We start from the raw sequence: 246,014 nt of genomic DNA, 5'->3' as shown, positions 1-246,014 counted from the left end.
CCCAGTATTTCAGTAGATCTTTTGACTGATATCTTTTAAACAACCCAAATATTCTAGATCGGAAAGAAATTGTCAGCATAACAATTTAAAGGAAACTAACAGTTTACTGTCTACAAAGTTGCATGGCTTCAAAATATACCATGGCCATGAAGAATGGTGAAAAGTATTATTTACCCTCTCAGTATTATGATATTGACTGCTGCTTCTTACATCTTCGAATACTGTTTCACCACTAGAATTCATATTCACTTTTTTTTTTTTTTTGAGGTAATGCCTTCCTCTAGCCCAGGCTGACCTGCAATCCACTGTGTAGTCTCAGGGTAGCCTCAAACTCACAGCAATCCTACCTCTGCCTCCCAGGTGCTGGGATTAAAGGCGTGCGCCACCACGTCCTACTTCATATCCATTCTCTTGTAAACATGCCAGGCATCATGTCTCCCTCCTCTCCAGACCCCAACCCCACATTCCTCAGGAGTCTGCTCTTGGACTCCTGCATGAATAAGGCTTTAGCCACACTAAACCTTTCTTCTTTCTGGGTTGATTTCTTTCAGGCATTTGTTACAGTAAAAGAAAACTGACTAACTTGACAGTTTCTTTCTTTCTTTCTTTTTTTTTTTTTTTTTTGGTTTTTCAAGGTAGGGTCTGTCTCTGGCCCAGGCTGACCTGGAATTAACTATGTAGTTTCAGGGTGGCCTCAAACTCAAGGAGATCCATCTACCTCTGCCTCTTGAGTGCTGAGATTAAAGGCATGTGCCACCATGCCTGGCAACAGTTTGGTTTTGTTTTGAGATACAGCCTAACTATGTAGTCCAAGCTAGCATCAACCCCGGTTAGCCTTAAATGTTCCATCCTCCTGCCTCAGCCTCCTAAGTGCTGCATTTACAGGTGTGGGACACATTTGGCATTGCAACATGCTGCCAACTCCAGGATCTATAGTCTGGTGAAGTCCCAGATAAGTTGCACAAGATGTCATAGCTTATGAGAACCAGCCAGGTTTATTAACTCAGCGCCAGAGCCCACATGTTCAGTGTACTACTGTGCCCCTCAGTAGACAGATTTCTATACTTAAAACAAAAAGCCCATAATTCTGCCTAACAAGATATAAATACATACAACTGAAAGTGGACTAATTCTTCCCTAGGATATGTAGTGAAGTCCCTTGAGGAAGGCTTACTCTCTTTTTTTTTTTTTTTAATTTTTTGTTTATTTATTTATTTGAGAGCGACAGACACAGAGAGAAAGACAGGTAGAGGGAGAGAGAATGGGGAAAGAGAATGGGCGCGCCAGGGCTTCCAGCCTCTGCAAACGAACTCCAGACGCGTGCGCCCCCTTGTGCATCTGGCTAACGTGGGACCTGGGGAACCGAGCCTCGAACTGGGGTCCTTAGGCTTCACAGGCAAGCGCTTAACCACTAAGCCATCTCTCCAGCCCATCTCTTGATAGCCTATAACTAAAATATGATAGGTCTGGGCTCAGCTGAGCATAAGGAACATGCCATGAGGCTGGAAGTGAATGCTTGGGGACAGAGAGCATTATAATAAGAGTAGGAACCACAGGCATTTGAGCCACTTCATGTAACTTACCTGTTCCTTCAGGATGTGCTCAGGACCAGTCACTTATATACCACTGCCCTCTGATGATGGACGACTGCTGTACATTGAACTATCTGGCTCCATAGATCAGCTAACACCCATCTCATCATGGGCAGCTCAGGTTGCATGGTAACTTGGTGACCCATTGTCAAGTACTCTGTTTCTTCTGATGTCCAGTAGCAGGCTGTCTCTCAAAGAAAGAGTAGCTGTCTACAGATGATGGCAAGGCCCTGGGCCAAAAATTCCATGCGCCTCTACTGTGATCCACTGGGGGCTGCCAAAGACTCCCAATATTAACCCCTATCTGCCACTGACACCTCAAGTCCCACTGGGTCTACCCCATGGGCCAAATGGCAGAGCTTGAACCTGTTACAGAACCTTCTTGTACCAAAATCTGGATTGGACAGCTTTCTTGAGGAAGAAAATAAAAAAAGGGAGGGGTTAGAGAGAATGTGTGTGTTATGTAGACTATATATAAAAAAGGGTTTTTTTTTAAAGACTGTACACTGGAGAGGCAGAAAACCTGCTAGTTGCTTAAGCTAAGAAGCTGGGTGCTTCAGCAGTTCCAATTCAGCACCAAAAGCCTGGAAGTTCCTTGGAGAATAATTCATTGCTGGGGGTGAGCCACATTAGAAGGCCACACAGGCTGGAATCTGATGTCAGCAACGGGCACACAGACCCACTCAGGAAGGAGTACAGGTAGGCAGGAGCAGGTTGCTCTTTCTCACACTTCTTTATGGCTGAGCTACACCAACCAATCAAACCAAGTAATGGCATCGAAAGAAATGAAAGCAAAATGATTTGATTAAAAAAAAAAAAAAAAAAAGGGAAGCCAGGTGTGGTGGCACATGCCTTTAATCCCAGCACTCAGGAGGCAGAGGTAGGAGGATCTCTGTGAGTTTGAGGCCACCCTGAGACAACATAGTGAATTCCAGGTCAGCCTGGACCAGAATGAGACCCTACCTCGAAAACCCCCCCAAAAGGGGGGGGGGATTGGTGGGATAACTCAGTGGTTAAGGTGCCTGCCTGCAAAGCCTAAAGACTCACATTTAATCCCCCAGTACCCACGTAAAGCCAGATGTGAAGTGGCGCATGCATCTGGAATTTGTTTGCAGTAGCACTAGACTTTAGCATACATGTGCACACACATGCATATAAATAAAAAAATTTAAAAATAGTTCCACAGAGCAGGCATGGTGGTGCATACCTTTAGTCTCAGCACTTGATAAGCAGAGGTAGGAGGATCACAGTGAGTTTAAGGCCACCCTGAGACTACATAGTAAAATCCAGGTCAGCGTGGGCAAGAACCTATCCTGAAAAAAACAAACAAACAAAAAAATAGTGCCACAGGCTGGGGAAAAAGGCAAATGGGTAAATAAACAATACATCTATCTAGTATGCAAATTGGTGTTTATTTTAAAAAATATTTAGGGCTGGAGAGATGGCTTAGCGGTTAAGCGCTTGCCTATGAAGCCTAAGGACCCCAGTTCGAGGCTCGGTTCCCCAGGTCCCACGTTAGCCAGATGCACAAGGGGGCGCACGCGTCTGGAGTTCGTTTGCAGAGGCTGGAAGCCCTGGCTTGCCGATTCTCTCTCTCTCTATCTGCCTCTTTGTCTCTCTGTCACTTTCAAATAAATGAAAATAAACAAAAAAAAAAATTTATTTGGGAGAGAGAGAAGAGGCAGATAAAGAGAGAGTGGGCACGCCAGGGCCTCCAGCCACTGCAAATGAACTCCAGATGTGTGCGCCCCCTTAAGCATCTGGCTCAGGTGGGTCCTGGGGAATTGAACCTGGACCCCAAGGCTTCACAGGCAAATGCCTTAACTGCTAAGCCATTTCTCCAGCCCGGTGCTTATTTTTATTTTATTTCTTTATTTTTAAAAAATTGTTTATTTATTTATTTAAGAGCAAGAGGCAGAGAGAAAGAGAGAGATAAGGGGCACGTCAGGGCCTCCAGCCACTGCAAATGAATTCCAGATGTGTGTGCCCCCTTGTGCATCTGGCTAACATGGGTCCTGGGGAATCGAGCCTCAAACCGGTGCCCTTAGGCTTCACAGGCAAGTGCTTAACCACCAAGCCATCTCTCCAGTCCCCGGTGCTTATTTTTAATAAATGGTAAAAGTATATGTATAACGAAGAATTTGGGGGGGAGGTATGGAGGCCAGAGAAGAAAATCAGGTATCTTCCTCTATCACTCATCTGTGTATTTCTTCAGAATGTTTTATTTATTTGTGAGGGAAAGGGGGGGATGAGAGAGGATGGGCGCACCAGGGCCTCTGGCCACCACAAACCAACTGCAGACACATGTGCCGCTTTGTGCGTCTGGGTGGGTACTGGGGAATTGAATCTGGGTCCTTAGGCTTTGCAGGCAAGCACCTTAACTTCTAAGCCACCTCTCCAGCCCTGCCAAAAGTCTTTCTAAGATAGGTGTCCTGTGTAAGGAGTGCAGCCCAAAGTAGAGTATTTGCCTAGCATGTACAAGGTGTTTGGTTTGATCTATAAAGTACCAGAAAGTTAATTATGATTTTTTTTTTCACATGTGCTTGTGTGTGATGTGTGTAGACACATGCACATGAGGAGGCCAGAGGCTGACACTGGGTATTTTCTTCAACTGCTCAGTACCTTTTTATTTATTTATTTTTAGAGACAGGCACTCTAACTGAACCTGTAACTCACCAATTCAACTAGTCTAGCTGGTTAGCAAGTCCTAGGGATCCTCCTGTCTCTGCCTCCCCAACAGTGGGATTGTAGGTCTGTCATCACGCCTCCCCCCCCCCACCGTAGGGTCTCACTGTAGCCCAGGCTGACCTGGAATTCACTATGTAGTCTCAGGGTGGCCTTGAACTCACAGTAATCCTTCTACCTCTGCCTCCCAACTGCTGGGATTTAAGGCGTGCGCCACTACGCTGGGCTCATGCCTGACACACACACTCTCTCTCTCTCTCTCTACATACATATATATTTATTTATTTGCAAACAGAGAAAGAAGAGAAACAGAGAGAATGGTGCACCAGGACCTCTAGCTGCTGCAAACGAACTCCAGATGCATGTGCCACTTTGTGCCTCTGGCTTTACATGGGGACTGGGGAGTCAAACTTGGGTCATTAGTCTTTGCAGGCAAGTGCTTTAACAGTTAAGCCATCTCTCCAGCTCCAAGCCTGGCTTTAAATGGGTGCTGGGGTTCTGAACTCAATAGGGATTCAGAGATGCACAATGACCTTTACAAGCAAACACAAACAAGAAAGAACGTTGGTGACATGCTCCATGCAGAGCTGGAGACCTTGCAAAAAAGAGCACATTAAAAAGTCTGGAGCCTGCTGGACATGGTGGCACATGCCTTTAATCCCAGCACTTGGGAGGCAGAGGTAGGAGGATCACCGTGAGTTCGAGGCCACCCTGAGACTCCATAGTGAATTCCAGGTCAGCATGGGCTAGAGCGAGACCCTATCTTGGAAAAAAAAAAAAAAGTCCAGAGCTAAATGATACAAAGGAGGCATCTCTGTGAGGCAGGTAAGCACAGGGAATACTTCAGCCACCAGGGACATTGCTTGGCTTATGCAGTAATGCATCCTTTTCCTAAACTATGTACCTCACAACCTAGGACCCCCATGTGTACCCAGCTACAGGAATACCCTGCTCCAATCAATCAACTAAGTTTCTCCTCCCCTTAGTGACCATTTTTCATGATCAGTTTTTATTTAAATGTGTTGGACCCTGGAATGAAAACAGCACGGGGCCACACAGGCTGGACTTGTGCAAAAGGCAAACTATGTCCTCTAGGTGAACTTTCAGGGAGAAACCCCTACTTACCATCTTATGCCTATGTACTTAACTGGGCATGTATGATTAAGACAAAATGCATCATGGGAAGGGACATGCTCAGTAGAGGAAAGGTTATAGAACTCAAACTTGTCAATCAAACCACAGCACCACCAAAACCACACTCCTGGCAGCTAGCCCATCCTCCTCTACAACTCCTATAAAAAGGCACCCCGCTGGAGAGATGGCTTAGTGGTTAAGACATTTGCCTGCAAAGCCAGCGGATCCACGTAAGCCAGATGCACAAGGGGGCACATCTGTCTGGAGGTCATTTACAGTGGCTGGAGACCCTGGTGGCGCCCGTTCTCTTTCTTTGCCTCTCTCTCTCCAAAGAAAGAAAGAAAGAAAGAAAGAAAAAGACGCCCAAGCTGGTGTTGCATGCCTTTAGTCCAATCAGAAGACAGAGGTGGGAGAGCTGCTCTGAGTTCGAGACCAACATGGGGCTACAAAGTGAATTCCAGGTCAGCCTGGGTTAGAGAGACCCTCCCTCCCCCCCACCAACAAAAAAAAAAGACCCAGACGATAAGCCTAGCACTTGAGTACTTTCTATTCATATAGCCCACTGCCTTTCTTGGCACTGTATTTCTCTTTGCTCTTAATAAAGTTTCTTGCTGACTCACGTGCACCTTTCTTTAATTAGGACATCATTAACCTGGACACACCTAGACAGACACCATCAGGAACATATCCCTCAGTCTTCATCTTTGTACCCTGCAGCTGCAGTAACAGCCCGCTCAGAGGACAGATGTTTAGAAAGGGCCACCAGTCTAGAACGACAGGGTCAGTCACACGTGCAACCTGAAGCATTTCTCATAGCTGGATTAGAAAAGTAAATGAAACCGGTAGAACTATCACAATATTTTATTACTCAAATGTATCCCAAGCAGTACATGCTTAACATGGGATTCCTATCAGATTGAGATTTTAAACAAACATTTGTATGTATTCATTTATTTGAAAGTGGGGTGGTGGTGGTGGAAACGGGCACATCATGGCTTCTTGGTGCTGTAAAGGAACTCCAGATCCATGAACTAACTCCATTTTGTGCATCTGGACTTATGGACACTGGAGAACTGAAACCCAGGCTGGTAGGCTTTGTAAGCCAGGGCCTTTAACCAATGAGCCACCTCTCCAGCCCCAAGATATATATACATATATATGCTTTTTTCTTTTTGAGACTGGTTCTCATGTACTCCAGCCTGGCCTAGCACCTGCTATGTAGTCAAGTTTGGCCTTGAACTTCTTTTTAAAATTTATTTTTATATGAAAGAGAGATGGAGACAGAAGACAAATTGGGGGGTGGGGAGGAGAATGGGCCTCTGGCCGCTGCAAATGAACTCCAGATGCATGCACCGCCACCTTGTGCATCTGGTTTATGTGGGTCCTGGGGAATCGAATCTGGGTCTTTTGGCCTTGCAGGCAAGCACCTTAATCATTAAGCACTCTCTCCAGTCCTGGCCTTGAACTTCTTCTGGCCCTCTTGTGGATTGAACCTAGTGCTCTGTTAATGTCAGAGAAGCACTCTACCAACTAACTGAACTACATTCCCAGCCCCTGATTTGAGATGTTTTACTTTTTTAAAAAATTCAAAATCTAGTGTGTGCTTCACATTTATATGTCTCAATTCCAAAGGACCACATTTCAAAAGTGGGGGAGGGGGAAAGGTAATCAGCAGAGCTGGAGAGATGATGGTTCAGCAGTTAAAGGCGCTTGCTTGCAAATCCTGATGGCCAGGGTTCCATTCCTCCGGACCCACGGAAAAAAGCCAGATGCACAGGGTGGTACATGCATCTGAGGTTCCTTTGCAGCGTAGAACGCCCTACACGTCTGTTCTCATTCTCTCAAATAATAAATGCTTTTTAAAAAAAGTGAACAGTGGGGCTGGAGAGATGGCTTAGCGGTTAAGGCACTTGCCTGCAAAGCAAAGGATCTGGGTTCGATTCCCCAGGACCCACATTAGCCAGATGCACAAGATGCTACATGCATCTGGAGTTCGTCTGCAGTGGCTAGAGCCCCTGGTGTGCCCCCAGCTATGTGCCTGCCCCTCTCTCAAGTAAATAAATAATAATTAAAAAAAAAAATCTTTAGTCTGTCGTGGTGGCGCACGCCTTTAATCCCAGCACTCTGGAGGCAGAGGCAGGAGGATCGCCGTGAGTTCGAGGCCACCCTGAGACTCTATAGTGAATTCCAGGCCAGCCTGGGCTAGAATGAGACCCTACCTCGAAAAACTATTTAAAAAAAAAGCGAACCGTGGGAAAGCAGCCTGGCCATTCACCTCCTACAAACCTCACCTGTTTTACCCTCCTTAAAGCCCACGCCACACCATCAGCGTCCCATAGATCACAAACGAGCCGCTGAGCCGGCGCGGAGGGGGCCACCCGCCCGAGGCCGGCGTTCCCGGATGTGGTCCCCTCCCCCGCCCCCACGGCGCCGCGCGGACGGACGTGCGTGGGCGGAGTCTGCGGCGGCCGGGGGTCCCGGGCGCGCGCGGGGCCATGGCGGAGCTCACGGTGTGCTCGTTCCTCAGCAAGGTGCTGTGCGCGCACGGCGGCCGCATGTTCCTGCACGACCTGCGCCGCCACGTGGAGCTGTCGGAGGCGAAGCTGTGGGCGGTGCTGCGGCGGGCCGGGCCCGGGCGCTTCCTGCTGCACGAGGTGGAGATGCACGAGGGCCCGTGGGACGCCGAGGCCGAGGTGGCGGCGGGCGCGGGCGGCGGCGGCGGCGGCGGCGGCGGCGGAGGAGGAGCCTCGGCCTGGAGGGTGGTGGCCGTGACCTCGGCGCGCCTCTGCGCAGCCTACCAGCGCGGCGAGTGCCAGGCCTGCGACCAGCTGCACTTCTGTCGCCGCCACATGCAGGGCAAGTGCCCCAACCGCGACTGCTGGTGAGGTGGCGGCCCAGGGCCGGGCGGAGGAGGGGCGCAGGCGCGCGCGGGACGACCTCCCCCGGCGGGGCGGGCCCTCTTCCCCCCTGCCCGTCACGCTGACATTGACCCGTCACCACCCCAGGGCCCCGGGCTCCGGCACGTCGCGGGCCACGTTAGATCTCTGTAGGGACTTGCTAGAGTTCCCTTAGGCCAAGTGGTTGGTGGACATTTGAGGGCCCCCCCCCAATGGGCCGTGAGCTTTTAGAAGCCCCCCCCTCCCCCGTTCCTTCCCATAACTGCACACTAGGATTAAAAACACTGTTCTAGGGCTGGAGAGATGGCTTAGCTGTTAAGCACTTGCCTGTGAAGCCTAAGGACCCTGGTTCGAGGCTCGATTCCCCAGGACCCACGTTAGCCAGATGCACACGGGGGCGCACACATCTGGAATTCGTCTGCAGTGGCTGGAAGCCCTGGCGCGCCCATTCTCTCTCTCTCTCTGCCCCTTTCTCTGTCTGTCACTCTCAAATAAATAAATAAAAATAAACCAAAAAAATTAAAAAAAAAAAACACTGTTCTAGGGCTGGAGAGATGGCCTAGAGGTTAAGGCACTTGCCTGCAGAGCCAGAAGACCTAGGTTCGGTTTCCCAAGACCCATGTAAGCCAGATGCACAAGGTGGTGCATGCGCCTGGAGTTTGTTTGCAGTGGCTGCAGGCCTCCTCAATCAAGGCAGTGGCGAAGGGGAGGGTCCCCTGGCTTTAAAGTCTTCTGGCTGAGCTGGAAAAGGGACTCTAGAAGGAAGTTGTTACAATTCACAGTAGTTTTCTTTTGTAAAAAGTTATTTATTTTGGTTTTTTTAGTATTTTTTTAAATTTTATTTATTTATTTGAGAGCGACAGACACAGAGAGAAGGACAGATAGAGGGAGAGAGAGAATGGGCGCGCCAGGGCCTCCAGCCTCTGCAAACGAACTCCAGACACGTGTGCCCCCTTGTGCATCTGGCTAACGTGGGACCTGGGGAATCGAGCCGGGGTCCTTAGGCTTCACAGGCAAGCGCTTAACCGCTAAGCCATCTCTCCAGCCCTATTTTGGTTTTTTGAGGTAGAGTCTCACTCTAGCCCAGGTTGACCTGGAATTCACTATGTAGTCTCACGGTGGCCTTGAACTCATGGCGATCCTCCTACCTCTGCTGGAATTAAAGGTGTGAACCACCACGCTAGTCGAAAAAAATTATTTATTTTATTTATTTGAGAGAGAGAAAGAGGCAGATAGAGAAAGAGAGAATGAGCACTGCAGACAAACTCCAAACATCCACCACCTCCTCCATCTGGTTTTTATGTGGGTCCTGGGGAATTGAACGTAGGTCTTTTGGCTTTGTAGGCAAGTGCCTCAACTGCTAAGCCATTTCTCCAGCTCTAAAACATTTTTATTTTTACTTATTTATTTATTTGAGAGTAAATGGACACGCCAGAGCCTCTACTCACTGCAAGTGAACTCCAGATGCTTGTGCCACCAAATGCTTCTGGCTTATCTGGGTCCTTAGGCTTTGCAGGCAAGTGCTTTAACCTCCAACTCATCTCTCTAGCCCTGGGATTTCTTATCCATCAGTGCTTGGGAAATGGTTTGATTTAAATATAAGTTGAACATTGCCTAAGGCAAAGAATTACATTGACCAGCCTCCTCTCCATTCAGCCTTCCTACCTAGAGTTCTGCTTTCTCCTAGGTCTACCTGTACCCTTTCCCATGACATTCACACACCTGTCAACACCCAAGTCCTGAAAAACCATGGGCTTTTTGGCCTCAATGAAGCCCAGCTTCGGATCCTGCTTTTGCAGAATGACCCCTGCCTTTTACCAGAGGTGAGTCGCCAAAAGCCCACCCTTCTAACCACAATTGTTACATATAATTCCTTTATTTTTTTAGCTTTAGAATTTTTTTGTTTTGCTTTGTTTTTGTTGTTTTGGTTTTCAAAGTAAGGTCTCACTGTCATTCAGGCTGACCTGGAAGTCACTCTGTAGTCCCAGGCTGGCCTCAAACTCATGGCAGTCCTCCCCCGTAGCCTCCCCAGTGCTGGGACATGTGCCACTACATTGGCTTTTATTTTATTTTCTTGAAATAGGGTCTTTAAAAAATATTTTTATTTGTTTACTAGAGAGATAAAGTGTGGGCATGCCAGGGCCTCTTGCTCTGCAAACAGACTGCAGACATATGCACCACGTTGTGAGTCTGGCTTTATGTGGGTACTGTGAAATCAAACTGAGCTATAGGCTTTGCAAGCAAGCCTTTAACTGCTGAGCCATCTCCTCAGCTCCCCAGCCTTGGGACAAGGTCTTATGTAATAGCCCAGGCTGGCCTTGAACTTGCTACATAGCCAAGGCCAAACTTGAATTCCTGATCCTCCTGCTTCCACCTCCCATGTTCTAGGATTGCAGATGTGTACACTTTGGCTTTAGATTTTATTTTATTTTATATATATTTTTTGGTTTTACAAGGTAGGGTTTCACTCTAGCTCAGGCTGACCTGGAATTCACTATGTAGTCTCAGGGTGGCCTCGAGCTCATGGTGATCCTCCTACTTCTGTGTCCTGAGTGCTGGGCTTAAAGGTGTGCGCCACCATGCCGGCTAGATCTTTTAAATTTTTTTATTTTTTATTTTTATTTTTTAATTTTTTTTTAAATTATTTATTTATTTTTTTGAGAGTGACAGACAGAGAGAAAGACAGATAGAGGGAGAGAGAGAATGGGCGCGCCAGGGTTTCCAGCCTCTGCAAACGAACTCCAGACGCGTGTGCCCCCTTGTGCATCTGGCTAACGTGGGACCTGGGGAACCGAGCCTCGAACCGGGGTCCTTAGGCTTCACAGGCAAGCGCTTAACCGCTAAGCCTTCTCTCCAGCCCTATTTTTATTTTTTTAGAGAGAGAGAGAGAGAATTGGTGCTCCAGAGCCTCAGCCACTGCAGTTGAATTCCAGATGTTTGTACCACCTTGTGGGCATGTGTGACCTTGTGCTTGCCTCGCCTTTGTGCTTCTGGCTTATGTGGGATCTGGAGAGAGATTGTACATGGGTCCTTAGATTTCGCAGGCAAGCACATTAACTGCTACAGCTTTAGATCTTAGTTTTACTTGCTTTGAAGCAGTATGATTTAGTTCCAGATCCTTAAAAAGTACCTTTGTGATTGCTATGATGGCAAATTAGCATGTTTGTTTCTGTTTAGCCATGCGAAGAATTTTAAAGAATATTTTATTTATTTATATGAGAGAGAGAGAGAGAGAGAGAGAGAGAGAGAGAGAGAGAGAGGGAGGGGGGGGGAGAAAGAGGCCGATAGAGAGAATGGGCACACTAGCACCTGTACCCACTGCACACTAACTCTTAGACGCATGTGCTACCTTGTGCATCTGTCTTAAGTGGGTACTGGGGAATCAAACTTGGTCCTTAGGCTTTGCAGGTAAGTGCCTTAACCATCTCTTCAGCTCCAGGATTTTTTAAAATTTGTTTCATTTATTAGAGAAAGAGGCAGTTAAAAACAGACAGACAGACAGAGAATGAGTGCACCAAGACCTTTAGCCACTACAAACTCCAGATGCATGTCCTACCTTGTGCATCTGGCTTACGTTGGTACTGAGGAATTGAACCTGGGGCCTTAGGCTTTGCTGGCAAGTGCCTTAACTGCAGGCTTGTGATATCCTGGCTGTTAGCCAAATGTGCTGCAGCCATGTTGCTTAAAGGAGATCTAAGCAGCAGCTGTGAGGCTGGGATCAGTTGTTCTCCCTTTGGGGCAGTGCAATTGCCATTTGCCTTATGACTTCATGATGTTTCCTCTGTGTGTGTGTGTTTGTATGTGTGTTAGCATGTGTTTTGTGTGTGTAGGTATGTTTGCATGTGTGTGTATTGGCATGTGTGGTATGTGTGTGATTAGGCCAGAGATTGGCATCAGTCATATTTCTTGATCATTCCCCACTTTACTTACTGAAGCAGGGTCTTTCTCTTGAACTTGTCTCACTAGCCAGCTTATCTGTCTCCGTCTCCTGAGTGCTGGAATTACAGGTAGGCTGCCTTGCCCACCACCATTTATGTGGGTGTAGGGTTATGAACTTCTGTCCTCATGCTGGCATAGCAAGTCCTTTACCAGCACTGAGCCATATTCCCAGCCCTTGTGGTATTTCTTGACTTAGAGACATTTAACAGTTTTATACTGTTAAATCTATTGATTGTTTTTCTCTCTACCTGAGAAGCCTGGGCCCAGCCTTTGGTTCCTTTCACCATCCTTCTGAAGACCAGCACACACAGAATGTAGAAATAGCATGTAATATGAGAGACAATGAGTGGTAACATGTAAAATTTTATGCTAGGAAATTTGAAAACTTAGATGAAATGGGCACATTTCTCGAAAAAATGAGTTTGCCAGGCATGGTGGTGCAGGCCTTTAATCCAAGCACTTGTGAGGCAGAGGTAGGAGGATGAGGCCACCCTGAGACTACATAGTAAATTCTAGGTCAGCCTGGGCTAGAGAGTGAGACCCTACTTTGAGAAAACCAAAAAACCTAAAAAAGAAAAATTGAGTTTATCAAAATCGATTCAAGGCTGGAGAGATGGCTTAGCAGTTAAGGCACTTGTCTGTGAAGCCTAAGGACCCATGTTCAACTCTCCAGACCCCATGTAAGCCAGACACACAAAGGTGAGGCAAGCATAAGGTCTAACGTGCCCACTAGGTGGTACAAGTGTCTGGGGTTTGATTGTAGTGGCTGAGGCCCTGGTGTGCCAGTTGCCCCTTCCCCCGTTCCCCCCCCTTCCCACCGCCCCATCTCTAAAATAAAAGTGATTCAAGAAGTAGCTGTATAAAAAATTTCTAAGGGGAGGGAGGGAATTAACATGGGATATTTTTTTATAATCATGGAAAATTCTAATAAAAATTAAAGAAAAAAATTTCTAGGGCTGGAGAGATTGCTTAGTGGATAAGGTGCTTGTCTGTGAAGCCTAAGGACCCACAAGGTGGCGCATGCATCTGGAGTTCATTTGCAGTGGCTAGAGGCCCTGGCATGCCCATTCTCTTTCTCTTTCTGCCTCTTTGTCTCTTTAAATAAATAAATAACGATTTTTTAAAAATAGGTTGGGCTGGGCTGGAGAGATGGCTTAGCGGTTAAGCGCTTGCATGTGAAGCCTAAGGACCCCGGTTCCAGGCTCGGTTCCCCAGGTCCCACGTTAGCCAGATGCACAAGGGGGCGCTCGCGTCTGGAGTTCGTTTGCAGAGGCTGGAAGCCCTGGGGCGCCCATTCTCTCTCTCTCCCTCTATCTGTCTTTCTCTCTGTGTCTGTTGCTCTCAAATAAATAAATAAAAATACTTTAAAAAAATATGTTTAAAAAACAATAGGTTGGGCTGGGGAGATAGCTCAGTGGTTAAGATGCTTGCTGGTAAAACCTACTGGCCTAGGTTCAATTCCCAGTATCCATGTGAAGCTAGATGCAAAAAGTGGTGCATGTGTTGAGTCAAAGAGGACCTGTGTGCACATGCACACGTGCACGCGCGCGCGCGCACACACACACACACACACACACACACAGAAATATATTTTAAAAATAAAATGTAATGTGTTTTTAATAAATAATACAAGTCTCTGACTGTTACTTTTTCATTGATTTGGATTCTAGTTTATTTTTCAGATAAGTTTTAGAATTATTTTAAAGTCCTATTACTATCTCATAGAAGTTCTTTGAAGGTCAAAAGTGTATTAAAATTATGAGTTCATTTTATAAAATTGGCACCAAGTAGAGCTAGGATGCTATTTTGTTTTAAAGGTAGGTCAGTTGCCCTGTGGAAGTGCCCCTATTTCGGATTGACTGATTGCATTCCTATCATGCTATTAACATGGTCTTCTATCCCCTGTGTAGGTGGTAAAAATTAAAGTGAGACCTGAAGGCTTGAATGAGTTTGGGTCTTCTGGTTTTATAGCAAGAATGTTTTATAAACAGCTGGTTCATTGTTAGGGGTCTGATAATCTCTATCTGCCTAGAACTGAGGGATTTCTTGAAATGTCAGATTTCTATGCTAAAACCTAGGTAGTCGTATTTCTTGCTGTATCATATTGGGTGACATTAATGTCTCACCTCCTTTGTGTGAGGTTGAGTCCGACTAGTTATTATAGTGCCGATGGCCTTGTCTGTCACTGTAAATCTCTCTAGAGTCTGTATGTGGTGTGATGGGGTTGACCAGTTGATAGTAGCTGTCACAGTGTAATTATGAATAGTGCGCCTTTGCGCCCTGTCTGGATCGCAAGCTGTGTGTAACTGGCTCCGGTTCAGGTTGAGTTCACTGGAAGTAGGGCCTGAGGTGGGGATTCAGGTTCTTGTGATTTATTGAGGGTAAGTTCAGGAACGTGCAGGAAGGGTGACAGGGAAGCAGGATATGGGAAGGAAAGGCTACCAACAAGGTCAAGTGTGGCTTTGACTTGGTTCATAGTGTGCAGAGGGGAAGGGGCTGTGAAGTAGAAGCTGCTCTGAGCAATTGTTCTGGCCTAGAGACACCTCCATTTAAGTCCCCAAACAAAACCAAGCAAGCTTCATTGCTGTGGGGAACAGAAACAGTCACCTGAGGGTCTGAGGTAAGAAGGCCACCAGCATTCAGTGCAGCTGGAAATAGGTGGGGCACCTGGTCACTTACACCATCCATCAGCCTCTCAGGGATTTTAACAGCTGCTGATGCCCAGAAGTTATTATTTAATACATCAGGGAAATGCAAACTAAAACCAGCATTAGGGGCCTAGGGACGTGCCTCAGTGGATAAAATGCTTATCTGTAATGCCAGCCCTCCTAGAGTGAGATGGGGGGAGGAGGTAGGAGAACCCCAGGGAGCTCGTTGTCCTGTCTTGGCAAACAGTGGCAAAGAAGAGACCCTATATTAAACAATATGGAGGCCCGGCTCCTGAGGTTGTCCTCTGACCTCCACATACGTGCCCACAATCACACACAAACATGCATAGGAAGATATTCAGTAATACCATAAGATGTCACCTCCCCCAGGTTAGAAAGCCTGTTGTCAAAAAAAAAAAAACTCCTACATCTTGGGGCTGGAGAGATGGCTTTGTGGTTAAGGTGCTTGCTTGCAAAGTCTGAGGATCCAGGTTCAATTCCCTACTATCCACGTAAGCCAGATGCACAAGGTGGTACGTGCATTTGGAGTTTGTTTGCACTGGCTAGAGGTCTTGGCCTGCCCTTTCTCATTTCCTTCCTTCCTTCCTTCCTTCCTTCCTTCCTTCCTTCCTTCCTTCCTTCCTTCCTTCCTTCCTTCCTTCCTTCCTTCCTTAATCTTTCTCTCTCTCTCTGTGTATGTGTGTGTGTGTGTACATACATATGTGTGTGTGTATAATCTGCCTCTTTCTCTCAAATAAATAAAATAAAATAAAGTTCGAAGTTGCCAGGTGTAGTTGCATATACCTATAATCTTCCAGAGGCTAAGACAAGAGGAATACAAATTGAAAGCCAGCCTGGGCTACATAGTAAGACCATAGCTCAAAGTAAATAGAAATAAATCTGGGACAAGGATACAGGGAAAGAAGAACGCTTAATACATTTTACATTCTTGGTGGAAATATAAATTGAATAGAACCATTATGGAACATAGTATGGAGGTTCCTAAAATAACAAAAGCCCACCAACCAATAAACAAAACAGAACTGTCATGTGACTATGGCAATCCCACTAGTAAATGGGGATTGCAACATGGAACTGCAACATGGAAAGGCATTGAAAAAACATCTGCACTTGCATTATTCACAAATAGCCAACATACAGAATCAGCCTAGGTGTCCATTGATGGATAAAGAGCATGTAATATATGTACAAAATGGAGTATATAAAAAGAAAGAAAATCTATTATTTGCACAACATGGACAGAGTTGGAAGACATTGTGTTAAAGCAAAATTAGTCAAACAAAAAGACCAGTACCACATACTCTCACTTACACATGGAAGTTGATCTCAAAGAAATAGAGAATAAGTTAATGATTACCAGAGTCTAGGGAAGATATGGGGGAGGGGAGGCAAAGAGAGAATGGTAAGGTGGAGAGGGGCCTAGTTGGAAAGGAGGAATAGCGTCTAACAAATATTCTAGAGCACAGTAGAATAACCATGGTTGAAAACAAAATAATTGAATATTTCACAGTTGCCAGTAGGATTTTGGATGTTCCTAACACAAACCAATGCTGTATGTCTGAAATAAGAGATATACCTGCTATCCTAATCTGTGTATAAGCATCATATAAACATTGTGAATGTTTACTGAAATGCTACACTGCGCTAGATAAGTATGTACAATTTGTATGTGTCAGTTAAAAATCGTAATTAAAAAAAAAAAATTGGAGCTGGGTGTGGTGGCGCATGCCTTTAATCCCAGCACTCGGGAGGCAGGGGTAGGAGGATCACTGGAAGTTCAAGGCCACCCTGAGACTATGTAGTGAATTCCAGGTCAGCCTGGGCTAGAATGAGACCCTACCTTGAAAAACAAAAACAAAAAAAAAGAAAGAAAGAAAATGAATGAATGAATGAACATGAGGCTGGGGAGAAGGGCTTAGCGGTTAAGGCACTTGCCTGCAAAGCTTAAGAACCCAGGTTCCATTCCCCAGGACCCACATGAGCCAGGTAGGTGTACATGGTGATGCATGCATCTGGAATTCATTTTCAGTAGCAGGAGGCCCTGGCACAACTATTCTCTCTCTTTCTCTGTCAAATAAATAAATTTTAATTAAAAACAAGAAAATGCCATTAGTTTAGGTGGAGAAGCCATAGTCCGCTGGAAGATACAAAGAAAAGCAATGTTTCAAGTGTTGCCTCACTTCTGCCCCAGGTCTGTTTGCTGTACAACAGAGGAGGTGATCCCCTCTACGGTTACTGCAACATGAAAGAGGCATGCACCAAGTTCCATGTGTGCAAGTCCTTTGTCAGGGGAGAGTGTGTACTTCAGACCTGCAAGCGGTCCCACCAGCTCATTCATGCTGCAAACCTGAAGCTGCTGGAAGACCAGGAACTGAGCGTCACAAGTGTCGTGAACTTCCAGATCATCTCTGCCTACAAGCATATGAAGCTGCACTCGGTGGAGCTTGAAAACAAAGGTAGGCATGTCAGAGGTAGACAAGAACTGTGAACCACGAGGCAGTTCTGAGAGTCCATACCGTACACATCCTAATAGCAATGATTTGAAGGTGAGTCTAGAGACAAAACACTTCCTAGGTTAATTGCTGCTTTTTCCTTGGAAAGGTTAGGCTGTTCAACATTTTATGATAGAGAACTTTGATTCAAACTTGAAGGGAAAACTCTGCCAACTTAAGAGACTCTCCCAGATACCTGAACGGTGTAAAACAGTCTTCAAAAGTTTGGGTGGAACAGAAGAAAGAGATGGGCAGGTGAAAGGTGGGGGTAATGTACATATGGTTTTCTTTTATTAAATTGAATTAAAGGGCTGGAGACATGGCTCAGAGGTTAAAGGCAGTTGCTTGCAAAGCTTGTGGCCTGGGTTCAGTTCCTCAGTACCCACTTAAAGCCAGATGCACAAAGTGGTGCATGTTTCTAGAGTCTGTTTGCAGTGGCAGGAGGATTTGGTACACCCATTCTCTCTCTGCTTGTAAATAAATTTAAAAAAATTAAATATTGAATTAAGGTTTATTTATAATTTTATTTTTAAGTAACTTTAGCTACATGATAGCAGATGGACCAGAAACAAAGTCATGTATGAATTCTCCTCACTCACTTCATGGTTACCATTTTATTATAAATTCTTCGGTCCTGTTACTATGCAAATACTAACACAAATATCATAGTGGCAAAAGTTTAGTATCTCAATTTCTTTCACTTACTTCAACATCAGAAATATCTTCCAGGGCTGGGAAGATGGCTCAGTGGTTAAGGCACATGCCTGTGAAGCCTAAGGATCCAGGTTCTATTCTCCAGGTCCCACATAAGCCAGATGCATAAGGTCACGCATGCATCTGGAGTTCGTTTGCAGTGGCTAGAGGCCCTAGCATGCCCATTCTCTCTCTCTAATAATTAAATTTTTAAAAAAGAGAGAAATATCTTCCATATTACTGCTTAGTCTCTCTGGACTTTTTTGGTTATTATTTTTCCAGATGCTAGGGATGGAGTTCAAGGCTTTGAGCATGCCAGATAGTGCTGTTCCACTGAGCTACCCCTACTCTCTGGCATATTTAGTTATTTATTTAAGTTAGAGAGAGGAGCCATGCCAGGGCCTCTAGATACCACAAACAAACTCTAGAAGAACTGCTGTTGAGAACACTAAATTACTAAAGTAAGAAAGTTTTTGTAACCAAACTGTTAATTAATTAATTAATTTTTATTTATTTGACAGAGAAAGAGGGAAAGTGTGTGAGACACAGAATGAGAATGGGCACACTAGGGCTTTCTGCCACTGCAAATGAACTCCAGACACATGCGCCCCCTTGTACATCTGGCCAATGTGGGTCCTGGGAAATCAAACCTGGGTCCTTTGGCTTGACAGGCAAATGCCTTAACCGCTAAGCCGTCTCTCCAGCCCATGATTTATGGCTTTTTGCTTTTTTTTTTTTGAGGTAGGGTCTCACTCTGGTCCAGGCTGACCTGGAATTAACTCTGTCATCTCAGGGTGGCCTTGAACTCATGGCAATCCTCCTACCTCTGCCTCCCAAGTGCTGGGATTAAAGGCGTGCGCCACCACGCCCGGCTTCTGATTTACGGCTTTTTACGTGGGGATGTTAGTGTCTGACTTAACGGAAAGTAGAAAGGGCTCTGCATATTCCAGTGTCAGAGGCTATGTAGGGACCCCTCCATGGTACCAGAGACCTTCCACTCATATATAGTACCTGACATTCTCATCTGGTCTTGTTCAATGGGTCTCTACTATGACTTAGTAATTTTCTACTTGCTATTATTACATTTTTTATATTTAAAATTTTTTTATTTATTTATTTGAGAGAGAAAGAGTCAGAAAGGGGGGGGGAAGGGCACATCAGAGCCTTTAGCCAGTACAAATGAACTTCAGACATATGCACCACCTTGTTCATCTGGCTTATGTGGGTCCTAGGGAATTGAACCTGGGTCCTTTGGCTTTACAGGTAAGCACCTTAGCCACTAATCTCTCCAGCCCTATTATTACATTTAAAATATTTTATTTATTTATTTGAGGGGGGAGGAGAATGGGTGTGCCAGGTCCTCCAGCCATCTACAAACAAATTCCAGACACATGTGCCACCTTGTGCATCTGGCTTATGTGGGTGTTGGGGAATTGAACCTGGGTTCTTAGGCTTCATAAGCAAATACCTTAACTTTTAAACCATCTCTCCAGCCCCTATTATTACATTTTTAATATATGTTATATATTTGTTTTTTTTCTTTTTCCAGATAGGGTCTCATGTAGCCCAGGCTGAACTTATTAAACTTACTATGTAGCTCAGGCTGACTTTATATTCCTGATCCTTCTGCCTGTACCTCTGTAGTGCTAGGATTAAAAGTATGTGTCACCATGCCCAATTTGTATATATATTTTTTTGTTTTTTTTGAGTTTTTGAGATAGAGTCTCACTCTAGTCCGGGCTGACCTGGAACTCACTATGCAGTCTGAGGGTGGCCTTGAACTCACAGTGATCCACCTACCTCTGCCTCCCCAGTGCTGGGATTAAAGGAGTGTGCCACCACACCCGGCCCAGTTTATTATATTTTCATCTAGAAGAGATAGACTCTCCAAACCCAGGGGTATTAGGAGTGTTGTCTGAAGGGCCTGTTGTTTGCTGGCTTTTGTCCCCAGTATATGGGGGGTTAGGGAGGATACCAAACTTAGAGTGACAGAAAAGGTATCTTCAGAAAGCTCATCTTTCTTGTCTTCCTTTTAGACAACTCTACTTCTACTGAGCGTTCACAGGGCCTTGACAAACAAGGAGCTGGGGCTGCCCAAGCCAGGCCTCTGGTCCCTGCCCCTGCCCACTCGACCAGGAAACCATGCCCAGGGAAACCTTAAAGGGCACCAGAGAAGTAAGAAGCCTGTTCATCATCTTGGACGATCTGAAAGCCAGACCTCGGCTGCACTATGGTTTGAGTCAGCTAATAACACTCATCACAGTGACGCCTACCTCGCAGCTGATTGTAAGGACTGAAGATGGAAAAGAAGAAAACGTCGGATCAGAAGGACCAAGTTGGAGCCGCGGAGCAGGCAGGGTCAAGGTGGTCAGTTTCGAGCCGATTCTCCAGACACGACTTCTGCCTGCGGCTGCTGAGCGCCTTCCCCAAGCCGGGAGTTGGAGCTTCAAGGGCGTTTTCTGCTCCAGTATGTCTGAGTCCAGCCAGTGTTGCTCCGTATCCATCCAGCAGGGCTTGTGTCGTCCTCACAGAGTATGTACGCTTTGTTTCTGTGGTTTATTGACACCTCTCCATTTCTGTTCACATACAGCATGCGTGACGTCTCTGCAAAGGTCCATCAGTATGTCATAGTTTAACTACCTCCCTTACTCTAGAATATTTCAGTTCAGCAATCTTTAAATATCCCTTTTTTTCACATTTGTAAGTTACATTATTAGTTGTAGTGCCTTGCTTTCAGCTCAAGATAAATATCCCTTTTCTTCTATATAAACTCTGAGCAGTATTGAGTATAAAAAGCCATTGTTCTGCTTATAGGTGCTAAACAAATAATGTTTTTTGATATACCTTTCAACCTTCTGGGTGAAGAATTTTCTGTGTCCTTGTTTTTATATATCCAGACTCGTCCTTTGTTTCTGTGGCCCTCCTCTGCTGGTGTGGGGTGGCCTTTAATGAGGCGCCTTTATTTTCATAGAATAATGCCAACCATATTGTCCTCATAAGGTTCAGGTTTCATGGGTCCGTCCTCAGACAACACCGCAGAGAGTTCTACCTCACCCTGTCTGCTTTCTGCCTTTTCATGAGCCTATCAAAACTGCTGCAGCTCGAGGGGTGCCTAGCTCGTCCCTTCCTCTAGACTGAATCCGCTCTCTCTGTGAGTGGGGTAGGCCCTCAGAAATCTATATACCTTGCCCACTCCATACAAACCTCCCTTTTCTCTTCTCCTTTTGCACCCATCCCCAGCTGTCTTCAGTGAGTTACGTGTAAATGCTTTCTTTTTTGTTTTCATCAAGGTGCATCACAAAGAGGCAGTCATAGGAAATCCTTTGTGCGTTTGGATAGAATTTTTTTTTTAATTTACTTGTCCTGCAATAACATGATGTTTGAGAAAGAGGATATATTGTGTGTTTTCATAAAGCTACATTTTTTGGGGGGGGGCTTGTTTGTTTCTTTTTTTTAAAATTTTTAAATTTTTTTTTTTTTCATTTATTTATTTGAGAGCGAGAGAGACAGAGAGAAAGACAGATAGAGGGAGAGAGAGAGAATGGGCGCGCCAGGGCTTCCAGCCTCTGCAAACGAGCTCCAGACGCGTGCGCCCCCTTGTGCATCTGGCTAACGTGGGACCTGGGGAACCGAGCCTCGAACCGGGGTCCTTAGGCTTCACAGGCAAGCGCTTAACCGCTAAGCCATCTCTCCAGCCCTGTTTGTTTCTTTTGAAGTAAGGTCTCTGTAGCAGACAGATTCAGATTCGCTGAGATAAACTTCCAGACCAGGCACAGTTATGGAGGAAGGGATTTATTGAAGCTTACAGATCCAGGAGAAGTTCCATAATGGCAGAAGAAGCTGGGCTGCCTTCACAGGCCCAAGCAGAGAGAGAGAAGCACAAGCCTAAAGGTCAAAAGCCATAGCACACTTCAGGAACTCCAGCTAGGCACACTTTGCATATCTTTAGATTGAAATCTGAAACCCACCACCACCCCTTAAGATCACCCAGTGACATTGCCTCCAGCCAGGTGGCTACAGATGCAAACTACAAACAAATAAACAACTGAATATATTGGGGGCCATCTATTCTATTCAAACCTCCACATTCCACCCCTGGTCCCTGATAGATTTATAACCATTACACATTGTAAATTGTACTCAGTTCAATTTCAAAGGTCCCCACAGTCTTGACCAATTTAAAATATTAAGACCTGTAAAATGAAACAATTTAAGCACTTCTAACATATAAAGGCATAGAGTAAACATTTTCAACTGGTATAATGCATACGAAGGAGAGACTAAAACAATGCAAATTCAATCATCATCTAACAGACATCCAACTTCTGCAGTTCAAGTCCAATATAACCAGAGACTAACAGTCTCCAGATTTTACAGTTCCGCCCTTCCAGCTGGGCAGAGTAGCCAGGGAACACTTCCATCTATGGTAGCCCTTGCATAGTCCTGGTATATCCAAACCCTCTTGAGGTCTTCATGCAAATCACAGTCCATCTTCCAATGGCTCTTTCAACTTATCAGGGAATCATGTCCTGCCTCATGCTGCATCTCAGCAGCAGCTCCCGGAAGCATGTGCAATTCACGACCACTCCTCACATTTTTCATGCTTCTGAAACCAATGCCAGGTGTACAGGACACAGCCATATTCTTAATTCAGGTACAAAGCAAATCATAGCCTTGAAAAGCAGGTTCCTTCTCCAGTTAACTCTTTACAAAAGTGTTTGCATTTGTATGATCGTCTTTCCTCAGGCATCCTTTCCATGGTAAAGCAATTGGACCATCTTCCTTAAGATTGCTAATGTGTTTGACAATAGCAGCTTGAGTAACCTGAAACCAGTCTCAGTGCTTGTAATTTTAACTTGCTTGAGATTTTCCAGCTTAAAATCTTGAATCTCTCAGTCCAATATCTCTAGCCAAGCACATCAGTCCATTACAAATTTAACCTTGATCAAACTCTCTGGGCCTGGATGGCAGGACGCAGCCAGCCCTTATGCCAGTAGCCCAGTTCCAACAAAGTCCTCTGCAGTCTTTCCTTCCTCTTAGAAAGCTCATAAGCCAAGCCTCGAAGTTCAATGCTGTCTGCACTTAGCATTCTCAGACTCTCATCAGAATAGTCCATAAAACGTGGCTTACCACTCCAGAAGACATCTTCAGTTGCAAGCACCAAGTCCATGCCTATTCCTATAAAACAAAGGTTCTAAAAGATCAACATCCACATGGTCAGGTTCATTTCAGTCCACTCTTTGGTACCCAGTTCTGTAGCAGACAGATTCAGGTTCACTGAGATGAACTTCCAGACCAGGCACAGTTATGGAGGAAGAGATATTTATTGAAGCTTACAGATGCAGGGGAAGTTCCATAATGGCAGAAGAAGCTGGGCTGCTTTCACAGGCCTGAGCAGAGAGAGAGAAGCACAAGCCTAAAGGTCAAAAGCCACAGCACACCAGGAACTCCAGCTAGGCACACTTTACATATGAAACCCACCACCACACCTTAAGATCACCTAGTGACATTGCCTCCAGCCAGGTGGCTACAGATGCAGACTACAAACAAATGAACAGCTGAATATATTGGGGGCCATCTATTCCATTCAAACCCCCACAGTCTCACTCTAGCCCAGGCTGTCCTACAACTCAGTGAGCCTCCTACCTTAGCCTCCTGCCTCCTGAGTGCTAGGGTTAGATGCTTACACTGCCATGCCTGTCTACCTTTTTGTTTTTAGAGAAGTTTTTGTCATGAAAGCATTGAGAGGAGGAATGCAAAAGTACCCTATTTCAAGTGAAAAAATGTTTTCTTTAAATGTCATACAACTTAAAAGGTTTACTTTGGCTATCAATGACAGTATTTCTGAAAGTGCTTATATTTTGCCTTATTTTGTTTCTGTTTTTGTAGTTGTGATTTTTCTTGGTGCTATATATATATATATATATATATATATATATATATATATATATATATATATATATACACACACACACACACACACACACACACACATACATATACATATACACATATTTACATACTGCAATCAAACCCAAGGCCTTGTCTATGCTAGGCAAAGCACTTTACCATCAAGCTATATTATAGTCTTGGTGGTAACTTAAAAAAAATACTTTGCATTTACTTATTATGACTACTTATACTTTATTATTCTCCTGTATGTGTTTTTATTGTAAGCCGTCTTAAACCCTTAATAGAATTGTGTAGGTAATGCATATTGTTTATTTTGAGAGACTTGGTGGACTTTTTCACTGTATCTTACTTTTGAGCTTTTAGATATGGAGCTGTTGGCCCTCTCTAATCTTTCTTACAACATTTTTAGTTACATAATATTCCATTTTAATTTCATTTTTCTTAATATTTTCTCTGAAAAATTACCTTTGAGAGCCAGGTGTGGTGGCGCACGCCTTTAATCCCAGCACTCGGGAGGCAGAGGTAGGAGGATTGCCATGACTTCAAGGCCACCCTGAGACTGCATAGTGAACTCCAGGTCAGCCTGGGCTAGAGTGAGACCTTACCTCAAAAAACCAAAAAAAAACCAACAACAAATCATTATTTCCTGCTTTTTATGTCAGGTTAGTTACACATTACACAATGCACGGGGTCTGAGAGGGATCTGTCCTGAGGCCCAGACTCCTGGTAATGAACACAGGCATCCCTGATGTTCAGCTTCATAATCAGATTTCCTTAGCTTTCTCTGTTTTCATCTGATGAGCCAGCCCTCAGAGACGTATGTGTTTAGACCTAGAGACACATTGTGTGTAGTAGTTTAGAAGGGCCTGTGATGTTAAGCTGCAGGTTTCAAAGTTCCACAGATTTGACATATTTGGGCTGGAGAGATGGCTCAGCAGTTAAGGCACATGCCTGCAAAGCCTAAGGACCCATGTTTGACTCTCCAGATCCCACATAAGCCCGATGCACAAAGGTGAGGCAAGTGCAAGGTCTCACCTGCCCACTAGGTGGCACAAGTGTCTGGCATTCAATTGCAGTGGCTGAGGCCCTGGCACACCAATTCTCTCTCTCTCTCTCTCTAAAATAATAATAAAAAAAAGAAACAAATTTGACATATCCTAATTTTTTTGTTTGTTTTTATTGAGGTAGGGTCTCACTCTAGCTCAGACTGACCTGGAATTCACTATGTAGTCTCAGGGTGGCCTTGAACTCATGGTGATCCTCCTACCTCTGCCTCCCATGTGCTGGGATTAAAGTTGTGTGCCACCACACCCAACATATTCTGAATTTTTTATGAGGCAGGGTCTCACTCTAGTCCAGGATACCCTGGAACTCACTCTGTAGCTCAGGCTGGTATAGAACTCATAATGATCTTTCTACCTCAGCCTCCTCAGGGCTTTAATTAAAGGTATAAGCCACCACACCCAGCTCCTAAATTAAATTATTGGTTTTCCTCCAGTTTTTGTTCTTATTTTGGGATATCACCATTATTCAACTATTTGACTTAAGCCAACAAACTGAAAATTGTCATATACTCTTTCTCCTTATTCCTTGTGTCAAAATAGTTACCCAGTTTTAGAAATTGTTTTTTCTCTTTAGAAGCCTCTCAAATGTTTATAATGTTAGAGATCTCTAGAAGAACGGAATCAATAGACTATATATTATAAAGGGAATTTATTAGATTTGATTACTCTGTGTGAGCTGTGCAGTCCAATAATGACTGTGGGCTGGAGAGTCTGAGAGCTCAGTAGTTGCTTAGACCATGAGGCTGGATATCTTTGTGGTCTCCACCAGGCACTGAAGGCTTGTAGGCCCCTGGAGAGCCACTGATCTTCAGCCCACATTGGATGGCTAAAGAAGCTGGGTTCTGATGTCTGTAGAGGATGATGGCAGACAGGGTAGCTGCTCTCACCAGCAAGGGGCAAGGGCAGCCCGACAAGCACTGCCTTTTCCTGGATGCTTTATATATGGGCTGCCACTGGAAGGGCTGCCCACTCCAGGCGGAAGTCTTTACCTCAGTTCATCCTTCGTGGAAACACCCACACAGGCTTGCTCAAGAGGCCGGTGTCTTTCTTAATTCCTGGTCGGATCAAGTTGATGATAGAAATTCACTATTGCACTTATTCCGCTGCTGCTGTTTCTCCTCCTCCTCCTCCTCCTCCTCCTCCTCTTTCTCCTCCTCTTTCTTCTTCTCTTCTGGCAAAATTAGTCTTCAAGGTACTAGAGAGCCTTCACCTTTCCCTGGAGAGATGGTTCTTATACAGAGCACTGACGCACATTCCAGTGCTCTGGATTTGAACAAAAACATTATTCCCCATGATAATTTTGCATATGTAGATGTGAAGACTTTTTTTTAATGCTATGTAATGAATTAAACTGCATTTGAATCTGTTTGAATCAGTATCAGATTGTTCTTCATTGAGCTTTTCCTTTTTTTGTTTCGTTTCATTTTGTTTTTGAGGCACTGTGGCCCAGGCTGACCTGGAACTCACTGTGTAGCCCCAGACTGCCTTGAACTCATGGCACTCCTCCCGCTTCAGTCTCCTGAGGGCTGGGATAAAATGGATGAATCCCCATGTCTGATTTTTATTCTTGTTTTTTTTTGGGGGGGGAAGCTTTTACTTAAATTTTTTAAATTTTACTTATTTGCAAGCAGAGAGAGAGAGAAGAGAGACAGAGAGAATGGGCACTCCAGGGCCTCTAGCCACTGCAAACAAACTCCAGATGCATGTGCCTCTTGTGCATCTGACTTATGTGGGTCCTAGGGAATTGAACCTGGGTTCTTTGGCTTCACAGGCAAACACCTTAACTGCTAAGCCATTTCTCCAGCCCTACTTACTACTTTTTTTATAAAGTAGAAAGTTGGATGACTATATCATGTGTTGGTACCATCATTTCCATCCTCGCTGACCCTCTCCGCTGAGGGCCCTCCTCAGTGGGGTTGCTGGCGTTCCCCCAGGTTTGTGGGTTATGAGATGTGAGAGCATCAGTCAGTCACTGTAGGGTGTGGGCAGTGCCTCTGGACATTCCCTTCCACTCTGTGACTCTTACATTCTCCCACCCCCTCTTCCGTAAAATTCCCTGAGCTGGTGGGCTTGTTTAAAAGCCTGCTGTAGTGTTGAGCTCTCAGCAGCTTCTGGATTTCTGCTTAGATGTGTTTTGAGTCTCCTCGGTGTCAGTCTGCTCTACCCCAGCGCGGGTTGTCAGGCTCGCCATGGAAGCAGTGCTCTTGCTTATCTGGCCACTTCCTCTGTGGCTTCACTTGGGCCTTGTCTGATGTGCAAGGGGTCACCTCGTTCTTGCAGCCTTCTGAAAAAGAAAAACATTCTCCAAAGGAGACTGGGGTCAGCATAGGTTCAATGAGATAAGCATTATTAATTAAGAGAGATTGAGGTGGGTGTAGCCACTGTTTTGGCTAAAGACCAGTAGAAGATACTTGTTGAAGTCCATGATTTTGGTCTCCATAGGATTCTGACTCAGTTATTTTTAAGATGTTTAAGAATGTCTTTTCTCCTGAGTGTGCTGAACAAGGTAAGTGTGTTTTTCAGTGCTTCACTTGAATTGTCTAGCTCTCAAAGTTACTCTGTTTTTTGATGTTTTCAAGGTAGGGTCTTGCTCTCGCCCAGGCTGACTTGGAATTCACTGTGTAGTCTCAGGCTAGGGTTAAAGGCATGTGCTACCACACCAAGCTCAAAGTTACTTTTGTTTTTGTTTTTCAAGGCAGGGTCTCGCTCTAGTTCAGGCTGACCTAGAATTTACTATGTAGTCTCAGGGTGGCCTCAAACTCATGGAGATCCTCCTACCTCTGCCTCCTGAGTGCTGGGATTAAAGACGTGCGCCACCATGCTCGGCTTTTTTTTTTGGTTTAAAGTTACTTTAAAAAAGTATTTATTTAGTTGAGAGAGAAAGGGGGGGGGAAGAGAATGGGTGTGCCAGGGCCTCCAGCCACTGCAAACAAACTCCAGACACGTGCCACCTTGTGCATCTGGTTTATGGGGGACCTGGAGAATTGGATCCTTAGGCTTTGCAGGCAAGCACCTTAACCGCTAAGCCATCTTTCCATATCTTAAAGTTACTCTTTTAAGACTTGAATTTATGATACAAATCCTTTTCATCAAGGATTCTCTCTCCATTATTGTGTTTCTTTAATTTTCTCATCTTTTAAAAGTTTTTAAAAATAAATTCCTTGTTAATTCTTTAAGTGTTTTATGTTAGGATTACTACTCAGTATGAGCATTTCTCTTTGAAATACTATTAATTTTTAAGATACTTGTCTTCTAAGTATAAAGTCATAGCTACAAAGATGATTTTTCATATACCTGTCAGTTTATATTAAATATAAACAAAATGAAATGAAAAGATATTTTTGAGGTTTCTTCATTGAATATGAAGTTAATTTGTAGTTTTAATTGCATGTTCTTTATTCAAATAAGGTAACTACGTTCTATTCTTCTTTGTTGTAAACTAAAAGCTTGATATATCAAATTTATATCCTGATATGACACTATTTCAGTCATTTAAGTCACATAATATGATTGATAAAGGTTTTAATAATACTAAAATAACCTTAAATTACTCATGTGAATTCTACCTGAATATGATATGTGCTTTTAATGTACTTTTTCCTATTTGGTATACATCAATACATTCACAAATAAAATTCGTTTATATTTTATGGTGTATGTAGTAATTTCCTTTGTAATTTTTATTAGTAAATGACCAAAGTACAAATTTTATTCTTGGTACTATTTTCAGCTTATGTAAATTGATTTGTATTATATTATTTATGTATGTTTTTATTTACTTACTGGCTTTTGTTTGTTTTTGGAGGTAGGGTCTCACTGTAGCTCAGGCAGACTTGGAATTAACTATGTAGTCTCAGGGTGGCCTCGAACTCACAGTGATCCTCCTACCTCTGCCTCCCAAGTGTTGGGATTAAAGGCGTGCGCCACCACTCCCGGTTTACTGGCTTTTTGAGACAGTCTTACTCTGTATGTCATGCTGGCCTGAACTACTGATCCTCCTGCCTCAGCCTTCTGAGTACTGGGAATACAGGTGTGAGCCATGCTCCCAGCCTCATTTTGATATTAAAGATAACATATCACAATATTTTTCTATCTCTGTTATTATTTAGGATTTTTGTTTTGTTTTCCAAGGTAGGTTCTCACTCTATCTCAGGCTGACCTGGAATTCACTATGTAATCTCAGAGTGGCCTTGAACTCATGGTGATCCTCCTACCTCCACCTCCCCAGTGCTGGGATTAAAGGCGTGCACCACCATGACCATCTAGGATTTTTTTTAATTATACAAAATCTTTCATATATTGTGTGTGTATATATGTTTTTTTTTTGGGGGGGGAGATGGTGATCAAAGAACAGTCTTATGTGTCAGTCTACACTTTCCACCTAGTTTGAGACAAACCCTCCTTTTTAAAGCATTATTATTTATTTGTATATGTATGTCTCAGAGAAAGAGATGGAGAGAATGGGCATGCAGAGCCCCTTGCCACTGTAAATGAACTCCAGACACTGGTGTCACTGTGCATCTGGCTTTACGTGGGTACTGGGGAATTGAACTCAAGCTGGCAGGGTTTGTAAGCAAGCACCTTTAACTGCTGAGCCATCTCCTCACCCCTAAGCTCTCCTTTTTTTTTTTTTTAAGTAGTTTTTATCTCTAAGTTGTGGTATGAGAGATTTAAAATTTTTTTTTAAAATATTTATATTTGAAAGAGAAAGAGGGAGAGAGAAAGTCAGAGAGAAAGAGAATGGGCATGCCAGGGCCTTTAGCTGATGCCAGTAGACTCCAGAAGCATGTACCACCTTGTGCATCTGGCTTATGTGGGTCCTGGAGAATTGAACCTGGGTCCTTTTGGTAAGCTTTCCTTTTGTTCACCACTGTGTGGGCCATGCTAGCTGCCCATAAGCTTCTGGGGATTCTCCTGGCTCCATCTCCCATTTCACCATAGGAGCACTGGGATTACAGACGTGAGTATGACCATCTGGCTTTAGTGGGTTCTGGGAATCCAAACTTAGATCCTTGTATTTGTGTGGTGAACACTTTTCCCACTGAGCCATCTCCCAACCTCCTCTCCTCTATTTTTTTTTAAATAGAATAATACATCACAGGACATTTTTTAAAATTTTTATTAGCATTTTCCATGATTATAAAAAAATCCCATGTTAATTCCCTCCCCCCCCCCCACTTTCCCCTTTGAAATTCCATTCTCACTGTGGACATTTTTATGGACATAGAAATTGTAGCTTGGTTTATGTATTGAAGGCTTGGTCTCCAGTGCAGCAATGTTTAGAAGTGGGCCTTTGGGAAGTGACTGGAACACAAGACCTCTCGCCTCATTATGTATTAATCCATTTGTTGATTCAGAGCTCTGAGGGCTATGGGTAGGTGTTGGAAACCTCAAGAGATGAGACCTAGCTGGAGAAAATAGGTTACTGAGGGCATGCCCTTGAAGGCTGTATTTTGCCCCTGGTATTTTCTCTGCTTCTTGGCTGCCACGAGTAGATCTTTGTTCTGCTGTAGTGAGGATGTCATGATGTCTTGTCTCAGAACAGGCTCAGAAACAATGGAACACAGTGACCATGAACTGAACCCTTGATATTTTATTTACTTATTCGAGAGAGAGAGAGGAGGAGGAGGAGGGAGAGAGTGAGAAAGAGGCAGATAGAGAGCATGGGCACACCAGGGCCTCCAGCCACTGCAAACAAACTCCAGACGCATGCGCCATCTTGTGTATCTGGCTTACGTGGGACATGGAGAATCGAACTTTGGGTCCTTAGGCTTCGGAGGCAAGTGCCCCATACTGAACCCTTCGAATGTGTGAACCAAATTAATCTTTTAAGTTGAGTTTCTCTAGTATTGTGTCACACAGCAATGGAAAGCTGATTGCCATAACAGGAATATATTAAGAATGTAATAATCAGGGCTGGAGAAATGGCTCAGCAGTTAAAGGCTCTTGCTTGCAAAGCCTGCCAGCCTGGGTCAGTTGCCTAGCCCCCATGTAAAGCCACATGCAAAAAAGAAAAGTGATGTAGCTGGGCGTGGTAGTGCACACCTTTAATCCCAGCACCCGGGAGGCAGAGGTAAGAAGATCGCCAAAAGTTCGAGGCCACCCTGAGACTACATAGTGAATTCCAGGTCAGCCTGAGCTAGAGTGAGACCCTACCTCAAAAAACCATGAATAATAATAATCACTACTGTATAAAGATAATCACTGAAAATACTTTAGGGTATTTTTTCTTTCAGTTTTTCTCATAAATGTACTCTTAGATTGTATTTTTACTCTTAGATATTGAGACTATATTTCACACACAATTTCATATTCTGTTTTGGATTAGTATTTTATAAGTATTTTCCTATGTAATCTGAAGCATTCAGTTTTATTGGATGGTTAGGTTACATTTTTTAAAAATATTTTTTAAGATTTATTTTTATTTATTTATTAGAGACAGAGAAAGAGGGAGAGAGAGTGAGAATGGGCACGCCAGGGCCTCTAGCCACTGCAAAAGAACTCCAAACGCATGTGCCACCATATGCATCTGGCTTACATGGGACATGGAGAATCGAACCTGGGTCCTTAGGCTTCGTAGGCATGTGCCTTAACTGCTAAGCCATCTCTCCAGCCCTCAGATTCCATTTTTATGCATCATTCACTCATAGTGTTGTTGGTGAATATTTACTGTGTGTATTAATTTAGTACTTAAATCATTGCCTGCATGTCTGGTTGTTTTCTTGGAATGGATCTCTAGGTATAAATATACTGTGCCAGGAGATCATGAATATGATGAAGACTCAATTTTCTTTTCTTTTTTAAAAAATTGTTTTAAGTTTTATTGGCAAGAGAGAGAGGAGACAGAGGGAGAATAGGCACACCAGGGCCTCCAGCGTGTGCAAACGAACTGTAGACACATGCGCCCCCTTGTGCATCTGACTAACATGGTCCTGGGGAATTGCATCTGTGTCCTCTGGCTTCACAGGCAAGCGCCTTAATGGCTAAGCCATCTCTCTAGCCACCCCACCCCCATTCTTTTTTCTTCAGTTGGGGTGGCGCACACATGCCTGTGGCAGCCAGAGGGCAGCCTCAGGTTTTGTTCCTCAGGAATGCTGAGGGGCTCTCATTGGTCTGGAGCTCACCCATTAGGCTAGACTGGCTGGCCAGTGAGCTTCCGGTATCTTCCTGTTTCTGCCTTTCCAGTACTGGGGTTATAGGTGCGTACCACCATGTCTGGTGTTCTTACGTGGGTTCTGGGGATGCCTCATGCTTGTGTGTATATATATATGTATATATATATGCACATACATATATACACAAACATATATATATGGCTGGAGAGATGGCTCAGCAGTAAAGGCACTTGCCTGCAACGCCTAATGACCTGTGTTTGGTTCCTCTGTACCCACAAAAAGCCAGAGGCACAAAATGACACATTTGGAGTTCGTTTGCAATGGCTGGAGACCCTGATGTGCCCATTCTCTCTCTCTGCCTCTTTCTCTCTCTCTCAAATAAATAAAAATAAGATATTTATTTTTAAAAGTGTTAAAAAATACAAAAAGAGCAGGAGTGCCCACATGCAGCCAGATGTACAAAGTAGCCCATGCATTTGGAGTTCATGCCTCTACAAATAGGAAGCTGAACTAGAGTTAAGCATTATATTAGAGATCATTTTGAAATGGGAGTCATGTGATCCAAATAGCATGTTTGGGTTAGTCTTGCTACCCTTGGTCAGTTCGGTTATATTACTTATTTCAAATAATAATTTGAAGCCAGGCGTGGTGGCGTACGCCTTTAATCCCAGCACTCGGGAGGCAGAGATAAGAGGATCGCCGTGAGTTCGAGGCCATCCTGAGACTACATAGTGAATTCCAGGTCAGCCTGGGCTAGAGTCAGACTCTATCTCAAAAAACCAAAAATAATAATAATTTGGTTCATTTGCTTCTGTGGCATTCATTTTTGTCTAGTTTTAAAAAGTCTTATTTATATATTTGCACACGTATGTGTGTGTGTGTGTGTGTGTGTGTGTGTGTGTGTGCATGAATGTGTGCCAAGGTTTCCTGCCATTGCAAATGAGTGTCAGGTGCATGTGCCACTTTTTGCATCTGCCTTTACATGGGTGCTGGGGAATGAACCCAGGCCAGCAGACTTCACAGGCGAGCTCCTTTAAGCACTGAGCCATGTCTCCAGGCCACTGTTACAATGGTCCATATTCCTTCTTTCCTTGTTTATTTTTTTTTTAATTTTTTTTTAAAATTTTTATTTATTTGAGAACGACAGACACAGAGAGAAAGACAGATAGAGGGAGAGAGAATGGGCGCACCAGGGCTTCCAGCCTCTGCAAACGAGCTCCAGATGCGTGCGCCCCCTTGTGCATCTGGCTAACGTGGGACCTGGGGAACCGAGCCTCGAACCGGGGTCCTTAGGCTTCACAGGCAAGTGCTTAACCGCTAAGCCATCTCTCCAGCCCGTTTATTTTTTTTTAACAATGGTCCTTATTCTGTTTTTGTTTGTTTGTTTTTCGAGGTAGGGTCTCACTCTAGCCCAGGCTGACCTGGACTTCACTATGTAGTCTCAGGGTGACCTTGAACTCACAGCGATCCTCCTTCCTCTGCCTCCCGAGTGCTGGGATTAAAGGCGTGTGCCACCATACCCGGCCTTCCTTTTTCCTTTTTTAAATAGTAAATAAAATATTAAGGTGGCTTCAAAAGTTAGGACTAAACAAAGAAGCATATCCAGGTGAGTGTCACTGATCTCTCATCCTTGCCCACCTCTTGTAGGTAACTGTTGGTCGGCTCGTGCTACCATAACAACACCCCTGGCTGGGTATATTCAGTGACAGACATGCATTTTGTCATCGTCTGGAGGCCGGAAGCCCAAGGTCAAGGTGTTGGCAGGACTGGTTTCTCCAGAGGCTTTCTCCCTGCCTGGCAGCTAGCTGCCTTCTCTCTGTGTCCTTGCCCAGTCTCCGTTCTGTATGGGTGTCTCTCATCCATCTGATAAGGACACCATGCACTTGGATTAAGGATTCATGTGTTCTCACTTAACCTAAGTGACTGTTTTCTTTTATTTATGTGCAAGCAGAGAGAGAGAAAGAGATGCATTGTCTGGAGTTCGTCTTCAGTGGCTGGAGACCCTGGCACACCCATTTTCTCTCTCTCTCTCTTTCTCTGTCAAATAAATTTTTAAAAAAGTTTATTTTAGTGTGTGTGTACACGCATGTGTCCTGGCACGCATGTGGAGGTCAGAGAATAGCTTTTGGATTGATTTTCACCTTCTCCCTACTTTTGAGGCAAGGTCTCCTTGTTCACAGCTCTGTTCATGAGCTTCCAGGAAATTCTGTCTCCCATCTCCCTTCTCACTGTAGGCACACTGGGATTACAGAAGCCCACTACAGCTTCTAGTTTTTGTGTAGGGTTTGAGGATCCAAACTCCAATAATCAGAGTTGTGTGTCAAGCATTTTAATTCACTGAGCCATCTCCTGAGCCTCTAGGAGTCTCCTCTTATGGGTGTAGAACACGTTCCAAGCCTATCGTGCAGGGATGCAGGAAACAGCAGATAGTAAGAGCTGGTGCATACTGTCTTGTCCTGAATGCTTGCATCACCAGAGTTAAATCTGTCCTTCCTTCCTTCCTTCCTTCCTTCCTTCCTTCCTTCCTTCCTTCCTTCCTTCCTTCCTTCCTTCCTTCCTTCCTTCATCTATCTATCTATCTATCTATCTATCTATCTATCTATCTATCTATCTATCTATCTATCTATCTATCAGAAAAAGAATGGGTGCGCCAGGGCCTCCAACCACTGCAAACAAACTCTAGACACATGCGCCACTTGTGCATCTGGCTTACGTGGGTCCTGGAGAATCGAACCAAGGTCCTTGGGCTTTGCAGGCAAGCACCTTAACCACTAAGCCATCTCTCCAGCCTGTGTCCTTCCATGTTTTATGTCCTGGTACCCCCTTTGTATCACCACTCTTGTGTTTAGCCATTATTAAAAAAAATAAGGATCTTAAGCTGGATGTGGTGGTGCACACCTTTAATCCCAGCACTCGGCTAGAATGAGACCCTACCTTGAAAAAACACAAAACAAAAAAATTTACATTTTTTTAAAATATAAAGTTTATTTAATTAGATCATTTTGGTATAACCTTAGGTGATGCACCAGCTCTCAGATGTTGTTCCGGCTGACCTTGACATGTGACGCTGTGGCTCAGAGCCCAAAGCAAACACTGTATATCTGCCACCGCAGTGAGTAACACGTTAACCGTGGTTTCAGGCCAGGTTTTGGCCCAGTAAGTTAACAGCTGCTCCTAGGATAGGCCAGCACAACTTCCCATGAACCCTTGTACCTGCAGATCCCACAGCAACCAGGAGAGAGGGCTTGTCACAGTCTCAGGATTTATCAAGACCAGAGGGGAGCCAAAGAATGCAGGCCCTTGGGTCAGTGGGCCATCTTGGAGAAGTGGGTTCCAGAGCTCAGTCTTGCTCAATAACACATCAGTGCACATCCTAAACACCTCCATGTCCGTGCACGCAGGCTCCGAGGTCAGCAGAAGGACGTGCCACAGACACTGAAGTTGTGGTAGTCGTGGGGGGGAATCCCCGGGGAGTACGCCACTCCTGCCCATGGCAGCAGGGTGGCTCCAGGGCCCCTGGACAATGCACACACTCCTCCGAGTCTGCTGTGCACCAAAATTTACATTTTTTGACCTTGCCTCTAAGTTATATTGGATGACCTGCCAATGCAAATGGTTGTCTTTTTAAATATAGTATGATGGAACTGACAAAATAAAATACCAACAATGACAAATTAAAACGATCTCAAATATGCTGTAATCTCAGTACTTGGTAAGCTGAGGCCAGGGGCATCGCAAATTTAAGGCCATCTGCGTGTTAGAAAACAAAATATAGTCATCCAAAATAAAAGCTTCAACATCAAAAATCAGGAGAGGGGGCTGGAGTGATGGCTTAGCAGTTAAGGTGCTTGCCTGCAAAGCCAAAGGACCTAGGTTCGATTCCCCAGGACCCACTTAAGCCAGATGCACAAGCGGGCGCATACATCTAAGAGTTCACTTATGGTGGCTGGAGGCCCCAGTGCACTCATTTGCTATCTGCCTCTGTCTCTCTGTCTCTAATAAATAAATAATAAAATTATATATATTTATATATATATTATATATAAAATTATACACACACACACACACATATATTTTTTGTTTGTTTTTTGAGGTAGGGTCTCACTCTGGTCCAGGCTGACCTGGATTTCACTGTATAGTCTCAGGGTGGCCTGGAACTCATGGTGATCCTCCTACCTCTGCCTCCCGAGTGCGGGGATTAAAGGTGTGCACAACCACACCCAGAAAAATCATAAAATAAATTTAAAACCTACATTTAAAAAAAAAATCAGCAGGTTGGCAGTGTAGCTCAGTAGTAGAGCACTTGGCCAGCTTACATGAGGTCATGGGCTCAATTTCCAGCACCTAAAAAGAAAAATATCTGGAGAAAAACATCCAAAGAATAATGAGAAAAGTTGAGGGGGCAACCTGTCCAAGACCAGCTTTAACCGTTACAGCACAGAGACAGAACAGAACCAACCCGAGGGCTGGGTGTCACTCAGTGGAGGAGCGCTTTCCCAGCATCCCACGGCACTGGGTCTTAGGGCCAAGATACAAATTAGGATTTCTTGAGATCTCGGGATATCTTTCTCTAGTTATTTACCAGAGGAGAGCCGAGCAGGACAGGAGTAAAGCTTTCAATACATGAGTAAGTGCTACAGGGATTCAATTAATGCTTAATTGTTTTATCTCTAAAACCACATAATCAAATCTAATCTTACCAGTCAGCAATGCTGAAAATGAATTGAAAAAAATCAACTTCAAAAGTACAGAGAGGGGCTGGAGAGATGGCTTAGCAGTTAAGCGCTTGCCTGTGAAGCCTAAGGACTCCGGTTCGAGGCTCGGTTCCCCAGGTCCCACGTTAGCCAGATGCACAAGGGGGCGCACGCGTCTGGAGTTCGTTTGCAGAGGCTGGAAGCCCTGGCGCGCCCATTCTCTCTCTCTCCCTCTTATCTGTCTTTCTCTCTGTGTCTGTCACTCTCAAATAAATAAATAAAAAATTATTAAAAAAAAAAAGTACAGAGAGATTAAGTGAGAGGATTACATTATTGCCCACGAAATTACTGACCTGGGCAATAAGCACAGAAACACAAATGCATACAGAAAGGAGTTTCTGAGAAGGTAGGAGACTAGGAGCTTAGTCAGGTTTCCACAGAGGTGCATGTCCTAAAATTAGAAATAATAAACCAGCTGAGCTCCGAAATTCAAAAATTTACTTAGGCACCTATCATAACAAACCTGGGGCTGGGAAGATGGCGTGGCAGTGAAAGGCACTTGCTTGTAAAGTTCGCCAACTTAGGTTCAATTCCCAAGCCACCCACATAAACTGGACACAGAAAGCGGCCCAAGGGGCTGGAGAGATGGCTCAGCAGCTAAGGTGCTTGCCTGTGAAGCCTAAGGACCCAGGTTTGATTCCCCAGTACCCACATAAGCCACATGTACAAGGTGGGGCATGTGTCTGGAGTTAGTTTGCAGTGGCTGGAGGCCATGGTGTGCCCATTCTCTCTCTCTGTCTGCCTTTCTCTCTCTCTCTCTCTCTCTCAAATAAAATGTTGAAAAAAAAGTGGCTCAAGCATCTGGCATTCATTGTAGCAACACATGCACAACACACACACACACACATACACACACACACACGTGTAATATGTGGTGCTGAGGATGGTTCCCAGGGTCTCATGCATGCTAAGCTTCACTGATGTATCATTGAGATACATCTATAAGCACAAATATTTTTAATATTTTTATTTTTATTTATTTATTTATTTGATAGCAACAGAAAGAGAGAGAGAGAGGATGGGCACGCCAGTGCCTTCAGCCACTGCATACGAACTCCAGACTTGTGCACCCCCTTGTGCATCTGGCTAACGTGGGTCGTGGGGAGTTGAGCCTCTAACCAGGGCCCTTAGGCTTCACAGGCAAGTGCTTAACCACTAAGACATCTCTCCCGCCCTAAGCCCAAGTATTTTTTTTATATAATCTTATTTTATTTTTTCTCAATTTTTAAAAACATTTTCCATGATAATAAAAAATATCCCATGGTAATACCCTCCCTCTCGAGGCTCGGTTCCCCAGGTCCCACGTTAGCCAGATGCACAAGGGGGCGCACGCGTCTGGAGTTCGTTTGCAGAGGCTTTTCCCCTTTTCCCCTTTGAAATTCCATTCTCCATCATATCCCCTCCCCATCTCAATCAGTCTCTCTCTTATTTTGATGTCATGATCTTTCCCTCCTCTTATGATGGTCTTGTGTAGGTAGTGTCAGGTACTATGAGGTCATGGATATTGAGGCCATTTGATGTCTGGAGGAGCATGTTGTAAGGAGTCCTACCCTTCCTTTGGCTCTTACATTATTTCCGCATTAGACCCTGAGCTTGGTGTGATTGAGATGTTACTCGGTACTCTAGTCACTTCTTTCCAGCACCATGATACCTTCTGAACCATCCCAAGGTCACTGCCATCTGAAAAGAGAAGATTCTCTACCCAAAGTGAGAGTAGCATTAATATAAGGTTATGAATATTAAGAGAAGTGCTTACTGGACAGTATGATAAGCATAGTATACACACTTATCCAGACATCAGCAGATGTTACACCCCTAGGGCTCATGACTACCCCTGTTTTAAGTTTTCAGTATCAGGGATGTATTCCTTCCCTTGGAGCGGGCCTCCAGTCCAATTGGAGGGCAATTAGTTTCCACCATGACAGACGTGCCATTATTGCACCTGTTGGCTCATGTGGCTTGGCTGGCCAGTTATAAGGCTTACAGTGTCCACTGTTGAGTATCTTCCCTGGTAGTGTATCTTTCTCCCATTGAACTGCATGCAGAATGGCTTCTTCCAGCTTTCTGTCAGTTGGTCTACATGGAGGAGGTTATCAGCTCAGTTCCAGCAGGATTTCTCAGTGGCCTTGCAGCCCAAGTATGTGGAGTCTTCAGCAATAGGGTCTTACCATCTATTCCTGGTGGGAAACCAAGGGCCTTGGCAATGGCCTATAATGTTTTTGGGGCATCAGGGACCTCCCTGGCCAACAACTCAATGGAAGGTATCCCTTCCCTGGCACTGAAAATTTTCTGGCAGTGATCTATGGCTCCTGAGTGTTCCATTGTCCAAAATCAGAGGATTCCATATGATTTATTTATATCCTCTTAGATTTTGATTAGCCCTCCCTCCACCTTTCCTTTACTCAGTCTCCTCCCCTGACCTCACTTTGGGCCTTTTCACCCCCGTTAATCTATTCTTCTACTTACATATATACAATACAAACCTATTAAGTACCCTCCTCCCTTCCCTTCTCTTCCCTTTGCATCTCTTTTTAAGCTTACTGGCCTCTGCTACTGAGTTTTTTTCCTTCTCACGCAGAAGCCCAATATTCTGTAGCTAGGATCCACATATGAGGGAGAACATGTGGCACTTGGCTTTCTGGGCCTGGGTTACCTCACTTAGTATAATCCTTTCCAGACGCATCCATTTTCCTGCAAATTTCATAACTTCATTTTTCTTTACCGCTGAGTAGAACTCCATTGTATAAATGTGCCACATCTTCATTATCCACTCATCAGTTGAGGGACATCTAGGCTGGTTCCATTTCCCAACTATTATAAATTGAGCAGCAATAAACATGGTTGAGCACGCCAAATATTTTTAATTGTAGAACATTAACAATAATGAAAACGTCATACAACTAGGATGTTGTATAACTTTTATACGTTGAAACAGACACCAGACAGAATAAGTCTGGAGCTTGCAATCCAAATGAAATGCCCGAGGAATAGAAATAGGCATCATTCAGATACTTAAACCTATTTTTTTCTCAGAATTTATAAGAAATAGTGGTAATTATAGCTTCTACTTTTAAGTATATTTTTGTTTATTTATTTGAGAGAGAGAAGGAGGCAGAGAGGGAGAGAATGGGTGCACTAGGGCCTCCAGCCACTGCAAATGAACTCCAAACACATGCGCCCCCTTGTGTGAATCCGGCTTACGTGGGCTTGGAGAGTCAAACCGGGACTCTTTGGCTTTGCAGGCAAATGCCTTAACCATTAAGCCATCTCTCCAGCCCCTACTTTTAAACTTATTGATTTTTTTTAAAATAAAAAGTTTGTACTGTTATGTGCCCCTCCCCAGTTCTGTTGAGGTGTCGGATATTGGTATTCCTTGAGGGGTGGCATGGTGCCTCAGGGCTAGTCCGGTCCCCCTGAGGCTCTTACAATCTCTCTGACTCCTTTTCCCCTGCGCTCCCTGAGCGTTGACAGGTGAGAAAGGGGTCTGATTTGGTGCTGCAGTCTCTGTAGCCTCTGGATCGCTGATGAGGTTTGAGTGACCACGGTGTCTGCCTCCATCTCCCTGGAACCAGTTTCCAAGCAGCAGTGAGAGCGGTATTCACGTCTCCGCTTGCCCTGTAGTGACATCTGGGCCTGGGCAGGTGAGGCGGAGGTGACCCATCTCCTGGTAGAGAGCCACTATTTTTATTTATTTATTTATTTTGTTTTATCGTGATAAGGTCTCAGTCTAGCCCAGGCTGACATGGAATTTACTATGTGGTCTCAGGGTGGCCTTGAACTCATGGCGATCCTCCTACCTCTGCTGGGAATACAGGCGTGTGCCTTCCACACCTGGCTTGATAATCACCCATTTTGATGTATTGAGGCATCCTGGTTCTGCCCAGCATTCTCCATCATCCGCCTGGCTCAAGCACACTCCACGATGCTCCACTTCCCAACCCACCCCATGGGAGCACCGTGTTCCATTTCTTGTCTTCACTTACTGCATGAGCAGGTGAGGTCCTTTAGGTATACCGCTTTGTGTAATTACCAAGTCAGACATGAATGAGGTCAATACTGCCCTTAGACCTGGGCAAGAGTCCCTTGTCACAGACCTTTGCTTGAGTGGGCTGTCTCTGCTCGTGATTTTAGACTGCAGACTCAGGGAAATTCTCTACTTTTCCTATCCTATGTTCTCAAAACCACAGGTGAGCTGGGTATGGTACCCAGCACCTGGGAACCTGAGGCAGGAGGATTGGTAATTTGAGGTCAGCCTGGGCTATATAGCGAGACCCAGCCCCTCCCCCCCAAAACAAAACAAACCAAGGGCTGAGGATGTAGCTCAGAGGTAGAGAGGGGTCTTGCCTGCTATGTGCAAGATGCTGGGTTTGAACCCCATTGCAACTCCCCTGCCCCTGCAAAAAATATTCCCAAACCAAGCCAAGACAGAAAAAAAACCAAAAGGGGCTGGCTTAGCTGTCAAGGTTCTTGACTGCAAAGCCAAAGGGCCCAGGTTTGATTCCCCAAGACACACTTAAGCCAGATGCACAAGGTGGTGCATGCATCTGGAGTTCATTTGCAGTAGCTGGAGGCCCTGGTGCACCCATTATCTCTCTTTCTGCCTCTTTCTCTCTTTGTCAAATGAATAAAAATAAATAAATAAAAATAAACACACGCACACACAAAAGCAAGCCCTAAAGATGACTGCATGTGAAGGCTTTGTAGGTCTGGGGTTGTGGCAACGCGGATTTGTGCTTTTCTGAGAATGTCAGTGGTGGAAATGGATAGGTAAGCAAAATCAAAGCATCGGGCCCTCCTTTTCAAATAGCATCATCAAATGAAATAGTCTTCCCCAGTCATTTCCGTTGTCCATCTTCCCGCCTCATGTTCTAATCAGCAGTGCTGACATACTCACAGACTGAACGACATTCACTGCAAGGGCATACCTCAACCATGGAACGCCCTGTACTCTGAAGGAATGCATATGTCTCTTCAAAATTTATCTAAGTAGCTTTCCATGAAGTCTGTGAGAGCAAGGATATCAACTTCATTAGCAATCGGATGGATGTATCCTGGATACGAAATAGAATGCACCTTTTTTTATTAAAAAAATTTAACATTTAATTACATTAAAAACAGTAAATGGAACAGTGGTCACAAGGTGACTGAATTAATTGAAATCCAAAAACAGTGACAAAGGTCCTACAAGGAGAGACGTGACTCAAAATCTCTGTCACCTTTGGCAGACCATGAGAGGAAGGCAAGGCCCTCACACAAACAGGCAGGATGAAATCAGCTAACATTTTAATGAATTCTTAAAGGCCAAGTGCAGGCTAGCATACCGATTTGTAATAGCTAACAGGGTAGGAAAGCACTGAGAATGCTATTCAAGAATAGCACAATAAACGGCTGTGCTGAAAGTGTGTCCCCCAGTGCTGACATACTTTCAGAGATGAGATACTTTCTATATGGAAATATTTATAAACAAAAAAACATGAAGAGAAGTGGTAATACTCAATTGGGCAAGAGCCTGAATGCCTCACATTCTCATGCCCTGCTGGAGGAATGGAAGACAAGTTAGTTGGCTATGTTGTAAAAAGAATTTTAAACTATGTATGCTATTTAATCAAATTAAATTGTAGAAATTTATTCTGATATTTTTAAGTTTTTTTAAAATTTATTTATTAGAGACAGAGAGAAGGGGAGAGAGAGAGAGAGAGAGAGAGAGAGAGAGAGAGAGAGAATGGGTGTGCCAAGGCCTCTAGCCACTGCAAATGAACTCCAGACACATGTGCCACCATGTGCATCTGGCTTACATGGGACCTGGAGAATCGAACCTGGGTCCTTAACCAAGTGCCTTAACCACTAAGCCATCCCTCTAGCCCATGATAGTATTTTTAAAGCATGGACAAGTTTACTTGTGGAGTTGTTTGTATTTATTAGAGTCCTGGCAAGAATACAGGTGGCATGCTTAGGTTGGACAAGTGGGAAAATTTTTTTTGAAAACTTAAGTTATTTATTTGCAAGCAGAGAGAGAGAGAGAATGAAACAAAGGGAATGAGGGTACCAGGGCCTCCTGTCACTACAAACGACCTCCAGATACATGCTCCACTTTGTGTCTTTGGCTTTCTATCAGTACTGGGGAATCAAACCTAGGCCGTCAGATTTTGCAAGCAAACGACTTCAACCACTGAGCCATCTCTCCAGTCCAAGTGGGAAGCATTTAATGAAGGACTATTTATAAAGGCATCTATCTATAGGGTTAAGGGAAACCAAGGAAAAATGGTGGAGCAGCTTGGGGAAGCAACAGTGGGGATGTCTGGCCAACCCCAGGCAAGAAGGTACAAGGAGACAAAGCTGGTGCAGAAACCCTGAGAATGACAGAGGAGAGACCCTCCACCCAGAGATGGCGGTGTTGAGTTCAAGGACTCAGGATACTGGCAGCTGTTCAGGAAGAGAGCTGGGGAGGAGGATGGATACGTTGATCTCCGCCCCCCCCCCCATGGGAGGATTATAGCTATAAGGCACCACACCCAGCTTTCTTATGTATTTCTTTCTTTGTTTTTTAAAAGTTATTTATTTATTATTAATTTATTTAAGAGAGAGAGAATGGACACCAGGAACTCCTGCTGCTTCAAACAAGCTCCTGACACATGTGTCACTTTGTGCATCTAGCTTTACACAGATCCTAGAGAATCGAACTCAGACTGTCAGGATTTGCAAGTAAGCTCACTGAACCACTGAGCTATCTCTCAACCCCCCTTTTTTTTGGTCAGGAAACAGAGTATGAAACGTATTTCATATTGATAAAAAATAGATAAAAATAAGCACCATCATAAAAGGAACTCAGAGACCCACCCCCCTTTGTTCTTCCAAGTGTCTGCAGCATCATTCCCATCCCAATCCCAATAAAAACATCATTTTACATACACAATAGTTAGCAAGACTGAAAGGAGAAAAGGCCTCCAAAAACTGCAGATGCTCAGTTTGGGGAGGTCAATGGTGGGTCAGACAAGACTGCTCTAGAAGGAGTCACTATTGGTTTAATTGCAGCATCAGTGAAATCTCCCAACCTTCCTGGTCAGAGGCTGATATGAGGGGCCCCCCTGAGCATGCGGCAGACAGCCTACCTCCTCTGTGCCTCCTCCAGCTGTTTTTCCAATCAACTTTGCTTCTGCTCCTCCAGGTACCTGAGGGAACCCTTATAAAGCCACTCTCAGTAGAAGGTGATTTTCTGCAAAGATGAGGTGGAACCAGCCAGGATCCTCACCTGTGTAGGATTTGGCATTAGATAACATCAGCTTGTCCAGGATGTGACGCTTGGGTGTTCAGGTCTTTTTCACATGTACATGCATTCAGGCAGGTACACTCTGTCCATCCATCCTCTGTCCTGGAGCAGTTGACAAGGCTGGTACTGAGTGATGTTTGCCACACTATGGAGGTAGCCAAAAGAGCTCATACCAAAAGCCCCCTCTTTGTTTTACATGTAGAGAACACCAGAGCAGAAGTGAGAGATGCTGAAATCCTTCGTGGTGCCCCAGATCGCGTGGGTCCTTTCAGGGTCAGGGAAAAAGAAATTTCATTAAATTTTTAAAAATTTATTTTTATTTGAGACAGAGAGAGGAGGAGAAAGAGAGAGAATGGGCATGCCAGGGCCTCTAGCCACTGCAAACCAACTCCAGATGCATGTGCCACCATGTACATCTGGTTTACATGGAACCTGGAGAATTGAACCTGGGTCCTTAGGCTTCACAGGCAAGTACCTTAACCATTAAGCCATCTCTCCAGCCCAGGGAGGAAAAAAATTTTTTTAATGCTCAGAACACTGTGGAATGTGATAGATTCACCAAACACAGATAGCATGTAGGCCTTAGCTATGATCACATGTGGGTTATGCCTCTTGGCAAAGGCCAGCTATTCCTTTAGTGATTCTAGAAAGTAGACATCACCCAGAGCATTCTGGGGTGATTAGCAAGAGGCCTGTGACCTTTTCAGCTCTAATCCAAGCTACAAGTAGGGTAGCCACAACTAGTCCACAGGGAGCCGCAAAGGATGTGTATTGGCCTCAGGAGATCTCACACCAGCTCGACTTTCGCATGCAGGTGTGAGGTAAAGGCGGGTGGCTCAGAACCATGGAGAAGACTGAGCAGCAGTCATTTCGTACCAGCACGCTTTTCTGGTAGACACCTAGGTCAAGAATGAGGTCCCTTTTTAAAAATTTTTTGTTGTTGTTGTTCATTTTTATTAAGTTGAGAGCGACAGAGAGAGAAAGAGGCAGATAGAGAGAATGGGCGCACCAGGGCCTCCAGCCGCTGCAAACGAACTCCAGTTGCGTGCGCCCCCTTGTGCATCTGGCTAACGTGGGTCCTGGGGAATTGAGCCTCGAACTGGGGTCCTTAGGCTTCACAGGCAAGCGCTTAACCGCTAAGCCATCTCTCCAGCCCAGTGAGGTCACTTTTTTGACCGCAGTGCTCAGCACTGCAATATCTCAGTCACACCTTCCAAGGCTCAGGTTCTAATGCGGAAGGGGTGGCGGAAGGAATGTAAGAGCCAAAGGAAGGGTAGGACTCCTTACAACGTGCTCCTTTCAGACACAAAATGGCCTGGATATTCATGGCCTCACAGTGCCTGACACTACCTGCACAAGACTATCATAAGAGGAGGAAAAGATGATGACATCAAAATTAAAAGGGAGACTGATTGAGAGGGGGAGGGGATATGATGGAGAATGGAGTTTCAAAGGGGAAAGTGGGGGGGGAGGGATGGTATTACCATGGGGTATTTTTATAATCATGGAGGTTGTTAATAAAAATTTGGAAAAAATAAAAAAGAATGAGGTCACTTTTTCTTCCTGTAGGAAGGAGTGCTCTCTTCCAAGAGCAGTGCTGCAGCCAAACCTCCTGAGTTCAGTTCATGTCAGGCCAACAGAACATTCTGGCCATCAGGTCAAAGCAGAGCTCGTTCCCACTGGTGCTAAGCTTCAGGATGCCAGGCCTCCTTGTGGTACTGATCTCTTTGGTAGGCCTCATAGTTCTGGAATCCAGGTGGCAAGAGTCAGAGATACCAACCGCACGACTGGACAGGTCAAGAAACACAACTTCAAAATCACTCGCTTAGGGACCTGGCTGGCCAGGCTGACTTGATGACAGTGCCTACGGTCCAACTGTGATGTGACATCATCTTGAGAGTCTGTAGGAAGGACTCCAGGCTACTGACAGCCCTAGACCATATGAGCTGACTGTCTGGCACACTAAGTGGCCCATCCTGACTTCTTGCTGCTGGAAGGCTTCTGTGCACCTACTTCTCTTCTTCCAGCAAAAGGCTCTGCATCTGCCTGGCTTCCGCCTGCTTGAAGGGATCCGTGATGACCTCCTGCAAGTTGACCAGCATCTGCCTGCTGGGCCTGGGCGGTCACAGGGCAGGTGTCCTCCTGGTAACTGGAACCCTTCTCTCAGTTTTCACTCATCTCTTCTCCAGTCTAAAATCCTCAGGCCTGCCTACATAAAGTGCTCTTGTCGGTAAGGGCCGGGAGACATATTCCATGGCCCTCTTCTTCTCTCTGAGTTTGCTTCCCCGTTGGATTTCTTTTTTTTTTTCTTTTTTTCTTTTTTAATTTATTTGAGAGCTACAGACACAGAGAGAAAGACAGATAGAAGGAGAGAGAGAGAATGGGCGCGCCAGGGCTTCCAGCCTCTGCAAACGAACTCCAGACGCGTGCGCCCCCTTGTGCATCTGGCTAACGTAGGACCTGGGGAACCGAGCCTGGAACCGGGGTCCTGAGGCTTCACAGGCATGTGCTTAACCGCTAAGCCATCTCTCCAGCACCCCCCCCCCCCCGTTGGATTTCTTGCTGGTGTCTTTCACTGGCCAAAACCAAAGGAAGCTGGTAGGAAGGAAGCCTAATGGTTACAAGGGCCAGCCTCCTCTTGCAAACAGCATGGATTGAGGAGAGAAGGCAAGAAGTATTGCTCAGTGGTTAAAGGCACTTGCTAGCAAAGCCAGACAGCCTGGGTTTGATTCCCCAGTACCCACCTAAAGTCAGATGCACAAAGTGATGCATATGTCAGGAGTTCGTTTGCAGTGGCAGGAAACCCTGGCATACCCATTCTCTCTCTCTGTCTTTCTCTCAAAATGAATGAATGAATGAATTTTAAAAAGATTCAGCAATAGGCTTAGGGTGCAGATCAGTGACAGACCATTTGCTTAGCATGCAGGAGGCTCTGGCTGGATCCCCAGCATTAATGAAAAAAGAAAGACTGGCAGGAAGGAAGAGAGAGGGAGGGAGGGAGGGAGGGAGGGAGGGAAGAATGGAGACTGATTCAGAACAATGTTTAATGCAGCATTACTTATAATAATGAAATATCAGAAACCACTACTATTAGATAATTTGCTGAAAAATGGTTTTCATTGTTAATGTGACAAGAAACTTCTAATATATTGTTGAGTGAAATATTTTTTATGCATTTTACCTCTGTCTCCTTTTTATTTAGGCAGCACTGGGAACTGAACCCAGACATGAACGTGCTAGGCAAGTGGCCTACCACTGAGCTATATCCCTAGTCCATTAAACAATGATAAAAAACCATTGTGCAGCCTTTTGACTTAGATCAAATGTAAGAGAATTACTATTTTATAATAATTATGATTAGTACTAGTAGTAGTTTTCAAGGTAGGGTCTCGCTCTAGCCCAGGCTGACCTGGAATTCGCTATGGAGTCTCAGGGTGGCCTCAAACTCATGGCAATCCTCCTGCCTCTGCCTCCTGAGTACTGGGATTAAAGGCGTGTGCCACCATGCCTGACTTATTTGTTAATCATTATTATTCTTGGGACAGGCTCTCACAATGTAGCCCTGGCTGGCCTGGGCTGTTATGAAGGACCAAAGTGGCCTTGAACTTGTAGATCTCCTCCTGCTTCTCCTGCTCCCCCCACCAGTTCTGGGATTAAGCATGAAACAATCATATCCAGAAATATTTATTTATAAGACAGGCTTGCCTCAAGTTTGATCCTCTTGCTTTAGACTTCCAAGAAGCTGAGATTACATTAGTGGCTCACCACATCTTGCCTCTGGTGTTTTTTTTTTTTTTTTGGTTTTTCGAGGTAGGGTCTCACTCTGGTCCAGGCTGACAGGCTGACCTGGAATTAACTCTGTAGTCTCAGGGTGGCCTTGAACTCATGGCGATCCTCCTACCTCTGCCTCCCGAGTGCTGGGATTAAAGGCGTGCGCCACCACGCCTGGCCAGGTGTTTTTTTTTTTTTTTTTTGAGGTAGGGTTTCACTCTAGTCCAGATTGAGCTGAAATTCACTATGTAGTCTCAGGGTGGTCTCGAACTCACAGCCATCCTCCTACCTCCACGTCTCAAGTGCTGGGATCAAAAGCATGTGCCCCCATGCCTGGCTGACTCTTTTTTAAAAAATATTGTGGTTCCTGGCAGCCCTGGGGCCGCTACCCATGGGTTTCCCAGGGTCATCCAGGCAGCTGCAGAGCAGGGTCCTGAGTGGATTTGAGAGCAAAGGGAAGAAACAGCAAGGAGACAGCGTCAGATAACAGCACGTGTATTTGTCAGGGGAATGGGTTAATAAGCGGGAAAGAGCCAGAAGAGGTACGGTCGTAAGGGGAATGGTTAGTTCAAAGGTCCTGCTGATGCCTAATTAGCATGCAGTGATGTCACTGGGGAGTGGGGAAGGGTGTCAGGGTCTGAGTAGTGGCAGGAAAAGGTCGTAGGGAGATTGGCTGTGCGAAGGCTGTTGGCTGATACCTCATTAACATGTGAGGATGTGCTGGGCTAGCAGCAAGAGGTCACAAGGCTCTGAGGAAAGTGAAACCTAAGTCTTATCAGGATGTCCAGGTGTCCCAGGCTTGGGGGGAGGGAGTGGCCTCACTCCTGCCTCTAGGCCTGCTGGGACCTCCTGTAGCCTAGGGCCCTTAGCCAAGCCTGACAGCTCAGGCCTGCCTTAACCTTCAGTGGCCCAAGACCATTACCTGCGCCTGAAATGATGCACGCCTTTGATCCCAGCACTCAGGAGGCAGAGGTAGGAGGAGCGCCATGAGTTCAAGGCCTCCCTGATACTACACAGGGAATTCCAGGTCAGCCTGGGCTAGAGTGAGACCCTACCTCAAAAAATTTCAAAAAATATCTACACATATTTTATTTATTTATTTGAGATATAGACAAAGAATGAGTGCATCAGGGCCTCTAGCCATTGCAAATGAATTCCAGACACATGTGCCACCTAGTACATCTGGTTTATGTGGGTACTGGGGAGTTGAACTTGGATCCTCAGGCTTCATAGGCAAGCACCTTAACTGTTAAGTCATCTCTCCAGCCTGACTCTTCCATTTTTAAAATCAGTATTTTGTCTGTCTGTGTGTATGTATGGGAAGTTGTGCTTTTATGCTCTGTGAAATAACTGTCTCTTTCTGTGTGTGCTACTGGAGATTAAACCTAGAGCTTCATACATCTTATATATAAGTCCTCTATCACTGAGTTATATTCATTCATCTTTAGCCCCACTTTTTCCTCTAATAATTTATTGAAGTTTGAATTTTCAAGGTAGGGTTTCATTCTAGCCCTGGCTGACCTGGAATTCACTATGCAGTTTCAGGGTGGCCTTGAACTCATGGAGATCCTCCCATCTCTGTCTCCCGAGTGCTTGGATTAAAGGTAGGCACCACCACGCCTGGACCTAATTATTTATTTTATTTTAATTTTTATCAGCATTTTCCATGATTATAAAAAAAAAATCCCATGTTAATTCCCTCCCTCCCCCCACTTTCTCCTTTGAAATTCCATTCTCCATCATATTACCTCCCCATCACAATCATTGTACTTACATATATACACTATCAACCTATTAAGTACCCTCCTCCTAATTATTTATTTTTGAGACAGAACCTTACTAAGTGCCCCAGGTTGTTCTTGAACGCATTGTTTAGCCCACATACATCTTGAGCTTTCAATCCTTCTGCCTGAGGTTTTGGAGTAGCTAGGGTTACAGGCCTGTGCTGCCAAGCCTCCCTGGTGCATCTCATGTTAATAGTGTTTCTTTTGAGTTGGTGAGATTGTAGATAATTTTTTAATATCCATAATTTTCCTTCTTTGTATATTATGCTTTTCTACTATGTGATAAAATATTAAGGCCTTTTTAAGAAAAATGAAAAAGATGGCATCATCTCAAATTAGTTTTGTGAGTTAAATAGGTGCTATTCTATTTTTGAAATTTTAAAGGAAGAAGATTCCTTTAAAATTCTACTAGGAGCCGATTTCATTTATGAGCATAATTATAAAATTCTTAAAACTCCAGCAAAGTATTGAGCAATAATAATTATCATTGTATATTTAACTAGATGCCTATTACTGAATTGAGTGCAGAGTATATTACAAATTACTCATTTGTATATTTAATTTTCCATAGCAATAGTCATATTTTCATGGTATAGAACTATGCTGTCCATATGTAACCATATAAGAAGATTTACATTTAAATTAATTAAAACTACATTAAAAATTCACTTCCTGGGCTGGAGAGATAGCTTAGCAGTTAAGGTGCTTGCCTGCGAAGCCTAAGGACCCATGTTCGACTCTCCTGATCCCACATTAGCCAGACCTACCAAGGTGAGGCAAGTGCAAGGTTGCACATGCCCACTAGGTGGCACAAGTGTCTGGGGTTCGATTGTAGTGGCTGAGGCCCTGGCGCTCTCTTAAAATTTTTTTTTTTTAATTTTTAAGGTAATTTCTTGGGACTGGGTAGATGGCTCAGTGGTTAAAGTATGTGCTAGCAAAGCCTGACAGCTGGAGTTCATTTTCCCAGCTGCATAAAGCCAGATGCACAAAGCGGTGCATGTGTCTGGAATTCGTTTGCAGTGGCGATAGGTCCTGGTGTGTCCATTCTCATTCCGTTTCTTTCCTTGCAAATAAATCAATAAAAATATTTAAAAAAATTCATTTCTGGGCTGGGGAGATGGCTTAGCGGTTAAGGAGCTTGCCTACAAAGCCTAACAACCAGAGTTTGATTCCCCAGTACCCATGTAAAACCAGATGCACAAAGTGGCACACGTGTCTGGAGTTTGTCTACAGTGGCTGGAGGCCCTGACGTGCCCATTCTCTCTCTGTGTCTGTTTATCTGTCTCTTTCTCTCTGCTTGCAAATAAAATAAAAATATTTTAAAAACTTCATTTCATCAGGCAGGTGTGGTGATACATGCCTTTAATCCCAGCACTTGGGAGGCAGGTTTGCTGCGATTTTGAGGCCGGCCTTCTCAAAGTGAATTCCAGGTCAGTCTAGGCTAGAGTGAGATCCTACCTTGAAAACAAAAAAAAAAAATCATTTCTTCAGTTAGGCCAGTCACACTTGGAGTACATTCGTGGCTACTCCATGGGACAATGCAGATTTGTAGAGCAGTTCCATCAAGAGAGAATGTTCTTAATTGCACGGGTCAAGACATTTCTTTTTTTTTTTTTTAATTAATTAATTTATTTATTTATTTGAGAGCGACAGACACAGAGAGAAAGACAGATAGAGGGAGAGAGAGAATGGGCGCGCCAGGGCTTCCAGCCTCTGCAAACGAACTCCAGACGCGTGCGCCCCCTTGTGCATCTGGCTAACGTGGGACCTGGGGAACCGAGCCTCGAACCGGAGTCCTTAGGCTTCACAGGCAAGCGCTTAACCGCTAAGCCATCTCTCCAGCCCAAGACATTTCTTAATTGAGCCTTTAAAATGATGGGTGAGTTCCACACAGAGTTATTTGTGGGCAGATAATTTTATCTGACCACTTTTATCCAGTGTGTAAAATTAAATTTTGTATACTGTTGAATAAGATCTGATGTTCATTTGGCCTAGTTGGCCACCATAAAGCTTTCAGGGTCCGCTGCTGGTTAAGACCTTTGGTGACTTTTCTCCTGCGTGCTGCGTGCTGAATAGCTCTTTCCAGCACCCTCACTGCTAGTTAACAGGGAAGATCATTCCAGCTCAGCTCCAGCTTGACTTCTCAGTGACCCGCAGCCCACTGCTTGGCAATTCTTTTGTGTCTTTTTCCCTTAAAAAAAATTTTTTTTTGAAGCCATCTGTGGTGGCTCACAACTTTAATCCCAGCACTTGGGAGGCCGAGAAAGGAGGACTCCTGTGAGTTCGAGGCCAGCCTGAGACTACATAGTGAATTCCAGCTCAGTCTGGGCTAAAGCGAGATCCTATCATGAAAAAACAAAACTAAAACTCTGTGGAAGGGTGGGGATATGGCTTAGTAGTTAAAGACACTTGCTTGCAAATTCTGAAGCCTGGGGTTTGATTCCCCAGTACTCACATGCATGAGTTGGTTTGCAATGGCAGGAGGCCCTGGCTCACTCTTGTGCTCTCTCTGATTGCAAATAAATTAAAAAAAAAAAAAAAGATCTGTGGTAAGCCCATTCTCCCTCTCTCTCTCTCTCTCTCTCTCTCTCTCTCTTTGTCAAACAAATAAATAAATAAATATTTTTTAAAGGGCTGGAAGAATGACTTAGTGGTTAAGGCATCTGCCTGCAAAGCCAAAGGACCCAGGGTCGATTGCCCAGGACCCACGTTAGTCAGATGCACAAGGGGGCACATGTGTCTGGAGTTCATTTGCAGTGGCTGGAGGCTCTGTTGTGCCCATTCTCTTTCTCTTTCTGTCAAATAAATAAACAAACAAATAAATAAATATATTTTTTTAAAAGACTCGATGTTCAGGCACCTTTTCTTGTTTGGAGAATGTCATTTCCTAAAGGGCAGAGTCAGTGTCCTTCCTTTATTTCTGTCAAGAGCCTTAGTCCACTAAATTTAACAAATGTTTGTGATGCCAACTCATTCAGCTTCCTGAGGTGCATAGAAAGCCAAGCCTCTCTCAGGCCTGAAGCAGCCTTCTGTCTCTGGCGATCTCGGCTGCTGCTTTATAGTGCATGGCAGAGGAACCCAGCCTTTCCCGACATGCTCTCAACTTTGAGAGGTGCCTCCATCAGCACAAGAGCATCCATGAAGATGCCAAGCTACTTCCTTTCTGGGCCGGGTCCCAACAATGAAATTTGGACGAAGTCATGATTCTCATAGATTCATTCACTCCCTCTGGGATGCAGGGAGGGCTGTGGGGGAGGAGAGACTAGCTTGGAACCTTGTCCTTGACTTCCATTTGGTCACTCAGCAAGCACTCATTGAGCCCTGTGACCTGCCGCACGGCGTACCGGGGAAGGAAGAGATGACAAGGCCAAAGTCTTTGACCTTGAACTCACACTGGCATGAGAAGCAGGTACATGACCAGGGAGGGTTACGGCAGGAGTGATGCTCTCCGAGTTACTTTAACTCACTGCCGTGAACAAACAAATACCTGACCAGAGACAACTGAAGGAAAGAAAAGTGTTACTCTGGCTTACGGTTTTGTGGGGACACAGTCCACCAGGATGGGTAAGGTGTGGCTGAAGGAGCAAGAGGCCAGCTAGTCACACGACAGCCCAGAGTTGGAAGCAGAGGACAAACAGGAAGCAGGGTTATAAAAAAAACTTCAAGCCAGCGTGGTGGCACACGCCTTTAATCCCAGCACTCGGGAGGCAGAGGTAGGAGGATTGCCATGAGTTCGAGGCCACCCTGAGACTCCATAGTAAATTCCAGGTCACCCTGGGCTAGAGTGAGACCCTACCTCGAAAAACCAAAAAACCAAAACAAAAACAAAAAAACCTTCAAGAGGGCTGGAGAGATGGTTTAGCCACTAAAGCACTTGCCTGCAAAGCCAGAGAACCCAGGCTTGATTCCTCAGGACCCACGTGTGCAAGGTGGTGCATGTGTCTTGAGTTCATTTGCAGTTTCTAGGTGCCCTGTCGTGCCCATTCTCTGTCTCTCTCCCTCTCTCTCCCTCTTTCTTTCTCTCAAATAAATAAATAAAAATAAAACACTAAAAAATTACAGTGCTGGAGAGATGGCTTAGCGGTTAAGCATTTGCCTGTGAAGCCTAAGGACCCTGGTTCGAGGCTCGGTTCCCCAGGTCCCACGTTAGCCAGATGCACAAGGGGGTGCATGAGTCTGGAGTTCATTTGCAGTGGCTGGAGGCCCTGGCGCACCCATTCTCTCTCTCTCTCTCTCTCTCTCTCTCTGTCGCTCTCAAATAAATAAATGAAAATAAAAAAATTAAAAAAAAATTACAAGTCCCACCTCCAGTGACCCACTTCCTCCAATAGGGTTCCACCTCGGACAGCTTCTACAAATTTCTGTTGTATGGCAAAATGCCTTTGCATGGAAAGCAGTAAAATAAACAAACAAATAAATAAACTCTTCCAAGCCTTTACCCAAAGCAGCTGGGACAACTCATGAGAGAAGGCATTAGGAAGGTCATCAGATCCCCCCACCTGAGATTTCGGGGGGCCCCCTGTGCTAACCGTATGCAGCGTCTTGTGGCCTTGATTGGAGAGAGAGTACCTAGTGGTCAAAAGATCTCGGCGCAAGGAGCTCGATCAAGGTTGTTTCTTTGGTGTCTCCGAGCTCTGTAAGTGAGCCCTCACCTGGACACTGAGGTAGGAGCATCCGCAGGGGGGTGAAACTACTGAAGAGCTGCTCTAGGGTCCCTAGACGACTCCCCAGGGACAGGGGCTTCTGGAAGCATCACGGGAAAGTCTTCATTCAGGGTGGGATGAGGTCACTCAGTGGTGCGGTTGCTCGGGGGTCCCCGTGCCCTGTAAGGAAACCCTCATCCTGAGGCTGAGGAAGAAACATCCCAGCAGTCATCTTGACCCAGGGAGCCCTATCAAGGTGGCTGTTTGGGGGCCACTGTAAGTAACCCATGCCCTGTAAGTAACCCCTATAAACTCATTGGTTCACTGAACCCGTAGTTGTGCAATCCTGCTTTGGTCCGTCATCTGTGCCCTCTTTGGGGTGCCATGGGTGTCTCCTCAAGGGAAAAGTTTCCCACAACGCCTTCTCAAACAGCGCCACCAGCTGGGAACCAAGTGTTTAACCACATGAACCCCTGGGAGACAGTTTACGTTCCAGCCACAACAGATGCTCACAATTCTGGGAGGCTCACGCGCAGAGCTCTGGGGTTGGAGAGAAGCTTCAGGGCTTAGTGCTTACCATGTGAGCACGTGGGGCTGAGTTTAGACCCCCAGCACCTATGTAAAGGCCAGACGTGGTGGCGCTTGCCTGTCATCCTCATGGTGAGAAGACAGTGACTGTTGTTGCTAGCTATTATAGCTGAGTTACTGAGTTCTAGGTTCAGTACAAAACCCTGTCTCAAAAGATAAGGTGGGGCTGGAGAGATGGCTTAGCGGTTAAGCGCTTGCCTGTGAAGCCTAAGGACCCCGGTTCGAGGCTCGGTTCCCCAGGTCCCAGGTTAGCCAGATGCACAAGGGGGCGCACGCGTCTGGAGTTTGTTTGCAGTGGCTGGAAGCCCTGGCGCGCCCATTCTCTCTCTCTCTCCCTCTATCTGTCTTTTTCTCTGTGTCTGTCGCTCTCAAATAAATAAATAAATAAAAATTAAAAAAAAATAAAACATACTTTCTTTAAAAAAATAAGCTGGATTATGTTTACGCCCATGTAATAATGCTACTCTCACTTTTTGTTAGGGAAGCTTCTCTTTTCAGATAGTGGTGCCCACTGGGGTGACACAAAAGTGGCCATATGAGCTGAAGAGATGGCTTATCAGTTAAGCCGCTGGCCTGCAAAGCCACAGGGCTCAGACTTGATTCCCCAGTACCCACGTAAAGCCACGTGCCCAAGTTGGCACATGCATCTGGAGTTCATTTGCAGTGGCTGGAGGCCCCGGGATGTTCATTCTGTCTCTGTCTGTCTGCCTCTTTCTCTCTCTCTCATAAATAAATAAATATTTTGAAAAAGTCACCATACTTACCTGGGCGTGGTGGCGCACGCCTTTAATCCCAGCGCTTGGGAGGCAGAGGTAGGAGGATCGCCGTGAGTTCAAGGCCACCCTGAGACTCTGTAGTGAATTCCAGGTCAGCCTGGGCTAGAGTGAGACCCCACCTTGAAAAACAAACAAACAAACAAACAAAAAAACAGTCACCATAGTGCTGAAAAGAAGTGACAGTGGACTGTTCAGTACTGAGGCATCTCCATCACATCTCCAAGGCTCAGGGACCATTGTGGAAGAGGTGGCAGAAAGAGCGTAAGAGTCAGAGGAAGAAGAGGACTGTGTTCAGTACTGATATCCAGACACAAAGTGGCCTTGATATTCATGCCCTCACGCTGGCTGACCCTACCTACATAAGATCCACATAATAGGAGGGGGAAAAATGATGGCATTAAACTAGAAGAGACACTAGTTGGGAAGGAAGGCCTCAGAGGAGGGAGGTTGGAAGAGTGAAAGGGAGGGTGGTGAGAGGGGATTATAATCATGGTATATTGTCTATATTTATGGAAGTTGTCAATAAATAGTTGAAAATTAAAAAAAATAATAAGGTAGAGGGCTGGAGAGATGGCTTAGTGGTTAAGGTGCTTGCCTGCAAAGCCTAAGGAGCCATGTTTGACTCTCCAGGTCCCACGTAAGCCAGATGCACAAGGTGATGCAAGAGCGCATGGTTGCCCATGACTACAAGGTGGCGTGTGCCTCTGGAGTTCGACTGCAGTGGTTGGAGGCCCTGGCATGCCAATTCTCTCTCTCACTTTCACTCTCTTACATAGGAAAAAAAACAAAAAACAAAAGACTAGTCCATTGGTCTTGTCTAAAAAACCAAAATAAAATAAGGTAGAGACTTACTGAGGAAGACACTTGATGTTGACCTCCGAACTCACATTAAAAAGCACACATATGTGCACACACATGTACGTGCATGTATACCCCTCCCCCCAGAGCTCTTTCTTCCAGAAAGGCTATGTCTGGATTTGAGAGTTTTCTAGGGAATCAAGGCAGTTCGGATGAATGTCTTGTAAGTGTGGGTTGGGCTTCTTTTATTCACATGATTGATCTGAACTCCCAATAAGAACAGAAGAGCAAGGAATCGAGCTAAACCATGGTGGTAGCCATTGTCTTTCTGAGCTTGAGCCGGAGTCTGTGAGTTTCAGAACACTCCTACGTGAGTTGGAGTTAGTGCAAATTTGGAGAATGAGGGTGAGCCTAAAAATAGCGTTCACCAACTGTTGCCATGATTCTTGTGAATTTTGAGAGCTGCTGTGGGCTTGGGGCTATAGTAGGAGATGACCATGGTGAGTGTGGGCAGAGGTCTGAACTGATTGGATGGGTGGCAGCTTGTGAGCTGGGGGTAGGGGCCTGGAAAAAGAAGGTGGGGGAAACCACAGCAGGCAGAGAGGCTGTCATGGAACCTGCCTTGGGAACATTCTTCCTTGCCACCATTTCCACTAAACTGTGCTAGGATGGCAGGCATCTCCAGCCAACCCATGTAAGGAAGGGTCCTGTTTTCTTTTTCTAATTTTTTTTGTTTATTATTTTTATTTATTTATTTGAGAGTGACAGATAGAGAGAGAAAGAGGCAGATAGAGAGAGAGAGAGAATGGGCGCACCAGGGCCTCCAGCCACTACAGACAAACTCCAGATGCATGCGCCCCCTTGTGCATCTGGCTAACGTGGGTCCTGGGGAATTGAGCCTCTAACTGGGGTCCTTAGGCTTCATAGGCAAGAGCTTAACTGCTAAGCCATCTCTCCAGCCCGGGTTCTGGTTTTTAAAATGTTTCATTTCATTACATTTTATTGTTCATTATTTATTTATTTGAGAACGACAGACAGAGAGAGAAAGACAGATAGAGGGAGAGAGAGAGAATGGGTGCACCAGGGCCTCAACCACTGAAGTCGAACTCCAGATGCTTGCGCCACCTAGTGGGCATGTGTGACCTTGCATTTGCCTCACCTTTGTGCATCTGGCTAACGTGGGATCTGGAGAGTCAAACATGGGTCCTTAGGCTTTGCACCTTAACTGCTATCTCTCCAGCCTGTCCTGGCTTTTTTTTTTTTTTTTTTGACCATTGCGTCTGTGGTCACAAGCCCTTTGAAGATGTCCTGCTTTCCACTGACTTTCCTTTTGATAGGCAGGAAGTCCTCCCTGGGGGCTGAAGTAAACTGAGGTGCTTACCTAGTTTAACTGAAAGAATGTCTAAGCTTGACATTATGCTACTTATTTGCCCTTTTGACTTCTAATTCATCTAAATTGGTTTTTCTCCACATAAGCAATGGAGCTTATGTTCCATTTGCTACTACTAGCTTGTCTGGTTTTCTCTGCAATGCTGTCTCTTTTTTCTTTCCTTGAGCCAATGTTACCCATTGGTTCCATGCTCAAGAGCTTAAGTCTGCTTTCTCCATGACGTCTTCCCTGCCAACTGTAGCCCACACTAACCCAATCCTTGTTTGGTTTTTCTATGCAGACTTGAAATCCTGCCCTCGAACGTGGATAGTTCTTGCTAAAGAGGGAGAAATCACTTCAGAGCTTCATTCAGCTGTCTTTCTGATTTTTCTTGGGAGAAGACATTGTCTTCTAATCATTTATTTATTTGTTCATCTATTTATTTCTTTTTTAAATACATATTTATTTATTTATTTATTTATTTATTTGAGAGAGAGGGAGAGAGAGGATGGGCATGCCAGAGTGTTCAGCCACTGTAACCAAACTCCAGACACACATGCCACCTTGTGCATTTGGCTTATGTGGGTCCTGGGGAATTGAAACTGGGTCCTTAGGCTTCTCAGGCAAATGCCTTAACTACTAAGCCATCTTCCCAGCCCTGCCATTATCTTAATGCAACCATTTTTTAAGACTTCCACAATTACTTTCCAGTCATACATGTTGTTTTATATTAGCTTGTGTCCTGTTTATTTTATTTTATTTATTTGAAAGAGTGATAGAGCCGGGTGTAGTGGCACATGCTTTTAATCCCAGCACTCGGGAGGCAGAGGTAGGAGGAACATCTTGAGTTTGAGACCACCCTGAGACTACATAGTGAATTCTAGGTCAGTCTGAGCTTGAGTGAGACCCTACCTTGAAGAAAAAAGAGAGAGAGAGAGAGAAAGAGGGAGACAGAGATAGAAAGAATGGGTGTGCCATGGCCTTCAGCCACTGAAAATGACCTCCAGATGCATGTGCCACGTTGTGCATCTGGCTTAAGTGGGTCCCGGGGAATCAAACCTGGGTGCCTTAATTGCTAAGCCATCTTTCCAACCCATGGACTACTTTTTTTTTATTGACAACTTTCATAATTGTGAAAAATATCCCTTGGTAATTCCCTCCCTCTCCCCACTTTGCCCTTTGAAACTCCACTCTCCATCATATCCCCTCTCCTTCTCAGTCTCTCTTTTATTTTGATGTCATGAACTTTTCCTCCTATTATGATGATCTTGTGTAGGTAGTGTCAGGCACTGTGAGGTCATGGATATCCAGGCCATTTTGTGTCTGGAGGAACATGTAAGGAGTTTTACCCTTCCTTTGGCTCTTACATATTTTCTGCCACCTCTTCCATAATGGACCCTGAGCCTTGGAAGGTGTGATAGAGATATTTCAGTGCTGAGCACTCCTCTGTCACTCCTTAGCACCATGGTGCCTTCTGAGTCATCCCAAGATCACTGCCATCTGAAAAGAGAATATTCTCTAACCAAAAGTGAGAGTAGCATTAATATATGGGTATGAACATTAAGAGAAGTACTTACTTTGCAGTTTGATGAGTATAATATATACTTTTTTCCAGACACCAGCAGATGTTACACCCCTAGAGCTCATAACTACTCCTGTTGTAGGTTTTCAGTATCAGGGATGTATTCCCTCCCATGGAGTGGGCATCTAGTCCAATTAGAGGGCGGTTGGTTTCCACCATGACAGACATGCCACTATTGTACCTGTTGGCTCATTTGGCCTGGCTAGCCAAATATAAGGCTTGCAGTGTCCACTGTTGAGTATCTTCACTAGTGATTTCTCTCTCTCTACCATTGAACTGCATGCAGCATGGCTTTCTCCAGCTTTCTGTCAGCTGGTCTGCATGGAGGAGGTTTTCAGCTCTGCTCCAGCAAGATTTCTCAGTAACCTTGCAGCCCAAGTATGTGGAGTGTTTAGCAATAGGGTCTGGTGGGAAACCAAGGGCCTTGGCAATGGTCTGTAATGTTTTGGTGGCATCAGGGACCTCCCTGGCCAACAACTCACTGGAAGGTATCCCATCCCTGGCTCTGAAAATTTTCTACTAACAATCTATGGCTTCTGAGTGTTCCATCATCCAAAAATGTAGGTTTCCATATGACTTATTTTACTTTTTAAAATTAATTTTTATATTACTTCTTTTCTCCAGTAAACAAACATTACGAGCCAGACACCTCCTGTATCCATTACTTTTCTCACTGCTGTGACAAAATACCTGACAAAAACAACTTAAGGAGTGAAGAGCTCATTTTGGCTCACAGTTTGCGGGCCCAGTCCATGATGACGGCAGGAGCATAAAGAGTAGTCACATGCAGCCTACACTGAGGAAACAGAGTACTGGTCCTCAGCTCACTGTCGCTCTTATTTCAGTTCCTGACTCTCACCCATGGGAGTCCTACATTCAGGGTGGGTCTTCCTTGTTCAGTAAAACCTTCTGGAAACCCCCTTATAGACATACACAAAGATGTGTTTCCAGGGTGATTCTAAATTCTCTCAAGTTGACAATGACGACGAGGCATCACACCTCCTGTGTTTGATCCGTTTCTATAGTGGAAGTTCAACGTTTCCCCTGTCACTGTACTGTAACTTTTTCAAGCCACTGAACCCCAGGAAGGAGACTGACCCTGCCTTTTCAGAAGAGTTGCTTTTGGTTCCATCTTTCCTTTTTCTTTTTGGTTTTCCAAGGTAGGGTCTAACTCTAGCCCAGGCTGACCTGGAATTAACTATGTAGTCTCAGGGTTGCCTCGAACTCATGGCGATCCCCTTACTTCTGCCTCCTAAGTACTGGGATTAAAGGCATGCACCACTGTACCCCACTGGTTCCATCTTTTCTTAGCACTACAAATTTGCTTTATTCTCAACATCTTTTTGTATTTTATTTTCAGTCTTTGGGCACTTGATTTTTGAGATGGATCTTTGTAGCCCAGACTGGCCTCAATATTGTGGCAATCTTCCTGTCTCAGTTTCCCAAGTGCTGGGATTACAGATTACACATCTCTTGCATCTGGAAGGACAGACAGGACTGAACATCCAGCTACCTGCCATTCTCTGTGGCATCCACTATGTCCCCATTGCTCTCTCTTCCTTCTTGTTATTGTCCCCAAGAAAATTTAAAAAAAAAAAAAAATGGAAGGGGACTGGAGAAATGGGTCAGCAGTTAAAGGAACGTGCTTGAAACACTTGCAGGCCTGATGCTTAATTTCCCAGCCACTCACATAAACTAATGCAAGCATTAGACTTTCTTTCTTTCCTTTCTTTTTTCAAGGTAGGGTCTTGCTCTAGCCCAGGCTGACCTGGAATTCACTATGTAGTCTCAGGGTGGCCTTGAACTCTCGGCAATCATCTTACCTCTGCCTCCTGAGTGCTAGAATTAAAGACGCGTGCCACCACGCCTGGCAAGCATTAGACTTTGTATTTGCAGTGGCAAGAGACCCTGGTGTGCCTATCCATACACACACACACACACACACACAAATATGTGTGTGTATATGTGTGCATGTGTATGTGTATGTGTGTGTGTGTGTGTGTGTGCAAGTAAATTCTAAAAATTAGAGTGAAAATGAGACTACAATATGGTCCACAATGATTCTCTTGGGCATATACCCAAAGGAAATTGGATCAATATATGGAAGAGGTATCTGTACCCTTGTGCTCAGAGAAACCTTATTCATAGATTACCAAGTCTGAAAACAACTTAAGAGTCGATTAACAAGGAGATGAATAAAGAAAATATGGGATATATAATAGAATGCCATTCAGCCACAAATGTGTCTGTGCCCACAATGTGGGAGAACCAGGAGGTCACAGTATTAAGTGACACGAGCTAGGCATGGAGCTGATACAATGATCAGATCACCAAATCCAACAAGGACTTCTCGGTCCTGTTGTTCCCAACATTGACTGCTTCCTTCATTTCAAATCTTCCATACATCCCATTGCAAGCCTTGCTGTCTCTGAAAATTGTTTTCTGCCTTTTTCATTGATTCCCCTTTTTTGCAGTTTTTCCACAATGAAGGTCTGCCTTGTGTGGGGAGGGGGGTGTGGCCTCTCCTTGGTAATCTTTTCTTTCCTGTCTTTTCTCTTCCCGAGCATAGTGCCATGATCTAACAGCTTTAGCTAGTATCCCTGTGCGAGTGATTTTTCATGTCATGTCTTTGGCCTGTTAGCCACGTCTTCCGAATGCCCACTCATCACTATCATGACTTATATGGCAGAGGTCCCCTCACCCTGGGTGCTGGCCTGACCCCACAGTCTACATATTCAGTACTCAGTACTTCATCTTTTCTCCTAATCCAGCCTCTCCTAGACACATATTTCTTAGATAGGACACAGAAACCATGAGCCAAAAAAATCGAGAAAAACTGGCTTTCATTAAAGTTTACAAATTTTTGCTCTTTGAAGTATATCATTAAAAGAATGAAGAGACAAGCTGTGGACCAGGAAAAAAATATCTGCAAGGCATGCCTCTGATGTAAGTTTTATGAAGAATGTGAAATACTTACAAACCGGGCGTGGTGGCGCACACCTTTAATCTCAGCACTCAGGAGGCAGAGGTAGGAGGATCGCTGTGAGTTTGAGGCCAACCTGAGACTATGTAGTGAATTCTAGGTCAGCCTGGGTGAGAGCAAGACCCTACCTCTACCAAAGGAAAAAAAAAAAGTTGATAATGAGAAAAGAGATCCCAAGTATAATATGATATAAAAGATTATAATATTCATCTCACCAAAGTAGGCATGGAAAGGGCAAGTAAACTCGTGATAAGGAGCTCGACAACATTTGCATTGGGAACATGCAAATAAGACAATAGTAAGGGCTGGAGAGATGGCTTAGCGGTTAAGCGCTTGCCTGTGAAGCCTAAGGACCCCGGTTCGAGGCTCGGTTCCCCAGGTCCCACGTTAGTCAGATGCACAAGGGGGCGCACGCGTCTGGAGTTCATTTGCAGAGGCTAGAAGCCCTGGCGTGCCCATTCTCTCTCCCTCTCTCTATCTGTCTTTCTGTCTGTGTCTGTTGCTCTCAAATAAATAAATTAAAAAAAAAACTTTAAAAAAATTAAAAAAAAAAAGACAATAGTGAGTTATCACTATCCCGATTCTAGGATGGTTAAATAAAAATAGCTACCTATGTGGGAATGGGGGTGCAGGCCTGTAATTCCAGGTGTTTGGGAGGTTGAGGTAGGAAGACTGAAAGTTTGAGGCCAGTCTTGATAACTTAGTGAGACTCTATCTCAAAATAATTTTTCCCGGGTGTGGTGGCGCACACCTTTAATCCCAGCACTCGGGAGGCAGAGGTAGGAGGATCGCCATGAGTTCAAGGCTCCCCTGAGACTACATAGTGAATTCCAGGTCAGCCTGAGCTAGAATGAGACCCTACCTTGAAATTGTTTTTGGTTTTTTGAGGGAGGGTTTCACTCTAGCCCAAGATGACCTAGAATTAATTATGTAGTCTCAGGGTGGCCTTAAATTTACGGCGATCCTCCTACCCCTGCCTCCAGAGTGCTGGGATTGAACGCGTGCGCCACCACGCCTGGCAAAAAAAAAGTTGTTTTTGAGGTAGGGTATCACGCCAGTCCAGGCTGACCTGGAACTTACTCTGTAGTCCCAGGTTTGCCTCAAACTCATGGCAATCCTTGGGATTAAAGGCATGCACCACCATGCCCAGCTTCAAAATAAAATTTTAAAAAATGGTTTAATGTTATTGCTTAGTGGTTCTGAGTTCATTCTCCAGCACTATAAAAACAAAAAATAAATGTCAAACAAACAAAAAGTATATTAAAGCTAACAAAATCAAGGGCTAACAAAGACGTAGAATGACTATGGCTTTCATGCACTACTAATGGAGCTGTAAAACATATCCCACTTTGGAAAACAGTTTGACAGTTTCTTTTTGCTTTCTTCTAATTCTTTTTTTTTTTCAAGGTAGGGTCTCACTCTAGCTCAGACTGACCTGGAACTCACTATGTAGCCCCAGGCTGGCCTTAAACTCACATGATCCTCTTACCCCAGCCTTTTGAATGCTGGGATTAAGGCATGCCCCACCATAACCAGCTTCTTATAAAGTTAAATATATATTTACTATGAAACCTGGTAATTGTACTCCTAGGTATTTAGTAATAGAAATAGAAACTCAGGTTCACACAAAAATCTGGAACAGATGGGTTTAGCATTATTCTATTCATGGTAGCCAAGAAACTGCAAAAAATCCAAGTGTCCATCAATTGGTGAAATGGATAAACAAACTGTGGTACATCCTTTCAATGGAATACTACTAAGCAATAAAAAGGAACAAAATTACTTATACATGTAACAATTTCTATGAATCTAATACATTACACTAAATAAAAGAAGCCAAGCTGGGCATGGTGGTGCATGCCTGTAATCCCAGCACTCAGGAGGCAGAGGTTCACCATGAGTTCAAGGTCACCCTGAGACTATATAGTGAATTTCAGATCAGCCTGGCCTAGCGCAAGATCCAACCTTAAAGGGAAAGGCCTAAGTGAGATCAAGGGAAGAGACTGTGTAAAAAAGAGGGTGGGGGAGGGTCAATCAAAATTCAAGTTCTTCTGAATAAGTCATAAGGAAATCTACTTTCTTGAATAATGGCACATCCAAAAGCCATAAATTGTTACCAGAAAACTTTTAGTGCCAGGGATGGGATACTTTCTAGTGAGTTGTTGGCCAGGGAGGTCCCTGTTGCCTCCAAAGCATTACAGGCTATTGCTAAGGCCCTTGGTTTCCCATGAGAGAGAGATGGTAAGACCCTATTGCTGAAGACTTCACATGCCTGAGTGACAAAGTCACTGAGAAATCAAGCTGGTGCTGAGCAGAAAAACTTCTCCCTGTAGACCAGCCAACTGAAAGCTGGAAAAAGCTGCATTGCGTGCAGCCTTATGGGAGACAGAAGTCATCAGCAGTGAAAACAGCGGACATTGAAAGCCTCAAGTTTGGCCAGACAGGCCAAATGACCGAACGAGTGCAATAGTGGCATGTCTGCTCTGGGGGAAACCAACTGCTCTTTAATTGGACTGGAGGCCTGCTCTATGGGAGGGAATATGTGCCTGGTACTGAAAATCTAATCAAAAGCCTATGGCAGGGGAGGTCATGAGCCTTAGAGGTATAAAGCCTGCTCTTGTCTGAATAAATGAATATATCATTCTCACTAAATTACCCTGAAAGCACTACACTTAATGTTCATAACCATATATTAATGCTACTGTCACTTCTGGTTAGAGAAGCTTCTCTTTTCAGATGGTGAAGACACTGGGATGACCCAAAAGGCAACACAGTGCTGAGAAGAAGGGACTGAGGAGTGCCCAGCACTGAAACATCTCACTCCCTCAAGGCTCAGGGTCCATTGCAACGGAGGTGGTGGGAAGAATGTAAGAGCCAAAGGAAGGGGACCACTCCTTACAATGCTACTGTTCAGACAGAAACTGGCCTCGATATCCATGACCTTGCAGTGCCTCACCATACCTACACAAGACCCTCATAACAGGAGAAAAAGATGACATCAAATTAAAAGAGACAGTAATGGAGAGAGGGAGGGGATGTGGTGAAGAGCAGAGTTATGAAGGGGAAAGTGGGGGAGGGGAAGGAAATACTATGATTTGTTGTCTGTAAGTATAGAAGTTGTCAATAAAATATGTCAGACTCAAAATGTTCAACCCTGTGTGATTCTATTTATATGAAATTCTGGAAAAACCCAAAACTGTGGAAACATAAATAAAATCCATGGTTGTCAGGAGCTGGTGTGTGTGTGTATGTGTGTAAATATTTGGCAAGCTGACATTGATGTAGGGTTTGGGGGTTCATGGAGGTCCTATGAACCCCAACTTTCAGGTCCTTATCACATTAAGGAAACAATTGATAAAACAGACTCCAAGAAGGGTAAATTATGAAGTATTGTTTATTTTAGGAGAAATCATGCATTGTGAGGTTTAGTGTTGGGGGAATTAAGATCCGGGGGGATGGTAGCTGAAAGACTCAAGCCAGAGGAGCATTCTCCTTCTTGCCCTGCTGGAGAGGAAGAGGGGAGACAGAGAGAACCTCCATCAGCAACATCTCCCGGCTCTGGAGGAGGCATACCTACCTGCATCGTGGAAGGCAAAACGTAAGAACCAAAAGATCCCCTTTACATGAAAGCTCAGAGTGGATTAAGACATAGAAGACTCAGAGGTTAAAGAAAAAGCACACATGGAACAAAGTGAGGAAGAAGAGACTTTTAGAAGACAAGCAGGAAAACACCCAGGCCCAGAGAAGTGCTCGGGAAAGGGGAGAGACACACTTACACACAGGTTGTTCCGGTGTGATCACAGGAAGGACAACGAGAGAGCTGGCCCACATGGCCAACCTCCGCTACGTGGATCAGACTTCCACCCAGGGTGAGCCTTGTTAGCAGACTCAGGTATGTAAGGGGAGAACGGATTGGTTTGTGGACTCCAGGGATGGTCTGCAAGAGGATGTGCTGAGGACTGCTGCTGAAAGCCATCTCGGAGGACACAGGGCCACTTCTAGTTTTGCCAGACCAGGTGGGATGGCATCTCCTTGTTCCCTCTTTGGGCGTCTGTCTCTGACTAGCTGCCTGTATAAAGCTATCTTACTCTTGCTTCGCCTTCAGCATAAGGAGACTTTGGGGAACTCTTCTTTTTAGAGCAATGGAACTGTTTTCCATCTTGAAAGTGGTGGCAGTTACAGGTGTCTGTAAGTTCGTCAGAACTTCAGTGAACACTTTCAAAGGGTGAATTTTTATTTTATTTTATTTTAATTTATTTGCGAGAAAGAGAATAAGAATAGGTGTGCCAGGGCCTTCAGTTGCTGCAAAAGAACTCCAGACATGTACATATGGCTTACATGGGCCCTGGGGAGTTGAACGTGGGTCCTTTGGCTTTGCAGGCAAGTGCCTTAACTGCTCAGCCATCTCTCCACCCCCTGATTTATATATATATATATATATATATATATATATATATATATATATATATATTTAAATTATTTATTTATTTATTTGAGAGCGACAGACACAGAGAGAAAGACAGATAGAGGGAGAGAGAGTGAGTGGGTGTGCCAGGGCTTCCAGCCTCTGCAAATGAATTCCAGATGCGTGCGCCCCCTTGTGCATCTGGCTAATGTGGGACCTGGGGAACCGAGCCTCGAACTGGGGTCCTTAGGCTTCACAGGCAAGCGCTTAACCACTAAGCCATCTCTCCAGCCCGATTTTTTTTTTTTGATTGAATTATCTGACTGATGAATTACCTGGTGGCTAAATTGAAGACAGGAAAAAGAAAGGAATGAAGAGAGATATATAGAGACAATGGCAGGATGGAGAGAAAGGGGTAGAGAAGGAGAGAGGGAGGAAAGGAGAGAGAGAAAAGAAAAGCATACGTATTTTGAGGTGACTTTCTGGGCTAAACGATGAACTGATTTTAAATTTTGATAGATAATGCCAAATTGTCCTCAAAAAAGGTTATACCAATTGACATTCCTTCTATTAGGATATGAAAATACCAATTTCCCTGTATTATTGTACAAAGAGATGTAACCCTATTTGATGGTGGTGGGCAGTTCTTGTTCTTCCTGCTTCATGCGTGCAGTCCTGTCCTAATTGGCCTTCCCACTTGCAGCCCTTTCTTTCTCCAAATGGTCTTATACAATGTTAATAGGGTCATCTTTTTTGTGCTTTATTCTAATAATATCACAGAAGGATCTTAACTGATAATCCATTGCCTGCAAAATTTAGTCCAGAACCCATATGTAAGGTCTTGTTCTGTCCCAGCCTTTCTCTCCTCTCTTCTCCATCACACTTTTTATTTTTTTAAATTTTTAAAAATTTATTTTATTACATTTGAGAAAGAGAAAGGCAGGCAGACAGAGAGAGAGAGAGAGAATGACAGGAAGACAAAGAGAGAGAGAGAGAGAGAGGCAGAGAGAGAGAGAGAGAGGGAGGGAGAGAATGAGCCCACCAGGGCCTCCAGCCACTGCAAACGAACTCCAGATGCATGTGCCACCTTGTGTATCTGGCTTACATGGGTCCTGGAGAATTGAACCTGGGTCCATTGCCTTTGTAGGCAAGTGCCTTAAGCACCAAGCCATTCCCCCAGCCCCCATCACACTTTTTTTTTTTTTTTTCTAAGAGCCTGGCTTATCACTCCTAGTGGAAAGGAGGGTTCAAACTTCTAATAATTAGCTCCAGGAGCCTTTGGAAGAGATTTGCCAGCACAGCTTTGCATTGAATTATTGGAGGCGTTGCCCAGAAGGTAGTGTTTTTGCTTACTGAATCCCAAGTGATTTTTAACACCAGGGTTGGGACCCCTTGTATTACAAAGGAGAAGTTGCTAAATGACAGAAGTAACAAAATGTTCAAAGAAGGAAACATTTGTCTTTGGTAGGAGGACTACAGAAAAGCTTCATGGCTCTAACATACTAGCTAGAAAAAAAAAATCTTGGGCTGGAGAGATTGCTTAGCAGTTAAAGGACACAGGTTCGATTCCCCAGGACCCACATAAGCCGGGTGCACAAGGTGGCATGTGCGTCTGGAGTTTGTTTACAGTGGCTGTATGTCTTGGTGTATCTACTCTCTCTGTTTCTCCCTCTCTCTGCCTCTTTCTCTCAAATGAATAAATAAAAATAAAAACATTAAAAAATATTTTTAAAAATTCTCATGCTCCCACCATTACATTATACATTTGTTCAGACCATCCATCACCTCCATCTGGAATACCTGTCCAGTCTTCTAGCTCACCAAATCTAGCTATCTTCCCTCCTCCTCTCCCCTCCTTTCTTTCTTTCTTCTTTCCTTCCTTCCTTCTTCTTTCCTTTCTTTCCTTCTTGACCTCCACAGGCCTCACTCATGTTTAACTCCACGATGAAGTCTCTCTGGTACCATGCTGGGGAATCAAACGTAGGGTCTCATGCATGCTCTACCACTGAGCTATACCCATGGCCCATGAAGCTTTTCTGTAGTCCTCCTACCAAAAACACATGTTTCCTTCTTTGAACATTTTGTTACTTCTGTCATTTAACAACTTCTCCTTTGTAATACAGTCTTTAAAAAATATTTTATTTATACTCGATGTGATGGCACATGCCTTTAATCCCAGAATTTAGGAAGTGGAGGTATAGGAGGATCATTGTGAGTTTGAGGCCAGCCTAGGCTAGAGTGAGACCCTACTTCAACCCCCCCAAAAAAAACCCAACATAAATTATTTGGGAGGGGGAGGGAGAGAATGAGTAAGGGATGCACCAGGTCCTCTTGCAAATGAACTGCAAATGAACTCCAGGTTCATTCCCTTTCTTTTGTTTTTGTAACTACCCACAACTAGCTAAAGTGGGCACATCAAGCCCATCACTGGATAAGAAAAGACAGTTTTAGGAGTTGGACCAGGCCTTTCCCACACGTTCATATATGTGACAGAGCAGAGCATGGAACTCACCTGTTCTGATCCCTAGTTAGGGGCTCTCAGAGCTACCTGTCTGCTTTCTAGTGGTTGAGTTTATCAATCCTTCCTTCCCGTCTGTATATCTAGACCCGCCCCTGAGGATAGAGGGGTCCAGACCCGGAGGATAAATGGAGGCAATCACACCATAAGGAGAATGCCAGCAAAGTGCATGCTGCATGAGCAAACCACTAGATAAGGCATCCTCTGTCTTCCTTCGTACCATGAAGACCTTCATAACGATCTGTCAGGCCCAGTTCAAGGGCAGAATTTAAGATTCCCTGGAGTTGCAAAGAACATGTTCAGCTCCATGTGACCTTAGAGCTTTCCTAACCTTCCCTTCCCACCTTGTGCACCCTTCACACATCTCTTTGTCCACCCCTTGGGACCAGACACCTTAGCTGTTGGCCTACCTTGAAAGGACTGATCTGAGGAAGAAGCCATGAGGCTGGGGACTAAGGGGCAGGAATGCTGGGGTCCTGAGCCCTCAGTCATGGGGAAGACGGGAGCCTGGCTTTTTTGACTCTTTAGCCTATAGGGCAAGGTGCGGTTGGCAGAGACGGGGAGTGGGGCCCATTTTGCCTACGTGTAAGAGTGGAGTTAACTCTCCTCCTCCCCAAACCAGGATAGGAGCCTGGTGAAGATCCAGGCTGACTCTCCTCTTGTCCCCAAGGTTGTTGATTTTGCTACAAAGCAGAAGAGAATTCTACTTGACACTGAAGGGAAAAAGCTCACCTCAGCTGAGCCTGGTGGCACATGCCTTTAATCTCAGCACTTGGGAGGCAGAGGTAGGAGGATCACCATGAGTTCTAAGCCACCCTGACACTACAGAGTGAATTCCAGGTCAGCCTGGGCTAGAGTGAGACCATACCTCAAATCCCCCGCCCCCCGGAAAAAAAAAGCTTACCTCTTCCTTTTTCCAGAAATTTATTTTTACTTATCTATTTATTTGACAGAGAAAGAGGGAGAGAAGGAGAGAGGAAATGAGAGAGAGAGAGAGAGAGAGAGAGAGAGAGAGAGAGAGAGAGAGAGGGAGAGAGAGAAAGAGAGAATGAATGAGAATTGATGCTCCAGGGCCTCCAGCCACTGCAAACAATTTCCAGACACTTATACCCCCTTGTGCATCTGACTAACGTGGGTCCTGGGGAACTGAACCTGGTCCTTTGGCTTTGCAGGCAAATGCCTTAACCGCTAAGCCATCCCTCCAGCCCTGTCCCTTTTTTAAAAAATATAAAACCAGGTTTGGATGAGATAACTTCTAAAATCTTTCACTCTTTCCCCAGTCCTAATGGGCCATTGTTGGTGCTGAGAAGTTTCCACTAGATTCACATGTTGCGTAATTTGGTATGAATGCCCTGAGGCTTTGTATTAATCTTTATACTTACACGTAAATGTGTAGAGATGTGTTAATGCATGTGGGTGCATGCATGTGCATGTGCGCGCACACACAATCCTACCTACCCTGAACATTTGTTCCCTCTGGGATTTCACAGTCACACTCCCTAGCACCTGAGCCCGGGGAAACATTTTCCTAGACACCGAGGCAGAATGCTCTAATTCCTGACAGAAGCCACGGTTATTTTCGTGCTTTTAGAGCCGGGAGACTAGAGGACCCTAGAGATCTCTTTTTCCTTGGGGAGTTGATGCTCGTGAATTGCTTCTATTCGCCCAAGGTGGTGATTATTATTATTTTTTTATTTCTAGCTATCTCTGAGTTGGCTGGGAATGGTGAGGGAGCCCCCTTTCTCCCACACCCTGAGGTCTAGTGAAGGTGGAAGCTTCCTGGATGAAAGAATGATCAACCTGTAATGAGTGGGTGGTGGGGAATCTTAAGCAGGGAGACACAATGTTTGAACTTCATATGAACTCTATAGGGTAGGCAAAACCAATCCATAAAACATAAATTAGGAGGTCTGAAAGCCAGTGGTTTGTGGTCACATGAAGTGTTCATACAAAGAGTTTAAAGGAAAGAAGAGGCAGGAGCAAGAGGTTCCAGACCCAGGGCCACTGTATCCAGGGAGCAGACATGCTCTTATAAAGCATCATCTCCACTCAGGTGTTTACCTGAGTGTGTACTGGAGTCAAATCCCGTGCTTGTGTGTTTGGGTAGGAGCCGGAGAATTTGTGGGGGACTGTTTAGGATGGGTGGCCTAAGAAAGCACAAAGACTTAGGGTCATTAGTGCAAGCTGTCTTTCACTTTTATTCTCCTGCCCCCAGAAATTAACAGGTTGGTACTTCCATCTGGTGTTTCAGACTCATTCTGAAGAGGAGCGACGTAGATGGATGGGTGCTGAAAGGCTGGGCAGCTCCTTCTGGCTGGGTCTAACAGGATAACTGCACCCAACAGCAACCTGGATCCTCGGACCCATGTGGATGGTTCACATTTTCCACCGTCGGTCACAGCTTTCTGTACGTGATGACACTGACCCACCTCTTCACAGCTTTCTGGTTACCATGGTGCAATCTCTCCAAAGGATGCAACCATCCAAAACTTCAGCGGGTTCCAAGACCTTCGATGCTTGGCACGTAGTAGGAATTCATAAATGTTAACCTCCACCTTCAAGTCCCTCATTTCTAACCTCCCCGACCCCCCCAAAACCTCACAAAACTCCTATGCTTTCTTTTCTCCTTCCTTCCTTCCTTCCTTCCTTCCTTCCTTCCTTCCTTCCTTCCTTCCTTCCTTCCTTCCTTCCTTCCTTCCTTCCTTCCTTCCTTCCTTCCTTCCTTCCTTCCTCCCTCCCTCCCTCCCTCCCTCCCTCCCTCCCTCCCTCCCTCCCTCCCTCCCTCCCTCCCTCCCTCCCTTCCTCCCTTCCTCCCTTCCTCCCTCCTTCCCTCCCACCTTCTCTCTCTCTCTTTCTTTCTTTCTTTTTCACCAACATCTCCCGCGGGCGTTACTTTTCCCTTGAACAAAGCCAGGCTGTCCTGTGTTCTTGCAACTCCGCCTCGGTTCCAATCGGCAGCCTCTACCTGAAGACCCACTAAGTGCAAGGGCGGTCGCCTCCTCCCCGGCCCCTCCATCCCCACCCGGGGCGGGATGCTTCCCGAGGACCCATCCGGTCGCCTAGGTGGTCCGCGCTCTCGGAGGGAGAAGGGTGGGCAGGGCCGCCGAGCGCGCGCGCCTCCTCCGCCCCGGTAGCGCTCGCGGGGCTCCGGGGGAGGGAAGGGCGCCCGACTTCTCCGGGGCTTTGTCCGCTCTGCAGCCGGGCGAAGCAAGCCCGGGCGCTGGGCGCACACCTGCTTGCCGGGCTGCGAGCGGGCGCTGCCGAAAGGAGGAGCCGGCAGAGGCCGGTGGCGGTCGGGCATCCTCCAGGTCCCTCCCCCTTTGCTCCGGGGGACCCGCGGCGTCTTCCCCCGTCCCTCCCTCCCCGCTCCCGGGAGGCGGGTCCTGGGGGAGGGCTGAGCCCGGGCCCCGCCGCCGCTGCCGCCCCGCAGGCAGGCAGGCAGACGGACGCCGGGCCGGCCGGGAGGTGGTGCTCGCCTCCCCGCGCGGGGCCCGCGCGTTGCCCGGGGCAGCGGCTCCGAGGCTCCGAAGGTGGGCGGAGCGGCGCGGCCGGCGTGCGGCTGGAGGTCCCCCCTCGCCCCCCTACACTCCCGGCCCGACTCTTGTCCTCGGTTCCGGCCCCCCGGCCCGCCCCCGCCTCGCCGGCCTCCCTCCGCGCCGGTGCGCGGCGCCCGGTCTCCAGCCGCAGCCGCTGCGGCCGTCCTCGCCGGGCCTTGAGCGCGCGCAGAGCCGCGAGGCCGGGGGGGGCCCCCCCGGGCCGCGCACCCTCCCTCCCTCCCGTCTCCCGCCCCCGGCCCCGGGTCGGGAGTACCGGGGGAGGCGCGGCGCGGCGCCGACGCCGAGGCGCGGCCATGGACGGGAAGCCCCGCGCCGGGGTCGCGCTGATCCCGGGGCCGAGCTGCCGTGGGCCTTCCGCTCATCGTCCCCGCCCGGGGCGGCTGCTGCTGCTCCCCGGCCTCTGGCTGCCGCTGCTGCCGCCGCTGCTGCTGCCGCTGCTGGCCCGGCCCGCCTCGTGCGCCCCAGGTAAGCCTCGCCGAGATCGAAGCCAGCCGGCCGAGACCCTGCCTGTCTGCTTGCCGCTGGCTCCCTCTTCTCCGAAGCCGCCCATCCTCTTCTATTCTTCCTCGCCCTCCTTTCGGGATGTGTGTCTTTCCATTCTTCTCCGGGGACGCGGGGGGGGGGGGGGCTTTTTTTTTGCAAATCGAGACACGGAGGACGTGAATAAATACAAAAAAAAAAAAAAAAAGCGAACGGTTTCTGACCAGTCTCGCTAAAAGGTTTTTTTTTTCTTTTTTTTTTTTTATTTGCAAAGCTACCCTCCCGTGAACCGTGTTGCCCGAGGAGGTTCTGGGTGGCTTTTTAGCTCTGAATGTGCCTGCCTTATTTATTTATTTATTTATTTCCCCTGCAAAATGTAGGCATTGGCATTGTATCTGTGCATGCTTGTATGGATGTGTTACAGCGAATGTTTTGGAATACTTTATTGTCGGGGTGAAGGGGAGTATCTTCGATGGATTCTTTAAAGCGGTATTGCATTGCTGCGAACAGTCATTGCCATCCCCCCAACACCACCCCATACAGGCAAGCCGGCCGTGTCCCCCCCCCCCCCCCCCAAGTGCGCCAGGACACAAAGAACATTCAAAGAAAACCTCTCGGAAAGCGCCCTGGCTCTATAGGGTCTTTCCAGGGAACTAGCTATTGGTTTGACTTCTGCAAAGGCATTACAATGGAGTGTGGAAATATTTTGCTACTTAAGTGTCAGGGCATGAAAAGGAATACGGGTTGGCTTTAGAATAGATAGGAGTTAGTGCCTGCTCATCAGCATGGAATTAAGAGGCATGATTTATGAAGCATGTGGGTGGGTTCTTTCTGTTTGTGGAGGAAATGATTTAATTCGTGTTGCTTCTCTGAAATGTTTATCCGTCCACCCTGCATGCACACAGGAGGGCCAAGCAGACACAGTGCCAGCCTGTGATTTCCTGGGCAGACACACTTGACCACTTTGTGGGTGGGAGAGCGAAGGTGGAATGAGCAGTTAAGGGTGGAGAGCTACTTCTCACTGAACAAAAAAAAAAAAAAAAAAAAAAACAAAAACCAGAACGCCATGAAAGAACTCAGAACCTTCCTTTATGGGAGCGGGACCGGGGGACTGCCAAGTGGCTTCGGGAGGAATTGGAACACATTTGAAGGTGTCCCTTGGGCCTTACTTGTGGTCATTACAACTAGTGCCACGTAGGGGCTGTTGGGGTAAAGGGACAAGGAAAGGACTGCTCCGATCATAGGATGGGACCACTTTGCATACTAATGAGAAATCTAAGGTGCAGCAGTGACTTGCTCAAGGTCGCAAGCTAGTTGGTACAAAAGCGTCACTTTACCCTTCCGCTCTGAACCTATATGGACAAGGTTCCCAGCAGAGGCCTCCACAGAGCTTCAGTAGAACCCTGCCTTTGGGAACCTCTCCAGATTCAGACAAGAGTGAGTCTTTCGGATGGTATACAATTGGTGCAAACACTTTGCCCAACCTAAGCACCTTTGTCCTGGCTTCTTTCTGCAAGCCCCCGGCCCTGTGTCCAGAGGACAGGAGTCAGGAGGCAAGCTCTGAGGATGCTGGACTTGTCCATCGCGGGGCCTAGTGTAGTCGTTTCCATTGACTTAGTGGGTGCTGCTGCATTTTCTATATGTGATCCAGTCACGTTGAGACTACTATCCCCATTCTACAGATGAGGACACTAAAAGCTTTGGGACTTTGGGAGGACCTGGCTTCAGACTGTTATATAGTTAGTCTCTGGCCTCTGCAGCTTCTCCACATGCATTTGGTCATCAGAATATTCTGCTGATGGAAGATATGTTCTTTTTTTTTTTTCCTTCACTCTTCAGGGTTTGTTTCCTTGAGGCTGAGTCTCTCATTGAAGCCAGAGCTGCTAGTTTCTGTCAGACTGGCCGGCCGTTGAGCCCCAGTGATTCCTCTGTCTCCACTCCCCAGCAGGGTTTGGGGTACAGGCATGTGTGACCACCCTCGGCTTTTTACATGGGGCCTGGGGATTGAACTTGGGACCTCTCAGGCCCCCATGCTTGTGCACAAGTGTGATAAATGCTCTTACCTGCTGCGCCATCTCCCCAGCCCATGAGTTCTTTGGATAAATTTAAAATCAGTAGTGGATCTGTTTGCGCTGTCCCCTATAACCGCCTGTTTTCTTCCGAAACCCCTTTTCTGTTTCCCTGCTGCCCCTAATCCAAATATTCAACCTGGGGATGTAAGATTGTATTTCCACTCCAGAGCTGACGTCATGGAGGCAGAGACTTCATCCTTTCATTAATTTGTGCATCGGGCTCCCCTGGCTCGCATAACTGCTTCCAGACCGGATAGCAAACCAGGACCTGATGAGCCACGGTATCCAGTGAATGGTGTTCAAGGGCCCTGTCCACAAGGGCCCAGCTGCAAACACAAAGCAGTGTGTATGCAAGTGTGGACCTTGGCAGTGAGTGACCTGCTAGGTAGGGGGATCCTCGGGGGTGACTCATTTGAAGGCTGTGGGGACCCAGTTTGGTGGAGGGTGGTGGCCTGTGTGATCCTGGGCATGGCCAGTCACTACTGATCCTGGGAAGAAGTGGCATGTTTGGTCCAGGTTTCCTGTCTTTGTCACCAGGAGGGTGTGTGCGTATGCGTGTGTTCGGGGGGCATTGCTGAATGCTGCCCTGCGGTAGCTTCTGAGCGGGCATGCCTTAGTCTTGTTGCGGTTCCTCCCGGAGGCAGCATTCCCTTCTGTTGGCTGGCTGACATTGCCCCTCATCGTCTGCAGCTTTCCCTCTCTCTCTTTTTTTCTTTTTTTTTTTTGAGAATTTTAATACATGAACGTAGTGTAATTTGATCACATTCCCCTCCTGTGACCCTCTTTTGTTTCCTCTCTCCCACTCCTGTTCCACTGAGCACCCTCTTTCCAGGGTAGCTTTCTCTTCATTCATTCACTTTCTTTCAGTAGGGTCTGCTTTCCACTAAGTAGTCCCCTTCTGTATAGTACTCCGTAAGATCTCTATGCTGTATGGACGCATTGTCTATTTCTATTTCTTTCTTTCTATTTTTTTTTTTTTTTTGAGGTAGGGTCTCACTCTAGCTCAGGCTGACCTGGAATTCACTATGTAGTCTCAGGGTGGTCTCAAACACTTGGCGATCCTCCTACCTCTTGAGTACTGGGATTAAAGGCATACACCACTTTATTTCTTTTTTTAAAGATGCATTTTTATTTATTTATTAGAGGGAGAGAGGGACAGAGAGAGAGAGAGAGAGAGATCGAGAATTGGCGCGCCAGGGCCTCTAGTCATTGCAAATGGACTCCAGACGCATGCATCACCATGGGCATCTGGCTTACGTGGGACCTGGAGAATTGAACCTGGGTCATTAAATTTCACAGGCATGTACATTAACTGCTATGCCATCTCTCCAGCCTGTTTGTTTCTATTTCATTCAGCCTTCTGAATGTGCTTTCTCCTCCCTCTCCCTAAAGAAAGCATGCACTTAGAAGTTTGGTCTTGATGTTGACTGTTGCAGAAACAACTTATACTTTGGACTTTCTCTTGAAGGTGGTGCTTTTAGGCAGCCAGCCACTGTCAGTAAAAAGGAGAGAATTGTGCCCTGTTCCTTCACCTTATTCAGAGACAAGTCTGCTTAAACATGAAAAGTCACTGGGCTGGAGAGATGGCTCAGCCATTAGGTGTTTTGCCTGCAAAGCTTAGTGACTGGGGTTCAGTTCCCCAGTACCCATATAAGGCCAGATGCACAAAGTGGCACAAGCATTTGGAGCTTGTTTACGGCTTCTAGGGGCCCTGCCATGTCTGTTCTCTGTCTCTCTGCTTGCAACTAAATATATAAAATATTTTAAAAATTAAAGTCATTATGAAGTTGACAGCATTTTAGACTCTAGAAATTATTGAAAGGTACAGAAAATAGTCACCCAGGACTTGGGGTGTGGCTCAGTAGTAGAGCAGTTGCCTAGTATGCACAAGGGCATGGGTTCAATCCCCAACACCACAGCAAGAGGAAGGAAGGAAGGTAAGCAAGAAAGAAGGGAGGAAAGGAAGAAGGAAAGAAAAGGGCTATTTGTAGGCCTTCTATAGCCCATGGATAACACTGTAAATAGTTTATAATCTTTTTCCTTTTCTTTTCTTTTCTTTTCTTTTCTTTTCTTTTCTTTTCTTTTCTTTTCTTTTCTTTTCTTTTCTTTTCTTTTTTTTTTTGAGATAGGGTCCTGCTATAACCCAAGCTGGCTCTAAACTTGCTATGTAGAATAAGCTGGGTTTAAACTGTGGCACTGTTCTTGCTTCCGCCTCTTGTGTGCTGGAATTTCAGGCATACACCACCATGCCTGGCCACCCCCTCTTTTGGTTGTCAACATTAAAAAAGACAAATTAAGCAGGGTGTGGTGGTGTATGCCTTTAATCCCAGCACTCAGGAGGCAGAGGTAGGAAGATCGCATGAGTTTAAGGCCATCCTGAGACTACATAGTGAGTTCCAGGTCAGCCTGGGCTGGAGTGAGACCCTACCTCAAAAAACCAAAAAAAAAAAAAAAAAGGGGGGGGGGCTGGAGAGATGGCTTAAGCACTTGCCTGTGAAGCCTAAGGACCCAGGTTCAAGGCTGTATTCTCCACGACCCACATTAGTCAGATGCACAAGGGGTTGCATGCATCTGGAGTTTGTTTGCAGTGGCTGGATGCCCTGGTGTGCCCATTCTCTCTTTCTCTCTCTCCCTCTCTGTTGCTCTCAAATAAATAAATAAAAATAAACAAAAAATTTTTAAAAACCAAAAAAAGACAAATTATATACATATTGTACTTACTATTTACTATTTTCTTAGTATTTACCCTTTTCTTAGTATTTACCTTAAGCACAATTCTGTCCTAATTATTTATTTTGTATTTTTTGAGCTGCTGTAAGTGTTAGTGAATAGCTGTACAGATAAATCTTTGCCTATATATTTTCTTTCTTTCTTTCTTTTTTTTTTTTAGTTTTTCAAGGTAGGGTCTTTCTGTAGTCCAGGCTGACCTGGAATTTACTATGTAGTCTCAGGGTGGCCTTGAATTTATGGCAATTCTCCAACCTCTGCCTTCCAAAAGCTGGGATTAAAGATGTGTGCAACCACGTCCAGTTTATTTTCTTTATTTTAAAGCATATGTTTGTATGATGGAAACTAGAATGTGATTAAACTGTCAGCATACCAGGCTGGCTTTTCTGCATGCTCTGTTCAGGGTGTCTGATGGGGGGGGGTGTGTGGTGGTGTATGCCTTTAATCCCAGCATTTGGGAGTTAGAGGTAGGAGGATTGCCAAGAGTTCAAGGCCACCCTGAGACTACATAGTGAATTGTAAGTCAGCCTGAGCTAGATTGAGACCCTACCTCGAAAAACAAACAAAACAAAACAAAACAAAACAAAAATAGTGTCAAATGCCCAGTAGGTGCCCAGGGTGTGGTTGTTGAATGAGTGAATTGTCTGAAAGTTGGCATGCTGAATAAACCTGTGAAGTTTACATAGCTGGTTCCCATCCATTACCTCCACTGAATACTTTTTGAAACCTTTGTTAAGTTTGTGTTGAATTTCAGGAACAATTTCATGATAAAGTGTAGGCAAAGCATAGGACAGGTCCCTAGCAGGTCATCTCTTACATTTCCTTAGTGTTGATGTTTGTATTTATATTTGTAGTTAGTGAATTTTCTTAATATTTTTGTTCATTTATCAATTGGAATATATATATACCATTGTTTTATTACTTGTATTTTCTCCCTTCAAAATGGATTCTCTCTTAAATTTTGCATAATTTTAAACATTATCATTATTATTATTTTTAATTTTTATTTATTTATTTGAGAGCGACAGACACAGAGAGAAAGACAGATAGAGGAAGGGAGAGAGAATGGGCGCGCCAGGGCTTCCAGCCTCTGCAAACGAACTCCAGATGCGTGCGCCCCCTTGTGCATCTGGCTAACGTAGGACGTGGGGAACCGAGCCTCGAACCGGGGTCCTTAGGCTTCATAGGCAAGCGCTTAACCGCTAAGCCATCTCTCCAGCCCAAATTTTGCATAATTTTGAGATGCCAAGGTTTGGGGATTTTTGGTTAGTAAAATCTGATGTTTTGCTTTTATAACTTTGTCATGCATTTATGTTTATGCATGTTACATTTTTATCTAACTTAACGTGATATTATGTTACTGGCCCATTTCAGGGTAAATATTTGTTAGACTTCTTGAGTGGTTTTAGAATTTTATAAATGAAGTCTTAAAATTATTTTGAAGGCTGGAGAGATGGCTTAGCGGTTAAGGCACATGCCTACGAAGCCTGAAGACCTAGGTTCGATTCTCCAGGACCCACGTAAGCCAGATGCACATGGTGGTGCACGCATCTGGAGTTCGTTTGCAGTGGCTGGAGACCCTGGCGTACCCATTCTCTCTCTTTCTCTCCCTCTTTCTAATAAATAAAAGTTAAAGAAAAATATTTCAAAAGTGTGGTTCCCTGTATCTCCTGTATCAGCATCATTTAGGACTGAAGGATGCTTATTAGAGTTTGTATTTCTGAAGCCAGGTGGGACAAGCTTCTAATCCTAGCATTTAGAAGTAGAGGCAGGAGGACCAAGAGTTTTAGGCCAGCTTGGGTTACATAGCAATATCTAGTCACAACCCCCCCTCCAACACCATTGCCACCATCACCACCAATACCACCCACCACCACCACCACCAACCGTAACAGTAATAAAAGGATTTAGATTTCTGGGGCTCACTGTTCCCCTAACTCCTAATCTTTGGTGGTTGGCTGGAGAGATGGCTTAGTTGTTAAGGTGCTTGCCTGCAAAGCTTAAGGACCCAGGTTCGAGTCTCCAGGTCCTACATAAGCCAGATGCACAAGGTGGCTCATGCGTCTGGGGTTCTTTTGCAGTGGCTGGAGGCCCTGGTGCACCCATTCTCTCTCTCTATCTCAAATAAATATTTCAAAAAATAAGGCAATAATATTTGGTGGTGATGTCTGGGTATCTTCATTGTAACAAGTTCTAGCCCATTTTTAGGCACTTTATACTTCAGAACTATTGCTCTAGATATTATAAATGGATGTTCATGGTTTGCTGGAGATAAGCTATTCATGTCTTCCAGGTGTCTTTTTGTCATTAGAACAGTTGATTTAGAATCATTCTGTTGAAACTGGTTCTGATGTTTGTGTTCGCTTGGTCTTCTCTGGGTCTTGGATGGAAGGACGGGGCCCCGCTGTTCAGATCTCGCTCCTGGCTCTCTGGGCGCAGCAGTCCTTGTCAGGAGCTGCTGAAAATAGAACCTCACCGGGGAGCTGTTAGAAATCACCAGGGACTTGGGAGCAGGGGTTTTCTGTTCATGCCCTGGGTGATAGTGGCAGCTAATTACCGTCATTACCGTTACACCAGGTGGATTTTCCCAGATAGGAGATGCTGTTCAGACTGAAGGCATCTGTTTTCAAGTTGTGACCACCCGCCTTTCTCCGAGAGCTCACGAGGTTGCAGTTTCTCTTGTTGGGCAGCAGGAGTGCTGGACAGACCTAGAAAACTTCTGCCTGTGACTTAACTGGGTGATGGTGGAGATGTTGCCTTGTCCTCGGTTTCCCGTCAGTGAGACAGCTCCAAGTCCCCTTTCAGCTCTGTTTCAGTCCTCAACTTGGACACATTGGGATGCACTTACTACAGATAGCAGCTGGTTTGTTTCTCTTTCTCACTTTTTTTTTTTTTTTTTTGTTTGTGTCACTCTCTTTGCCCAGTAGATGTTCTGGGCTAGTCACCTGCTGAAGATCGTTCACTCTTGCCACTGTATTCAGTTCTCCCTTGTTAAAAAGAAAAAGAAACCACTGTGGGCAGTGATATGCTCTTGTAATCCCAGACTTGCTCTGACGACTCAGGCAGGAGGATTGACAGTTTGAGGATAGCTTGGACAACCAAGTGACACCCAGTCTCAAAACTGACAAAAGGCAGGAAGTATGTATGGCTGGGGATGTAGCCCATTGGGACACCACCAGCCTCGCTTGTGCAGTGCCCTGGGTTCAATCCCAAGAACTGGGGGGAAGACGTTCCCCTATATCCCCTCACCAAGATACACCCTTCTCTTTCTCTTATGTTTTGCTGTTCGGCTCCTCCTTTCCCCCCATCTCCTTGACAGTGAACGCTGTAGGCACGGGGATGCTATGGCTTACAGCTTCAGGCATCTCACTAGCGAAGGCTGAACATTTCTGTCTCACCACACAGTGCTGCCTGGTAGTTAGAAACTGCAGAACCCCAGGTCCCACCCTCAACCTTCTCTGTTGAACTCTTTTTTTTATTTTCACAATTTTTATTAACATTTTCCATAATTATAAAAAATGCCCCATGGTAATACCTACCCCCCCCTGCACTTTCCCTTTTGAAATTTCATTCTCCATCATGTTACCTCCCCATCTCAATCATTGTGCTTACATATATTCAATACCAACCTATTAAGTGCCCTCCTCCCTTCCTTTCTCTTCCCTTTATGTCTCCTTTTTAACTTACTGGCCTCTGCTGCTAAGTATTTTCCTTCTCACGCAGAAGCCTAGTCATCTGTAGCTAGGATCCACATATGAGGGAGAACATGTGGTGCTTGGCTTTCTGGGCCTGGGTTACCTCACTTAATATAATCCTTTCCAGGTCCATCCATTTTTCTGCAAATTTCATAACTTCATTTTTCTTTACTGCTGAGTAGAACTCCATTGTATAAATGTGCCACATCTTCATTATCCACTCATCAGTTGAGGGACATCTAGGCTGGTTCTGTTTCCCAGCTATTATAAATTGAGCAGCAATAAACATGGTAGAGCACGTACTTCTAAGGAAATGAGATGAGTCCTTAGGATATATGCCTAGGAGTGCTATAGCTGGGTCATATGGTAGATCAATCTCCATTGAACTCTTCATTTGACAAGTCTCTCCGATTGTTTTGCAATCCTTGTTCAAGTTCAAGAGGCACGGGTGTGTTGGTGATGCCTCCCGTGCCAATCCTCTGTGGCTAAGTAGCATTGGAACCCCCTGAGGTCCAAGTCAGCCAGGATTAACTTTGGAGCCAATCCACATCCTCACTGGCCTTGAGATGCACCTGCCTTTGAAAGGAATCTGCATGAACGGTGTGAAAGCGCACCATTTCATTTGGCTGGGCAGCTTCAGAATGGAGTGGCTGGCTCCCTACACCACCCCGGATGTATAGAACATGTGGCCGGGCATTGAGGTACTTAAATAGTACCATACCAGTTGGTAGGTAGCTATAATGAGCAGCCCTCCCCTTCTTCTCCTAGGGCCCTTGGTGAGTGATGGGTCATGCCAAATACTGCTCTGTCACACCCTTCCTCTTTCCCCCTATCCTTTCTACCTGCTTCCCTTTGTTCCGTTTGTGGTGCTAGGGATCGAACCTGGGTTCTTGTATCTGTTCTGCCTCCAAGTCACACCCCAACCCTCTAAACTGTTTCTTGAAGGATGGTGATCTGAATCACTTGGGGTACTTGTGAAACACCCAGACTTGTGGTCCCATTTTCTAATGGGCGACACCTGAGGATTTATATGATTTTGGAGTGTTCTGCAGACTCCATTCTTCTTACTGTGGAGAAGATTGAGTTATTTCCTATCACAGACTACTGGCAATGTGGGTTTGACTTACGTTTTAAAACATTATAGACTTAATCATGTCTGTTGGCTTTAAAGAAGGATCAGAAACGAGGCGGTGGTCACAGTGGCTGAAATTTAAAGAAGAGTAAGAAGTAACAGATGGGTAACTCACCCAGAGTGAGGAAGTTCACACAGGCAGACAAGATCAGCATCAGAAGGGAGAGGAAGGGCTGGAGAGATGGCTTAGCGGTTAAGCGCTTGCCTGTGTAGCCAAAGGACCCTGGTTCGAGGCTCGGTTCCCCAGGTCCCACGTTAGCCAGATGCACAAGGGGGCGCACGTGTCTGGAGTTCGTTTGCAGAGGCTGGAAGCCCTGGCGCGCCCATTCTCTCTCTCTCCCTCTATCTGTCTTTCTCTCTGTGTCTGTCACTCTCAAATAAATAAATTTAAAAAAAAAAAAAAAAAAGAAGGGAGAGGAAGTGGTGTTGGGAGAAGGAGCCCCAGAAGACAGGCAGAAGGTTGGGAGTGAAGTCTTAAGAGGATGAGAGATGGCTGTAATGATGCCAGGGTACATGCCACACGGTTGTGTCCCGCAGCAGTTGACAGTCTGCTGTGGCCAAGGAGAGGCGAATGATTGATTGATTGATTGGCTTGAGTCAGGCTTTGGGAGCCTTAGGAAGGCGTGGGGTGGAGAACCAATGGGAGTTGAGCGAGCTGATGAGATGGTCTGGATGATGCTGTATGAGCCCTAGGTTGGAGGAGGAAGAAAGTGAACAGTGGGAGAAAGGGGTCTGGTGAGATCCGGGGCAGGTGTGTGTGAGGTGGACGGTTGAGGGCTAAAGGGTTTGCTATGTTGGTAGTCAAAGTTCTTGAGGTGGGGCTGGAGATATGGCTTAGCGGTTAAGCGCTCGCCTGTGAAGCCTAAGGACCCCAGTTCAAGGCTCGATTCCCCAGGACCCACATTAGCCAGATGCACAAGGGGGCGCATGCATCTGGAGTTCGTTTGCAGTGGCTGGAGGCCCTGGCACGCACGTTCTCTCTCTCTCTTTCTTTCTCTCTCACTCTTTCTCTCTCTGTCGCTCTCAAATAAATAAAAATAAATAAAACAAAAAAAAAATAAAAAAAAAATTGAGAAGTGGATCTGCTCTGATTTTGGTCTTGGGTAATTATCCAAGGTAGGTGTAGTTGGGAGAGAGTTAGTTACTGAAGTGAACATTGAGTGGGAATGTTGCCCCTGCGCCAGGAACGAGGTAGAAATGACCGTGAGCTGAATCTTCAGTGCATGATGGGAGGTGAGTGGAGCACTGTGCATGCAAGGGGAGGAGCCTTCCCCTGAACTGTCCACTTTCCTCTCTCATCACCTCTGGCTGTGTCTGTCCTCCACTGACCCTTGCGCCAGCTCCCGTCATTTTGTCTCCAGGTTATTGACATGGCCCAGTTCATGCTTTCGCTATAGCTGGAGTGACCGGCTGGAAACACACCTGGTCATGTCATGTCCTTCCTGCTTGGGTCACTCTCGGAGTCAAGCCCGTGTTCGGACACTGGGTGCATGGGATGCACGGGAGGAGGGTCTCAGATGTGACATACCAGACCCCGGGTGCCAGGAATTCCGTGTATTGGTGCCGCAGGGGCTCGACTGTGTCTTTGGAGCACTGAGGGTTGAGGGATGGAGGCAGACTCTCATCTGCCCACCCTGGACCGCGAAGTCCAGCAGCTCAGGGGTTGTGATGACAGGCATGGCATTGTTAGAACGCGGATCCAACCTTCAGAGGGCCAGTGTCTGTCAACTATTTTATGGTGTTGTATGATAGTTAAGAGATGTCCAGGTAACAGTCGCCCGTGCAGGTGAGGGGAAAATACAGTCTAGGTGGGGCCTGAGCAGAAAGATGTCAGTGGAAGGGGGGACAGAGAGGGCAAGAGTGAAGCTGCTTGTGTTTGGACGGGATGAGAGCCAAGACAAGCGAAGGTGCAGCTGGTTTTCAGAGGAGAGGAAGGAAAGAGGAAGGAAAGAAACGCCAGGCAGGGGAAGGCTCGTTGTAGGTTCTGTTCCCCTGGGGAGCAGGCGACTGTGGTCCTTGGCTGGGGAGGGGGAAGGGGCGTGGAGGCACCTCTCTTCCTGGTGTGGTGTTCACGGCCCAGTAGTCATTTGGAAACTCCACTGAGCCTTTGTTCTTGTGCCTTTTGTTGGGGCCTGTGGATGGAGCCCTTCATCACTTAGCATTTTCAGTGCAAGGATTAACTTGGGAGCCAGACAGTCTGAAGGGCTGCTTTAAAATACTGGGTACGTACTGCTGGGGAGCTTTCAAAGTGTGTGTGTCAGGGGGCAGCGGGGGGGGGGGCATGGCTGAAAACTTTCAGAACAAATGGTCTTCTGGAGCCAGCTTTGGGGTTACTTGGGCAAAGCCCAGGAGACAGATGTGAGCTGGTGGGATGTTGCCCGGGCCCAGGGACCCCATCGTGGTTCCCAGACCAGCAGTATCAGCGCTGCCTGGGAGTTGGTTGGAGCTTCAGGGGCTCCCAAGGCCTGGTGTGCACTCAGGAGGTGGAGGACACAGAATCAGGAGTTCAGGGTCCTCTCTGGCTAGAAGGAAATCAAGGGCTAGCTGAGGCTACATGAGACCCTGAATCAGGGGCTGGAGAGATGGCTTAGTGGTTAAGGCACTTGCCTGCAAAGCCAAAGGACTTCGGTTCGACTCCCCAGGACTCACATAAGCGAGATACACGAGGTGGTGCATGCATCTGGAGTTTATTTGCAGTGGCTGGAAGCCCTGGTGAGCCCATTCTCTCTCTGTCTTTGTCTCTCTCTCTCTGCCTCTTTCTCTCTTTCTGCCTCTTTCTCTCTTTAAAATAAAATAAAATAAAATAAAATAAAATAAAATAAAATAAAATAAAATAATCAGACTAAGCCATACCTCCAAAGAAACAGAACCAGAAATACAGGGACTCAGACGCCGCCCTACTGAGTGAGAGACTTGTTAGGTGTCTCCAGGGCATTTGTATGTTGGCTGAGTTTTTGGAGGCTGTAGCATGGGCTGTTTCTCATTGTGCATTGCAGAGTTTTGGTTGCTCCCTGTGGTAGTTTGAATGGATGACCCCTAACATATTCAGGAGTTTATTAAAGATTGCAATTTAGTTCTACAGCACCTGGCTGGAGGAGGTATCACTGGGTGGATCCCAGGTTCCAGCCCTAAGGTGTGGAGATGGATTTAAAATTCTAGTCTAAAGATAGCAAAGTGCCTGAAATTCTTTTTTTTTTTTTAAAGTTTATTGACAACTTCTATACTTGCAGACAATAAAACCATGATATTTCCTTCCCCTTCCCCATTTCCCCTTCACAACTCGCTGTCCATCATGTCCTCATCCCTCTTTCCATTAGTCTCTCTTTTATTTTGATGCCATCAATCTTTTTCTCCTATTTATGAGGGTCTTGGGAAGGTATTGCTAGGCACTGCGAGGTCATGGATTTCGAGGCCAATTTCTGTCTGTACAGTTGTGTTGTAGGGAGTCCTACCCTTCTATTGGCTCTTACATTCTTTTTTTAAAAAAAAATTTTATATTTATTTATTTGACAGAGAAAGAGGGAGGGAGGGGGAGACAGAGAGAGAGAGAAAGAGAGACACAGAGAGAGAGAGAGAATGGGTGTGCCAGGGCCTCCAGCCACTGCAAACAAACTCAAAACACATGTGCCGTCTTGTGCATCTGGCTAATGTGGGTCCTGGGAAATCAAACCTGGGTCCTTTAGCTTTGCAAGTAAACTGTCTTAACCGCTAAGCCATCTCTCCAGCCCTGGCTCTTACATTCTTAATGCCACCTCTTCTGCAATGGACCCTGAGCCTTGGAGGCTGTGACAGAGATGTTTCAGTGCTGAGCACTCCTCTGTCACTTCTCAGCACTTTGCTGCCTTTTGGGTCATCCCAGTGGTCATTGCCATCTGAAAAGAGAAGCTGCTGTAACCAAAAGTGAGAGTGACATTAATATGTGAATATGAACATTAAGTGTAGTGCTTTCAGGGCAATTTGGTGAGAGTAATATATGCATTTATCCTGACAAGAGCAGGCTTTATACCCCTAAGGCTCATGACCTCCCCTGCCATATGCTTTTGATTAGATTTTCAGTACCAGGCATGAATTCCTTCCCATAGAGCAGGCCTTCAGTCCAATTAGAGAGCAGTTGGTTTCCACCAGAGCAGACATGCCGCTATTGCACCCATTTGGTCATTTAGCCTGTCTGGCCAAACTTGAGGCTTTCAGTGTCCACTGTTTTCACAGCTGATGACTTCTGTCTCCCACAGGGCTGCATGCAATGAAGCTTTTTCCAGCTTTCAATTGGCTGGTCTACAGGGAGAAGGTTTTCAGCTCAGCATCAGCTTGATTTTTCAATGACCTTCCTGCCCACACATGTGAAGTCTTCAGCAATAGGGTCTTACCATCTGTTATTCGTGGGAAACCAAGGGCCTTGGAAATAGCCTGTAATGTTTTGAAGGCAATAGGGACCTTCCTGGCCAACAACTTATTGGAAGGTATCTCACCCCTGGCACTGAAAATTTTTTAGTAGCAATCTATGGCTTCTGGATGTGCCATTATCCAAAGAAGTAAGCTTTCATATGTCTTATTCAAAATATCTTGAATTTTGATTGACACCCCCATACCCTTTTCTTTCTCAGTTTCTTCTCCTGGCCTCACTTAGGCCATTCCATTCCCTGTACTCTGTTCTTCTTCTTAAATATACCATTCCCTAAAACCCTTCCCTCTCCTCCCTCTCTCCCTTATAGCCTTTTCCCAGCTTACTGGCCTCTGTGACTGATTTTTTGGTTCCAGCTCACACAAAGTCTAAACATTTGTAGCTAGGATCCACATATGAGAGAGACATGTGATGTGTGACTTTCTGGGCCTGGGTTACCTCACTTAATATAACTTTCCAGATCCATCCATTTCCCAGCAAATTTCATTTTCCTTTACTGCTGAATAGAACTCCATTGTGTAAATGTACCACATCTTTTAAAAAAATATTTTATTTATATTTATTTACTTGAGAGAGAGAGAGAGATACAGATACAGAAATAGGCAGCTAGAGAGAGAGAAAGAAAGAGTGAGAGAGAGAGAGAGACTGAGAATGGGTGCGCCAGGGCTTCCAGTCACTGCAAACGAACTCCAGATACATGTGCCCCTTTGTGCATCTGGATACCGTGGGTCCTGGGGAGTCGAATCTGGGTCCTTTGGCTTTGAGGCAAGCACCTTAACCACTAAGCCATCTCTCCAGCCCATCCATGTACCACATCTTTATTATCCATTCATCTATTGAGGGACATCTGAGCTGGTTCCATTTCCTAGCTGTTGTGAATAGAGCAGCAATAAACATGGTTGTGCAAGTATCTCTAAGGTGGTGAGAAGAGTCATTAGGACATATGCCTAGGATAGGTATAGCTGGATCATATGGTAAATCTATCTCAAGAACCTTCATACTGATTTCCACTGCCTGAAATTCTTGTGTGCTGTGTGGTGTGGTTCTTGGGTTTTGGCCTGTGGCTCTCTCTCTCTGTCTCTCTCTCTGCTTGGTCCCGTGAAAGCAGGGCCAGCTTCTTCTGCCATTATGGAACTTCCCCCAGGATCTGTGAGCTTCAATAAATATCCCTTCCTCCATAACTGTGCCTAGCTTGGAAGTGCATTCCACCAACATGAGGCTGTCTGCCACATTCCCTAAGTCTTTAACTTGTAAAAACTCAGCCCCGATTTCAAGTCAGCTGCGAAAGGAGAAGGCAGAAGCAGGTTTGGGGCGGAGTGAATGTCTGGCTGCGTGTGCTCAGAGCCTTTCTTTGTCCTGAGCGTCTCCACAGGCTCCGAGTGTGACCCAGTGGGGCCAGCCACCAAGGACTGTGACTGTCCTGGAAAATAGGTGAAGCAAGTGGATGTCCCTTCTTCACACACCAGTGGCCAAGCTGAATGTGGTGGGGTGTTCAGCCGTAGGAAGGGTGGGAGTTGTGACTCACTGGAACATGGATGAACCTTGAACCTTGAGGAGTTATGTGGGATGACATAAGCCCATCACAGGAGGATGAATGACTCCTTACAAGAAGTCCTGAGTGTAGTCAAACCTTAAAGATAGGCTGCAGAATGGTGGTCTGCCTAGGAGCAGAGCATGGAGAATTGTTTAATGGGTACAGTGTGTGTTTGGCAATGGGAAGAGTTCAGGACATTGTGCACAGTGAGAATATACTCTCAACTACTGCATTGTATATTTAAATATTTTTTGTTATTTTTATTTATTTATTTGAGAGCGACAGAGAAAGAGGCAGATAGAGAGAGAGAGAGAATGGGCGTGCCAGGGCTTCCAGCCACTGCAAACGACCTCCAGATGCGTGCGCCTCCTTGTGCATCTGGCTAACGTGGGTCCTGGGGAATCGAGCCTCCAACCGGGGTCCGTAGGCTTCCCAGGCAAGCGTTTAACGGCTAAGCCATCTCTCCAGCCCCTGCATTGTATATTTAGAGATGGGTACGATAGCATATTTTATTGTGTATGTATGGATGTATATATAAGACCACAGGTTTTCTTTTTGGGTGAGTGTGTGGGGTGTGGGGTGTGGGGGTGGGCATATGCATGCCTGTGCTCATGGTACGGAGGCCAGAGGCAAACGTCATGTGTCTTCTGCCATGCTTCTCTGAGAAGCATGAAGAAGCTGAAGCTCGAGTGTCCCATTTTCCCGTTAGTCTAGCTGGCCTGAGCTCCTCCTGTCTCGGCTCCCTGCCCCCGGCCCCCCACCCTCCAGCACTGGGGTGCATGACCATAGCCAGGTTTCCGTGTCCATGTGCTTACCAACACTTAACCTCCCTCCCCCCCAACTCTCACTCTCAGTTGACTGGTGGGACGGGAACAAGTTGGTAGGGAAGCAGGAATGACCACTGACACAGCTGGGAGCTGTGGTGACCTGGGTGCGGGGCAGGAGTAAGTGACAGGTTTTGATGTGGGAACTGGCCAGCAGAGGCAGGCGATGGGCGTGGCGTGGATGGGGTGACGGTGAGAGACAGCTCAGCAGCTGGTGGCCCGCAGAGCGGTCTCAGTGGGGGCCTTTGACTCTGAGGCCTCCAGCTCTGCGCTGCCTTAACTACTAAGTCATCTCTCCAACCTTCCTTTTCTTTTTTTGTTGGGAGTTGAATTTACTGTGTAGCCCAGGCTGGCCTTGCTTGAACTCTTGGCCTCAAGTGATCCTCCTTCCCTTGCCTTCGAAGCTGAGTAGAGGCTAGCCCCTGGCTTTTAAATGTTTACTATATTTGGAGGGTTACAATCGCTTTACTGGCTTTTTACTGATTATAACAACAATATGCGTTCATCGCAATAATTAGTACTTGCCGCTTAGCCTTCTTTTTTTAAAAATATTTTTTAATTTATTTTTATGTGCATCTGGCTTTATTTGGGTAGAACATTCTTAATTTATATTTTATCTACATGGCCACTCCCTTTCCTCCAGGTCTGTGCCCAGTTATCCGAGCGGCATCCTCTGACCCTGCTTTTGCAGAGCAAGTGGCCTCCATCAATGCTAAGCTTCGGCCTGCTTTATTTCCACCATGACACTGTCACTATCTCCGATTTCATCTAGGTTTGTTCTCTTGTCTCCCTTCATGGGCTGTGGGCTCCGGCAGGGCAGACTTGTCTTGTCCAGTGTCCTTAGTCCATTTCTGCCACAGTTCTCTCTCGATGGCCTCCTGTGTGCTGGGCCCACGGGCTACATCTTGTGCCCCATACCATGCTCACGAGGTGCCATGAGGGGGTGGGGCAGAGAAATAACCAAGAACTCGCAGTTTCAGCCTGGGAGGAGGGAGACAAGGAGTCAGTCCCTTCGAGAGGTCCCTGCGTTAATTTGCTAGGGCCGCCGTGGCCGAGTTTCACCAGCAGAAGGGCTTGACTGAGAGAAGCGCCTGCGTTTGGAGGTGAAGGTGTCACAGGACCACGCCTCCTCCGAGGGGCTAAGGAAGGATCTGTTCCAGGCTGTTCTATGGCAATGCCACTAATGTCTTCACACCGCGTCTTCCCTCTGTGTGTCGGCTGACATGTCCCCTTTGTGTAAGGACAACCATGTTTGTTTTACTGGGAGCCCACCTACCATTACGTGACCTCATCTTAAGTAGTTACCCCTGTTTCCACATGAGGTCATCGTCTGAGATTCTAGGGCTTTGGACTTCTTAAGAAGTTTTGGTTCAACCCACAACAGTGATATTTAAATTAAAATTTGAGGGAGGCAAGTGGATAAGCCTAGCAGGTTTTTGATCCGGACAGTGTTCCCAGCATGTGATGTGGCCATGCAAAGGCCTTATGGCAAGAATGTCCCTGGGGTTGGGTCTCAGAGGAGACCAGTGTGCAGTGGGAGTGGGAGGACCCTAGGAGGGTTTTCATCAGATGGTGATGAGGCTTAAAATGTAAAACTCCAAGCCGGGCATGGTGGCGCACGCCTTTAACCCTAGCACTTGGGAGGCAGAGGTAGGAGGATTGCCGTGAGTTTGAGGCCGCCCTGAGACTCCATAGTAATTTAGGCTGGAGAGATGGCTTAGCACTTAAGGTGTTTGCTTGCAAAGCCAAAGGATCCCAATTCAATTCTTCAGGACCCACATAAGCCAGATGCACAAAGGGGCGCATGCATCTGGAGTTCGTTTGCAGTGGCTGGAGGCCCTGGAGTGCCCATCCTGTCCCCCCAACACTCTGCCTCTTTCTCTCTCTCAAACAAGTGAACAAATAAATAAAATGTATTTTAAAAATGTAATTTTTTATGAGAGTGAGAGGGAGAGAGAGAGAATTGGTGTGCTAGGGCCTCCAGCTACTGTAATCAAACTCCAGAGGCATGTGCCACCTTGTGTACATATGCGTGCTTGCGTCACCTTGCGCATCTGGTTTATGTGGGACCTGGGGAGTTGCAGGCGGCCGCCTTAACTGTTAAGCCATCTCTCTAGCCCTGCTATGGCATTTTGATGTCTCTCCTTTTAGATTTTCTCCACACATGTAAGCAAAGCTGTACTGTCATATTTGCATGCTGTTTGGCAGCTTTCATTTTTCACCTCACACTTTGTCATGGACTCTTTATGCTGTCAGGAAATAATCGATCCACATCACAATTTTGTTCAGTGCTGTGGATGTTCTCTGCTTTATTTAACCAGTATTCTGTTGATGGACTATAATTGTATGGCTTTCAACTTTGGCTGTTATGAGCATCTCTGTACATACATCGTTACACACTTTCCTAATTATTTCTGTAGGATCTATTCCCAGAAATAGAATCGCTGGACTAGGCAGTATGTATGTAATAAATTTTGACATATACTGCCAAATTGTTCTCTAGAAAGGTTGAAGCAATCCATATTCTCTCTAGCAATGAATCAGTGCCAGTTTTGCTCCTTCTCTCTGTAACATAGCCTGTTACTAATCTTCATCATCTTTGCCAAGCTCCTAGGAAAGAAATATCTCCTTAGCAGTTGTATTTCTTTGATTGCTAGTTGGCGTGTGAGCCTTGGATCGAGCTTTTCTATGCACCTCTTTCTCTGATCCCCTGAAGGAACCTCAGAGCTGGCCTGGGAAGAAGAGTCATGTCCAACCACGGTGAAGCGCTTGCCATGAGCCGAGCATGATGGGAGGTACAGCCTCACCCTATGAGAGAGGTATATTATCCTGCCCGGGTAACAGATGAGACCACGCCTCAGAGCGGTTTACCAGCTTGCCCAAGATCACCCAGCTAATAGTCCTCTCAGCCCCAGGATGGGCATCTGTAGCCCCAAGTTAAGGCTCCGGAGGTCTGGGTTCTATTGGAGAATGACTGTGATGGCTCCCTGAAAGTGTGCACTCACTGGCTTTGCTCGCTTGCCAGAGTGAGATCTGTGGATCGATCTGCAGCGGGAGCCCTTTGCCAGCTCCCCGCCATGACAGAAGTCTTCACTGACGACACACTCGGGTCTGAGCCGCACAACTGCACACCAAACTGTGGTTAAAAGAAATGAGCAACTTTTTCTCCCTCCTTGCAAATAAATAAGTAAATGAATAATATTTTTAGGAAATGGGCTAGAGAGATGGCTTAGTGGTTAAGGCTCTTGCCTGCAAGACCTAATGACTGAGGTTCAGTTCCCCAGTACCCACGTAAAGCCAGGTGCACAAAGTGGTGCATGCATCTGGAGTTCCTTTGTAGCGGCTAGAGGCGGCCCTGGCCCATCCATTCTTTTTCTCTCTCTTACAAGTTTATGTATGTATATATATGGAGAGAGAGAGGGAAATGAGCACAGAATTGTGTGGAGGTATCATTTAGTTTTATTTTAGCAGATTGAAGATTTTAATAGAAATCATCTAAAAAGTTAAAAAAGTTCATGTTGCAAGGCATATTCCATTTATTCTAGCCAAGAGGATAATATCTTTTTAATTTTTGAGAAAGAGAGGGAGAAAGAGAAAGAAGAAAAAGGAGAAGGAGGAAGAGGAGGAGGAGAAAGACACGGGAGGGGGGAAGAGAATGGGCACACCAGGGCTTCCAGCTGCTGCAGATGAACTCTAGACACATCCACCACCTTGTGCATCCAGCTTACATGGGTTCTGGAGAATCGAGCCTGGGTTCTTTGGCTTTGCAGGCAAGCACCTTAACCATTATGCCATTTCTCCAGCTCTAGAGGATAATATTTTTCTTAATACTATATAATATTTTCTTTTTAAAGAATATTTTACTTATTTATTAGAGAGAGAAAGGCAGATAGAGAGAATGGGTGTACCAGGCCCTCTAGCCACTGCAAACAAACTCCAGACACATGCGCCACCTTGAGCATCTGGCTTACATGGGTACCGGGGAGTCGAACCTGGGTCCTTAGGCTTTACAGGCAAATGCCTTAACTGCTAAGCCTTCTCCCTAGACCCTGCGAATAATTTTCTTACTGTATTTTGTCCTTGACTGTGTTCAGAATCATATCTTTCTGGTTCTGATAACATTGCTGCTTTGTTTTTGACTCTAGTCTTTCTCTGTGGTTTGTTTCTGACAGCAAAGTATGTGGTTGTAGTATATCTTCTTTGTTAATAAATTGGGTATGTCACTGGTTTAAAATCAATTTCATATTAACTTGAAAGTTTGGTTGGAGAAAACTTTGAGTCTAATACCTCATTCAAAACCCATGCATACAGCAAGCTATCCTACTCCCATGGCTTTTTGTACACCTTCAGCTTCCTTAGTTCTTAAAAACAGACAGACAGGCAAACAGGGATGGAGAAATGGCTTAGCCGTTAAGGTGCTTGCCTGCAAAATCTAAGGACCCAGGTTCAATTCCTCAGGATCCAAGTAAGCCAGATGCATAAGGTGGTGCATGCTTCTGGAGTTCATTTACACTGGCTGGAGGCCCTGGCATGCTCATTCTCTCTCTCTCTCTCTCTCCCTCCCTCCCTCTCTGTTTCTTGTTCTCAAATAAATAAAAAAATTTAATAAAATCAAGCAAGCAAACGTATTCATACCATGTGTTCCTGACTGGATTGATGTTAAAGTTTGACCTAGATGATTTCTAGAAATCTTGGTCCCATGACTGTACATTTTTTTTTTAAAACTGAAGCTGATAATTGACTGCTCCACAGGATATGCCTGTAGAAGATGTACTGGGTCAGCCTGGGGAAACGAGGCATGCTGCAGAGACATCACCCAACCGCGGTGGCTTTCGTAACTCCCCGTGCTGGCCTTTCTCAGCCCCCCTTTTGCCTTTTGCGTTGTTCTGGGAATTTTGCTCACCTGCATGTTCCTCTTCTGTCTTTGTCTCGGATTTTCCGGTTCGAGAACGTGCACAGACCATTGTGTTGAGGTCCCTTGCGTGCACATGTGTGCCTTGCTTGCTGACATTTATTTAGAACTCACTACCATGTGCTGAGCACCCTGCTAGACGTAGGGTTACTAAGTTAAACACAGCCCTCAAAGAACCGTGGGGTAGGCGAGAGCACCGAGTACATGGCTACGTCTATCCGACAGAGCGCCGTGTCCTGTCACGTGAGCGTGTTGCCATGGTGACAGGACAGCCACCCATGCTAGATGTAGATGCTTGTAGACAGGATGTCAGATGGGACATTGGTTTTAGTGCTGAAGGAGAACATTTTGCAGTTATTTATTGCTATATAAGAGATCGCTCCAAGCTGGGCGTGGTGGCGCGCACTTTTAATCCCAGCACGCGGGAGGCAGAGGCAGGAGGATCGCTGTGCGTTGGAGGCCACCCTGAGACTCTATGGTGAATTCCAGGTCAGCCTGAGCTAGAGTGAGATTGAGATCCTAGCTCAAAAAACAAAGAGAAGGGGCTGGAGAGATGGCTTAGCGGTTAAGCGCTTGCCTGTGAAGCCTAAGGACCCCGGTTCGAGGCTCGGTTCCCCAGGTCCCATGTTAGCCAGATGCACAAGGGGGCGCACGCATCTGGAGTTTGTTTGCAGTGGCTGGAAGCCCTGGCGCGCCCATTCTCTCTCTCTCCCTCTATCTGTCTTTCTCTCTGTGTCTGTTGCTCTCAAATAAATAAATTAAAAAAAAAATTAAAAAAAAAAAACAACAAAAAAAAAGAGAAGCCGGGCGTGGTGGCACATGCCTTTAATCCCAGCACTTGGGAGGCAGAGGTAGGAGGATCGCCATGAGTTTAAGGCCACCCTGAGACTACACAGTGAATTCCAGGTCAGCCTGGACCAGAGTGAGACCCTACCTCGAGAAACCAAAAAAAAAAAAAAAAAAAAAAAAAGAGAGAGAGAGAGATCGCTTCAATATGCAATGGCTTGCAACAGCAGTGATTTACTTCCTGCCATCCTGTGGGTCTGGGGTTTGGATTGCTCCGTGAAACTTGGTTGGGTCCGCTCATTTGGCCGCATTGCGCTGGCACCAGAAGGTCTGAGGAGGTTTCACTCGCGTGTCTGGCACCCAGGAGTCTTCCTCGGGCCCGCCTGCGCTCTCTCTCTGAGTGGTGAGCCTGCGCTTCCTCTGAGCGTGGGCGTCTCCTGCTAGCTGGAGTTCATACTGGGCAGCAGGTGTCTAGGAGGGGTGAAACGGAAGTGGTCAGTGCTGCTAAGATCCTGGGATCGAAAGTTTCTGAAAGAAGCAACCAGAACCTTGACTTGTTTTAGAGCAAGTCCCAGCTTCCAGGGACAGGAGAGAATTGGACTACCCATCACTGGGCGGAATAGCATGCAGTTGTGACTTGATGACAGCCATCTTTGGAGATAAGCTCCCACAGGATAAAGCAGCTGAGGCCAATGGACAGAGAGCTTCCTGGAGACAGTGTTCAGGAGAGGTGGGAATGAGCGACAGACGCAGGCATGGAAGTGCTAACGGAGATGGGATGTGCCCTTCGCACCGGCCAGTTCTTCTGAGCCCTTGACATATATTAACTGCGTTAAGCCATTTGATCCTGACCATAATCCGAGCAGGTGCAGTTATTGACTCTAGAGAGCTGAGGAAGCTGGTGAACCAGAAGACAGAACACGTCACACAGATAGTCACTGAGAGAGGGGACTCAAACTCCACACTGTCTTGGGTCACGAAGAATGGCACTCCTTTCCTGCGACGGGTGCCCAGTGACTTGGGCAGTTGTGAGCAGGTGAATGGGTGACCGGAAGTTCTGTCCAACAGCCCGGTTTTTCCTTCTGACGTTGGCCTGCTTATCGTGGAAGTGAGACGGGGCTGGAACAGGATGGCCTCTGTGGAAAAGGTGGCTTAGAATTTAGAATCTGTGGCTCATGGAAGAGGGCATCAACCTAGTGTCTGTGGCTGTAGAAGTCAGAACACAGCAGGGAGCTGCCGAGGAGATGTGGGGGGCAGTGCCAGTGTGCAGCAGCTCACCCCTTGCCCTCTGGTGAGGCAGCTGCCACATGTTGGGGCTGAGCAGGTCCAACGCGAGGCTGATCCCACAGTGGCTCCTTCAGCCCGTGACAAGAGTCTGATGAGCTGCTTTCTGCCCAGCTGTTGTGACTACATGTCAAGAATTCCCCAGCAGCACCCTACCCAAAGCAGCCTTTCCATGGGAGATTTGCGTGGGCACTGAAGATGCCCTTTGATCTTTCACTGGGAGTCCCTGCAGCGTTCTCCTCAAGGGCCAAACTCAAGTCCTGATGTTTTCCCTCGTTGTTTATAGCTGTGATTTGTGATGGCCTTTTATTTATTTTTTATTTTTGGTGTGTGTAGCATGTGTGGTTGTGTAGTGCGTGCGTGCGTGCATGCGTGCGCGTGTGTGTGTGTGTGTGTGTGTCCCATACTGCTCATTTGCAGAGGCCTGAGAAGGGTGAGTGTCCTCTGTGTGTTTTGCCTTATTTCCCCAAGACAGACTCTCTCCCTGAGCCTAGAGCTCCCCATTGGTTAGGCTGGTTGACCAAAGAGCCCCAGAGACTCTCCTTTCCCAGCTGCCACTGGGGGCCATGCCCAGCCTTTTACATGGGTGCTGGGCCTTAAACTCGGGTCTCATGTTTGCATGGTATGTGCTCTTCTGTACTGAGCCATCTGCCTGGCCCCTGAATTGGCTAGTTGCCTGCAGGAAGTGAATTAATATGTACCTATTTATTTATTTATTTGGGAGTGACAGAGAAAGAGGCAGAGAGAGAGAGAGAGAGAGAGAGAGAGAGAGAGAGAGAGGGAGGGAGGGAGAGAATGGGCACACCAGGGCCCCCAGCCACTGCAAATTAACTCCAGATGCACGCGCCCCCTTGTGCATCTGGCTAACGTGGGTCCTGGGGAATCGAGCCTCGAACCGGGATCCTTAGGCTTCACAGGCAAGCACTTAACCGCTGAGCCATCCCTCCAGCCCTGTACCTAGTTTTGAGACTACTATCAAGGTCGTTTGGTTAAAAAGATTATATGTGAGAATTGTTGGCTATAGTGCAGAAGCATATCTGTCTTGTCAGGTAGTGTACTGTGTACCATCTCCCTGTGTGGGGATGGTTGGGGCTCAGCTAGTCTGTTTGGGGATCTTGAGTTGTTGCTGAATAACCTTGGGGAAACCCACTCTCCACTGTGAGGATGGAACCAAGACTCCTTTGGACCCGAGAGAGGAGCAGTTGCTGATGTGGGAGTAGAAAAACAAGTCGATGAACAGGGGCTGGTGGGGTGGGGGGGGGGTTGAGGTTGGAGGGTGGGAAACACAGCCTTAAACCACAATCTTAGGCAAGCCTGTCATCATGGGAGATATGAGAGATTGCTAAATAGCTCCTGAATCATAGAACTTTATCTCTGGGAAGTTACATAAATATTCATCTTACTTCTGTGGCTCTGACAAGCTGCCCCAGGGTCCACAGCTTTAGGACTCAGGCTGTAGGGGTTGGAGCCTGCTCTGACCAGGGCACAGCCACCAGGAAGAACGTTAGCTTTGTATTGTTCTATTTGAGATTCAAATTCTGCAGAGGGGGCTGGGACTCAAGAGAGGCCGTTCTTTGGCCAGGAGCGCATGGGGCTGTACAAGGGTGTACGTACATAAACAGAGAAGCACTGAGTTGATAAAATAGATGGGTGCTAAACCGGGCGTGGTGGCACACGCCTTTAATCCCAGCACTCGGGAAGGCAGAGGTAGGAGGATTGCCGTGAGTTCGAGGCCACCCTGAGACTCCATAGTGAATTCCAGGTCAACTGGGCTAGAGTGAGACCCTACCTCAAAATAAATACAAAAAAAAAAAAAAATAGATGGGTGCTGCTTAGGCTTGAAGGGAGGCTGCATAGTAGAGTGTGGGTCAAGGTTAGAGATGGGGGCAGTAGAGATCAGGAGTAGTAAGCAAATGGCCACGGCATGTGTTACATCCACAGTTCAACTCTTCCACAACGTGCCTGGCCAGCCTTTGCGATGGGGCGCTGGTCCCGCATGTGTTCTCATTGCTGGGCCTCACGTTTGTATTCCTGGCCAGCGTGTTCGCTAAGTTCATCTGCTCAGAGGGACATTTGATGTCACTGATGGCAGTGCCCCTGTCTGGTTCCATCTTCCTTTTCCTCCATGTGTGTGGGCGAGTGGAGCAGCCCTTCTCCAGCCTCGCTTCTTGCCTCACCTACTACTGCAGACGTGGGTTGTTCTCCTCAAGGAAAATTGGGCTGAAGTATTTAAAAATTAAATTTTATTATTTATTTATTTATTTGAAAGTGATAGAGAAAGAGGCAGAAAGAGAGAGAGAGATAGAGAGAGAGGGGGGGATGGAGGGAGAGAATGGGTGCACCAGGGTCTCCAGCCACTGCAAACGAACTCCAGACGCATGCATCCCCTTGGCATCTGGCCTATGTGGGCCCTGGGGAATCAAGCCTTGAACTGGGGTCCTTAGGCTTCACAGGCAAGCGCTTAACTGCTAAACCATCTCTGTAGCACCATTTTTTTTTTTTAAATGAGGGGCCTCCAGCCACTGCAGTCAAACTCCAGACACGTGTGCCATCTTGTACACATGTGTGACCTTGTGCATCTGGCTTATGTGGGATCTGGAGAGTCGAATGTGGGTCCTTAGGCTTTGTAGGCAAGTACCTTAACCACTAAGCCGTCTCTCCTGGGCTGAAGTATGTTATGCCTGCGAGTTTTGTATGTGCTGTCCCTTCCTCCCAAATGCCTTTTCTCTCTTCATTTGCCTGATTTTACATGTCCCTTGGAACCTCAGGTCAAAGGCTTCCAGAAACAGAGTGGCTATCATAACACTGATGGCTGGATTACTTCCAACTAGACTAAAACCTTCCTGAGAACAGGAGGTCTCGCCTTGTTCACTCTGTGTCCTTGCCAACTCACACTGTGATGGGCTCATAGTAGGTCCTCATTGAGTTTTTGGTGAATTTGGATGAACTATTCAATGAATGAAGGGAAGAAGGAATGATTCAGAGTGAACAGGTGAGTGGATAAATGACTGTGTGTATGATGAAATGAGCTGGAACATTTTATTTTATTTTATTTTTTGAGGTAGGGTCATGCTTTAGCCCAGGCTGGCCTGGAATTAGTCTGTTGCTGGCCTCGAACTCACAGTGATCCTCCTACCCCAGCTTCTCAAGTGCTGGGATTAAAGGCATGGCACCGCCGCATCCGGTGTTTCTTTGTTCCAGACTCATTCCATGTGTATAGACCTGTGCACAACTGGTGCCAACCTAACCTGAAAACTGTGCCCACCGAGCTCCCCGCTGCTGATTCCCTCTGTTGAGATGGAAAAGTTTATATTTGTCTCTGGGGATAAGTGACATTCATTTATAGATACTTTCAGAAATCATGGCTATATATTTAGAAGAAAATCAGCCAGGTGTAGTGGCGCACTCCTTTAATCCCAGCACTCGGGAGGCAGGGGTAGGATGATCGCTGTGTGTTAGAGGTCACCCTGAGACTACATTGTGAATTCCAGGTCAGCCTGAGCTAGAGCGAGACCCTATCTTGAAAAACAAAACAAACAATAATAATAATAAAAAGAAAGTAACCATGTTTATTTCTACCACCTAGCAATAACTGTTTCATAAACAGTGAGTGCACATCTTACTTGTCTGCTCAAAAGGCATGTGGGCACATATGTAATAATTACTTTTTTCATAGAAGTGGGATTGTATGCTCCATAGAATTTTGCATATTTTGTTTTTTATTTTTTTATGAATATTTTCCAGATTCTTTAAGATATTTTAAAATGAATGCATAATACTTATAGGGCAGAATTTTCCAAGCCATTCCTGAATTATTATTTGATGCTAAGGATCAAACCCAGGACCTTGCACATGCCAGGCAGCTGGGCAGTCCTATGATAAGCTGCTTTGTGTATGGACCATTGAGCTCTGGTTATTTTCCTCAGGATAGTTTTTTTTTTTTTTTTTTTTCCTAGGTAGGGTCTCACTCTAGCCCAGGCTGACCTGGAATTTCACTAGTCTCAGGGTGGCCTTGAACTCAAGGCGATCCTCCTATCTCTGCCTTCCAAGTGCTGGCATTAAAGGCGTGCGTCACCATGCCTGGCTCCAGGTAGTTTTTATTTTAAAATTTAATTTATTTATTTGTGTGAGAGAGAGAGACAGAGGGAAAGGGTGGGAGAGGGGGACTATGAACAGGCACGTCAGGGCCTCTAGCCGCTGGTAACGGAACTCCAGATGTATGCGCCACCTTGTGCATCTGGCATTACATGGGTCTTGGGGAATCGAACCTGGGTCCTGTGGTTTTGTAGGCAAGCACCTTAACCGTTTAGGCATCTCTACAGCCTCAGGATTGTTTTAAAGAAGGAGAACAGCTAGATGAAGAAAGGTAAACTTGGAAGAAGGAAAAGCCCCGTGTTGCGTGCAAACCAGAGTACTTTCCAGGATAACTGTTGGCGGGAATGCCCGGTGTTGCCATCTCAGATATGGGTTCACTGCTTTTATACTTGGGCTGTTATTCAGAAGGAGACTCCCAGCTGTGACCACTGCTGTCCGGCTAAGCTCTGCGCCGTCTCACACATGAGTGTGGTTTACTCGCCTTGACCTCTGCCTACCCGTCGTGACCCAGACCTGGAGAGTCGGGGTGTGGATGCCTTGGGAATCTTAGGTGCATCAGGGTTGGAAACAGAGCAGCACTACTGTTTATTGGGCCCGACAACATGACCTGGGGTGAAAGGGCCAGAGCTGGGGAGGATCACGGAGCTCCTCTCAGAGGACCAGAACAGCCAGGCTGACTTTCTTTGACCCTCTTCTCACCATGGCTGTATTTAGTGCCTCTATTTTAACTGCTCCCAACTTGAATTACAGTGATTACTTGATTTCTAAAATTGTGGTTAAAATACATGCAGCATAAAATTTAGCATCGTAACCATTTTTAAGTATAGGGTTCAGTAGTGTTAAGTACCTTCACAAACTTTTGATCTTGCAAAGCTGAAACTCCATTACGAAACAACTCCCTGCCCCTAGAGACTATCTCTGCTTTTTGTTTTTATGAACTTGGCTCTCTGGTCCCTCAGATAAGTAAAATCATATAATACCTGCCCATCAGTCACTAGCTCATTTTTCTTTTTAATATACTTTTATTTGGGCTGGAGAGATGGCTTAGCGGTTAAGCGCTTGCCTGTGAAGCCTAAGGACCCCGGTTCGAGGCTCGGTTCCCCAGGTCCCACGTTAGCCAGATGCACAAGGGGGCGCACGCGTCTGGAGTTCGTTTGCAGTGTCTGGAAGCCCTGGCGTGCCCATTCTCTCTCTCTCCCTCTATCTGTCTTTCTCTCTATGTCTGCTGCTCTCAAATAAATAAATAAAGAATGAACAAAAAAAAAAAAAATTTAAAAAAAAAATAAAAAAAAAAATATACTTTTATTTATTTTTAAATATTTTATTTTTATTTATTTATTTGACCGAGAGAAAGAGAGAGGGAAGGAGAGAGAGAGAGAGAGAGAAAGGGCATGCCAGGGTCTCCAGCTGCTGCATATGAACTCCAGACGCATGTACCACCTTGTGCATCCGGCTTACGTGGGTCCCAGGGAATCAAACGTCTGTCCTTTGGTTTTGTGGGCAAACGTCTTAACCACTAAGCCATCCCTCCAGCCCTAAAATACTTTTATTTATTTATTTGAGAGACATATATGGAGAAAGAGAGAAAGTATAGCTGAACCAGGACCTCCTGCCATTGCAAACTAACTAGACACATGTGTCACTTTGTATGTTTGGCTTTGCATGGGTACTAGGTGATTGGACCCAGACAGATAGGCTTTGTCAGCAACCACCTTTAACCATTGAACCATATCTCCAGTCCAACGCTGGCTCATTTAAGTGTCCTCATGGTTTCCCTGTGCTGTACTTTGTGTCATAGTTCCTTTCCTTTTTAAAATTTTTTTGTTTTGTTTTTCGAGGTAGGGTCTCACTCTGGTCCAGGCTGAATTCACTATGTAGTCTCAGGGTGGCCTCGAACTCACAGCGATCCTCCTACCTCTGCCTCCCGAGTGCTGGGATTAAAGGCGTGTGCTACCACGCCCGGCTGTTCCTTTCCTTTTTAAGAGTACATTGTATGTATGAACTATATTTTTTCATATGTATGAACATACTTTAAAATTATTAATATAGTATATAACATATATATATATATGATATAAATATTTTTTATTTATTTGAGGGAGAGAGAGACACAGATAGACTGGCTGAGACTACAGAGATTGACTATGGGTGTGCCAGGGCCTCTTGCTGCTGCAAGTGAACTCCACATGCGTGTGCCACTTTGTGCATCTGGCTTTATGTGGGTACTAGGGGATCAAACCCAGGCTGGTAGGCTCTTCAAGCCTGCACCTTTAATGGTTGAGTCATCTCTCCAGCCCATAGACATAATTTTTCTTTTCTTTTTATTTATTTATTTATTTTAAAATATTTATATTTATATTTATTTATTTGAGAGAGGAAAAGAGGCAGAGAGAGAGAGAGAGAGAGAGAGAGACAGACAGACAGACAGACAGAAGGGGCATGTCAGAGCTTCCAACCACTGCAAATGAACTCCATATGCATGCACCACCTTGTGTATCTGGCTCTTATGTGGGTACTGGAGAATCAAATCAAGGTCCTTTGGCTTTGCAGGCAAGTGCGTTAACAGCTAAGCCATCTCTCCAGCCTTTTTTTTTTTTTTTGAGGCAAGGTCTTACTCTAAACCAGGTTGGCCTTGAACTCACTTTATATATACCCAGGTTGGTCTTGAACACATGGCCTGGCTAGACTCACCCCCCGCCCCTGTAGGGTCTCACTCTAGCCCACGCTGACCTGAAATTCACTATGTAGTCTCAGGCTGGTCTTGAACTCATAGTGATCCTCCTTCTGCCTCCCAAGTGCTGGGATTAAAGATGTGTGCCTGGCTAGACTAACATTAAAAAATTTTTTTCTTTTGATTTCCTATTGGTTGAATACAAGGATATAGAACCCATGGATAGGGAAGACAGACAATACTAACAGCTCTGCTGGTTACAGATATGTACACATGTCTATTATTGCAGCTAAGGTGCTGTTGTCAATGTATGGGACATCTTTTTGTTTTCTGTACCTGTGAGAAAAGGAAAATCACTGCCAAAATTTTAGACTGGCCCATCATTGATTGTGGGTGTATCTTGATTCTGGATGTCTTACCCTGACTCCCAGACAAGGGTCTCATGTATCCCAGGCTGGCCTTGAACTTGCTATATAGTCAAGGATTTTATTTTTAATACCCCTGATCCTCCTGTTTACCTCCCAAGTGCTGGAATTACAGGTACACAGTGCCACACCCAGCCAACAGTCCGGATATCTTTAATTTGGGGAACAAAACAGTTTAGGAATGGTTGGATCATGAGTATGAAATAAGTGTTTGTTCAGTTTGTTTTGTTTTATGGTGTGCATAGTTGTATAGTGTGGAAGATAGATGAGAAAGTTTATGAACTTTGGTGCAAAAGCTCTTAAACTTTCATTTTTATTTTAAAGATTTTATTTTCATTCATTTATTTATTAGAGACAGAAGGAGAGAGAGAGAGAGAGAGAGAGAGAGAGAGGGAGAGGGAGAGAGGGAGGGAGAGAATGAGTATGCCAGGGCTTCTAGCCACTGCAGATGAACTCCAGATGCATGTGCCACCATGTGCATCTGGCTTATGTGGGACCTGGAGAATCGAAACTGGGTCCTTAGGCTTCACAGGCAAGTTCCTTAACTACTAAGCAATCTCTCCGGCCCTAAACTTTTATTTCTTAAAAATTCCTAGTTAAATTCCTGGTGAATGTCTTCCTAGGAATACAGACCACATAACTTTTCCTTTAGAACTGAATTCATTTCCTTTGGTAGACATTCTTTGCTAAGGTGGCTTTCTTCATTTTATATTATCTGTTTCCTTTCTCTCTCCCTCCCTCCCTCCCTCCTTCCCTTCCTTCCTTCCTTCCTTTCTTTTCTTTTTTTTTCCGTTTTTTCAAGGTAGGGGCTCATTGTAGCCCAGGCTAGAATTCACTGTGTAGTCTCAGGGTGGCCTCAAACTCATAGTGATCCACCACCCTCTGCCTGCCTCTGCCTTCTGAGTGCTAGGATTAAAGGTGTTTGCCACTACACCTGGCTCCTTTCATATTTTTTATGTTCCTACAAATTTTTTCAGCTTGTATTGATTTTGGGGCTGAGTTTCATGAAGGAGAGTGACTATTGTTGGGTTTTTAAAACCTTTCCTTCAGGGCTGGAGAGATGGCTCAGTGGTTAAAGCTCATGCCTACAAAGCCTAATGACCTGCGGGTTTGATTCCTTAGTACCTATATAAAGCCAGATGCACATGGTGGCGCATACATCGGAGTTCATTTGCAGCTGTTTGAGGCCCTGATGTGCCTATCTGCTCTCTACATCCAATAAATAAATAAATAAATAAAATAAAATCATTTAAAAATACCTTTCTTTTAGAATTTTTCCCTATTATTACTGTACTTGAAAGAAAGAGATGAAACACCTTATGAAACAAAGGGTTTGGAGCAGAACCTTGATGTAAGAAGATTTGATCCAGGCCAGCCATGGGTGGTGCACACCTTTAATCCCAGCATTCGAGAGGCAGAGTTAGGAGGATCAACATAAGTTCGAGGCCACCCTGAGACGACATAGTGAATTCCACGTCAGCCTGTGCTAGAGTGAGACCCTACCTCGAAAAAAACAAGCAAAACAACAACAAAAGATTTGATTCCTTCTCCAGTGAAAGGGTCGCTGACTCATTTGTCCTATGGATGGATCCTGAGATTGTGATGGTTGGTCCTCATCCAATCTAGACTTGCTAGCCGCTTATGTTTCTCAAGGCTTCTCCTAACACGTTTTATCCTTTTATCGAGAGTCTTAGCTTGGGCTGGAGAGATGGCTTAGCAGTTAAGCGCTTGCCTGTGAAGCCTAAGGACACTGGTTTGAGGCTTGATTCCCTGGGACCCACGTTAGCCAGATGCACAAGGGGGCGCACGCAACTGGAGTTCGTTTGCAGTGGCTGGAGGCCCTGGCGCGCCCATTCTCTCTCTCTCTCTGCCTCTTTCTCTGTCTGTTGCTCTCAAATAAATAAATAAATAAATTAAAAAGAGTTTCAGCTCACTAGGGATGGCCTTTGTTTTAAAGACCTTCTAGAACCTTCTGGGGTTTTCCCCAGCATTATCTCAAGATGATCACAAAAGTAACAGAAGTGATAAGAGCAAGAGTCGTCTCAGTGCCAAGTGCACATTTCAGTGAGGGAAACTGCAGCTTTGGACTAAACAACCAGAGTGTAAATATTTTGCTGAAGAAGGGCCCGTTAGGCAACTATTATAGGAGCAGCTTGGCTGGCGCTCCAGGCCCTGGGGATTTGCATCAACAGCGCAGCCTCCCACTGTTTGATGACGAGTGTTCAGTGAGACTGTCACTCGACCTCAGCGTAGCCCTGAGAACTGCATCTTTCCTGATCCTCCCTAGCTGAGGAGATGGAGAGTGAGAGAAGGCACACTCGTTTTTATCTGCCCTCAGTCCATTTCCCTTTTGGGTTCCTGATTATTACAGCACCCACTTGCTTGGCTTATTTTGTGTCTCTAATGTTGCATAGACCTCCCCGCCCCGAAGTTTTCTTCTTTGGGCCATATTACTATCAATTACATCATTAGCAGACTCTGACAAGGCTTCACTATGTTACTCCAGCAGCTCCTGACCGTGCAGCGTACGTTTTAAATCCCCGTTGAGGGAGAATCTCTTGGAGGTGTCATTAGTGAAATGTTCTAGTGTTTCTGACTTGCTGCCAGTCTCATTCAATCACGTCATGACCCTGGGGTGTGCACATTCTGTCCCCGACTCTGCTAAAGAGAGGACCGATTAGCTCAGGGGTTAGTGGAGACCCCAGCCCAGTCTGTCCACTGCGGAGGCTGCTCCTTGGGCCCATGCTGTTATGTACCGGCAGCCAGGGATGGAGTAAAACAAGGCAGCTGCACCCTGTGGTATTTCTAAAGGTAACACTTTTACCATCGTTTTGCGAAGTGCACTTACGTTCCTGGCTGTCTTTAATTAGAGTGTCTGCCTGTGGGTGCGCATACACTTGTGCGTGCGTGTGGACGTCAGAGGGCAGTTCTGGGAGTCACTCGCAGGAATGCTGCCCACCGTTTCTGAGACAGGGTTTCACTGGTTAGGCTAGACTGTCCGGTTGCCAAGTCCCAGGGAGTCTCCTGTCTCTGCCTCCTCAGTGCTGGGATTACTGTCATGCACCACCACACCCAACATCTTATGTGTCTTCTGGGGAGCCACCTAGGTCTTCATGCTTGCAAGGCAAGCACTTTGCCCACTGAGCTGTTTTCCCCCGGCCCCACATTCCTGGCTCTTGTGCAGACTTGTATGTTGCATTCTCTTCCTCTGCAGTTTGCTCATCTCGATGATCGAATTTCCAGCTCAGGAAGATTTGCTGATTGATTAACATTTTATGGACGCAGATTGGCTCTGAATGATCTTAGGGGAATGACTCGGGTTTGGGGTACTTAATTCAGATCTGTGCTCATGCTGGGTAAGTAGCTGTGAGACACGGGGAAGGGTTGTCAGAGGCACACTCAAGGAAATGTCTAGGGACGGAGAGCAGGAGGCGTAGGGAGGGAAGAACTGGGGGGAAAGGCAAGGGCAGTGGGACCCAAATGGAGTGAAACCTCCAAGGACCTTCATTTCCCTCTCAGGAGCCTAAGAAGGGAAGGTGTGGAGCCGAGCGGTGCACTTGAGCTTGGGGGTGCAGCGATGATGAGGTGGCTAACAGGCTGAGGTGAGGGTGAAGGTGGCCGGGAACCTCTGGTGAGAGGGCACTGATCACTTCAGCTAAGTTGGAAAGAGTGGGGCGGAGCACGTGGTTTCAGCCCCGGGGAGGAACTGCCCAGGCAGCGGCCTCGGCCCGCAGGGTTCGCACTGCCTGGCCAGCGTCCCTCCAGAGAACATGTGCCTCACTGAGGATCGCCGCTTTAGTGAAGCAGAATTGGAACTGGTTGTTCTTGCGTGAAATGACCAGGGTCCTCTCAGGCACTTAAGTATAACTCGGTGGTTTCCACACTTTTCAGGAATCCATCTCATTGCCAGAGTAAAGCTCCAATGTGCGCTTTCGTTTCTTGAGGACCAGTGAGGACAGAAAACAGATTCGAGCATTCTTTCCTTTTGTGACCCGCTCACTTAAGTGGCTTTCAAATGCTGTTGGCATCTGTTAGAAGTGTTTGAAGGATCTAGCATTTTTTTTTTAATTTAAACTTTTTATTTTTTATGAGAGAGAGAGAATTGGTGCACCAGGGAGGGCGTCCAGCCACTGTAATAAGACTCCAGACATGGGCACCACCTTGTGCTTGCGTCACCTTTGTGCATCTGGCTTACATGGGCTCTAGAGAGTCGAACATGGGTCCTTAGGCTTTGCAGGCAAGCACCTTAACTGCTGAGCCATCTCTCCAGCCTGGGTTTAGCAAATTTGATAGGAATTTTAAAAATTTGAAATCATGTATACAAGTTCAATAATTTCTTTTTCTTTCTTTTTAAAGTAAGGTCTCACTCTAGCCCAGACTGACCTGGAATTCATTGTGTAGTCTCAGGGAGGCCTTGAACTCATGACCATCCTCCTACCTCGGCCACCTGAGTGCTGGGATTAAAGGTGTGTGTGCCACCACTCCCGGCTCAATAATTTCTTTTATAATCAAAGAAATATATATGTACATAATTATATATGAGCGCGTCCTCATAGGGATGTAGTCTAGTGAATATCCCCAAGCAAAAGAACATAACCTGCCCATCAGAACCCCCCTCCCAAGTCCCCTTCCAGCCCTCCTCCCCCTTGATGGCTGCCCTGGTTTCTAGCAGCTGACTTAATGAATTAGCCTTTGCAATCATGTCATACACAAATCTTAACACAGTGGAGAATGCTGCAGTGTTAGCTTTGGTTGCTGGAACAACTGTTCTCTTGCAGATCATGGAGGGACATGTCCATGCCATCTACTTGAGTACATGGCACTCGTTGGGAAGGTGATGTTTGGCATACTCTTGAAGCCAGGGCTGGTCACTGCTCCCATGGCTTTGCTTACGCTGCCCTGCTGGGGGTCGGCACATGTGTATTTGCTTGGTTTGATGTGTGGGTTCTGTCCAAGGGTCTCAGTAAGCCAGGTATGTCATGGGTGGTCCTGGGATCTATGCTCTATCTTTGGTACTCCTAGGTCCTGTGTTCTAGGGCATCAAGCCAGTATTCGATGTGTGAGGAACTCATGATCTGGAAGCTGCTGACGTTGTTGTGCTTTGCTTTTTGGATTTTGAGACATGGTCTTCTGTAGACCAGGCTGACCTTCTGTTAATCCTCCTGCCCCAGCTTCTGGAGTGATGGCATTATAGGAGAGCACTATCAAGCTTGACTCCTGGTCTCTTTTATTTTTATTTATTTGAGAGAGAGAAAGAGGCAGATGGGGAGAGAGGGAGAATGGACGCACCAGGGCCTCCAGCCACTGCAAACAAACTCCAGACACATGCACCACCTTGTTCATCTGGCTTATGTGGTTCTTGGGGGATTGAGCCTGAGTCCTCAGACTTTGCAGGCAAGTGCCTTAGCTGCTAAACCATCTCTTCAGCCCCTCTTTTTTTTTTTAAATCATTTATTTATTTATTTGAGAGAGTGAGAGAGAGAAAGAGGGAAAGGGAGAGATAGAGAGAAAATGGGCATGCCAGGGCCTCCAGCTACTTCAAATGAACTCCAGACGCATATATCACCTTGTGCATCTGGCTTACGTGGGTCTTCTTTTGGAATAGCTGGATGCATGGTCCACAGACTACGTTCAGCATTATACAGTCCTTGAGGGGGCACTCTTCATGGTGAGCCTGACTGATCTGGCTGCTCTTTAGCTAGCCACCTTGTCCTGGGGAGCCGTCTGTCTCTGTCCTCTGTGCTCTGGACTTCAGGCAACATGTGTGTGTGCTGGGTGTCCACACTCAGGGCCTCACGCTGGCATGGCAAGTGCTTTGCTGACTGAACCATCTCAGCAGCACCTTCGGGTACTCCTTTTCTAGCTCGAACCTAAAGAAGTGGTTTGGTTGATCTGCAAACACTTGACTCCAGGGCTTGCTGATCTGGTGAATCTAGCAGGCCCACTTGCCTTTGGGGCTCCCTGTCCCGCCTTCCAAGTGCCGGATTGCAGACAGCTCATCAGGCCCATCCAGCATTTACATGGGTGCTGGGGGTTTGAACTCAGGTCTTCATGCTTGTGTGGCAAGCTCTTTGCCAACTGGACTATTGCCCCAGTTTGCTGCTGATGTTCCTGGTGCTTCCTGCCTCCCCTCTAGAGTCATGCGCCGTGGCTCTACAGGTCCTGGCATCTTTCAGGACTGACCCCACAGGGCAGCTCCCACTGTTTTGTAATTCCTGTTGCCTTTGCAGCCGCACTTGTTACCCCCAAGAATATATAAGCTCCTTGTGCTTCTCCTTTTATGTCTTCGTGGAACCTGGCAATCTTCTTGGAACCTGGTTGATACACAAATAAATTCTTACTCTGACAAGCCTGGGCAACCTGATCTTCATGATCTCCGGGTTCACTGCCCGTTGAATACCAGTTCAGTTGTTAGCAAGGTTTTGCTAGATTCCCCTCTCTACTCTGTGTTGACAAGACAGCCCGTGGAATTGGCTTTTGATCTCCACAGTGGGGTATAGGTAGAAGATATTAGAACTTCTCTGTAGTTGCATTATTATTATTATTTGGTTTTTCGAGGTAGGGTCTCACTCTGGCTCAGGCTGACCTGGAATTCACTATGTAGTCTCAGGGTGACCTCGAACTCTCAGCGATCCTCCTACCTCTGCCTCCAGAGTGCTGGGATTAAAGGCGTGTGCCACCATGCCCGGTTCTATTTTTATTTTTTTTTAATAAAAATATTTATTTGAGAGAGAGAGAGAGGGAGGGACAGGGAGGGAGGGAGGCAGGCAGAGGCAGATTGAGAGAATGAATGCGCCAGGTCTCCAGCCACTGCAAACGAACTTGAGATGCAAACACCACCTTGTGCTTATGTGGGTTTTGGGGAATTGAACCTGGCTCCTTAGGCTTCTCAGGCAAGCACCTTATTCACTATGCCATCTCTCTAGCCCTTCTCTGTAGTTTTAAAGTATCTATTCATATATAAAAATTAAACCTATGGCTCAGCAGTTAGAGGTGTTGGTTTGCTAAGCCTGTGGGCCTGGGTTCAATTCCCCTGTACTCACATAATGCTAGATGCTCAAAGTGGAAAAAAAAAATTAAATCTACTACATGGATTATCCCTGACGCCCACAGTTGGTCTGTGTGACAGAGGGAGGGCTTCTTGTCACATTCGTAAAGCGTCTTGAGAACACAGCGTTGGGGGGAGGAATGGTGGCTTGGTCACCTTGTGCTTCTTGTTGCTTTCTGTGCCTTGGGATGATGGAGGTGATGAGTGCTCAACTAAGTGTATTTCCAAGTTACACAAACAATTAGAGGCCTTATAGAAACAACTTTTCCCGTGGTGGACAAAGGACCGAGGATGATTTTGTTGACAGGTGGACACTTAGGGATCGAGGATGGTGTTAACAGGGCAAACACAAGGGACCCAGCGAAGCCAGCTCTTCCCTCCGATCTTTGTCAGCTTCATTGTTCTGTAAAAATAGAGACCAACCTTAACTTGACCTTGATAAAACTGTACAGTGAAGTGCCTTGAACCGAGGGGTTGAAGGAAGCAGACTGTCCTGGATGTGGCCTTGCACGATTTTCATCCCGGCGCTCGGAGAGGCTGAAGGAGGATCACCACGAGTTCAAGGTGAGGGAGTTCCAGGTCAGCCTGGGCTAGAGTGCTTCCAAAATCAAAAATGAAAAAGAAAAAGCAACAACAACAACAACAAAAGAACCTATTTGCTCACAACCTTAGATGCCACACGTCCCAAATGAGGGTGCTGGCTTGGCCATGCTCTTGGCTCTGGGGAAGAGCTCTTGCTGGCCTCTCCCAGCGCCTGACTTTTGCTATAGTTCTTGACATTCCTTGGTCACAACCCTCTAGCCTCGTGGCTGCCTTTTTCCTGTGTCTTACGTCATCTTTCCTTGGGTCTGTCTTTCTCTGTGGGTCTTATAACTCACTCCTTTGTGCCTGTCCACTTTCTCCCAGTTTCTTTGTTTTTCAAACATTTGTGTGTGTGTGTGTGTGTGTGTGTGTGTGTGTGTGTGTATTGGCACCAGGGCCTCTTGCCTCTGTATAAACAGTTACCAGAAACTTGTGCCACATTTTGCATCCGGTTTATGTGGGCAGCTTGGGCAATTGAGTCCAGGATGACAGACTTTGCAAGCAAGAACCTTTAACCTCAAGCCATCTTCCTGGCTCCTCTCCTAGTACCTGTGAAGACATCAGTCATATTGGACTAGTTCCTACCCTCATGGCCTCTCTTTAAGATCCTGTTTCCAAGTCGGGCTGTAGTTGGGCCAGGGCTTCAGTGGGTCTTTGGGGGGCTGCATGGCTCCTTCCCTAAGAGGGTCTATAGGATGTGATAAGTCGGCCCTGAGTACAGTCCCCTATGGTGACTGGCAGTGAGGTTGACTCCTATAGTTATCATGAGGGGCTTAAGGTAGTTTTGATTTTGCCTGCACATACTAGCAAGTGTAATTATGAGGTCATTTATTGCATGTGGCCTTTATGTAAGATTTATAAGATTGACAGTATGAACTAAGGATATAGCCAAATGGTAGAGCATTTGTCTAGTATGAGGAGGCCTTAACAAACAAACAAAAACAATATCTGCAACCTGAAAACACTGCATAGGGTTTTTTTGTTTTTATTTTATTTTTGAGGTAGTATTGTAGTTGCCTTCATATTGTTGGGGCAAAGCACCCGACCAAAAGCAACTGATGAAAGAAAAGTTTTTTTTTTTTTTAAATGTTTTATTTTAATATTTAATTTTTAAAATAAAATATATAATATTTAAATATTTTAAAGTATTTTTATTTTGAGAGAGAAAGAGGCAGAAAGAGAGTGAGGAAGGGAGGGAGGGAGGGAGAGAGAGACAGAGACGGAGAGAGAATGGGTATGCCAGGGACTCCAGCCACTGCAGAGGAACTCCAGTTGCATGTGCCACCTTGTGCATCTGGATTACGTGGTGGGAATTGAATCTGGGTCCTTCGGTTTTGCAGGCAAATGCCTTAACCACTAAGTCATCTCTCCTGGTGGCCTCGAACTCATAGTGATCCTCCTACCTTAGCCTCCTGAGTGCTGAGATTATAGCTCTGAGCCACCATACTCGGCTCAAGTTCTGATTTTCAGATTATCTTTGGCTTGTGAAAGACTTTTCTTTCTGTCCCTATAGCCAAGCAAAAGAAAGAGTAATTGTACCAGCATATAGCGTGGTTTCACATGCTCACTGAAGATGCCCTGTGTTTCTTATTCAAATAGCCTCAGTATTCAAGAGCCTTTTTCTCTCAAAGGCCACTGAGTCCTCTGGAGAAATCAACTAAGGCTTACATGCAGGCAGAAAACCATTTTTTTTTAAAGAACAAATTATAACTAGTATTTAAAAGCAGGGAATAAAAAGCCTCACTCAGCAAATGAAACAGTGAATAATAGTATTTGGTTTCATATTGTTATGATGCATTAAGCCAGTTAAGGAGGAAAAGGAGATCATGAGAGACAGTCCCCAGGGGCTGAGGCGAGGCAGGCAAAGGATGGAGGGGGTGGGGGAGGCAAGGAGTCCTTGGCAAGAGGAGAAGGGGAGGGAATCCATGCACTCCGACGGGAGGTCCAGTTTAAGCATGTTCATGACTGAAACTGGATACATTTTAAAAGTGGTATATGAGGATGAAAATCAGGTTTTTTAAAATAATCTTAATCTTAGTTAAAAAGTGGTCACTGTAATTGATGATAAAATATGTTTGAAAAAACATGCTAAGTGATGATTTTAAGATGCCTAGACAAAAGCATGTGAGCAGCCTGGTTTTCAAGTGGAAGTGGCCAGGAGTCAGTCAGGCTTGGGAAAGACGGCATGAGAGATTTCTTGCTTTCAACATGTAAAATTGATGAATTCAAACAAAACGAGAAAGTCTGATTAGTCTGCAAAGCACTATGGGTCAGAAGCGGTATGTGACTGGAGTTTTGGGGTGGTCCAGGAGGGGCAAGGCCAGCTCCTGCCGGGTAGAGGGGTTCAGCATAGAAGGTGGCTGGAAGCTGGACATAGCAGTGGCCAGCAGCTCAGAGCTGGTGACTAAACAATAGCTGTGAGCATGTGTGGATTGGGCATTAATAAGGATGTGACTAGTATTGTCTTTTCCAGAAGCTCTGCGAATCTTCCAGAAGGACAGGCAGGCATGGGAAGGTTTAGATTTTGTTCTGAAGACATCTGCAGGAAGCTTAAAATGCACCTTCCTGGCCTGTAGATGCCGCCTGCAAAGCCACAGATTTTTAAGACCCTCAAGTGATTCTGAGAGCACGACCCCTTTTTGAGAAACTGCTGAAAAAGAAAAGATAGTCAACTTCAGAAAAATAACAGCTTACCCCAATTAAGTGGAAATGCAGATACTTATTTGTATGGTGGAGTTTTTGCCCCATAGTTTACTACCTTAATTTTTTAATTTTTTTTGAGAAATATGCATAAAATGTAGCACTGTAACATTGCATGTGACACTAAGTCACCCTGAGGTGTGTCCCTCATCACTGCCTCCACCCCCCACCGCCTCCACATCTGGTGCCCACTGATCTGCTGTGTATCTGTGGGTTCGCTTATGCTAGATAGTTCATAAAAATGAAATCGTATGCTCTGTGTGTGTGTGCGCCTGCTCTCATTTAGCTAAATGTTTTCCAGGTTCAAGGTTTGTCTGTGTTGGGCCTGGGGTGCAGCTCAGTGGCTGGGCCCTTGATTAGTGTGCACAGAGACTTGGATTCAATTCCCAGCACCACACACATACACACACACATGCACACACACACACACACACACACACACACACACACACGATTTGTCTGTGTAAGGGTGTTTGAAGGACATTTGGGTTGTTTCTGCCTCTTGGTTATTAATGCTTATTAGTGCTGTGCTGAATATTCATGCTCATGTTCTTGTTTGAACACCAGTTTTCACTGTTTCTGAGGCTGTTCAGAGAAGGAGAATTACTGGGTTAAGTGATAATTCTGTGTTTACTAGTTGAAAAATCTGGGTGAAGATTTCTTTTTTCTCTACATATTTCCCAACACTTCCCATTTTTTTCCTAAAATGGCCATCTTATGGCCTGTTTTCATTTGCATTTCTCTAATAAATGAGGTATATTTCCCTTTTTTTGGGGGGGGGGCAATTCCACTGCTATCTGCTTTTGAGTCGTTCAGATGAAGGAAGCAGGCTGGGGAGCTCATGGCCAAAGGATACAAAATTTCTCTTCAGAGCAATAAGCCCCAAAGATCTATTGTACAACGTGATGACTGTGGTTACTAACAATATATTGTAATCCTGAAAAAATATGAATAGAGTAGATTTATGTGTCACGACCCCAGAAACAGTATCTGAGAGGTTAATTGTCTTGCTTTAGCTGTTCCACAATGTCTGCATATATCAAAGCATGTTGTAGATCACAAACTATGCAATTTGTCACTTTAAAAACTAAAAGGATGAAAAAAATGAATAATAAAATAATTCTGATGGGGGTTCTTTGTAAGCATAGGAAAAAGTTGAGTTTTGGGCTGGAGAGATGGCCTAGTGGTTAAGCGCTTGCCTGTCTAGCCTAAGGACCCCTGTTCAAGGCTCGATTCCCCAGGACCCACGTTAGCCAGATGCACAAGGGGGTGCATGCATCTGGAGTTCGTTTGCAGTGGCTGGAGGCCCTGGCGCGCCCATTCTTTCTCCCTCTCTCTGCCTCTTTCTCTCTCTGCCGCTCTCAAATAAATAAGTAAAAATAAATATTAAAAAAATTGATTTTTACTCTGTGACTTAGGAAGCAGGTGCAAGGGACGGATAGCCCAGGGTGCCAGGCTGCGAGGAAGCTGAAATTCTGCTCCTGTACAGTGCTGATGATAACAGCCCCTCTGACCTATTGGGGGTGAGGCGCAGCCCTGGATTTAGAGACCTTTCCTATCCAGAAGTGGGCTCACTGCTTCTGGGAGCAGAGCCCGAGAGGTGAGAGAGTTTACTCTCGGTACCTCCGTCTCAGCAGTGGGCTAACTGCTTCTAGCAGCAGCCTGAGGAAGAAGGGAACTGACGCTTGGTTTATGCCATCAGTAAGTAGTCCTGCTGCATCTTCTGTCACCGCTGCTCTGGCCAGTGTCGCTGCGGTTGTGGCTTCTCTGGCGTGCAGGCGCTCACTGGCGCTTTTACCGAACAGACACAAACCAGTAATACGTGAGCAAGTGGCACATTGCCCGAGCGAGCAGATGCAAAGAAACTTTTCAGGTAATCCTTCAACATTTGTTAAAGGATTTAGGGGTGTGACCTGTTGGGCTGCTGATCCAGAACACACATACACACTTTGGTCACAAGAGCAATCATATTAAGCCCACCCGCTGCCTTCAACAGATCTGAGGGTCCAGTCACGGACCTCACTGTCTTCAGTGCTGTAAGCAGCGTTTCTTACGCGTGTTTGTGTGTGTATTTTCTGAGTCGAGAGTCCAACCCCCGTGTCTTAGGAAAGGAGCATAGAGCGTCTCTTGAGATCAGTCCACATCTCTCTAAAGGCTATTTGTCAATATTTTGACAAACGTTATTTGTCAAAATTGGTCATCTGTGCTGTTTGGGACGAAGGTACATCAAGGCAGAGGAAAAGAAGTCCATTGTTTGGAGCAGGTGGGTTGCGCGGTTTTTTCGAGGCTCGATTCCCCAGGACCCATGTAAGCCAGATGCATAAGGGGGCGCACGCGTCTGGAGTTTGTGTGCAGTGGCTGGAGGCCCTGGTGTGCCCATTCTCTCTCTCTCTGTTGCTCTCAATTAAATAAATAAATAAATAAATAAATAAGATGAACCGATGGACAAAAGCTGTTTGTAAGGTCCATAAGCAGTATCGCACAGTTCTTTCCCATGGCGCATTCCTACAGTTTGGCCTTAGAGTTAATTCCCACACCTGTCCACCCGGGACTTTGTGAGACATGAAGGCTCCTGTGATGCATCCGGGTACAAAGTGAGTACTGCGGCATTGCCTTGTCATCATTGCCGCAAACAAGCCAATCTGTTGTTGTGTCCCTATTTATGGGTACAGCAAGCTACCTCAGCCTCCTCAGCAGTGGAGGATGGACACATATTGGGCGGCCATCTGTTGTGTGAGGCCACAGGCAGTCATTAACAGGTTGTTGGCAACAGCAGGCAGGGTATTTGGCCCCTTGCTTGAGTTTTCTTGCTTTTGGTCCAACTTCCAGCTTCGCCTCTGTAGTCAAGGTAGTAAAATGTGACCGGGTCAGTGCCTGGGAAAGCTAGGCTGTGGGACGTGTCCACTGCTGAATCTGTCTCCCCATTGGGCCTCCTTTGACTCCAGTACCCCAAACCAGATGACAGGTTCTCTGTGACGCTCATAGCATCTCACGACAATGATGTCACAAAAGCTCCTTACCTCTGTACTCTCCTGTCCTACAAGTGTTAGTGCCCCATGTTGTTATTATTTTGAGGTAGGGTCTCATTCTAGCCCAAACTGACCTGGAATTCACTGTGGAGTCTCAGGGTGGCCTCGAACTCATGGCAGTCCTCCTACCTCTGCCTCCCAAGTGCTGGGATTAAAGGTGTGCGCCACCACGCCCGGCTAGTGCCGCCTTATTTATATTGCATTGCTCTTTAACTGCTAAAGCAATGCAGAGTTGCTGGGCTCGTGCCAAGCAACAGCGAGCATAATTTTCACATCCTTAAGCTGTTTTTTTTTTTTTGATACAGAGAGTTCGTCTTTACCTTGCAAATTGTGAAGTCTTGGATATAGAACTCAAGAACAATAATTGGGAAATTTCCCCTGAAAACTCTTTATCTCTTCCATGTGGGGGCCAAGTGTTCCAGGTGGTGGCCAAAGCCAGGGGTTCTGGAAGTGGGTGGATCTGGGTTCAAATCCTAGGTTTACTACTCGTTGGCTGTGGGACTTCAAAAAGATTAGTTTCGGGCTGGAGAGATGGCTTAGCGGTTAAGCGCATCTGGCTTACATGGATCCTGGGGAATTGAATCTGAGTCCTTTGGCTTTGTAGGCAAGTGCCATAACCACTAAGCCATCTCTCTAGCCCAACATTTTCTTACTTTCTTTTTTTGGTAAATATTTTATTTTTACTTATTTATTTAAGGGGGTGGCGGCCACTGGAGCGGCTGCTGCAACCACACTCCGACACTTGTGTTTCCCCCCCCCGCCGCCATTGTGCATCTGGCTTATGAGGGTCCTGGGGAATCGAACCCAGGCCTTTAGGGCTCTGCAGGCAAACGCCTTACCCACTGAGCAATCCCTCCAGCCAGCAACATTTCTTTTAAAGTGGTAAAATAGTAGGGCATGAGTTCAAGGCCAGCCTGGGACTACAGAGCGAGTTCCAGGTTAGTCTGAGTGAAACCCTATGTTGAAAAAAGTTGGAAAAAAAAAAACACCAACACAGAGTGGTAAAATGTACATAACATGAAGTTTACCAGTTGATAGCTTTTAAACATACAATTCAGTGGTACTCACTGCAGAGTTTATTTCATTTTATTTAATTATAATTTTTAAAAATATATTTTATTTGGGGCTGGAGAGATGGCTTAGCGGTTAAGCGCTTGCCTGTGAAGCCTAAGGACCCCGGTTCGAGGCTCGGTTCCCCAGGTCCCACGTTAGCCAGATGCACAAGGGGGCGCACGCGTCTGGAGTTCGTTTGCAGAGGCTGGAAGCCCTGGCGCGCCCATTTTCTCTCTACCTCTATCTGTCTTTCTCTCTGTGTCTGTCACTCTCAAATAAATAAAAAATGAACAAAAAATTAAAAAATTTTTTTTAAAAAAAATATATTTTATTTGTTTATGAAGAAAGTTGGGGTTGAGAGAATGAGAACAAATAGGTGTGCCAGGGCCTCTAGCCACTGCAAACGAACTGCAGACGCAAATGTGGGTATTGGGGAATCGAACCTGGGTCCTTTGACTTTGCAGCAAGTGCCTTAACTGCTGAGCCATCTCTCCAGCCCCTAAAATTTAATTTTAATTGATAAATAATTATGCATTGATTGGCTCTTTCCATAATGTATATATAATGAAAACATTCCTTTATACATCGATTTCTTCATTGGAAGAGTGCCGACCCCCTTGTCTTATTGGTCCCTGAAGGTTACCGTTGATGCCAACCTGCCTCCCTTCTCGTCTTTTGCACACAGCAGGCCAGAGCCCGTCAGTGCTCTGCTGTTCCTGGTTGGAGGTTCCCTAAGGGGCCGAGGCAGACACCTGCTGAGGCCTGGCTATTAATAGAGACTCTGAGATCATTAACTGATTATGTGGAAGGCATTAACCAGCCTCTCATGGGGAAGGACTTCTTCCTTCTGTTCATGCTGGTGTGATGCTTTTACTTACAGTTTTTAGACTTCAAGCCCTTTATTTTTATTTATTTATGTGTGAGAGAGACAGAGTCAGACACAGAGAGAGAATGGGTGTGCCAGGGCATCCAGCCACTCTAAATGAGCTCCAGATGCGTGTGCCATCTTGTGCATCTGGTTTATGTGGGTCTTGGGGAATCATACCTAGGTCCTTTGGCTTTGCAGGCAAGTGCCTTAACCGCTAAGCCACCTCCCCAGCCCCGACTTTAAGCTCAGTAAGTGGTTTTTAGTTAACATACAAAATCATGTGTCTTATTATGACTTTGTTTTTTTGAGGTAGAGCCTCACTCTAGTCCAGTCTGTCCTGGAATTTACTATGTAGTCTCAGGGTGGCCTCGGACTCATGGTGCTCCTTCTACCTCTGCCTCCCAGGTGCTGAGATTAAAGGTAATTTGTTCATATCCCTCCACCCCTCTCATTCTTCTTCCTTCCCTTTTATTGGCCCCCTCCTCCCACCAAATGGTACCCATTATGCTCTCAGAAGAAATGTATGTGTATATGTACATGCATATATAATTGCATATTTACTTACACATACATCATATGTATATATATACATACACACACACACACATATGTAGATTATGGATGTGAAAGAAAATCTGTGACATTTTGTTTTTTCCCCCCATTGCCATCTTATTCTTGCTTCCTTGCCCCTTCAGGGTTCCCTCTTCCTCCTCCATAAAAGTCTTCCTTCTACTTTAACATCATATACATGTGCATGTATAGCATCTGGTTACGTTTCTCATTAAAGTGACAGACTATCTGACCGTACAACTGAAGGAAGAAAGGGTTTATTTTGGATCATAGTTTGAGGGTACAGTTCATCAGGTGGGGAAGGGAGGGCGGCAGGAGCTTAGGTAGCTGGTCACATTGCAGCCATAGAAAGCAGAGAGAGATGGATGTTAATGCTCAGTTAGTTTCCTCCTGTGTGTGTGTGTGTGTGTGTGTGTGTGTGTGTGTGTGTGTGTGTGTGTGTGTGTGCGCGCGCGCGCGTGCTTGCCTGCAGTGGAGAATGCTCGTCTGCAGTGGCGTGGTCGTAATGTGGGGTGTCCTGCTCCAGTGCTCTTCCACACAGTCTTATTTGAGCTAGAGTTTCTTTTTTTAAAAAATACTTCTTGTTTATTTTTATTTATTTATTCGATAGTGACAGAGAGGGAAAGAGGCCGATAGGGAGAGAAGAGAGAGAATGGGCGCGCCAGGGCCTCCAGCCACTGCAAACGAACTCCAGACGCGTGCGCCCCCTTGTGCATCTGGCTAACGTGGGACCTGGGGAACCGAGCCTCCAACCGGGGTCCTTAGGCTTCACAGGCAAGCGCTTAACTGCTAAGCCATCTCTCCAGTCTGAGTTTCTTATTTTTTAAATACATTTTTTTTTATTGACAGCTTCCATAATTGTAGAAAATATCCCATGGTAATTTCCTCCCTCTCCTCACTTTTCCCTTTGAAACTCCACTCTCCATCATATTCCCTCCCCCTCTCAATCAGTCTCTCTTTTATTTTGATGTCATGATCTTTTCCTCCTATTATGAGGGTCTTGTGTAGATAGTGTCAGGCACTGTGAGGTCATGGACATCCAGGCCATTTTGTGTCTGGAGGAGCACATTGTAAGGAGTCCTACCCTTCCTTTGGCTCTGACATTCTTTCCGCCACCTCTTCCGCAATGGACCCTGAGCCTTGGACGGTGTGATCGAGATATTTCAGTGCTGAGCACTCCTCTGTCACTTCTTCACAGCACCATGGTGCCTTCTGAGTCATCCCAAAGTCACCGCCCTCTGAAAAGAGAAGCTTCTCTACCAAAAGTGAGAGTATGAGCTAGAGTTTCTTTTTTTTTTTTTTTTTTTTTTGGTTTTTCGAGGTAGGGTCTCACTCTGGTCCAGGCTGACCTGGAATTAACTCTGTAGAGTTTCTTATGATCCCACAGCTGCCTGGGTTTGTTTTCATGAGCCCCAGCAGTTTGTGGGTCTCTTCTCCATTATGGGATTGGGGTTGCGATGCACATGACCACACCTGGCTGTTTATGTGGGACCTGGGATTCAAACACAAGTGGTCTTTCAGGCATCCTCAGGGCCTCTTGATTGCACAGGAAGTGCTCTTAACTGCGGAGCCATCTCTCCAGGCTACTGTCTCCTTTTTCTGCAGGCTGGAATGGTACACCCACGGTTAGGGTGGGCGTTCCTACTTCAGTTAACCTAATCTCAAAACTCCCTTACAGACATGCCCATGGATTTGTCTCTTAAGTGATTCTAGAGACAACCAAGCTGACAAGATTAGCCAACACACACACACACACACACACACACACACACACACACACACACACACATTTACATTTATGTTAGATTCCACATGTGAGAGAAATCACATGATATTTGCCTTTCTGAGTCTGGCTTATTTTGTTCAACATAATGATCTCCAGTTCCATCATGTGCCTACAAATGACAAAATTGTTTCTGCATCATGGCTGAATAAAACTTCATTGTGCATGTATGCCACATTTTCTTTAACAATTCATCTGTTGATGGGCATATAATAACTTGGCTGTTGTGAATAGTATGACAATAAACTTGAATGTGTAAATATCTCTGTGGAGTATCCACATTGGGTTTTTTTTGTTTGTTTTTGTTTTGTTTTTAGTTTGTTTTTCAGGTGGGGTTTTACTCTAGCTCAGGCTGACCTGGAATTCACTGTGTAGTCTCAGGGTGGCCTCGAGCTCATGGTGATCCTCCTACCTCTGCCTCCCAAGTGCTAGGATTAAAGATGTGTGCCACCATGCCTGGTTCCATGTTGTTTATGAACATTTCTGAGTATGGGATGGTAGGTAAGGAAAGGTTTCATATTCTTTTTGCCATTTTCTAGCTCCAGGGTTTGGGAAGAAGAGGAGGTTGAAATGGTGCTGTGAGGTTATTTTAGTACTTTATTAATCTATCTTTTGGAAAGGGTCTAAAATAGGGTACTGCTTTGGAAATTATCTCACATTTCTACTTCCCTCTTGCCTTCTTTGTAAGTGTCATAATTCCTAAAATCTGTCTTATTATTTTCATTATCTTTTGAGAACTTGGAGAGGGAACTTTGAGTTTTTAGAGCTAAAGAAAGTCAGGGAGAGGCCAGTCATTTGATTTCTGTTATTTATTTACTTATTTGCAAGCCAGAAAAAGAGAGAAAAAAATAAGAATGGGCGCACTAGGGGCTCTTTCCACTGCAAACCAACTCCACTTACATGGGCCACTTTGTGCATCTGGGTTTATGTGGGTACTGGGGAATTGAACCAAGGTCTTCGGGCTTTGTAAGTAAGCACCCTTAGCCACTCAGCCATCTTCCCAGCCCCTTGAGGCAGGGATTTTTCTGTCATACTTCTAAAGATATCAGCAGCTTTGTATTGAATTTCTAATCAGGTGGACTTGCAGTATACTCTAGAACTCACGAGCATTCTGTCCTTTCAGACACCAAATGATTATTATTCTTTCTTTAATTACAATTCTGAGTGTTGGAATATCTCTAACTAACATAGGTTTACAAAATCCAACCTCCTTAATGAGGTCGTGGATCTAGCAGCTGCTTCATAAGAAGGTAAGGAGCCTTCTCCTGCAGGGTCTGGTTGCCACCCCTCTCCCCAGACCCGTGATGGGTTTCAGCATTCCTCTGAGTGACACAACCAGAAATTAGGTGCTTCCCGTTGCCACGTAACAGGAAGTCCCAGGACCACCCGGAAAGTGTTGTCCAAAGTGTTGACCGTGAACCTGATATGAAGTCTCTTGGATTTTACCTACCAATTCATAGGAACCTTGGGCGTTAGAGGAACTTAAAGGGACACCATGAGAATATAGTTAGCCAACTATAGAACGTGGACTGTCTGCAGGGACAAATGACCTGTTTTCTTTAATAAGGAAGTAGTGAGAGCTTAAAATAAGAAAACAAGAGGAAAACTTACAAAGTGTAAGAGACTTAAGAGACATGTGAACCAAAGCAATGTGTTCCTGGTTTGGGGCTTGGTTTGAAACAAGCAGCAATGCAAAAATATTTCAAGGCCATTGAGGAAAACTAAGTAGGACATGGGTAATTAGATGATACTAGGAATTATTTTTAATTTTACTGGGTGTGATAATTATATTGTGGTTATTATTTTTAAAGCCCTTATTAGAGATGTGGATATATTTATTTAAAAAAATTTTTTTTGTTGTTCACTTTTTATTTATTTAGTTGAGAGTGACAGGGAAAGAGGCAGAGAGAGAGAGAGAGAGAGAGAGAGAGAGAGAATGGGCACGCCAGGGCCTCCAGCCACTACAAACGAACTCCAGATGCATGTGCCCCCTTGTGCATCTGGCTAGTGTGGGTCTTGGGGAATGGAGCCTTGAACCGGGGTCCTTAGGCTTCACAGGCAAGCGCTTAACCGCTAAGCCATCTCTCCAGCTCGTGGATATATTTATTGAAGTGAATAATGATATTTGAGATTTGCCTTTTCTCTTTTCTTCCTTTCATGTTTTTTGGAGTGTCTGTAGCCCAGGCTAACCTGGAACTCACTGTGTAGCCTATGTTGACCTCACACTCATGGTGATCCTCCCACCTCAGTCTTCTGAGTGCTGGAATTACAAAAGTGAGCCACCAAGCCCAGTGGGACTGTGTTTCGTTTTAGAAAATTGGGATGGGTGTCTTGGCATGTGCCTTTAATTCCAGTACTTGGAGGGGGGGCTGGGGTAGGAGGATCACAGTGAGCCTGGGAACCTACGGAGTGAGTTCCAGGGCTGGGCTACAGTGAGACCTTGTCTCAAAGAAGACAAAAAAGGGCTGCAGGGATGGCTTAGTGGTTAAGGTGCTTGCTTGCAAAGCCAAAGGACCCAGGTTCATTTCCCCAGGACCCATGTCAGCCAGATGCACAAGATGGCACATGCATCTGAAGTTTGTTTGCAGTGGCTGGAGGCCCTGGTGCACTATTCTCTCTATCTCAAATAAATAAATAAATATTTTTTTTTAAATTTTTTATTTATTTATTTGAGAGCGACAGACATAGAAAGAAAGACAGATAGAGGGAGAGAGAGAATGGGCGCGCCAGGGCTTCCAGCCTCTGCAAACGAACTCCAGACGCGTGCGCCCCCTTGTGCATCTGGCTAACGTGGGACCTGGAGAACCGAGCCTCGAACCGGGGTCCTTAGGCTTCACAGGCAAGCGCTTAACCGCTAAGCCATCTCTCCAGCCCTAAATAAATATTTTTAAAACATTAAAATAAAGACAAAAAAGAATAGAGCTGGACATGATGGTGCATGCCTTTAATTCCAGAACTCAGGAGGCAGAGGCAGGAAAATTGTTGTGAGTTCGAGGCCAGCCTGGGACTACAGAATGAGTTCCAGGTTAGCCTGGGCTAGAGTGAAACCCTACCTCATATAAAAAAAAAAAAATAGAGGGCTGGAGGGATGGCTTAACATATAAGGCCTTTGCCTGTAAAACCAAAGGACCCAGGTTCGATTCCCCAGGACCCATGTTAGCCAGATGCGTGCATCTGGAATTCGTTTGCAGTGGCTGGAGGCTCTGGTGCACCCATTCTCTCTCTCTCTCTCTCTCTTTCCCTCCCTTCTTCCCTCTTTCTCCATCAAATAAACAAATAAAAATAAAATATTTTAAAAAATAGAAAATTGGCAGTGTTTCAGTTAGGCAATGGATCTCATCTTTCAGCATTTGTATATATTTGAACATTTCACAGTGAAAAATTTTAGATGCCAAAAATTGGTGTTTGATAGCATTTAAACATTTTACTGTAAATAGTACAAAAGCAGCGTTAAATTCTACATTGGCAAGACTTAAGAAAATTACCTTCTGGTTTATTTATACTTTGAATTTGGTTAGTTTCTTGGCAAATTAGTATTTATATTAACTTCATGTTATTCCTCATCCTGGAGTCCCAGGGAGCCCTCCAATAAGCCAAGACAAGTCATAATTGTAGACACTTAGAGAGTTAATGTTATGGATAATTGCTAATCAGTAGGCTCTTTGTACCAAAAAGCAGGCAGAAGAGGGGGTTTGGGAAAGATTGCAGTGAATGGAAATAAATTAAGTAAGGATGAGAATAATTTGTGCTTGACTGTGTTGAATCACAGAAGTATATATAAATAGCAGTTGATTTGGTATGTGACTTAGTGTAGGCTGCTGTTACAAAGTACCTTTGAGTAGATAATTTCTTTTATTATTATTATTATTTAGTTTTTCGAGGTAGGGTTTTGCACTAGCCCAGGCTGACCTGGAATTCACTATTTAGTCTCAGGGTGTCCACGAACTCAGGGTGATCCTCTTACCTCTGTCTCCCAAGTGCTGGAATTAAAGGCATGCACCCCCATGCCTGGCTAGGGCAGATAATTTGTAAACATAGAAATTTATTGCTAACTGTCCGGGATGCTGGCAAGTCCATGATCAAGGTGTGGGAGGTGTGGTGTCTGGCGATGGTTCATGCCTCACCAGTGGCATCTCCCCTCTCTGCTGTCACGTGGTGGAAGCTCCGCTCCTTTATAAAGACATCCATCCTTACAGGCCACTCCCTCATGACCTAATCACCTTCCCCAAACCTCATCCTTCACTCAGTTACCTTGGGGGTAGAATCCCAATAGGAATTTGGGGGAGACATGTCCACCCAAAACAATCTGATTGCTAGAGGTGGACTTCGGGATTGCTGAAGAACACTTCCAAATGAGTGTTAGTTACCACAAAGATCGCCCCTCTTGCTTGCTGCTTTCATCTGATGTCAGTTGTGGACAATCCCCAGGCCGTGTCATTGGTCCAGACTGCTTTCTTGAGCACTCTAGTCACAGCTCCATCCACCCGAGCTGTCTTCCTGCACTCCGCGCGGCACATCCTTCCCTCAGCCGCTCCCACATATGCGAGGAGCCTCCCCAGCCTGGGCTTTGACCCAGTCCTTCTCCGATTCAGCGCAGTCAAGCACGCAAATTAGTCTCATCCTTGCTTCATTTCTTTTTTTTTAAAAATTATTTATTTATTTATTTGAGAGCGACAGACACAGAGAGAAAGACAGATAGAGGGAGAGAGAGAGAATGGGCGCGCCAGGGCTTCCAGCCTCTGCAAACGAACTCCAGACGCGTGCGCCCCCTTGTGCATCTGGCTAACATGGGATCTGGGGAACCGAGCCTCGAACCGGGGTCCTTAGGCTTCACAGGCAAGCGCTTAACCACTAAGCCATCTCTCCAGCCCCTTGCTTCATTTCTTTCCATTCACACGCACACGCCATCCTGGAGCAGCCCCCACAATCTTCCTGGATCTCCGTCCTTTCTTGACTTGTGTGGGCCATTCTCTAACTCAGCACCTCGTGCCTTTCCTTGGCTGTCTGATCTCTGCCCTTTGCATCCATCCATGAGCAGGGCTGCAAGCGGGAGACCCTTCAGCTTGGTAAACCACTTGCCCCTGCTCGTAGCTTCCATGGCCAGAAGGGTTTGCTGGGCTAGAGTGAGACCCTACCTCAAAACAAACAGACAAACAAAAATGGAATCAATGAGAGATTTTAAGAATGGGATAACTGGGACTGGAGAGATGGCTTAGTGGTTAAGGCACTTGTCTGTGAAGCCTGAGGATCCAGGTTCTATTCCCCAGTACCCATGTAAGCCAGATGCACAAGGTGGCACTTGTACTTGTAGTTTGTTTGCAGTGGCTGGAGGCCTTGGTGTGCCCATTCTATCTGCCTTTCTCTCCAATAAATAAATAAAATATTTCTTAGAAAAGTGTGGGACAACCTAGGAAGGTTACTTCTTTTCTTTCTTTAGATGAATCGCAGACATATAGAAATGGGTGGATCAAGCCGGGTGTGGTAGCGCACACCTTTAATCCCAGCACTTGGGAGGCAGAGGTAGGAGGATCACTGTAAGTTCAAGGCTACCCTGAGACTACATAATGAATTCAGGTCAGCCTGGGCCAGAGTGAGACCCTACCTCAAAAAACCACACGCACACACACAAAAAGGTGGATCAGATCTGTGTGTTAGAAAAGTCTAGGTAGATTAGAGTTACTAGGGGAGGGTACAGAGTTTCAAGTGCGCTTGGTGTGTGGGGAGAGACCATGGCTGCGGTTGATGCCCACGGTCAGGAGCATATACTTCCAGTGAGGGCTTGGGCAGTTACCACTTCCCATCTCAGTGTCTCTTGACCCCCAGCCCTAGAGGTTGTGGTATGACAAGGTTGTCCCGCACCTGTCCTAACTGCACACGGTGGGGCACCGTCATGCTGCAGGTGCCCCCTACCCTTTGCACTCAGGGTTGATGGCCCCACTCAAGAGACCCTGTAGAAGTTATCTGAAGAACTATTTGTGTGCGCTGTGGGCTCTCCTGGCTTGTGAGCTGCGCCCAGAGTGAGGGAGAACACCTCTGCCTTCTGCTCTCTGTACCCAGGGTGCCCGTCTCCGGTGCACGTCATCCTCGGGCCGCAGTGAAGCAGCGGAGGAGGAAGGGAGGGGAGCTCTCCACGGTGGAAGGCCCTGGCTTTGTGCGTTATGTGGGCTGTGGAGGAGCCCCGGGGGTTTTAGGTTCCCCAGCGGAGTTGTCTGGTGGGCAGCTCTGTTGCCCAGGCTAGCCTTTTCTCCCATCCCCTTCTCCCTGCCTGATGGACCGTGGATCCGTGCGGAGGCTTGCCCGCGCTGAAGGCTCGTCACCCTGCGGGAGGGTGACGTTCAAAGTTTGGCTGCCTTCAAACGTCCAGGGGCTCTCCATTGTCGCCTGACGTTCTCACCCTCCCCAGCCCGCTCCTGCAGCCTTCTCCCCACCCGAGTGGAGCCACCACAGACACATCCCACATTGTCCACTTTCGGTGCCTTTGTCCCCTGCCGGTGCCTCCAGCCAGACTGACCCCTCTCTGTCTTTTAAGTCTGCTGCTCCCCTTGATACCAAAGGAAAGCTTAATTTGGAGCTGAATTAAAGGTATTAAGCCCGAGGCATAAGCTGTTTACTGTTTGCTGGAGTTCAACCCGCTCAGGGAGGCAGGGATGACTCCTGGTGGCTTTGCTGTCGGCCAGTGCATGGGTGAAAATTCATGCTGCTATCCCTGATCTGGGAGGGAAAGTGCCTCCTCATGCTTAGTCATGGGATGTCGTGTGCCGTCCAGCTCCAACTGTAATCGGAGCCAAGATTATCTTGAAGCTGATGGTGTCCTTTTCCCTGTTGTTATAGGACTGTGTTTTGAATTAAATTATTTTAGGAACAGATGGCTGGCAGGAGATTTCCACCCCCCCCCTCTTTGTTCTAAGTGAATTGAGTATTTAGTTTGTTTTGGTTGCTCAAAGTGCTGACAGTCTTACTCTCCAGGTTGGCAAGAAAGGATTGCATTTGGGCTGGAGAGATGGCTTCGCGGTTAAGGCACTTGCCTGCAAAGCCAAAGGACCCAGGTTTGATTCTCCAGGACCCATGTAGGCCAGATGCTTAAGGGGGCGCATGCGTCTGGAGTTTGTTTGCAGTGGCTGAAGGCCCTGGTGCGCTTATTCTCTCTCTCTGTCTCTCTGCGCCTGTTTCTCTCTCTCAAATAAATAAAGTATTAAAAAAGAGAAAGGATTGCATTTATTTTTAGGAAGGAGTGAAACCAAACAAAGTGAAGTAGGATATCTTCCAATAAGTATTCCACACCATGAATCAAACAAACATTTTAAATTCTATATCTCCTCCCAGGAGAAAATCGTGCAAGGAAAGAGAGCCCTTAAATCCCACGTGAGCCCTGTACTGATGGTTTAACTTCAGTGACATGAGTTTTAAAATAAGAGCTTTGTAGCCCCATCTTTTATTTCAAGGTAGGGTTTCACTCTAGCTCAGGCTGATCTGGAATTCACTATGTAGTCTCAGGATGGACTCGAATTCACAGTGATCCTCCTACCTCTGCCTCCCAAGTGCTGGGATTAAAGGCGTGTGCCACCATGCCTGGCTTTTTTTGGGGCGGGGTTGTTGTTTTTTTGAGGTAGGGTCTCACTCTAGTCCAGGCTGACCTGGATTTCACTGTGTAGTCTCAGTGTGGCCTTGAACTCACGGCGATCCTCCTACCTCTGCCTCCCGAGTGCTGGGATCAAAGGCGTGCGCCACCACGCTTGTCTGGCACCATCATTATAACATTTTTTGGCTGCAGCTGTTTCCTGGATTCTTCACCAGTTCTCTTGAGAGTTCAGGGATGCCACCGATGATCTGGGCTTGATCTCTAGAGGAGGAAATGGAAGGTGTGACCGGTCACATGGGATGGCCTTCTGGGAATTGAGCAAGCTGGAGATAGCACAGTGCCCCATTTTGTTCCCAGTTCTCTGGCATGGCCCGGAGACTCTGGCCACCTTAGCCTCTCCCTGTGGATGGGTTGAGTCATATGCAGAGCTCTGTCTTTTATTGATGAACGGGGGCTTTCACCGTTAAAGCTGAAATCCCTCCAACTACGGACGGTGCCCACTTGTCATTCGGGAGGAGCTCCTCTTTTCTCTCCAGGAGGCGCACATGAGATTGATGGGGCCACAGGGCATGTGACCTAGGCATGGCCAGTTGGATCCTCCTCCCTCGTCTGGACTTTGGACTCAAGGGAGTTCAGCCGTGAAGTTGCTCAGTGAAGGGAGAGGCCCGATGCAGGCGTGGCAGGCAGACCCAGCGAAGGCCTCGCCAAGGATACTCCCTGCACAAGACCCCAGCTGGCTTCTCAGCTGCCCAGACTTGCCTGACTTGTGACTGTGGTTTGAACTTGAGGTTCTTCTGGTGAATTCTGAGGATTCTCTGTTACCATTTGTGGAGTCCCCACCTGCTTATTTAGCCAGAGTTATTTCTGTTGCAAACACCAGTGGGCCCGGCTGAGAAGGCCTTGTGTGTGCATAGGGGAGCGGTTCAGTTCTGCTTGGAAAGTTACGCTCCCATTCCTGGTTTTCAGGTGCTAACAGCTAGGAGTCCTGCATCTTATTGGCAGAAGAGAAATGAGACCCAGGGAAGTATAGAGAGCTTCCCAAGGACACCATTTAAGAAACTTGAGGTTGACCAAAATGTCTCAAGGCTGGATGCCCTGGTGTCCAGCAGTTTCTATTCCATCACAGAGCTTCCTGTTTGAGTCAGAAAGGCCAGACATTAAAATATATATATATATTTACAAGGGGTGGGGAGAGAGAGAGAGAATGAGAATGAACGACAATGAAGGCAAACTTGCCAGGCCCTCTAGCCACTGCAAACAAATTCCAGATACATGCACCACTTTGTGCATCTGGCTTTACATGGGTATGGGGGAATCGAACCCAGGCCATCAAGCTTTGTAAGCAAGCACCTTAACCACTGAGCAATCTCTCCCACTCCCACAATTCCAGACATTTTAGTGGAGCCCGTGACTTAGTAAAAGTCCAGTAACAAAGAATGTCAAAGGAAGATTTTGAAAAGCAGCGCTTGCCTAGTTGTGAATTTAACTCTTGGGGTCGCACAGGACGTGACCTTGGCAGAGAGCTTGCTGGCGCAGACTTTGCACCATCTCTTCTTTACATCCTCATATCCAGAGTGTGCTCTGGCTCAGGGATCTGAGGGCAGCAGGGTTTCCTCACGTGGGAAGATGTGGAGACCTACCTTTTGCTTGGGGACATAGCTCCCAGGCAAAGCCTGGCCAGTGTTTCATGACGGTGGCCAGCTGTTTCCCCTGCTTCCTCAGGTCTCTCAAGTCCTTCTCCGCCTCTCCGGCACTCTGCACATACCCTCTTCTTAATGGATGGCCTGACTCAGTTTTCGGGGGGGGGGGGGAATGTGGAAAGGAGCCTGCCTCTCAAATAAATAAATAAATAAAATATTTTTAAAAACATAGGTCTCAAAACATCATGCACATGTACACATGCACACACACAAAATTCCAGATCTTTGGGGCTGGAGAGATGGCTTAGCGGTGAAGGCCCTTGCCTGCAAAGCCTAAGGACCCAGGTGTGATACCTCAGTACCCACATAAGCCAGTTGCACAAGGTGGTGCATGCATCTGGAGTTTGTTTGTAGGGGCTAGTGGCCCTCACACCCATATTCTCTCTCTCAAATAAATAACTAAAATATTTTTTAAAAATTCCCAATGGCTGGGCAGTGGGCGCATGCCTTTAATCCCAGCACTTGCAAGGCAGAGGTAGGAGGGTTGCCGTGGGTTCGAGGCCATCCTGAGACTTCATAGTGAATTGAATTCCAGGTCAGCTTGGACTAATGTAAAACCCTACCTTGAAAACCAAAACAGACAAACAAAAAAAACCACTTCCAAGCCTCATGCCCAACCTGACAAATGGGAACTATAAATTCTCACTTTGCGAATTTTGGGTGTATGCAAAAATGGAAGATCAATACAGAGTTCCCTTATGCCCTTTATTCAGTTTTCCTTGATGCTGGCATCACGTGTGATCCCAGCAGAGTCACCGGACCTGAGAAATTACTCAGCCGCATGGGAGTCTCACTGTCCTCTCACTGTGTCTGCCCTCCTCTGGTGTCCATCCCAGGACCCCAACTCACGCCGCGTTCTCACCCACCCTCAGCCGTCTCAAGTCTGTGACGGGTCCTCAGTCCTCCGTTGTCTTTTTCTGGTCTAGACGTTTTGGAACAGTCTGGTATTTGACTGAATGTCCTTGGGCTTGTCTGGTGTTTCCTCATCATTAGCTTTTAGAATTTGTGTCTTTAACCAGCTCTGTAAACCAGAAACCTCCCTGGAACCCTTCAGATGTATCTTATTCCTCCCGCCCCATACAGCTGAACTCAAAGAGGTGACTGCACATAGTTTGTTCATCCTTATTTGTTAAATGTGATACATTTTATTTTTACCAAGAACAACCAAAATGTATATATTTAGTGTACATCACAAAGACTCAACCAGAGATTTAACTTAAAAAAAAAAAAAAAAACCAACCAGAACCCAGAGACCAAAGAGATGGCTCAGTGGTTAAGGCACCTGCCTTAGGTGCAGGCATTTGACTGCAAAGCCTAAGGAACAGGTTCAGTTCCCCAGTACCCATATAAAGCCAGATGTACAAAGTGGTGCATGTGTCTGGACTTCTTTTGCAGTGGCCCTGGTGTGCCCATTCTTTCGTTCTCTGCCTCTTTCATAAATAAATAAATGAAATATTTTAAAAAGGTGGGGGTCTGGGGCTAGAGAGATTGCCTAGTGGTTAAGGTGCTTGACTGCGAAACCTAAGGTCCCATGTAAGACAGATGCACAAAGTGGCATGTGTCTGGAGTTTGATCGCAATGGCTGGAGGCCCTGGCATGCCAGTTCTCTCTCTCTCACACACATACACTGTTCTCTTTCTCTCTCTTTCACTAAAAAAAGAGGGTTGGAGAGAAGACTTAATGGTTAAGGCACTTGCCTACAAAGTCTAAAGACCTAGGTTCGATTCCCTAGTACCCATATAGCCAGATGCATAAGGTGGCACATACATCTGGAGTTCATTTGATTAGTTGGAGGTCCTGGTGCACCCATTCTTTTTTCCTCTCTCTCTCTGTTTCTCAAATAAATATATATATATTTGAGGTAGGGTCTCGCTCTAGCCCAGGCTGACCTGTAATTCACTATGTAGTCTCAGGGTGGTCTCGAACTCATGGTGACCCTCCTACCTCTGCCTCCCGAGTGCTGGCATTAAAGGCGTGCGCCACCACGCCCGGCTAAGGGTTTTTTTTTTTGTTTTTTTTTTTAAACAAAACAGAACGCAAACAAAAATGACACCATAGCCCAAGATACGGAGTCCTACGTGGAAATCAAGGAGAGGATAGAGCACCTAAGGAATGGGTGAAAACAACACAAGGTGAAGGCGGCCTTCAGCCTGAGTTGGAGCACTTAGCTAGACATTCTTCCAGTTCGGGCTTTAGGTGCTTCTTAAAACCTGTGGGGGTTTCTCGAGCTCAGAAAGAAGCCTATGTGTTCGAGAGGGCAAGGATAAATTCCCTTACTTAGGCTCTGAGTAAAAGGCACAATAGTTCTGCCACCATCAGGAGTGTGACAAGTGTCCTCTTCGATATCCAGGCAGATGTCCGCACTGGAGTGGCAGCAGGGTATGGAAACTTAACTATGGGCACAGTGGGGGCATCCACTAGAGAGGCCTAGAGAGAGCTTATCCTCAGGTCTTTATTTTTTTAAAATGTTTTATTCATTTATTTGACATAGAGAAAGAGACAGAAAGAGAGAGAATGGGCACACCAGGGCCTGTAGTCACCGCAAGGGAACTCTAGACACACGTGCCACTTTATGAATCTGGCTTTATGTGGGTACTGAGGAATCGAACGCAGGTCCTTAGGCATTGCGGGCAAGAGACTTAGCTGCTGAGCCAACTCTCAAGCCCCCCAGGTCTGTATAGCTGATGCCAGCTGCTCCCCGGGTGGTCCCTGTCCATTTGAAAAGTGTGTCTGGGGCTGGAGAGATGGCTTAGTGGTTAAGCGCCTGCCTGTGAAGCCTAAGGACCCTGGTTCGAGGCTCGATTCCCCAAGACCCACCTTAGCCAGATGCACAAGGGGGTGCACGCATCTGGAGATCGTTTGCAGTGGTTGGAGGCTCTGGCGCACCCATTCTTCTCTGTATCTGTCTCTTTCTCTCTCTCTGTTGCTTTCAAATAAATAAATAAAAAATTAAAAAAAAACAATTTATGAAAAGTGTGTGATTCAGGCCTGTCGTCTCTTGCAGTGGCAGTGCTGGTGGCAGCTGAGTCATGGTTTGTAGAAGCCGCCTGGGCATTGCTGGCAGGTGTGGGGGGACAGGACCCCAGAACACAACTGCGGTTCCATCTTACACAGCAGGTTTTTTTTAATTTAATTTTTTTGGTTTATTTTTATTTATTTATTTGAGAGCGACAGACAGAGAACGAGGCAGAGAGAGAGAATGGGTGTGCCAGGGCTTCCAGCCACTGCAGACGAACTCCAGACGTGTGCGCCCCCTTGTGCATCTGGCTAATGTGGGTCCTGGGGAATCGAGCCTTGAACCAGGGTCCTTAGGCTTCACAGGCAAGCGCTTAACGGCTAAGCCATCTCTCCAGCCCATTACACAGCAGTTTTTATGCACCTGTGTTTTGACTGTTGCTCATCATGTGAAGTCAGATAGGGAATTTTCTACCGGAGCTGCCATCTCTTCACATTTCTGAGCATTTTAGAATTTCAGCTTTTGGGGCTCGGGTGCTCAACCTGGAGTCCCACACACCTGTGACCGGTCAGGTTTCCCCTGTGCGCACAGGTCACCTAACACTTGACTCCCGCGAGTCCGCTCCACACTCTGGCGGCTAAGATGTCACCGGCATGGAGCATGGAGGGTGAGGTGGAAACAATATCTTGCCAACCACTGTAGGCGTGGTAGCAAAAGACTGCCCGGTGGTGCGGCAGCAGCTGATGCCCAGCCTGGGGAAGCGGCTGTCAGTCTTCACTGCGGCTCCAGGAGGAGAGGAGCCGTGGAGCGAGGTACCCTCTGCAGCGGCCATGTCTCCTCTCCACTGCTGAACCCGCGGAAGCCTGGCTGCCACCACCACAAGAAGGCTGTTGTCACACCTCCGAGGTGCCTTCTGAGAGAAGGAAAACGACAGACAAGCCAATAGAAACGGGGCGTAGAACTGACGAGATAGCATGGCCAGCTAGTGGCTATGGAAAAGGTGCCCTGCCTGCTGTAATCAGAGTAATGTGAACTAAGACCATAAGATTTCATTCGCACCAGCCAGATGGTTGCAGATGTGGAAATCTGGAGGTCTCCTGTGTTGATGGGGATTAGGTTCTCATATAGTGCTACAGGAAGTATAAATTAGTTCGGCAACTTGGAGACATTATTTGGTATTATTTAGTAAAGTTGCAGAAGACCATATCCTCTGACCCAGCATTTTATTCTTAGTCACACATATGTGTACACACACACACACACACACACACACTCACACATGTGCAATATATGTATATATATTGCAGTTAGTGTCTCATTGCTAGGGCAAACTATTCAGCCAGAAGCACTTATGGAAGGACATGGTTTGTCTTGAGGGGAAGTCTCTATCACGGCAGGAGCAGACAGCCTGGCATCACATCACTACATCGTCAGGGAAGAGGCAGAAAGCTGAAGGACCAAGAGGGCAGCGCCGCCCTTGCTCCAGGAGGTCAGGCTGGACCTCCCAAAGGCTCCACGAGCTTTCCAAACAGTGCCACCAACTGGGGATCGAGTATTCAAACATACACGTCCGTGGGGGACGTTTAACCTTCAAACCACCGCAAACACATACACACCACAATATGGGCAGGCAAATTCCTATCAGCAGTGTTGGTCATAACAAAAAACTGGTGACAGTCCAACTATCTACCCACAGTAGACAGAGCAAATGAATTTTGGTCTACTCATGATAGATAGATCGATAAATGAAAATATAAGGATTATAGCTATGTGCAAAGAATAAAAAGGGCTAACTCTTAAAAACAATGGACAGCAAAAAAATAAGTTGTAGTAGAATATATGATATGCAATTCCACTTCGAAAGTTTGAAGACATAAATAAATACATATGTAAGATTATAAAGAATAGGATATGAGAAATATAAGAAATAGTTACCTCCATGAGACAGGAAGAAAGTGGGTGAGGAGCATACCAGAGACATTCAGAGTAAGGATCACATTGCTTTTCTTAAACTGTATTGCGGGTACTCAGGTGTTTTTTTTTAAACTAACTATATAATGGACATACATGCTTATCTCTACAGTATTGTGTGTATATATAATGGACATACATGCTTATCTCTACAGTATTGTGTGTATATATAATGGTATTTCTTATCTACCTGGTACTGATACTCACTAGTACTAGGTAGAGGAAAGAGGAATCTGGTAGAAGGTGTTGGTGGACATTTAGAGGTGGAGAAAGGCTAGGAAGAAGGATGAAAGGTAAGGAGTAAGAGAAGGCTGGTTTTATTAACAGCAATAAATATCCTTAAAACATTCCGAGAACTAGAAAAATCAAAGTTGCTAAAGATTTGCCAACTTAAGCCACAGTTTAATTATCTAACTCTTTTGTTTTTAAACTTTGAAATTTTGTGTGTGTGGGGTGTTTTGTAGACCGGATATCTACAGTGGGTTCTGTTGGGGGGGGGGTCTTGTTTTATAACCTGGATGTTTCCACTGAGTTCTATGGCAGGGGGTGGGGGGGGGAGATCTTGTTTTGTAGGCTGGATGTCTACAGTGAGTTACATGGGGGTCTTGTTTTGTAGACTGGATTTTCCTGTGAGTGCTATGGGGTGGGAGAGATCTTGTTATGTAAACTGAGTGTCTACAGTGAGTTCTAAAGGGTGGTGTCTTGTTTTGTAAACTGGATATTTCTAGTGAGTTCTTGGGGGGGGGTGAATCTTGTTTTGTAGACTGGATATCTACAGTGAGTTGAGATGACTCATGTTTTGAAAACTCCACAGTTTAGCAAAGAAGCAAAAATAGCTTCTGTTTGGATTGAAGGTCTTTTGAGACTGTGACTCTGCTATTCCAGTCTCCAGAGCTCAGAAGCTATCTTCCAGCACCTAGATCTGCAGCCAGGCACTCTCCAGGAGGTGGGGTGGGGGGAGGGGGGAGAACTCACAGGCTCAAGCCCTTGACTTTGTTTCAGTAACCGAGTTTAACAAATACTCCAAACTCAGAGCATAACAATCTGGCATGTTCTTCAATTTACTAATTATTTAAAAAAAAATTGTCAATTTTAACAATACGGACTGATGTAGCAGAATATGCTGTGGGGTGAAGAGCTTTCTATCCACCATAGAGCATGTGACTCAGCCTTTTTGGGCTAAGCTGTTTGCCCCTGCCCTCACCAGGGGCATTTTGAGCAAGCCATTGTAAACCCTTTGAGCCTCATTTTTGGAAGGAAGGAATTGACTAGGGCCTTAAAGGGATCCGTTTAGCTTGAAAAGCCCATGATTCCATGAGTGACTGCTGGAGTGAGTGAAGAGTCCCAGAGACTGTGACTTAGAAAACCACGTCACGGCACCACAGGGGCCGGGAGATGGCTCAGCGGTAATACCTGAGTTTGGATCCCCAGCACCCATGTAACAGTGCTGGGTGTGGTGGCGTCTTATTGAAATCCCAGCACTGTCAGTCCCAGCACTTGGGAGGCTGAGGCAAGAGGATCTCTGTGAGTGTGAGGACAGCCTAGTGCTACAGAGTAAACTCCAGATCAACCTGGGGTGGAGTGAGACCTGCCGCAGTAGAACCAAAATAAATAACCAATAATAATAATTATTATAATAATGTGAAGAAGACACCGACACGGACCTCTGTCCTCCACACACATGCACACTTGTACACCTGTGCACCCAGGCACACATATGGGCACATGCGCACACTCCCCCACATGTACACATGCCAACAAAACCACAAAAGAAAAACAGTACATGATCTGACTTGTAAGACTCTCAGACAGTTGGACATCTTTGTCATTGGCTTATTTAACTTTTTTAAAAGTATGTTTGAGATAGAGGGAGGAAGAGGGAGAGAGAGAGAGGGAGAGAGAGAAAATGGGCATGCCAGGACCTTCAGCCTGCTGTGAATGAATGCCAGATGTGTGCGCCCCCTTGTGGCGCATGTGCAACGTTGCATGCTTGTATCACTGCATCTGGCTCCCTGAGACCTGGAGGTGTGAACATGAGTTCTTAGGCTTTGCAGGTAAGCGCCTTGACTGCTAAGCCATCTCTCCGGCTCTATTTTTCATTTTGGATTTATTTTTATTTATTTGAGAGAGATGAAAGAGGAAGAGAGGGAGAGAGGAAGAGAGAGAGAGAATGGATGTGCCAGAGCATCCAGTCACTGCAAATGAACTCCAGACACACGTGCCACCTTGTGCATCTGGCTTATGTGGGTCTAGGCAATTGAACCTGGATCCTTTGGCTTTTCAGGCAAGTGCCTTAAGTGCTAAGCCACCTCTCCAGCCCAATTATTATTATTTTAATGAGTGGGAAGAAGCCTGGTGTGGTGGTAAGGGCATGGGTTCAGTTCTTGGGCTGAGACATCTAGCATGGTCCAGCCAAGGTGGGCACCCCGCCAATGTGTTGTGAAGGCATGAGGAGAGAAAGCCTCTCAACACTGGCTTCTTGGAAGGAGGTTGCAGACCTGGGTCAGTTGGGAGAGGAGCCTGCTGCAGAGCTACTGGACAGCGTCTGCATTTCCCACAAAACTCCTGCGTCCCTGGCCGGCATGTCACTGGCCCAGAAGCCCCCGCCTCACCCTTGCCCTTTCCTTCTCTCCGTCACCAGAGAGAAAAACCTTTCACTCCTGGGATCTAAGCCTTTACAGCTTGGAAGTGGATCCCCAGGGTTTGAAATGAGAGTCCCTGGTGCCTTTTATGTCAAGAGAGCCTCACCTGGGCTTTCTAACCTCTTCCTGAATTAACTATAGTTGTTCCCCATGGCATTGCAGCTGCTGTTTCTCCCCCAGGCTTGGCAGGCAGATGAAAAGCATCACAGGTTGGCACACCTTTCTTAAGTTGAAGTTTTTTTGTACCTGTGTTTTCCTGGTCAGGGGACTTTTTTTTTTTTTTTTTTTTTTTAGAGGTAGGGTCTTGCTCTAGCCCAGGCTGACCTGGAATTCACTGTGTAGTATCAAGTGGCCTCAAACTCATAGTGATCCTCCTACCTCTGCTTCCTGAGTGCTGGGATTAAAAGCTTGCGCCATCACGCCCAGCCATCAGTGGAAATTTTTATCTTTTTTTTTTTTTGTCTTTTTGACCACATTGCCTTTCCTATTTCCTGTCCTCTGAAGACTGGGCTGATTTCATTATAATTTGCATCAGCACTGTTCATAAATTAGCTGCTAAGCATTGCTTTTCTTTGCATTTTATCTCTTGCAGTCTTCCAGTTCCCTTGTGAATTGCTTCTGATTCAGTTTGGAAGAGCTCTCATTCCCTGTTCAGCTTTTACATTTTCAAGCAAATTATATCATAGCTGAGTTACAAAACAGACACATAAAATGATTTATCCTTAGGAAAACTTTCACATGTGTGTGCTACACACTTGGAAAGAATCCATATGTAACTTTTAAAACGTGTGACTTTCCAGTTTTTCAAGAGAAATGAACTATTTTACTGTGGCCCTGATAGGTATCATGCCATTCTCATGTGCTTTTACTGTGGTAAGTTAAGTCATGAAAGCACTTAGAGGGGCTGGAGAGATGGCTCAGTGGTTAAGGCACTTGCCTGCAAAGCCTCAAAACCCTGGTTCACTTCCCCAGGACCCACATAAAGCCAGAGGCACAAAGTGACACATGCATCTGGACTTCATTTGCAGTGGCTAGAGGACCTGGCGTGCCCATTCTCTCTCTCTTCTTTCTCTCTGCTTACAAATAAATAAATAAATAAATAGAAAATTAATTAATTAATTAAAAAGCAGAACCAGATTATACAGAAGATTGTAAATGCTTAACAGTGTCATTATGAGACAATTTTTTTTTTAAATCGTGTGTTCATTTTGTATGCGCATGTGGTGAACATGTATAGGCATGTGTGTAAGTCTTCATGAACAGAGAGGATTTGATTTTTGGGGATCTATAGGATGTTTATTTGCCAAGTGTAGTTGCAAAGGCCTCGGAGTAGGTCAGGGGAGGTCTGGGGCCTATATGTGGGAGGCTCAGAAGCTGACTGAGAGCGAAGCTGGGAAACGGATTTGCTCATCAGGGCAGTGAGTGGCGCTGTCAGGAGCTCTTCTGTTCATTTCTCTTCAGAGCCAGCTCTTCTCCCCCAAGAGAAAGCACAGAGACTTTAGCATCAAAGCAGCTTAATGTGGGCAATTTCTTGTCGACTTGTTGACCTTCTCTAACCTCCCATTTCTCTGGTGATAAGGGAGAGAACATAGATGCATTCCCAAGGACCCCTCCATTTCCTATATCCCATGGTTCTGTGGGGATGATTGCGTACTGTTATAAAGCATGGGAAATGTATGTGTTGCAGTTAGGTTCACGTTGTTGGCAGAAAACACCCGGTCAAGAACAGCTTGTGGGAAGAAAGGGTTTATTTTGGCTTACAGACTTGAGGGGATGCTCCACGATGGCAGGGGAAAATGTTGCCATGAGCAGAGGGTGGACATCACTCTCTGGCCAATATCAGGTGGACAACAGCAACAGGAGAGTGTGCCAAACTCTGGCAAGAGGAAACTGGCTGCAGCACCCAACAATTACGCTGCCTCCAGGAGGATGCAATTCCCAAATTGCCATCAGCTGGGGACCCCCTAAGTTTATGGGGGACACCTGAATCAAACCACCACAGTGTGTAAATGTGTATATGCACATGCAAGTTTAGATAAAGGTGCTTGAGCTTATGGATATTTTCACATACTGTTCCGATGCTAATTTTGGCAATGTCTGGCTACCAGCTCTCTGTCGAACTCCCGGGCATCGTGAGTATTTGCAGGGAATGGGGGTTTGTCGGGTGGATGCATGTGTGACCCCTGAAAGAGAACGTGCGCAGTCTGACTTGCCTGGCGTGCGCTAACTCGGCCTTGCTCTCTTCTCTCGTTAGACCAGCTCTCTCTGGGACAGCGCAGCCCCCCTTCGTACTCCGCGGAGCCCCTGCTAGAGACAAGGATGGCACACAGCACTGTGCACGTGGCTTTATCAGAGACTGCTCCAGGGTCCCGGCCAAGCGGGTCTCTCCCCGTCACATCCTCTCCGTCTGCCACGACTCTCCATCCGGCCATTTCAAACAACCCCCAACAGACCCAAAGCACAGATGAGCACAGCGTCTTTGTGGTCAGCTATGGGCCCGTGACGAGCAACGAGGTGGCCGTCGACGACGACGAGATGGACAACTTCTTACCAGATGCCCACTGGGCGGTGTCCCGGGTGGTGTCTCCCACGCGGTACATCCCACGCGGCCCACCAGACCCACCCCGACAGGTGCCTGAGCCCGAGCTGACGCCACCGTTGCCCACCGTCTCTCTGCGAGACGAAGAAGTGACGTCAGCCTGGCAACACGCAGCGCCGTGGCCAACCGCCTACGCCGAGTCCCTCATTCATTTCAGCACTTTCTGGTCATCTTTTCTCACCTCCAAGGGCGTCATTCCAACGGCCAGCAGGAGTTTGGTGCTTTATCCTACGGAAACTCACAGCCCGTTATCAAACAGCACTCTGCCAGAGATTGCAGCTTCCTTAACAGAGGACATCGAAACCCTCCTTTTTAGCTCCTGGCCTCCAGTGCCTCAGGCGTCATCTGTCCTCTCGGGGGAGGTCTCACAGCCTCTAGTGGATGTCTTGGCAGTAAGCACAGACAGATACCCGGAGGGCACCGCCGCTTGGAGTCAACCTCCAGCAGAAACGGTCTCTTCAAGAATATACTCCACTGTCACTGTGTCACCTACAGACCCTGTTTTCAGCAGCACCCCTCCTGCATGGCTTTCAACCCCTCTTGCGTTTGGATCTTTTGCCACCCAGTCAGCTGGTGGCTCATATAGCACCTTCCTTCCCGGCAAGGCCAGCGAAGCATCAGAATCGCCCGGCGCTCCCGTGCTCCCCAGTCTCGCCGGCCACAGCCGGGTCCCGAGACCGTACACCTGGTGTGCGTCGTGCGCCGCCGTGTCATCGCCTCAGCAGCTTCCTTCCAGAAGCTTCTCAGAGAAAGATGTGGGCTCAGGAGATGGGCCCGAGACCATGTCTGCGGCCTCAGCGGAGATGAGCACACCTGCTTCATGGAGTAGTGTGGGCGCTGACCCCTCTGAACTCGAGGAAGATTATCAAGTGTTCAACACGCTTTTCCCTTCCAGACCTGTTGTCCCCCTGTCTTCCAGATCTGTGGGTTGGTGGGAAGCTAGCCCCGGCCTGTCAGCCGGGATGGGTACAAACAGCGTCACCACCACCCAGGTGTCCCCTTCCCACAGCCATCTCTCCACACCGGGGTCACTCCATCCTGATGTCGGCTTCTCCTCTGTCGCCGAGACTCCAGTGACACCATTGAATGTGACTGCTGTGTTTCCCTTTCCCTCGGTCGTCCCCAGCGTCCTCCCTGACTCGTCTCTCTCTGCCACGGCAGACAACAGCACCCCATCCCTTCCTGCCGCAGACCCAGCTCTTCCCACCTCACACAGCTGGGCTTCCTCGGGAGAGCCCACAACTTTCTCTGCCCAAGGGTCTGCCAGCTTTTGGCAACACGTGTCTGGAAGTCTTTCGGACTTCTCATCAAGCTTTTACTCGACTCCACCCCTGGATTTCAGCAGCCCGGCCCCTTCGCCTTCGGAGGATCTTGCTTCTCCGTCTGCGACGTCAAGTGACCCATCAGCTTTTGGGTCTTGGTCCTTCTCCACCTTGCTTGAGACATTCGCATTGCCCAGCTCTGCCCATATGCCATCCCCTCAGCTTTCTGTACCTGCTTCTACCAACCTTGAGTTTTCTCAGTTCCAGCCAAGTTCAGACTTTTCTTTAAAAACTGTCGCTTTTTTATCGAGTCGCTCTGAAGTGTCCCCCCTCCCAAGCTCCTCTGGTTTTCTCAAGATCACCGAAGCACTGACGGGTTCACCAGTAGGTTCTGGTGTTCATCTTACCTCAGATTTCTCTGAAACTACCTCCACCTCTGAGTTTTCACTCATTCCCCACAAACCCTCAGTCACCACACTGGTGCCCTCCAGCTCTGAGCCCACCCTTGGTGTCACAACTTCTGGGACTCAGTTCGTGTCGCTATCGGCTGTTTTCCACCGGACGCCCACTTTCACGGCGTCGTCTTCTCCTCCGTCCTTGACTCTGACACCTTCCGATGGCAGGGTCAGTTCCCCGGGTGGCCGCACGTTTGTCTTACCCACGTGCTCCAGTCTCATTCCCACCAGTGCAGAGTTGATCTCTGACTCGTATCTGTCACCAGCATCCTCACTTGTTTCCGAGGTGAGCCCTTCACCTTTTCCCACAGTGCCCGTCGTCGGCCCAGCGTTCACACCCACAGATTCACCACCAAGCACCTCCCCTGAACCGGGCACCTCCCCCGAACCAAGCCTGTCCAACATCACCACAGCCCCCGGGGATACAGTGGACTCTGCTCTGCACAGCGAGCCTACGAGTCAGAGCCCCCAGGGGGACAGTTCAGCCCCCCCCCTGCCGTCCCTTGGGCCTGTGACCACCTCTACTCTCGAAGCCACAGTGCATACTCCAGCACTGGCCACAGCCAAGCCGCCGTATGTGTGTGATATTACAGTTCCTGATGCCTATTTGATCACAACTGGTAAGGCCCTGCTTTGGGGCACCTCTCTGAGGCAGGGGATCTCCTTAAGGTGCTAGCACACAGTGTTTACGAGACACACCCTTGTGGTTATGAGTGTAGATGTTGGATTCCCATAGCCTTAGGGTGGGGTGCTTCCTCCTCTGCCCACCTGTATTAGGGTTCTGCAGAGGAACAGAACCGCGCGAATGAATTATATTAAAAGGGGGATTTACTGGATTAGCTTGCGGTAGTCCAATAGCAGTGGCAGGCCTGAGAATCAAGGAACCCCATAGCTGCTCAGTTCCACGTGCCCAGATGCCTCTGCAGTCCTGATCCAGCACTGAAGGCCTGGAGGCTCCCTGAGGAGCCGCTGGGTTTGGATCCACGGGGGTCTTCAGTCCATGCCGGAAGGCAGCAAGCAGCTCTGGCAGCCAAGTGGGAGGAAGGAGGGGGCTCTTTTCACCCAGAGCTTCCTTATATAAAGTCCCCCTCTGAGAGGAGCGCCTGCTCTAGGGAAAGGGCTCCCACTCTGGGGGAAGAACTTCCTCCTTCAGTTAGTCCTTCCTGGAAACAACTTCAGAGACCCCCCCCCCCCAAAGGGATTTCTGTGGATTACTAAACAGATCAAGTTGACCACACCTTAACTATCACACCACCTCTGCCAGCTCTCCAGATACTTAGCCTCTTAATCTGCTTCCACACTGTTAAATGAGGAAGATTGGGTACTAACTAGCTCACTTAGGTTATAGTAAGGATTTAAATGCATCAAGTAAATAAGATAGCCCAGTGCCTTGTACCTGGGAAATTCCCACACAATATTAGATAATTACTTAGTAGTTGCAATAAGAAAAGATCAAAGCTTTAAATGAGTTCTCCTGGTTGGGGCCTTTGCACTTAGAACTCACACTCCACTGTATACATAGCTGACCTGGTTGAAACAAAACACATTCTTGGTTGTTAGTTCAAGCAGTGAGTTGGGCAGTTGTGTAAGGGTGACTCACATTTACTTAGTAATTTACTATTCTTTCTTTTGTTTTTGTGTATTCCTGCATTACTTGGATCCTGAGGAAAGAAAAATCAAGTGAACAAAACTGCTCTCTGAATTTAGTCATGCTTTGATCTTCTCCTCAGTCTATAGCCTTGGTTGGTAGCCACTCACGCCTCACTGTCTCTAATGTGTTTGGCTATGCTAGCTGCATCAAGCTATGGTCCATCCAAGGCCATGCCTGCATAAGGTGGCTATCTCAAAGATAAGGGCCAGTGACTGTGGTCAGCTTGATCAGGTCTGTTTTTCATTGAGTAAGAGCTGTGAGCCAGGCGGTGGTGCACTCGGGAGGCAGAGGTAGGACCACTGAGAGTTTGAGGCCATCCTGAGACTACATAGTGAATTCCAGGTCAGCCTGGGCTAGAGTGACACCCTACCTTAAAAAAATAAAAAAAAAGAAGAGGAATAGATGGGCATGGTGTCTCATGAGCTACTAGCATGTGGTCCTCTCCAGTTTAATGTTGACCAGGAGCCCGGCTATGGGTGTCCATGTTGGTGGGGTGGGGAACAGAAATGAAGAAGGAAAACATCAGGGTCAATGGGGAAGAAGTGGAGTGGGGAAGACAAGGAGGGAGAGGGACAGGGGAAAAATGGAAGCAAGGAAGGGAGGGAAGAGCTGGCTTGGTGTATCTCTCCCTGTGTGGTGAGGTGGGCCACGGAGCCTCATCTCACTGCGGCAGCACCACCACCCTCCAGCCAGGTGCAAGTGGCAGGGACGTCACCGCGTCCACTCCCAAAGGAAACCTTTGTGCTTCATAGTATAACTAACCATAGCATCAGTTACGTTCTCCTTGCTGCGGACAACTTAGGGAAAGAAGAGGTTTATTTTTGGCTTAGTGGAAGTTTCATGGTGGGGAAGGTGTGGTGACGGGAGTGGGAAGCCATTGTTACATCAGCAAGCAGGAAGCAGAGGGTGAGCAGGAAATGGCCAGGCTACAAAACCTCAAGGCTTGCCCCCAGTGACCCACTTCCAACAAGGCACCTCCTGAAGGTGTCACAACTTTCTCAATCAGTGCCACCATTAGGACAGCAAGTGTTCGAACACATGAGTTTGTGAGAGACATTTTTACATTCAAAACACAATAGTTTTTCCCTGGCTTCCATTGGGTTTCATGATACAAAATGTATTCGATCCAGCTTTGAGAGTCCCCATAATTTTCAACAATCCCATCATGAGTCAGGCTAGGAAGATGGCTTAGGGTTTAAATGCACTTGCTCACAAAAGTCTAAATAGTCTTATCTGAGACTCAGGGCAGTCTCTTAATTATGTTTTGAGTACAGTTAGGCTGGACTCTGCTTATTTAGAATTTAAACTTGCTCACATTTCTTTCCTTGCTAAATGTCATGTTTTTTTAAAAAAATTTTTTTCTGCCCTGTGTTTTGCCCTCTTTTCACTTCAGATCTGAGTAAGAGCATCTAAGAGAAGCCATGCCACAGACTCATTGCTATTCTGCCTTTGATATTTCCTCCACCAAAAACATGTGTCCTTTTACTTTTCAGTTGCCTCACTAAAGTCTCAGGACATAGGCAGAATGCAGCCAGTTTCTTTGCTAGAATATTATATGAGTTTCCTGTATTCCAGTTCTTGGAAGAGCCCTTGTTCTGTTCTGAAACTTCATGAGCTGGACCTCCATTATCCACACTACTCTTGACATTCTGGCCTTTCATACTCCCACCAGATTGGTCCATTGAGCTCTGCTTACAGCACTGGGAGGCTTCCCTACAAGACTTCCCTAGCCAGAAGTTTCAGACTCTTCCACATTCACTCACCAACAAGTTCTGAAAGGCTAAGAACCACATGGCTAGGTTTATCACAGCACTGGCCCCACTTCATATACCAATTACTTTCCCATGGCTCTTAACAAATGCTGGACATGAAGTAACATAGGAAGGGAGGTTTAATGAGACTCCTGGTTTCAAGGAAGTTCTATGGCTGGGAAAAACATATTGGCAAGAGCAAGAGCAGAGCTCTCATTGTGAGGCAGGAATGAGGAGGCAAGCAAGAAGTGGGGCCAGGCTACAAAACCTCAAAGCCCACTCCCAAGCTCCACTTCCTAAGGGTTTCACGACCTTCCCAAGTGGTACCCCAAGCAGGGACCAAGTGTTCAGTCAAGCTCATAATCCTATGGGGGGCATTTTACATTCAAACCACAACAGCCACTGGGCACTTAGAATGTGTGAGGTGTTTCTAGAAGAGACAAGGGACATACAGATGAATCCAGCATGGTTGTAGAGCCTGCTAGGATAGGCACTGGGCCATGTGTTCTGGGCTCTGTTATAAAAATGCTGAGTGTGGATGGTTAAGGTTGGAGTCTCATGCCAAAGAGTAGGAATATTGTCATCTGGAGATGACAGGCGTCCTCCAAGTGGAGAGGACATCCCACTTGGCTAGACATCAGATTAGGGAATGGGAGATGTGGGTTATTATGTAAGGAAATCAGGCGGTTCTGTTTCTGGCTGTCCATTCTGCCTCTGCTTTTCCTCAGTTTAGTTCTTGAGAGCCTTCCTTCCTTCCTTCCTCCTCTTCCTATTCCCTCTCTCTTCATTTCCTTCCTTAACCAAGGCGTCTGTCTTTCTCTTCTTCCCCCTTTCTTTCCTAACCATTTTGTCCTTCTGTTTAACATACCTGACATAGGCTGGTCCACTGAAGTCTAGCAGGCTGTGTTGAGTCAGCCACTGGTCTTATCAGAAGTGTGGTCCAGAACCATGAGTTCATTGTAACGACCTCGTGAACTAAAGATTTGACATTTCCTACTTCGTTAGCTTCCAGGTCACTTATTCAATTGAGAAGCAATCAGATGCAACTTGAACCTTGCGTGTGTGCGTGAGTTTGTGTCTGTGCCCTTCGTGTGTGTGCATGTGTGCGTGCCATTGTGTGCATGTGGAGGTCAGAGGACAGTTTTTGGGTCGGTCCTTGCCCTTCTGTTTCATTTGAGGCAGACTTTCCGTCTCTTTGCTGTGCTCGCCACAGTGTTTCTGGGAGATTCTGCCCCTGCCTCACACATCGCCCGTGGTGTCGGTGTGGTGGAAGTGCTGAGGCCCACCGAGGCTCCTGGCTCTTTTCACGTGGGGTGCGGAGATCGAACCTTGAGCAGGGAGCACTTTATTCCCTGGGCCATCTCCTCAGCTGTAAATAAATATATATATATATTTAAAACAAATGACGAATGTGGCATGATTCCCAAATTTTAAAGATTAAGAAGATGAGGAAATGAAAAAATGAGTATTACCATCAAATGCATTCTAATTCTACATTATGAGAAGTTGGTGGAAGGGGAAAGAAAAATACTGGGAGAAGGTTGGTGAACTTTCTAAAACACTTGGGCACCAGGCGTACTTAGTACAGATTTTTAAATGAGACTTGAGATGTGAGAAAAACCCGACAACTAGACTTCAATATAAGAAATATTTTAGGGGCTGGAGAGATGGCTTAGCGGTTAAGCGCTTGCCTGTGAAGCCTAAGGACCCCGGTTCGAGGCTCGGTTCCCCAGGTCCCACGTTAGCCAGATGCACAAGGGGGCGCACGCGTCTGGAGTTCGTTTGCAGAGGCTGGAAGCCCTGGCGCGCCCATTCTCTCTCTCTCCCTCTATCTGTCTTTCTCTCTGTGTCTGTTGCTCTCAAATAAATAAATAAAATTAAAAAAAAAAGAAATATTTTATTTCCTACGTAAAATTTCAACACAGGGAGATTATGAAAACCTTTCCCTCTCTATTACTAGTGATAGACACTCCCCTGCTGCTGCTCTGAATACTTCTGGTGGGGGTCCTTTCTGGGAAGGAAGAGGTCCTAGAGCTTGGTAGAGTGATATCGTAAGGCATTTAGAAATGGTACTTTTAGGACGGGCGTGGTGGCGCACACCTTTAATCCCAGCACTGGGGAGGCAGAGGTAGGAGGGTTGCTGGAAGTTTGAGGCCACCCTGAGACTACATGGTCAATTCCAGGTCAGCCTGGGCTACAGTGAGACCTACCTTGAAAAAAGAAAGAAAGAAAGAAAAAGAAAGGAAGGAAGGAAGGAAGGAAGGCAGGCAGGAAGGAAGGAAGGAAAGAAAAGAAATGGTACTTCTGGGAGCTTTTAAAACCTTATGCTTTGCCACTAGGCTGGAGACAACCCGGTCCTTGTTAAGAAGAAAATGGGCACTGGAAGCTCCGAGTCCCCTGGCTGGGTCACAGGCGTTGCATCCTGATACCCATCCGGGGCAGAGAGCACCTGCTAATCATCTTGGGCTGGTGCCAGGCACTGCTTCTCTGTTTCTCGTAGAAGTTAGCAGCAGTTTAGAACTTCCCACTCTGTTCTTAGTCTGGGCCTTACTTGGCAAAATCAGTTTAGAGAACCGCTAGCCCGCCCTGGCATAGCCCAGGGGTCCGGATCTGTGACACCGTTCTTCCTGACGAGAGCACTGAAATGTGTCTGGTGGTTGGCTTGAATTTGTAGTGCTGGCCCGAAGAGCCGTGCAGGAGTACATCATCACGTCCATCAAGGAGGTGTTGAGGATTCACTTCAACCGTGTGGTAGAGCTGAAGGTGAGTCCCTGGGCTTGGGAGGCCACTGGCTACCACGCAGTCTGGGTGTGACAGCAGGTTGGAAACAGCATGGAGCCCTGCTTGGCCCCTGTCCCCCCTCCTCCCTTCCGATTCTGTCTGCCCATCCTCTGCATGTCTGCTCATTTCATCTGGGAGGTGCCGCGTGATGCCACCCGGGGTGAGGTTTTTAGTATGCTGTGTGTGGGGGGGGGGTGGGGGGTGTGGAGGGATGTGGATGGATGTGTTGGCAGAATTGGAAAAGAGGCTCCAGGGCCAGAGGCAGCTTTGGTGAAATGGCCTTGACAATTTTGCTTTCCTTGACGTACTTGAAGAAAGGACTTGGATTTGAGTGTTAAGTTTTAGAGTGAGTGCGTATGCATCTTTCTGTAATTCAGTGGCATGGAGGTAGATTTCCATATTGTTTAAACTACACCCTGTGGTGGTGTTCCTTTCCCAGATGAGCTCATGGAGCCAGGCTGAAGGCTAGACCTATGCCTAACCAGACCCATGAGCCGAGGTGTGGGAGGTGGAATGGGCTGAACACTGAGGTGTTCCACCACTGCGAAATGCACACATTTCATAACTATCGTCAAAAAAGGAATATAGACTGTGTCAGTAATATTTTTTTAAATGCTTTTAAAGAATATTTTATTTAGTTCTTATTTGGGGGAGAGAGAGAGAGAATATGGGTGTGTCAGGGCCTCTAGCCACTGCAAACAAACTCCAGATGCATGCGCCACCATGTGTATCTGGCTTTATGTGAGTACTGGGAAATCAAACCTGGGCCCTTAGGCTTTGTAGGAAAATGCCTTAACTGATGAGCCATCTCTCCAGCCTGCTAATAATTTTTTTTTGTATTGAGTACACATTGGAATGATGTTTCAGATATTGAGTGAAATATATTTAAGGTTAATTTCACCTGCTCCTGTGATTTGTTTTTAATTTGGCTGCTATAAATGTTGAAATTGTATAGGTGGTTTCCCTTATGCTTATCTTGGACAGTGATATTCAAAGAAAGGAGTACTGTTTTCTGTGTACCTTAAACACAGCAAGCATCTTGAATTTCCTATAATTCCTTGTTAAGTTCACATTACTGGCTATTCTTGCTTACTGCTTTTATAATCCTATGCTGTTTTTGAGAAGGTTGGAAGATTATAAAATGGATACGTAAAATAAAATCTTGATTATCTTTGAAGCACTTACCCTTTCATTTAAACTGCTGATTTATTTACTTATTTGTTTATAAGTTAATTTTTAGGCTAGCCTACAAAACAATGATTTTCATCATACATCTTACATACATGTGTCATTATTATTCTCTCCACTTCCTTTAAGCTTGAATTGCCTTTTTTTTTTTTTTTTTACATCTTATTTCCCTAGGTTTATGAACTGTTCACTGACTTCACTTTTCTGGTAACATCTGGCCCTTTTGTTTACACGGCAATCTCAGTCATTAATGTCCTCATCAATAGCAAACTTGTGCGTGACCAAACTCCTTTAATCCTGTCAGTGAGACCATCTTTCCTCGTGCCCGAGTCCAGGTTCCAAGTTCAAACAGGTGAGACAACTGAGCATGATGTTTCCATTTGTAAGTAGAATTTCATTTTTCAAAGTATCCTTTTACATTGAGCATTACTTTAAAATTTATTTATTTATTGACAGAGTCTTTCTGTGTTCTCAGTTTGGTCTTAAATTCCTGGTCTTAAGTGATCCTTGTGACTCAGCCTTCTGAGTAGCTGAGACTGTAGGCATAGGTTACTACTCCTGGCTTTATTATTTAATTCAAACAAATTGTGTAAGTATGGAAAAAAAGACACAAGCATTTAGAAGGGTACACAGAATGTTTGAATGAACCCCACTGTACTTGCTATATGATTTCAGTAACTATCAATTCTTAGACTTGCTACCTATATACTGCCAAATTTACTCCTTTCATTAGCTTACAGTAAATCTCAGACATCATACCATTTCACTCATAGACAGTCCAGTCCATCCCTCTAAAAGATAAGGACTATTCAGCACCTGCATACACACACATGCACATCTGTCCACATCATTGCATCCTGTAACAGTAACAGTGAGTCTGTAATGATAGATTTCACTTTTTATTATGGACATTCTCAGTCATGGGCAGAAGTAGAGAAGCTAACATACTTACTTTCACATACACTTATCACTAAGCTTAAAAAATAATCAAGATTTTTTACTACCTTCCAAATAAAATTGGCAAACTTGTTTTAAAAAAGTTCATTCATTTGTATATGTGTGTGTGTGCATGTGTGTGTGTGTGTGGGGTCATGCTGGGGTCTCTCTCTGCAGACAAATGCCTGTCTGGCTACACATGTGTGCTGGGGAATTGAGCCCAGGCTGGCAGGCTTTGCAAGCAAGTGCTATTAACTGCTGAGCCATCTCCCCAGATCCATCAAAAGTTTTTTTTTTTTTTTTGTTTTTTTGAGGTAGGGTCTCACTCAGGCCCCAGCTAACCTGCAATTAACTATGCAGTCTCAGGGTGCCCTCAAACTCATGGCAGTCCTCCTACCTCTGCCTCCTGAGTGCTGGTATTAAAGGTGTGCGCCACCATGCCTGGCTCTAAGCAAAAGTTTTTTGAACACTCCAGTGTTTCAATGTGATAACAGATGTCATTTTATCTATGAACATTAAATAATTTATCTCTGATGAACTGAGGTATATTTGAAGCCCTTCCAATCATATCTCGTAATGTATGGAATATTACTGGAGTATGGACTTGAGTTCATGGTCTCAAGAGATCAGACTCCTGAGTGGCTGAGACTACAGGGGTGACATAAAGCTGCATTCCCACATTCCCATGAGATGACACATAGATGTCATATCCACCTTGGGCTCCGGAACCAAACAGACAGCCTGGCTCACCCTCGTGTAGCCCCGGACGTAGTTGAGCAGCCTGCTCTCTGAAGCTTGGCTCAGAGTCATGGAGTCTCTGAGAAGCACACAAGCAGCCCTGACACCCCACCCTTGAACCTTCTTGTTAGTCCATGCTGAGCAAATTGGTCCTCGAGGCCGAGTAAAGTCACCTTTGCACCCTTGTCTTATCAAAGCGTTCGGCCTCCCGTGGGGCTCTCAGACCCTGACCGTCACCCTGCCTCACTCCTGAGAACCCCTTGTACCCCCGGGAGTGGCCTTGCCCCTATACAACCCATGGAAGCCGATGTGCACCCCCCAGCCAGTGGTGCAGTCTCATAGTCTCTGCAGCCCAGTCCACTGAGACCCCTGCAGATACTATTACTGATGTTGCTTATGGTGAAAAGACTGTATAAACACTAGGCCTGGAGCCAAAGCCAGCCCAGCCTGCCCAGTCAGCACTCTAAACCAACGGCCAGGAAAAAGTATATATTTATATATATATATATATTTGGTTTTTCAAGGTAGGATTTCACTCTAGCTCAGACTGTCCTGGAATTAACTCTGTCGTCCCAGGGTGGCCTCGAACTCACAGAGATTCTCCTGCCTCTGCCTCCAGAGTGCTGGGATTAAAGGTGTGCACCACCACACCCGGCAAAAAGAAGTCATTTTTTAAATTCACACGTGTTCATGTGTTTTTGTGGGGGTGTGTGTGTGTGTGCTGTGGGCATGGGGAGGCTAGAGGGCAACCTCAGGTGCCATCCTCAGGAACCCCGCTAGTCTTATGTTGGCAAGGAAGCAGAGTGTTCTTGAGAAGTGAAAATAAAAAGTGATCTGAAGTGGGGAGGAGTCGACCCTGAGCACTCTGGACTGGGGGCTTTTGTGTACTGAGCATGAGCCTGTCCTTGGCCTGTATGGAAATTAGACGTCAAGGTGGGATGAAGTTTATTGGTTAAACTTAAATGTACAGAAAGGGCTTTGATTGGTTGATGAATCAAGAGAAGAGCTGGGGAGATGGCCTAGCAGATAAAGCATTTGCCTGTGAAGCCTAAGGACCCAGGTTCGATTCCTCAGGACCCATATAAGCCAGATTTGCAAGGTGGCGCATGTGTTTGGAGTTGGTTTGCAGGGGCTGGAGGCCCTGGTATGCCCATTCTGTCTCTCTGCCTCTCTTGCTCCAATAAATAAATAAATGTTTTCTAAAAAAAGAATAAATAAAAGAGCAGACTTAGAGCTTACAGGGGGAGGAGGTACCCCAAAAGTTCCAAGAAGGAGGAGGACACAAGAAGTGAACAGAGGACTGTTCCCACTCCCCCTCTTGATAGCCAGGTTTAGAGCTGAACTGAAGTTATCTTCTGGTCTCACCAGGGCTGAGTCTATCTGCCTTTTTTGAGATAAGTTCTCTCATTGGCCTGGAGCTCACCAATTAGTCTAGGCTGTCTGCACAGTGAGCCCCAGGGGCCCTCCTGTCTCTGCTAGTGTGCCTCACCAGGCCTGGTGTTTAAATGTTTTTTTTTTTTTTTTTGGGGGGGGTTTCTTGAGGTAGGGTCTCACTCTAGCTCAGGCTGCCCTGGAATTCACTATGTAATCTCAGAGTGGCCTTGAACCCATGGTGATCCTCCTGTCTCTGCCTCCCGAGTGCTAGCATTAAAGGCGTGTGCCACCACACCCAGCTTTTAAAAATATTTTACTTTTATTTATTTATTTGACAGAGAGAAAGAGGCAGAGAGAGAGAGAGAGAGAGAGAGAGAGAGAGAGAGAGAGAGAGAGAGGGAGAGAGAGGGAAGGAGGGAGGGAGGGAGGGAGGGAGAGAGGGAGGGAAGGAGAGAATGGGAACATCAGGGCCTTCAGCCACTGCAGATGAACTCCAGATGCATGTGCCACCATGTGCATCTGGCTTATATAGGTCCTGGGGAATCGAACCTAGATCCTTTGGCTTTGCAGGCATGCGCCTTAACCACTAAGCTGTCCCTAGTCTAGCCCTGTCTGGTATTTGTATGTGAGTACTTGGGATTGAAGTCAGTTCCTCATGCTTGCAAGGCAAGCACTTCACTAACTGAGCCATCTCCTAAGCCCCCATAGAAAGCACTTTATTATGAAATGCATCATATAAAATTGGTAGAAACAATGGATCCACTAGATATAAAAATATCAATGTAGGGATTTAAGAAGGATGAAAAAAGATGAAAAAGCCAATGTAACATAATGCCTCCAAGGAAACACAATACCTTTTCAGCAGTAGACTGTGAAGAAAAATAAATTGATGGATTACTTGAAAAAACAATTTTTAAAAAGCTGGGTGTGGTGGCACACATCTTTAATCCTAGCACTGGAAAAGCTGAGGTAGGATTGCTGTGAGTTGGTGGCTAGCCTGGAGCTACAGAGTGAGTTCTAGCTCAGTCTGGCCCATAATGAGACTCTGCTTTAAAAAATACAGTAATGATTCTAAAAAAAACTCAGTATGCTTGAAGGAAATACTGACGGACAAACCAGTGGAAGACAATTCATTATGTAAATGAGAATTCAGCCAAAAGTTACATAGTATTAAAAAAGCATTAAACACAAACCATGGAACTAAATATCTCAGTCAGTGAAATAAAAAAATGTGGTAGAGCCAGGTGTGGTGGCGCACGCCTTTAATCCCAGCACTCAGAAGGAGGAGGTAGGAGGATCACCATGAGTTTGAGGCCACCTTGCGACTACATAGTGAATTCCAGGTCAGCCTGGGCTAGAGTGAGACCCTACCTTGAAAAACAATAACAACAACAACAACAAAAAAACCCAAAATTGTGGTGGAGAAGGGAAGGGGATGGGCTCTGAGATTGATGAAAGGGAGATGGGAAAAAAGAAAAACAATTGTGGTAGGGGACCTCAACAGCAGGATATATTAAGCAGAAGAAAAAAAAATTCTGAGCTTGAAGATAGGGTTTTTGAAATAATCTAATCAGGGAAGGAAGGAAAGAAAAAGAAAGAAAGAGGAAGTGAGGGGGAGGGAGAAAGGGAAGGAAGAGGGTGGGAGGAACAAGAGTGAAAGATAAGAGAAAGAAAGAGAAAGAAAAGAAAAAAGACAGGAAGAAGAAAAAGGAGTAGAAATATTTGAGACATGGATACCTTTCATATAATGGAAATTTCATGGAGAAGAGAAGAGGAATGGAAAAGCGGAGTCCATAAAATAATGACTGTAAATGTTTCAGATCTTTGGAAAGATACGAATATCCAGATCTAAGTTGAAAGGACCCCTAATAGACCAAAACCCAAAGTTCCTTTCTGAGGCATATTATAGTTCAGACATAGAGGGATTTCCAAGAGCAGTGGATATGTGAGGGAATTTCCATTATACTAACTGCACATTTCTCAACAGAAGCTTTATAGGTCAGGAGAGAATGAGATGAAACAGTTGTGAAAGACATGTACCTACCAACTAGAGAATATTATACCCAGCAAAACTGTCCTCAGAAATCACAGAGAAGTCAAATCCTTCTTAGACAGGAAAAACTGAGGGGTTTACAACTACCATCTGGCAGTTACAACTACTGTCTTTACAAGAAATGTCTGAGGGAATCTACACTGAACATGAACTGATAACAAGTACCACCATGGAAGTGCAGAACTTGCTAGAAAAGATAAACACAAGAGAAAGAGAAGAAATTGATACAGAAAACAAGTGAATCACAAAGGTGAAAAATAAAAGAGGAAGAAAGTAACAAATGATACACAAACTGCTGGAAAAAGTTTTATCCATTTATTTTTCATGAGGTTTTTGGAGATGATCATAAAAACACAGGCAAAAGAGTGAACACTAACAAATGGAGTTACAGAAACAGAAACTACCAACAAGGTGAGGAGACCATCTACAGAATGGGAAAAGGCATCCACAGAGTATTCATCTGTCAGCTCTAGACTATGTAGGGAGCTCAAACAACTGAATAGACTTACCAGTTTCCCTGTGCTGACCATGGACACATTGTGTACATGTATTGAAATATCACACTCTAAGCCTGGTCTGGTGGTGCACACCTTTAATCCCAGTACTTGGGAAGCAGAAGCATGAGATCACCATGAGTTCAAGGCCACCCTGAGACTACATAGTGAATTCCAGGACAGCCTGGGTTAGAGCCAGACCCTATCTCAGAAAACAAACAAACAAAAACCCCCAAAACAATAAAAAGAAATATCACTCTAACCCATAAATATGTATCATTCTTATGTGTTAATTAAAAATAAAAGTAAGTTTAAAAATGGGAGCTGGAGAGATGGCCTAGTGGTTAAGGTGTTTGCCTGCAAAGCCAAAGGACCCCAGTTCAATTCTCCAGGACCCACATAAGCCAGCTGCACAAGGTGATGCATGCATCTGGAGTTTGTTTGCAGTGGTTGGAGGCCCTGGTGCACCCATTCTCTCTTTCTCTCTGCCTTTTTCTCTCTCTCAAATAAATAAATAAGATAAAATAATTTTTTTAAAAAAGGGCAAATTGCCATTTGTGGTAGCACACACCTTTAATCCCAGGACCGGGAAGGCAAAGGTAGGAGGATTACCATGAGTTCAAGGCCAACCTGACACTACATGGCGAATTACAGGTCATGAAGCCTGACCTCAAAAAAAGGGGGGGAGGATGACTTGAATAGGTATTTTTAAAAATAGGATATAGAAATGACCAGTAAGGATATGAAAAAAAAATACTTGTAGTTGCCTTCTTGTTGCTGGGACTAAACACCCAACCCAAAGCAGCTAATGGGGGAAAGGATTTACACTGGAAGGCTTTACAATGGCAAGGAATTGATGGTAGATCAGAGGCTGCTCTTCACTTCCTGGCCAACATCAGGTGGAAAATAGTAGCAGGAAAGTGAGCCAATTTGGTAAGGGAGAGCTGGTTATAACACCCCGAAGCCCGCCCTTGCCAACACACCTCCTCTAGCAAGGCTCCACCTCCCAAACTGCCACCAGCTGGAGAGCAAGCATTCAGAACACAGAAGTTTGGGGGTCGGAAAGTGATTCAAACCAAGACGACGCTTAACATCTCTAACCATCAAGGAAATGCAAATCAAAACCAAAATGAGACATCAGCTTGCTTCATTTAGAATGTCTAATATGAAAAGACAAAAAGGCCGGATGTGGTGGTGGTGTGCCAAGACCCCTGACCAGGAGCCAAGTCCCCCGGTCACCCAGGAGTCACCCAGAGAACCACCACAGAAGCCGAGACACTCGAATGCAAAAGCAACAGTTTACTTTATTGCAACCCTAGGCCTGGGCTCTGTCCCCACAGTCCGGCACAGTGGAGTTAGGGAGAGAGCCCCTTTCTTTTGGGGTAAGGGGTTCATATAGGAATTCAAACAAAGAAGTAGGGGATAGATACATGATTGATTGATTTAAACAGTTCTGATTGGCTTGGGGTTTCAGCAGGCAAAGTTGGGGGCAGGAGCTAGGGGCACTCCAGGCAGATGAAGTCATCTCCATTGTCCTTGAAGTGGAGATTCCTCAGAAATGTTAGGGGGAAAGGCAACAATGAAGCAAGCAAAGTTTACAGAAGCAAAAGGTCAGCACATTGGTCGGCTAGTTCTGTATTTAAGTCAGGCAGGCCTGGGCCTTTTTTTTTTTTTTTTAAACATAAAATGGTTATATTTGGTCTCTCAGTGGTGCATACCTTTAATCTCAGCACTCAGGAGGCAGAGGTAGAAGGGTTGCTATAAGTTCAAGGCCACCCTGAGACTACCTAGTGAAATCCAGGTCAGCCTGGGCTAGAGTGAGACCCTACCTTGAAAACTGCCCCCCCTCAAAAAAGACAAAAATACCCAATATTGATGATGAGTTGGAAAAAAGGGAATCCACATATACTTGTTTCTTTGTTGTTTTTTGAGACAGTGTCTTGCTTTGTAGCTCAGGCCTGTCTCAAATTTGTGAATTTTCTGCCTCCACCTCGCGGTCATGTAATGCTGATGGGATTGTCAGATAGTGCAGACACTACGGAAAACTAGAAGCTTACTGTTGTACTCTCCAAGTTGCTGAGACAGCCTTGCAACTGCACACAGTTTATGGCAGAAAGGTGTCTATTTTAGTTTGTAAATCTGGGGGAAGTTCCACCAATGTTGGGAGAAGCTGGCTCCATTTTGCAGATCTGAGCAGAGAGAGAAATCACCAGCAGCCAGCACCACAATCGTGAGCAAGTCAGAACCCAAACTGCTGTCTTCATACCTTTGCACTCAAATCAAGATCCCCTAAACACATCTTTTAAGGCTGGACCCCAGGATCTGCCCCCAGTGACACCTTCTGCAGCAGGCTGCTGAAGCAGCAAGCTTAACTTTAATAATAATAATAAAGAAATACCTGAGAGAATGGGCTGGAGAAGATGGCTTAGTGGTTAAGGCTTTTGCCTGCAAAGCTAAAGGACCCTGGTTCGATTCTTCAGGACCCATGTAAGCCAGCTGCACAAGGTGGCACATGCATCTGGAGTTTGTTTGCAGTGGCTGGAGGCCCTGGTGCACCCATTTTCTCTCTCTCTACCTCTCAAATAAATTAATTAATTAAAAAATACCAGAGAGAGGGAAACAAAACAAAACATACCTGAGGGCAGGAGAGGTGGTTTTAGTGGTTAAGGTGCTTGCCTTTGAAGCCTAAGGACCCAGATTCAATTCCCTAGTACACTCATAAACCAGATGCACAGGGTGGCACATGTGTCTGGCGTTTGTTTGCAGTGGCTAGAGGCTCTGGCATGCTCATTCTCTTTCTTTCTTTCTCTCTAATAAATCAATAACTATTTAAAAATAAACAAAAATAGAAAGTAGGCGTGGTGGTGCATGTTTTTAACCCCAGCACTCGGCAGGCAGTGGTAGGAGGATCACTGTGAGTTCAAGGCTACCCTGCGATTACAAAGTGAATTCCAGGTCAGCCTGGACTAGAGTGCAGCCCTGCCCTGAAAAACCAAAGCAGACCAAACCAAACCAAACAAAATAACCTTCCCCCAAATACCTGAGGGACATACATTCACATTCAAATCAGCACCACTTAAGTACTGTGTGATCTAGATTGGTTATATATTCCAACAACTGACATCAGTGTGTTGAAGAGAACTCTTTTTTTTTTAAATTTATTTATTTATTTATTTGAGAATGACAGACACAGAGAGAAAGACAGATAGAGGGAGAGAGAGAGAATGGGCACGCCAGGGCTTCCAGCCTCTGCAAACGAACTCCAGGCACGTGCACCCCCTTGTGCATCTGGCTAACATGGGACCTGGGGAACCGAGCCTCGAACCGGGGCCCTTAGGCCTCACAGGCAAGCGCTTAACCGCTAAGCCATCTCTCCAGCCCATTGAAGAGAACTCTTTGTATTCATGGTTTTGCAGCTCTGCTCACCAAAATACACAGTGCATCACCGCATCTGTCCATGTGGTCACTGACAGATGGACGGATTAAAAAAACTGGTTGCGGGGTGTGGTGGCACACGCCTTTAATGGGAGGCAGAGGTAGGACAATCACCTGGAGTTTGAGGCCACACTGAGACTACATAGTGAATTCCAGGTCAGCCTGGGCTAGAGTGAGACCCTACCTCGGAAAAAAAAATAATAATAATAAAGAAACTGTGGCACAAGTATACAACAAAATATTATTCACTATAGAGAACAGAACCCTCTGGCTTACACTGGATAGAACTGGAGGACATTATGTTAAATGAAATGTTAGAAACACAAACCACACACCACATGTTCTTCCATGTAGAAGTTGGAGAGCAGATCCCAAAATAGAGTGTGGAATAGTGGTTCCAGACTGAAACTTGTGGGGAGGAGGCGCGGGGGAGGGATAGAGAGAGGAAGGTTAAAGGTTCCAGGGTGCAGCTGGATAGGAGGGATAGCTTCTTGCTTTGTGGTAATTAGGATAACTATGGTTGACAACAAGTTAGTGTGTGTTTCAAAACATATAGCAGAGAGGATTTATGTGTTCCCAACATAGAGAACTATCCAAGGGACAGTTTTACCACTTAACCCTGCTCTGGTCATGAACAATTGTGCACGTGTATTGAAACATCACACTCTAATCCATAGATGTGCTAATTAAAAATGAAAATACGGGGTTGCAGAGGTGGCTTAGTAGTTTAGAGTGCTTGCCATCTATGCATTGAGGGCCTGAGACTGCCCCACTTCAGTGCCCCAGGACCCACCTAAAAATATGGGTGTGGCCATGCTTGCCTGTTACCCTAGTCTGTGGAAAGCGTGGGCAGTGTTCGAGACTGGAGAATCACTCAGGCTTACTGTCAAAAGGGGGGGTTCCTGGGCTGGAGAGATGGCTTAGTGGTTAAGCGCTTGCCTGTGAAGCCTAAGGACCCCTGGTTCAAGGCTCGATTCCCCAGGACCCATGTTAGTCAGATGCACAAGGGGCACACGTGTCTGGAGTTCGTTTGCAGTGGCTGGAGGCCCTGGCGCCCCCCCCCCCCCGTCTGTCGCTCTCAAATAAATAAATAAAAATAAATGAAAAAATTTTTTTAAAAAGTGGTGCTTTGGGTTGAAGAAGAGGCAGTCTCAAGGAAGTATAGGCTGGAACAATAGAGGGAGGGGCGCCCACAGCTCTCTGGCTGTCTCACTCATAGGCATGGTGTATCTCGACGTACACCTTGCACACACCACTCCAACACCTGCACACACCACACACTCCACACATACATGCATTTCAAGATGAATAAAAATATGTTTTAAAGTGAAGTGTTATCTTAAAGAAAGGACATAAGGGCTGGAGACATGGTTTAGCAGTTAAGGCTCTTGCCTCCAAAGCCCAAGGACCCACATTCGATTCCCCAGGACCCACGCAAGCTAGAAGCACAAAGTAGCGTGTGTGTCTGGAGTTCGTTTGCAGTGGCTGGAGGCCCTGGCCTGCCCATTCTGTCTGTCTGTGTCTCTTAAATAAATAAACAACTAAATAAATAATATATTTTTTTAGGGAAAGCATATGGGTCTGGGGAGCTGGCAGAGTGGGTAAAGCACTTGCCATACAAGGGTGAACAGCTGAGTCTGGATTCTCCGACCCCACGTAAAAGCTGGAAGCTCTGGCGGTCTTCTGTAATCCCAGCACTCCTATGGCGAAATGGGAGGGGAGAATTTTTCCACAGCTCACAGGGCAGCATCTTGGTGAACCCAACACTGACCAATGAAATGAGAGACCCTGCTTAAATAAGATAGAAGGTGGGAGTGACCCCGAATAGCTGTCCTCTGACCTCCGCACCCATGCCCACAAACTCATGAAATGTGCATGCGAATGTACACACACGTCATCACCACCATCCCCCACACACATACACCACAACAAAAGAAGAAAAGAAAGAGGGTCTGGGAAGATAGTCCAGTTGATAAAGGGCTTGTCACACAAGCATGAGGAATTTGAGTCCCCAGTACACACATGAAAGCCAGGCATGGTGGCACACGCCTTGTAATCCCAGTGCTGGGGAAGAAGAGATGCCAGGCTCTGTAGAGCTTGCTGGCTGGCTAGTCCAGCCGAATTGGTAAGCCCCGGTGTCAGTGACAAAGCCTGTTCCAGAGAATTAAGTGGGGAGCGATTGAGGAAGATAGCCGACGTAGCCCTCTGGGCCCCCATGCACACGTGCACACACCTGCTCACACATATGAACACACACACACTCACACACACCCCATGCTTCCACATGGAAAAATAATTCATGGTGTTTACTTTCATTCTGTGATGGAATTAGTTTATTTCAATGCTTCCCCCCCCCCCCCCCCGTTTTATTCCTAAATCTTGAAGCAACACCTCGTTCACGGGACTTTGACTTCTGTCTGTCTTTTCAGTTCTTCAGTTTGTGCCTCCCAGCGTGGATACAGGCTTCTGCAACTTCACCCAGCGCATCGAGAAGGGCCTGATGACTGCGCTCGCTGAAGTCAGAAAGCACCACCAGGGCCCCTATAACCTCACTGTCCAGGTGAGAGCTGGCCTCCGACGCCCTTGGAAGGACAAGCTGTCTCATGTGTTGCGTTGAAGATGTGCTCAGCTCTTAGGCCCGCCAGCTCATGTAGCCCACGGTTAACGTCTTCTGTAGCAGGCTTTTTCTTCTTGTTGTTTTGTTTTGTTTTTCAAGGTAGGGTCTCACGCTAGCCCAGGCTGACCTGGAATTCACTATGTAGTCTCAAGGTGGCCTCGAACTCACAGCGATCCTTCAATCCTCTGCCTCCCGAGTGCTGGAATGAAAGGTGTGCGCCACCACGCCTGGCTTCTATGGCATTCTTACCTGTGGTCTCCGTTGGAATGGATGTTTCCAAGTGCGGAGATTACAGGCAGGCCATCCCCCCGCTCCCCACTGCGTGTACGTGGGTACTGGAGATATGAACTCTGGTGGGCCATTTCCACTTTGTTTTTCTGTCTTGTGTGCCCTGGTGTGCTCGGGGGTCATCTCTCCCATCCCCCTTCTTGCTGAGGCAAGGGGTCATTTTTTTTTTCTCTCAGAGAGCGATGCTTTGGGCCCATGTGGGAGATGTGGCAGCTTGGGGTGTCTGATTTAGCCTGGGTGTGGCAATTAGGGAAAGAGAAGGCAGGCAGTTGACTCAGCTCTTGGCACACAGCCCTTTAAGTAATTACACTGATCCCTGCTCTGTAACCTACTTTTGAGCTCAGGTCCTCAGCTTTCTACTGTGGGGCCCCTGTGGGCCCTCTTGGGAAGAATGACTCTCAGCTCTGCTTAAGTGTGTATGTGTGTTTTGAGTCTTGGTTCCCTCGGGTCTGGTTTATTTCAACGTGATCCCATTCCTCCCTTCTCTGTCTTCCAGGAATTTGAGAGAATCTCTGGTTTTCTTCCATTCTCAGTGATGTTGTGGATGTGTCCCCCTTTGTCTAGCTCATTGTTATTTCAGGGGGACTTGGGGTGGGAGGCGGAGTGGGGGAAGACTATAACTACATGCCCTTAGTGCATCACAATGTGAAAATAATTGTAATAAACTGTGTCACATCTTGAAAAATGGAAAAAAATAGAAAGACAGTTATTCTTTTTTTAAAAACTTGGGCTGGAGGCATGGCTTAGCGGTTAAGGCTTTTGCCTGCAAAGCCAAAGGACCCAGGTTCGAATCCCCATGACCTACGTTAGCCAGATGTACAAGGGGGTGCAGGAGTCTGGGCTTTGTCTGCAGTGGCCGGAGGCCCTGATGCACCCATTCTCTTTCCCTCTCTCTGTCAAATAAATAAATAAATAAATAAATAAATAAATAAATAAATAAATAAGTAAACTTTACCTCCTTTTGAGCCAGGCTTGTTAGCACATGCCAGTTATCTCAGTATTGGGGAAACTGAGGCAAGGGGACTTGAGGGTTCCAGATTAGCCTGGACTATATAGTGAAAGAATGCCTTCAAAAACAAACTAACCCCTCCACTGTACCTCCCTTAAAATTTTTTTCATTTTAAATTTGAAGTTCTCTTTACAAAAGAAAACTGGGCTCAGGAGGTGGCTCTGTGATTAAAGGTGCTTGCTTGCAAAGCCTGTGTCTTGGGTTCAATTCCCCAATACCCACATAAAGCCGGACACAAAAAAATGGCAAAAGCATCCTATGTTTGTTTGCAGAGAGTTGTAAGAAACCCTGGCAATTCCCCCCCACCCCCGACATGTACATAAATAAGTAATTTTAGAGTAAACTCCTGAGAGAAATCTCAGTTAAGCTTTCAGCTGTTTTAATTTACTTTAGAAGTTCCTTCTGACTGTCTTCCTTCAGATTGTGAATGTCACTGTTGGCTCTCCAAGGGTGGCTCCCCGCCGGGGCCCAGTAAATATCATCTTTGCTGTTAAAAGCTCTCAGGGATTTCTGAACGGTTCGGAGGTCAGCGAGCTGCTTAGGAACCTGAGTGTGGTGGAGTTCAGCTTCTACCTGGGGTACCCAGTGCTGCAGATTGCAGAGCGTGAGTACTAATCTGTTTCGTGCAAGCAGCTGCCAGTGCTGTTGGTGGTGGTTACCTTGTTGAAAAATACCCTTGGGATGGAGAGATGGCTCAGCAGTTAAGGCGCTTGCCTGCGGAGCCTAATGACCCAGGTTCGATTCCCCAGTACCCACATAGAGCCAGATGTGCAAAGGGGTACATGCTTCTGGAGTTCTTTTACAGCAAGCAGCTGGAGGCCCTGGTGCACCCATTCTCCCTCCCTCCCTTCCTCCTTCTCCCGCGACCCCTGCTTGCAAATAAATAAAAATCTTTTTTTTTTTTTTTTAGAAGGGAGAGTGTTTACTTCAAAAAGTAGCACCTTCCAAAATTGAAGTCCGGCAAAAAACAAATTGTTTTTATGAACTAGACCAGACCAGCCAAATGGCCTGATGATTCTCAGTGTTCTTTAGGATATTATTAATTAAATTAAAAAGCATAACCTACAAAACATAAAAGTCGACAGGAATAAAGCTCTGTTACATATATATAGTGACTTTGATTTATGCATAGTTTGTGCACAAACAGCTGGACTACAGGTGTCCTGGGCATCAGGGGTTGTACTGGGACTGTCCCTAGCGAGCCGGGAGGATGCGTTGTCACTACCCGGAAGCATTGCTGGGAAAGCCCAGGGCTCTGAAGAACAGTGTGCAAACAGATCACTCTAGAACGATGGCACAGGAGAACTTTTGAGTGAGCTCTGAGGAGCCATTTTTGTGGCGGGACTGGGGAAAGTCCTTCCATTTATCTGTCCCCTTTCTCCTGGAGACAAGGGTCTCAGAAACTGATACCCAGAAACGAACCTGGCATTTTGTCTTCTTGAGTGCTGAAGTGTAGGAAGGGTGTCCTGTTGCCATTTATTCACCGCTCCCCAGACCACCTGACTTTCCAGCTGGTAAAGACATGCTTCTTACAGATTTTTTCCCCTCCCTCCCTGACTCTTCCCTTTGTAGCTTTCCAGTACCCACAACTCAACCTGTCTCAGTTACTGAAGTCCTCTTGGGTCAGAACAGGTATGCTCAACTTACGTAATATTTGGGGACTAGAAGAATAAGAGGGGCATATGGAGAATGACACACCCTTCCTGTTTCCTGAAATTAGGGCAAAATGTACTTGAAGTTCTTGGCAAAGAATGAATGAGAAATGGATTCAATTTAGGCTGTGGCAGTGTGTCCCACTGAGTTATGGCACAAAAAGAATTTAAAATTCAGACATCAAGTCCAGGGCAGGTTTTTTTTTTTTTTAAGCAGGAATCAACAGTCTCCTGACAGGATGCAGTTGAGAAGCAAGGCTCTTTCTTTTCTGTCTTGTGTGGATGAATAAGATGGTTTGGGGCATGGGTCGGGTTTTAGAGTGAGGGCATTTCAGAGCAAGGCTTTCTAACCTGGCTTACAAAACTGCACGGGTAATTACACACTGACATGTAGACAGTGTACAAGCAGCACAGTGACTGCTCGTGGAGAAAGAGGGTGGCTAAGGAGTAATGGCCACCTATGGGACCCTGGAATCTAACAAATTTTCATATCCGCATTCCATGTAAAGGCTCACCTCTTTGCATATGGTGTGTGGTCCCCATTTTCCAGTTTTCAAAGTGCGTCAGTGACTTGCCTATGGTTATTTGTCAAAGAGGGTTGCAACCAGTTCAGTTGAAAAGTGCATGCTGTTCCCCCCCCCCCCCCCCCCCCGTATCCTGGCAATTGTCTATTCAGATAATCCTGTCTAACAGAGATAATAGGAGATAGACCTTTCCTGGAGTTACATTGTGAGCCCAAGTCTCAGGACCAGATAGGAACTCCCATTAGCCCTACAAGTTTTGAGATTAAGTTCAGACAGACAGAATGTTTGGTCTTGGGCACTCCAAGCTCAGAGTGCCCAGCTTCTGGGGTCTCCTGCCTGCAGTGTGGAGGGAGCTAGGAAGGAATAAGATTCAGAGTCTCACCTCGATGGCCATCCCTCACCCTATTCCTGTCCAGTGTTGCCCCTCTCCAAGGATTAGCATTTACAGTTTCTCACATAGGTCCACACATGTCTGTATACACAGATCACACACACACACACACACACACACACACACACTTGATATCCACCTTCTTATCCTGGCTGACTGGCTTGGGGTGCTGTGTGTTTCCTGTTGCACATAGTCCTCCTGGGCGTCGTGGAGAAGCAGCTCCAGAATGAAGTGTTTCCTGCCGAGATGGAGCGCAAACTGGCCCAGCTGCTCAGTGAGGTGCCCAGCCGCAGGCGCGTGTGGCGGAGGGCTACGGTGGCGGCTGGGAACAGCGTGGTGCAGGTAGGAAGGAGGGGCGGGGAGAGGGAGGAAAACCTGCGGCCAGGGCCTGTAAATGAGCTCTAGATGCATGTGCCACCTTGTGCATCTGGCTTATGTGGGACTTGAAGAATCGAACCTGAGGCTTTTAGCTTTGCAGGCAAGTGCCTTAACCGCTAAACCATCTCTCCAGCGCAAGTTTTATTTTTGGGGGGCAGGGGGTGTTGAGGTAAGAGATCTGCAGCCATCTAGCTGGAGGGGGGTGTCACTGTGGGTGGGTCCTAGTGTGTAGCCTTAGGTGTAGGGGTGGGTTTGGAATTCCAGTTTAAGCATGTGCAAAGTGCCTGAGCTTTGCCTGGAGGTCCGAAGTGTGCCTGCGTGCCCTGGTGCCGCTGGTGGCTTGTGGCTTTTCTCTCTCTGCTCGGACCTGTGAAAGTGGGCCAGCTTCTTCTGCCTTTATGGAACTTCCCATGGATCTGTAAGCTTCCATAAATATCCCTTCCTCCATAACTGTGTCTGGTTTGGAAGTTCATCCCAGTGACCTGAGGCTGTCTACTACCCCATGTAAAGCCAGATGCACAGTAGTGCCCCCATCTGGACTTCACTTACACTGGCAGGAGGCCCTGGCACACCAATTCTCTCTCTCCCAATAAAAATTTGTTTTGCTATTTTTTTCAAGGTAGGGTCTCAGTCTAGCCCAGGCTGGTCTGGAATCATTCTGTAGTCCCAGGCTGGCCTTGAACTCACAGCACTCCTCCTACCTCTGCCTCTTGAGTGCTGGGATTAAAGGCGTGCGCCACCAACCGAGTGAGGTGCATTTTGAAAAAAAAGTTGGAACTGGCCCGTATGATCATAAATTTGTAAGGGTTACACATTTGGCAGTGCCTGGAGACATGTTTTTGGTTGTCACATTAGGTGACATGGGGAAGGTCAGTTGGCATTGGCATCTGGTGGATAGAGGGCAAGGATGCTACCACCCATCCTACAGTGAGCGCTGGCCAGGATGTCGGGAGCACTGAGGTTGAGAACAGGAAGTACTTAGAGACTCAAGAAGAGATGATAGGATCATTCTTAGTTGGAGAACAACCACACCTTCTGGTGACATGGTGGGCATGTTGAAGCAATTGCTAACAATTCTAGGCTGCCTAGACTTGCCAACCCTGTGCTGTGTGTATCTTATTGCCCCTTTGTCCCAGGAAAGTCAAGAGTAAGACAGTGCACGGTGGTTATTCGTGTCTCTTCCCACTGAGTCAGGGGTGGTGATCAGAGACTGTGGATGGTTGGAGGGAGAGTCATGCAGTCAGAATTAAGGAGCCTGAGAAAGGGCTTGCAAAGTGAAGCCTCCGCAGTGCTAATGGTTTCTGTTACCCCTCAGGTGGTCAATGTGTCCAGGCTGGAGGGAGATGATAACCCCGTGCAACTCATCTACTTTGTGGAGGATCAAGACGGAGAGAGACTCAGTGCAGTCAAATCTTCAGATCTGATCAACAAGATAGACCTGCAGAGAGCAGCCATTATCTTGGGGTACCGAATCCAAGGTGCTATTGCCCAGCGTAAGTCCAAGAATTGTGTCATCCGGGCTCTGCTGGGGTCCAAAGCTGCTTGTGTTCCAACAGTGAGCCTTTGACATGTGGTGACATTTATGGAGGATGCCATTTGTTGCTGAGACCTTTTTATTTTTATTTATTTATCTGAGAAAGAGAGAATGGGTGTGCCAAGGCCTCCAACCACTGCAAACAAACTCCAGATGCATGTATCACCTTGTGCATCTGGGTTACATAGGTACTGGGGAACTGAGCCTGGATCTTTTGACTTTGCAGGCAAGTGCCTTGACCACAGAGTCATCTCTCTAAAGACCTTTTTAATTATGGATATCTATTGCTTGTGGCTGTGACCACTGGTGCTTTTTCTTACCGAGCATCTCAATCACAGGCTTATCACGAGTACCTTAGGGCAGCTTTAGTCCTTTCCCCATTCCTATACTGTTTCTCATTGTAAAAAGCTTGTCTTAAGTAGTAATGATCTTGTTCTGTTTTGTTTCTGTTTTTGTTTTTTAATGAGAGAGAGGTAGGGGGAGAGAGAATTGGTGTGCCAAGGCTTCTGGCCACCGAAATTGAACTTCAGATGCATGTGCCACCTTGTGAGCATGTGTGACTTTGCACTTGCATCACCTTGTGGCACCTGGAGAGTTGAACATGGTTCCTTAGGCTTTGCAGGCAAGTGCCTTAACTGCTAAGCCATCTCTCCAGTCCTTGTTCTGTTTTTATTCCAAATTCCTCCATGTCCCATTCTGCATGTTTGTGGGGACAGGGAGTCACTCAGGAAGCCTAGAAGTGCGCTGTTGTTGACTGGCTTCCTTCAGGGTCTTAACATGAAGGAGTCCTTGATCCTTCCTTAGCCTTTTCAATGCTGTGTCTCTCCCTCCTCATACTATCCCATAGGTTAAAAGAGATGTTTTTTTATGATTTGGGTGGTACTTGACAGTGATTGCTCTCAGTGCCTCTTTTCCTGCTCTCACATTTTGGGTACGTTAATGAAGAAAAAGGAGAAGTATGGCAAAGCATATTTCTTTAAATATGCTTTTGTAAGTTAGATTGCTTTTTTTTTTCATTTTTTTGAGGTAGGGTCTCACTTTAGTCCAGGCTGACCTAGAATTCACTGTGTAGTCTCAGGCTGGCCTTGAATTCATGGCGATCCTCTTACCTCTGCCTCCCGAATGCTGGGATTAAAGGCGTGCGCCACCACGCCCGGCTTATGTTTTTAAATTTTATTTTGTGTGTTTATTTAAGTGAGAGAGAAAGAGAGAGAGAGAGAGAGAGAGAGAGAGAGAGAGAGAGAGAGAGAGAGAATGAGAGAATGGATGTGCCAAGGCCTCTATCCACTACAAATGAATTCCAGATGCACGTGCCACCTTGTGCATCTGGCTTACGTGGGTCCTGGGGAGCTGAATCTGGGTCCTTAGGGTTCACGGTTGAGCACCTTAACTACTGAGCCATTTCTCCAGCCCCCCCTTCCCCCCAACAATACAGCTTTTAATGGACAGTTTTGAAACTGCCCTCTGGAGTAGAAGGCCCTCTGTGAAGTCTATCCTTGTCCCTGGCGACTAACCTGGACGAGGGGGTGCTGGGTGAATTTTCTGCATTTGATGGAGGAGGTTGGGAAAGTGTTAGCGATGACATCGGCAGGCGTGTTGAGGTACGAGTGCATATTAGTATGTCCTGTTTCAAATCACTGAAAAGTAACAGCAGGGTGGAGAGATGACAGGACCCCCGTAAGCCAGGTACACAGGGTGGCACATGCATCTGGAGTTCGTTTGCAGTGGCCGGAGGCCCTGGCATGCCCATTCTCTCTATATATATCTGTCTCTTTCTCTCTCTCTGTCTCTCAAATAAAATAAATAAATAATACAAAATGTTAAAAAAAAATACAGCAAAGTTACTTTCTGGTGTTGCTTCCCGAGGGGCAGCTTTGGTGGTGGAAGGGTGCCTCATTCCTGATGTTTTGCTAGCGGTTGATTGCACTGGGATATGAGCGTCCGTTGCTGGAGTAGGCTGGCAGTTAAAGGATGAGGCAAATGCCAGCCTTCCAGCAAGCAGCAACAATAAAAGACAAACCCTCCAAGTGCTTGCTCCGACCACCAAGTTAAAAGATCAACCATGGCTGGCTTTTCATTAAGTAATGGGAAATCCCCACATAGCCTGCAAGACCAGAAGATAAACCGAAAGCAATAAGAAATGGTTAGATTTTTTTTTTTTTTTCCCCCTTGGCTCGAAAAACCAAGGCAGGTAAACCAGCCACAGTAAAATGCGGTTAGCCATCTCCCCCTCTCTAAAACACACATCCAAGCTCTTGGACCACACATGTGCCCTGCTTCCCATCACATTCAGGTGGCCTCTGTGTGACCTTTCTCAGACAGTGCCTTGGTTTCCCCTCAGGTTCCCCCCAGCGTTCCCTTCCCGGCAGAGCTTCCCAGGCTGAGTGAGCCTCGTGTGTGAGGGCCTGCAGACTCACAGTCTGGCTGTCACATACATGGGGCCCGTTTTCACACTCAGGAACCTGTTTCACCCCAACTTCACCTTAATCCTCACTAAAAGCCATAAGATCAAATTCAGGGCAGTGAGGTCTTTCTGATCTACCCCCCTTCCCTTTGCCAGCTTCACTTGACTCTTCGTTTTATTAAAAGCTTAGCTATGGGATGGAGGGATGGCTTAGCGATTAAGGTGTTTGCCTGCAAAGCCAAAGAAAGGGCCTAGGTTTGAATATCCAGGACCCACATTAGCCAGATGCACAAGATGGCTCATGTGTCTGGAGTTTCATTTGCAGTGCCCTGGCACACCCATTCTCCCTCTCTCTGCCTCTCAAATATTTAAAATAAATTATTTAAAATATTTTTTTATTAGTGCATCTCTGACCATTTTAATCCCTATGTCAGGTATTAACCACTATATGACATGAAAGAATGTAAGAAATAGTCCCAGCCAGTCACCACTTAGATGTGTTAGACGGTTGGGCGCAGGGGTTGGGGATTAAGGAACTGAGGGGCACTGTGTATGAAGCTAGTACACTGGCGTGCTGAGAAGCATTTAAGAGAACAAAACAAAGACAGCAAGAACAAAAGAATCTAGACAAGGAAGAGATTAGTGTTGCCATGGGAAGGCTTTTATGAGGCAGTCTTTTGGGATAAGCGGGGACAGAGAAAAGGGGAGAGAGAGAGAGAGAGAGAGTGTGTGTGTGTGTGTGTAAAGGGAAGTGTGTGTGTGTGTTTGGGAGAAGCGCTGAGTTGATGTGGATCTGAGTGTACGGGGAGAAGGGAGCATGAAGAGGACCCAGGCAGACACACGCACCTAGTGAAGTAGAGGGTGGAGACATGGCATCCAAGGCGTGGCAGACGAGGGGCTGAGGCAGGCGTGAGCAGGCATGGTAGTGATGGAGGCTTTGGAGGTTCAGGGTGTGTCCTCCTGAATTTAAGAACCCTAAGTTTTGGGTTCTGCCCTAGCTTTACTAAAGAACTAATAAAGACAGACAGACACAAGAAGGATAAATTGTGAATTACTAAGTTTATTTAGGGGGAAATCACAACTCGTGGGGTTTATTTAAATAGGGAGATGGGGATTTAAGAGAAACCGAGGCCTTTAAAAAGAGACCAGAGGAGCTGGGCGTGGTGGTGCACATCTTCAATCCCAGCACTTGGGAGGCAGAGGTAGGAAGATCGCTGTGAGTTCAAGGCCACCCTGAGACTATATAATGAATCCCAAGTCAGCCTGAGCTATAGTGAGACCCTACCTTAAAAAAAAAAAAAAAGAGAGAGAGAGACAGACAGATCAGAGGACTGGAGAGATGGCTTAGCAGTTAAGGCATTTACCTGCAAAGCCAAAGAACCCAGGTTTGATTCCCCAGGACCCACCTAAGCCAGATGCACAAGGTGATGCACGCGTCTGGAGTTCGTTTGCAGTGGCTGGAGGCCATGGCGTGCCCATTCTCTTTCTCCGCCAAATGAATAAATAAATAAAATTTTAAGAAAAGAAATAAAAATACAATTAAAAAAAGAGAGAAAGACTAGGGTAAGGCTGCAAGCATGTGGACGTAAACTGAGGCACATGGAAAGCTCACTTAGGAGAAACTGGGGCTTTTCAATTTATTTTTTGGTTTTTCAAGATAGGGTCTTGCTCTTGTCCTGGCATTCACTATGTAGTATCAGGCTGGCCTCGAACTCACGGTGATCCTCCTACCTCTTCTCCCGAGTTCTGGGATTAAAGGTGTGTGCCACCACACCTGGCTCGAAACCGAAGCTTTTAAAGAGCCATGGAGGCCTGGAGTCTAGGAGCCTATGTAGGGAGATTTCGGAGGAACCCCCGTAGTTTCCCCATGGAAGAAGTTTAAAAGGGCAAAAGGTGGTGCATTAAGGGAGAAGAGCCGAGAGCAAATACTCAGATGAGAAGTGAGTAGTGAAGAGCGTTGTACCGGGGTCGCCCCGAGTTTAGAGTAGTAACAAGCCTAGAGTTGGAGGCAGCGCCCACGTGACAGATCTCAGAGCGTAAGGAGGTTACACACGTGGTGGATTCAGAGAGCAGAGGAAAATCGAGCATGCAATTAAAGCGAGACGTTTTCCCAAACTATAAAGCAGAGGCAAGCAGAGAAACCATCCAGACCCAGAAGCGGTGTTCTGTCCACACCCCGACACACAGCCCGGCCGGCTGGGAGGGGAAGTCACTCACGTGCATCCACACAGGGATGAGAGGGGTCCAGAGAGAGCAGACAGGAAGAAGGCCGCAGCCTTTCTAGTGTGGAAAATGTATCCTTTCCTCAGATTCCGTATGCGGGGGGAAGACCCAATTGTAGATTTAGAGGGCAGACCCCAGGATCAGCCCTCCTGGGTCGCTTATGCAGGTAGCGTGCTAGGCTGTGGGCAGCAGGGGGCGCTGTAGATCGGTCTTGATCAGGCAAGAGTTCCTTTCCTGCCAAGAGGTCCATTCTTATGCCAGGGCGAGGTGGCATGTGGGGTGGCATCTCCTGGCTTTCTCTTGGCCTCAATTTCTTTTTCTTTATATTTATTTATTTATTTAAGAGTGAAAGAGGTGGACACAGAGAGAGAATGGGCACGCCAGGGCCTCCCTGCCACTGCAAAAGAACTCCAGACGCATGAGCCCCCTTGTGCAGCTGGCTTACGTGGGTCCTTAGGCTTCGCAGGCCAACGCCTTAACCTCTAAGCCATTTCCCCAGCCCTGGGCCTCAATTTCTAACGAAAACGGCCTAGAAGAAACTAGCTTTTTCCTATCCTCTTCCAGCAGTGGGGGTGGATTCCGAAGGGTAAGATGGGTTTTAATGTAACTTAATAACTGACACCTGGTACTCTAAGCAAAGCCGTTTCGATTAGAATCCATGCTTCAAGGGTTCAAAGAGGGTCACAGGGGAGACAGAGAGCCATGTTACGTGTTCTGGGGCTGGGAAAATGGCTCAGCAAGTAAGAACACTTGCTGCACAAGCATGAGGACCTGAGTTCAATACCAAGCACCCATATAAAAAGCTGGGTGTGGGCGTGGCTGTGCGTGCTTCGAACCCCAGCACTGAGGGATTGTGGGTAAAAACAGGATGCTGCAGTCAGGTTCGCATTGCTGGTAGAAATCACCCAAGAGCAGCTTGTGGGGGAAAAAAAAAAAGAGGTTTATTTTGGCTTCCAGATTCGAGGGGGAAGCTCCATGATGGCAGGGAAAACGATTGGCATGAGCAGAGGGTGGACGTCACCCCTGGCCAACATAAGGTGGACAATAGCAACAGGAGAGTGTGCCAAACACTGCCAAGGGGAATCTGGCGATAAAACCCACAAGCCTGCCCCTACCAATACGCCGCCTGGAGGAGGCTTTAATTTCCAATTGCCATCAGATGGGGAGATTAGCATTTGGAATACTTAAGTTTATGGGGAACACCTGAATCAAACCACCACACAGGAGGATTGCTGGGGCCTCCTGCTCAGCTAGTTTAACAGAAAAAGAAAAAGAAAGAAAAAAGGAAGCCCTAGGTTCAGTGAGAGAGACTGTCTGAGGAAATAAGATGGTCTCCACACACGTGCACACGTGACTATGCACACCAAGCATACATATTACTCACAGACATCAAAACAAACAAAACCCTACATGTTCAGACTCAAGTTTCCAAACAAACTTGGTGAAGTTCTCTTTAGTAAAACCTAAGAATCATATTCCTAATTAAAAGCATTGTGGTGAAATATATGTAGCATCCAACTGAACATTTTTAAAAATGTTTTTTATTCATTTTTGTTTATTTATTTGAGAGTGACAGAGAAAGAGAGAAAGTGGCAGAGGGAGAGAGAGAAAGAGAGAGAGAGAGAGAGAGAGAGAGAGAGAGAGAGAGAGAGGGAGGGAGGGAGGGAGAGAGAATGGGAGCGCCAGGGCCTCCAGCCACTGCAAACGAACTCCAGACGTGTGTGCCCCCTTGTGCATCTGGCTAGTGTGGGTCCTGGGGAATCGAGCCTCGAACCGGGGTCCTTAGGCTTCACAGGCAAGCGCTTAACTGCTAAGCCATCTCTCTAGCCCCTGAACATTTTTTTTTTGACCATTTTGAGTGGCATTAACTACATGTACGATGTCTGTAGTCGTCTCTACTGTCCATCTCCAGGGGTGTTTTTCATTCCTCACAGGAGCTCTGCCTTTTGAATAATCCTCCTCCTTTGCCCATAGCTCCTGGAAGCCACTATTTTTTCTTTCCGTCTCTATAAATTTGCCTTTCTAGGAACCCCATAGGAGTGGACCTTGTGGGGCTGGAAGGATGCATAGTAGTTAAAGCGTTTGCCTGCAAAGCCAAAGGACCCAGGTTTGATTTCCCCAGAACCCACGTTAGCCAGATGCACAAAGGGGCACCCGTGTCTGGAGATCGTTTTCAGTGGCTGGAGGCCCTGTCATGCCCATTCTCTCCCTCTCTCTCTCTCTCTCCCTCTTTTTTATGTCAGATAAATAAATAAATATAAATAAAATATTTAAAAGAAGTGGACCTTAGGGTGTCTTTCCTTTTGTGCCTGGCTTCTTTCGCTTATCGCGTTGTCAAAGTTCATCTTTCCTCTTTCAAAGCCCAACGAGACTCTGTCGTGTGGATGGACCACATTTATTTGGTGTGCCCCATCACCTGCTGGTGGACACTGGTGTTGCTCCAGCTTGCCTTGCCCAGCATGATCAGTGCCTCTGTCTTTGTCAGCGTTGCTCGCTGATTGCGGAGGTGGGAAGGCCTCTGCGCTCACATTTGCGGCTCGGTAGATAGCGCTGCTAGTAAGGGGACATTATTGTATAGTTTCTCCCTTCCCCGATGGGAACCAGCGCTCCTTGAGGGCTGTTTGTCTGCTTGCTCATCAGTATGTCCTGCCTTCAGAAATGGTCATTTGTGTGTAAGGAGAGCACTGAGGATTGGGGTGGGGGGAGCATGAGGAAGGGCTTCCTTCCCCAGACCTCCAGGTTCCAGCTCGCGTATTCCCAGAAGACCTGGGGACCCGGGGGGAGTGTGAGTTTCTGCCGTACTGGGTACAGCGTCATGGCTGCGTGCTGGGCACATAGCTGCTCTTCTCACTTTTGAAGAAAATAACTTTTTTTCTTCGGGGTAGGATCTTGCTCTGGCCCCCGCTGACCTGGAATTCACTATGTAGTCTCAGGCTGGCCTCAAACTCACAGTGATCCTCCTACCTCTGTCTCCCGAGTGCTGGGATTGAAGGCATGTTGCCACCACACCCAGTTAAAATTTGAATTTTTTTTTTTTTTTTTGAGGTCGGGTCTTGTTCTAGCCCAGACTGACCTGGAATTCACTCTGTAGTCTCAGGGTGGCCTCGAACTCACAGCGATTCTCCTACCTCTGCCTCCGGAGTGCTGGCATTAAAGGTGTGTGCCACCACACCTGGAAGAGGGATACCACTTTTGTGCAGAGTTGTACAAAACTACTTTTTGATACGGCAATGTCCTGTAGTGGGAAGAATAAACTCAAAACCAGGAGACCTAGCCATGCCAGTGAGCTAGCTACATGTCTTTTTATGTGTTGTATGAACCCTTGTGATCTCTGTTTTGTTTTGTTTTTGTTTCACAAAGTAGGGTCTCACTCTAGCCCAGGCTGACCTGGAATTCACAATGTAGTCTCAGGGTGGCCTTGAACTCACAGTGATCCTCCTACCTCTGCCTCCCGAGTGCTGGGGTTAAAGACATGCGCCACCATGCCCGGCTTCCTTGTGATCTCTGATGTGTTCTATGTGTGACGTTCTAATGTTTGCCTGGTCACGTCTCCTTTCCTGTCATTGGGAGATTACAACCCATACTCTTGTCCAGAGCTGAACGAACAGGGCCTTTGGACCTTCTCAGAAGGCACGCTCTGTCCAGCGAATGAGTGGGCTGTACTGAGACTCGTTCTTCCGCCTCTGCAGCTGTGGACAGGGTGAAGAGGCCGTCCCCCGAGTCCCAGAGCAGCAACCTGTGGGTCATTGTGGGCGTGGTCATCCCAGTGCTGGTGGTGACGGTGATTGTTGTCATCCTGTATTGGAAACTCTGCCGCACAGACAAGCTGGACTTCCAGCCCGACACCGTGGCCAACATTCAGCAGAGGCAGAAGGTAAGTGCCCGCTCCACGGCACTTCTCGTGAGCATCGCGTGGGGCTGAGGTGAGTGCACGCCCTGGGACTGAAGGATGTGGGGGTCGGCCACTGAAGGAATGTTCTGGATCTAATGGTGAGGTCCTGCGTCTTCACATCGACTTACCATAACCGCAGTTCTTTCTGTAAGAGTAAAAACATTCCAAGGCTTAGAGCTCTGAGATCCACTGTGAAGTTTCCTCTGTGGGCGGGTCAGCTGAAGATCACGTCTGTTCACTGAACGGGTTTTGATCCCTTACCCTGGATATTTCCTGGGAATAGCCACCGTGCAAGTTTTCTTATGTATCTTCTCTCCCTTTCACACCCACTTCCTCTAGACGTCTCCTTTATATCCTGTCCCTATTTGAAAGTTCACCTGCTCACTTGATCAGGACCGCTTAATCTTTAAAAGTATGTCAAGAACGGGCACATATTCAAAATGCCAGTCTTTCACTGCTTCCCAGTTCTTTGTTGTTCTGTTTTGAGTGCTAGTAGTTTGTTGAGAGGGGCTCTGTTTGATTTTCCGTGAAGCCCACGCGTACCAACTGCGATTTCCAACTTGGTTTTCGTGAAAGAAGAGCGAAGCAAGGTTGGTGCAGATGCTTGATGTTTCTTTAGAGCCTTCTTCTACCCTCCTCGCCGCTCCATAGTTGTTTTCTTAGAGTTAATTTGCCTGCATCTAATTGGATAGCAGTTGTTTAGAAAGCTCATTTTCAGCCGGGCGCGTGGTGGCGCACGCCCTTCATCCCAGCACTCGGGAGGCAGAGATAGGAGGATCGCCGTGAGTTCGAGGCCACCCTGAGACGACATAGTGAATTCCAGGTCAGCCTGGGCTAGAGGGAGACCCTACATCAAAACAAAACAAAATGTGTCTAAGCCGGGCATGGTGACCCACATCTTTAATCCCAGCACTCACAAGGCAGAGGTGGGAAGACCCCCATGAATTTGAGGCCACCCTGAGGCTACATAGCGGATTCCAGGTCATCCTGGGATAGAGTGAGACCCTACCTCAAAAAAAAAAAAAACCAAAAAAACCCTCATTTTCCATGTGTGCTGAACTTAGCATTTGTAGAAGTAGCAGTTCTCATTCCCACGTATGTGTCAACAGTTTTTATCATAGTGTCACCTCAGGTTTCACAGCAGAGAGCCTCACTTTGAGTCAGCATCTAGCTCACCTGGTGTGAGCAAGAGCATGCGAGTTCGGGAAGACGCCCTCCGTAGCTGCTGACACGTGGCCTAGCATGCATTTCAGCCAGTGTGTGTGGTCAGTTCACCGTGCTCATTAGCCCTTGCCCTTCTGTATATCTTTCATAGTCTGCTCTGAAAGTTTGGTAAGAACAAGCAAGAAGGAAGGCAAAGAGTAGGGAATGATGGATTGCCCGAGTGACCTTCTAATTTTATTCAGATGGTCTCATTGATAAAGGTGCTAGTAGTTTGTGGTGGTGCATGTCTTTAATCCCATCACTCAGGATGCAGAGGTAGGTTGGCTGTCTGTGTTGAGGATCTGTTTACATGAAATACAGCTACCAGCATTTATCATATTAAAAATCAAGACTAGTTGTGTGTGGTGGCGCACACCTTTAATCCCAGCACTCAGGAGGCAGAGGTAGAAGATTGAGTTGAGGCCACCCTGAGACTACATAGTGAATTCCAGGTCAGCCTGGGCTAGAGTAAGACCCTACCTCGAAAACCCCCCAAGATAATAATAATAAATAAATAAAAATTAAGACTAGTTGAGTGTAGTAATGCAGGCCTGTAATCACAGAACTTAAGAGGTGGAGGAAGGAGGATCAGAAGTTTAATTTTATCCTCAGCCATATATTGAGTTCTAGGACAGCCTGGGTCACATGTTTTAAAAAAATTTGACCGAGAAAAGTCAAATTAGTAACTCATTTAAAAATGACAGCAATAGGGCTGGAGAGATGGCTTAGCAGTTAAGGCGTTTGCCTCAAAGCCAAAGGATCCTGGTTTGATTCTCCAGGACCCATGTAAGCCAGATGCACAAGGGGGCACATGCATCGAGTTCGTTTGCAGTGGCTGGAGGCCCTGGCACACCCATTCTCTCCCTCTCTCTCTCTTTCTCTAATAAATAAAAAATATATATTAAAAAAAAATAACAATAGCCAGGTGCATGGTGGTGCACGCCCTTAATTCCAGTGCTTGGGAGGCAGAGGTAGGAGGATCGCTGTGAGTTAGAGGCCACTCTGAGACTATATAGTGAATTCCAGGTCAGCCTGGGCTAGAGCGAGACCCTATCTCGAAAAAAACCCAAAAAACAAAACAAACAAAAAACCAAACAAACAAAAAAAAAGAGGATCACCCTGAGTTTGAGGCTACCCTGAGACTATCTAGTAAATTCCAGGTCAGCCTGAGCTACAGTGAGACCCTACCTCGAAAAACAAAACAAAACAAAACACTCAGAAAAAGGTTCTGCACGTTAGCCAGGTGTGGTTCTGCTCTGTAATATACCTGGGAGGTGGAGGCAGGAGAAGTGAAAGTTTAAGGCCAGTTGGGGCTATAACTGTCTCAAAGATTAAAAAATAAAGCAAGACAAAACAAAAAACATGAATATTACAAGCTTCATTTACTGAATGAAATTTTTTTTTTTTTTGAGATAGGGTCTCACTTTATCCCAGGCTGATCTGGAACTCACTCTGTTGCCTAGGCCGGCCTTGAACTCTCACCCGCTCCTCCTGCCTCAGTCTCCTTAGTGCTGGAATTAAAGGCATGCGCCGCCCACACCCGGCCCCAGCTCTTAATTCTAAATGTATCACACAACTCTAAAAGTAACTGAAGAGTATTCTGTTTTCTTGTAAACTGACCCAAAACTGCAGACTCTCGATCAAACTGCAAGCTTATGGCTATCCAATATGATCCGCCCTATCCATCTTCATTCATTATGAATGCGGTCTGCTCAGGGTTTTTTTTTTGGTTGCCATTGTTGTTGGTGAGTGGCATGGAAAAAGTGCTCAGTGGTTCATAGTGTGAATTTCATTGCAGTGAGATTGATAAGACAATGGGGCGGGAAGTGTTTTTGCTCTAGTGGGTGTGTATTGTTTCAAGGGGTTTAACCGGTGGGGAGAGGGTTGTGGGTTCAGGCCGGTTCTGGTCCCTGTTGTCTGATATTTATGCTCTTTAATAAACTGTCAGAGGTCAGCATCTCTCGGACTGAAGACAGGAGATTCCCCAAGCTGCTTCTCCTTTCCTCACTTTTACTTCTGAATCATATCCACGTGCCAGATGTTACTATCCTCAGACGGGTGGTTTTTCGATAGAACTCCCAGCCGTGATGGGAGCAGCGCTTTTTCCCCAGGCGCGGCCAGGACCCTCACCTGCGCGCTTGGAGCCTCGCAGGGTCTTCCGCTCAGAGTAACCTGAGATCGACACCGTCTTGCTCACGCCGCGAGGAGGCAAGACTTCGCTGAGGTTGCGGGGCCCTGGTCTTGTCTGCCTGGCTTTGGAGCCTGCTGGATACAGACTTGCCGATTGCTTCCGTAGCCTGTCTCCCCGAGTGCTCAGCGAAGTGCTCTCCTCCAGTGACTGCAAGGGTTCATTTTCTTGCTCATGTGACTTGGGCTTCTCTCTGCATTGTGCTGGGGTTCCTGTCCCCCCCCCCCCCCCCGCCGCCCTTGCTCTGTGGAGTCCTCCAGCAAAGAGCCGAGTTGCGAACATCTGGACACAATAGTCTACTGACCTGCCGTCCGCACTCCCTCCCCTGTGTGATGAGGAGACCTCTTCAGATCGTCTGGGAGTAGATTAGTGTTGAAATACGATAAGAGGGAGAGGCCACTCTGTCTTGTGTTTTGAAGCAGGGCTTTACTTACTTCCAATAATAAGGGGGAAAAAACACCACGTACCACGCACACCTTTCTTTGTATATGCTTTCATCTATATCCAGAGTCCTCATTGTTTCCTAAGAACCCTCCAGTGCGGATCTCTTCGCCCTAGCTGCGGTCTACGGCCATAGCCCCGTGGACGCGTCTGCTCTTATCTGAGGTTGGCACTGTGGGCAGCCAGAAGGAGCTGCCCCTGACCATGCAGTCAGCAGACTCTCTTGAGCAGGCTGGCCACGGTGCCAACGCGAGGAACGTGCACTTTGCCTGGCAGGGCTGTAGCCAGGGAGACAGACCAGCCTCCCCAAAGCAGCAGTACGAGAATGTACGCTCGGGCCCTTCTAGGGTAGGTACCACTGAGAGCGGCTCAGGAAAGCAAGCTTGTAAGAAGGCCACAGTCCAGACCCAGGTGGCAGAGGGTCCATCTTCGGAGGTTTGCAAGATACAGAAGAGACTGGAAATGGTGCAGGCATTGCAAGGACCGTTTTCAGGAAGCAAAGCCCAGACTGCCTGGCCACTTGGGAAGACAGTCCCTCGCGTCACAGCAGGGTCTGTGGGACAGCCAGAGCCTAGCCCAGGCTGTCCGCATCGCCCAGCCAGCTGACTGCCCCTCGCTGTGGGCTGTGAGTAGGAGAAGCTTTGCTAGTCCCCCAGTTCAAGGACAACAGAGTCCTGTCCAGCATTGAAGATGAACAGATGACTGTGGCTTGGCCTTGTGTAGTCTTCATTTTTCTGAATGGAAACTATGTGGTGGATGCGGGGGTTTACTCAGATGACATCAGTCAAGTAATGAATGCTCACGATGGCTCTCTCCACGTTTCTTTTTTGCTCATTTTTATTTATTTGAGAGCGACAGACAGAGAGAGAAAGAGGCCGATAGATAAATAGATAGAGAGAATGGGCGCGCTAGGGCCTCCAGCCACTGCAAACGAGCTCCAGACGCGTGCGCCCCCTTGTGCATCTGGCTAACGTGGGTCCTGGGGAATGAGCCTCAAACCCGGGTCCTTAGGCTTCTCAGGCAGGTGCTTAACCGCTAAGCCATCTCTCCAGCCTGACTGCGGAGTTTTATTCAGGCACTTTGGGATTTGCTGTGGGGTTTCGAGTGTCATCTTTACTGTCCCTTCTTTGCGGGGTGGGGGGGTCAAGCCAGCCTGAGCGCCGAGGGCTTCTCTGTGTCTTGTTGCATTTGGGTCTTGTTGTATTTATGGTCTGTGTGGTTTAAAATTCATCATGCGTCTCTCTCTTGTTACCTGGCTAACCTGTTCCGCTAGACCTCCCTGACTTGTCGACAAGGCATCCCCATGGGGCACAGACAATGTGGCTTGTCCTCTGCATGATATATTAAAGGAAGAAAGAACAAAAGAGCCATCCTTCTTCAGAAATAATTGGGCCCTGATTTGAATATTAAAAACTCTTAATTGGTCCTGACTCCTCTTCTATAAAATACTGATTGAAGCTGGGGTGGTAATGCCAACCAGACTTCACTCTGGATTTTTTTTTTTTTTTTAAGGAATTGGAAAAATAAGTTGTAGTGGCTCATAAAGTAGGGATAAAACGAAAGCATTGAATTCCATAGTCGTGTGTGAAGAGAGTGTTTGGTCTCATTTTTCCTTCTGTGTGTAGATGGCTTTTGTTTTGAGTTTCAGCACAGGTTAACTGCCCAGGTCTTATTGTGGTAGCCTCTGCTATGTGCAGGCTGTCATGGGCATGTTTAAAGATGTAAGTTGGAGTCAACAGTAAGTCAACAGAACTAGAGCGTGTCATTGAGGACGTCAAACCTTGTCATGGTTCCTCCTCAAATCCAGTAGGCTTGCTACTTCAGGCCATCAGTCATTCACATCCATGTCACATCCCATTGCTGACTTACACAGTGTCTACATTTGCATCTGTAGCTCTCTCCCTTGCCCGAGGACACAGCTGTTTGCATTAGCTGCGTGGTGTTCAGCAGTGAACAGCAGTGAGAATGCCATCAACGTCGACCTCATTTACATAGCACTTAGGCATTTGGGGAGCATTTTTTTGCATGTGTTGTCACATCTTTCTTCCGTGAGCCCTGACAGTTCCTCATGGAGGTGTTTAGTGCCTAGTCATGGGCTATGTGGACGGCACTATAGAGGCCAGTGCCCTTTGTGTTTTGACATCAAGCCTTCGAGTGGGGGCCATTCTATAGATCCTCTTTCAGTTTGTTAAAGCATACCCTGGAATGGGTCAGTGCAGTTGGTACCCAGTCCTCAGAGGCATGCACTTTCTGACTGGGAACTAGACCAAGGAGGAGTTTAGCAAAGTCCGTTAGCTGCTGGTAGTGGTGGTTAGTGGTCACGGGTATAAGCCGTCTCTCAGCTACTTAGGGGCGCTCTGTGGAGCTAAAAGAAGATTCAGTCTGGAGTAAAACACACCGTAAGATTAGAGATTGCTCATGTTGGGATTTTTATCATTAGCTGGGAGTAATTGGTGTCAAATTTTCAATATTCTAGTCATCTTAAAAGGCTTGGCAGGTGGGCACTTGAGAATTACGTAGGTAGATTTGTGATTTGAAGATGAAAATAATATTTATTATTATACGTTTCCTAAACTAGGACAGTATGGCCATGCCTGAGAAAGAGGAACCTATCCGAATAATGTGTAATAGATTTTTTTTTTTTAATTCAGGAGTTACTTTCTGGCTGGTCTAATTTTCCCTCTATCTATATGCACCTAGGTGCTTGGCTTTTAAAGCTGCACTGTGGTCTCTGTGGTAAGTTACAACAAAAGAGAGAATGTGTTGGGCTGGTAGCTGTGGGGTTTATCAAAGGCATATTGACGTTAAGTACATTATGTATGGTTGTATCCAGATACACTGGTTTGCAATTGATCTAAATAAGTACATGAGAACAACAAATAAATGAACAGAGAGGGCTCTTGGGAACAGTGGGCAAGGGTCTGGCATTAAGTGATCAGAGCACAGACTGTAATATCCCTGTAACTGAAAGAAGTTAACAAACATTTCCTGTAAGTTGGAGTGAAATGTTCAGGAAAGTATGTCATGCTATCTTGGTTCTCTTATTTCTTCCTTTAATTTGAAATTATAATTTAGATCTTTCAGAAGGAAACACGTAAGTTTTCACTCCTTTGTCCTTGGATGTGAAATATGGCATTTAGGTCCAGGCTGAGCCCCGTACTGTGGGGTGCGTGTTTGTAATCCGGTACTTAGGAAGATGAGGCGAGATGATTGAGAGTTAAGACTAGCCTGGGCTACATAGCAAGACCCTGTCTCAAAGCAAACAAAAAGACCTGGCTGAGACCTAGGGAACAGTGTGCTTGCCACCTAGGGAACATGGTGCTTGGCAAGCTCTTGGATGACTAAGGATGGTGATCTTGTGGCCAGAGGGTACTTGGGGACACGTTGGTATTTCTAGCGTACTGCTGAGTAGATCTCACACAGCCTCCCTCTAAGCTGGACCGATAAGCCTCGAACCTGTGCTTTTGGGGCTGTCTACTGACCCCAGCTTTGTTTTGTTCTCACTGATTCTTCTGCAGGAAGTGGTAGAGGTGGCATTGTTAAATAGAGAAGCCATCTTTCTCCTTTAAAGAAATACATATGTGTTAGGGAAAGAGGAAGCCATCCTCAGACTTGACTGTGCCTTGGTGAAAGGGGTCCGACAAGTGTTTTGATTCTTTATTTGATGTTCCGGAGGTGTCTGCCCTCTGCCAGAGTGCTCCAGAAAGCTACTGTGTTCGTAAGTGGGGATCCCTCTTCTGGAAGCATGTAAAAGGGCTGTGCATTTGCAATCTGACCCCTAACAAAAGGGCATCTCTGATCCTAGGAGAAGTTAGTCCATCCCCAGGGGTTCAGGTAGACCAGCTGGGGAGAGGCAGGTTGCCATTTATCAGTTCCCAGGCAGTGTTCCTGAGCCTAGAGGCGCAGATGCCTGCCCCGTAACAGGATCTCATTAATTAGAGAACGTGGCAGCCTGCCTTTGCCTTTTGTTTCCAAGCAACTCTTTGTAAACTATCTTTATAGGAACGTTTGGCTCCCTCTGCTGGCGAAAAGCATTATTGCAGACTCCTTTCCCTTGGAGCACCTGCATGCTTCAGAAGATCTCAGATCTCAAACCTGAGCCACTGGCGTCACTATTGTGCACAAAGCAGTATGCCATGACCACACACCTTGCTTCAGTATACAGTATATGGTCTATATGTGCTCCGCAGACCCGTGTAACTGTCTTCTTTTGACTGACCAGGAGGCTTTGGTTTGCACAAGGTGTACTCATGTGGAGACCCCCCTCCCCTTGGGACAGCTCTTTATGTGCGGACTGGACTTAAACTGTTAATACCCACCAAACTTACTGGTGGATTCAGCCATCTGCCCCAGGGCACAACCCACCCAACACCAGATGCCGTGAGCTGCCCCCACTAAAATGGTGGCATCCGAAATGTCGTGATACATCTCTGGATAATGTAAGTGTCCTTCCTCTGTCACCACAGGCTCTGTCTGAAGCTGAAGCCGGGGAAGGGGCAGCTCACGGCATCTGGTTTGGGGTGTGATGTTGGGTATGTTGTGCCCCGGGGCAGATGGCTGAGTCCACCCGTGAGTTTCGACCTGTACTCTTCAGCCTTATGTGGACCCCTTCTTTCCAGAAATCTTGTTTCCTTGGCTTTTAGTGCACTGAACTTTCTAGATTGGTCTGTTTCTTTGAAGCTACCTTCTATTTTCTCCCCCCTTTTTTTTTTCTCCTCAGCCCCAGAATGTTAGATGTTCTACAGTGTTGTACCCATAGACTATGCATGCACCCTGGAAAACCTCAACTCCCCCGCATGTCACCTCTGGACATCACCTCAGCCTGAATGTCCCCAAAGCTACTACCTCTGTCTCCAGTTGCCCCAGGCTGCTTTCCTTTAAGGCTTTTTCTGTCATCTCAAACTGCGCCTGTCGAAAGGGAAGCCTGTTGTCTAATGTCACGGAAGCATTACTCCTTCATGACTCACTGTTTTCTCTTTTTCTTTTATTTTTATTTATTTATTAGAGACAGAGAGAGGGAGAGAGAAAGAGAAAGAACGGGTGTGCCAGGGCCTCCGGCCACTGCAAATGAAGTCCAGACGCATGTGCCCCCTTGAGCATCTGGCTTATGTGGGACCTGAAGAATTGAACCTGGGTCCTCAGGCTTCACAGGCAAATGCCTTAAGTGCTAAGCCACCTCTCCAGTGCTTACTGTTTTCTCTTAATGTCAGTTCTGCTGTTAGACTATTTGACACGGCCTAAAACTTTCAGATCATTGCTGTCTTTAGTTTTGCTCCCTGTGTCTTTCCTGTCTGGCTTCTAGCTCCTTCTGTTCACTCCCAGAGCTGTCCATCTTTCCCATTTTTGGGGTGAGGCGGGGGCAGGATTTTAGACCAGGTTCCCATGTATCATATTTATGGGCCCTCTTTTTTTTTTTTTTTAATTTTGGTTTTTCGAGGTAGGGTTTCACTCTAGCTCAGGCTGACCTGTGATGCACTATGTGGCCTCAGGGTGGCCTCGAACTCACGGTGATCCTCCTACCTCTGCCTCCCAAGTGCTGGGATTAAAGGCTTGTGTCACCTCGCCGGGCTCTGGGCCGTCTTACTAGCTTTTGGTGTCCTTCCTGCTTAGATTCTAGCTTTCTGATCACCCAGAGGGTGAGCTTTAGAAGGTGGCGTTTGAAGCAATCTGTTTCTGGGCTGGTTTCTTTCTCCCCTCTCCCCCGTTGCATTCTGCCTAGCTGCAAGTGCAGCTAACGTTGTAATCACTTCTAGGCTTCAGACACTTTCTAGCCCTTGACATGATATGATCTGTGTAGCATGTTCTTTGCAGCCTTTTTATTTTTATTTTTTTATTTTTATTTCCAAGTGCTGCCTGCCTGCCAGGCCCGGCTGAAATGCCCCTTCTCTGTAAAGGCTGTCTCACTTCAGCATTCTTTCCCCACCATGTTAATGAAGCGAGCACTGTGTTGGAAAGGCTTCTGCGATAAGGTCCTGCTAGTTAGTTAATGATCGCGCTCTTGTTTCCTCTTCCATAAGCATCTGTGACAAATTCCAAGTACGAACAGCCTGGTACACAGTCTGTCACAGACGTTTGTTGAATTGGGTTGGTGGCGTTGCCCACAGTGTTGGGTCAGAGGTCACACCGCTCTCGTCAGCCCTGGTAACCTCTCGTGTCACAGTCCTCAGATCTCCTTCCTGTTCGCCACCTCACTCGTGTGCACGCCTCTGTGTGTATTGTAGCTGCAGATCCCCAGCGTGAAGGGCTTCGATTTTGCTAAGCAGCACCTGGGGCAGCACAATAAAGGCGACATATTGATTATTCACGAGCCAGCACCCCAGCCGGGACCCACGAAGGACCACACCACACCCTCTGAGAACGGAGACGTGCCAAGCCCCAAGTCCAAGATACCCTCCAAGAACATCCGCCACCGAGGAAGGTTCGTATTGGGCTTTCTGGACCGTTCTCTGTGACGGCGCGTGTTTGTGTTTTCAGCATGTCAGTTTCCAGCATCAGGGAGGGCTGGTGGTCAGTATTGCCCTGTGTCTGCAGCCTGGGAGACTGTTGTCTTGCCTCAAGCCACACATGGACCCCGGTGTATTCTCCGTCCACTCTCCTGGGCTGCCAGAGCTGGCTGTGTGACTTCTTTCTCCAAAATGTTTCCAATGAGGAGTCACCATCGATGCTGGGTTGGCAGTGCCCCCCCAAATTGGTCAGCCACTGGCAAGGTGGAGTGCTTATGTTCTGAGGTGGGCATGCTAGGTAGGCCCCATGGAGGTCCTATGAGGAAAAATATATAAAAAGTACATGGGTTGGGCATGGTGGTGCATGCATTTAATCCCAGCACTCAGGGAGGCAGAGGTAGGAGAATTGCCCTGAGTTCAAGTTCACCCTGAGACCACAGAGTGCATTCCAGGTCAGCCTGGACTAGAGTGAAACCCTACCTTGGAAAAACAAAAAAACAAGACAAAACAGAAAAAGCAACCAAACAAAAAAAAAGTACATGGCCTGTCACACACCCTCATGCCGCCTGGCTTCTCTGATTTTTTTTTAAATTATTTATTTATTTATTTGAGAGCGACAGAGAGACAGACACATAGAGGGAGAGAGAGAGAATGGGCACGCCAGGGCTTCCAGCCTCTGCAAACGAACTCCAGACGTGTGCGCCCCCTTGTGCATCTGGCTAACGTGGGACCTGGGGAACCGAGCCTCGAACCGGGGTCCTTAGGCTTCACAGGCAAGATCTTAACCGCTAAGCCATCTCTCCAGCCCTGATTTTTTTTTTTTTTTTTTTTTTTTGAGCTGGTGGCTGGCTGCGACCTCATTGCTTTGTCTGCAGGTGACCTTCAACGTGTCCTCCAGTTTGCTTTTCTCCAGCTGCCATATGTCACACTGAAACTCTTCCTCACCTCCTTGCGCAGCTCTCCATTCCCAGCCTAGTCCCAGTCCCGTATATTGAGGCAGAGCCCATGGAGAATTGCTTAGAGTTTGCACACTCCCTGGAAGGCCCCTGTCACCCTCTGTTCCCGTGAGGCGGGCCAGGACTACCCCAGCGAAACTACCCCGGCAAAGGCAACCCTCAGGTCCAGGTTTGTGAGGCTCACTTGAGATCCTAGCTTTGACTCCAGGAGCCTCAGGTCATCAGCCTTCCTTTGAGCTTCCGGAACGCTGACTCCCGACTTGCTGCCAAGAGCAGTCTATGGCTGCAGCAGCGTTCAAAACGGTATCATCATTTCCCTATCAGAAAACCTACCCCAGGGGTCTGGCCTAGTTTTAAGAACGTAATGGACGTTAGACAAGATCTTTATGAACGGAAATGAATTATGCAGAGAGATGCTCTTTGCTTAATTATTTTTCAGGCCAACAGTAAATCAAGTCATTAAAGAAGATTTAATATGCTAGTAAAATTTTGCAAAGTGCATTTTCTCCCCAGTAGCCTCATCATAAACATTTAGTCATATGATTGTAGTGATCTGCATGGTTATATAGTTATCTTTTATGCTTTTAGGTTCCACATCCATGGCTTTAGCCAACTATGGAGCAGAAAGGCTGAGGAAAAAAGTTCTAGTATACAGAATATGTACAGACCTTTTCTTGTCATTATTCCCAAAACAATGCACGTCAGCTGTTAGCATTTGCTAATTGAGGTATTTAAAGTAACCTGGAGTTGACTTAAGATACACAGGAGGGGGCTGAACCCCCTCTCACCTCCCTCATGGTGGGAGCTCTCTGTACTTCCTCCTCTTTCCTTCTCTGAATCTAATAAAGTCTCTCCAACCCTTTTTGTTGTTGTTGTTTTCAAGGTAGGGTCTTACTGTAGTGCAGACTGACCTGGAATTCACTCTGCAGTCTCGTGGCGATCCTCCTACCTCTGCTTCCTGAGTGCTGGGATTAAAGGCATGGCCAAGGGCTGGAGAGATGGTTTAGCAGTTAAACACTTGCCTGTGAAGCCTAAGGACCCCGGTTCGAGGCTCAATTCCCCAGGACCCACGTTAGCCAGATGCACAAGGGGGCGCACGCACGTGTCTGGAGTTCGTTTGCAGTGGCTGGAAGCCCTGGCGCGCCCATTCTCTCTGTCCCTCTATCTGCCCCCCCCCTCTCTGTGTGTCCGTCGCTTTCAAATAAATAAATAAAAATAAACAAAAAAATTTAAAAAGGCATGGCCAATACGCCCGACATTTTTTTTTTTTTTTTTTTGAGGTAGGGTCTCATTCTAGCCCAGGCTGACCTGGAATTCACTGTGGACTCTCAGGGTGGCCTTGAATTTACAGCAATCCACCTACCTCTGCCTCCCAAGTGTTGGGATTAAAGGCGTGCGCCACCATGCACGGCTCTCTAAACCTTTAAAGAAAAAGATTATATAGGAGAATGGATGTCGATTACATGCTAATAACTGTGCTAGTTTATTTAAGATACCTAAGATACTGAGGGATGACTCTAATATCTTAGTCTCCGTCAGGGATACCAGAATGTCTTGGCACTCCTCCTTACTGCAGAAGCTGAGGAGCCCAGGGAGGCAGAGTAGTGAGTAAGGCGTCTCCCTGGCTTGGTGCAGCCTGGCTGCTGGGGTGCCTTTGATGTTCCTGAACAGAATCAAACGTCAGTAGGGGTCACTGTCATCATTTTGAGTGTGGGTGTCTTCCAGAGACTTGCGGAATTATTTGAGGTGCAGAACTATCATGGCCTCCTGGGTCCCTCAGATTCACTTGACCCTAAACCAGGCCAGAACTCACGCTAGACCAGGCTGCCTGTCTGGAACTGGCCCCGGACCAGGAGCTGAGTCTTGGGACCTATAAGCTATGGGACTGTGCTCTACTCTGGCACTTAGTTTTCTGGTGTTTGCCAAAATGCCACCATGCCAGTCTTTCAGGGCACAGTGACTGTGTTTTTAGGGTAATCCTTGTGCCGTGCCAACAATCATGTTTTGGATAGTTTCATTTCTACCAGTTTTGCCTAGAAGCCCGACTTCCAAACTCAAGTGACCTTGGAAACCCTTTCTGTTCTTTCCTGCTCTTCTGATGTGTGCGATTTGTTTTGTCTGCAGAGTCTCCCCCTCAGATGCGGATTCGTCAGTCAGCGAGGAGTCCAGTGAGAGGGACGCAGGGGACAAGATACCAGCAGCAGTCCATGAGGGCAAGGCCCCCCGAGCCCCGCAGAGTGGTCTGTCACTTTCCTTGTTCCTCATAAGAAAAGCAGTCATGATGAACCATGGAGTTGCCCTACTTCAACGCTCAGTCTTTTTCTTTCTTTCTTTTTAAAATTCTACTTATTTATTTATGAGAGAGAGAGAAAGAGAGAGAGAATGGGCATCCAGGGCCTCCAGCCACTACAAACGAACTCCAGATGCATGTGCCCCCTTGTGCATCTGGCTAACGTGGGTCCTAGAGAGTCGAACCGGGATCCTTTGGCTTTGCAGGCAAGTGCCTTGACCGCTAAGCCATCTCACCTGTCCCTGCTCCATCTTTTTCTAAAAATCTGCACACTGGAATACATCTCTCCCGTGTTGCATTCCTGAGCATGGATTGGTGCCTTTGAACAGGGTGCTGGTGTCTGCTTCAAGGCAAGGAACCATGGCTGAGGTTAGGGATTCTATGAGCCAGGCATGTCTCCAAGCCAGTAGTCTGGGTTCATTCTAAGCTAGAATCAAAATGGATTTCTAGCCTATAGGACAAAGAGAGATTGGATGGAAACTGTAAGCCCAAAGCTACTTCCAGTATACACTGACTGTTTTAGGAGCCAACTCAAAGATGTCACAGCTGTCACTGCAGGGAAGATGTTTGTCTGTCTGTCATAGGTCCTGTTCCCTTATCTTTCTCCCAGCAGGCAGTTGGACATACTCAGACAGTTTAGTAGCTTTGCACTGGGAGTCAAATACAGCTTTGTAACCCAGCCATGAGATGAACCTCACTCCCATCGTGAGAGGTGCTGCTTTGGAAAAAACAAAACTATGTCCATAGGCCTTCCTTACATTGAGAGCGGTTTTGGAGCGATGACAAGGTATCTTGGGTTTATTTTATTTTTATTTATTTATTTTGAGGCATGGTCTCACTCTAGCCCAAGATGACCTGACACTCACTCTGTAGTTCCAGGCTGGCCTTGAGCTCACATTCATCCTCCTACCTCTGCTTCCCAAGTGCTGGGATCAAAGGCGTGTGCCACCACCACACCTGGCTTTGTTTTGTCGTTTTGAGACAGGGTCTCATGTAGCCCAGGTTGGCCTCAGATTTGCTGTGTAGTCAAGGGCGATCTTACACTCCTAATCCTCCTGCCTCTACCTCCCGGTAGTGGGATTATAGGCATGCTTTTACCGTATCTGGCTGGTAGCTTGGCTTCAGTTTAACAGGTGCTATGAAGTGAATGTACTCCTTCCACTGTTGGATTAGCTGGAGTCTTATTTATTCTTCATGATTGTGTTTCAGGAACGAAAGATAAGAGGGCCCCAGTATATTGATTTTGATAGTAGTTTTGTACTACATTTTACATCACGAATTTCTCTCTATGATGGCATTCTGAAAATGAAGAGATTCTGGACCGTAGCCCAATGGCTTCTTGAGTACCAATGTGCCTGCGCCCGTCAGGTCCCGTCTTCTCACAGGCTCCTGTCACACAGCTCTTGCAGTTGCTTCCTGGTAGCTCGTTAGCAGCCTCAAGGAAACATCCCTTTGACTAGGGGGAGCTTTCTGTTGGGGTCCAGTTTCACAGAATCTTCAACTTACCACCATGGTAACAGGTGCCATGCTTCAGACTGGCAGCATTAGAATCTAGTTTTGCTCCTGGGAAATAGTACAGAGAGGGCTGGAGTGATGCGTTAGCGGTTAAGGCATTTGCCTGCAAAGCCAAAGGACTCAGGTTCGATTCCCCAGGACCCACATTAGCCAGCTGCACAAGGGGGCACACATGTCTGGAGTTCATTTGCAGTGGCTGGAGGCCCTGGTGCGCCCATTCTCTCTCTCTCTCTCTCCCTCTCTCCCTGTCAAATAAATTAAAAAAAAAAACCAAAAACGATTTCAAAAAATATACATTAGAAAGAGAGAGAGAGAACAAGCGAGGGGAAGACAGAAACAAAACAAGGCAAAACAAGGAGGTTTAGCTTTTCTTAGTTCATTGCTTACCCGAGGAACTCTTGCTACTGCCTTTTCCTCGTCCAGACAGTGTCGCGCCGCGCATTCTAAAAGGAGAACCAGCCAGGCGTGGTGGCGCACGCCTTTAATCCCAGCACTTGGGAGGCAGAGGTAGGAGGATCGCTGTGAGTTCAAGGCCACCCTGAGACTCCATAGTGAATTCTAGGTCAGCCTGGGTTAGAGTGAGACCCTACCTCAAAAAACCAAAAAAAAAAACAAAAAAAAAAAAAACAAAAAAAAAAAAACAAAAGGAGAACCAAAGCGTCGCACCTCGGCGGCAGCTGTTCAGAATGCAGGTAGTGAGTGTTCTAGCCATGGGGTGGCCGGCTGGCTTTTCCCATGGAACCCGGGGGCTTAGCTGCCGCTCCCTTCACCGAAGAGACGCCAGAGCCTGTCTGGGCATTATTTCCATAGCTTAGGAAGAATTTTCTCGCTACAGATATCAGTTATTTTCAAGCGTTGCTTCCTTAAATCCCCTATATAAAAAAAAAAGAACCCAGGGTCTTTGCAGGCTAGGCAAGCGTTCCTAAACCTGCTTTTTTCCCCCCCTGAGACAGCATTGTGCCATGTAGCCCAGAACTTGTGTTTCTTTTCATCATTCTATGATCACAAGTGTGCATCATGCGTGCACACGTGTGCGCCACTCTACCTGGCTCGAATATTTTATAATTCACATAAAAGTCAACTGGGCGTGGTGGCAAATGCCTTTAATTCCAGCACTCCAGAGGCTGAAGTAGGAGGAATGATGTGTGTTCAAGATCAGCCTGTGCCCGGCGTGGTGGCGCACGCCTTTAATCCCAGCACTCAGGGAGGCAGAAGTAGGAGGATCACCGTGAGTTCGAGGCCACCTTGAGAATACAGAATGAATTCCAGGTCAGTCTGAGCTAGGGTAAGACCCTACCTCAAGGGTCCCCCCCCCAAAAAAAAAAAAGATCAGCCTGCAATATGGAGTGAGTTCCAGGTCAGCCTGGGCTAGTGTGAGACTTTGCCACATACAACAAAACAAAAAAGGTTTTGTTTGTTTTTTGCTGCATGTCCTATGAATGGAGACCGGAGATTGCTGGAGAATCATCCCAGATGCCTTTTTCTTTGCTGTCTGTGGACCAGTGTTCCCTCTTACCACTGCATATGCCATAGCCAGCAGCATGCTTTAGTGTTTTGGGTAATGGCTGTCTAAAGTCCTCTTAAGGCCCCTTCTTGCAGTGGATGCTCAGAGAAGAGCCTTGTTTCATGTTTGGTAAATGTGAAATTGTGCCGCCTTGCCGTCCGAGTCCCGCAGAGATGGCTTGTGCTCTGGCCACCGTGTGCGAACCTAAGTCACATCAGCACCTCCCGTTATCCCCAGTGAAGCTGCGGAGAGAGAGGGGTGCAAGGAGGCACTGTGCATCCTTGAGTGATGGCCGCTTCCCTTAGAGTCTGACAGTGTCGCCCGACTGTGGCGTCTCTTTCTCCCTCCCCTCTTCTCTCCTCCTGCTTCTCCTCCTCCCTCCTCCTCCTTTTCATCATGAACATGCCAGGTAGGACTTCAAGGTGCTAGAACTTCCTATATGTTCTTCTTAGGGTGCATGCATGCAGTTAAACAATTAGAACTTCATTAATTTGAATTCCACAAACTCCAAGTTCTAGGATTTCACATGGGAATGAAGCTGCCATTCATTTTGGCACCTGATAAAGACTTTACCAGACAAGTGCCTGGTTTCAACCATCTTAACTACTTATGACAGACATAAAATTTTTTTTTTTTGGAATAATTTTGAAGCACTCCAAAACACTGCAAAGATTGAAACATTAAGATGCTTCTCAAGTTTCCACTAAAATAATTCCCAGAGGCCTGTTCAAGGAAGCATTTTGCAAGCTGAGTTAAGGTGACTGCTGTCAGCTGGCCGTCATTCAAGGTCGCTGGCTGAGCTTGTGGGGTGGGCTGGGTGCTGAGGGTCCAAACAGAAGACAGAGGAGAGTGGTCTCTGCCTCGGGGTGTTCTGTGGGCCATTGGCATCAGCAGTGATGTGCTTTGACTGTTTTCATCTGTAGATGATGAAAACCTGTTTCCTTAAAAATGTCCTGTGACAAAGCATTTCAGTAATGTCCTTTTCCTCTGCCATTCTACTTGATTGCCAGGATGGTGTGTGATTCTGTACTGTGTCCCTTTTTGGTATTAAATAGAAGATTTATTTTTTCCTTTCCTCTTAGAATTTTATTTATGTTAATTGACAGGACAAAAATGTATATAGTTATGGTTACAAGGTAATGTTTCTTTTAATATTTAATTTTCATTTATTTATTTGAGAGAGAGAGAGAGACAGAAAGAGGGAGAGAGAGAGCGTGCACATGCCAGGGCCTCTAGCCACTGCAAACAAACTCCAGATGCATGCACTACCAGGTACAGATGGCTTATGTGGATTTTGGGGAGGTGAGCCTGATTCCTTGGGATTCGTAGGCAAGTGCCTTACCTGCTAAGCTATCTCTCTAGCCTCTTAATGTTTTAGTATATGTGTATACTGTGGAATGGTGAAGCCATACTGTTTACCATATGAAATACATAATTATCATTTCTGCGGTGAGAGTACTTTATACCAACTCTCTTGGCTATTTTAAAACATACATGTTATTATTTGTAATTGTCAGATATACAAAGATTTCTCAACTATATAATGTAATCTTTATTAAGTATTTTATTTTTAAAAATATTTATTATTTATTTGACAGAGAGAAAAAGGAAGAGAGAGAGAAAGAGGGAGAAGGAGAGAGAGACAGAGAGAATGAATATGCCAGGCTTGAAGTGAGGCAGATTTTTTAATTACTTCATTTGTAAAAAAACACATAAAAATGAGTCGAATACACAAACAAATTATATATATTTGTTGTTGTTGTTTCATATGTCTTTGCCAGCTCTCAGTCTGTTTTATAGTCAGGAGGAACCCTTTTTCTTCTCTTTTTTGCTTGAGGTTACAAACCTTTGGCTTTTGTTTATAAACAATTTCTACTGTTCTTACCACCTTCTCTTGGCCATTTATTTTAAAGCAGTGTCCAAAAATATATCCCTTTTATCCATTTTACCTGTCCTCTTTGTAGTGGAAACTAATTCCTCCCAGACAGGAAGTTTTTCTTCTCATGTCTTTAGTTTTTCTTTCTACATCAGAAGTGAAAACCAGAAGCGTTCACTACTAACCAGCATCCATCTGTGTATCTGGAGTCCCCTTGTCTTTTGTTTTCTCCAAAAGGCAGTCAGCCCTCCATATTCATGGTTTCTACATTTAACCAACTACAGATGAAAAATGTTTAAGGGGCTGGAGAGATGGCTTAGCGGTTAAGCGCTTGCCTGTGAAGCCTAAGGACCCCGGTTCAAGGCTCGGTTCCCCAGGTCCCATGTTAGCCAGATGCACAAGGGGGCGCACGTGTCTGGAGTTCGTTTGCAGAGGCTGGAAGCCCTGGCGCACCCCTTCTCTCTCTCTCCCTCTATCTGTCTTTCTCTCTGTGTCTGTCGCTCTCAAATAAAATATAATAAAAATAATTAAAAAAAAAAGAAAAATGTTTAAGGACATTACATCTGTACTGTACTGTACATGTGCCAATATCTTGTCGCTATTCATTAAGTATAATAATAACTACTACATGACATTTACATTATGCTAAAAGTTATAAATAATGTAGAGATGATTTCAAGCAGACAGAAGGATGTGCTTAGGTTGTGTGCAGATCAGACACTGTTATCTTACAGAAGAGTCCTGAGCATCAGTTGATGGATCTTGGTGCCTGTAAGGTCCTAAAACCGATCGTCCCACCCCACACAGAGGGAGGACGGCGTGCCATTATCTTCACACCAAGTTAATATGACTTCAGCAGGCTTCTGCCCAGGTGATAGTGGTGGAAGTTCAGAGCTGCTGTAAATTGGTTTCTAAAAATTCTATAAATTGTAGTAACTGAGCAGTTTCATGCCCCCTTTGTCCTTCTCTTTTCCTTCCTAAAGATTGTAACCACAGTTAGCCAGAATGGTGCCATTGGCACACAGCGAACCATAATGATTTCCTCACATCTTTCTTAAGGGTATTTGTAATTAAAAAACATATATATACACATATATATGTTTTATTTATTTATTTGAGAGAGAGGCAGAGAGAGAGAGAGACAGAGTGGGAGATGATGGGCGCGCCAGGACTTTCATCCACTGCAGATGAACTCCAGATGCATGCACCTGTGCATCTGGCTTACGTGGGTCCTGGGGAATTGAACCGAGGTCCCTTGGTTTTGCAGGCAAATGCTTAACCGCTAAGCCATCTCTGCAGCCCAGCATTTGTAATTTTTAATGAACCTGAGACAATTTTTAAAACGGATCATTTTAAGCTGAAATAGAGAAATTTCAAGTATTGTGCCATCAGTGCAGTGATGTACTTTTGTTTAGTTTTTGTCCCAGGATTCGTGAGGGACTCATCCAGAATTTTTAAAAATTTATTTTTAAAGTTTTTATATTTTTATTTATTTATTAGAGACAGAGAGAGGGAGAGAGAAAGAGAGCGAGAGAGAGAATGAGCGCTCCAAGGGCCTCTAGCCACTGCAAACGAACTGCAGATGCATGCGCATCTGGCTTATGTGGGACCTGGAGAATAGAACCTGGGTCCTTAGGCTTCAAAGGCAAGTGCCTTAACCACTAAGCCATCTCTCCAGCCCTCATCCAAAACTTTAGATGACTGTTGTTCATCTTGCTCTCCTCCTGGTCCAGGTCCTCCCCTGCCCAGTTCAGGAAACGAGCAGCATTCCTCTGCCTCCATCTTTGAGCACGTGGACAGGATTTCACGAACCTCAGAGGCCAGCCGTCGGGTCCCCAATAAGATCCAGCTGATCGCCATGCAGCCCATCCCAGCACCCCCGGTGCAGCACCCCGTCCTGGCCGACCGGGTGGCAGAGACCAACAAAATCAACAAAGAGGTATTTGTTGGTATTCAGAAGCATGTTACTTACAAAGCTCACATTCGGCCGGGCGTGGTGGCACACGCCTTTAATCCCAGCACTCGGGTGGCAGAGGTAGGAGGGTTTCCGTGAGTTCGAGGCCACCGTGACACTACATAGTGAATTCCAGGTCAGCCTGGGCTACAGTGAGACCCTACCTCGAAAAACAAGCAAGCAAACAAACAAGCAAAAAAGCTCACATTCGGATTTGGTCAGTGCTTAGAAACAAGCGAAGTTTGCTGACAGTGTCAGTTACTGAAGCCACAAGCTGCTGCAAACATGTTGACTTACAGCATTGTGGGCTAGGCCTGGCACTCAGGAGGCTAAAGCAGGGAGATTTCCCTGGGCTACAGTGCAGGTTCCAAGCCAGCCGAGCTATAGAGTGAGACCCTAGCTTAAAACTCTCCAAAATATAGGGCTGGAGAGATGGCTTAGCGGTTAAAGCGCATGCCTGGGAAGCCTAAGGACCCAGGTTCAGTTCTCCAGGTCTCATGTTTGCCAGATGCACATCATGGCACATGTATCTGGAGTTCATTTGCAGTGCCCAGAGGTCCTGGTGTGCCCATCCTCCCTCTCTCTTTCTCGCCCTCCGTCCCTCTGTCTCAGATAAATAATTAAAACAATTAAAAAAAAACCCAAAAATCCTCTGTAAAATAGAAAAACCAAACAAACAACAAAAAAAAAAACCTATCCCCCCAAAAATCATACATGACTTTTTAAGATCCAGAGACACTGGTCAGGGACAGTGACGATGTACAGATGAGCAGAAGGGAGTGAAGCCCTGAGTAGATGCTCCTCTTGGAAAGCCCTGCTCCTCCCCTTGCTCTTGAGAATTGCACTTAGCCAAGGGCAGCTGGCAGCCCCTAAGCTGGCAATCATTTGTAAGTGGATGGCTGGCACCCTGCCCCTTGGTGCGAGCACTGTCTGTCCCCTGACTCTTTTGAGCCTACAGAGGAAATCAGGAGTGTTGGGGAGGGGGGGCGAGAGGAAGCCGTCCCTAAAAGGCACTATGGAGGAAGTGTCCTAGAAACCTCCCCAAACGCCCCATCTGATTGTCACTGCTCTCCGCCGGCGACCCTCAGATTCAGACCGCCCTGCGGCACAAGTCCGAGATCGAGCACCACCGCAACAAGATCCGGCTGCGTGCCAAGCGTCGCGGCCACTATGAGTTCCCAGTGGTGGATGACCTGTCCTCAGGCGACACCAAGGAGCGACACCGCGTGTACCGCAGGGCGCAGATGCAGATCGACAAGATCCTGGACCCCGCGGCCAGCGTACCCTCTGTGTTCATAGAGCCCAGGAAGAGGTGGGCCGGGGCCCTGGGGACAGCTGGCGGGGGGGGGGGGGCACCCCCTATGGCACAGGACAGAATGGAGACTCTATGTTTGGTAGGGGCCTGTGACGAGATCTGTCCATATTCACATGAAAGTCCCCGAGAATGAGTTAAAAGCTGTGTGTGCTGCAGACTGTTGGCCTCAGGCACTGGGGGAGGAAAGATGGCACCTCCTCTTTATAACATTTTCTCCTTCGGCAAGCCAGGCTCTGTCTTAGCTTTCTTGGCTCTTCCTGTCTTCTCGCTCTCAGGTATTTTCATACCTGGAAAGTTCCGGGGCTGTGTGGCGGGGCCTCGCTCGTAGGACTCCTTCCGCATGAGGCAGATGCTTTTTTCTTTACACACTGCTTTCAATTGTATCCTCCTTTTTTTTTTTTTTTTTTTTTTTTTTTGAGGTAGGGTCTCACTCTAGCTCAGGCTGACCTGGAATTCACTATGGAGTCTCAGGGTGGCCTCGAACTCACGGTGATCCTCCTACCTCTGCCTCCTTAGTGCTGGGATTAAAGGCATGCGCCACCACGCCCGGCTATCCAGACCTGTCTGTCCTTTATTTCTGGAGCAGGCCTTGCCTTCCCCCCCCTCCATTCCAGCTCTTGGAATGGCTGGCCACATAGACAGAACTGAGACCCCAGTAAGTGGTGGCCTCGTCTTCTTCCCCACAGCCACCTGCAGCCACATCTGTTCCTTCACCTGCTGGGCTGACACCTCCCAGCCTCAGATCTGTTCCCCCCTCAAGACCCGTTCAGGTGCCCTGTAGGCGGTGGGTATTAATAGCTCAGTTCGCCCTGTCCCTTTTCTGGCCATCACGACATCACTAAATAGTGTCACAAGGACAGGCTGCTGTTGTCCCCCAAGGTTGGTAAGTCTGGCCCTTAGGACCCAGACGATGGCTGTCATTTTGTCCAAATCTCTGGGGCTTTCCCCGATGTGGCCAGTCACCTGAAAGAAAGCCTTATAGACACTCGGAAAATGAGCCCGTGGCCAGCAAGCTTCTTTCCTGGGAACATAATCACTGTTTCTCCTGACAGCTCGCGAATAAAGCGCTCTCCCAAGCCGCGCCGAAAACACCAGGTGAACGGCTGCCCCGCCGACGCCGAGAAGGACCGGCTCATCACCACCGACAGCGAGGGCACCTACAAGCGGCCCCCCGGCGTGCACAACTCAGCCTACATTGGATGCCCAGTGCGTAATGCGCCCTTCCGCCAGCAGAGCGGGGGCTCTGAGAAGAGGGCCTTGATGGGAGAGGAGAATTTGCAGAGCTGGCTGCTGCCCCTTGGGAGGTGGACGCCAGGGCCAGCTGCCCATGAAGCATACAGGGTGGGGTTGAGCCACTCTAGCAGGAAAACCCAAGTCATGTCAGTAAGGACACTGCCAAATGACATGTTCCCTGTTTCCCTGCCTGTATACAAGCGCTCTAGGGCTTCAGCATGCTCCTTTTTATTTATTTATTTATTTATTTATTTATTTATTTATTTATTTATTTGAGAGCAGCAGACACAGAGAGAAAGACAGATACAGGGAGAGAGAGAGAGAATGGCGCACCAGGGCTTCCAGCCTCTGCAAACGAACTCCAGACGCGTGCGCCCCCTTGTGCATCTGGCTAACGTGGGACCTGGGGAACCGAGCCTCGAACCGGGGTCCTTAGGCTTCACAGGCAAGCGCTTAACCGCTAAGCCATCTCTCCAGCCCAATGCTCCTTTTTTTTTTTCAACTTTTTTTTATTGACAACTTCCATAATTACATACAATAAATCATAATTCTCTCCCCTCCCCCACTTCCCCTTCACAAATCCACTCTCCATCATATCCCCTCCCTCTCTCCACTAGTCTCTCTTTTATTTTGATGTCAGCATCTTTTCCTCCTATTATGAAGGTCTTGTGAAGGTAGTGCTAGGCACTGGGAGGTCAGGGGTATCGAGGCCAGTTTCTGTCTGAATGATTGCATCGTAAGCAGTCCTCCCCTTCCTTCGGCTCTTTCATTCCTCCCGCCACCTCTTCCGCAATGGACCCTGAGCCTTGGAAGGTGTGTTGGAGATGTTTCGGTGCTGAGCACTCCTCTGTCACTTCTTAGCACTGTGGTGACTTTTGGGTCATCCCAGTGGTCTCCACCATCTGAAAAGAGAAGCTTCTCTAGCCAAAAGTGAGAGTAGCAATAATATATGGGTATAAACATTAAGTGTACTGTTTATAGGGCAGTTTGGTGAGTATAAAGCGTGGTCCTTTTTGAGGCTAATAGGAAGAGACACAATAGCCAGTTTCCTCTCTTTGGTTTGATAGTTGTTGGGTATTTTGGGGTATTCCCTGTTTTGTGCCCCCACAGTGCTAAGAAGATAGTGTACTTGTTTAGCTCAGTATCCTTTCAACAAAATGCTGGAGACGAGGTCTGCTTTGGAAGTCAGATGTTCTGAATTTTGGAATGCTTGCAGACTTTGCTGGTTGAACACCCTCAGTCTGAACATCCAAAATTTGAAATCTTCCAAAAATCCCCAAATGAACATCATGTCAGAGCTCAAGAAGTTTAGGGTTTTGGGAACATTTCAGATTAGGGTTGTTCAACCTTTATAATTATTATTTATTTATTTATTTTTGGTTTTTTGAGGTAGGGTCTCACTCTAGCTCAGGCTGACCTGGAATTCACTATATCATCTCAGGGTGGCCTCGAACTCATGGTGATCCTCCTACCTCAGCCTCCTGAGTGCTGGGATTAAAGGCATGTGCTACCATGCCTGGTTAGATTTTTTTTTTTTTTTTTTTAATGGGAGAAAGAGTTCAGTGGAAATCCAGAAACATAGCGAATTTCTTTTTTCAAACAGAAAGGGGCTCAGACAGGGGGGCCTGAAGTGCTGAAGACAGACATTGACACCATCATGACACCTACACAGAGGCCCTATTGAGGGTGACAGAAAACCAGCCTCCTCCCCCCCTCAAGGGGCTAATGGAAGAAGACACATAGATGCCTGCCACAGAGAGGGGGGCCGCCAGATGCAACCCCAGGGACACTCACCCTGCCCCTGCACAAAGCCCCTTCCTCCCGGAGCAGTCTCACAGAGCCACACTGGTCAGGGAGGCCAGCAGAACCTCTCCTCGGGGGAAGACTCCCCGCTGCCCAGGACCTTCACAGAGCTGGTCTGCAGCCATCACTGCTTATTGGGCTTTCTAAGTTTCTTTTTCCTCCTTTTACAATTAATTATATACGTAACTTACATTAAAAAGCACTCAGTATGTTTACACAGACTTGCCGTTGCAGTCAGGTTTGCATTGCTGGCAGAGAACACCTGACCAAGAGCAGCTTCTGGGAAAAAAAAGGGGGGTGGTTATTTTGGCTTACAGACTTGAGGGGAAGCTCCATGATGGTAGGGGGAAACGATGGCATGAGCAGAGGGTGGACATCACCTCTTGGCCGACATCAGGTGGACAACAGCAACAGGAGAGTGTGCCCAACACTGGCAAGAGGAAGCTGGCTTTGATACCCATAAGCCCGCTCCCAACAATACACTGCCTCCAGGAGGCATTAATTCCCAAGTCTCCACCGGCCGGGGATCTAGCCTTCAGAACACCTAAGTTTCTGGGGGACACCTGAATCAACCCCCCACACCTGCCAAACACTGGACCGACGTGGGGCAGGAGTATAAGAAGCAGGCTTCGCTTTGGGAACCTACCGTGCTTTGCTAGTTCGGAAGACTGACCACGACCTTCGTAAGCTGGTCACGAAGGCGGCTGTGCTTCTGCACCTAGAGGGTCCGCACTTTAGATCCCGCACCCCTCAGTGGAAGGAAGGGCTGAGCCATGCCTGTCGCTCGCTCTCTGCGTGCCCTGCTCCTTGGACGGAGCAACCATCACTGGCTCTTCCCACAGTAGGTGGTGCTCTTGGGCTGCTGTGCCATTTGGGGGAAGCTTGAGGGCAAGCATTGGTGGTGGTTAGCTTGATCTAGGGAGAGCTGGCCCCGTCATCCCGAGATAGCCATCAGGGGCTTTTGTCTGTCTGAAGCAGGGACTTCCTGACGTGTGGAATTAGTAATAAAAGAGGCAGGTGACTTCCCTCTCCCCTTTTCCAAAAGCCAGCCAGGACCCATCCTCTCTGCAGGAGAGCTTTTTTTCCAGCCCTTCTGAGCTCCATCCTCCAGGGCTTGTGGGGAGTCACCTGTCTTTTCCCTCCCAGTGTTCCTTCACTTCTGTTGATGACCCAATGGCAGACTTCTTTCATGGTGGTCGGGACCCTCCAACTTAATGTTTTGTGTGTGATGGCCTTGCTATATTATCTAGGCTATCCTCAAGCTCCTGGGCTGGAGTAGTCCTCCTGCCTCAGCCTCCTGAGTGGCTAGGACCCTCTTCCATTGGTTTCTTCTCTCTCTCTTTCTCTCCATTGTTTTCTCTCTTTTTCTCTTCGCAGAAGGTGCAGAGGCTCCTGTGGGCAGGTGGGAAGAACATTTGGTGGGGCCGCCACTTCAGGACAGCTTGTCTCTGTGGCTTCTTTTCAAAGAGTCCCTACAGATAATCTTAGCCCAAATGAGCTTGCTTTTGACTTTGTCTTCCTGAAAATTCGGAGATGTATACTTTCAAAAATAATTCCTGCAGGGCGCTAGTGGTATAGTGAGCATAGCTGCTTCCAAAAGCAATTCCTCTCTGGGGCTGGGAAGATGGCCTAGTGGTTTTTGTTTGCAAAGCCTGCCAACTCGGGTTCAATTCCCTAGCACCCACGTAAGCTGGATGCACAAAATCGCACAAGCATCCGGAAATAGCAAGACTGGCGCGCGCGCGCGCACACACGTCTGCATACTAATTAACGCATAAAATTTTAAAAAATAGGGCTGGAGAGATGGCTTAGTGGTTAAGGCATTTGCCTGCAAAGCCAAAGGATCCCAGTTTGATTCTCCAGGACCCATGTAAGCCATATGCGCAAGAGGGTGCATGTGTCTGGAGTTCTTCTGCAGTGGCTGGAGGCCCTGATGCGCCCATTCTCTCTCAAATAAAAATTAAAAAATAATGCTTTTCTTAGCTGGAATTTCATCTTCAAGAGAATGCATGTACTGTATGGTTTTAAATTAGTGTGCTTTTCTTTCCAAATATCTCCTTGAAGGCTCTCTTCTCCTCAAAGCGGAGAAATATTTCTCAGCTCCTCGTCAGCTGTCACCACTTGATAGTTCAGGCTTGGTAGACTACAGCCCTCGGGCGACATCCAGCCAGCTGCTGTTTCATAAACACAGTGAAGTTTTTGCCACACCCACTTGCTTCATGCTAGCTTTGGCTGTTTATGCAGAGTTGAGAAGTTGTGGCAGAGGCTGTATGACTTGCAGCGTAAAATATGTGCTGTCTGGCTCTTGACTGAAAAGGTATTTTTGGAGCCAGCCATGGTGGTGCCTGTTTATAGTCCCAGCTACTTGGGAGGTGGACGCTGGAGGGAATTTGGAGCCAGAATGGGCAACACAGTGAGACCTTGATTTCTTAAAAAAGTGAAAAACAAACGAAAAAAAACCAAAAACAAACCTGTTGCTCCTACATGTCATTTGTAACCTAGACTGGATACTTCGGAAAATGAGAGGGATGGCTGTTTATGATTAAATTGAGGCAGCAGACAAAACCAAGGTGGACCTGGACAAACCAGGATGTAGGCTCATTCTCTTGGAATCACTCCCTGAGGTTTACAAACTGGGAGCTGAGAAGTAATGAGCTTTGATATCTGAAGGTAAAGAGCTTCATGCGTGTGTCTGAAGAATGAGAGACGAGCGTGCTTCTGCTGTGGATGGCGTCCTCCCGGCATCTCAGCTGGGACGGCCTGCAAGAGAGGCTCTCAAAGCAGCATGGGGGCTTCATGAGGACCACAAGACTCCCGAGGCTCCTCGCAGCCCCAACAATATATACATGTAGTTAACTGTTGCCGGGAGAGAGACTTTTCTCTGGTGCTGTAGCTGCTTTGGAGAAACCCTTCACCCCAAGAATATTTTCGCAGATCCTCTTAACTTTTCTCCCCTCGAGAACAGCTGGGTGCTACACTGATGGCCAGTTCTCCTCTTTGGTTCCTCCAGAAAGCCAGTGATAAGGAGGGTGTGAGTGTGGTTCTTCAAGCACCCACAGGAAAGGAGCATCCTGACAGTGTCAGTTATGTCAGGCACCAGTGGCCCCTTTGGAAGGCTACTTAAAATCCCAGAAGACAGGTGTCCCTAGAACTTTCATGGAGATATGGTGGTTTGGGAAAAACAGACTAACAAGACCAGGCATGTAAGGCACACAAGATTAGTAAGGCCGCCCATGGAACCTTCTGGAAAGAAACGCACCTGCTTATCTTCAAGGCGCAGGAGTTCTCAACAGTAGTTGGCTGGTTTCTGGGAGTCTAAGAACTGGGTCAGCCAAGAGAACCCACAAGTCCCGAGTGTTCCTGTGAAGTGTTCAGAGTTTTAAAATATTGGCTGTCTGATTTTTGAAGACATTGCAGGCCAAGCAAAACATGTCTGTGGGGTGTTTGTGGATTTGCAGTTTGGTTTTCTTTCTGGAGTGACTTAGTAGTCTCTTTCATGCGGGTGTGAATCATCACTGACCTACCCTGACAGACTTAGGTCACTCGGAGGTGGTTCCAGACAGCTGGCCAAGACGAAGGATGCGTCTCTGGATGGTTTTCTTTGTAATGGATTCTGACTCAGACATGGAAATGTCTTCCTTAGCTTCACAAAGGTGATTGAGCCAGTGGAGCTGGTGTGGGCCAGCAAGTGGAAGGAAGGCGTGAGTCCCTCGCCCCTCAGGCAGAACCTGTTCTTTCCAGGTTGCCAGCTCTGGTAGCCATTATATTTGCACTTACAGACACTAAAAAGGACCCTGTGTTAGTTTTCTGTCACTATGACAAAATGCCTGAGCTCATCAGCTTTCAACTCACAGCTCACAGCTTTTGAGGTTCCAGTCTGTGATCACCTGGCCCCTTTGCTTTATATCCCCATGTTGGAAACATGGTGAGGCGAAGGTGCTCACTTCATAGATAGGAAACAAAAGAAAAGGGGGCAGCTTATTTTCCACAGTCCTCTTCCAGGCCGAAACCAACCTCCTGCCCGGCTCTGTCTCTTAAACATTCCACCACCTCCAGCAGCTCCACACGGGACCAAGCCTTGAACACGTGGGCCTTTGAGGCAAGACATCCAAAATCCAAACCGTAGCAGACTGTTCTGTTGGTTGCCATTTTGTTCTTTATAATTTACCCGGTATAAATTATGACCGCGTTTGCTCATAGCTCCCTGTCAGGACGTAAGCTTTTCTTAAAGGCAGGTGGATGACACACACCTAGATGCAAGCTTTCAGAACGCGGATGCACTTGTGAGTTCCAGGGCAGATGCGGCTTGATAGGGAGCTGAGTCTCAGAAAGGAAAAGAAAATTTCTTTAAAAAAAAAAATTTTTTTTTTTAATTAACAACTTCCATGATTGTAAACCATATCCCATGGTAATGCCCTCCCTTCCCCCACTTTTCCCTTTGAAACTCCATTCTCCATCATATCCGAACCCCCCCCCCCATCAGTCTCTCTTTTATTTTGATGTCATGATTGGAAAAGAAAATTTCTGAACCTATCAACATTTTGGCAAAGAGGAAGACAAAAGGAACAAGAACAAAACAGGAAGGAATGGGGCCAGGGAGAGGGAATGAAAGAGGATAACCCGATGGGAACATGACCAAATTATAGTATGTGCATATATTAACGTTCCCAGTGAAATTTTAAAACGCAAATCAAAAAGAAAAGGAAAATTTAAAAACAAAAATACTTAATTGTTGCTTATATTTTTGTCCTTAAACAGTGGGTATAGAGTATTAAGTCTCTTTTAATGACCAAGTTATCTAAAAATTCCTCTGTTTTAAAGACAAAGGAATAATTTCCACTATTTACTATCATAATGTAGTTGTTGTTGTAACAGAAATTAGAGTTGTTTATACATCTATGTGGCTTCTCTTTTTGTATGTTTGCTTGCTTTTTTAAACTATTGTTTTATTTATTTGCAAGAAGAGAGAGAATATGAATGTGTGCGCCAGGGTCTCTAGCCACTGCCAATGAACTGCAGATGCATGCACCACTTTGTGCATTTGGCTTTACGTGGGTACTAGGGAATTGAACCAGGGTCATTGGGCTTTGCAGGCAAACGCCATAACTGCTTTGTCATCTCTCCAGTCCCCTGCTTGCTATTTTGAGTTAGGATCTCCCTCTAGACTGACCTGGAACTCACTCTAGCTCAGGATGGCCTCAAACACACAGCAATCCTCCTACCTCAGCCTCCCAAGTGCTGAGATTAAAGATGTGTGCCTCCATGGCCGGCCCACCTACGTGGAGTTAATGTGGTGATTTGAGCCTCTGCCAGAGCTATTTTTCATGCTCTTAGTAGTCTGTACTTTTAGGTTTCTATATCTATGCTAGGTTGGTAGGTTTTTGAGTATATAAACTGTGAAACATGATTTTTGGCTGCTTACGCTTTTAGTAAAAATGTATACTTCCGGGTACATTTCTATACAGTACATTTAGATATATTTCACATGATTTAGATTTTGTGAAAAAACAGTTGTTGGATATTCCCATTTTTCTCTAACTCAGCCTTTGTCTGCCATAAAATGTAATGCATATTCTATAATTATTTCTATTTTTTGTGTAAGAAACTTTTATTTTTATTTATGATCAGTTTTGTTTACTTAATATTTTATTTATTTGAGAGAGAGAGGCAGGGAGAGAGAAAGCAAAAGAAAGAACAGGGCTGGAGGGATGCCTTACTGGTTAAGGCCTTTGCCTGCAAAGTCAAAGGACTCAGGTTTGATTCTCCAGGACCCACGTTAGCCAGGTGCACAAGGGGACGCACGTGTCTGGAGTTTGTCTGCAGTGGCTGGAGGCCCTGGTGCGCCCATTCTGTCACTCTCTTTCTCTGTTGAATAAATAAAAACAAAATATTTTTTTAAGAACAGAAAGAACAGGCATGCTAGGGTGTCTAGTCACTGCAAATGAACTCGAGATGCATGCGCCACTTTGTACATCTGGCTTATGTGGGTGCTGGGGAATCAAACCTTGATCCTTAAGCTTTGCAGGCAAGCGCCTTAACTGCTAAGCCATCTCTCCAGCCCCAATTTTGTTTATTTAATTTTCTATCCCAGAGCCTCTCTCCAGCTGTCTGCGACAAAGACAGCGCTGTCAGTCACATAGACAGATCTCAGCGTACATGGTGCTTGGAAAACACAGACTATCAGATCTTTCATTGTTATCAAGTGATCAGTGAGAGAGGTCAAGTGGGGTGATCATCCTGTGTGGCAGTTGTTTCTCAAGTTTTTTTTTTGTTTTTATTTATTTATTTGAGAGTGACAGACAGAGAAAGAGGCAGAGAGAGAGAGAGAATGGGCGCGCCAGGGCCTCCAGCCACTGCAAACAAAGTCCAGACGCGGGCGCCCCCTTGTGCATCTGGCTAACGTGGGTCCTGGGGAATTGAGCCTTGAACTGGGGTCCGTAGGCTTCACAGGCAAGCGCTTAACCACTAAGCCATCTCTCCAGCCCTGTTTCTCAGTTTTTATGACAACTCTTTCCTGCATGTGAGGACATTTTGTAAATTCTGCTTTGGCCCTGGAGTTTGGTTTCAGGGTCTCCACAGAAGCTCCTGTCTCATTCTTCCCCTTGTATTCCCACCACAGTCAGATCCTGACCTTCCCGCCGATGTGCAGACGCCGTCCTCTGCTGAGCTGGGCAGGTATCCAGGCCTGCCCTTCCCATCCTCTCAGTACATCCCACCCCAGCCATCCATTGAGGAGGCACGTCAGACCATGCACTCCCTCCTGGACGATGCCTTTGCCCTCGTGGCCCCCAGCAGCCAGCCCACCAATGCCATGGGTGCAGGGCCCGGGGTCCCGGCTGCCCTGCCCATGAACAGCACCCCTTCCCGGGAAGAAAGGCGAGCCACACAGTGGGCGTCCTTCTACAGCCCAGCCCAGACAGCCAACAACCCTTGCAGCGTAAGTACTGGCCTCCCAGCAGTCAATGCTGGGCAAGATGTTGGAGGTTTTTGTTTTGATTTGTTTGTGTTTGTGTATGTGTATGCATGTTCAAGTGTATGTAGGTGTGTGTGTGTGTGTGTGTGTGTGTGTGTGTTTGGGGGGGGTGCAGAGGATACCTCAGGTACTGTTGCTCATGGGCCACGCCCCTCTTTTGAGACGCGGTCTCTCACTGGCTTGGAGCTCACCAAGTAGGTTAGACTGGTTGACCAGCGAACCTCAGAGATCCGCTTGTCTCTACCTCCCCCGTGCTGGGAATAAATGCACACACCATCATACCTGGCTTTTCCACATGGATTCTTGGGCTGGAACTCAGGTCCTCATGCTTGCAAAGCAAACACTCAGCTGACTTAGCTGTCTCCCCAGTCTTAGAGTTTTGTTGCTTACCTTGCAGGTTCCCTGCAAAACTCTGACAGCATTTGATGAGAGTTAAACTTGGTTGGTAGATCTTAGTTTGTACCTTTTATTATTTAATTTTTTTTGAGGTAGGGTCTTGCTCTAGCTCGGGCTAACCTGGAACTCACTATCATTTCCAAGGTGGCCTTGAACTCATGGCGATCCTCCTACCTCTGCCTCCTGGGTGCTGGAATTAAAGGCTTGTTCCACCATTCCCAGCCTCTATTACTTAATTAAAAAAAAAGTTTTCTTTTTTTATTAGTTATGTACATAGTATGTATACACCCATGTTGGTACCATTGTTAGCCTCCTCTCTGTCTTCCCCCCTCTGCAGGGACCCTCCTTGTTGGGGAATGTGGGTCATGCATTATGGGGTTAGCCATCAGTTATGGGGAAGAGGCAATGTCTCTGTGCATAATGCCCCAACATGTGGCTCTAACAATCTTTCTGTCCCCCTCTTCCATAAACTTTTCTGAGCCATGTTGGGTTCATTTTAGGTCTACTTCAGTGATGAGGTCTTGGGAGCCTCTGTGTCTCTGGATCTCTAGTTTGGTAGGAGCTGAGTGTTCTCTGTGTCTGTCTCCTTCACCCTGGTACCAGGTTCACTAAGAAAGCAGCACTCTTGCTCATTTCCCCAATTATTCTATAATTTCAGCTGGGGCCCTGGTGAGGTGTGATGGGCTGATTCTCTCCTCAGGTTCTGCATCCATCTGAAAAAGAAGCAAATTTTGCAATGGAGAGTGAAGTCAGCACCAGATAAATGGGATAACCATTATTATCTTAGAGAGAATTTAATAGGTGTAGGCCCTCTTTTAGCCCATAGTTGGTGGGAGCTTGATAATGGAGAGCAGGCTCTTTTTTTTTTTTTAATTTAAACTTTATCTTAGAGACAGAGAGACTATGAATTGGTGCGCCAGGGCCTCAGCCACTGCAATTGAACTCCAGACGCTAGCACCACCTAGTGGGCATGTGCGACCTTGTGCTTATCTCACGTTTGTGCGTCTGGCTTACGTGGGATCTAGAGTTGAACATGGGTTCTTAGGCAAGTGGGATTACATGAGATTATAAAGCTTCTGCAGAGCAAAAGAAACAACCTTCAGGGTGAAGAAGTAGCCTGCCAAATATGAGAAAATAATTTACCAACTGTATATCAGGCATAGGATGAATACATAGAACCTATAATGAACTCCAAAAGTTAAAAACAGGGCTGGTGAGATGGCTCAGTAGTTAAAGGTGCTTGCTTACCAAGCCTGCCAGCCCAGGTTCAGCTCCTCAGACCCACGTAAAGCCAGATGCACAGAGTAGCACATGTCTGGAGTCCATTTGTGGAGGCTGTTATATGTCCATTGGACCTCAGTGCAAAAACGTCCTGCCAAAACTTTGCATGTTTACATTAGGGTCCTCTGGAGAAGCCGAACCAGCCAGGTGTCTGTATATGGATCACGTGGTGTTGGTGAGCTAAAGACCCAGGAAGCTGATGGTGTAGTTCCAAGAGCCGAGAGCCTGGTTCTAGTCTGCCTTGAAAGCCTGGCACCATGAGGTGAAGGCTTAGAGGAGGGTGGACATCCCAGCTCACACAGTAGGCGGAGGAAGCGTGGATGGCTCCAGTAGCCCTTGGCTTTCTTGCTCTATTCAGGCCCTGTGGATGGGATGGTGCCCACCCACGTTGGAGAGGCTCTCTGCTTGGCTTGGCCCACTCGTTCAAACGCTGATCTCTCTTGGAAGCACCTCACTTGACGTACCAGAAATAGTGTTTAATCAGCTTTCTGGGCAGGCTGTGTTTCAGTCAAAATGGTACATCAGGGCTGGAGAAATGGCTTAGCAGTTAAGGCATTTGCCTGTGAAGCCTAAGGACCCAGGTTCAATGCCGTAGTACCCACATAAGCCAGATGCACAAGGCGGCACATGTGTCAGGAGTTTGCAGTGGCTAGAGGCCCTGGCACACCCATTCTCTCTCTAAATAATAAGTAAATAAAAGAAAGTCTACTTAAATAAAATGATACACTAAAATTAATCAGCACAGCATGCTTTTAACCATGAAATTAGTTCTACCTGACCAGCAGGGAGTGGACAGTAGAGGTGGTGAGATGTGAGGCAGGAGTGGGAGTCATCGGATTCCTCCTGGATGGAGAGGGTAACTGAGCAAGCCTTTGTAGCAGGTTCGACCCATTGTAGACCAGAGGATGGTTATCAGTGTCAACGCAGAGCCTGGAGGTAGTTAGGAAGCTGGAGGTAACACTTGGTGAGCCAGCTGATGGCTCCAACTGATGGGAATGGAGTAGAGAGAAAGGGTCAACAAGGCTTTGCCTGTTTGATTGCTGGTGGCACCGTGCCAGCATGGAAAAGGGTTTAATCGAACTGGGCAGGGCGTGCCATGGACCCCGAGGACCAGCGGAGGATGAAAGAATGAGTACAGCTAAAACCAAGCTGTGGCTTGCTTGGTGGCCAGAAGCTAACGAACCACCCAGTGGACGGCTTCTGTTGTCCTGGAAGAGAAAGTAGGGTCATCTGTTGAGAATGGGGGTGGGGGAGTGGGGAGCCGTGGCAGGCAGGGGGAGGGGGGAGAGTACAGGTGTGGCGGCCCGGTTGTGGAGAAAGAGAAATTAGAAACGGATGATTTCTTCGTGCGGAGGTCCCCGTTGAGATCGTGAAATGACAGCGGCGCACGTTCACGTTCTCCAGTTCTGTTGACCCGCATTGAGAGTCCCGGGCGCAGACCGTGGGGTTGGGCCATGGCCAGCTCCATCAGGCCAGCGTGATGAAACGAGACCGAGTAGGAGATGAGCGGCCAGTGGAGGGCCGCACCCTGACTGGGTGAGGGGAGGAAGCCGGGTCCCTTCCTCTGGTACCCGACCCACCAGTCGGGGGCTGTACCCGCTCCATCCGGTTCAGGCTCGCCGCTCTCAGACCAGCGTGCAGGGCATCAGGGCAGAGCGCAGGTCACTGCAGCCTTGTCAGTTCTACAGCAACCGACTGACAAACTAGAGGCATCGATCTCCCGATGCCCAAAGGATTTGTTAGAAGGAAGAGGGACTTCCACCAAGAGCCTCTTGGCTTAGTCTTAAATTCCCCAAAGGGAAAATTTTTTATTCATTTTCTGACATGAACTGGGTCACAGCTGGCCTCCAGGTGCTATTCCTATTTCTTTCCAGATTTTTCCTTATCTGTCCTTTGCCCCCGGGCTGTCAATCCACTCAGTCAGCTCTCCTCTGGAGGGGACCCCACGCTCCGGGAAGGGGGTCAGGAGCCCCCTTGCACTGCCGGGGTCTTTCTCTTCCTTTGCTCACCACTTTATAACATGCACCATGCAGCCATACTGTGTGTTTGGATTCTCTTGTGTTTTGAGCATTCATGACAGAGGTGTGTGACTATTTTTATCATTTGTTCCTTGATCTCGGGCATTGGGGATCAAAAATTACACAATCGTAGTTTGCATCTTGCCATTGATTTCAAACCCATAGTAAAATTTCTGTTAAAAAAAGTGCCGCGGTTTTCTCATGGTGGGTTCTTTTTTTTGGGGGGGGGTTCAAGGTAGGGTCTCACTCTAGCTCAGGCTGACCTGGAATTCACTGTGGAGTCTTAGGCTGGCGTTGAACTCATGGCGGTCCTCCTACTTTTGCCTCCCAAGTGCTGGGATTAAAGGCGTGCGCCACCACACCTGGCTGGATTCTTTTTTTTAATTTTTTTTTTTAACTGACAGCTGTGGTGGACTTTAAAAAGTTATGATTTATCTATTTATTTGACAGAGAGACAGAGAGAGAGAGAGAGAGAGAGAGAGAGAGAGAGAGAGGGAATGAGAATGCAAATGAACTCCAGATGCATGTGCCACCTTGTGCATCTGGCTTACATGGGTCCTGGGGAATCAAACCAAGGTCCTTTGACTTTCCAGGCAAATGCCTTAACCGCGAAGCCATCTCTCTAGCCATATGGTGGACTTTTGATGTGATTCTGATGAACTTTGGTGAGCACAGTAGCAGTTTCCTAGTGGAAACTCAGAGTCATTGGAGTATTACAGCGTATCCAATAACTGGGCTGATACACTTCAGCATGTTGAGACAGTGGTAACGTGACAGCTTGTTGCCAGGAGGAACCTGATTCTTTTTTATGTGTTTCTTCTAAACTGGGCTGATACATTTCAGCATGTCGAGACAGTGGTGGTAAAGTGACAGCTTGTTGCCAGGAGGAACCTGATTCTTTTTTATGTGTTTCTTCTGACTACGGTCAGAACCACAGGAATGTGGGTTTCAAGGAGCCTTCAGCTACTGCCTGAGCCTTTGAGTTCCACCTGATGGCTTCCCGCTCTTTTGTGCCGCCATAAAGGTGCTACTGATGCCTGTTCGAGCCCACAGCCTTGTAGATGCCATGGCTCTTCCCTGAATTAAGTTTAATTCTCTCCCAAGTAGTGCCCTGAGTACCTGAGGGTATGGGTACCTGAGCGACGACCTTTCTGCCTCGATGGCCTACCTCAGGCTTGCTCTAGACCCCACAGCCATTGTGAGTGGCCATTCATTTTCTCTTAGCCTGTGTTTTATTTTTAAAATTACGTTTTTAAAGTTTTCATTGACAAACTCCATAATATAAATACACAATGTACTCTGATCATAATCCCTTCCCACCACCCTCTTTTATGCCCTCCTTCTTTTTTTCTTTTTTTGAGGTAAGGTCTCACTCTAGCTCAGGCTGACCTGGAATTCACTGTGTAGTCTCAGGGTGGCCTTGAATTCACAGTGATCCTCTTACCGCTGCCTCCCAAGTGCTGGGATTAAAGGCGTGCGCCACCACCCCCAGTTCTATCCCCTCCCTCTTATCCCCTTCACTGAACCCCTTCTTCTTTCCAACTAGGTCCTCATCTTTTTCTTTTCTTTTCTTTTTTTTTTTTTTTGAGCTAGCCCAGTCTGACCTCAAACTCACAGCGATCCTTCTACCTCTGCCTTCCAAGTGCTGGCATTAAAGGGGTGCACCACAATGCCTAGCAACCCCCTTCTATTTTGATGCTATTTTTCTCCCCCTCATATTTGATTTTGCGCAGGTAGTGATAGTCATGATGTGGTCATAACTCTGTGTCTGGAAGACGGTGTTCCAAGCGCACCTGCCCGTCCTTTGGCTCTTACATTCTTTCCACCACCTTTGCTGTGGTCCATGAGCCTTGGAATGACAGCGGTGTCTCATTTAGTGCAAAGCCCTGAACTTCTTAGCTACTTCTGTGAGTTCTGGAGTCTCCCCTGTGATCATTACCATCTGGAAAGAGAAGCTCCTTTAACCAAAAGTGACAGCAACATTAATATATAGGCGCATATATATATATATATATATATTAATATATATAATATATATATCTAGAGGGTAGTTTGATAAACGTCATCTATCCATTTAGCCAAACAGTAGAAATCCCCCTTGCCAAGGGCTTATGACCTTCCCAGCCATAGGCTTCTGACTAGGTTTTCAGTATCAAGCCTGAATTACCTTCCATGGATCAAGCTTCGAATTAAATCAGAGAATAGTTGGTTACCCTTGTAATAGGCACATCAGTATTACACTCATGGGCACATCTTGCCTGGCTGGCCGGTTATGTAGTTTGTAGGATCCACTAATGTTAAGACCATTGATGACTTTCCGCCCCCCCCACCCCCCATAGGCTGCATAGCGTTTTTCAGCTCTATGTCATTCAACAGGGCGGAGGCTTCCAGCTCAGCTCCAGCTTGATTTCTCAGTGTGGTGTCTTTAGTAATAGGGTCTTAACCATCTAGTTCTGGTATGGGCAACCAAGAGCCTTGGCAATACCTTGTAATGTTTTGGGGCCATCTGGGGCCTCCCTAACCAACAACTCACTGGGAGGTATCCTACCTCTGGCACTGGGAATTTTCTTTAACAACCTATGACTTGGCTTGTGTTTTATCCAGAATAAGAATGAAGGGGTAGGACTGGAGAGATGGCTCAGCAGTTAAAGGTGCTTGCTTGCAATACCTGATGGCCTGGGTTTGATTTCCCAGTGCCCACTTAAAGCCAGATGCACAAAGCCGTGCATGCTCTGGCGTTTGCAGCAGCAAGAGACCCTGGCACGTCCATTCTCTCTCTCTCTTTATCCCCCCTCTTGTTCTCTCTGTCTCAAGTAAAAATTAAATAAATAAAAATATTTTTCAAAAGAGACTGAAGGGCTGGAGGGATGTCTTAGCAGTTAAGGCATTCGCCTGCAAAGCCAAAGGACCCAGGTTTGATTCCCCAGGGCCCATGTTAGCCAGATGCACAAGGGGGCACATGCATCTGGAGTTTATTGGTAGTGGCTGGAAGCCCTGGTATACTCATTCTCTCTTTCTCTTTCAAATAAATAAATAGATAAATAAATAAAAATATTAAAAAAAAAGAGAATGAAGGGGTACATTGAAGTAGGATTTTTTGTTTTTATTGACAGAGCTTGTTGTCTCCTTGTTTATAGCTATTAGATTATCATTTTGATTTCCTGGAACTAGGTGGAGTGGCAGCCTTGCTTTTCAAAAAAGGTGTTTTTAAAATTGTTTTTACACATGAATTTGTTTTAAAACTCCAAACTGTGCTGAAAGCCCAGGGAGGGGCCCATGAATAATCTTTCTCCACTCTCAGATTTCCCCTTAGTTACTCGAGACGCTGCTTTCCTCCCCTTCTTTCATTCTTTTGTAATCCCCTTAGCTTACTGTCCTCCGTGGGGGCCTCGGGGGGACCTCGGCCAGGTTCTCATCTCCTCCCCTCTGTCAAAGGAGTAGAAGCAGAGGGGTCAGGAGGGGAAGGGATCTGACCACCGCTTCTCATTCGTAAAGAGCCCCGTGGGGAGTGGACACCCTGCATCCTTCTTGGTCAACTGGCCACTTACTTATTCCAGAGCTTCTGCTCTTCTGCCTTCACAAAGTCGATGGGAAAAGCCTAGTTTGGGGGCCCACTGGCAATACAGTGGAACAAGGAAGAATCTGGGCTTTGGAGAAAGAGAGAGAGAGAGAGGAGAGAGAGAGGAAGTTCTAGCCGGGGAGATGGCTTGGTGGATAAAGGTGCTTGCTTGCAAAGATTGCTGGCCTGGGTTTGATTCCCCAGCATGCACATAGGGCCAGATACAAAGTGCTTCACGTGTGGTACACATGCACCCAATCACACACAAATAAATAAATAAATAAAATAAAATAAGAAAGAAAGATCTTTTTTTTTTTTTGGCTTTTTGAGGTAGGGTCTTGCTCTAGCCCAGGGTGGCCTCAGTCTCACAGTGGTCCTCCTGCGTCAGTGTGGTGGCCCACACCTTTAATCCCAGCACTCTGGAGGCAGAGGTAGGAGGATCGCCGTGAGTTCGAGGCCACCCTGAGACTACGTAGTGAATTCTGGGTCAGCCTAGGCTAGAGTGAGATCCTACCTTGAAAAGTCGAAAAACAAACAAACAAACAAACAAAAAAATTTTTGTGTGTCAGGATCTCTAGCCACTGCAAACAGGCTCCAGATGCATGTGTCACTCTGTGCATCTGGCTTTATGTGGGTACTGGGGAATCGAACTTGGATAGTTAGGTTTTATAGGTAAGTGCCTTAATAGCCGAGCCACCTATTCAACCCCAGATCTAGCATCTTTGCCCCTCTAGAAGCTAAGCCGATTGAGTCCTGACCTTGGAGCTCCTGATCACAGACAAACAAGGGGTTCATACTGACTGGAGGCAGGTGGACTTTCTCCACAGTTGCTGTTCTGCTAACTATCTGACTTCGAAATAATGAAAATACTGAGTCTCCTATACGTGGGGTTAGGGCTTGTTGATTTCACAAAGAATGTAACGGATCTCTTATGTATATGCTTCTGTAACTCACATGGAGGATTATTTTAGTCTAAGAGCGCTTGGCTAGTTTGGATTAATTCACATAGAGCTGAGTGAGGTGTGTAAGAGCAGGAAGTAGTTGGATGTCCTTAGGTCGGGAAGATGGTCAGAAACCTCTCTGCTGTCTAGTTTCTCTGTATCCTTTCTACAGCATTCTGCAACATGGAGAAGTTTTTAATGGTTTAGTTGCTGAGCCATTTGAATTGCAGCTGGCAGAGTGCTTGGCTAACATGTGCCAGGCCCTGGGTTCACTCCCCACCCAGTACGGCACAAATAAGTGAGTGAGTGAGTTTCTCCACACCCTCTGCATCTGGTGCCTTGAGTGTGTGGAGGGGGATTCTTTGTCCCACGTGTGGCTCCTTCAGCTTCCTTCCTGGCGAAGCTGTTCGTGATTTGTAGGAGAGGAGGCTGCAGGGGTGAGCAGGCGCAGGAAGTCTATCTCCTGTTCATAGTTTTAGTTATATTGCACCAAAGAAAAGTCTAGAAATTAAGCCTGCAATTTATTTTTCTTTAATATTTTATTTTTATTTATTTATGTATGTATGTATGTATGTATGTATTTGAGAGAGGGAAAGAGGGAGAGAGAGAGAGAGAGAGAGAGAGAGAGAGAAGGGAGAGAGAGGGAGGGAACGGGTGCACCAGGGCTTCCAACCACTGCAAACAAACTCCAGATGCATGCGCCACCTTGTGCATCTGGCTTACGTGGGTACCGGGGAATCGGACCGAGGTCCTTTGGCTCTGCAGGCAAGCGCCTTAACCGCCAAGCCATCTCTCCAGCCCGGCCTGCCATTTCTAAAGCCTTGTGGCTCAGCTCCTCGGCCTGAAACTCATAGTATTGCTTCCTGGCAGAAGGCCTGGATAGCATGCAGAGTTTTAATAAGAAAGTAATTCTCCTGAAAGTTGATCCTGCCAGCCTAAGTTTATAAGTTTGCTGTTGTCACTTTACAATAACTATTAAATATTAATCTTCATGTCATTCTGAATTTTCACCCAGAGATATGAAGACTATGGAATGACACCCCCATCCGGCCCATTGCCAAGGTAAGGTTTCTCAGAATAAAATGTGTCATTGGCTTCCCTATCCAGGCTGTTTTTTTTAAATTGTATAGACCTGTGGGTTTTTTGTCTGTTTGTTTTGAGGTAGGGTCTCACTGTGGCCCATGATTTATTGATGTGACCTAATTAGCATACTGAGAACTCTGGACTCCAACGACAGCACTTCTTTGAAAATACATTTAAACTTTTTAAAAAATAGCCTGGCAGCAACTAATTTCTAGGAAGCGAAATATCTCAGTATATTTGCTTATCCTCACAAAATTAAGGTTACAAAACCATTACTGAAAGATGCGTAGGGCTGAGGAGATGGTTCAGTGGTTAAGGCACTTGCTCACAGTCTTCATGTGTAGAAATTACTAGCAGAAAGGATGGAAGGGCACAGTAATCCAGATTTTACAGGTGTTAAGAGAAGATTATTTATGAATACATTTTAGTTAATATGTTTGAAATGGAAAGATTTCTAGAAGAGATAAAACCCAAATAGTCATATAACTGTAAAAAAAAAAAAAATTGAAACTGGGGACTGGAGAGATGGCTCAGCGGTTAAGGTGCTTATCTGCAAAACTTAACAACCTGGGTTCAAGTCCCCAGTACCCATGTAAAGCCAGATGCACAAAATGATGCATGCATCTGGAATTTGTTTTCAGCAGCTTAGAGGCCCTGGCATGCCCATTCTCTTTTTCCTGTCTGTCTCTCTCTGCCTGCAAATGAATAAATAAAAATATTTTTAAAAAAAAAAATTGAAAAGTTAAGTGAAATTCTTCCCGTGAAGGAAACTTCAGGCCCAGGTGCTTCAAGAGTGAATTCTGCCAAACCCTGAAGCAGCAAAAGGTACCGATGCTGTGCTAAGTGTTCGAAGTCACCCCCCAGCATCTCTCTGACACCAAGGACACGGGTCAGGAGAACAAGGACATCGTGAGGGCCAATTTGACTCACGAACAAAGGTAGAAAGAATTTGAAACCAAATACCCATAAACACAGCAACATATGTATATACAAGGATATCGTCTTACAACCAGTTTGGATTTACCCCAGCAATGTAGGAGTGACTTAACACATAAAATACCAAGCCATGTAACATACGTCTTTAAAGAGGAAAAGGAGAAAAACGTCATTTTAATAGAGCATTTGAAAAAAGTCAACATCCGTTTATAATATTAAAAAAAGAAAAATCTCAGTGAACAAAACATTTAAATGCGCCTCTGTTCTGTTAAGCATTTGGAATGGAGCTCTGGGCCTACCCGTAGACATCCTGGGCGGGGTCCACTGTCCTGACTTGAAAACATTTCATGGGCAAGAAGTTACCACTGGGGCTGGAGGGATGGCTTAGTGGTTAAGGCATTTGCCTGCAAAGCCAAAGGACCCAGGTTCTATTCCCCAGAACCCACATTAGCCAGGTTCACAAGAGGGCGCACACATGTGGAGTTCATTTGTAGTAGCTCGAGGCCCTTATGTGCCCATTCCCCCCCACCTCTCTCTCTCCTTCTCTGTCAAATAAACAAATAAAAATAAAAAGTATCACTTTAGATAAAATTAAATTAAAAACAAGAAGATATCATAAAAATCAAATAGTGGTAGCCATTCACCAACAGAGAGCAAAGACAGCCAGGCAGAAAGAACCCCTTCTTCCCGGAGCCCCTTTGCATACAGGCAGCCACTGGAAAGGTCACCAACTCTGAGAGGTTTACCTTCCTCAGTTAACCCTTAATGGAAATGCCCCTAGACACGCCATTGGGGAGAGGCCAGAAGGCAGGTCTCTTGACTCCGATCCAGTCACGTGGAAAGTACAAGTGAACCGTGACAGTGGTGAGGGTCACCGTTCAGATATACCAAGAGCATAAAAGTGTCTCCTTTAGGGAGATAGCTCGGTGGTCAAAGGTGCTTGCTTGCAAAGCCTGACAGCCCAGGTTCACTTCCTCAGTACCCACATAAAGCCAGATACACAAAGGGTGCATGTGCCTGAATTTCATTTGCAGTGGCAAAGAAGCTTTGGTGGGCCCATCTTACACTCACGGTCACTCTTTCTCTTTCAAATAAATTATATATAAAAAGGCAAAGTTGCAAAACAAAACAAAGAATAGTGAATCTCAGCAATCAAACTCAGCTATCCTTCGGTGATCTGAAGTCCCACGGAGGAAGGAATGCCTCTGCTTCCTCCTAAATCTTCTTTACTTTCTTTCATAACCAGAGGCATTTGTTCTATCCCCCCTCCCCCGCCCACCTTTCCTCCCCTACCCAGGTAGAGAAAGCCAAAATATCTGCATGAGTTTAGTTAATCCAGGGCAGAAGTTACAGATAGGGGATGCCAGGCTGGGCATGGAGGCACGTCCCTATAGTCCCGGGGAGTATTGTTTGAACACGGTACTTTAACGCTGGTGCCCCTTGCTTTTTACTTGAACATTGATGTCCAGTCTTGGGAGCTTGGAAGCCACTGTCTTGAATATGAAGGGAATGTTGTCCCAAGAAAAAGCTGATAGTATTTATTGCCAATGTAAAACTGAACATTCAAGTGCAAATTACAATTTTGTTAACTTTTATCTGCCACCCTGAATTTGACGGTTAATGTCCTATACTTAAAGACCTTTCTGGATGAACTCAGAGTGGTTTTTTTTTTCAATATTATTAGATTAAGTGTGTCACTAGCCATAAAGTCCCATAATTCATATTGTTCAAATGATAAATGTTGGAATGTTCTGCATGGATGAGAGATCCACTCACAGAGCCGTGGGTTTACTGGGCCAGTATGAAAAGTTCCTTCCCGGTCATGCTGCCAATCCTACACTGGGTTTTGGTGTGGTAGCAAGACTATCATTTCAGATAATTGAGTGACTTGGGGATTGCTTTGCAAGGCTAGTAAAAATGTTCCTTCCTTTATTAAGAACATGTTATCTAAGGGCAGATTTTCTTCCTAAGGTAGCATGTCAACTGGCTCTAAACTTTATGAGGCTCTGGGTGTCTTCCATCATGGTCATTTAAACAAAATATATAGTGTTACTTCTTTTGGTAATTTGGGGATGAAGGATTAGAGAAGCTGGTTAAGTTCATGAAGATGGTTGGACTAATATGTAATAGGTTTGTATTTTTAAATGATTTTTAAAACCTGTTCTTAATTTTGATTTCTAATAAAGTAACCATCAATATAGTCCATATAAACAAAAGCTTAGGAGTCCTCTATAATTTTTATGTTCAAAGGGGTTTACAACCTGAAGGGAAATCCTGAAAGCACTTTCGTGGACTGGTTTTCAGCCCTAATGCTAAGAAAGACCTATGGAGTTCTTTTGTCAGATGCACACTCCTCCCTCTTCTTCTTTTCCTCCTTCCCTCCCTCCCTCTCCACTGTCAGTGTTATTACCTTCAGGCTTAGTGTTGAGATAGGACTGTGAACAAGTAGAAAAGCTGCTGCCCTTGGGGAGCAGGAGAAGGTCTTCCTATCCCAGGAAGTGACATGTGCCGTCAGCAAGCAGATGAAGGTGTCTTAATTTTCTGCAGAGGGTGAGTATCCTAATACAGTCCAGAGCCGAAGAAAGGCGCTCTTGATGCCTGCCTGTCCTTTCCCATCAGACCAAGTTTTGGCCCTGGGCTGCTGCCGTCTTCAGAGTTGGCACCCCCTGAGCCCCCACAGCCACAAGCGTCATCTGAAGCTCCTTTTGCTGCCCGAGGGATGTACTCTGAAGAGATGCCATCGGTGGCTCGGCCTCGGCCCGTCGGGGGCACCACAGGTAGGTGTGGCAACTAAGTTTGCATTGGTGCAGGAGAGGACACTTGCTTTGGGGCTAGTTGAAAATGGCTTGTGTGGGCTGGAAAGGTGGCTTAGAGGTTAAGACACTTGCCTGCAAAGCCTAAGGACCCATGTTCGACTCTCCAGGTCCCACATAAGCCAGATGCACAAGGTGGCACAAGTGTGCAAGGTTGCACAGACACACAAGATAGCACACGCGTCTGGAGTTCAGTTGCAGTGGCTGGAAGCCCTGGCGGGCCAATTCTCTCTCTCCCATAAAAAGCAAAGCCAGTCTTTTGGCCTTATCTCAAAAAGAACAAAAAACTCGCTTGTGTAAGCTTCTCAGATCACCACTGTCCTGGTACTAAGTGGCCTGCTCCAGTGGGTCCTGGCAGACTTATGGGCTAGGGAGAGTGCCCTTGGGATGGCATTACAAGGAGAGTTTATTTTTAAGAAGACTCATTTAAATCTTGTAATGATGAACAATTCTCCAAGTAGCTGGACAGTGACCAGAAGGAAATTTTGCTTTATTTGGCCACTTCTGGAGGGTAGAGCCACCGGGTTCCCTTCTAGCCTTTTTTCTCTCATTTCCTTCCCTCCTCCACTTCTGCCTGTGTTAATATAGGTAGAGTGTCTCTCACCCAAAAGGCTTGGGACCAGAGGTTTGGAGTTTGAAGATTTTAGGATGGAGGACATTTCCATAGACTCTACCGGTTTCCAAAAATACAAAATGCTCCAAAGTCAGAAATTTCCTGAGCATCATGTCAGCACTTGGAAAGTTGGATATTTTAAAGCTGGACACAGTCCTGTACACCTGTAACCCCTGCTGTTTGGGAAGGTAGAGCAGGAGAGCCATGAGGCCAAGGCCAGTCAGGGTCACATAGTAAAACTCTGTCTCAAAAGAAAAGCAACAATAAAAACAGTTTGAGCCGGGCGTGGTGGCGCACGTCTTTAATCCCAGAACTCAGGAGGCAGACGTAGGAGGATTGCCTTGAGTTCAAGGCCACCCTGAAACTACATAGTGAATTCCAGGTCAGCTTGAGCTAGAGTGAGACCCCTACCTCAAAAAAAAAAAAAAAAAAAAAAGTTTGGACTTTGGAGCATTTTGGGGTTTCAGATTAGTATGCTAATCCTGGAACCTCTTCCTTTTTTTTTTTTTTAAACTACTTTTATGTCCTGGTGTGCCCATATTCTCATCTCTCTTTCCAATAAATATAAGGAAAATATTTTTTAAATTTCATTAGCTCCTTAGATACTCAATAATCAGAGCACCAGTGAGTAACATGTGCAGCTATTTAAAATGACAAGGTTGAGCTGGGTGTGGTGGCTCATGCCTTTAATCCCAGCACAGATGTAGGAGAATTGCCGTGAGTTCGAGGCCACCCTAAGACTACCTACTGAATTCCAGGTCGGCCTGAGCAAGAGTGAGACCCTACCTCGAAAAACAAAACAAAAATAAATAAATAAATATCAATAAATAAAATGACAAGGTAGGCTGGATAGATGGCTTGGTGGTTAAGGCGCTTGCCCGCAAAGCCTAAGGACCCAGGTTCAGCTCCCCCAAACCCAGAAAAGCCAGACGCACAAGCCCAAGGTCACACACGTGAGCAAGATGGTGCGCACATCTGGAGTTCCACTGCAGTGGCTAGAGGCCCTGGCACGCCAATTCTCTCTTCCTCTCGTGCTCTCTCTCACGTAAATAAATAAAACGACAAGGTTATGGAAAACTGGAAAGGAATTTAAGATTCACCAGCTACTGCCAGTGTGCTTGGTGCTTGATCAGTTTCGTATCCTTTGAGCTTTAAAACGCCCCTCTCAAGTGGGCTGCAGGGGTGAGGGACAAATGCCCAGCAGGAGCTGGTCACCGGAGGTCACACAGTTTTTCAGAAGCTGCCCTAGAATCAGCCAGGCTCACTGGGCTCCATGTGGAGTCATGTTTTAGGGCTGAGGATGTAACTCAGCTAACAGGCACAGGTCCTGAGTTCAAGCCCCAGCACCCCCCAAAAGAAAACAAAGTTCACTTTTCTTTCCTCCCTTAGTTTTCAGGGTGGGGATATTTCTGTATGCCCTAAGCTGACAAGAGAGGAAAACACATCGTTTAACACCGAAGCCACAGGTGTCTCAGTAGGCAGAGTTAAGGCCAAAGAGCCACTGGTTTTGCCCATAGAGTTCCTTGCTTGTATGTGGAGGTCCTTGTGCTGTGGCTGTGTTCTGGGAACACACACTGTACTTGAACACTCTGAATTTCATCCCCTGCCTTTTTTAAAAAAAGAAATCACTGTATCATATATAATTGTGAGTCTCAAAGCCACAAGAAAGAAGGAACCAGGTTTTAGCTTTTTTATGGCCCCAGAACCTTTTGCTCATTGGAATCTGTCAGGCCCGCTGGCTGTGTCCCCAGCAGACGTCGATGATCGTTCTTACCCAGGCGTCTGATGGTGGGAAAATGGCCACCACTGTCACCTGTTTTCTTAAGAAATGCTGTTTCTGGACATGGCCCTGCCACTGTGTTTGAGTGCAGGTTGTTATCTAGCCCCTGTCCTGGAAGGAGCCAGTGGTCACAGCTGAAGGGCTCTTCCTCGACAGCGTCTGTCGCCCATCAATACTACCCAGGCCATTGCTCCATGTTCCTTCCAGGCTCCCAGATCCAGCACCTGACACAGGTGGGAATCGCTAGCAGAATCGGGGCCCAGCCAGTGGAAATGGCACCCAGCAGAGGCAGCCAGTATGGGGGACCCGGCTGGCCTGTGTATGGAGAGGAGGAGGCGGGACGAAGAGAACCTGTGAGTACCCGTGGCTCGGGCCAGCAGCGAAAATTCACACACGGCACACAGCCACACAACTTAGCTGCTGCTACTTTGGGGTCCCCTTTTAAAACGCACATTAAAAAAAATAGCTTTTGGGGGCTGGAGCGATGGCTTAGTGGTTAAGGCACTTGCCTATGAAGTCTAAGGACCCAAATTCAACTCCCCAGAGCCCACGTAAGCCAGATGCGCATGGTGGCACATGCATCTGGAGCTCGTGTGAAGTGGCTAGCAGCCCCGGTGCCCCCATTCTCCCTTCCTCTCTCTCTCTCTCTCCCTCCCTCTCTTCCTCCTTCCCTCAAGTAAATAAATAAGTAATAAAAAAAAACCCAGCTTTCATTCTCTCACTGTTTTTTTTTTTAAATTTTTTATTTATTTATTTGAGAGCGACAGACACAGAGAGAAAGACAGATAGAGGGAGAGAGAGAGAATGGGCGCGCCAGGGCTTCCAGCCTCTGCAAACGAACTCCAGACGCGTGCGCCCCCTTGTGCATCTGGCTAACGTGGGACCTGGGGAACCGGGCCTCGAACCGGGGTCCTTAGGCTTCACAGGCAAGCGCTTAACCGCTAAGCCATCTCTCCAGCCCTCTCTCACTGTTTTTGCTTACAGTTTGGTAAAGCCCCTTCCACTCTTGGAACACATGGCATTTTTCTTGAGGCAAGTGATAGATGAGTAATAATGAAAGGTGCGCTTAGCTGTGGTGGCACACTCCTGTAATCTCAGTAGTCGGGACGTTAGAGGCCACACAGCAGACCCTCATGTCAAAACAAACTAGGTGGAAAGTGATTTTGTGATCCGGCTTCGCCTGTGTGGTCCCCGTGTGTACTTAACGTGCCCACGGACCAGCGCGCCAGAGCAGAAGCCACGGTTCTTGCCATCCTCTTTGCCAGCGTTTGTTTCCCTCCTGCCACTCTCAGCTACTGTCGCCTCCATGGGGTGCCCTCCCCCTGCCCCCCCCCCAGCTCTCCAAATCCCTATCTGGTCTTCCCATGGGCCAGGTGCCCCCAAGCAGTGCCCGCTGCCATCGGGTGGGAAGTGAGGGCAGTAATGCTTGCCGTGTCTTGCAGAGCCACACGCTCGGACCCCAAGAGTATCCTTCACCGCTGTTTCAGGTGCCAAGGACTTCGGCCCGAGAGCCCTCGGCTCCTCCCGGGAACCTCTCTCACCGGGGGCTTCAGGGCCCCGGGCTGGGTTACCCCACCAGCTCCACGGAGGACCTCCAGCCTGGCCACTCCTCGGCCTCCCTCATCAAAGCGATCCGTGAGGAGCTCCTGCGGCTCTCCCAGAAACAGAGCGCGGCGCCCACCTTCCACAGCTGATCAGGCCCCCCGCGCGGGTTTGCCAAGTATCCGCTTCCCGTGGAAGCACCACCCAAAGGAAACCAACTGAGTGGCCGTTTGTCAGCGTCGGGGCCCAGCGTCTCCCGGGCACGCTGCCCCCCCCTCCCCCGGGGGGAAAGGGAACAAGTTGCAATTTGAGATGATGCCATAAGTCATAGGACAACTCATGGTTCTTTTTACTAGGCTGACAGTTTGGTGATCACTTGGGTTCAGTCCAAAATGTCTGTACTTTGGGCCCAAAGCCATCAAGCACTGCACAAATACAAACCATCAATCTCACCTATGGAAAAGGCTCAAGTCAGTCTTCCTCTGTTCAGAGCAGAAGACTAGAAGCTGTTATTGGTGTTGGGGTGAAAACAGCCAGCTTCGGGAGTGAGGCTAAGTGCGATGCACCTGCTGCTGTGTTTTCGGAGAAGAGATCTGAAGACATTCTGTTAAGAGCTTGATCTCCCTTTTCCTCCATAGGAACTTCTTTTAATAATAATAATATGAATGACAAGAAATACTAAGATTGGGAATGGAAAAAAAGAGCTACCAGCGAGAAGCTAAACGATAGGTTGCGGAGCCTGGTGATTCCAGACAAAGCCATTGCCTGTGTTCTTCCTCCATCTGGTGCTGCACCCCAAGGGCCCTTCCTCTTTCTGTCTGAAACGCAGCCTTGGCTTTTGTAGTGGAAGGATATGTTGAAGGTTTGATCAACCTTCTGTTTTAGTAGGGAAAAAAAAAATTAAAGGATAAAAAGAACTCCCAAGTTGGGATGGAGAGCTTGATACTTATCTGGTCATTCAAAATACATATCCAAGTTTAAACTTCCACTCTTAGCTGTATCTGCTGCTTCTTCACTGGGCGCAGTTCCCAGTGTCCACGTCAGCACGTCCCTGTGAGGCAGGCCCTACAGAGTGAGGCTGTCAGCTCCCAGCACTTTGTTGGTGGTTTGCTCACACATTGTGTTTGAAATGAGAATGTTACGTAAGTCAACGATAGTTCCAATTCTTAGGACCATCTGAACGTTCTGGTGATCATTTCCTGTGTTTAAGATCTGGGAATAGAACTATTTTCAGTTCAGCCTCTGTAACAAATCAAGAAATATAAATTGTTGAGACCATGACGGAAATGGGAGAGGTGCTTCCCTCATTTCTAACTTCATTGTTCTCTATTGAGCGACTACATTCTTTGAGCCGGGAGGAGGAGGGAGGGAGGGGAGCATCATTTTGCTTCAAATGTACTCCTAAAATAGCATTCCCCACTTCTCACATTTTACTCAGAAAGACAACAACAATGTCCTGGTTTTGCAACTCAGAGAAATTGCAGACTTACAGGGAACAGTCCCACTATGAGCCTATTTATTGGGTGAACTAACACTTTTGATTATAAACAGCTAATAGGGTAGACTTCGAGGTCCAGGCTAATTAAAACCTGTATATCTGTGCCAAGTTTTAATAACCTAGAAACAGAGAGGACAGATTCCCAGACTGTAGTCACTGGTCCCACAGTTGTCTCTGCCCTCCTTAGGTTCTTGAGATAGACGTAGTCTCTGGACGCAGAGCCCATCGGTTCTGGGAAGTCAACACGTAGTCAGTGTTCGTCTGCTCACTACAGATGAAAGGCACTCAGGAGCAGAAAACTGTCAGATAACCAGAAAGTAAGCAGAGGCCCAGGAGCTCTGCCAGGTGTGAAAGAGAAGACCCCTCTGGCCTTGGTTTAATGCCACTCTCTACCCAAAGGAAAGGGTCCTCTTTCCAAGTCACTCAAAGCATTCAAGTTTCCTGAATATGTTATTGAGACTTTCAGATATCTAGGCAGAATTTAAAATATGGACATCTTACAATAATTTCACATCGTGTGACAGTGGATAATAAGTTGCCCTTTCTCTCCCTGTGTTGTGATTTGGATGTAGATTTTTCTGAAAATAGCTCCCTCCTTTGTGTACCATGGAAATGGGTCTCAGTGGCAAGGGTGTGACTGCAACAGCAATTTAATGCCTTTGAAATTACCATCAAGGGATTCTACCTGCATCTTTATGCTTGGAACTGATACACCTTTAAACAGATGGCAAAACCAAAGATGACATATAACAAACAGCTGGTGGAGTGTGGTGTGGTGTGAATAGGTCCAATGGGATCCTCAGCGCTCTGTTGTTGGTTTATAAAGCACACTCAGTTTGCACTCATTTCCTCTAAGCACCTGCCACAGCAGGTGTACCAGTCACCAAACTTAGAACAAACTATCATGGGACATTCCATGCCCGATGGGTCTCCAGACATTCAATGTGCTCTATTTCAAAAAAAAAAAAAAAAGGTCCTCCAGCTGACTGTATGTAACTTTGGAGTTCCACTTATTAAAGCATCCCCCAAAATGAAAGTTTTAAGTTCAGTGTCTGTCCTTTCCTCCTGTTTTTGTAAGCTCTAGTGGTAACACAACTGTAAATTTGAATCAGCATTTTAGCAAAGATGGTTTAGAGAGGTGCTTTTTTTCAGTCTCCTTCGTCACTAATCCAGTGTGTCCAATTCCTTCTCTGAATCTCATTCTCCCCGTCAGCAAAACAAAAACAAACAAACAAAAAACACAACAAGCAGATCTTCCTCCTATCTACCTCCCAGGATCTCTGCTTCTGAGAATCAGATGTGACCAAGTATAGAAACATCCCTTGAGGAGGGAGCGGAAGGCTCTCTGAAAAAGTAAAACGTTATCCCTGTGAGTGTGATATTTTGGGATGGACCAAGTGATGTGCCCCAGTCTACCAGTGATCGGTTCTCATGTAGGTAACCAGAACAGAACTGAAAGCCCAGCGTGACTCCTACTGCTGTTTTGCTTTAAAATCACCTCCTTTCCCACTCGCTGTCAAAAGAGCATCTGTGAAGCATCTTTTGTTGCTCCTGACTTTGCTCTTTCTGGCACCAGATAGGTCAGCAAATGAACCCCATCTTCTGAGATCTTAAGAGTCTGAGTTGGTCAGTACAGATAGGTATAAAAGAGAAACAGCATGCCTTAAACATCCATAAAATTTACTCAAAGGGCACAAGTGTGTTGGATACTCAGAAATCATGGAAGTTGCACATTTGGAAGTGATGAGATCTTGAGGAGAAGTCAACTGCAGAAACAACTTTGATTTTGCCTAAGCCAATGGGATGGTAGGGGAAAAAAAAAAAAAACCTGAGTTGGCCTGGGAAAGGATGGAGAGATTGGGGTGCTCTCATTGAAAATGAACTTGATCCTGAGCTGGCATAGGAGGAGGACAAATACCTACCTGCACCATTTTAGGGAGTCTTAGAAGAGAAGGAGCTGGTACCAAGAGGATACATTTGTAGCATTATGGCCAGAGATGACCAGGCTGGTGAAGCTCTGCCAAGGGAAAGCTCCAGTGTAGGTGAAGGCAAAAGTACCAAGAGCTGGTGAAGGCCTGTTGTAAAGTGGTGCATAGTTGTAAGAATGACTCTGGGGTTATTGCTCAGAGCAGATCTTGATGGGCAGTCATTGACTGATGTTAAATCCCTTGTAGAGCTCAGCAGGTAATAAATAAATACATCTGCCTTCTTCGTTGATACCTACACATTTTCCTCTGATTTTTATTTAATTTCAAGGTGTGTCAATTTGGGTGGCACATGACTTTTGCACAGTGGGGTTTCGCCAGCCAGAGTTTTGAGGGCATGAGGCCTGTGACACAAAGCACAGGTGAAGGTACTCCTGGAAGGCTTCAGGCTGCAACCAGCGATTCTGCGCTTCATGAGTCTCCCCATTTGCCGTGTCCAGAATCGGTGTTGACTGCATTTTTACATCTTGGTGAGTGCTCCTATCACCAAACCAATCCCAGGACACCGATGGCATTGGCAGTACTTCACAAGTTAATCATTACAGGACCTCCCTTGGCCCTTTTACTCTGGATTCTTAGGCAGGAATGAAATTCTGGATGCAGAATTTTGGTTAGGGTTTTGTTCTGTTCTTAACTCCCACAGACTTCAGCTTAGTGGACTTTTCGCCATGTCATTTCTACCTCCAAGTTACGGCTCCAAAGCTTGTCACCAGAGCCTGCGCATCCACATTTGGCCCTGGCTGGAGCTCCAGGAAGTCTACTTCTGGACCTACAGATAGATATGTGCACACAAACTCGCTTCCATGGGACAGGCCATTGAACTTTGTTTTTACGTTTAATCCAACTCTTAACTATAGACGTTGTAACAGGTGAGAGGGGTTTCTATGGGCCATTGTCATGAGATATATAGGCTTACACACTTGTCATCCAGTAAACAAGAATGGTGCACATTTCAAGGGTTTTTTTTTTTTTTTTTTTTTGGTTGGGGGAGGTGATCATGGGTGTTGAAACTAGGATTCTTTTGTTCACCATTAAAAAGACTTGAAAACTGAGCCATCGTCATGGTACAATGTTAATTCCTTGCCTGTGTGTACCAAGCAATTATCTTAAGAACACACAGCAGCGTTGAAGGACAGAAAGAGGGTATGAAATGCCTCTGGAAACAGGAAGTAGCTAGGAATCAGTGGGACAGTGGCAGAAGCAGAGACGGTCTGTATCTCGGATGCTGGGGACCACAGCTGTATCCCACATGGCACTAGTGACCCAGGTTCCCTCCTGGTTTCTCCTCTTTGGGGCCACGTGACAGGGAGGAAAAGAGTGACCAGGTAGAAGGGATTGAGAAAAGCAGACTCTTAACTGTAAACAGGCTTCTCGGACTACCTGGGGCATCATGAACAGCCTTCTCATGTCCACCAGATTTCAGTGACAAGTGTGTATGTTGGGAACAGTGCAGGGCCGGGTGTACAAGCAGCCTGGTCCCTTCCTCCTGGTCATGTGGGGAGGGAAGAACAGGCATTCACTGGGTGGCTCCAGGGGCCTGGGCTTCCGTTTTGAATCCAGAGTTAAAGCATTCTTGACTCACTGCAGAGTGGAGCAGAGCCCTGAGCCAGGGCTGGTGCTAACACTTAACAGGGAGCTCACTCCGGGGGTGGGGGTACTGATCTGGGGTACTGACTTGGTGAAGGTCCACGTTCTGATTCTTCCGGCACCCTGATTCCTGGATTATGAGTGTTAATGTACGAATCTGTGGAGCAAATTGGGGCCACGTGTGGCATCAATACTGCAACTTGAACTTGACAATCATGGTTTGCTGATCTCAAACGGGCACTTAAATCTCAGTATGGGTATATGATTTAGTAATTGGACCCACCCTTCTATTTGTCAGTTACATTTCTACCCTTCAATTAGCTGCACTGTTTTTCTAATGTGCTGTAGAGTTTGGAAATAATTTATGCAAGTGTTTGGTTTCCATGTTTACAATTTTTACAGCTTTCCTAGCATTTTAAATGGAAATGTCAATAAATGCTATGAATTGGTGTCAAAGTGATACTTTCTGTTCATTTCCTTCGCGACCTAATGGTTTCTTAATGTGTAAAGTGTGGCCAGCTCATTGAGATGACATTCTTGTGTCCCTGGCGAGAACAGCTAGTCCTTTTGTTTTCTGAGGACTTGAATGGAGAGCCTCCCCTTCAGTGGAGTCTGTGGTGGCTGTCACTCACCTCACGGGTGCCACACCTCTGCTCTTGCCCAGCTGGGCACTCCCCGTGGGTCAAACCCGTGCATCTGCTCAGAGTAGACGCACTTGGAGTGGAAAGAATAGGACCCTGCAATTTAGAAATAAATGAGAAGGCCAAAGTCCACAGAACCTTGAAAGGTAAGAGGGTGAACCTGATGTTATTTTTGAAACCCAAGAAAATGAGAAGCCCTGGCAACTCAGAGATGCCAAAGGAACATGACAGACAGCATGTGGGTTCCCGAGGAGGACCCGCGGCCACAGCAACCAAGAACGACTGGGGAAGCCTTGATGAAATCCCAGGAAGACGTGTAGCTCAGAAAGCAGGTCTGTGCAAAGGCTGGTCATTCCGAGGTGGTGCTGTAGGTCAGAGAAACAGGAACCCTCTGTATTTTTTTTTAAATTTTTTTGTTCATTTTTATTTATTTATTTGCGAGTGACAGAGAGAGAAAGAGGCAGATAGAGAGAGAGAGAGAATGGGTGCGCCAGGGCCTCCAGCTGCTGCAAACGAACTCCAGACGCGTGCGCCCCCTTGTGCATCTGGCTAACGTGGGACCTGGGGAACCGAGCCTTGAACCGGGGTCCTTAGGCTTCACAGGCAAGCGCTTAACCGCTAAGCCATCTCTCCAGCCCTGTATTTATTTTACTTATTTATTTTGGTTTCTCAAGGTAGGGTCTCACTCTGGCCCAGGCTGACTTGGAATTCACTATGGAGTCTCAGGGTGGCCACGAACTCTTGGGATCCTCCTACCTCTGCTTCCCAAGTGCTGGGATTAAAGGTGTGCGCCACCCTACCCAGCCTCCTTTGTATTATTTTTGAAAGTTTTATTTATTTAAGAGAGAGAGAGTGCACGCAAATGGGTGTACCAGGGCCTCCTGCCGCTGCAAATGAACCCCAGACGCATGCGCCACCTTGTGCATCTGGTTTACATGGGTCCTGGAGAATCAAACCTGAGTCCTTAGGCTTTGCAGGCATGCACCTTAACCTCATCTAAGGCATCTCTCCAGCCCCATGTTTTTTAAACTTAAAACTAGTTAAAAATATTTAAAAAACATGGGCTGGAGAGATGGCATAGTGGTTAAGCGCTTGCCTGTGAAGCCTAAAGACCCCGGTTCAAGGCTCAATTCCCCAGGACCCACGTTAGCCAGATGCATGAGGGGGCGCACGTGTCTGGAGTTCGTTTGCAGTGGCTGGAAGCCCTGGCGCGCCCATTCTCTCTGTCTCTCTATCTGCCTCTTTCTCTGTCTGTAGCTATCAAATAAATAAATTAAAAAAAAAATATATATATATATATAAACAATCTAATCTAGCGCAAATTCGGTTCATAGGCTCCCTAGGGGTTAGTATAGGCCTATCCTGGGCAGCCCCACCCAGGACCTGCAGAGATTCTCAGAGGCCATGCCCTCCTCACGGTGACGCCAGTTACCCATTACAAAGGCTCAGAGAAGCCAGGCGTGATGGCGCATGCCTTTACTCCCAGCACTCAGGAAGCAGAGGTAGGAGGATCACCGAGAGTTCAAGGCCACCCTGAGACTACATAGTGAGTTCCAGGTCAGCCTGGACTACAGTGAGACCTTACCTCAAAAAAAAAAGAATAGAACTTAAAAATGCACATTTATGTAAAGGTAATAATATTCCAATGTTTTAGACATAGCTGAAGTCTAGATTTTGAAATAAAAATGCTGTGGGAGGCCGGGTGTGGTGGCTCACACCTTTAATCTCAGCACTAGGGAGGCAGAGGTAGGAGGATCGCTGTGAGTTCGAGACCACTCTTGAGACTACATAGTGAATTCCAGGTCAGCCTGAGCTAGAGTGAGACCCTACCACCAAAGAAAGAAAAGAACCGCTGTGGGAACTGGTAGACTATGTGACTATATTATCCCATCAGGCCTTACATGCTTTGAGTGTAAACAGTTCAGAGAGCCAGAAGAGCAGCCACTAGGAACAGTTGAGGCTTTCAGAGTCAGCCTGGTCCCATGCCCAGGGCTAGCGGTCGTTTCTTGTCCCTCGCTCTCCCACTTTGAACTTCCCTGCCCAGCACAGCTTAAGGTAAATAATAACACTATTAATAACAAACAAGAAGGAAGAAGCAAGAGGACCAGGGCCTGAGGGAGGTCATTTAATGAAACCTCGTCACTGGGCCATGTCCTGTTTCCCTAGTAACTTTGTTCCTGTGTGGGTCACCAGCTCTGTCCTGGCCTCCCCTGCCTGTTCTTTCTGGAATGAACAGGGGTGGGGTGTATTTTATTTCTCCAGTGTTAAAGACTGGAAAAATTGCAGCCGCAAGCCTGGGTCAACCATAAACCACGTCTGTGTCGTGACCAATTCATTATTTGGTGTGTTCACACCCGCTGCAGTGTAGCGTTACAAAGACTAGACCAAGCCTCGAGAGCTTACCTTGCAACGTGGCTCTCAGAGCTTGGCTCATGGAGGCTCCTTGGCTCCTTTAACAGCACACATGAGGGTAAATATTTGGATATGGGTTTTGTGATGTGGTCATGGACCTCAAACCAGTGTTTTTTTTTTAAATTTGGTATTAAAATTCTGAGAAGGTTTTAAAGGAAAGTTTAGTGCAGAGTTAAAGTCAGGCATGGTGGCACATTGCCTTTAACTCCAGCACTAGGGAGGCAGAGTTAGGAGGATCGCCAAGAGTTCGAGGCCAGCCTGGGCTAGAGCGAGACCCTAACTCAACAAAACAACAGCAGAACAACTTAAAGAGGCTGGGGCTTACCAGCTGAACTGGATTACTGTGTTTCCATGAAAATGAATGTTTCCCAATAGTAGTTCTGTACCTAAAAAGAGTAGCAGGATGTGCCATTTTTAGTAAAATACAGATTTGATTCACAAATGAGTAGTATGGTTAAAAGATGTAACGGGCTGGCGAGATGGCTTAGTGGTTAAGGCGTTTGCCTGTAAAACCAAAGGATCCTGGTTCGAGTCTCCAGTACCCACATAAGCCAGCTACTCAAGGGGCACATGCGTCTGGAGTTTGTTTGCAGTGGCTGGAGGCCCTGGCATGACTACACTCTGTCTCTCTTGTATCTCTCTTTCTCTCTCTCTGTTTGCAAATAAATAAATAAAACTTATTTTCCAAAAGATATAACTATATGCAGATAGAAGCATCACCTGCTAAACTACTGATGTTGGTTTGTTCCACCTTTTGTGGTGAAAGTCCAGTTTCTGAAAAATAAAGAAAATACAGTCCAGTTATAGTCACCACCAGAGATACCTGCATCAGTACTTTAGTAAATGTTGATCTTTAAAAAAAAAGTGGCCAGGCATGGTGGTGCATACCTTTAATCGCAGCACTTGGGAGGCTGAGGTAAGAGGATCTTTGTGAGTTCGAGGCCAACCTGAGTCTAATTCCAGGTCAGCCTGGGTTAGAGTGAGACCCTACCTCGAAAAACCAAAAACTAAATAAATATAAATAAATAAATAAATGTCAGCATTTAATCTTGGTTTGTGACTGGTACTCATAAGGATAGTATTTTCTAGTTTCTCATAGTGAGTTATTGATTGGGATTCCAGAACATACCAGGGCTAGGGGAGCCAAGGGATAAGAATGTGTGCAAGCTGTCCGCTGGGGTTTCTGGGTGTGTGGCTTCATTTGCATGTGTGAAGCCTTGGATTTGATCACCAGCACCACATAAAATCAGGAGTGGGGCTGCAGAGGTGGCTTAGTGGTTAAAGCGTTTGCTTGCAAAGCCAAAGGACCCCGGTTTAATTCCCCAGTACCCACATAAGCCAGATGCACAAGGTGGCACATGCTTTTGGAATTTGTTTGCAGTGGCTAGAGGCCCTGGCACACCCATTCTCTCTCTCCTTTTTCTCAAATAAATAAATAAATAAAAATTAAAAAAAAAGAATTATGATCAGGATCCATTGTGTCTATGTATGGAGGTTGTCAGTAAAAAGTTAAAACAGCTGGGTGTGGTGGCGCACGCCTTTAATCCCAGCACTCAGGAGGCAGAGGTAGGAGGATTGCTGTGAGTTCGATGCCATCCTGAGACTACAGAGTGGATTCCAGGTCAGCCTGGACTAGAGCGAGACCCTACCTCGAAAAACTGAAAAACAAATAAACAAAAAATTTGAATTTCAAATACACAAGGGAATGGAAATATATTGCTAATATTTGGTGGGATATACACATGAAAACATTGTTCATTAGTTATCTGAAATCTTAGTTTACCTAGTCACCTATATTTTTATTTGCTAAGCAAGTCTGGTAACTTTAAGATCTACCAGCTAGCTACACGTGGAGATGGTGGGGGTGATCTGTGGGCCAGGGAGGCTGTAGGTGAGTGATACAGAGCCAAGAGTGTTGGGGAGCCAGCAAAATAGGCATGCTAGCCCTTTTGTCACCATGACAAAAATGTGGAGATAAGGGAAAAGGGACTCATTTTGGCTCTTGGTCACGTGGATGCACTGTTTCTGGGCTGGAGGTGAAGCAGATCTTCATGGTGGAAAGGACCTGGTGGATAGGGTTGCTAATGCAGACGGTAAGCAGAGCTCCACAGGAAGGGACCAGGGACAAGAAACACCCTTCAAAGACGTGTCTCCAGTGACCTTCCTCCCACCAGGCCCAACCTCCCAATAATGTCGTAAATCTGAGAGTGGATGGTCTTTTGATTAGATCCACTGCTCATGACCCAAATGTATCTCGATGATTGGATCCATCAGCCTTTTGGTGGGGGACATTTCATGTCTAAACCACAACAGTGGAGAAGTTGACCTTAGGAATAGGAATGTTTTGTCCATTGGGCAAAGGAGGGAGAACAGACCACTGGCAGAGCTTTCAGTCAGTCCGCAAGCTTGTAAGAGCGGACAACCCTTTTTTGTGTCCAAAAAAAAAAAAAAAAAAAAAAATCAGTAGACCATGTGTTGCAGTCAGAGTCTCATTGCTGGTAGAAATCACCCAAACAAGAGCAGCTTGTGGAAAAAATAAAGAAGTTTATTTTGGCTTGCAGACTGGAGGGGGAAGCTCCATGATGGCAAGGACAATGACAACATGAGCAGAGGGTGGACATCTCCCCCTGGCCAACATAAGGTGGACCATAGCAACAGGAGAGTGTGCCAAACACTGGCAAGGGGAAACTGGCTATAACACCCATAAGCCCGCCCCAACACTTCCTCCAGGAGATGTTAATTTCCAAATCTCCATCAGCTGGGAACCCAGCATTCAGAACATCTAAATTTATGGGGGACACATGAATCAAACCACCACAGTATGTTCTTTGGATTTGTAAGCTCTGTGATCTTTTTCAGATGTTTTTTTTTTTAATTTGTTTTGTTTATTTTATTTATTTATTTGAGAGCAACAGACAGAGAGAAACAGGCAGAGAGAGAGAGAGAGAGAGAGAGAGAGAGAGAGAGAGAATGGGCGTGCCAGGGCTTCCAGCCACTGCAAACGAACTCCAGATGCATGCGCCCCCTTGTGCATCTGGCTAACATGGGTCCTGGGGAATTGAGCCTCGAACCAGGGTCCTTAGGCTTCACAGGCAAGCGCTTAACTGCTAAGCCATCTCTCCAGCCCTGTTTTTGTTTTTTGAGGTAGGGTCTCGCTCTAGCCCAAGCTGAAATTCACTATGTAGTCTCAGGGTGGCCTCGAACTCATGGTGATCCTCCTACCTCTGCCTCCCAAGTGCTGGGATTAAAGGCGTGCACCACCACGCCCGGCTCAGTTATTTTTTTACATGTGTATATGTGTGTGTGGGTGAGGGCATATGGAGGCCAGAGGTCAATGTAAGGTGTCATCCTTAATCACTGTCCACCTAACTTTTTGAGATAGTCTCTCACGGAACGTACAGCTCACCGATTCAGCTAGACACGCCAACAGGAAACCCCAGGGGTCCTCCTGTCTCTGCCTCCACAGAGGGGGATCACAGATGTGGACCACCACAGCCAGCTTTTCTGTGGGTAACTGAGATTCCAACTTAGGTTCTCAGACTTGCAAGACAAGCAAATACCAACTGAGCCATATCTCCAGCCCCAATAAACTATGATTATCTAATAGACAACAGCAACAACAAACTACTTCACAGTGATTTGATGAATTTTTTGCTTTTAAATGATGAAGTCTGACAACAGCAACAATAACAACAACAAATTATCATAGGGTTGGAGAGATGGCTTAGTGGTTAAGGTGCAAAGCCAAAGGACCCAGGTTCGATTCCCTTGTACCCATGTAAAGCCAGATGCACAAGGTGGCGCATGCATCTGGAACTCATTTGCAGTGGCTGGAAATCCTGGCACACTTATTCTTTCTATATACCTGCCTCTCTCTCTCTCTCTCAAATAAATAAATAAAATGTTTTAAAAAATTATTTCACAGTAATTTGATTAATTTTGTGCTTTGAAGAGGTGAAGACAGGAGGCTCCTTGGTGTTTCCTGTTAGCTTGCCTAGCTGAATTGGTGAGCTCTAGGATCTGTGAGAGACTGTCTCAAAAAGTAAGGTAGAGGGCTGGAGAGATGGCTTAGCAGTTAAGGCGCTTGCCTGAGAAGCCTCAGGACCCATGTTCAACTCTCCAGATCCCATGTAAGCCAGACACACAAAGGTGAGGCAAACACAAGGCTGCACATGTCCACTAGGTGGCGCAAACATCTGGAGTTCAATTGTAGTGGCCAAGGCCCTGGCGTTCCAGTTCTCTCTCTCTGTGTCTCTCTCTAATTTTTTTTTTTTTTTTTTTAAAGCAAGGTGGAGAGCGATTGAGGAAGACACCTGACATTGACCTCTAGCCTCCTCCGTTTCCCACGACTGCTGAGACACATTTCCGATTACTGGTGTCTTAGTATTAGTACGATGATGGAGTGGCAAGACAAGACTCATTCTTTCAAGTTTATTAAGGAGTGCTTGAAGGCGCAGAATGTGGTCTAACTTGACGAATGCTTCGTGTGAGATTGAGAAGGATGTGCTGTGTTGTTGTTGGATCGGATGTTCCATTGATGTCAGTTACGTGCTCTTGATTCCCAGCTCTTCTCACCCACTCTGTTCTCGGTTACTTGCTGCTGCTGAAGCCGTGGGTTTCTGACACAGGGCTGTTGAAATCCACTATAATAGGAGCTTTGTCTTTCTCCTGATTTTGCCTCATGTATTTTAGGTACATACACAGGAAGGATTGTTAGCTGTTCTTGGAGAACTGGCCCTTCTTTATCCCTGATGAATTCCCTTGCTCTAAAGTCTGCATTATCTAAATTCATGTAAGTAGCCCAGCCATCTTTTTCTAAAATATATTTATTTATTTGTTTATTTATTTAATTACTTATTTGAGAGAGACAGAAAGAGAGAGAGAGAGAGAAAGAGAGAGAGAGAGAGAGAGAGAGAGAGGGAGGGAGGGAGGGAGGGAGGGAGGGAGGGAGGGGTGAGTTGGGCACACCAGGGCCTCCAGCCACTGCAATGAACTCCCCATAATATGCACTACCTTGTACATCTGGCTTACATGGGTACTGGAGAATCAGCCCTTGAACTGGGGTCCTTAGGCTTCACAGGCAAACACCTTAACCACTAAGGCATGTCTCCATCCCAAGTGTACTGTTTTTGATTAGTGTACTGTTTGATTAGTGTATTGTTTGATTAGAGTACTGTTTATTTTTCTCCATCTCTTTTCATTTATCTTTAAAGAAGTGAGATTTTTTTTTCTCTCTCCCTCCCTCTCTCTTTTCTCTCTCTCTCTCTCTCTCTCTGTATGTGTGTGTGTTTGTTTTGACCATGTCAGGCCCTTTTTTTAAGTTTTTTTTTTTAATTTAACTTTTATTTATTTATTTGCAAGCAGAGAGATAGAAGAGAGACAGAAAGAGAGAGAGTGGATGCACCAGGGCCTCTAGCCACTGCAAACAAACTACAGACGCATGCACCCCCTTGTGCATCTGTTTACATGGGTACTGGGGAATTGAACCTGGGTCCTTTGGCTTCACAGTCAAGCGCCTTACCCCCTAAGCCATCTGTCCATCCCTAGTTACTTTGTTAATGGGTTCTCCCTGTGTAGCCCAGGCTGGCCCCAAGCTTTAGAAACTCCTTAGTTCCCAAGTGCTGGGATTACAGGTGTGTGCTGCCACACCTGCTTTGTTCTCTCTCAACCCCTCGGCCTCATAGTTCCCATTTTTCTGCCATGTCCAGTCTTTGCTTTGCCATTTATTTTTTATGGTGTCTTCATTGAACAAAATGGACCGTCAGGGTTTCAGTGTGACATTTAAAAATTTTTTTTATTTATTTATTTGAGAGTGACAGACACAGAGAGAAAGACAGATAGAAGGAGAGAGAGAGAATGGGCGCGCCAGGGCTTCCAGCCTCTGCAAACGAACTCCAGATGCGTGCGCCCCCTTGTGCATCTGGCTAACGTGGGACCTGGGGAACCGAGCCTCGAACCGGGGTCCTTAGGCTTCACAGGCAAGCGCTTAACCACTAAGCCATCTCTCCAGCCCAGTGTGACATTTTTCATAGACGTATAGCACATCTTACTCATATTCCTGCCCCGTGACCCTCTCGTGTGCACCCGCTTTCTACGTTCATATCTTGGACCTTTTCTGGCTTATGAGCATTTCATATCATACCAGTTTGTCCTCTCTCAGGATAACCAGCCTCCTGTTTTTAGTTTTTTTCATCAGTTTTCTTGTAGTTTGCAAGCTATATTTGTACTAGTTTGCAATTTCACTTGTAAATACCAGTATGCCACTTCACAGGTAGTACAAATCCCCTGCATATCAGACCGAACAGCAGACGACATGGTGGTGTTTGACTCAGTTTTACCATTCCTGCATACACATGCTTGCCCAGTCATACATAGTTCCCTGAGGTGTGGCCAGTAACCTGAATGCTTTGTAATCGAAAATATTTCTTCCCAACACAGGTCAAAGCTCCAGAGTTGATCAAAAACAAAAACATATGAAGTGATACAATTGAGTGGTGTGGCTTTGTTAGAATCCTGTGAGGATGGGCTGGAGAGATTGCTCAGTGGTTAAGGTTCTTGCCTGCAAAACCTCACAACCTAGGTTGGATTTCCCAGTACTCATGTAAAGCCAGAGGCACATGCATCTGGAGTTCATTTGCAATGGGTAAAGGCCCTAGCATGCCCATTCTCTCTCTCTCTCTCTCTCTCTCTCTCTCTCTCTCTCTCTCTCTCCCTCTCTCCTGTGAGTGGTGGCGTATGTCTTTAATCCTAGCACTTGGGAGGCAGGGGTAGGAGGATTGCTGTGAGTTCAAGGTCAAGGTCAGCTTGGGCTTGAGAGAGAGAGAGAGAGAGAGAGAGAGAGAGAGAGAGAGAGAGAGAGAAAGAGAGAGGCAGGGAATACTGTGAGGTTATTAAAATGTATTGTGAGGGGCTGGAGAGATGGCTTAGCAGTTAAGCGCTTGCCTGTGAAGCCTAAGGACCCCGGTTCGAGGCTCGGTTCCCCAGGTCCCACGTTAGCCAGATGCACAAGGGGGCGCACGCGTCTGGAGTTCGTTTGCAGAGGCTGGAAGCCCTGGCGCGCCCATTCTCTCTCTCTCCCTCTACCTGTCTTTCTCTCTGTGTCTGTCGCTCTCAAATAAATAAATAAATAATTTAAAATGTATTGTGAGGAACAGGGAAGCAGCTCAATTGATAGAGTGTTTGCTTATAATGCATGAAGCCAGGAGGGTTCGTCCCCAGGACCACATGGACCAGGTGTGGTGGCACATGCCCATAGTCCCAGCACTCAGGAGGTAGAGGCAGGAGGATCAGGTGACCAAGGTTATCACTGGCTACATAGTGAGTTTGAGGTCAGCTCAGGATACACAAGACCCAATCTTGAAAGATGAGCCAGGAGTGGTGGCGCACGCCTTTAATCCCAGCACTCGGGAGGCAGAGGTGGGAGGATCGCTGTGAGTTCGAGGCCACACTGAGACTACATAGTGAAGTCCAGGTCAGCCTGAGCTAAAGTGAGACCCTACCTCAAAAAAAAAAAAAAAAAGAAAAGAAAAGAAAAAAAAAATGATGAAGCAAAATCACTTGTGATATTGTGCAGCTTAATGATGGTAGCGGCTTAACGGTAGTAATGACTTAGATCATGTGGTTAGAATAGTAGACGAGGCATTAACTTTGTAATCACCACGCCTGAACGAGCCTCCACATGTCCATGCTAGTCACATGGGCTTGGGGAACAATAGGTGATCAGAGACAAAGACAATTGAGAAATACAATTGAGTAGGTGGCTTTGGTAGAATGATTTTAACGTAATTGTTAAAACATGTTACATGCTAATCAACAATAGTTGGGAAAGTAATGGCTACAGAGAAGAGAAGAATGGGGCATTTGTTGCAATTTCAGTACCCGGACCTGCAGTGACTCAAGGCTGGGTCTGAGCAGGCCTTTGTAAGAGGGGATGCGCTCTCAGAAGGATGTGCTTTTGCTGTCTTTGGTTGTAGAATATCCAAAGGTCGTTTTTCCATGAATTAATTGTTTTGTATTTTGGGTTTCTTTTCCCACTATGTTGGTCTAGACTAGAAAGTTATTGCAAATAACTCTTTTTTCAGAGTATCTTCCTGGATCTTTTGCCCCTTTCTATTATTTTTCTGCTGGGAAAACAATCAGAAATAGATTCTAAGATTTGGATATTTTTAGTATATGTGTATTTTAAGAGGCCCCCCCCCATTTCTTATTACTGGTCACCACACAAAGGCAGATTGTCTTTCTTGAGTTGTACTGTGTGTGTGTGTGTGTGTGTGTGTGAGAAAGAGAGAGAGAGAACCTGCTGGCCCCTGGCCTCTCTTGTCTCATTCTATGTCATTATATTATCTCTGTAACCAAAGAAAAGGACTCTAAGACTGATGGATCTGCATTTTACTTGTGGTTCTTATTTACAACCCAGGCTGGTCTGGCCATCTTTATATCTCCTTGGGTTTCATGGAAACCTACAGGTATAAATAAAATTAATTCGTGTACATAACATCAAATGCTCAGCTACACCAATTCTCTCCTTCTCTCTCTCATAAAAAGAGGGGGGCAGTCTGTTAGGCTTGCATTAAAAAAAGTTATTTTGAGGTTGTGGTGGCGTGCACCAGAATTCAGAAGCTAAAGCAGGATGATCACAACTTTGAAGCCACCCTGGGCTATATTAGAAAAATCCCATTTCATAAAAGAACAAAAAGTAGCCAGGCGTGGTGGCGCACACCTTTAATCTCAGCACTCTGGAGGCAGAGGTAGGAGGACTGCCATGAGTTCGAGGCCACCCTAAGACTGTATAGTGAATGCCAGATCAGCCTGGGCTAGTATAAGACCCTACCTCAAAAAAAAAAAAAAAAAAAAAAAAAAGAAAAAAAAGTAATTTTGAGAAGGCTGAGTGAGGTAGGTCAGGCCTGTGATCCCAGCACTTTGGGAGACTAAAGCAGGAGGATGACCATGGGTTCAAGGATAGCCTGAGCTATTGTACTTTCTTCTTAAGGGGGCATTGCTTTAAAGATAGAGATGAGGGCTGGAGACATGGCCCAGTGGTTAAAGGTGCTTGTTCATAAAGCTTGACAGGCCCAGTTTAGTTTAGTACCCACATGAAGCCAGAGGCACAAAATAAAACATGCATGTAGAGTTCATTTGCAGTGGCCAAAAGCTCTATCATGCTCATTTTTTTCTCTCTCTCTCGGTCTCTCAAATAAATAAAATATTTTTATAGGAAAATCATTGAACTTTTTATTTACTTCAAAGAGAGAGAGAGAGAGAGAGAGAGAGAATGGGCATACCAGGGCCTCCAGCTGCTGCAAGTGAACTCCAGACACATGTGCCCCCTTGTGCATCTAACTTACATGGGTCCTGGGGGAACTGAACCTGGGTCCTTTGGCTTTGCAGGCAAGCACCTTAACCGCCAAACCATCCCTCCAGTCCAGTAAAATATTTCTTTAAAAAAAAAAATGGAAGTGAGACTCTATCTCAAAACTAAACGAACACCATGTAATCCATGCTGGCCAGAACCTTACTATGCGTTTTAGGGCAGGCCTCAAAATCATGGTCCTCCTGCCTCAGCCTCCTGAGTGCTGGCGTCACAAGTGTGTGCACCATACCATGTGCAGCATGCTTTGTAGTCAACAGTGATTGACATGAGGGACCAAAATCTGCCCTGGATAGGGTTGTCTTCAACTTGGGCTACTTGTAAGAAATGGAGATTAAGGCCGGGCATGGTGGCACACACCTTCAATCCCAGCACTCAGGAGGCAGAGGCAGGAGGATCACTGTGAGTTCAAGGCCATCCTGAGACTACATAGTGAATTCCAGGTCAGCCTGGACTAGAGTGAGACCCTAACTCAAAAAACCAAAATAAGGGGCTGGAGAGATGGCTTAGCGGTTAAGCGCTTGCCTGTGAAGCCTAAGGACCCCGGTTCGAGGCTCGGTTCCCCAGGTCCCACGTTAGCCAGATGCACAAGGGGGCACACGTGTCTGGAGTTCGTTTGCAGAGGCTGAAAGCCCTGGCGCGCCCATTCTCTCTCTCTCCCTCTATCTGTCTTTCTCTCTGTGTCTGTCGCTCTCAAATAAATAAATAAATAAATTAAAAAAAACCAAAATAATAATAATAATAAAAAGAAAAGAAAGAAATGGCGATTATTCCAAGGTGATGGGTGGGATTTGTTCTTTGTGGCACTTGTGTGTAAAATGCCTGTGCATTCAGCAGTGTAGAGCACATGTCACAATAACAGCAACGCTTGCCTCTAATTAATTTGAAAAACAAACTAAACTTTTAGCTGTGTATTAGTCTTACTGCCCTGAGATAAGATCCACAGAGTTCCTTGGAAGCATATTTCAAATTCCCAAGCTGCTATGCTTAAAAAAAAAAAAAGTGAGGTCTTTAAGCTTTGCTTTAAAGATTGAAAAAAAACATCATTTTGTCCTTTCTTCCTTCTTTCTGGTAAAACCATCTTCCCATCCCTCCAAAGAGGTCTTCAGTGATGGACAGCCCTCTGTGACAAGTGGTGCTGACTACAATTTGCTGAGAGCAGTGATCAAACTATTGTCTTCATAGGCTGGTCACTTCAACTATCTGGAGGAAAAAGGAGGCTGTGAATGCAAAGTGATGATCACAGTCATCCAAGGCAAGGATTCTCCATGCACGCAAGCACCTGTCCATCCATCTATGTGTACATGCATCCATCTGCCAACTCATACATCCATGCACGCAAGCACCTGTCCATCCATCTATGCATATAAGCATTCACCTGTCTATCAACTCATACATCCACGCATGCAGGCACCCATCCACCTATCTATAAATGTGTGTATCTATCAACTCCTACATTCATGCACACAACCACCCATCCATTCATGTGTATATTTCCATCTATCGCCTCACACATCCATGCATGTGATCACCCCTCCATCCATCTATGCATGCTTCCATCTGTCTATGAGCTCATACATCCATGCACACAATCACCTGTCCATGCCCTCATCCACCCATCCCGGCACCCATCTATTGGATCATCAAGAAAAGCTTTGTGTGTCCCCAGAGCACAAGCCTGTCTGGGCTGGCTGCATGTTGGACACAGCAGTAGTGTCCAAGAGCATCCACACCAGGTGACCATGGCTAGCCAAGCTGGACATTGAGTAGCCTTTGTTCCTGGGGTAAAGCTGGAAGGCAGATGTCCCCACAGAGAAAATAGGAGTAGGCAAGCTTCAGGCACCAGAACAAGGTATGGCCCGATCAGAGCCTGGACTCTTGGGTGCTGGAGACAGACCTAGATTCAATGGTTGGGGGTCACACAATGAACCCAGTGCTGGCTGAGAAACTGTGTCCACTAGGAGCTCTTACTAGATAGCCGAGAGGGGCGAGACAGGTCAGAAGATGCCAGGCAGTGAGGAGAGCATGCACTATCCTTGATGGAGATTGGGTGGGACTGGATGGCCGTGGGGTCTGCAATGAAAGATGGAGCGCTGGAGAAGGGCTGGGTGTGAGGATAAAGAAGGCAGGGTGGGGGCTAGAAGGATGGCTTAGTGGTTAAGGCGCTTGCCTGCAAAGCTAAAGGACCCAGTTTCGATTCCCCAGGACCCACATAAGCCAGATGTACAAGGTGGTGCATGCATCTGGAGTTCCTTTACAGTGGCTGGAAGCCCTGATACTCCCGTTCCCTTCCCCGCCCTCTCTCTCTGTGTGTTTGTCTCTTTCCCTCTGTCAAATAAATAAAAATAAAAAGGGAGTGGCCACTCTGAGTCTACTTAGTGAATTCCAGGTCAGCCTGGGCTATAGTGAGACCCTACCTCAAAAAAACAAAAATAAAAAATTAACAGTAATAAAAAAAATACAGTTAAGATAGATATTCTGTAAGGTATTCTTTTTTTTAAAATATTTTCTTTCTTCTTCTTTGTTTTTGGCTTGGTTTTTCAAGGTAGGGTCTTGCCCAACCCCAGGCTGACCTGGAATTCACTCTGTAATCTCAGGGTAGCCTCGAACTCACGGCGATCCTCCTACCTCTGCCTCCCGAGTGCTGGATTAAAGACATGCGCCACCACATCCGGCCTCTTTAAGGTATTTTGACTTTTCAAATATTCCAGACTTGGCTGGAGATGTAGTAGAGGGCTTGACTAACATGTAAGGCTCTGGGTTCAGTTCCTAGCACCCCCAAAACAAGAACAACCTACCTAAACCTCAAACATTCCAAATTTATTCCCATTACGGAGCTCCTATTGTGAGCCGGGCTCCAGACAAGGTCCCTTGGGGACAAGAGGCGAATAAGGGTAGTTCTTACATTACCTAGGTGAACCCAAGTGTCAAAAACCACAACCATCACACCCAGGACATCACATAGGCAGTGAAGTTTCCCTAGGGAAGCTAGGCTCAAATAATAGAATAAAATAAATCTAAAATGAAATAAAAAATAAAATAAAATAGGCAGGGCATGGTGAGATGACAGTTATGCCTTTGACTGAGGTAGGAGACAGGAGCCAATGACTTACTTCCCAAATCCATTATAGAAAACCGTCTTGAGTTTCACGTGGCCCTCCTGAGTGCCCAGGAGAAAGCCCTGGGTAGAAGAGGGGTGCTGGGCGTGGTGGCGCACGCCTTTAATCCCAGCACTCGGGAGGCAGGGGTAGGAGGATCGCCGTGAGTTCGAGGCCACCCTGAGACTCCATAGTGAGTTCCTGTTTAGCATGTGCAAGGCCCTGGGTTAGATCTGAAGCGTCAAATCAAACATGAATCAAGGAGCCTGGGCTTCAAGGAGCAGCGACTTTAATGCCCCACTTCCGAAGCGCTGCCCCCCGCTGCTGCAGTCCGCGCGTGGTGCCCCCGGGCCGCGCTCACGCAGGCAGGTCCTTGGGCTCCTCCGGAGTGAGCTTGGTCAGCTTGTCCACACAGAGCAGGATGAGGGTGAGGAACCAGAGACTCCAACCCACCGCCGCTGCGATCCAGCCATATTCGTCCACGCCGGCGTGGCAGCACCTGGCTGCTTGTGGGCAGAAGTCAACATCTGGTGGGGACAAGAGAACAGGGCTGTCCCATACCAGTCCCACCCATCCTCTCTCATGTTAGTAAGAAGGGCGACACGAACAGTAAGATAGCTGGCACGTGTCTTA

General features: G+C 46.4%; 3 protein-coding genes and 1 non-coding gene across 4 annotated transcripts in view; 2 read left to right on the top strand and 2 right to left on the bottom strand.

Annotated features, from left to right (window-relative positions):
* Positions 1 to 7,906: 7,906 nt before the first annotated feature.
* On the top strand, positions 7,907 to 21,556 carry Zc3hav1l (zinc finger CCCH-type containing, antiviral 1 like). Its single transcript, XM_045160472.1, has 4 exons — positions 7,907 to 8,292; positions 9,996 to 10,131; positions 17,108 to 17,372; positions 20,138 to 21,556. Exons 1-4 carry the CDS (start codon positions 7,907 to 7,909, stop codon positions 20,260 to 20,262), a joined length of 912 nt encoding a protein of 303 aa, XP_045016407.1. The 3' UTR covers positions 20,263 to 21,556.
* Positions 21,557 to 73,260: 51,704 nt separating this feature from the next.
* Kiaa1549 (KIAA1549 ortholog) lies at positions 73,261 to 230,323 on the top strand. The gene is made up of 20 exons (XM_045160547.1): positions 73,261 to 73,453; positions 140,763 to 143,444; positions 148,901 to 148,989; positions 150,370 to 150,547; positions 161,655 to 161,785; positions 163,560 to 163,743; positions 164,712 to 164,771; positions 165,900 to 166,048; positions 167,400 to 167,577; positions 175,935 to 176,119; positions 186,191 to 186,387; positions 189,493 to 189,608; positions 196,287 to 196,492; positions 197,596 to 197,819; positions 198,875 to 199,028; positions 207,478 to 207,795; positions 217,042 to 217,088; positions 220,665 to 220,822; positions 223,459 to 223,604; positions 224,694 to 230,323. The coding sequence occupies exons 1-20, from the start codon at positions 73,282 to 73,284 to the stop codon at positions 224,943 to 224,945; spliced, it is 5,826 nt and encodes a 1,941-aa protein (XP_045016482.1). The 5' UTR covers positions 73,261 to 73,281; the 3' UTR covers positions 224,946 to 230,323.
* On the bottom strand, positions 207,032 to 207,102 carry LOC123464257. Its single transcript, XR_006639487.1, has one exon. It is a non-coding gene; the product is annotated as a small nucleolar RNA SNORD81 (small nucleolar RNA).
* A 15,330-nt stretch (positions 230,324 to 245,653) lies between the features above and the next one.
* The window catches only part of Tmem213 (transmembrane protein 213), a 7,180-nt gene continuing 6,819 nt past the window's right edge, over positions 245,654 to 246,014 (bottom strand). The window contains exon 3 of the mRNA XM_012949337.2: positions 245,654 to 245,908. Coding sequence (XP_012804791.1) covers positions 245,739 to 245,908 — 170 coding nt within the window. The 3' untranslated portion in view covers positions 245,654 to 245,738. The remainder of the gene's footprint in view (positions 245,909 to 246,014) is intronic.

Source organism: Jaculus jaculus, chromosome 10, assembly GCF_020740685.1.
Source record: "Jaculus jaculus isolate mJacJac1 chromosome 10, mJacJac1.mat.Y.cur, whole genome shotgun sequence".
NCBI lineage: Eukaryota > Metazoa > Chordata > Mammalia > Rodentia > Dipodidae > Jaculus > Jaculus jaculus.
The sequence above is the reverse complement of the archived record's forward strand: the minus strand, read 5'-3'. Positions and strand labels throughout refer to the sequence as shown.

Bases quoted from the DNA above. Each gene is read 5' to 3' on its own strand.
- Zc3hav1l (XM_045160472.1), top strand. From the start codon at position 7,907: ATGGCGGAGCTCACGGTGTGCTCGTTCCTCAGCAAGGTGCTGTGCGCG. The intron at 10,132-17,107 runs GTGAGTCGCCAA...CTTCTGCCCCAG, and splicing joins ACCCCTGCCTTTTACCAGAG to GTCTGTTTGCTGTACAACAG. The intron at 17,373-20,137 runs GTAGGCATGTCA...TCTTCCTTTTAG, and splicing joins GGTGGAGCTTGAAAACAAAG to ACAACTCTACTTCTACTGAG.
- Kiaa1549 (XM_045160547.1), top strand. From the start codon at position 73,282: ATGGACGGGAAGCCCCGCGCCGGGGTCGCGCTGATCCCGGGGCCGAGC. The intron at 73,454-140,762 runs GTAAGCCTCGCC...TTCTCTCGTTAG, and splicing joins GCCCGCCTCGTGCGCCCCAG to ACCAGCTCTCTCTGGGACAG. The intron at 223,605-224,693 runs GTGAGTACCCGT...CGTGTCTTGCAG, and splicing joins AGGCGGGACGAAGAGAACCT to AGCCACACGCTCGGACCCCA.